General features: G+C 35.2%; 20 protein-coding genes, 1 non-coding gene and 2 pseudogenes across 28 annotated transcripts; 14 read left to right on the top strand and 9 right to left on the bottom strand.

The window, feature by feature from the left end:
* The first annotated feature begins 559 nt into the window (after positions 1 to 559).
* LOC145593756 (uncharacterized) lies at positions 560 to 9,971 on the top strand. The gene is made up of 5 exons (XM_081650102.1): positions 560 to 745; positions 973 to 3,494; positions 5,852 to 7,552; positions 8,418 to 8,673; positions 8,793 to 9,971. Exons 2-5 carry the CDS (start codon positions 1,050 to 1,052, stop codon positions 9,374 to 9,376), a joined length of 4,986 nt encoding a protein of 1,661 aa, XP_081506228.1. The 5' UTR covers positions 560 to 745; positions 973 to 1,049; the 3' UTR covers positions 9,377 to 9,971.
* A 12,137-nt stretch (positions 9,972 to 22,108) lies between these two features.
* LOC145594427 (F-box protein SKIP23-like) lies at positions 22,109 to 23,913 on the top strand. Its single transcript, XM_081650739.1, has 3 exons — positions 22,109 to 22,161; positions 22,614 to 22,865; positions 23,133 to 23,913. Exons 1-3 carry the CDS (start codon positions 22,109 to 22,111, stop codon positions 23,911 to 23,913), a joined length of 1,086 nt encoding a protein of 361 aa, XP_081506865.1.
* A 2,349-nt stretch (positions 23,914 to 26,262) lies between these two features.
* Positions 26,263 to 28,785, top strand: LOC145595743 (putative ADP-ribosylation factor GTPase-activating protein AGD14). Its single transcript, XM_081652162.1, has 6 exons — positions 26,263 to 26,435; positions 26,668 to 26,781; positions 28,123 to 28,184; positions 28,325 to 28,412; positions 28,498 to 28,559; positions 28,645 to 28,785. Exons 2-6 carry the CDS (start codon positions 26,686 to 26,688, stop codon positions 28,751 to 28,753), a joined length of 417 nt encoding a protein of 138 aa, XP_081508288.1. The 5' UTR covers positions 26,263 to 26,435; positions 26,668 to 26,685; the 3' UTR covers positions 28,754 to 28,785.
* A 398-nt stretch (positions 28,786 to 29,183) lies between these two features.
* Positions 29,184 to 33,326, top strand: LOC145595742 (uncharacterized). Of its 2 annotated transcripts, none has more exons than XM_081652159.1 (9): positions 29,184 to 29,369; positions 29,463 to 29,549; positions 29,836 to 30,178; positions 30,253 to 30,539; positions 31,297 to 31,461; positions 31,537 to 31,647; positions 32,506 to 32,638; positions 32,755 to 32,800; positions 32,900 to 33,326. In XM_081652159.1, exons 1-9 carry the CDS (start codon positions 29,184 to 29,186, stop codon positions 33,036 to 33,038), a joined length of 1,497 nt encoding a protein of 498 aa, XP_081508285.1. In that variant the 3' UTR covers positions 33,039 to 33,326. The 2 variants fall into 2 exon arrangements, with proteins under 2 accessions (XP_081508285.1, XP_081508286.1); XM_081652160.1 differs by having other exon boundaries at positions 31,577 to 31,647.
* Positions 33,327 to 39,585: 6,259 nt separating this feature from the next.
* LOC145593757 (putative E3 ubiquitin-protein ligase RZFP34) lies at positions 39,586 to 45,751 on the top strand. Its single transcript, XM_081650103.1, has 11 exons — positions 39,586 to 41,751; positions 41,860 to 42,371; positions 42,479 to 42,566; positions 43,550 to 43,609; positions 43,715 to 43,747; positions 43,857 to 43,934; positions 44,281 to 44,324; positions 44,636 to 44,759; positions 44,865 to 44,956; positions 45,052 to 45,163; positions 45,321 to 45,751. Exons 2-11 carry the CDS (start codon positions 42,256 to 42,258, stop codon positions 45,426 to 45,428), a joined length of 855 nt encoding a protein of 284 aa, XP_081506229.1. The 5' UTR covers positions 39,586 to 41,751; positions 41,860 to 42,255; the 3' UTR covers positions 45,429 to 45,751.
* Positions 45,752 to 48,247: 2,496 nt separating this feature from the next.
* LOC145595744 (FCS-Like Zinc finger 10-like) lies at positions 48,248 to 51,065 on the bottom strand. Its single transcript, XM_081652163.1, has 3 exons — positions 50,676 to 51,065; positions 48,972 to 50,101; positions 48,248 to 48,869 (listed from the first exon to the last, which is right to left on the bottom strand). Exons 2-3 carry the CDS (start codon positions 50,084 to 50,086, stop codon positions 48,725 to 48,727), a joined length of 1,260 nt encoding a protein of 419 aa, XP_081508289.1. The 5' UTR covers positions 50,087 to 50,101; positions 50,676 to 51,065; the 3' UTR covers positions 48,248 to 48,724.
* A 21,884-nt stretch (positions 51,066 to 72,949) lies between these two features.
* LOC145593486 (uncharacterized) lies at positions 72,950 to 75,037 on the top strand. Its single transcript, XM_081649733.1, has 4 exons — positions 72,950 to 73,109; positions 74,219 to 74,270; positions 74,421 to 74,585; positions 74,849 to 75,037. Exons 1-4 carry the CDS (start codon positions 73,016 to 73,018, stop codon positions 74,877 to 74,879), a joined length of 342 nt encoding a protein of 113 aa, XP_081505859.1. The 5' UTR covers positions 72,950 to 73,015; the 3' UTR covers positions 74,880 to 75,037.
* Positions 75,038 to 75,335: 298 nt separating this feature from the next.
* On the bottom strand, positions 75,336 to 114,138 carry LOC145593758 (uncharacterized). 4 transcript variants are annotated; one of them, XR_014102800.1, is made up of 37 exons: positions 113,170 to 114,138; positions 112,423 to 112,567; positions 110,584 to 110,859; positions 110,307 to 110,474; positions 109,981 to 110,196; positions 107,915 to 108,009; positions 105,720 to 105,894; positions 105,193 to 105,602; positions 104,805 to 104,928; positions 103,567 to 103,662; positions 103,398 to 103,469; positions 102,730 to 102,858; positions 102,265 to 102,409; positions 99,548 to 99,909; positions 97,999 to 98,462; positions 97,572 to 97,910; positions 95,095 to 95,316; positions 93,813 to 93,903; positions 90,611 to 90,688; positions 90,234 to 90,524; positions 89,878 to 90,075; positions 88,661 to 89,152; positions 87,139 to 87,300; positions 86,632 to 86,961; positions 85,814 to 85,896; positions 85,519 to 85,635; positions 85,046 to 85,274; positions 84,290 to 84,655; positions 83,854 to 83,955; positions 81,640 to 81,774; positions 78,802 to 78,890; positions 78,543 to 78,625; positions 78,348 to 78,463; positions 77,460 to 77,545; positions 76,586 to 76,685; positions 75,933 to 76,088; positions 75,336 to 75,772 (listed from the first exon to the last, which is right to left on the bottom strand). XR_014102800.1 is itself a non-coding variant. In XM_081650106.1 (36 exons), exons 1-36 carry the CDS (start codon positions 114,039 to 114,041, stop codon positions 76,023 to 76,025), a joined length of 7,503 nt encoding a protein of 2,500 aa, XP_081506232.1. In that variant the 5' UTR covers positions 114,042 to 114,138; the 3' UTR covers positions 75,336 to 76,022. The 4 variants fall into 4 exon arrangements, 2 of the variants coding, with proteins under 2 accessions (XP_081506232.1, XP_081506230.1); XR_014102799.1 differs by having other exon boundaries at positions 75,336 to 75,837; XM_081650106.1 differs by having other exon boundaries at positions 75,336 to 76,088; positions 102,265 to 102,388.
* Positions 114,139 to 117,559: 3,421 nt separating this feature from the next.
* On the top strand, positions 117,560 to 123,508 carry LOC145595746 (DDT domain-containing protein DDR4-like). The gene is made up of 11 exons (XM_081652165.1): positions 117,560 to 117,909; positions 117,992 to 118,102; positions 119,197 to 119,283; positions 119,380 to 119,417; positions 119,511 to 119,592; positions 119,860 to 119,966; positions 120,055 to 120,214; positions 120,316 to 120,408; positions 120,511 to 120,631; positions 121,558 to 121,600; positions 122,420 to 123,508. The coding sequence occupies exons 1-11, from the start codon at positions 117,781 to 117,783 to the stop codon at positions 123,174 to 123,176; spliced, it is 1,728 nt and encodes a 575-aa protein (XP_081508291.1). The 5' UTR covers positions 117,560 to 117,780; the 3' UTR covers positions 123,177 to 123,508.
* Positions 123,509 to 124,812: 1,304 nt separating this feature from the next.
* TRNAL-CAA (transfer RNA leucine (anticodon CAA)) lies at positions 124,813 to 124,896 on the top strand. Its single transcript has one exon. It is a non-coding gene; the product is annotated as a tRNA-Leu (tRNA).
* Positions 124,897 to 126,224: 1,328 nt separating this feature from the next.
* Positions 126,225 to 131,581, top strand: LOC145595747 (uncharacterized). Its single transcript, XM_081652166.1, has 2 exons — positions 126,225 to 126,553; positions 130,710 to 131,581. Exons 1-2 carry the CDS (start codon positions 126,361 to 126,363, stop codon positions 131,369 to 131,371), a joined length of 855 nt encoding a protein of 284 aa, XP_081508292.1. The 5' UTR covers positions 126,225 to 126,360; the 3' UTR covers positions 131,372 to 131,581.
* Positions 131,582 to 135,113: 3,532 nt separating this feature from the next.
* LOC145594428 (putative disease resistance protein RGA1) lies at positions 135,114 to 139,402 on the bottom strand (annotated as a pseudogene).
* A 3,935-nt stretch (positions 139,403 to 143,337) lies between these two features.
* On the bottom strand, positions 143,338 to 146,222 carry LOC145594429 (uncharacterized). Its single transcript, XM_081650740.1, has 5 exons — positions 146,031 to 146,222; positions 145,638 to 145,807; positions 144,805 to 145,165; positions 143,861 to 144,360; positions 143,338 to 143,584 (listed from the first exon to the last, which is right to left on the bottom strand). The coding sequence occupies exons 1-5, from the start codon at positions 146,220 to 146,222 to the stop codon at positions 143,338 to 143,340; spliced, it is 1,470 nt and encodes a 489-aa protein (XP_081506866.1).
* Positions 146,223 to 151,484: 5,262 nt separating this feature from the next.
* Positions 151,485 to 153,616, bottom strand: LOC145595943 (putative pentatricopeptide repeat-containing protein At3g15130). The gene has a single exon (XM_081652375.1). The coding sequence runs from the start codon at positions 153,567 to 153,569 to the stop codon at positions 151,485 to 151,487; it is 2,085 nt and encodes a 694-aa protein (XP_081508501.1). The 5' UTR covers positions 153,570 to 153,616.
* Positions 153,617 to 155,241: 1,625 nt separating this feature from the next.
* Positions 155,242 to 158,835, top strand: LOC145595748 (group 2 truncated hemoglobin 3-2-like). The gene is made up of 4 exons (XM_081652167.1): positions 155,242 to 155,584; positions 155,822 to 155,952; positions 158,315 to 158,459; positions 158,542 to 158,835. The coding sequence occupies exons 1-4, from the start codon at positions 155,448 to 155,450 to the stop codon at positions 158,636 to 158,638; spliced, it is 510 nt and encodes a 169-aa protein (XP_081508293.1). The 5' UTR covers positions 155,242 to 155,447; the 3' UTR covers positions 158,639 to 158,835.
* A 9,571-nt stretch (positions 158,836 to 168,406) lies between these two features.
* LOC145594430 (uncharacterized) lies at positions 168,407 to 170,554 on the top strand (annotated as a pseudogene).
* Positions 170,555 to 172,524: 1,970 nt separating this feature from the next.
* On the bottom strand, positions 172,525 to 173,025 carry LOC145594431 (uncharacterized). The gene has a single exon (XM_081650742.1). The coding sequence runs from the start codon at positions 173,023 to 173,025 to the stop codon at positions 172,525 to 172,527; it is 501 nt and encodes a 166-aa protein (XP_081506868.1).
* Positions 173,026 to 185,619: 12,594 nt separating this feature from the next.
* Positions 185,620 to 187,623, bottom strand: LOC145594432 (uncharacterized). The gene has a single exon (XM_081650743.1). The coding sequence runs from the start codon at positions 187,621 to 187,623 to the stop codon at positions 185,620 to 185,622; it is 2,004 nt and encodes a 667-aa protein (XP_081506869.1).
* Positions 187,624 to 191,891: 4,268 nt separating this feature from the next.
* LOC145593759 (putative disease resistance protein RGA1) lies at positions 191,892 to 208,491 on the bottom strand. 4 transcript variants are annotated; one of them, XM_081650108.1, is made up of 4 exons: positions 204,819 to 208,491; positions 204,378 to 204,475; positions 201,553 to 201,662; positions 191,892 to 192,049 (listed from the first exon to the last, which is right to left on the bottom strand). In XM_081650108.1, exons 1-2 carry the CDS (start codon positions 208,255 to 208,257, stop codon positions 204,456 to 204,458), a joined length of 3,459 nt encoding a protein of 1,152 aa, XP_081506234.1. In that variant the 5' UTR covers positions 208,258 to 208,491; the 3' UTR covers positions 191,892 to 192,049; positions 201,553 to 201,662; positions 204,378 to 204,455. The 4 variants fall into 4 exon arrangements, with proteins under 4 accessions (XP_081506234.1, XP_081506236.1, XP_081506233.1 ...); XM_081650110.1 differs by lacking the exon at positions 201,553 to 201,662; XM_081650107.1 differs by lacking the exon at positions 191,892 to 192,049 and having other exon boundaries at positions 201,267 to 201,662.
* On the top strand, positions 192,273 to 197,023 carry LOC145594433 (disease resistance protein RGA2-like). The gene is made up of 2 exons (XM_081650744.1): positions 192,273 to 192,441; positions 193,331 to 197,023. Exons 1-2 carry the CDS (start codon positions 192,273 to 192,275, stop codon positions 196,093 to 196,095), a joined length of 2,934 nt encoding a protein of 977 aa, XP_081506870.1. The 3' UTR covers positions 196,096 to 197,023.
* An 18,413-nt stretch (positions 208,492 to 226,904) lies between the features above and the next one.
* Positions 226,905 to 231,733, top strand: LOC145595750 (uncharacterized). The gene is made up of 2 exons (XM_081652168.1): positions 226,905 to 227,733; positions 229,984 to 231,733. The coding sequence occupies exons 1-2, from the start codon at positions 227,118 to 227,120 to the stop codon at positions 231,588 to 231,590; spliced, it is 2,223 nt and encodes a 740-aa protein (XP_081508294.1). The 5' UTR covers positions 226,905 to 227,117; the 3' UTR covers positions 231,591 to 231,733.
* Positions 231,734 to 233,118: 1,385 nt separating this feature from the next.
* Positions 233,119 to 235,560, bottom strand: LOC145594434 (putative disease resistance protein RGA4). The gene has a single exon (XM_081650745.1). The coding sequence runs from the start codon at positions 235,558 to 235,560 to the stop codon at positions 233,119 to 233,121; it is 2,442 nt and encodes an 813-aa protein (XP_081506871.1).
* A 14,236-nt stretch (positions 235,561 to 249,796) lies between these two features.
* Positions 249,797 to 252,247, top strand: LOC145594435 (uncharacterized). Its single transcript, XM_081650746.1, has one exon. It carries the CDS (start codon positions 249,797 to 249,799, stop codon positions 252,245 to 252,247), a length of 2,451 nt encoding a protein of 816 aa, XP_081506872.1.
* The last annotated feature ends 9,585 nt before the right edge of the window (positions 252,248 to 261,832 follow it).

Genomic DNA, 261,832 nt, shown 5'->3' on the forward strand with positions numbered 1-261,832 from the left:
TGTGCTTTGTCAACATGGATATAGAGAACCAGAAATTGACAGTTGGCAAGTAATTAGAAATCAACAAATAAATACACGTGGATTAATTACACTCACTCTCAAGCTCATCCACATCATCACAATACAATAGAAAGTGTAATTAAATTATTCCAAAAATCCACGTGTCACTCAATTATATACAGGCGCTTTTTTTCTTCTTTCAAAAGCTCACTAGAGTGGCAAAACCAGTAATTTCCACTACTTTATAAGGACAATTAAGAAAATTCAAAAATAAAAAAAGGTGAATAAATATTTTTTTAGAAACAAAAATTATTTATTTTTCCTAAAAATATCAAATATTTTTCAGCTAACTACTCTAAAAACCGTGTCCCCACTTCTGTATCAAATCGTAGCCGTCCATTGTAATCCATTTTCAACCGTCTGATATGATTTGATATCAAATCACACGGTTAGGATAATCATCAATTATAATTCTTACCAAAAAAAGCGCAATTAATTTTTTTAAAATCCATTTTTTCGCAATTTTTATTTTTAATATTCAAATCAAAAACCCCTTTACTTTCTCTCTCTTAATGTGACGGAAAAACGAAACCCTAGCTCTACGTTCTATCTGGAAAAATCCCTAATTACTTGCGAATTTCGTTAAATTAATTTGGGGCTAACGCCGGAAAAATCTCAGATTTAAACCCTAACCTGCAATAGCGATGATCTTTGTTGATTTTGGGAGGGTGAAATGAATTTTAAGGTACGTTGTTGTTGATTTTTGGTTTAATTTTTTTCGCATGCGGTTGTTTTTGATTGTTTCTTCGTGAAATTAGGTTTGTTTTGGGGGTAGATCTTGTTGATATGATTTTTTTGTTGTTTTGAATTGTTGAAATGTTGAGAGTTTGTGTTTTTATTTAATGCTGATGATGATGATTATGGGGTTGCATTTTGATTTATTTATATTTTGGTGAAAATTTGTGGTTTCAGATCTGATTTTTTGGTACGGACATGAATGGTGAGCATGTAGGTTGGGGATTTTGGGTTATAATTAGTAGAATAATTGCATGTTAATGGAAGATAGAGCAGAAAAGGTTAATGGTACTGAAAATGCTGAGAAATCTATGTCATTGGATTTGCAAAGGGTATATAATCAGAAGCCATGGGTTTCTGCTGTTAAAAAGCGGGGTTCCCGAAATGGGAGTGGTGGTGGTGGTAATGGTGTGAAGCGAAAACTCGATTCTAGTGATCAAAATGAGGCTAGGAAGAGGAGTAAAAAGGAGGTTTTACTGAGTAGTCTGTCGAATGGGAAGAAGGAGAAGAAGAGTGTTAGTGAAGTTTGTAAGAGTGGGTTGAATTCTGCTGACTTGGGAAATCAGGTGTCACGGGAGGAATCAGGAGTGGATGGTGGCGGTGCTGGTTATGGTGGCATTTCTCTTAACTTGAACAGTAATGTCACTATTCCCAAGCGGCCTCGAGATTTGGTCCGGAGAAAGAAGGCTGAGGTCAGCCGTGTGTCAAAGCAAGAGGGAACATCAAGCAGCAAAGCAAGTTCAACAGAAGGGGAAGGCAAGCTGAGTGGCAATGCAGGTGGTATTTTATCACAAAATTGCATTGCTAATGGCAAAGTGGCACAGAATGGTGAATCCGAGGGTACTTCTAATGGCTGTGTGATCGCGAAGGTGAAAAGGAAAAAGAATCCTCATGATCATAAAGAAAATAGGTCTAGTAGTCCTGACTTGCTTCGGCATTTGAAGAGAGATGATTCTCATTCTTCTCTAGGCAATAGCGATACAGTGACCAAGAAAGCTAGAAGAAGCCGTAAGAAAAATGTTGATTCTATAACCAGAAGTCCTGGGTTGACGGTGGAAGCCAAGCCTTCCCTCGATGAGTCGAGTAAGATTTGTGATGATTCTTTGGATGATGAGGAAAATCTTGAGGCAAATGCAGCAAGGATGCTTTCATCTCGTTTTGATCCAAGCTGCACAGGATTTTCTTCGGGAGGCAAGAGCTCTAATTTGCCATCTGCAAATGGTTTGTCAGCATTGACCTCTTCCAGTAGAGATCTGACTACTGCACTTGCTAACTCTAGTGACGAGTCAGATATAGAAGCTAGTGATGCTGAGGCTAGAATTCTGCAACCGAGGGAGCAGCAGAAAGGCAAAGGGGTTTCTAGAAAACGGCGTCGTTTTTATGCAGTATTTTATAGGGATTTGGATTCTTATTGGGTAATTAACAGAAGGATCAAGGTGTTCTGGCCATTGGACCAAAGTTGGTATATTGGTCATGTCACTGGTTATGACCCAGATAGAAATCTGCATCACGTTAAATATGATGATCGTGATGAAGAATGGATTGACCTTCAGCATGAGAGGTTCAAGCTCTTTTTATTTCCAAGTGAGGTGCCTGGAAAGGGTGAGAGCAAAAGGTCGACAGCACAATCAGGAAAGGGGAAGCCTGGTGATACTGCTGATGCCGCGGAGTCTGAGCCTATTATTTCATGGTTGGCTCGATTTGGTCATCAAAAACCACCACCCTCTGGAACGAAGAGGAAAAAGAGAAGTCCGCTTGAATCTGCAAAATCTCAATCATCTTCCATTTCTGAAGTGAAAATTGAGCCGCAGGGAAGCCTGGACATGGTTGTTTCTGGGCGTGATGCTGATGACTATACTTGTAGTTCTGGATTGCCAAATAATTCTGTTGATTCTTTAATGGAGAGGAGGCCAATTGCAGACAATTTCCTTTCCGATAATGATAGAGTTCCTATAGTTTATGTCAGGAGGCGGTTCCACAAAAAAGAACAGCCATCCGAGAAGCGTCGAGTATTTGGAAATGCATCCGATTTTGTTGATTCTATAGACTTTGGTGCTGAAATGTCACTTTCAGTTGGCGAATGTTATCACCATGCCTATAGATTGAGCAATGACGAGCTCATTTGGGACACTGATTGTTCTGGGATTCTGAAGCTGATTGTTCCCATCACAAGTTTAAAGGTGTTTAAGTTTGATTTGAGCTTTCCTTTCCCAGTTTTGATCAGCAGTGTAGTTGAATGGCAGAGGTACTTGTTCATGCTTCAACATGGCACTTTGATCTCTACCTGGCCTATGGTCAACTTGGAGATACTTTTTGTTGATAATGCTGCTGGTCTGCGGTTTCTCTTGTTTGAAGGTTGCATGAACCAGGCAGTCTCCTTTGTTTTCTTGGTCTTGGGTGTGTTTTGTCATTCTGATCAGAAAGAAATGAATGATGATCAGCAGCTTCCTGCAACCTCAATAAGGTTCAGATTCTCTGGCTTGCAGGATCTTGGAAAGCAGCTAGCATTCACATTTTACAACTTCAGTGAGATGGCAAATTCCAAGTGGTTGTATATTGACAGAAAGCTGAAGAAGCACTGTACGCTTACCAAGGAACTGCCACCATCTGAATGCACTTATGATAATATCAAAATGCTCCGGAACGGTTCTAATCATTGGAAATTGACCAATGTTTCCCAGAAGCTCTCTTCAGTGATGGTAATGACACTTTTGATCTTTTATCCTGCTTTAATATGCTCTCTCCATACCAACTTATGTACTCTATGTTCTGTTGTGGGCGTGCGAAATTTTACGGTTTTAAACTTGTTATTATTATCATCTTTTTATGTTTGGCCAAATTAGTTGCACACCACGTACAAGCACTTTACTAATAACAGTTCATTCAGTTTTGAATTAGAGTATCAGTGCATTTTTGCCAATGTGGCACTGGATGTGAGTTTTATTTATTTATTTACTTTTTTCTATATAATCTGAACGATGTTTGAACAGATTCCGTAGAGTATTACTACGTATTAAGAACATGTATTCATTTTTCAACTCAAAAATGGGAAATTGGGGTTGATGGGGTTGTATTATTGGCTTATTGCTATTATTATTTTTTTCCAATTTTTTTGTGGGATTGGGATGGAATATGAAGTTGAAATATGAAACAGAATGATTTTAATCAGAGGGTTTAGCTATCACTAGCTTTTCTGCCAATTTGCAGGCTTTATTTGCTCACTACTGAAATTTGAGCGATTGCTACAATTTAAAGACCTTTGCCTCCTAATACTTTATCTTTCAACCTTAATGTCATCAGATTTTTCTTCATAGCTTTTATTGTTGGTTCAGTTCTTATTTAGGTGAAACGTATGCTGATGCGGTGATGAGTCTCGTACTGATCGAGAATAAGAAGAATCACTGCAATTTCCAATCTCCCACAGAAAGAATATAATTGTGTTTGGAATGCTTTAGTGGTTCCATTATGTTCATTGGTTGTTAACTGTTATAGTACATTTGTTTTGAGGGAGTAAGTAGGTGGGATTGGCTGAAATGGAATTGGAATAAAATCTTAACATCCTGTTTAGTAAGCAGACATGAATTGCATTACTGGTAATTAATTTGCGCGTAAAATCGTGTTGAAAATCTTATGTAATTATACAGGGTAATTCGAGATCATCCCCATTGTCTCATTTTTATCATAAATTTTCTTTTCCATCAAACCAAATGAGCTATAAATGTCATGTCTGTTTTATGGTATTGGGATTATGCAAGGGGGGGTAGGGAATTGGACAGAGGAAACTTATTTGGGAGGTTATTGGTAGATCTTAGGAATAGGACTTACTTTAGTAAAGGACCTAATGTTCTTAAAAATCACAACTGTTCTTCTCTTCTTGAACCTTCGTGTTAGCACTGGCTGCCATGCTATTCTCTCATTCCAACCCTTCGATTTTTAATCTTTTCTTCATATGTTAATAATGGGCAACTGCTCATCTATTTCTAGACTTGTAGAGCTGTAGTACAAAACTGTGAAATTCCACTTTTCCATACTTGGCGAGAGAAACAAAGAGCATTGAAGCAGCATAATTTTTTTTCCTTGAAGTATATATATTCATGTATGGGAAGTCATATAAGGAATTGGAGACATGAGGTGTAAATTCGAATTTTGGAAAGTTACATGGCGATTTGAAAGTAGGTGTTGCAATCCATATAAACCGTAAATGGCTTTGAGGATGAGAGAGAAGGAGATAGGACTGAGTTAAGATTGGAGAAGCATCTATGCTAAAGATGATACTTTTGTAATGTTGTTATTACAGTCTCAACATATTTTTTCATTTTTATTACTATATATATATATATATTACACACACACACGAACACACATACTAAGCACGGGGATTGGATTTTTTATCGAGTGACTTTTAGTTACTTTCCAATTTTATTCAAAATTGTCGGATTAGATTTACCTTATGATCACAGGGGTTTATATTTCTTTCTTCAAATTTTGATTTTTTGCAAGATTATGCAACTCCACTGCTTATGTGTATCCTTCTTTAGATCGATTGATAAAAGTTTATGCAAGACTTTACTTACAAATATCCAATGTGTATAGGAATTGTGGTGCTTCTTACCTAGAGTTTGCATAATGGCAAATAGTTTAGTCTGGTTAAATGTTTCTTGTTTCCTCTTCTAAGTCTCTGTGTGATATGTCACAGGATAAGAATTGAATTGACCGCCTGACCGGTGTCTCTATGTTTCAAATAATCTTTCACCATTTATATATCAATTGTATGTATTTATGAATTGAATTGATAGTGAAGAATTATCAGGTGCTTGTTTCTGTATATCTACTGATTATGTTGGTCCTTCTTCTGTCGTAATATACTTTCTTTATAACAATTCCCCTAGCTGTTTGATTATGCTTATCTTGTAATATATGATCTATGTACTCTATCCCCTTTTTTACTGTCATTGTCTAAGATGAAGAACTGAAAGTTATGCTATTCTGATAAACTAGCCTATTCTGCTTAACTTTCTGGTTCCTGTCCTTATATTGGTATGTTTTATCTAATCAGAACCTAAACAAAAGATCTAGGCAGCGTGGAACAAGCTTTTCTTCTAGGCAGTCTGCTTGTGTCAAGTTGAGCCGACTAGCTTTTGATAGTGACGAAAAGAATGAAAGACTTCCTCCATTTGCTCTTTCTTTTTCTGCTGCACCTTCGTTCTTTCTTAGTCTACATTTGAGACTATTAATGGAGCGCAGCATTCCTTCCTCCAGCTTTAGGGTGCAAGATCCTGTTTATTTGATGGATCATCCAGATGATGAGGGTGGATTGGTCGGTGTCAACACATGTCCAGTTGGTGATAATTCTGTGTTATCTTCACTTTCATTAGGTGATGATTCGTTGGTCTTGCCACTTGGTAGATCTGAGTCTGGTTCTTGTTTAAATGTTGATCATGGGATCAATAATCTCTCTGCAGATCTTGCTGAAGGAATGCCTTTCAAGCCTCAAAGCTCTCAAGATTTTGTATATAATGAAACTCATAGCATGCTTCAGGCAGAAAATGGGAAAGCTCAGCTAATTGAGAGTGAACAAAGGCTTTCATCAGCAAAGCCATTAGATGCCGATGGCTTGACCATTGACATTCAATCATTTGTTCCGGTTGAAAGGAATACTGATGCTGTTGTGCAAAACGTTCAAAATTTTACTGATTCAGCTTTAGATACCAATGGCGGGAAATGTAGTCCAAATCTCACTGCAAGTATGTGGGATAAGAGTAGAATTGGTCATGCTTGTTCTTCGGCTTCTGCAAGTCATTCTCCGGGTTGGATTGACGGGAAACAAGACTTTCTCCGTAGTGGCTTTGGCAATGGACCTAAGAAGCCACGGACTCAGGTTTCATATTCTCTGCCATTTGGAGGACAGGATTTTAACTCTAAGAATAAATTTCATCAGTCAAAAGGCTTTTCTCATAAACGCATTAGAAGAGCTAGTGAGAAGAAGACATCCGAAGCTTTTGGGACTTCTCAAAAAAATATGGAATTGTGTTCTTGTGAGGCAAATCTCTTGGTGACTGTTGGGGACCGAGGGTGGAGAAAATGTGGGGCAAGAATTGTTCTTGAGCTGTTTGATAATAATGAGTGGAGGCTTGGTGTAAAAATTTCAGGGGATACCAAATATTCTTACAAAGCACACCAGTTTGTGCAACCTGGAACAACAAATCGCTACACACATGCTATGATGTGGAAAGGAGGAAAGGATTGGATCCTGGAATTTCCAGACCGTTCTCAGTGGATACTTTTTAAGGAGATGCATGAAGAATGCTATAATAGGAACTTTCGTGCCGCATCTGTGAAAAATATTCCCATTCCCGGGGTTCGTATGGTTGAAGAAAATGACGATAATGTGCCTGACTTACCGTTTGTTCGGCCTTCTCTCAAATATTATAGGCAGTTGGAAACAGATGTTGAAATTGCTATGAATTCATCTCGTGTTTTGTATGACATGGACAGTGATGATGAGCGGTGGATTATGAAACACAGCCACTTAGATTGTAATGAAGAGGGCTGTGTGAATATTTCTGATGAGATGTTTGAGAAGACTCTTGATGTGCTTGAGAAATTTGCGTATTCCAAACAGCGTGATGACTTCAGTTTGGATGAGTTGGAGGAATTTGCAGCTGATGTCGGGCCATTCGAAGCAATTAAAATCATTTATGAGTACTGGAAGGAGAAACGACAGAGAAAGGGGTTGCCTTTGGTCCGGCATCTACAGGTATCCTCATCTTGGCTGTTTTTTAAATTGCTTGCCCTTTACTGTTCTTGAAATGATTTTGTATGATTTTTTTTTTTTTCCGTCTCTCTGAAAGTAGCATTATTTCGTATGAATTTTTTCCTCTCTCTCTCTCTCTCTCTCTCTTTTTTGCATCTCTGAGTTCTTGGTAATTACTCGTATAATATATGATAGTGTTGTGTTAGTTTGCACAGACAATCTTGCTTATGTGTGTCAGCTAATTATTTTTCCTGCAAAGAAGCAATTGGTTGTTCTAGGGTAACTAATGGAAAATAATTTTCTGTCGTGCAACCTTTCTTTGTTTAAGATGTACTTTTCATTATAGTTTTTGTTGATTGACCCCTGAATTACTGTATTCTGTTCTGGAAAATCTGTTAGGTCCATTATATATGTGAACTTACTGGTATACTCCTATACCAGATTTTAGAGCTGTAGACATGAATGTACCGGGTAATGTAGAATTTGATTGGTCAAATTTTAATATTTATGAGTGAGTGGCTTTGCTAATCGCCCACCATGATGAATGTCTAGTTTTTTACCGGTAGAATTATTTGTAATCGATGATAAAACAATTGGGAAGTCTTTTTAGCAGCGGTGCCTGAGTGCTACAAGGTTTATGTTGAGAACTTAGTTGACTATGAAGAATTAGGGAGGTAAAAAGGAAAGAAGTAATCTGAAACCACAATCTTTGTCATCTACTATATGCTCCATGTCTAACTAATTTGGTTTTTATGTATTTTATTTATATATATTTTTTTTCTGTATGATTGAGGCTAGGATACTGGTTGTTTTGTCTATTCTTCTCCTTGCTTTGAACTTTTGATAGAGCTGTATGTGTATTATGCAGCCTCCACTCTGGGAAAAGTATCAGCAGCAAGTAAAAGAATGGGAACAAGTGATGGCAAAGGGTAACCTGGCCCTTTCCAGTGGGTGCCAGGAGAAACCCTTGACCATTGAGAAGCCTCCCATGTTTGCTTTCTGTTTGAAACCACGAGGATTGGAATTGCCAAATAGAGGGTCGAAACAGAGGTCACAAAAGAGACTTCCAGTTGGTGCACTGAGCAATGGTATTTCGGGAGATACTGATGCTTTTCACTCTCTAGGTACCATTTAATTGGTTTGTTTAATTGTTTTTTTAAATTAATTTTTTTAATTCTTGTGGTCTAGCTAGACCTTGCCATTTTGTCTCTGAAACTTATCCTTTTTTTTGTGAATATTTCAGTTGGCCGAAGATTAAATGGTTTCACTTTTGGGGACGAAAGATTTGGCTACAATGCCTATAATCAAGGGACATCTGACTCTTCTCCTGTTCTTCAGGGATCATCAAGAATGTTCTCGCCCAGGGATTCTGGGGCTGGGGGATACTTTTCTTTGAGTAGTGATGGGTATGAGAGGAATCATTACCCGAAACTCTATAGAAACAAGTCCAAAAAGCTATGCTTTATACCATCCACCAATGATCAGCAGCCATCATCCTACAGCCAGAGAACTCTAGGCAAGAGAGGTCCAGTAAATTTATGGGGTTCTTCTGAATGGCCCAGCCAAATGCTTTACCAGACAGATGGGTTCCAAAGGCACAACTTCGAGCATCTGGATCCTTCAGAGCTTGATGAGTTTAGACTGCGTGATGCAGCAAGTGCTGCTCGACATGCTGTTACTATAGCTAAGATGAAAAGGGAGAATGCTCAGAGAATGCTTTGTAGAGCAGATCTGGCAATGCACAAGGCAGTGGCTGCTATTATGACTGCTGAGGCTGTTAAAGCTTCATATGGGGAGCAAGATAGTGATGCTCAGAAGAGTGGGTGAATTCTTTTTCTGATTTCAAGCTCTCTTTCACATAAGATTTCTACTCTCAAATGTTTCAGGAATGGAACCGATGGTTTGCTGAGATGATGTGGTTTATTGTCGTGTTGACTGGAATTTGTAGATACAGAAGTCCTCTAACTTGCTATGAGGTTGACTTAGGGAGGGGTTTATGCTACTTTGCTGATTGACGCCAGACTTTTCAGCTCACTAGATTTTATATTGAGACAATAACAGTGGGGGGGTTTGCTGTTAGTTTACTGACCTGCTGGTTTTCTCATTTAACTGAAAAGTCTGAAACCCTTGTCCTGTTTGTGCAGGTAAATGGGTGCTTGAAATTTTTGTTGCCTTTGTACAGATTTTTTTTTTTCATTTCACAGTTTCTTTCCATAGCCTTTAGTTTAGCATTAAAGGAGCGTGCTAAATAATAGAATACACTCCTTGAGATGTTGTTAGAACATCTGATTGGATTTTAGTGTCTTATTATCCAGAGCTTATATAGGAAAATTATATCCAGAGGGTAGAGAATTGTAAGTAAAATGCTTTGAAAGTTGAAAAATATATGAGAGTCCAATTATCCATTGCTTCTCTTTCCAAATTCTTCATTTTGCAGCATTTAGTGATGCCTTATTTTAGTTTTCATTTTTGCCCTCCCCGTGTGAATTTAACTCTCTTGAAGCATTATCATTGCTGCTCGCATTCTGTTTTCATTTTATTTTTGGGTTGCATGGGCGCTAATTTTTCTTGGCAGAAAAAAAATAGTTTACTCCATGCTAGTCTTTCACTGAGCATGTGAGGTATTCAGGTAATCTTTTGCATAGTTCTTGAACTTTCGTTTTCTCTCTTTTTCCTGTCTAACCTCTTCTCTCTTCCTATATTGCTTCCCCACATATATTTTTGAAATAATAATTTTGTGGAAGCTGATACTGTTTGAGCAAATTTTTTATTTCAGTTTGTTGGACTGCTGTTTAATTTTGGCAGACTGCTATGTGTTTTTGCGTTCGTGGAGAGATTCAGGGGATGGGGTGTGAAGGGGTGTTTTGTGGGATTAAAAGAAAAATGATTCACCTGTTGCAGGACAAGCCTCACTTTTCGTGGATGGGATAATACATAATTGTTACAGGCTTCAGTAGCATATGTAATTTCAATTCATGTCTTTATACTGTGTTCCAATCATATTGTGTTTGGGTTAGTTACTTAGTGAAGCTGGTCCTGTTTGTTTGTTGTTTTTTTTTCTTTGTGTGTGTGTTCGCTTTCTTCTGTGCTATAATATAGAACACTCATCTCTTAAGTTTTACCTTCCAATTCCACTCCTTTCTCAATGTGCACCTGTTGATACTGACATGATGTGAATAGGCCGCAGTCCATTTTCGGAGCACTGAACTGGTGAACTGTTACTATCTTGAAGGTCTGATTTGACTTTGTGTGAGGTAGCTGGAATATTTTCTAAGCTGGCTATGACTTTACTTAATGTTGCTTTTTTTTTGGGGGTTGGTTTTGTAGATTTTCAACCTTAGATCTTTCGTGATGAAACTGCTCGTAGTAAATGTAATTTGCGTCTTTGTGATGATGCAATGAATTGTTTATGATAATGCAGTTGTTGATTACTGCATAATGCAGTGGTTGATTACAGCATTCTGGGTTGGTTGATTTTTTGTTCTTCAGGAATTAGACAATTTTGATTTTGGTGTTGCCTCAGGGTTGTGTTTGGTGTTTCTGACTTCTCGTAAATCTTTCCATTTTGTACAGAGTTTAAGTATTTATTTTGATCTTTGATGTTTCATTATTCTGCATAGGTTCTCTTTGGCAATAATTATGAGTTTTGGCTGATTCGAATTTGACTTAATGTTCAGAACGATGTTATGCAGATATTTGTAGCTCTTACAGGGAGGTAGAGGTTTCCAGGTTGTGGGTTTAGGAATAGGTATTGAAAAGAATTTTACATTGAGTTTATGAAGGTAGAGAATATTTTTTGTTTTTTTTTTTGTTTTTTTTTTTTTTGTTTTTTTTTTTTTTTTTTTTTACCAATGCGAGATGTTTGATGTATTAATAGTTTTTTTTTCCTTTTGAAACCTGATATAGTGATAGTTTAAATGCTATAGAGATGTATGACTAGTGACTCTCGATGAGGAACTCATTGTTATCTAGATTTCATTTTTCTTTGTTAGAATTAATAAATCGTGAATAAACAAGTTTTGGAGCTTGTTTGAACATGATTACACAAACTCATGTATATCCATTTGCATAGTTCATACTCTATAGACAGGTTTTTACTGTAAGCCCTTTAAATTTTGCTGTTAAATTACCATGCACTCCCATAAGAAAACATCCTTAATAATTACCATGTGTTAGCACCGTACATTGTAATGTTGTAGAGTACTTGTTAATGTTTAACAAAGAGACAATTTGCGGAAATGCATTGACATGATTAAGTACATGTATGAGAGAGCTAGTACAAGTATACGAACCATTGTTGGAAAGATTTAAGATTCCTCTATTACAATTGGAGCTTATCTCTTTCTACATCTAGACCTTTTTTTCTAGTTACAATCATGGATGAATTGACGACTTCAATTCAAGATGATATACCATGGTACATAATTTTTGCTAATGATATTGTGTCGATTGATGCGATGAAAGAAGACATGAAAAATAAGTTGGAAATATGGAAATGGACTTTGGAATCTCGTGGCTGTGAAAGTGTGAAGGTAGTTTAATACTTTAGTGGGTGAGAAACAAGGACACCCGGGTGATCACCTTGGATGGAAGGACTGTACAAGCTTCCGAAGTTTATGATATATCGAAATTATTATCTTAAGCAATGGAGAATAAAAGGAGATGTAGCGCACAAGAATATAGGATAAAAGCAGATTGGTTGAAGTGGAAGAGTGTGACAAAGTTTTTATGTGATTTTGACATGCTTCATAGATTGAAGGGTAAATTCTACATCATTACATGGTAAGATATTTTGGGTTGTGAAGCACTATTGCATGCATATGATGAATGTGATTTAGATGCATATGTTGCGATGGATATGTGATGGTCATACAAGAAAGGATTGGTTAAAGGATGTGATTTGTAGGAAGAAATTATGGGTATCATTTAGTAATAAAAGGTGAAGGAGATCGCCTACGGTATTTTGGCCATATGAATTGGAGACCAAGTGAGGCGGCGGTAAGAAAATTAGAAGATAGGCAAAGTGTTGGGATTGCAAGGGGTAAGAAAAAAGATTGGAAGAAGCTAAGGTGACTAAAGTGCTTTAACTGTGTTGGAAATTGAGAAAAGTATAATATTGGCTTTGTACGAATTATTTATTTATTTTTATTTGGTAATACTCAACTCGTGTTTTTTGCAAATCTTCTTATTTTCTCCATCTTTTTCCGTCAGATGCTTTTCCTCTCCAATTCACCCTTTCATCCCTTGTGAAATTTTCTTAAATTTTATTTGATATATTTTCTTCCCTAATCCTTTATCCAATGGTATGCCTTACTATGCTCATTTTCAAACAATTTCTATCTTGCTATGCTCCTTTTCAAACAGTTTTTGTCAGCCAATCTCAAATAATTTTTGGACTAAGACCTAGTTCTTAAGCTAAGCCATACAAGCACAAAATTCATGAATAAACACATTCACAAAGCAAAAAATAACTACTCAATGAATAAATTTTGAACATAATGTTGCCCTTAAAAACGAGAAAAATAAAGAAAATGGAAAACTTACCAGAACTTTGACCATTTTATGATTACGATATGTTGCAGTGTACATGGATTGATGGGGAGGAGGGGTTAAATTTTATTAACCACTTGCCCTCTACTCATTGCTACTTCTTTGCTTTGGTACTTTTTTTTTGTGTTGTTGTAGTTCCTTATAAAAATTTGATCATTCTTCACAACTCACAAGCCTTGCTCTTGTAGTCAATATACAAGGGCACCTATCAAATTTGCCTATTGTATTTGAGGAGACGAGTGGTTGGTGGATGGTACTTGGGGATATGAAAATTGTTTGTGGTGGGGTGAATCAGTGATTTGGTGAGGATTATTACCAATACAGATTAAGATATCATATTACATAATAAGCGCAATAATTGGTGCCAGCGAATAAGATCATGATTACGTATTATTTTCTCTATCCGATATTGAAATTTGCAATATGTCAATATTCTAGACTAGGGGTTATTAATCTACTATTTAGAAATTTAATCGAGTAAAACATTGTAAATTTAATCTACTATTTTTTTGGTTGCAAGGTGGGAAAGTGTTTTTTTTTAAAGACGGGAAATGCTCACATTTTATTAATCAATAGCAAGATCAACAACAAGTGCAACGTTTACATAAGAAGGGGCTTCTTCAAGCCATACACGCATCTCTACAAAATTTTTCCTTATGTGAGCTAAAATATGAGGAGCACTATTTCCTTTTCTACCAATATGAGAGAAAGCAATAAAAAGAGCAAGCCTTAGCAAGATGAAGGATGTCATTTGCAATAAAAGAGCAAGCCTTAGCAACATCCCCAACATTGTCACGAACAATTACACCAATCCAACTTATTCATTCTTGAAAATCGCAGCATCAGTATTCAGTTTGTAGAAGGCATTGACAGGCGAGATCCATCTTTGAGGCACCATAGGTCTGCTTAATTTTTGGGGGAACTTAAGCATTCCAGAGGTTAGACTAGATAGCTGAGGGGAATGAGTTTAACAGTTTTTACATCCCATATTTCCCTTATTATGCTTTTTTCGATGTTTGGGATCGGGACCAGGACTGAGACTGAGAAAATGGTGATTGACCCCAAAACAGGATGATTGGGAGACAATTTGGATTGTTGGTGATTGTTTACATGAGAAAATATGATACTTACATTACAAACATAAATAGTTTGTTCAATTATATCAATCTACTCAACATAATACATCTCACATCATATCAATTAATATACACACACATATGAATAGCAACAAGTCACTATTGTCAAGTCAACACACACATGTGAATAGTAACAATGAATAGTCACTATTGTCAAATCAATCATCATATCATATAATGTGTATATTTCCATTACTATTGTCTAATCACATCATTACCCATATTACATCACTTATATAGCATAATTATACTTTTATGACATCATTATTGTCAACTCATGTCATATTATGACATTACATCATTAAAAATTTAACAACATAATATGACATTATTATAGTCAAGTCATATCACTTATATACATTGATGACATCATTATAGTCAAGTCACATCACTTCAATACACTTATATGACATCATTATAAATATATGACATCACTAAAGTCACATCACATCATATTATCTATACTTAGTATTTAAAAACTCAAACCAAAAAGACATGTGTCCTCATCCTATTACACTTCTCCATCTTCTTTTCCAAGCCAATGTGCCACATGTCATCTTATATGTTTAATTACAATATCATTTTTCCCTCTTTCATTAAACCCTTCATCTTCATCTCCCCTCTTCAATTCAACCTTTTCCTTTTCTTATTTAATTTAAGTTCCCCTCACCTTCTTTTTTACTAAGCTTCATTTTGAATCAAAGTCTAAAAAGATAAATTTCTTTAATCATGGTTTTTGTCACACATTACACCCATACTAATTTATTGATATTTCCTCACTCATCTCTCGATACAATTATCTATGAACAACCCGTGCATTGCACGGGAGAGAAGGCTAGTTACACTTAATATGACATCACTATATTTCATGAATTTAAAAATAGAGTCAAAACTCATTCTTACTTTATGGACATTTAAATCAATGTCTTATGGTTTCAAACCTACTTATATGACCCCAGAAGTCATCCAACACATTCAGTTCAGTTTTTGAAAAAATGTCAAAAATTGATCCGAAATCGTGTGTTATAGCCTTCAATTTTGGACAATTTTCCACTTATTTTGACCCGAAAATAAAAATTGCCGAGATGCTTACCATGGACCCTAATACACTCCGGGAGTCTATTTGGGTGGGTGCAACCAACCATTATGCCTTTAAATAGTCAATTTATACGTTCCAAACTTGCATCGATATCGTGAACTTAAGCCTAACACGGACATTTATGACCACATATAATGGTCATATATGGTTCCAAACGGCATAATATGACCCTAAGATGTATCCCCTAAGGTCTTAAGACTTTTTGCCAACGGGCTCGTCACCTCAAAAATTCCTTAAAAAGCGTGGATAATAGCCTTCAATTTTGGATTTTTTTGATCTTTTTTCGCCCGGAAATAAAAATTGCCGAGATGTTTACCATGGTCCCTAATACCCTCCGGGAGTCCAATTGAGTGGGTGGAATCATCTAATATGCCTTAAAACGATCAATTTATCCCATTTCAAACTTGCATTGATTTCATGAACTGAAGCCTTCTACGGACATTTTTGACAACATTTAATGGTCATATATGGTTCCAAAAGTCATTATATGACCCTAAGATGTATCCCCTAGGGTTTCAAGACTTTTCACCACCAGGTCACGTAACACCAAAAATTCCTCAAAAAGCGTGGATAATAGCCTTCAATTTTGGAATTTTTTGACCTTTTTTCGCCCGGAAATAAAAATTGCCGAGATGTTTATTTTGGTGCCTAATATCCTCCGGGAGTCCAATTGGGTGGGTGGAACCATCCAATATGCCTTAAAACGATCAATTTAACTGTTTTCGTACACGCCTCTTGTACTGGCTATAAGCTTTCACGTGGCCTGTATGTTGTCGGATAATGGTCATATATGGGTGGAAACTATATTATCTGACCCCGAGATGCATCCCGTAATGTTCCGTGAAATTCCGACACCGGGTCCTGACACCTCCTAAACCGCTCCGATTTTGTGTAGTAGAGACAATATTGTTTCTTTTCGCTCTCAGTAATTTCCATTGGTACCACTCTAGAATTTACTTTTCCCATTTGCACATCATTAACTTTTTGCCTTCTTAGTGATACACTTGTGGTTTATGTTTCTTACTAGCAATGACTGACACTGTTAATAATTAGCATATAACACCAGTTTAAGCTAACTGATCAAGGAAAGACTAAACTATCCCTTTTTAACACCCATTGTCTCGATTTGTGTGTCAAAAATTGTCCGATTAAGGTTTTCATCACTTCGAGGGTCATTTTAGTTATCAGGGTCCAAATTGAGCTCAAAATAGAAAAAAATAATGTAAAATATCTTGTTTGTGTGTCGCTTGTCATCATTCATTTTGAAAGTAAAAAAAATGTTTAATTAAGATTTTGGGTCATTTTGGCTCTTATGAGTCCGATTGAGCACAAATTGACAAAAAGAATAAAAAAATCGTAAATTTCATTTTTCCTGTTAAGAAATGCCTCGATGAAAAATAAATAGAGAATGATAATTTTTTTTCCTTAAAACATAAAAAATAAAAACAACAAGAAATCAAAAAGTGGCTTGTGTCTTTAGATTGTTGATTTTAAAAATTAGGAAATTTTAGAAAATAACACCACAAAACCAAATTTTGATTATAACACTACCAAAAAATAAACTTTTATTATAACACCACAAAAAAACTACAAATTTTGATTTCACCACCTCATAACAGATTTTTGGATGAAATCCATAAGTGGGGCCATGCATGACACGTGTCAAGTGCTAATTGGTTTAAAAATAATAATTTATTTAAAAAAAGTTATTTTTTAAAAAAACAAATACCCTAAACCCAAAACCCAGCCAGCTCCACCACCGACACCACCTTCCCAGTCACGTCGAGAGCTGGAGCCGAGCTGCCGACATTCCCTGCCCCCACCAATACTGTCGAAACCATCCCTTATTATCTCCCCCCTCCCCCGAAAACCACCCCAGCTTCACCTAGCCTCACAGATCCAATCATGAATTCGCACCGAGCAACCTGCAACCATCTTAGCGCGCCACTGCAAACAACTAATCCCACCTTTTGCCGTGGTTCGAAGGTGTTGCTGTTCGAATTTGTTGTGATTGTGGTTGGTATATGTGGTGGTTAGAATTGGTTGGGATTTGGGGTTCGAATTGGTTGGGATTTGGGGTTCGAATTGGTTAGGGTTTCGGCAACGGTGATGTTGCTATGGTAGGTGGTGATTTGCGGTGGTAAGGCGGGGTCGGGGTGGTTTTCGGGGAGGGGGAAATGAGGATTTCACCGGTTTTGGTGGGGCAGGAGTGCCAGCGGTGGGGGACAGATGGTGCCGGTGGTGGGGTGGGTTGAGTTAGGTTGTTTAGGGGTTTTTTATTTTTCATTTATTATTATTATTATTATTATTATTATTATTATTTCCCGTCAAAAAAAAAATTATTATTTAAACCAATAGGTTAGTGACACGTGTCTGTTATGAGCCCCATTAACAGATTCCATCCAAGAATTCGTGAAGTGGTGGTGAAATCAATTTTTTTGGGTTATTTTGTGGTGTTATAATAAAAACTTTATTTTTATTTTATTGTGGTGTTATAATTAAAATTTGAGTTTTTATGGTGTTATTTTCTAAAATTTGAAAAAATAAAATAAAATGAAATAAAATATATCAATTATCATCGAACACATTTTAATCTAGTTAAATTAGTAATATTAATAAAAGAAATCTATTTTAGCATTTTTAGTTCACAAGTACAGCTCAAAAATGCTATGTTTGTTCATAGAGTATTGGTATTCGCATCATCTAATACGTAGCATAACTTCCAGAAGGAAAAAAAAAATGAAGACTTGGCAAGTTACTAGCATACAATCTAGCTTACACAAGAGTATTATTAATCTATAAAGATATATCAATTACCAGATTTCAAAAAAAAAAAAAAAATTATAAAGATATATAAAAAAAATTTCTTTTTACATGAAGTTGTTTAAAGTGCAGGACTAAAAGTGTGAAGTGACAATGTGCAAGGTTACCATCTTTATCCAAAACTAAAAGTGTGGGATTTCCATCAATAACGCGATATAAAGTATCTGTTATAAGGGCTCTTCTATTGAAAAAGTTCGTCCATTGAGTGTCCCCTGGCTTGGCAAAGGCGACAGTACATGAAATCGGATTACCATAAATTATAAGCACTAGTAAATTAGAAGCAGCCGCATTATCATCATCAACACCAACCTTGAATAAGGCTGCTCTATTTACGAAATAGTTGATAGAACGATTGCCAATGTATCTCGGTTTAGGCAATGAAGGGAGATTGAGTCGTGTGTTTGTAAGAGGGTTGAACAAGTACATGTTATGCGTAGCATCTTCATGAGTTAATATCCAACCATTACTTAAGCCCCAACAACCCATTCCATCAGGAAAATTGACGTCGTATTTCTTCCGATTCCTTAATAAATTCAACACACTTTTGCTTCTTCTTTGGCCATCTACGTTCAAGATTTCTTCGTCGGTTTCTGTTAGAAGAAGCCATGGAATTTGACGATAATCCCAATTGTGTTCAATCTCTTGATATCACAATCAACTACAGCGGCTTTACGCCAACTGCGACACACACCAGACATTGCCACATAGTCGTCAACTGATACCAAGTAGTTTTCGATGATTTCTACCAGCAATTCTGTAGGTAGGTTTACCCAATCAACACTCGTTTCATCGTTTTTCCTGAAATCAACAAAATCAATCATAAAATTCAGTATCACTAAAGGTTTGTTCACATTTACTTAATTTCAATTCAGTTCAGTTCAGCTCCAATCAGTTCAGTTCAGCTCAATTAAGCTACGTACAATCAGTTCAGTTCAGTTCCTAATTTCTTTCTCTCATTATATATTCATTTCAGCTCAATTCAGTTCAGCTCTACTCCGTTCAGTTCAGTTCAGCTCCAATCAGTTCAGTTCCTTTAGTGTGAACAGACCCTAAATACAGTAAGTAATAGAAATGGAGATAGTATATGGTATGAAGTTTTGAGATTTTAAAAACTAGGGTCTCTTAATGATTTTGGGGGTTTCTCTTCCCAAAAAAAAAAAAAAAAAAAAAAAGATTTTGGGAGTTTGGTCAAAAAAAGGTCAATTTTGTAATTTTTGACATTTTTTCGCCCGAAAATAAAAATTTCCGAGATATTTACCATGGTCCCTAATACTCTCCGAGAGTTTAATTGGGTGGGTGGAACCATCCAATTTGTTTTTAAATGGTCATTTTACTCGTTTTCGTACATGCCTCTTGTGTTGGCTATAAGCTCTCACGTGGTCTTTATGTTGCCAGATAATGGTCATATATGGTCCACACAATATTGTATGATCCCGGGATTCATCCCGTAGTGTTCCGTGAAATTCTAACACCAGCTCCCGACACCTCCTAAATCGCTCTAATTTTGTGTATTGTAGTAGAGTTGTCAATTTGGGTATTCAAGTCGGATTTGGGTTGGGTCAAATCATGTCTCGGGTTAGATATGTCGGGTCAATCTAGCCTCATATCAGGTTCAAGTTCGGGTCAGATCAATTTCAGTTGAGTTTATTTTGGGTCGTTCACCTTTTCGAATATATGTCAGGTTCAATTCGAGCCAAATTCAGATCAGATTCAATTTCAGGTTCGGTTTGAGTGGGTTAATAGATGGTACATTCGGGTTCGAGTTAGTGTTGAGTTAGGTTTCGGTTCAAGTTCAATTCCAATAAATATCGATGTGCTCAAATTGAAACTATATAATTACGCCGTCCATAATTTGATCAGCTTTATCAAGATTTAAACCTATATATGTGTAATAGAGAACAAAAGGTAAACAACCTGAATCGGATTGTGGGTTTACAGATTTGTACTAGTATATAAGTTGAACAAAAGGCATATAAATTTTATTGAACCTTCCATGACTCGGGTACAGGTTCTAATTGGGCGAGTTGGGTCGGATTAAATCGGTTGACGGTTACTTTCAGGTTGGGAGCAGGTTCGGGTTCAGGTCAAAAAGTATTGGATCAAATCGGTTGTCTGTTAACATATGGTCATCAATTTTTGACAACTTTAGTTGGAAGTACTAGTACCCGACTTTAATTATGACTCTGACCAAGACAATAGTATTGGCAATTATAAGACGGTGTATTTTAGGGTCTACAAATTTCACTTTGGTGCCAACCGATAGGAGGAGTTGGAAGATTTGCAAGATGTTTCACTTTTTGTAGGAAACAATACAACTGTGATCTATATTATAGCACACAAGAGTACAAGACAGTGAACACACAAAACAATAAAAAAAATCAAGTATGTTAAATTAATTTTATAGTACAAATTAAAAATCATTCATTAAAGACTTAAAGTTACTATAAAAATAGTTAAAGTTACCCTTTTGATTTTGGGTAGGTTTAGGAAAGTTTTTTTTTTTTTTTTGAAGGGGGTTTAGGAAAGTTATTATATTAGATAGATTTATTATTTATGGTAATTTGATTTTGGGTAGATTTAGGAAAGTTATTATATTAGATAGATTCATTATTTATGGTAATTTGATTTTGGGTAGATTAGGAATGTTATTATATTAGATAGATTTATTATCGCAAGTACTAAATGCAGTATAAAATAACTTAAATGCAGGATTTAAAAAATAACACTTAAACATGATAAAGACTATATTACCCTTTTTATTTTTTTATTTTTTTTGGAAAGAATATTATCCTTTTTATACCCCTAACTAATTTCATTCTCCTTCTCCTTTACTAGCTATTACTGTAGTCAGAAGTTCGCTCCCTCCTATTCTCCAATCTCCATTGTCAAAGTTTCTGTCTTTTGGTAATTTGATTAAAAATAAAACTTTTTTATGGCAGAGGAAAGAGAAATCGAATAACTAATCCTCTTTATTGTGTGTATCAATGTATTTTCTTTGTTTACACTTTAAGGTTGGAAAGTTTAAACAATTAATTCAACTTTATCATCTTGCCATCTAATAAATACAGATAAAAAAATTAAAAATCTTAAATACTCATCTGACATGAGAATTTGAGATGTTCATGTCACTTAAATTCTGAAAGTTATAGGCAGTAAGGGCCTCGGAAAACAACTCCGTGAGGTGATAAAGGGCCCCAGAAAACAAATCCGGGAGGTAGTTAAGGCCCTCGGAAACGATCTCCGGTAGGTAGTGAAGGGCCCCGGAAAACAAATCTGGGAGGTGGTAAAGGGTCTCGGAATCCGGGAGATAGTAAAGGGCCCTGAATTTTTGTTACGGTAGGTGGTGAAGAAGCTCGGAAATCATAGCCGATATGAAGATGAAGCCCTGTAAAAATTTTACAAACAAGATTGAATCTGGATTTCGAAAAGGTTTAGTGATAGCATTGCTTTGCATTGGTATTGAAAAAATGAGAAACATGCGGATCAAGCATTGTGTTTGTCAATCTAATAAGTTTATGTAAAATATCTGAGATTTGTATGTGGAGGTTTAAGGTCTTGAGGATGAATAATGGTGAAAGTCTAAAAGTTTGCTGGGTAAAGCGCTTTTATATTTATATGTATATATATATATTTTATTTTTAATATTCTGGGTATAGGGTTAAAACAAGGGTATTTTTGGAAAAATAAAATTTAACTAAAAATTAAATTGTCCTGCATTTAGGTAAAATTATCCTGCATTTAGTACCTCCCTTTATTATTTATGGTAATTTGATTTTGGGTAGGTTTAGGAAAGTTATTATATTAGATAGATTCATTATTTATGGTAATTTGATTTTGGGTAGGTTTAGGAAAGTGATAAGTGGTAGAATTCTATTAGGTTTGGATTATATATGTTTAGTAGTCTATATATATGGGTCAATATCATCGATAAAACTCAAACAAAGAAAGCTTATGGCTGGTGATATTTTATTGAATCGACAAGAGCAAGATGATTTCAACCTCAGGTATTTTTTTTATTAAATTATTATTTTGTCAATTCTAATTTGGTTTCATTGGGTTGTGAATCTTGTGATCATAACTTAATTAACAACAAATCTAAATTAAAATAAAACCAAAGTGAAAAGAGAAGAACTCCAGAACCTTATTCAGAAATTTTAATTGAGCGTCTTGAATTAATATTTTTTTATTTAGAAATTCTAAATTAAAATTGATTCTTTCTTAATTTTTATTTTTATTTTTATTGAGTAATATCATAAAGCTTCATTTTATAACCTCTTTAAACATTTTTTTTTTTTTTGTCAAAAAAATGTTGAATCCTTGCAAATAAATAATACTGAAGACTGAAGTTTTGTATATTTATACTATCATTGTAAAGATCATTCTTCATGTATACATACATATATAGATGTAGGAATTTGGATTAATTATTGTAATTAATGATACCGATGATTTTCAGGAAAAAAGGTAAAACAAGTGTTGATTGGGCAAACCTACCTTCAGAATTGCTGGTAGAAATCATTGAAAATTACTTGGTATCAGTAGAAGACTATGAGGCAGTGTCTGGTGTGTGTCGTAGTTGGCGTAAAGCCGCCGTAGTTGGTTGTGATAGGGAGAGATTGAGACACAATTGGCGTTGTCGTCAAATGCCATGGCTTCTTCTAACGGATGGCAATGAAGAGATCCTGAACAAGGATGGCCCCTACGCAAGGTTAACTAGCCTTAAAAAGCGAAAAAGAAAGAGTAAAAGAAGAAGAAGAAGCGTGTTGAATTTATCAAGGTTTGACAAGAAGTACAATGTTAAATTCCCCCAAGGATACGGAAGGAGTTGTTGGGGTTGAAGTGATGGTTGGATATTAAGTCACGATGATACTCGCAACATGTATTTGTTCAACCCTCTTACCAAAACCCGAGTTAATCTTCCTTGTGAAACCACATTGCCTATGCGAAGATACTTTGACAATTATTTCATAAACAGAGCAGCCATTTTCAATGATAACACCGTGGAGGGGGGTTTACTTGTGGTTCTCATTTATAATCATTCCGGCAGTATCGCCTTTGCCAAGCCAGGGGATGCTGAATGGACCGAGGTTAAGATTCATAAAGTCCCTACGATAGTAGATGTTTTATATCGTATTGTTGATGGACAAGGCAGACTTTTGTTTGTAAATGACTATGGTGATCTTGCAGAATATCACCTTGATCAACAACAACAACCCAAGGTAACTTGGTACCACTCCAAACTCGAGTTTCTTCAACAATTTTGGACTAATAATGTTGGTGATAAATGTATATCCAATATATATCTTGTTAATTCTGGTCAGGATCTTCTCATGGTTTTGAGGTTTCTTGAGTTGGAAGTAATAGAACCCGACTTAGATTATGACTCTGATGAAGACAATAGTATTGGTAATTATATTGGTAATTATAATACGGTGTTATTTAGGGTCTTCAAATTTCAGTTTGGTGGCAACCGATGGGAGGAGTTGGAAGATTTGGAAGATGTTTCGCTTTTTGTAGGAAACAACACAACAATGTCGGTTTCTAAAGCTCATTCAGATTATTGTGAACCCAATTGCATATACTTCACCGATGATAACATAAGTTTGTATACATGGACGCCAGATAAACTTGGAGGACATGATATGGGTATCTTTCAAATCAAGGACAAAGTCTTTAAACCTTTTCATGTCCAAATTAATAATGCTCTTACACGCTCTTCCTATTGTTGTCCGTTTTGGTTTAGTCCTGCACTTTAATATCAAACAGAGGTAGTATTTTATCTCTGTAATTTTTGTAAAATCTGTTAACTGATTTAGCAAACAATTTTCAAGGACCAAGGTTTCAGTTCTTGTTGGACTACTGTTTTTATAAAATCTTTCATGTACTCAATTCATGTGAAATCTTATTAAGTTGCAAGTCTTCAACTTTTTTTAGACGAAGTTCCAATTAATCAATTTGATAAACAAAATTTGTTTATCAAATGGCAAAATGGTAAATAAAACAACATAAATGCACAGGCATCATGGCATTTTCGTAAATATATCAACAACAGTGGGACCCATATTTAATAAAAAGTTGTTGATTTTTTTACAATTGTGCCATTTGATAAACAAATTTTGTTTATCAAATTGATAAACTTGAATTTTTCCCTTTTTTTTTATTGTGAAAGCTTTATTTACTGCATATTAGGTGATGCGTATGACGATACTCTATGAGCGAACGTATCATTTTAATAGCTACTATTACTGATGCTAATTCATGATTGTATAGCTTATATTAGTGATATTTGCAATAATTTTGCATTACATATAGTGTTAATATTAAAACTGAAAGTAGAGGTCATTTTATCAAAAAAAGAAGGGAAGTAGAGGTCATGTGTCAAAACCACATCCGATCCGAAACCAAACCGAATTTATCTCTATGAAACAGAGGTAGTATTTATCTCTATAATTTTTGTAAAATCTGATAACTGATTTAGCAAAGAATTTTCAAAAGCCAAACCTTCACATCAGGAACATCAAAAACACAAGTAACTGCCCCTTTTATCCAAATCTCTCAGAAACTGCAGAACACATCTTCACTTGTTGTCCCAGAGCAGCTGATTTCTGGCAAAACATAACTCACCCACCCTCCTCAACCAAATCTGCAAATGAAACCTGTCAATTTTGGATTCTAAGGAATCTTAAAAACAATAACCCTGCCCAAAACTCTGTTCCCTGGAATGTCATTTTCAGTTTTGTTCTTTGGTTTATTTGGAAGAGAAGAAACTCTTGGATCTTTTCTAAAACAAACACCATCATCACATCATCTACTTCCCAGTGCCTTTGGGCTGCTAGTGAATGGTTTTTCTCCACTTCTCCATACTCTAGATTAGAGCCTAAATCCCTTGCCTGGGAAGCCCCTCCATAACCTTTTCTGAAAATCAACCTAGACGCTTCTTTCCTTCCACACACCAAAAGTTCAGGATGTGCAGCTGGTGTCTGCAGAAACGACATGGGAACTTGGGTTGGGGGCTTTCAGTGGAAAGGCTTCTGCACTGATGCCAAGGATGCTGAGCTAATGGCAATTAAGCTTGCATTAGAATGGATAGGGGAGAGAAGATGGAGCAAATGTCTTATTGAAAGTGACTGCAAATACATCATTGAGGATATTACTCAATCTGCTCAAACTACTCTAACCCCAAAAATACTTGATTGCAGGCTGCAGCTTCAAAGACTAACTGAGGTCAAGCTCTTCTATGGAGAAAGAGGGAAAAACATGGTGGCTGACATCCTAGCTAAAGATGCAAGGGAGAAGCTAAATGTTTTGAATACTCAATGTAACCTTGCTGTACCACCAGATATATGTATTAACAATCTATCTAAAGACATTGATGCTAATTCTAAGGATTGTGATCCACAGGATGTCATTTTGTACCAAGCCCAGAGGGTTAGGCAAACTTTTGTAAACAATTTAACTATTAATTAATCCACCTGTTTTCCCTAAAAAAAAAAAAAGGTTTCATATTTGTTGGACTACTGTTTTAAAAATCTTTCATGTACTGATCTCATGTGAAGTCTAGATTGTATGCTATTAATTTGCAAGTCTTCAAATTTTTTACTACGCATTGGGTGATGCGTATGATAATACTCTATGAGCAAACGTAGCATTTTAATATCTACTTCATTAGTGATATTAGTGATGCTAATTCATGATTGTATAGCTCATATTAGTGATATTTGCATTACATATAGTATTAATATTATAATTGAAAGTAGAGGCCATGTGTCAAAATCACACCCGATCCGAAATCCCGATTCAAATTTCAACTCATGTACACATAATAATTTAACACACCTCAACTTTAAAAATTGATCCGACTTCATCAGATCCGATTCGATCATCCAAATTGACACCTCTAACTAAAAGGTGGTTTGTTTCTTAATTAACTTCAGGGTCAAGTGACCAAAATTACATCTAAATGCTATTTATCGCACTTGCTTTGAAATTCTTTTTGAAAGATAATAAAATTGATGTTTATGTTTTTATTTAAATTAGACCTCTATAAAAGGACATTTTCGACAAATTTTCCCATTGATAATGGTAAACCTTGCTGCCAAGAAAAATCCCCTAAAAATAAGAGTATCGTCAGCACAGTGTTCTGCAATGGTGCTACCGAAAATGGATTCTTACACCGCAAAATGGGCGATACCTTCAGCTTATCTTTATCATCATCAATTATCAAGTTTCAACCCCATTTTTAATTTCATTTTTTTGCCTTCCAATCCCCCTTCCCCTGGTAAGAACACAGATTAATCTTGCTGTAATTATTTTTCCTGTTTCATGCAAAATTTGATTTTTTTTTTTTTATTTTTTTTTTTTTTACAATTCACATTATTTTCAATGCTAGAGGATTTTTGTTATGTTTCCCAGATGAATAATTTTGATATTCATGCTGATTATTGATATGGGTTGCTGTTTAATTCTGAAATTTCAATCAAATTTTGCATTTTTTTTTTGGGAATTAACAGGGGAGTTTGTACAATAATATGGGGAAATCCAAGGAAGAGGACAAGATAGAGAAGATTATACGTGGATTATTGAAACTTCCAGAAAATCGGCGATGCATCAATTGCAACAGTTTGGTAAAATTCTTTTTCTTAATTTGTTTGAATTTTTTCTGATTTTTTTGTATTAAGTTATTGATTTTTTTGGGGGGAATTCAATGGATTACATTAGCAAAATCTTTACTTAATATATTTTCTACGTTGTAAAATAGTATAGACCCCATAATTGATGACAAAATTGTACCAATTGGTGTTATTAATGCTTATCAAATGATATACCAAGTATATTTCTATTTTAGCTTCTCGTTTAGCCCGGTTTAGCCCTTTCCTTCAAACTTGGTAGTTAATAAATGGTAAAGGTGATTGATTGAATAGAAATGAGGTATCATGGGCTTATATGTTTTGCTTAAAAGCTTTTATGCAATGTCTAGTTATTTGCCTATCTGTATTCTCACAACATTGAGTTAGATATCACTAAGATTTAAATGTTATTTGATCTTTGAAAATGCTAATGTGGCATATAATTTGTATTTAGTTACCCGTCTAAATGGCCGAGGTTTTCTTGTGAGCTGGGATCCCTATACACCCCGTACGAAATAGGTCTTGCTGATCCCTATACACCCCGTACATAATAGGTCTTGCTATGGCCAATAAATAACACCAATTGCATTATGATGTTCATCCCAAACTTTTACATTAAGAATTTAGAATGTAAAATTTATAGATTTGGGTTATACTTTCCGAGGCAAATTTATGCTTAGATTTGTATGCATGGAGGTACTGGTTGTAAGTTGTAACTTATTTACTTTAAGATGGAATCTAATGATTATCCGTTCTGCATACTGCTGTTTTTCAGCCATCATTCTTGATGCTAGAATTGTTATATACCTAAATTCTACTTGTGGAAGGATTTGATCTGAATTCATCTTATAATCATCCCTCAACAATCTTCTTTAGGATACAAGAGAATTGGTGTTGCACTTTGCTTGAACTTAATAACCACTTTTGTGATTAAAGTATTCGCTTATAATCTTATACAAGTCTTTTACCCTGAGATAAACTCAGTTTTTTTTTTTTTTTTTTTTTAATACTCTCATAATATTATTCCTATAAAATGCGGCATATGAAGTTTTAAATCTTCATAAATACGAAGTATAAACATTTTTGAACAAAAGCCATTTATCAGAAATAATATAAGAAATTTATCTAAAGATTTCAGTTAAAAGAAGATATGTATACGACTCTCGAAGATTATTTTGTAGATGAATTTATTTCCTTTAATGAGATTATGTCACAAATGTCTTGCTTATTATTTAAGTAGTACGTTAATGATACACCGCCAGCTTGTATCTGAAATAATACAATGTTGTTACGTATTTCTTTGCCTTGCTCCTGAACATACGTCTTATCTTGAATCAGGGACCACAATATGTTTGCATGACATTTTTGACATACGTGTGTACAAATTGTAGCGGGGTGCAGTAAGTATCTATGTGTTCTTTTAACAGAAATTGTGTTTTTGATGATACTCTTGCTGGGTATTTTTACACCAGTGAATATCATCTCATCATAGCACCTTAGATATGAAATGATGAGTGGCCTTCTGATTTTATTTTTCCAGCCGTGAATTCACTCATCGTGTAAAATCTGTATCGATGGCCAAATTCTCCATGGAAGAAGTTACTGCTCTTCAAGCAGGAGGAAATGAGGTGTGTACATGTGTACTCATTCACTTATTATATGTATGCTATGATATCGTCAAGTGTACGGTCTAACCTACTTGTATTCTTAAAGAGAGCAAGGCAGATTTACTTCAAAACATGGGATCCACAGCGTAATTCTCTCCCAGAAAACAGGTTAGTGCACTTTGAATTGAATTTAAACTAGTGTACTGCTGTGAACAATATTTATGTGTTTTCTGTTACATTGGTTTTGTTGCAGTAATATGCATAGAATTCATGATTTTATCAAGCATGTCTATGTGAATAAACAGTATACCGGTGAGACCCATCCTGCTTCGGCTCAAAGGTCACGAAATGTAAGCCCTTGAACTGCATCTTATTCAATTCCTATTCATCTAGGGACAATTTTTGTATGTTATAAAAGAATTTAAATCCTATTCTTGCAATTAATGCTTATGTTGTAATTTGAGTTAAAATTTGTAAAGGGGAATTCTTATGTTGTAATTTGAGTTAAAATTTTGTTCCCTATAACCTGTCTTCTTTGGAACCTATTTTATCCAGAGTGGAACGTACGAGCCTTATGAACACAAAAGAGTAGTTAAGGGTGAAAGCTCTACTTCTCATGTGAAAACTATTGACAAATATAGTAGATTTGCTAGTGATGAATCTAGAAGCCCTCAGTACTCGGGAGAATTCTCTAGATACGGTGATTCCAGGGCTGGTTCGTCTCGTTTTGAGGGTACAGAAGGTCGCTATCAAGTGGATGACACTAGAATTTCTGGGCGGGCTGCTACCCAGATGTTTACCACTGAAGACATTAAGCCCAGAAGGAGGTCCCCTGATCGCCGACTGAGTAGTGATGCAAAAAGCCCTACACTACATCATGTGAAAGAGATCCTTGGAGAAAACTCTGTTGCTTTACGTGTTGCCAATCATCCTAAATTTGCTGATAGGAGATATGATAAAGCTGCTACTGCTAATGCTGTGAGTACTTTGCTGAATCTATGGTTGATTCCATGTTAGTGAAATGCTGCTGATTTTAGTTTCATGTTAAAAGTAGCTCAATGATATGTGCAGCAGGAGGGTGATCATCATAAAGAAAGCCATAGAAGTGTAGATCATAATGAAACAACTCTTCAAAGATCTGTTTCAGCTGATGTTCAGGTGGGCTATATATTGGAACCTTCTTTATTTTTTGGTTGAGGTACTATTGTATGCAATTTCTTTAACCTATCATAGAATCCTTTATTGTTCTACATGCTATAGTCATTAGTTCAATATTAGTTGCTGCTTGTCCTTTTTTTTTTATGAGGTAAATATTTCTGTATCTGACGGAAGGCATATCTGCTTTATTTGAATATGGCTTTATACCTTAAGTATTGATATGGGTTAAGATTCTCAAAAATATTTGGCTTTTACCCAAATTGATACATGATGTTTGGTTTGTTAGAACACTGCAGAATCTGGAAGTCAACCACCATCCAGCCGCGTTGAACCGAAACGCAAAAGTGAAAGCTCTGGATCATTGGATGTCTTTACAGATTTTTCTTCTCGATCTGATATATCTGTCCAAAGTCTTGGTCCACAAACGAATATTGTCATGAAGCCACCTGCAAGGAATACTCCTGGTTATTCTCATCCTAATACTTTGGAATTCTTGCTATTTGAATTATTTTCTCGGGCTGAAATGACCCATAGTGATCAGTCTGGAATTCCCTGTGAGGAAAATGATGTATCAAGTCCTTCAAGCAATCGTTCAACATGGAATCATGTACTAGCACCATCCACAAGCGGTAATCATATTTTTAATCATCACATGAACTGCCATTATTTTCAGTGGCTCTGAGGATTTTTTAACATGTTGCAGTATCTCAAGCTTTAACTGATGAGTGTACTTCGTATTCTGCTTCTGCTACCACCACATCCAATACTTTATCCATCAGCATGCCAGCAAGATCAACTGATGCAGATACTCCTAAAGGTTCTACTTCTCAGATGGTGCCGGATCTTCTTGGTGATGATGGTGTGTATGCCACTGCAGATATTGGCGTAAAGCAGTCTCCAAGTACACAGCATCTTGGGCCTACCCCGGTTTCAGATACTTTCTTTGCTCCTATTCAAACCAGCCATTTGAATGAAGGTGCAAATAATCAGGTAAGACTTAATGTACTCCATTTCTGTATTGTGGTGAAGAAAATTGATTTAACTTGACTATCATATTTTTTTTTGGCAATTGACATATTAGCATGTCAATGTAAAATCTTAGTGGTCAAGACTCAAGAGATGCTCCGAAATGGAGATTTTTGCGTGAAATGCATGTCGATAGCCTTTGTGAAGCATTACTGTGCCAATGAGCTAGAGTTCTATACTTCTATTGTTCCTCTCCTGTTAGGCCGAACACATTTAATCCTCAAACTTGTGAAGTACAATTAATGTTAAATGATAATTACTTTGCTATCAGATTGGAAATTTTGGACCGAAGTAATGAGAAATGGAGAAAGAAGGTAAGAGAGAGGCTAGGGAAACCTCTCTTGACCCTTCTCTGGTCTTGGCCCTTAATGTTAGTAGTCTCTTTTCCCTTAATCTCTCTAAACCATTCTTGTCTACTTGGTCCTGAATTGTAAAAGTTTAAGCGAATCAGACACTTAAAAGTTTTTAATAATTTTCCATGCATTGTATGGAAGTACACCACCTAATTTCCGTGTTAGATGCGTTTTCCAGTGAACAACAAGAAATTTAGCCACTGTTATAAAAAAAAACTGTCTGAGATAAGTGTCAAACTGTCTGCCTGTTGAAGCTTGCAGATTTGTCAGACATGTAAAAGGACATAGGTTTGAAGCCTTGCTTTGTTACATGAAGGCTTGAGATGCATGAATCAGTAACATTACTTATTTTTTATGATACTTGGCAGCCAACAATGTTGCCCCCAGCATCATTTACTCCAGTAATTTTTGGCGATCCTACTGCACAATCACCTCAGCCTGCTCAAGGTCCAACTGGAGAAGCAGAATCTTTGATTGAAATGAAGCCGTATCTTGCAGACACAAAAACTGGTGGAAGGAAAGAGCTTCCTGCAGTAAGCATTAATATAATCTTGTTAAATTTATGTTTCCTTATTACGAATTTCTCAAATTACTTGTCTTCTCTGTAGGACCTTTTTGCTTCTCCCTATCAATTAAGCTCAATTTCAGCCTCAGGGTGGCCAGCTGGTTCAAATAATGGCATGGGCTTTAATGACATGCATTATTACCCTCCTCAGATGGTATGTTTTATTATTATTGTATTAAATTCCTTTTGTTCCGGATTTAATTATACACTTCTATCTTAGAAAATGCTCTATTATTATTTTAATGAATCTTTCTTTTCATTACTAAAAATTTATGGCCCAATTCTTACATTTAATAAAAAAAAAATAATAATAATAACCCTTTATCTTCTGCCACATATATACTTTATCAATAAATAAACAATTGATAACCAAACAATAACTTATCTCATAAACTATGTGACATGATAAGTGTCAAATTTATTTTGGGATGGAGGGTGTAATATTGAAGACTTTACCAAAATTTGATTATATTAGATTTGCTTGATTGTAAAGGAACTTTGATGGTATATTTGAATCCTTGGGTGTCTTAAATAAACTTTTCCTTGTCTCTCTGATTATATGTGGATTTTTAATTCCAGAAAATACCACCATTTCAATATGTGGCCAAATCAAGTAACCCATTTGACACGAATGACAACACTGGTCTACCTCATACTAACTTGGTACAGTTATTTTTTAATTTTCACCCCTAATAAAGCTTATAGTTCTTGAAAGATATTTTGCAACTTGACTGAACTTGTATTGAATTTGATGTTTGAACATGAATTCACCTTAACACTGAGCCTTTTAGTAGAATTCTAGAAGATGATAATTAGTGGCCAATGGTCTGGGCATGTACCTTTTTGAAGGGGGGAGTTTGTATTATTCCATCTTTTATTTCTCGTAGCATCGAAATGAAGCTAATAGGCATAGCACTATACCAACTTCTCCAACACTACTCCCCATGCTGTATGAAATATATTACAAACTTACAAAGCAATATCATCACAAGCTATGCTTAATGTGATGCAGTCTTCTGCAATGGGATTTATGCAAGGAGGATCGAGTCACTCATTCATTCCAGCAGGCTTGTCACATGCTACAAGATTTGGATCACATCTTCCAGGTTCTGCAAGTGCGCATCATCAATCACCTTATGCTCCAGGTGGTTCTTCACATAGTATATGTTTCTTCTCTTCCATATTCATGTCAAGTTTTTTTTAATTAATTTGTCTGCACCAGGCTTGTTTGATTTGCTTAAAAGTGCTTCGAATGTTTCAGGTGCATATATGGGGCAGCATTTTTACCATAACAAGCCATCAACCAGGTATTTGATCTTTAACGTGTTGGGAATGAAATTGACTTAAATAATCCATGTTTTGTGTCGACTAGTGTATTAATTTCCCATGTTAATATTGTGGTGCAGCCTACAAGGAACGAATGGCTTTGGTGGCGATGTAGGATCAACAGTATTGTTACATTCAAATCAGCAGTCTCTATATAGATATCCAGCCCCTACAGACCAAAGTTCATATCCCATGGGTGGAGGAAATCCATTTGGGTAAATGATGAGCCAGAACTTGTGAATTTATGGTGTTTTTCGATCACACTCTTTTTTGCTGTAGCCTCCAAATCCAACCAGAATGCTATTATGTTCAAGGTTGTGAAGTAATTGAATTAATTCGTGTCGTCTTATCTGGTCAAGGCTAGATATGTAAGCCGGCTAAGTGACTCAGAGGAGCATTTTTATGAGAAGCAAAGAATCAGCTGCGAAATTTCTAGTGAATATGTTGTATATCAGCCTAGCAGGGCTTTCTTTTTTCTGGTTAATGCTACTTGCTTTTCTCCTCGAATCACTGTTTTACCTGTGAATATTGGCCAATTCGTGGTCAAATGATATGACAGGAAATCTAACTGAAAAGTATGTTTGCTTTTGCCTAATAAAAAGTCGGTTAAATGGCTAACTATTAGTCATATAACACTCAATTACATACTTGGTATATTGATTTTTTTTTCCTATTGTGCTTAACATGGATAGACATTTTGTGTTTTACATAATATGAAGAAAAGAAAAGAAAGGAAAAGAAAAAAAAAACTAAATATTTAAAACTTAATGATTAATGTCTTTGAAATTGTTACTGGTAATTGATTAATGTCTTAAAAAAAAATTATGAATTTTCAAAATTGTCATCCAAGACCTTAATTAATGATTAAAGTAAATATGGTAGCACTCGATATATAAAAGTACTTTGAAAATTTCGTGAATAGATAAGAAACCTAAAAAGGTATAAATAGTTAATTAAAAAAAACCGATATTGAATTATTATAATTTACTCTTAAGATCATCTAGAAATCATGGATTACTCCATACTCGTGAATAATGATTTATAATTCCACTCATAGAATCCAATAATTGGAAAAAATAAATGAGAAATTTCACATGGCAACAAACCTAAATGGTTCACATGTGACTCTAAAATTAGCATCTTGTTGGCTTGTTTTACTCTATATATTACAACTTGTGCATTTATATATCTATTCAACCAATTGTCCCTTGTATATATAAACCTCCAAATCAGTGCTCCAAAAACCTAGCAAAACACCTATAATTATTTTTGCAAAATTTCATCTATCACTTGCTAAATATGATGAAGTTCAAGAAAGCTAGATCATTAACAATATTGTTAATGTTCATAATAATGAGTTTTAGCATAATGTCAAGAAATTGCAATGCAACAACATTTCAAGAGTGTTATATTCCATGTTACATTCTTTGTGCTATTCAACCAACTCACACTCTTTCTTATTGTGCTTTTGAGTGTCTTAGGGATTGTATTATCCCTTCAAATAATACCCTTGCTACTTCCTTCCATTTTTGCAACCTTGGTTGTGCTTCTTCTCATTGCACCAACATTAGTACCATTAAAAAACCAGGTACGCACATATGTACAATTTAATTTTTTTTTATTATACATCGGTCTTTTGGTTAACATAGTTTGGATAATTATATTCCTAAAAATGCTGATTATTATAAACAAATGAGAAACGGTTAGCACGTGGTAGTTAATAATGGTCATTATTTTGTAAAATAATTATTATCTTTGTAGACATTTTTATTATCATGCATTTTATTGTAATTATATTGTGACCAATTTGTATTTAAATCGACCATTGCAGGTGGAAAAGAAGTAGAAGGGTGTGTTAAATCTTGCTCTGGAGTTTGCCAGAGGAACTACTTGAATAACTTAGCTCCATAAGACCATAACAACACTTTTCTTAGTTAATGTGCTTATTTTATTAAGCTCCATTATTTTAAAACTATTTCGTATTGTCCTTACTTATTTTTTTATACTTCGTATTATATTTTGGGGATTCTTGTAGTCTCTTAAAATACTGGAAAAGTGTAAGAATTCAACGTTGAATTTTGGGTAGTGCCACAGTAAGTTTATGTTCGGAGTTCTTGTGTAATCAACTTATTCAAGTGTCATTAACATCGTAATTTCTGTATACGCAATAATTAATTTCCATCATTTTTTAATCTAGCGCCTAATGATAAAGCATGCATGTATACATGCATATAATAAGTAAAAATAACTTCTCATACTACAAAATCATTTGTGCATTATATTCGTTAATGACATGGATGATGTGGTGTTACATTAGTACATGATGAAATATCTTATTATGATGTAATCCGAGGTTTGTTGTAGTTGTAATAGCTGTATTATTGTCGGAGAAAGAAATTGTGTTTTCAAGCAAATGTGGATAAATTTTTAATACTTGTATTTAATTGTGTATGTGACGGTGTGACCTAACCTCCATGATGAAAAATTATTTGCATACGTTGTTGGATTCCTTAAATAAAACCAACCACACGTAAGAATAGTTGGTGAAAATGTGAGTATGAATGTATGGGCAATCGCACTAAAGTTTTTGCGTCATTTCACAAAGATACTAATATTCTACAAATAAAATAACGAGGTTCATATAACAAACATTTATAAAACACTTGTAAATTACAAGGGTCTGGCCGTTTGGGTGCACTCAGAAAGAAAGAGTCTACTTTACAAGTTTAACGAGGTATCATCCAAAATAATATGTGTATCAATAGGAGTAATCCCTTATGCTTATAAATTTATTTAGCCCAACTTTTCTTTTTGAGTCATCCATTTGAATTTGCCTTGATCTTTAAATAATCATACGAGTGGATCTGCCAATTTACTACTTTTCACATTCACTAAATATCTAATTTGGTTACTCTAAGTGTTTCTCTTCAGCTTAATTTTAGTTCTGTTCAATTCAGTCCAATTCAGATCCAATCAGTACAGTTCCTAATTTCCTTCTCTCATAAAATAATCATTTCACCTTTATTCAGTTCACTTCACCTCCAATCAATTCAGTTCAGCTCACTACATTAAATCGAACAGACCCTAAATTTCCCTCTTATGGAGTTGGTGGGGAATTCACCTTGTAACTTTAAGGTCATGACTCGAGCCCCACTAATTATAAAATGTTTGGGAGTAGGGGATTCCCTTACCTTCCATCCCCTTCTACTCTCAAGCGATGACCAGTGGAGCCAAGCTGGCAGCTCAGTAGGGTCCTTCATCTTAGCTAAAAATAGGTTATTTTCTTATCTCACCACCCCCAAAAGTTAATATGGATCCAAATATGATAAATATACCCTTTTTATATTACACCACTATAGAATAAATGGGACAAACAAAAAGAGACAAAAAGAGTGTACAATGTCTCAAAAATCAAAATACTTGGTATACTTTATTGCAAGTGTAAATTGTTTTTACGTGGAGGTGTTAGGTGTGTATTCGTGATTTAGTGATTACAAAAACCCGTGACCAAAAGATTCAAAGAATAATGTTTCAATGTTTGTTTTGTTTTTTTAAAGTAGATGACCAACTTTTTAGTTTCCTATTTCGAGGAAAAGCAAAGCAAGTCACGGACGCACAATCTTCAAGTTCCCGCTTGGAAATTTCTTCTACAATTAAACAAATTTAAGCACCATTTTTTTTTCTACCCTTTACATTAGGTCGATTGCACAATATGACAATAACAATGTTCTTTTAACTTAACTACATGAATCTTAAATACTACGTACATTGTTAATTTATTATTTACTTTGTCTTTACCTTGTCATGAATCGAACACTCGATCTACTCCTTAATTAATTATGATTTCTATGTTAAATGTGGAGTAAAATACTTCACTCTTTGCAATGTTATGGGAAATTGGGCATGGTTTTGCCGGTATAAAATATTGTGCGTGTTGGGTTGTGAACTTGTTTCACTTCTTGTCCTCTATTAAATTGTATAGACACACAAGGACATTGTGATGACATATAGTGATGTTGTAATGTGAATCGTGCCTAGTCAGATTAACTCCTTGCTATGAAGATGAGCTATTACTCGAAGGCTTAAATCTAATGTATGATATGATCAATCTCTTCTATAACGAAGGTCATCAAGTTGAATTAATTAGAATTTGGCCTATTTTCCCTAAGAATTTGCACTTTGTATCTCTTAATATTTTATGCTTGGCTTAGCACAAAGCTTTAAGATAATTCTTGTTTAGGATCCAACACGTTCACTAAAACGTTGGTTTTAGAAGGCATTGGCCTTATGAATTATTGAATTATTCTACTTAATAGTTAATATCATTGTTGGTTACAAAATAGTAAAAAGAGAAAGATAATTTATATAATCTAAAGGTAGCAACTAAAAACTACACGTAGAAAGGTTAGAAGAATTGAACACTACTAGCTACTTTGTACGGAGTATTATACAATACTACCTCCGTTACAGGTTACGTGCAACGATTTGACGTAAAGTAGAGAGGAAAAATGTCTAATCGTTGCACATAACCTGTAACGGAGGTAGTAATTTAATGACGAAAAATGCATGATTATGAAATTAGTTAGCAACCTACAGACTTGGAAAATATTGTACCCGCCTGTAACATTAACAATTATTCATAATATTATCATTACAATTGGCAAAACTCTTTGTGATTATAACAAGTCTCATATATTTCGGTTGATAAATATTAATTGACTATTTTTGTCTTTGGTCAAAATATTGCGTACAAGCTCTTCTTTGTTTTGGTGTTTATGAAGGTTCATGGATGATTGCATATCAAATTCAGCGAACCTTTATCAACATACAATTATTATTGTACTCAATAAATTATTAAAATTTCCAAATTGGCTTCTAACATTAAAATTTGTCATTAGAATTTTAATCCTTGATTGGTTGGTCATTAATAAAATTGACATTAGGCCCTATCAAAGAATAATTATTGATATAATTAGGAAAAACCATTTCTCAAAACAAGAAATCTTGATGTAGAAAGATGGATTGATGGAGTCAAATTATAAATTGACAATCAAAACAAATCATATAGATCTAGCTCAGCATAAATTACTTACACATAATGAGAAGATAACATAGGAATTAATATTTTAATGTCTATTATATTTGAGGTGGTTGTTTTCTAGTGCTACTTTAGATCTTTTAAAAAGTTGTTACAATCATATAAACACTTGGGATATATCATCCACCACAGTAACACAACTTTCAAAAGTGATGATCGACTTGTCATGACCTAGTTAAAAGACACGCTATTAGCTAGGGTAGTCAACAAATTAGACCATAGATACAATTTGTTATATAATTATATTCAATCTCTTTACATAATATAAATTTAAGGTGTTTAACTTGACTTTCGGAATGTATGTAATTTATCAAATTCGATTATTTATTATTTGAATAGTAAGGTAAAAGTTAATCTGAATAAAATTAATTAATGGTGTAATTACACAATATTTTATTAAGTGTTTAGAACACATCTTAATTTAATTTTTAATTAATTTGCTCATTTTACAACTGACTATATTTTGCAATCTACAACCATTTATCACAATTTGCTCATTTCGCAAAAAAATTTTCCTTACAAATTGAGAAAATTTGTCAGGTGATAAGATCAAATAAAACTAATCAAAATTGATTATTCAGGCAATGAGCAAACTAGTTAAGCAACCGGTTGTACCTTATGTATAGCGAAGATGTAGATCCATCCCTTTAAGCTATGGGGATGGTCCATGTGGACTAATTAATAATTATTTGCCTAATTGACTCACCTATCTAATAATATAAAGTACTTGGTAACTAGCTAACTACTCAGTACCTAGCAATGTCTTATAATTGCGTGACGATGAACACACGGCGGCAAACAAATGTTTGATGTTGTTATGGATAAGCATTCCACGTTACTTTCTCAGGTCTTTTTTCAATGCTTATTGTCCGTATTTAGAGAGCTCTAAACTAAACTTACGTGTTCAAACCACTAATAAAATTAATATTAAAAAAGACCGGCATTGACGTGGCAAGATCTTAATGGTCTGGTAGTCTTGAACTTGTTGAATCTAAGCCCTTGGATCGTTATCCAGTTGAGTTTAGGCATGAATAATTGTAGCCACACTTTAAAAAATTTCACTCGTGTCATGAATTGTTTGTTTTTGTGGCAATAATGGGAACATAGACTACCTATTGCTATATGAGCCGTAGAGTTCTTCTGTGAGTCATAGAATTCTACTCTTCAAAACACTTGGAGAAAATGATTATACTTCAAGTTTAATTTTTCGTGATGCATGTATGTCAATCTAACATGTACTTTAGTGGTAAATACTACTCCGTACGGATTTAGTATTGTTTTCTTGATGATTTGCGATCAAGTTCCACTAAAATAAGATACCGATTCTCTTATCCTTTATTAACACTTTCTCAAATACTATAAGGTTCATTAATTGGATTTAGAAAGTGAGGGACAGTTTTAAAGTTATGTTCATAAAACTTACAAAAAAAAATCTTATTATACATCTGTTTAAGACATATCTTTCATTTTACATAATCTTGTCCTACTTATATCTTTATAGTAGTAGTACATAAATAAACGAAACTTGTTGACGAATTGCATAATTGGTCATGATTAATATAATAGTAAAACTTAACTTGCCTTTTATGCGACCTACTTGTTCATAATATTATGGATATATGTAAGAACTTTGATCATAGTTGTCACAAATGTATTTATATATTTATAACTCAAATCAAAACCATACACATCTATAACATTATTACATTAATAGCCACACACAATCAATTATACGCGAAAATGGTATGCGAAGTACATATCGGTAAGTCCATAAAAAATACAGTAGTTTTATTTTTAAGAGATTGTTACTAATATAAATACGCAAATCATGTTATTATTGGAATTAAAGGCTAAAAATGCAAGATATTTTTTCTATCCAATGAAAGTAATCCAATAAAAATATCTCAAAAAAAAATTTAAAAAAATTAGTGGATATTGAGTGCACGAAATCGAAGCATCTGGAACTAAACCAATCCTCTATAAATTCTGCTCATTCAAAATTTTCTCTCTCATCATTTCTTCTCAACTAATGTTTTCTTTCTCTTAATTAAGAAGAAACTTCGATTTCGCAATTAAAAGGGGGCAAAATTCATTAATTTCGGCTTAATCAGTCTTCAGATTTCAACGATCGTCATCGGAAAAACCCTAATCAACCAACGAAAGTTCGTCGTTATAATCATAATTATAGCTGGTTCCTCTTTTAATCTTTGCTTAATTTGAATTTTTAATCATTGCTTTAATTTCCCATTTGATTGAATCGAATTGGGGTTTGATTTGTGCTTGAATTAGCTGAGGAAAGGTAGGTTTAGTGGTTTTTGATCAAAGATTGATTTTTAATTGGATTTTAGATTTTTAGTTGATATGATAAATAATTGAAATTTTTAGGTTTTGGATTATTCAGAAGATTAAAGTTGCGGGAAACAGTTTATGCTAGAAAATAGCGTGATTTAGGGTTAGGTTATGATTATAAGAAATTCATTTGGTAAATTGGATCGCTTTCTGGAATTAGGGTTGCTAAATTAAGACATAAAAATGAATACTTTAGCATAGGTTTGTGCTTTATATTGTGTTGATTGTCTATTTGTTGACGAGTTTAAACTTATTTAATTTGTTGGTGTTTGCTGTGATTTTCTTTTTGTTGATCTGCTTATCTGTAATTATGTACAGTATTATGTGATCAATTGAAATGGCTTCAGCTCATTAGTAATTGAAGCTTTTGTTTAATACTGTATGAACTTCCAGTTGTGCATGTTATTGTGATGTGTATTATACAATTGGCGTGCCAAATTTATTGTTTGTCGTATGTGAGACATGGATGCCCTGTCTTCCATGTTTGTAGATGTGATGAACTCTCCTCTTATGTATATTGGAGGAGGGTTTTGGGAGGAGGGGGTGAGGATCGTTGAGTGATGGTTCAAATGCCAAATGGGGTTTCTAGCGGGTTTTGATGTGCGTATGTTGGATAGATGCTTCGATTTCGTATTGTAAAATGAGTGAGTTCATGAGAGACAAAGTACATTGTCTGTGAGATATAACCATAGTGTCTCTGCTCAGTTTCATAAGAACTATGAAGCTGCAATTCTGTCATTGGCTGTTGGACTTACAGGCTGTGTAACCAGGACTAACCACGATTCGTAATTCTGATTTTAGATTGGAAAGGATTGCTAACTTCAGGTGATACTGTAGGATTTCGCCTGATTATGTGAATATAAGGCATGAACTTTGTACGATAAGATTTCAGGGCTCTTGAGAAATAACCTTGAGGCCATTTCCCTGAAACTCTTCAAGTCACCTTCTGCAGTCATCAGTCTCTCGTATACTTTGAAGCACCATCTGTTGTTTGTCTATACTTTGTAGGTTATTAATCTGAGTCTTTTGTTAGTCTGTCTTTTGACCCTGCTGTACCATTTCTGGATATAATTCTCACCCGTCAATGGCCAAGGATTCTTTGGTACTTTATCTCAAGGTCTTGAACCATTAGAAAGACTTAGAATACGCTGACATATATTTTAGTATGTTTTGATGCCTTTGAAGAACTCATTAATTCCCTAGGCAACTGCATACCAATTGTCAGAATGGTCTCACTGAAGGTACTTCGGGGCATTGGGCGACAAGTTGATTTATATCACGTTAGGGTGCAGGCTACTCAAGTAGTTTCTGTTAGGTTTTAAATTCCTCCTTAGGGATGAACATAGAGGAGGCCCCGATATTGGCATGATATGTAATAGATTATTGTTCCAATTTCCAAAAGTGGAGTTCAGGAAGATCAAGTATTAGTAATCAGGGTAATTTAATGGAACTTAAAGGTGTTTTCATCAGAAGTCGTGAATCAAGGTAGGCATGTTGATGGACCATCAACACACATCTCTCACACATTCTCCCTGTATGGTTGTTTCGTTTTAGACGAGAATTGATTTGTGTGATCTACTGCTCTTACCATAGGTTGAGGCTTGTATTGTTCATCTCCAATTTAGTTGGACTCGTTTTGGACCTTCAAGGCATCAAGAGATCTTGCATCGTTGTTGATTTCTACTGAACCAAGAAGCTGTGGAGTTCCTGATTGCTGTATATTCTAGTTTGTAGTGGGATATATTTAGATCTTCTTTTTTGATCTGCTCTCTTCTGGCAGTTGTGACGATTGGAGCTGTGCAGCCTTGCTTCAATCATCTTCTTGCTGATGTCATTGCTCTGCAGCAGTGTAGAAGAAATCAGGGATATTTACCTGGGTGCCTTGGATGCTTAGTGTACCTTTTTGGGTTGTAGGATTAGTCCTAAATGATACTCTCAATGCAGGTATTTTAGCTTGCTTTAAGCAGCTTATTGACTGTAAGATTCATCATGGGAGCAATCATGAAGCAATACGAGTCTATGAAGTCGCACTCAGACAGGAAAGTCTCTGTGGATGCCTCCAATTGTGCAGACACTCTGCTAGACAGGGGTTACATGGAGTATGGGTATGTAATGTGCTATGTATTGTTCTCAGGGGCCCTTTAATCTAGTTTACCTTTAGATTTTCACTAAACAATCTCTAGTCAGTTACAATGATAAAATTTCATTGCAGATGTCAACATTATCGGCGAAGATGTCGAATTAGAGCACCTTGTTGTAATGAGGTGTTTGACTGCCGCCATTGTCATAATGAAGCGATGGTAAGTATCCCTTCCACAATTATATTATATATTGATTGTGTAGCTTTTTAGTATTCAATATTATGCCTTGGGTAGGATATTTGGGGATGCATTTTATAGCCACCCATGATTACATATTCCACAATCCACACCTGCTATATTGTCACCCTAAATTCTTCCTTGAGAACGAATTGCTGATGGGTTTGTGACCTGTAGGCATACACTTCCAAAGCTAAAATGATTGGTTCACCAATTTTTAGGTGATCATTCTTTACATTCAACAATGTTTTGAATAACCCCTCCTACAAAGAAGATTTGGTAGTTTTCTTGGAGTTACTAATTAGAGCTTGTTGTTTCACACTCTAATTTTGGTTCTTGATGAATATATAGTCTGTGTTTCATCACATTTTACACTGACAGAAACCAAAGTAAGATTTTAGTGAACTTTCCATAATTTGGCATATGATAGCTTGCCTCAATTGTCTTGGTTGTGATTTGCTATTAAATCTTGAAGTGTAGGCTGATATTTGACCTTTACCTGAGTTGTAGCCTTATTGGCACCCTATTCCATTTGTCTGGGAGGTACTTGGGGCTTCGTGATTATGCTGGGTTCTATCACTTCTATGTTGATGTTTATAGAAAGCATATTGTTTCTTCTTATAAGTAAATTCTCACCATAACACATAGGAACCTTATTGTAGACCGTAGGCTGTAATAAATGGTGTTGTTAAATTTTTTATATTAAGTTTATACTATGTATTTTTCAAATTTCCATGCCATTGTACATGGTGAACTTAATTCTCAATATGTGGTTTTTACTATTGTGTGTTTATGAACTTTGACCACAGCCACTAGCCAGGATTCCGGACTACCCCGTCAATTTCTCCCTATTTTGCAAGATTTTCACATAGATCCTATTGATTTGCGGAACAATATACCGAGCTGAGGCATTTGTTTTTCTCCCTGTTTTACTTGACTTACTCTTTTGTCTAATTGATATGCAGAACAACATCAAGATTGAAAAGACAAAGAGGCATGACATTCCCCGACGTCAAGTTCAGCAGGTAAAGTATTAATGAAAATGTATGCTTATAGGAGTTTATATATGAGTTAGTGTTGTTATTCAATGTTTTATTGACTGACCTTGTTTTCCTACTATGTTAACATAGGTGATCTGCTCTCTTTGTGGTACTGAACAAGAGGTTTGTCTGATCTCTAATTTTTTAGTTTCTTGCCCAATTGTGAAGCCTTTAATGGTTCATGATGTTGAATTTGATTGGATTTTAATGTTGTTGGATGATGTCTATCCAGGTTCAACAAGTGTGTATCAATTGTGGTGTTTGCATGGGCAAATATTTTTGTGAGACATGCAAGCTATATGATGATGATGTAAGTAGCTTTTATCTTCATAATACCAGGCTTCCGTGTTTCTGCAGAATATTTTTCACAAAATTTCATTGTCGTGTAATTTGGACAGCATAAATCTTTGCTTTCAAGTTTCAAGTCAAGCTGAACCAATAAGTACAGATTGTAATATGTTAAACATTTGAAGCTGGATTTTAAGAAGCCATAGAAAAATTGTTTTATAATTAATACAGTAGAAAACGAGCTGTATGAGTGTGGATGATTTCAAGTTATGGTCTAAGTTTAATAAATGGAAACTATATGTGATAGAGACTTGCCGCATTAGCCCTGTAATGTGTTTCCATAACTCATAGTTTTGGTGATTTTGCAGGTATCTAAGAAGCAGTACCACTGTGAAGGGTGTGGAATCTGCAGGTATGAGTTTAATTGATATAGATTTGCATTATTTGCTGAATGTTAGTTCAATAGCTTGCTTTACTCATTCCGTCCCTACTTAATTTGTTCCCCTTTCCGTTTTGAAATGTCTCACATTGATTCTTCTCCTATGATCTTACATCACTCAAACACTCTTAAAGATCTCAGAAATCTCAATGCCATTGGGAAATGTGATGATTATTTCCCATTTTTATGACACTAGGAGCATTGTTATTAATGCCCTGGTGTTACTTGTATGCACTGTGATGATTGTCTTGAGCAGGCTTATAACAAGTTTTGACTTTGTACAGAATTGGAGGACGAGAAAATTTCTTTCACTGTTACAAATGCGGTTGCTGCTACTCCAAGGTCTTGAAAAATAGCCATCCTTGTGTAGAGGGGGCAATGCATCATGACTGTCCCGTGTGCTTTGAGGTATGGTATATATGGACCACCTGTTTTCTAGCACTTTTATGGAGCTATTAGCGTTATATGAATTCCTCGAAAGCTAATAATATATTAATATTATTCTGTTTTCAGTATTTGTTTGAGTCCAGATATGATATCACGGTATTGCCATGTGGACACACAATCCACAAAAACTGCTTGGATGAAATGAAGGAGCACTATCAGTGAGTTTTTTGGTTCCAATGCTTTACGTATTTGTGTAATTGCAGTTTGTATGGAGTGCCTGTTAAATGGACCATTGTATGATTTCATCTTGCAGGTATGCTTGCCCCCTATGCTCAAAATCGGTTTGCGACATGTCTAAGGTGTGGGAGAAATTTGACATGGAAATTGCCGCTACTCCAATGCCAGAACCTTACCAGAATAAGATGGTGAGTAACTAGTTGTCTTTGCTACCTATAATTGTGTGGCAACCTGGAAGATGTGATTTAATGCTGATTTAGAAGCATATCTTTCTCTGATTACCGTACGAATTTGTTAGGTTCAAGATTTGCTTCTCTAATAGCTAACCATAAATTTCTTATGCAGGTCTCTATCCTTTGCAATGACTGTGGGTCAAAATCTTGCGTTCAGTACCATATTGTGGCTCAAAAGTGCCCGAACTGCAAATCTTACAACACTCGCCAATTAGGTTGAAATGTGGCTTTTGTTGAGTACCATATGATTTCTTCCGATGGATTTGTCAGCGCCTTTACCCCTTGTTTGACTCCAGACTCAACTGGGTGCATGATTGATGTTTAGAATGGGAATTTTGCGAACTATTTGACCAAGCTCGGTTGAGGCCCTCGAGTAGCTGCAATTTTGTCACCTCCTGCCTAGTACAAACTGTATTATTTAAGTTTATGTAAGGTCTTTTGTATGATTCAATGTGTTGTATCTTCTACGCTTTACAACAGAGCTCCAGATACTGTTGAGCTCATTTTACTTTGATTTCAAGTTTACTATCTCCTTGGATTAAACTTTGAATCATAAATCTAGAGAAATTGTTTCAGTTAAAAAATTTCACCTGAGAAATACTTTTTCTGGATTGCTCTCGGAAAATATACCGAAAAACACCTCAGTCAGAAGGTCATCTATTTACTAGTACATCTGAACAAAACATAGTACTTCTTACTGCTCTTTTCTCCAACAGTCCAACACCTCTCACATGATTAAGAGGTGGTTGGTTCATGGAGAAAGAATTAGTCCTAAACACCGTGATTGGATCATTTTAATTGAAGTTAACTAATGATTAACTTTGATCGCGTTTTAACAAAGAAACCTGTGACGAATATGTGAACATTTTTTTTGAGGGCATGTTTGCTGAACTTATATGGTTTTATGTCATAATCATACCTCTATAATTTGCTTGTAACACACAAATTTGCTAGTCTCAAATCTTTACAAGAAAAATAATACACTTACAAGTTAAGAAAACACCCTTTTACAAGAAAAGAAAACTACTGCTACTAAATGTCAGTATATCACTATGTCACCAACAATTTTTTTTTTATTTATTTTTTTTTTTTTGGGTAAAGTGAAAACAGCATTTTACCAAGAAATTATTTATTGTGATTGTCAAAGGTAACTCTGTTTAAATGCACATATTTAACATACGACGGACCATCTTAGATTATTAAAAAAAATATATATATAAACAAAATAAAATATGTTGCAACACATAGAACGAGGTTGCACGTGAAGCCCAAACTACAGGAAATTCCCTATAACAAGGTTCTATTACTGACGTTATGAGCTTAAGACTAATTTTCAATTTCTCCAACATATTTTAAGAGTAGTCCATACTAAAACATCTTAATGGTCAAGGGCTTCGTATGTAATTTTGCTCAATTAATCTCAAGGGGAGAGGAGGATGGGGTGGACAATAACCCATACGCCGATCCTTCAATGAATAAGGATGGTCAATTAGATAGACGATAATATATGCAGTAATAGTAATGATTTTGTATATAATTTTGCTCGGAAAATCTTAATGTTCATAGTAATACGGCTTTTAAATAATAGTTTAGCTTCAACGAACAAGGATGGTCAATTAGATAGGCGATAAGATATTATGCAATAATAATAATGATTTACGTAGTTTTGCTCGGAAAATCTCAATGTCCTTGGTAAAATTGTTTTTCAACAAGCAAGGATGGTCAATTAAGTAGGCATAATAAATGCACTAGTAGTAATAATTTTGTATTTAATTTTGCTTGTAATATCTTAATGTTCATAATAATACGACACCTAAATGGTTGTATTCTCAACAAACAAGAATGGCCGGTTAGAGAGGCGATGATAAGATAAGTGTAGTAATAGGGATAATGGTTTTGTATGTAGTTTTGCTTGGAAAATCGCAATGTTTATGGTATTACTTTTAAACAGTTTTTCAACGAACAAGGATGATTAATTAGATAGGCGATAGTAATGCACTAATGGTACGGTTATGTGTGTAATTTTGCTCGAAGAATCTCTTGGTTCATGGTAATACGACTTCTAATCAGTTGTTTATCGTTTCTCGATTTCGTTACCAAATAGTGTTATCATGTTATGTGTTAAGTGTTAACCTTGATCAGACAATACTAACCTGGGAAAACTACAAAATGAGTGGGAAACACTATTTCTACTACTATAAGCTTCTGCTGCACCATAGTGTTAAAGAAGTGAGAATCATTGCAAATTGCATCAATATTTTATGTCCTAGATTTTGCAATGAATTGCATGGTCATGAAAGTATGCATTTTCTGTCATACATATTAATTCACAACTGACAAACTGTACTACCCTGATTCCCCCACCTATGCAGATATAGAAAAACCTGGGTCCCAAATAAACAAACACATACACTAAAATGCCAAGAAAAATCTTAAATTTGATCAACTTTTGTATCAAATAAAGTGTAAAGCAAATAATTCAACAACAAGAAAAAGATTGATTTGAAATTAATGAAAAATACAGGGTTGGGTAATAAGAATCTCTCAACAACCCTTTGCTGATGCAGTTTTTGATCAAGTCTTTAGCAAGCTACAAGTACTTCTTTTCTTCAGCTATGGTAAATTGTTAATGAAATGGGTGTAACGTAACGTTACATGTATATGCTAATGGAGACACCGAGTAGACCTGATCATCAACGAATTAGGGTCGTGAACACAAACATTGAACCCATCGGAGTATTAGGGTCGTGAACACAAACATTGAACCCAAAAGCTGTAATAACTGGGAAAAATGAAACTGAAAAAGGTTTTGATCTGAAGGTGCAAACATTGAACCCAATAGCTGTAATAACTGAGAAAAATGAAACTGAAAACAGAATTGATATGAAGCCTGCTCGGAAAACAGCTGAATTTACTAGCTTAAGTCCAATGTTATGCATCTCTGCTAATAAGATGCAGATATGCAATACCTGGGACATTCACACGAGGCCTCAACCGTAAGACAAAGATATAAGATATGATGATATTCATGACAATGTGCATCAAACAACAATCTGTAATCATATATAAATCATATCCAGCAAAATGATCAAGGTTTATATCCAAAATACTATATAATACTCTCAATAATTTGTCCATATGGGAGGCTTATACATCAACTCCTTTCAAAATGGTGAATAAAAAAGAAGGAACAAAAAAACACTTCTTTTTTTTGGGTTTTTCACAGTTCCTGGAGAAGCCAGGAGAAGATATAAGCAGAAATGGCAAAAGAAGCCATTCCCGGCTTTTATAACTACGGTCAAAATTATAGGATCTAGCCGATTAGCTATCCAAAAGTCATTAGAACCATGAGAGATGAATTGCATTAAAAGGTTCTACTAACACGCCATACAGTGAACACCCGAGGCTGCTTATGGATATACAAAAGACACAGCTCTTTATTATCAGATGATCAAACATTGGCAGTTTCATCAATCATGGGCATAATGACTTCAAGGAAAGCAATTAATAATTTCTCTATATAGCAACGAACATGCTTTTCTCAAAAACGTCGTCACCATTTTCCGCCTGGGGAGAATCTCCGGTGATAGATTTCTCTTGCTCTTCCTCATTGGAGATCTCCTCCAAACGGCAATCCCAGCTGCAGAAAGCTTTCTCACCTCTGCAACAAGGTTAAACACAAAGTTTAGAGATGCTGCAATGGCAGGATAATCACAACTCAACAACTAGAAGGTTAACTGAAAGTAAGGTACTCTGGACGAACCTATACATATATATGTCTTTACCCTCTTCCAGCTTCTTCTTGCAAAAGTAGCAGCAGCTCAAAAAATCGTTCGAAGGGTATGGTGATGGTGCAGATATCTGCAAACAGTTTTCCATAGAAGGCATTTTGGTCTCTAAACTTTCTTTCTTATTTTCAGGATCAGTTTCATTGGGGTGACTTTTCAAAACAAAGTCACCAAAAATATGAGTAGTTTTGGGATTGGGACCATGTGAAATCACACATGTATAGTCCTCTGAGAGCTCAATCTCTTCAGGGGTAAGAGATCGAGCCATCTCATTGCAAGAAGGAATCGCCATTGGACCTGTAGTCAGCTTATTCTCGGCACCCAGACCTCCTCCAATCCAGTCAAAACTCAAACTCTTCTCCATTGTCTCGTTCTCAAAACAAGAACGCTTGGTCCTCGACTCTACATTACGAGACTTCACCCTATACATCTCCGACCCTAGCCTCTTAGAATCCAAAGAAAAAGACTGGATCTTCCCAAAAGGGTCAGACTCTAAAGGGTCCCCTCCAATCTCAAATAAAACATCAGAGCTACCCTTCTGAAGATTAGAAGGCTTCATCAACCTAGCATGGGGGAAAATTGCATAGTTTTTTGGCAACGACTTAGGCGACGACTCACAAAAATCGACACGGTTGGTGGGCGAGTTTGGGGCTCCTTTACTCCTAATCTGAGACCCAAACAGTATAGTCTTACTATTAGATGAAGGCATATCTTTATCCTTCTCAGTTAAGTTCCTGTCATCATCATCAAGTGAATCCACAATGCTTCCAAGTCCAACTTTGTGACATTCCCAACACTTTTGGTGCACTTCTAAAGAGGATTTAGGGAACCTAAAACAAGTGCCCAAATTACAGAACAGCTTAAAATCAAGAGGTGAAGTTGGGCTTCTAACTGAATCACAATCTGAAGCAACTTTTGGGGTTAATCCTACAAATAGACCAGGAACATTAAAAAAAGAGTTGGTCTTTTGTCTTTGCCCTAAGATTTCAGACTGTAAACAAGTTTCAGAACCTCCATCTGATGTTATTTGACCCCCCATTATTTGTTGTTCTTGCTGAATTGATCTACTCCTCTTCTTCAACATTATCATATAAATTTCCAAAATCTGTATAATAATTCACAGAAAATCATATCAACAATTGGGTAGAAAATTCATAATTTGTCTTAAACAATACATATATCATCAAACCCAGAAAAAATAAAATTTCAAAAAAAATTAAAAACAGCATAAAAGGGGGGGAAAATAACATGCAAATCTAGGAACTCAAAATAAGAGGAAAAATTATTAGAAACCCAGAAAAAATCAAGCAAATGCAGATAAAATTAGATGAAAACCCATAATGAAGAACAAAATAGATCATTGAATTTGTTGCCCAGATTATCACATTTTCCAAGGTACTAATTATTTTCAGAAAAAAAATTTCAATATTCCCAAAAATTCTAGAAAAAAAAACATGAAAATCACCCATACAACTGCATCCATTAGTTCAACAACCGATCAAGATAAAAATTATACAAAGTACCACTAAAAATCACTAAATACAACAAATGGGTTCAAATAAAAAACAAAAATCAAACAAAAATGATGATTAAATGTTGCTAATTTAAAGATTATAACTCTAATCATGAGCTAAAGTGAAGTGAGCAAAATCATAAGAGAGAGAAAGAAGAGTACATACCTTTTGATTTGATTAATTGATTTTCCTGAGTTTAATATAATAAAATAAACCCAAAAAATTGTTTTAAAAAAAAAACAACCCCAAGAAAATTAGGAGGAAAAAACCCAAAATGAGGGAGAAATTTATTTTTCTGGGAGAAGAAATTAAAGGGGTGTTAAAAAAAAGGGAAAAAACAAAGGATGAACAAAAGAAGCAAAAAAAAAAATGTCAAAAAAAAAGACTTGTCTTCCACTCTTTCTCTCTCTAATTTCTCTCTCTAATTGTTCTTCTTTGTTACTGTAAAATGCATCAAAATCAGCGAAGCATAGTTAGTGAGTGAAGAGAGAGAAAGAGAGCTTCTGAAATACTCTTTCTTTTCTTTTCTTTCTTTGCTTTCTTTACTTTCTCTCTCTTCTTTTTTTCTCTCTCTACTGTGAATTTAAAGGAGAGAAGAAAGATGGACTCTGTAGTCATAGACGGTCAGGATCATTTCTGGAAAGTGCTTTTTTTATTAAAATTAATTAATTAATAAAATTGTAATACTAAATTCTTGCCTTTTGCCACGTCACTTATACAACAAGGATTTGAGATTTTTTTTTTTTTTTTTTTTGGTTTTTTCTTTTTTGTGAATTCTGATTTCTTTGACTTTTGTGTATTGTAGATTAGATTGACTACTTCAAATAAAAATACGATATTATTGTATTTGTATGATTTTTTACAAAGGTCAATTAGAAATAATCTTTGGGTTAAAACGGGATAATATTACATTTTTCAATATAAGATAACAACAATGTAGAAAGTGGTGATTAATGTTTCTAATTGTGGCCTGTGAGTAATGTACATATTTGTGAAATTTAAGGGATATCACAAATCTTGTACTCGTACTTTGATTTTATTGTAATGTACTAAAAAAATGTACTCGTATATTTTTAAATGTTAATTATGGATGGGGAAGTATTGTACAACTTTTAATTCTCTTAGGCTGTCAATTATGAAATTCATGGTCAATTGTAGACTTGTAGTATGTATTGTGATTGTTTGTCCTAGTAATATCGATCTTTAAGGACTTAATTGACTATATCTTCACAATATGATCTCATCGAGATCGCTTCTTTCTTTATAAGTTTACATTTAACATGATTAATTTTCCGTATATGATCGAAACGTGTCAACTTTTATGCTACCTTAACAACTCAGCTTCAAAATAATGTAATTATGCAATAATGGAGTACACTAAACATATAGGTAGTATAATATAATAAGGTATTGTATGATTTCATGTTATCAAAATCATAATTCTTCAACTATCATGTCTTGTGTCAAATAAAGTGTCTGTTCTCTTACGTTGAAGTTCAGTTCAGTTCAGTTCAGCTCAGTTCAGTTCAGTTCAGCTCAGTTCAGTTCAGCACAGTTCATTTCAGTTCAGTTCAGCTCCTAGTTTCCTTCTCTTATAAAATATTCATTTTAGTTCAGTCCAGTTCAACTCAGTTCAGTTCAGTTCAGTTCAGTTCAGTTTAGCTGAGTTCAGTCAATGAGAACAGGTTCAAAGATTGGATTATTTGTAAGGATTGTCCTTCAACTCTAAAGAAAAGTATTTATTTGAAATTTTTTAGGATGGATAAGGTAATATTGAATAATTTTTATTGGTTGCCAAATATGGAATTCAAGGTTGGCTGTAATTTCTATAACTTGTATATATATCGATTGTGAAAGTTTTAAGTTAGTATTATCAAAAATAAAAAAACATTTATAAATCTTTTTTGAAGAAAAACATCACTAAAGATTATTGTTTTTTGTCGGGTGAATTTCTTTAATGACTTGTCTATATCTTCACATTTTGTTGCGTCTAATGAGATTATTGTTTATTTCAACAACGTAAGTTTCAAACTTTATATTCCTGATTTTACGTAGAGGGTTGAAAGTATTGAGATGTGTCATCTTGCATGCTATCGTAGCATTTCATCCTTTTAACATAACAACTTCATAGAAAGCGAATCATAAAAGTAGTACACCAAATGTATATATTGTGTTCACTAATGAGAAATTTATATGTTGATGTTTTATTTATTCAACTATCATGCATCTTGTAATATAATTGAGATGGAGTATTCACATATCCAAACACTTATGTACTGTATAGACTTGTTTGAAACTTTAAATTTAAAATTTTCAAGATTCAAATAATTTCTACCCGTAGATCAAAAATCAGACTAGATTGTTTTATTAGGTTTATTTTATTATACTAATAATATGGATAAAGAAAAAATAAAACAATTATTCAATGCCTTATTTGGAAGCTTTGCTTGCTTTCTTCACCTTACTTTAAGTATTCTAATATGAATTGTTTAAGGTCTAGCTGGTTTGGTCGATTTAAATGTTTTTGACCTAATCAGAATGTCTGATTTAACTAAAGGCTAGGTTTAACTATTATCAAGTGTGATTTCATCATATTAAGATAGCCCTCCTAACTATCTACAATCACCAAGGATACAAATTAATTAAGGAAATACCAATTAGTGTATGTAAATTAAAAATGTTATCTTTAATAATTAATTATATTTATATTGTTCATTAACTCAAAAGAATACATGCATATAGAGAGTATTAAACTTTAATTTTTTTTAAAAACTACATGAGCAATTGATAATTTTACTACAAGTATCTTTTTTTTTTTTTTAAACAATAATTTTACTAACATTGTTTCATGCTATAAAAATGTTTTTTTTTCTTATTCTAATCACGTTAACTTTTATTCATTTTTAACAAATATTTCGTACCTGTACATTTAACCATCTCATACTCTCATTTATCCACCTTTTACTCTCGATCATACGAAGTATTATTTATTCATTTTATCCTCACCTTACTTTTTTTTGTTTTTTACTTTCTTTCCCACATTTATTTAGCAAATTTTCATATGATTAAAATGGAATAATATAATAATAATAAAAAAAAAAAAAAAAAAAAAAAAAATAACCTACGTAGTATTTACTTATATACGGTGTAGCTAGTACAGAAGTTACTTTTCCTTCATATTTCTTGTTTTATAAGATTACTTTCTTTTTTTACTAGTTGAACGATCAATCACCAGAAAACGACAAGTTAAGGCCTGCTTAATTTATTTATTTGTATTTATTTTTTATGACACTGACAAACCAGACGTTAGAGTGTTTTAACCATGGTGTCAGTCATAATAAATTAAACAAGTCATTAATCCGTGAGTTAACTTAAAATATTGTAATTCCAATTCCCACTTTATGACTCTTTTTGGCTTTAATAAAGATATTAAATCATTAATTCTAGATAATGGGGCTTTCTTTTTTAAGCATATTTCAAGATTATTATTACGACTAGCTAGATTTCTGTCAATTACATTCCCTTTTATTTAATTGTAATAATTAAGGTTTAATTTTATTTAATTAATATAAATTGGGATCAAAATAAATTACTTGTATAAATTAATCTCATCCAAAGTAACTCAAAATTTCTTAACTAAAATTATATTGTGCATTGCCACACCGTCCACCGTGTGGATTATAATATGTGCACTATTTTGAGCTACTTGTACTATTTTTTATATATGATCATTTTAAATTTCAATACCGTGTTAGAATTATCCTTTTGATACTTAAGAGATCATTTTTATAAGGGGATTCAAAAAAATAGAATAATAGCATTAATATTAATTGAAAAAAAAGGTAAATTATGCAAAGTGTACTTGAGAAGCTAGGATATATATTACGGTGTTACCAATTTACCATATATGAGTACTTTGTATATACTACAATGATATAACAAATAAGGGGATTCAAAAAATAGAATAGTAGCATTAATATTAATTGAAAAACGGCAATTTCATCAAATGCCACTAAACAATTTAAAAATTCACCAAATGCCATCGGACTTTTCAGAATTCACCAAATGCCACCGAGTTTTTAAAAAATTCACCGAGTGCCATTAATGACTAACGGCAGTTAACTCCGTTAGTCATTTAGGCTAATTATGTCACGTGGTGGCTTATGATTGGTTGATTATTAAATTAGTAAATTAATAACTTAATAAAAAACTTAAAAAAAAAAAAAAAAAACCCCACCATGACCCAGCCCCAACCACCGTTTGTCGTCACTGCCACAGTGCCACCACCCTATCCCCACCGTGGCGACCCAGCCCTAAACAACCACGCCGGCGACCCAGCTTAGCCAGCCCGCGCCGACGACGCAACCCAGCCACCCTTCCCGCAATTCGCAACCTTCTCTTTTTCCATCGAAAATCCCTCAATTCCCCTCCCCACCGCCGGATGACCAAACCCCCCTCCACTCCCCGCTACGGCGAATCCAAACCGCCCCCTCCCCTTCCCATCTCCACCCCCTGAACCACCTCACTTAAACCTCAAAATTGAAAACCTTAAAATCACATTAGGGTTACGATTTTGAATATTTCAATTTTGGGGTTTTAGTGTGTCGGGGATGGTGGTTTAAGGGGGGGAAAGTTGATGGAGATTGTAGGGGGATGGGTGAATTAGCTTCGCCGACATGGCGACATAGGTGATGGGGCTGGACGACGGTGGGAGGGGAGAATGGTGTTTTAAAAGTGGAGGGAGGGGTTTTAGGGTGGGGGAAGGTGGTTCTGAGAAGGAGAGGGTGGCGAAGGCATATGATCAGGGGGAAGGGTCGCCGCCGACGCTGAAGCGAATGTTGGTCTGGTCGCCGGTGGGGGTGGGAGCAAGGGGTTGGGCTGGCGTTAGGACGGTGGTGCGGTGGGAGTGGCTGGGGTTAAGGTTTTTTTTTTATTTTAATTTTTTAATAAATATAATAATAATAAAATGAACCAATAAGAATATGCCACGTGGCATAATTATCCTAAATGACTAACGGAGTTAACAGTCGTTAGTCATTAATGGCACGCACTCTATGAATTTTTTAAAAACTCGGTGGCATTTGGTGAATTCTGAAAAGTCCGATGGCATTTGGTGAATTTTTAAATTGCTCGGTGGCATTTGGTGAAATAGCCGTTGAAAAAAAGGGTAAATTATGCAAAGTGTACTTGAGAAGCTAGGATATATATTACGGTGTTACCATATACGAGTACTTTGTATATACTACAATGATATAACAAATAAATTAATTGTAGCATCACTTGCATGTATCGAGTGCATATGATGAGTATTGTGAAAATTTCTTTGAAGAATATATATATATATATATATATATATATATATATATATATATATATATATATATTATATACATACTAGGTTAGCCCCGTGCGATGCACGGTTTTAAAATAAGAAATGAATTATAGACTCTTTAGCACATGTTGAGTGAAAACAACTACATTCTCTGTAGTACTTTCTAATTATATACGAAGTATGAAAATACAATTTTCAAAAATCCATTATTTTCATATTTAATTAGGAAGAATTGATTAAAGTACGTAGTTATTATTAGCTATTTTTAACAAATACTTGTAAATAATAAAATAGCATAATATGCGTAGAAAACCTAAAATTTAAAATTCAATTTGAATTTAATTTTAAAAAAGTTAAATAGGGTAGCTCAAAATGGAAAAAGAAAATTGACATCATCCTTGCATTTTGGCGGGAAAAAAATTAAATGAAAGAGTGACACGTAAGTAGTGATGACGTCAGCGGTTGTTACTTTAGTAATATTTATAGATATATATTTTATGAAAGGCTTTGATGAATTTAATTAATTAGTGTTAAATAGCACACACTACTAGTTGATTATTAAATTTATCTTCTACTAAAAACAAATTTGTCTAACTTAAGTATGAAATAAAATTGTCGACCCTCTAATGCTAAATTGTCTTATATAGATATTTGTCTATCAAAAGATAAAACGAAAAATAGCACTAAGGGCATGTTCTCATTGACTGAACTCAGCTGAACTGAACTGAACTGAACTGAAATGAATATTTTATAAGAGAAGGAAATTAGGAGCTGAACTGAATTGAACTGAACTGAGCTGAAGTGAACTAAACTGAATTTCAACGTAAGAGAACATACCTTAAGTAATGTGCATGGCTATTGGAGGTTTCGAACATTAGAGTTGGTTTTCTTCTTAATTAATCCATAGCTCTTGTCTATCGATTCTTGCTCTAGACTCTCTATCATTGCAACTTATCATCACTTCAACATATATTCAATTTGGGAAAAATATGACCTCCTACCTATAACAAATCAAAATTTGCCACTTTTTCACCCCTAAAAAGAACACTGACATCGATTGGTTTCAGCATGGTAACCTTGCATCAAACACATGAATTGAATTCAACAAGATCTACATAGCATGTAGAGTCTTGCAAATAAAAAAAATATAAAAAAACAAACAAAGAAAATCTAAATTAAGCAACAATACAATAAGTTAAGGAGAACATAATTTTAGTACATTCAATTATTTAAGCAAGCTATCAAATTATTTATTAGTATGATTTGAATTTACGTCTAATATAATGTTTGTTTGCTTGAGGCATGGTTTATGCATTGTTCCATATAAGCTTATAATTTATATTACTCTCCATACTTCTTAGTTTCTCCCACATCACGATGATATATGTACTAGTCTATGCATGCTTAGTTAAGTAATCGATTCTTCTATATATTAATCACAATGAGATTAATTAAGCAAGAGCTTTTGAGTTATATAATCTAGCTAGAAGGAGAGCACTGAGCACAATAATGCATTATAATTGAAAAGGCAATACTTTCTCGAGATGTTATACTATTATTGTAACATGTATGTAGAGTTTCATACTTCGTAATGTATAATTTTCAACTTAAGTCTTATTTAATAAGTGGTTTCAAAAAAAAAAAAAAAAAGTCTTATTTAATAACTAAAATTATTTTAAAAATTAAACTTATACCTTAAACGTATCAACTGAGACTGATTTTTTCTATTTGATTACATTATTCCAAGTTCGTGTTTGATCACATTTTTTCAAGTTCATGTCAATAATTGCAGGAGATCGATATATACTTCATAATTATTTAATTTCATGTTATTACATTGCATAAAGGTTCCATAACAATATTTTTAGAAGCCACGCTGGCGGGTTTTGTCAAATACGATTACATTAAGATATAGATCCATTCTTACTCCGATTTTTTTTTTTTTTCTCCTTTCGATATTTGATAAGGTAGGGATTACTCTTGAGAGAAAACTCCCCTAATTTTAGTATATTTTTCATTTAAGAAAAATAAAAATTGCAATGAAGGGACATTAAGCCATAATGGGTTCATCCTTTCTCTAGTAGTACTACCTAATAAAGTATTTTCTTTACCTCTGTCTAGTACGGAGTACATGTTTATTGCATGTACATTTACTCTAAAAGTCTTAAAATAAAGTCTTAAACATCTTATACTATGAAAAAAGAAAAGTTCTCTTCACTTTACTGACAAGGAGGTCTAACATAAAAGAGTATCAATCATTACATAAAACACTTTTCAGTATAATTGAATTGTTCACCAGCAAAAAAAAAAATAAAAAATAAAAAAAAACTAAAAAAATAAAATAAAAATCTTTATTTTTTATATAGTAAATTAATTTTTATTTTTGGTCCCCATCCCTAACAATTAAATTAAGGAAAAAAAATGCTTAATTAGGGAATTAGTTTGTAATGAGTTATCAGAGTCCATGCATCTTAATCATGACTTAAGACAGAAAATCAGTAATTTTCAGTGCAGGTGGTGATAAAATCTTGTGAAAATCTGCAAACAGGTGCTGTGTTTCTCTTAATGATGCTTTCTTTAAGATTGTTTATTCTCTTCACCCTTTTTTTTTGGCTCCTTGTGAATTGTAACATGCATGAACCAAACCTTTCAACACCAAAAAATGTACAAGTTTCCCTTTTTGATTGGTTGGATTCAAAATATAACTCATTTTAAGAATTTCTACACATACAGAGTATTTCGTATTAAAAAAAAAAAAAAGTAAATTACGTTCTATTCGCAATGATATAGAAGTGACAATAAATTAATTGACAATATGAAATTGGAGTAATTTAGAAGCATGTTGTATTGATTTTGTAAAGTGACATGTAACATTAGATTGACAAAGTAAAATTAATCATATTTTAGATCAAAATAAATTAGAGAAATCAATGTATGTACATGTATACATATTTTAGATCAAAGGGAAAAGTATATACGAAGTATAATTAATTTCTTGGATTAAAATGAACTGGTGATGCATGTATAAATTAAACATAAAGGTATCGGGATTGGAATGATCATCAATATATTATATATTTGATATTTGAAAGAAAGGTGTGAGTATAAAGTTTGATTTTGAGCTTACTACATCTATGTAATGTTTAGCATACATGTACCTCATGTAATGATGAGCTTACACTCACATTATACTTCAAGAGTCACACATGTTATGCATGCGCTATGATACAATACTTGATAAGTAATTACTAGGAGTACTCCTCCCCTTTTAAATTGAGTATATACTTGTCGTAATTTAGGGTACACTTTAATACTTTAGGTATGCCTATAAGGGGCTAGGTAAAGTAGTAGAAGTTGTCATATTTCAATTGATTTGACAGTCAAACAATCAACGTTGTTTTTAATAGCAACACAAAACGGCTATTTAACGAAAATTACCAAAATTGTTAATTTTGAGTAGTTGAGTTTTACTTTTCAACTAATGCTTCGTCAGGTCACAGTGAACCTGTGATTTCCACCCTTTTTTTCCTTTTCTTTTTTCAACAAGAATTTATCATTGTTATGACTACTTTAATTTAACCATGGTAAAAATAAACAAAATACTTCGTACGTAGTAAAAAGAAATAAACATTTTTTTCCACTACTTTAGTCTGATAGTTTGATTTATGCACTATTTACTTACACCACTATTATCAATATAGGTGCTTTATAATTCCTTTGCTTTCACTATTTACTTACACCACTATTATCAATATAGGTGCTTTATAATTCCTTTGCTTTCATGTATGTTTGATATCTTGATATTATTTATAAGTTAATAAGAAAAACTTTGAAATTACTCTAAATATAAAAAACAGTCATAGATATGTTGGATCTTATTTAATTCATCTCAATTAATAGTTAATTAATGGTTCATCTGATTAATATTCAGCTGTACATTTTTTATTATTCCTTTTGTCATTTAGTTTTTATATTTTGAACATTTTTCTCTCACAAAAATATTTTAAATCAAGCAACGAAGAGATTAATATATGAAGACACAGAGTGCAACTATAGAAACTCCGTATTTATGTCAAAGTAATTGTGCACAGTTAAAATGAAAAGAACCTTAGCTTATAATAGTCATACATGTGTTGTCAGTACACAAATTGAGCATTAATATGTTTAATTACGGATAAGTAAAAATTATAAAAAAAATTTGACATGTTAAAAATATAGATTGTGACGAATCTAAGGGCCTATTCTCTTACGTTGAAATTCAGTTCACTTCAGTTAAGTTCAGTTCAGCTGTGTTCAGTTCAGCTCAATTAAGCTCAATTCAGTTTAGTTCAGCTCCTAATTTCCTTCCCTTATAAAATATTCATTTCAGTTCAGTTCAGTTCAGTTCAGCTGAGTTCAGTCAATGAGAACATGCCCTAACATGTTAAGATCTCACGTGTTTATTTTTTTCATTACTTATAAATCACAAAATACGATTAAGAGGAAGTGTGAATAATGTTAGAGTCAAAATATGTCAACTACCGAGTAAAAGACAACGGAGGTAATACGGGTTAGAATAGTTTTAAACTTTAAACTCGATAGGGAGTACGGAGTAGTAGTACTGCCTTTTTTATTGTCGTTTTCTATGACTCAGCGTTTCTTGCATTCAAAGGTTGGAAAAGATGACACTTGTACGATCATTCTTCTCTCATCAGACTATCCAACGGCTACAAATGCAAGATTCCCCACTTAAGGTTAGTAATCCATGACCCTTCCAACGGCTATGATGAATTTGGTACAATTCGAATTTTAAGCAAATTAATTGACGCCTTTAGATTGTGGACCTACCATTCGTGTGTACAAACATTAGTACAATAGAGTACTACACTTTATTTTGGAAAACTGATTTTGGCACACGTTAAATTGTTTTGGTACACCCCTATGTGAAAAGAGCATGGAAAACTGTGCTCTCACAAATGGGTGTGCCAAAATCAATTTAGGGTGTGCCCAAATCATTTTCCTTTATTTTGGGAGGACAAAAAAAAATACGAAGTACATAATCCGTAGCAAATCGTTACTCCGTATTTAAATCTCTAATACGAGTACAAGATTTTTTTTTTTTTTTAAAAAATATAGTATATGATTATTATATACGAAGTATCCAATAAAGGATACAATATAAGTTATTGGATACTTTTAGAAGTGATAAACAAAATTGTGTCGGGTCGGGTCAATGTTGTTCACCTCTAGATATTTCATTCTGTTATAAAAACAAAAAATTCAAGTAATTTGATTGATTAGAGGCGAAATATAAAGCAAAGATATGTAGTATATGAAATAAGTAGAGACGAAAAAAACAAATATATATAATTAGGTCAACATGACCTATTCGACATGGTAAGAGATAGTATTATTATTAGTTTTCATGGAGGGTAAAAAGAAGAGATACGATGAAAGACATGCATCATCTCCCTCTCACAATATCTTTCAAAAGTGGAGTTATATCTTGGCTTGGATGCATCTCACACGGGCACTTTGTGGTCTATATAAATTTTTTTTTTCTTAATTATACAAAGAAACCCTAAATTATTCCCTGAGGAATACGCTAGTAGCTATCATGACTAAGTGTCTGACTGTCTGTTCTCATACGTTGAAATTCAATTCAGTTCAGTTCAGCTCAGTTTCTAATTTCCTTCTCTTATAAAATATTCATTTCAATTCAGTTCAGTTCTATTTAGCTGAGTTAAGTCAATGAGACACAGGTCCTAAGTCGTAACTTGTTTAAACATTGAACGACAAAGAAGGCTAGCTAACATTGGGAAGCAAAGTTGCTAGGCGCGAACACGCTCCTTTAAGCTTGCGCGGATGCATAGCCTAATGTACTTGTACACTAGTAGAAAAATTGAAAAATACAACGCTCATTGGCCACCGGTTTTTGAAAACCCGTGGCAAAAATAAGTGGCGGGATGAGGCAAAGAGTTATTGCCACCGGTTCAACCAAACCCGTGGCAAAAATTTGAAAGGCCATCAGTTTTGAACCGGTGGCAATAACTAAGTATATTTAAAAAAAAAAAAAACCCGGCCCTTTATATACCCTAAACCCTACCATTTCACTCCCACCAGCCGTTTCATCTCCTCTCTCCTCTCTCCATCCTCTCTCCTCTCTCCTCACAAACTCATCATCCACCAGTCGTTTCATCCTCCTTCTCTTTCGATCTCATCTCCTTCATCCTCTCCTCCTTCTCTTTCTCTCTCATCTCTTCCCTCTCCTCCTTCTCTTTCTCATCTCCATGAGCGAACACCAGCACCACCACACCAGCAACACATCTCACCTCCGTCCTCTTATCTCCCCTTTCGTCTCCCTCGTCTCCCTCGTCTCATCTCACCACCATCACCACCACCACCACTAACCACCGCCGCCACCACCAATTTATAGATCGATCTCCACGACAACTATCAATTTATCCACCACCACCGCAACATAGCACCACCACCGCAACATAGCACCAAAACCGCAAAACCGAGTTTAATCGAGGTTGGTGTTTGATTTTAATCGATTTTAATTTGATTTTAATCGATTTAAATTCGATCTTTATTCGATCTTAATCGATTTTATTCTATTTTTTCTTGGTTTTTCTGGGTTAAAAAATCAATTTTTTTGGGTTTTCAAAACCGAGTTTAATCGAGGTTGGTGTTTGATTTTAATCGATTTTAATTTGATTTTAATTTGATTTTAATCGATTTAAATTCGATCTTTATTCGATCTTAATCGATTTTATTCGATTTCTTCTTGGTTTTTCTGGGTTAAAAAATCAATTTTTTTGGGTTTTTTATATTGAATTTTTCTGGGTTTTTTATATTGAATTTTTCTGGGTTTTTTAGATCTGGGTTTTGTGATTCGTAAATGTGGTTTTTTTTTTCGCATATTTTTTGTGAGTTTTATTAATTTCTGGGTTTAATTGATGCAGGTGTTAATTGATGCAACAAGGATTGAAGACATTAATTGATGCAGGTGTTATTATTTTGGAATATGTTCGATTTTATGTTGTAATTTTTTTTTTATCTTGTATTTTTTTTTTTTTTGGTATTGTACTTTTATTGTAATTTTTCTGATTGTAAATTCGATCTTTATTTTTGATGTTGATGTTGTAATATTTTTTGTTATCTTGTTCGACAATGAAATGAAAATTATATTTTTTGTTGATTTGGAGTGTTTTTGGTACATTTTGATTATGTTATTTCTGAAATTCTGAGTATACACTAAACCCAAATAAAACCAAAAAAAAAAAAAAAAAAAATTACATGTCATTGCCACCGGTTAACCGGTGGCAATAGTTGTGAATACCCAAAAAAAAAATTTACGGGAAGTCTTATGGCCACCGGTTAACCGGTGGCAATACTTGTTTTTGCCACCGGTTTTGAATCGGTGGCTTTTGCATTAGATTATTGCCACCCCCCAACTGACCACCGGTTCAAAACCGGTGGCAAAGGGGGGTTTTGAACCGGTGGCCAATTAGTTTTTTCGCCTAGTGGTAGCACTTTACTTGATTGCTAGTTTTTCGTAAAATGATCATAACTTTCTTGTTGCTTATCATAAATGGGATATGAGCATATATATGATGACCGGTCGTTGGAAAGCTTTAAAACAAACTATCATCACCAACTTAAGCCTTGTTTAGTTCACCTTATTTTTACTTATTTCAGAAAAAATAAGTTTAGAAAAGATTAAATTAGAAAAAATAAGTTCAAATCAGATCACATCAGAAAAAATAAGTTCAGATCAGTTCATCGTTTTATGTGCGGTTTTTTATTGCTAAATATCTTTAATTTCGTAATGAAAAAATTGTGAAAATTACATATTAATAAACTACACATTATTACGAATCTAACAAGATCTCACTTGATAAGTTTGGTCAAATTAGACAATGAGATTAGGTCAGTTCAGATCAGATCAGATCAGATCAGACCGGATCAGATTAGGTCAAACCAGCAAAAATAAGGTGAACTAAACAAGGCCTTAATCACCTCAAAACTTTTATAGTTTGAGAGATTGTCACAAATGACATGTACTTGTATTCGAGTACAAGGTTGTAAGCATCTCAAATTTGAAATTTAGAGTTTGTAATTTTTTTATACTACCTTCGATCCAAATTACTCGCAACTTTGGGGTATTATCTGTGAGATATAAAATATTCCAAAGTTGCAAGTAATTTGGACCGGAGGTAGTATATATTATTGTACATATTTGTTTTTGTAATTTTATATAGTACGAGAATTCGTGTTCGATCCCTCGCAATAACAATTGGGAGGGGACTGAAACCTAACCACCCATAACCGATCTCCGAATCCAAATCAGCCCAAAAGGTGAACCGGATGGAACACAAAAAAAAAAAAAAACATTTATTTTATTCTCACTTATTAAGAAAAACACGCGTATCTTTTTCTATATTTTCTATTTCAAAATACATGCATGCAATGGATTGAAACTTAATTAATTTGAAAGGTAGCAAAGTAAAACAAGAAAACATAAGCTTTTAGTTGGAATTTAAAACAAGAAAACTTCAGTTTTTAGTTGGAATTTTAAAACAAGATATCTTGATCATTTCCACCATTACTTAGGGCCTGTTCTCATTGACTGAACTCAGTTGAACTGAACTGAACTGAACTGAACTGCACTGAACTGAACTCAGCTGAATTGAACTGAATGAACTGAACTGAAATGAATATTTTATAAGGCCCTGTTTGATTCACCTTAATTTTGCTGAACTGAAATTATTTTTACTGAACTGAACTTATTTTTACTGAACTGAAATTATTTAAACCGAACTTAAATTATTTTTACTGAACTGAAATTATTTTTACTGATTTTCAATTATAATTCTTCTTTAAGAAAACTGAATTTTACTGAACTGAACTTATTTTTACTGAACTGAAATTATTTTTACTGAACTGAAATTAATTTTACTGAAATGAACTTATTTTTACTGAACTGAAATTATTTTTACTTAATATTATTTTTTTAAGGTGAAGAGAACAGGGCCTAAGAGAAGGAAATTAGGAGCTGAACTGAACTGAACTGAATTGAGCTGAACTGAACTGAACTCAGCTGAAATGAACTGAACTGAACTGAATTGAATTTCAACGTAAGAGAACAGGCCCTTAGTAGACTATATATACCACTCAAATACGGAGTATTTGCATTGTTTGCGTATATTCATGGACTGGTTGTATTGATTTATTGGCCAAATTTTAGAAATAGAGGGAGCACGTAATTTTGTTTCCTCGAGTCATAAAGAAAGTCACAGAAATAAATAATATAGACATAATTCGATTTAATGTATATATTAAGGATCATACAAAGACTCGCCCAAACTATTTACGTAGTATCTAACATCTGTATCGTTTTATTAATTTTATTTCTAATATGAAGTATACGATTAATTATTTTGTTGAAGGGGAGGGTTGCCTTACCAGAATATATAGTTGTTACACTGAAGAAGAAACAAAAAAAGAAGGTACGTGGAATGGAATAATAACCTGAAGCAAAATTCGGAAGGCAAAATTGAAGCAAAGGTTCTAAACAGAAGATGACACAAACATATTCAAACATCAGACAGATGCATAAATTGTTCAATAATTATGTTATTTACTTAGGTCCCACTCAATTTTGTCTCGTTTATATTCTTATTACGTAGTAGTTATTAAAAAATCATGAACAATAGTTTTCATTTTATTTATCCAAGTTGTTCACATCACATGAAGAACAAATTAGCCAATATCTCATAAACTAATTAATTTGGCCGAATATATCAGATTTTATTCTTTCCTAAAATCTCTAGACTAATAATAATTTTATTAATTAATGTGGAAAAGTCTTAAGTCTATGTCCTCTATCTCTAGGACTATGGGAGTATCATTTATTCATGCTACGAGTATAATGTTATACTTCGTATACAAGTACATTCTTTAAGATGCATTTAAACATTTAATATCTTTTTAAAATTGATATACATATTAATTTAAGAATGTACAATATAATTAAATACAGTATTATTTGGAGTGATTAATACTTCCGTATTCAATTTAGCTTAATATTTATGCTTTTTAACTTAATTACTCCTTATATATAGTCCCTAAGATTATAGGGTGGTATGTATCTGTTCAATTTTATTTCTTTTAATTTTCTCATTGCTTACATTTTCATAAAGAGCTAAAATAATTATTAATTCCAATCAATCAAAAGATTCTCTGTAATTATCTTTCGTCTAAAGGAATCAACTATATTAATCTATGCAATAAAAGAAAACGACTCAATGATTTGAAGCCGATTACGTCTCCTAAAAATAAAACAAAGTAGAGTAGTTCTAAGGTACCGTGATAATTACTACAACTCACATTAATTAATCATATTTCATGATAGACATTAATGACTTATACGAAGTAGAATTTTAAATGACAATGAGTATTAATATCACATCTTCACTATTACGAGTATAAAATTACTCGTACAATTTACAAATGCCAACACATACATACAAAATGTCTTCTCCTTTACCCCCCTTCAAATGCCAACACAAATTACTTAAATTAAGTATGCTTTAAGTATGTAATGAGGTTATAAAAGTTTTTCCCTCAAAAAAAAAAAAAAGGTTATAAAAGTTTTAGTAAGGGTATTTTGGTCAATTTGCGGATAAAAAACGAGTAGTATATGAAAAAAATACTGCACATAATAGTTAGCATCCATTTATAGTATAAGGCTTATTCCGATATACTGAAAACAACTAAACTGAACTGATTGGGTTGAACTGAATAGAGTTGAAATGAATTGTTTATGAGAGAAGAAAATTAGGAACTGAACTAAACTGAATTAAACTGATTGGAGTTGAACTGAACATAACAAATCCTAAATTGTAAATAATAGTTAACGAAGAGAAATTACAAAGAAATTTAGAAGACATTTTCTCAAGGATAGACCCTGTTAAATTAGATCAAAGTTGCGCACAAATCAACCTGATTTGTGCTAGCGAATTAGCTTAGCCTTTTATATCTGATGGACTTTTCTTGAAAAATTATTGTTGCTTTTGTATCAAAATCCATTGCCTAAGCTAAACGCAAATTTTAACATGCACCATGGTATGCTATGCCACAGAGGAAAATGCTATGCCTCAATTGTGTTGTTGTAGTAAGTGTATAAGATCAGATTAAGCTGGAAAGAGTAAATGATGTTGTAGTACGTGTATATAAGATCAGATTAAGTTGGAAAGAGTAAATGATCCTCATAACCTGCCGTAAATTATCTTCAATAGAGATTATAATTTCAATTTTAAAGCTACCCCAAAAGACAATTCATACCACTAAATTAGACTAAAATTATTAATTTTGGATAACAAAGACATGTCTGTTCGCCTCGAAAGTGATATAGGGCCGCGCCCTAGTTTAATACAACACATTGATGTGAATCGTATACAATATAGTTTTGTTCCTTGTATTAGAAGTATATAACATCATCATAGCATCAACTAGAGCATTAGGTGTTAATATTGTAAGGTTTAAGGATTCAAGGCATTATAGAGTGGTACTACAACGTTTTATGTTATTGGTACTAATGGAGTTTTTTTTTTATTAAATTCACAAGTAACGAAATATTCCAACTGTAATGAGGTTTGAAAGAAAATGTTATTGTTATTTTTATAAAATCATTTGTACAATTTAATAATTATTTGTACAATTTAATAGTTATTTTTGACATGGGAGCGCTCGTCGAGTAAGATATAATGTTCAGGTTTTTGCTGTTAGATGGTCTTCGAATATTCAGACAACACTTTAGAAATTATAAAATTCTTGGACCGTGCTATATTGGAGATGTAAAAGGCAGTAAAACTTGAACAAAAACTAAAATAATTTAGAAAAATAAAAAATGAACAATATATAATGAAAAAGATGCTAACAAAAATGAAAGTAAAGAATAATTGGAATGTTGATTATGTCATTTTTATTTTTTTTGTAAAGATACTGATCATGTCATCACTATAATCCATCTCAATTAATAGGTGTTCCTATGGGTCCAAAAAATTTAATTCTTCCACAGTTTCTTTTGTTTCCTTTACTCACTCCATTTTTAGATGGCTACATAACTATTGCTTTCGTTTATTAACTTTTAAAAATTATAATATGAGTGAATCAGAAAATGAACCGTCCCAATTTATTGAATCTATTTGATTGGTATAATGTTGTCAACAATGGTCTACATAAGATTCTTTTTGATCTCATTAATACAAAGGCGAGAAAAATAAGAAGGGCAAATTATAATGCATATGTAAGAGAAGCCATATTTCCATGCGGATTTCTCTCACTAAATCAACGACCTCTAAATATTGTTACCACTTTGTAATCACTCTCTCGCTTCGCCTCAATTCACGGGTAATAACGGGAAAATAAAATTTAAAAAGGAAATATATCGGTGAAAAGACAAAAACCAAAATACATTCATGACAGGGCTAAAATGTTACGACAGTTATATAATATACGTGTCACACGCACATTTATGGGCGAATTCATGTCTACAACCAGGCCATTTACCATTATACGTTCTCTATGCTTTTACAAATGAGTTTTGATCCAACTATATGTATATTGTTTGGCCTCAAGCCCACAACTAACCTTAAACTTGAATATATTTCATAAGAGCACACTCCGTAATTCCGTAATAAGAAGGAAAATAAGAACAATAAAAGAAACACATAAAGCCCTTGTTTTGTTCAGTTGATATTTCGAAGTAAAATTAACAAAGAAGACCATTTCTATGTAAAAAACAAGAAAGTAGAAACAATAAAAATGAAAGAGTATGACCAACCCTTCAAACTAGATGTTTTTCCTCCATTACAACATATGTGGCCTTCTTATGTCAGCAACAAATCTATTGTTTATCAATTTATCACCTCTTTTCACAAGAGCACCTGATCAATTTCAATTTTTTTAGGTAATATGTAACGAGAAATTAGGATTGTCTTCTCACAGGACCGAAACATAATCTAACTATCGTGTCACTTGTGTGTAGTGTGACATGTCTAATATGTGGGTAGTATGTGTTTGTAAGAGTAACCCATTCTTATATTAGCAACAGGTCTATCCTTCATCACACCCTCCTACGGTCCTACTACCAGGCTACCAGCACACCACATTTTTCAAATTTTTTCTTAAAAATTATCTTGTTACTTTTGTTTAATGATTAACTCTATCACTCTCTTCAATTTTTTGTAAAAATTAATTCGTAAGTTTTAACTTTTAAGGCTTATTAGAGCTAATTAAGTCCAATCATGCCAAATAAGTTCAGGTTAAAATAAATGCACCACCACCAATATATATTTTTGCAAGCAAGATTAACAAGTTGGATTAGTTTTTTTATTTTTTTTTATTTTTTTTATTTTTTTTATTTTTTTATCCAAAGGAAGATGCTTACATCCAAAAAGAAAGAAAAAACGAAATAAAAACAACCCACAAGCAAACCAAACTACAAAGCAGCTACCTAAGGAGGGATTAGCCGTGGCATAGCCACACCTCGAATATCCTCCTCTAAAATACGACTAAGCTCCACCGGTGTATTGTGTTAAGTGTGTTAAATTGGGTCTAGTTCTCAGCGGTTCAAATTTTGTACTATCACTTATTCGTCTTAAACTCATAGGTGAAACTGAAGCTCAAGCTACACAGCCAAAGGAATGCTTGGTTAATTAGTTTTGCATGTTAAATTCAACTTCTAATGTTTAATTTGTCCTTCCAATTTAAACCATTTCATCTTGTACTGTTGAAATGTATTCTTTTGCAGTTCGACTTTGGCTAAACTTATTACAAATATCGACTTCTTTAAATTACTCAAAACACGTAAAAAAAACCATTGGACAACGTCATGAAACTGATCGATGTCACCTTAAATAGCGAAAATCGCACCAGATAGATAAATCATACCATTACATTTACAGCTCTTGTATGATTGTATTTAGTCATATAGAGTTTATAGACTCATAGAATTGAATATTTCTAGAAAACATGACAATCAGAGTTATATTTGCAAAGAAGTGGGCTGTCAATCATACTCCCAGTCGTCGAATTATTTGCAGTTGCAGTTAAAATTCTAACCTTTATGTCATCACACAAGAGATTGATACCGCAATTCACAAAAGCACCTCTACGCCAACTTACATAATGGCCTTTCCCTTTGAGAGCAAACTGCACAACATTCTGGTCCGACAAATCCCGAGAGATTGAATCCACAGTCCTGTTCTGAAGGCGAGCATCATTATCCTTGATCTGCATTCCAAATTGCAGTTGGTGTTGATCCTCCATGAGAAGATAAGGTTCAAGCATAGTCGACGATAGAAACTCATCATCGTGATACTCTAACGACACTTCCATAGGGTAAAAATACATCAATTCTTCTACCTTGTTCTTCAATGTCAGATTAAAGTCCAAATCTGCCATTAAGTGTTGTTTCTTGTCGCCAACAATGATAGAATAGTAATCATTACTGACATTATATACTTTCACGGAAGTCACCTCAACAGAATTAATCTGGAACTCTAGCTTGAAGTTGCTGTCGTCACTTGTCTTATCAACAATATGAATGAAATAAACTAAAGCAACAATCAAGAGCAACGAGACAATCAAACCAACACATGCCCAGCAGACATCGTTGTTATCAACGCTGCCATTGTTGTTATCAACGCTGCTAGAACTATTGCTGTTGTCAACGTTGGTATTGTTGTTGTTGTTGTTGTTATTTTTGACCTTTTTTTTCCCAGACATTAACACTTGGTATGATGCAGCCATATTTATAACACGCATACCTCCGAGATTCATTCTGTTCAACAACAGACACACTAAGGCTGTAAGATTACACTTGGAGCCTAAACATCATGGTTATTTTGATGTCAATTATTTTAGAAAATGCATCAAAAAAGCCAACTTACATACATGACTATTAGAATATAAATGGCCAAAATTCAGCAAGAATTCTAAAAAATATAAATAGAGGCAAATAAATTGCTTATAATAGGTATCAAAAAGATATGATCAAGCAATAAATTACCTCAAGGTTTAATTGGAGATTTAGGCACAAGCAAAAGATCGATCTTCGATAGTTATATTGTTAATCAACTAAATCAAAACAATTTTCATTCTTATTTACCTCATAAAATTTACATTCATTTCTCTCATACAACTCGTACTGATTAGTGATTACTGTAATGTTAAGCATGATCCTCATAACATGAAGAGAATTTCTTGTTATGTCCTGTAATGACAATTAAACTCAAAATTTAGTCATTGAAAAAATAATTATTATGTCTCAACAAGATTATTAATTTGAATATGTTGTTTCATATGAAGGAATATGTTGTTCTTATTATAGTAATGATCCCCAATACTTATAATAAGTATAATAAGGATTAGATAGTGCAAAATTCTCCAGTAAATTAGAAGTTCCATAATTTAATTTACACAAAGAATATAAACTAACAATTGCAGGGAGAAATTGTCTAATTTCATAGTTCAATCCTACTAACATTTAAGGGTTCTACAATACATTAGCATTTAGCAACCAAATTTGATTCAAATATTATATAAAGGCTCGAAAAATCACATAAATTGAGGCATATTTGATTCAATTATCAAATTAGGCTCATAATTTTCTTTTCTAGCAACAAAATTGCTGGATAATCTTAGTAATTAGAACCAATAGATCAGATTTCGAACCCTACACTTAATTAAAAAAAAAAAGATAAAATATAAAGTATAAACCATAGATTGTGAAATTGATATGATGATAACAAAAAGAAACATCAACTACCTCAGAAGCTGCTTCATTGAGGGATACAAATATTAGAAGGCGCCTCTATGGAGAACGTGAAGTGCGCTTGATTGGAAAACGTTGAGAGAAAGGGGAGCAGGAGAAAATACAAGTTCATTTTGATGATAAACAAAATTTGTTTATCTACTGGCATTATCGTGTATAAGTTAACATTTGTGGGACCCGCATATTAATAAAAGTTGTTAACTTATTTACAAAAATGCCATACTGACTGGAGCGAATTGTTGATATATTTACAAAAATGTCATCAGATTGTTTATCATGAAGATGAATGGGGGCTCCAGCAGGAGGAGGGGGCAATTGATCATATTGGTAAAAAAAAAAAAATAGTAAAAAAAAAAGGAAAAAAAAAAGAGATAATAATAATAATAAAAATTAGCCACAATTTGATAAAAACAAAAAAACAACTCTAGCATTTGTAAAAAAAAAAAAAAAAAAAAAAATAAAAATAAAAAAACAACTCTAGCAACATCCGGGGAAAAAAAAACCCTCAGCTAAAATTTGATTAAATAGTCTAGGCTACAATTAGGTCCAAAAAATATACTGCTTTCATTTCTTTTTAGTTACAACATTTACTTAAATGTTTTAGTTTTCGTTTTTAAGAAGTCATTTGTCTCTGTATATTTCTACTCACATGTAACCCTATTTTTTCTAACATTCACAAACAAATTTTAGGATGTTGCAATTTGTAAAATGGAGGTAGTAAGCAATTCCAGTAAACTACCAACAAATGCCTAATTTAATTCGTGTTACAATTTGGGGCGTGTTCTATTCACTTGATTTTTACTTATATGAATTTATCTGAACTTATTTTAACTTATCTGATCTTATTTGAACTTTTTAACCCTTATTAGAACTTATTTTAGTTATAAATTAAATTTAATAGCCTTGATTAACCCTAATCACAACTTATCTGAACTTATTAACCTTAAAATAAGTGAAAATAACTCAAATAAGGTGAATAGATTAGGGTCTTGCTCTCTTTAAATTTATTTATTTATCTTTAAATTACTTCATAAGTTGCAACTTTCACCGCCACCAATAATGTTGATTTGTTCAACTTAATTTTTTCAAAAAAGAAAAAAAAAAAAAAAAAGAAAACAAGATTATTAAGTTTTTTTGTCCAAAAAAAAATTATTACGCTGGATTATTGATAGTGTTAACTTAAGTGTGTGTTAATTAGTAAATTGGGGCCCGTAATCTTGTACTCCCTATAAATATTGGGTTGGGCTTCAAATTTATTTGATCGATTCAAATTTCCCGCCTTCTTCTTTCCAAAACCAAACAAACTACTTTCTCTCTCCTCTTTCTCTGCTCTGAAGCTCGTCATCAATGGAGGAATCATCGGAGCAAGCAATCGTGCCTTCATCGCATCAAACAAATCCACTTCCTGAGCTCGAATCTCACTTCTCCACCGTCCTTTACGGTTTTTTTTTCTCTCTTTTCATCTTCGCTTTTTGTTTGAATTTCAGTTTGAGTTCTTACAATTGATTATCGATTTCCAGATCAATTAAAATTAGGTTAAATTTGCATTTCGTTGTTGTTTTTGTTGTTTTGTAATTGATTGATTACACTTTTGAGATTGCGTAAGTTTTTCGCTTATAATGTGTTTGAATTTCAGTTTGAGTTTTACAATTGATTATCGATTTCCAGATCAATTAAAATTAGGTTAAATTTGCATTTCGTTGTTGTATTTTGTTGTTTTGTAATTGATTGATTACATTTTTGAGAACTGCGTAAGTTTTTCGCTTATAATGTGTTTGAATTTCTCATCTCATTTTATGAATTTCAAGCGTAACATGTCAATTTTAGTTTCGCTTTGAATTTGTTGATTTACCACATTATTTTGATTAAAATTTAGGTTAAATTATCGAATTAGCTTTAATCTTTGTCTCTCTCATATGCAATTTGAGCAATGTTTACTGTTTTGATGTGTTCATATTCAAATTTCGATTAACTTGATCAATGTTTTGCTGGAAGTTTCGAATTTATATCTGTAACTTCGTTGAATGTGTTTGATTTCACCGTATGAAATTTATCATCAAACTTTTAAATTGTTGATCATCTATGCAATACGCTGATGCTTGATCTCTGATATTCAATCTTTTGTTTAGCTCTGTAATCGATGATCATAAAAAACTGATGAATTTTTCTTTTTCGTTAAACATCGAAATTGTATATTGCTGGTTTCGCAATTTTATCTGTGTTTAAGCAGTTGAGCTAGTCAATTGATCTGATTTTTTTGAATAATATAAGGTTTAAAGTATTATATGTTACTGAATGTAATTGATTCATGCTAGCACCGTACTTAATTGACTTAGATTTGAATTTTTATAGGATTTAAAGGTTGTTAAAGGACGATGAATCTAAATAAGAAGTAACAAAAAATGAATACAATGAGAAATGTCATATTGTCATGTATCATATGATTGCTCTCGTAGTTATATATAGTTATCTGAAATTCCGAGGCAAGCTGTTTTAGGAATGTGAAGGGAGTTGCAATGGTCTAAATTAACTTTATATTTATGGATGCAGATCTTTCGCAGCAAGTACAAGGAGCAATGGAAGATCTGCTTAAGATGATCAAGTGAATTCGCAATCTTTAAGCTGCTGGACAAAAATCAATTAATCTGCTCAATATTTTTTTCTTATCAGCATTTAGAAATTCAGTGCTTGCTGTGAATATCACACAACCATGTTAATATGTTCGAATGCTTTTCATTTGATTATTGTGCAGTGAAATTGATGGACACTCTGCGGAAGTAACTGAAGAAATGGAGAGGTGCAGAGAGTCTGCCCTTGAGAGGAGGAAGGTCATTGAGGAAGAAAAGGAATGTTTTCAGAAAGCTGCTTTTGCTGTTTTGGATGTGCTGAATACCGGAGAGGGCAAGCAAGATGATCAGTAAGATCTTATTGACCTTTATCAGTTTATCAGGTCAAACTATGATTCTATATGATCATATTTATTTCATAAATCAGATAATCTGCTCCTTCTCAAGTAATTCATCTCCCGAACTTATTTTAAGATTTATGCTGTAGACTATTAGGCTAGCAGCCATAATTTGCATAAAATAAGAAGCCCCTGCCTTCAAGGCCTTGACGTTCTATGTTGTTCTGCGCTGTCTATATCAGTAAGTGATGCTTGTTTGATATTATATGCAACAGGATGTTCCTGGGAAATGGTACAGAGTACTGAAGAGAATTCGTCTCAAGTAAATGCTTCATGCTTGCAAAATTATATGGATACCACAGTAAGTAATAAGTGCATATGCTGAAGATTCGACATTTTCAGGTTTGATTAGATTGTACTTAGCATTCTGAGCCTTAAAAAGATGCTATAGTTCCTACAAATAAGTTGTATTAAAAGCACAAAGTATATGATTTCTATACGAGTAGTTTTTACTGCATGTTTACGAATGTTATAATTTCTGTCAAAATCTTGTTAATTCATAATAACCTGCCTGATCAATCAAATCGATATTAGCAAAGCAAAATTCACACATTATTGTTTTTCTTTACGTATTTCCTTTAAATACAAAACTTTCAAATTGGCATCCCTATAGAATAATCATTTGTTCACACTGATCCCTAATTGTATGTTGTTCGAAGAATGTATTTATACTTACTAATATACTAGTGACATGAAATCAGATTTGTAACACTACACAACAATAAATTTTATTTGATCAATGCCTTTCTCTTTTGACAGTATATGTGTTCCTGCTTGTTCTAAAGTGCAAATGAAATATAGGAGTTGTCAAAACTTGTTACAACCTAACATTCTTACAATGTTAACTATCTCACCATGTATACAAAAACCTTTTCTTTTTCTATACTGTACCCTAAATATATCAACATAAGCCTCAACAACTACAAAATGGTGAAGTATGACTAAGGCCAATTATGTACAAACTTGGAATGTTATATACAAGCTCAGGGTACAGGCCGCAAGGAAGTCTGCTGTATAACTATGATCCTATATTTTCTTTTACCATGTAAAAGTTAAACTTGTTGCGTTTACGTCCCAACACCACCAAACTCAATGCACATTCTTCTATTGCACATTCTTCTATTGCTTGAAGTAGCAAGCTGCCATTTCAATAATTAGGTGCAGCAATGCAGCATGACCACCAAGAGTTAAAAGACATGCAGAACTGTCAGAAAACAAAGCTCTCAAAATCGGCATTTGGTTAAGACAAGTACAGAACTGGAGTTTGTCAATCCAAGAGTTGCTTTACAGATGAATTACCCAAAAGCAGCATCATGCTATTGCAGCAACTGATATCATCCCTTCAAGCCAAGGGCTATCTCCAATTAGTGTAATAGACTTGATAATTAATTACATATATTGAGCCAACCATTGTTTGCACAAGTCAAGAACTGGGAGTGCATTCGCATGCAGAGCCTGCCCAATACACAAAACAAACTTTAAGTTATATCAAACCAGACCAGACCATATCAACAATCACATGAAAAAACCATATTCTTTGACAGTAAACTTTAAACTGCATTAGTGCTGTGATCCTTGACACTTTTAGTTAGGCTGCTACGGCAATTGATATGCAACATTGTCATAATGGATAAGTTTAACAATAAGTTCTACAATATATTTATTGAGAGCATTTGGCCTGACCTGACCTTTCAATCAACAGAGTAAATGTGTTTATTTGATAATAACGTCATGGATCTATAACATGAGACTAACTCAACAACATACATGGGCCTACACAGATCAACCAATTTATTTATTTACTTATTTTTTTTTTACCAAAAGTAGTTGAATAATTGATCAAGTGTCTAATGATGTGGGCTTGTGGATTTATTGTACATAATTGCATGAAAGCTTGCTCAAATTCGGTTCAATTATAGAGGACATGATCCAGGACTCAAAGAGAATCAAACCTGATGTGCCACATATTGAACATCAGCCACACTGCCACTTCTGGAGGCAATTTGGAAAGCACCTTTTAGACGACCACAGACAACACAAGCCAACACCTTCCTGCACATACACAAGTACCATGTTATTAGTAAAATTATATACAATTCTAGATATATGTGTATGAGAATAGGATTATAAACAGACAAAAAATAAAGGTCCATTAAAAGTGGACGGGAAACTACACTTATTCTAAGCCATAAATTCTCATTGAAAAAGGGGATCTCGAATTCGACCAGAGAGGGATGTTGCAAAAGCTTTTCATTCTGAGGGTTCCACACTCCTATTCACAATTCTAATACTCAAAGAAACGTCTGCTTCAAGCAATATATACACTAAGGCAACACCATGAGTGCGAATTAGTTGAGAACGAAAAGAGGGATACTGAAACTCTTGAATAACAAATTCTGCCTCTTAATCTAGATAATGACTCAGGATATGCATAAAACTGTTTACTATGATTCAACAGAAAATCCTTTCTTGTTGTACTTACTTCCTGGTTGCTGTCTCCTCTTCTTAACAGGAATAGTCTTTCAGTCTCAAATACCTCAACCCTTTTTAGCACCTAATAATTCAGGTAAGCATTTTTTTACCAGGGTTCTTGCATCAAATCACTCAATAATAGGGTTTGACTGTGGGAAAACATGGTACCAATACTGGGATTTGTCTATGTTAAGCCTCTCACTTGCTTGATAGCCATATTGCAAAGTAGATTAATTGTACCAGCCTGTAGATAAAAAATACTAAACAATTGCTTAACTAAAAAGGATCACGACCGCAGTCTATATACCTTTTATACACAAGTACATGAAATGTAACATACATGAAGTTCATTACCTGTGGGTACTGATTAACATGTCTATGAGACGATCTGGGCGCTCCTTGTGTTTGTTTGCATATACATTTATGGCAGCCCCCAAAACCTAGAGCATCATAAAGTTAAAGACAATTAAAGCCAGAGATCAATGCAATTTTAGGAATCCCGAAATAATCCCAAGGGAGTAAAATATGCACTGGATTATTAGGCAACGTGCGTAGAACTAAAAGGTAATAAAAACACATTAGAGCCAGTTGATGATTAGGCAGAAATATGAAACATCTCACATTTTGAAGAAAATGATGATAGGTTCCTTTATCATATAACAGCTAGACAAGCTCTAAGGTGACAGGTCAAAACACTGTCTAATTCAAACTGGAGGTTAGTTTAACTTGCACTTTTACTCAAGGGGGATGATAAGTTCAAGCACAAGTTAAACTGTTAAAGAAACCAATTAAGGATATTAAAAAATATACTCGATATTATTTCTAAGGCCAGTTGTTTTCCTTTGATCATTAAAAAAATAAGAAAACCAAGGGCTTTGATTTAGCTTTGTAAACCGGGTTTTAGCCAAAATAACCATCTTCCTCACTAAATTATGCAGATATGTTGTTTTAGCTCAACTTATTGTCTATTTTCCTAACTCCTAAAGTTAAAGAGATAAAACATATATCAAATTCCGAGTCAGATATTTTCTTAGTTCTTCTCATGCCTTCATGTGGCACTCATCTTCGACAATAGTTTTAAAATTGAGGCTAATCTAAAACCGTGAAATGAAAATCATGTTCAATGTAGTAACAAAAATACAGTCACAATGATCTGGTGAATAATTATGCTAGAAGAACTTAATATCCACTTGATTACGTTGTTGATACCAATGCCAATGTTAAAAAAAGAAAAAGAAATACCTCATCCCATTCATCATCATATATATTCCCCTTAATGTTCCTTAAAAATTCAGTCAACAGGTTCCCCTTTTTCCTTTCGGCAAGCGATGCAGCAACCGCAGCATAAATATCCACAGCTGTAGATAATGAGTTAGAGCCACAGTATGTATGCTTAAGCAAGATGACATCAATAAAAGCAGGCAACAAATAGGTTACCAGGAAGATCAAATTGACAGACAATTTGGTAAGCCAAGTCAAAGTTCTTCTCCGCAAGAGTTTCTGCAATTTGACACCTCCTCCTGCAAAAGCATTAACACAATGGCCAGAAATAGAAATGAGATATAGGCCCTCACAAGGCGTATAAATGAAGCTGATTACATAGCAGGAGGGAGTAAATTCTAGATAAATTATGATTTGATTTCTACACTTAATAAATGGACACTACTAATTTGTACCACCAAGAAGTATCAGAGACCTGAACGTTTCAGGATCATTTGGATTTCCAAAGACAGAATGTTTCCACTGTGGACCTTCAGTTTCATTCAGGCATTTCACAACTTCAACCTATGATGGTAGAGAAAACACTAGAAGCGCATTAGTTTTCAAAACCATCTATTTAGCAGCATCACAGAAAACACATCAGAGAAAAGACAAGAAAAATAGATGTGTTAGATAAACACAATAAGCAGGATTGAACGGGGGCTAGGGATTGAGTCCATCCAACATCCATCACTCATAGTCATACAACTTTTTTTGTTATACAAATTTAAGAATGTACTGTAGCCTACACCAATAACAAAAAGATTAATTTACATTATAGTATCATAGCTGTTGTAGCCAATAAGTCTTCCTGCTAATTATAATGAAGGCAAAGATACTGTGTAACAGAAAAGAGGGGCCATGTTAAGGGGACATCACATGTATTTTTGAATACAAAAATGCAACTAATCAGAGAAAACAAAATTTCTGGGAGAGGGAGCACGTCTGGAGCAGTACTCTTTCAGATATTACTATAAGCATAGTAGCAGCAACATAATACAACAGACAAAAATTACAGAGAGATCCTATAAGCATGAAACCAAAGGAATACTATAGTTATTACCCTTTTTATAGAAACTCTTCTAACTAGACACCTCATTTTGAAAGGCAGACCAACAACCTTGTGCCCCAAAATTTTGACTGAAACTCAAATAAGACGCCTATGAATGCTTCATGTTCGCACATTAGGCAACAAAATATTATTGTGTCTGCAAACCTTCAGCAGGTCTTTAGTTTTTCAGTTATCCAATACGGGGTTTCACACAATAATTAGGCTTGCTTTATGACCACAGCAGTTCAAATGATGATAGATAGAAGACAAAAATGTGTTTGGTATCCTGAGCTGTTTTTTGATGTTGGGCCTTTTATAGTTCCAATGAAATGTTGCAAACGAATCATACCAATATAATACTATCAAGACACAATAGTTTTAGTCTCTGAACACAAAGTAACTAAAATGTGATTTTTTTGTGAATTATACAAGTATCTACTTGTAGTAGGTACCAAGCAGCCATATACTAATATTCTGGAAAATATGGTCAAAGGGGTTTGTGTGAATAGTGTAAAATTTCCAACGTTGCGATTGAAAAAGCAGGAAGTACTTTTTTTTAATTTTTATTTTCCAGTTTTTTGGTTTTTTTTTTGTTTTTTAAAATCATATGATATACTTCATATAATGAATCAAATATTAGTCAGACTTGTAAAATCATGATGATTGAAAACCGACAAAAGAAAAGTAGAAATACCTTTTTCCTTGTTCCTTGTTTTTGTTTTTTTATTTTAAAAAAACAGAATACTAAAAACAAAAAACAATGCCAAACAAGCCCAAATTTAGATTATCTCAAAATAAGCTCACATTGAAATATTAAAATGTCAAAACTTAAGCACATTGAATGGGTGTATCTCCAAATATACATTGTACAGCCATATTTTGTATTTTGTCGATAGTTTAAAGAAATCCGCTATAAAATGGGCAAATTAGAACACCATAAAACTTACTCTAGTCACGGGGGCATCCTTAATCACGCCAAAATTAAGGAGAAAGTTAATTCTAGTATGGAAGATAGGAAGGTGTAAACAAAAACAAGCATAAGTCTGGGACAGAGAAACGAAAGGGGCATCACTAGTATTAGGTGTAGAGTACAAGGGAAAAAAAAAAGGTCATTTTCAACCATAGACCCTCCTTAAACAGAAACCATACCTCATTTTAAACCTATATCTAACCACACGGAAAAAACAAAAAGATTTTGCTATGTACACTGGAACAATTCCTAAGTATTAATTAGAGTCAAATGGACCTAAACTAAATGATTTGATCATACAGACCAAACAATAAACCAAACTTGAAACAGACCAAACATCTTACATACTCTCGTACATTTTATCACAAAACTTCAAACTTATTAATCTCAATCACACACCAATATATAGGGTCAACATAGATTTTAGAACATTTTGAGATGGATAACAAAAGATAATCATTACCTAATCTATATCTCTAATAAAATAAAAGATAAACAATACCTAATTATTAAATCTAAGTTATCTAACAATTACCTAAAACATAACTATTAGCAAAAGTAGATCTAATCAGCATGACATCATCGAGGTAGAAACAAAAGAAAAAAAAAACTATATCTTCCATATTCACATCAACAAAGAAAAAAAATTCCACAACAAAGGAGCACATAGATACAAGGCAATAACTTAATTCTTCTGATATATATACCCAAATACAAGTACCAGATTTTACTTAATCTCAAAGCACCAAGTGTTGTTTTTCTCCGGTTTCATAACATCCAAAACAGCCAGCAGAGTAATAGGCTAATAGTCAAAAAAACTCCTCCAAAACAGTTAAAACAAGAGCTCAATTACAAGCTAAGTTAGCTAACAATCAATTTTGCTCCAAAAGTTGATAATTGCAAATCCCACCCAACTTAGGGTCCAAATTGGATCCATCAAGTCGCATTATTCCTTGACAAAAGTACATAATCCAAGTGCCAACTAGCAGGATTAACTCAAGCAAAAAAAAAAAAAAAATCCCTCTCAAACAAAAAGGTGGAAAATTGCACATATATTATCCATAGCTGCTTGACCACTACATCATTTAGAGCTGGAAATGTAAGGCAGCACTATCAGAAACTATAAAGCAAATGTTTTACAAGAAACACAAAATTGGTATTCTTCATTTTGATTCCATAAACATTAGCAATTAGAAACAAGTCAACAAAATCCCAAAGACTATAAATTATAAGATTTTAATGAATTAATGCACCTGAATAGCAGCCCGAGCTGAAAGCTTGTTGAGTCCTTCCTCAGTAAGTTTCTCTGAGGCACTTTTACCTCGAATGCCTTTTCCAACAAGTTTAGCTGTCTCTCTACGGGCTGTAATCCCATCATCAAAATGTACCTACGCTCAAAATTAAAATGAAAACAAATATAAATAGTGCATATGCATCGCAGTGGCCTTCATAAAAGTAAGACACACTCTCAAAGGAGTAGTGTATGGTAAGTGTTTGTAATTCCAAGGACTTATTGACTTAATCTGGAGTCTGGACTATGTAAATACTTTGGTATTTGGAGTTGATAGGGTCTTTGTAACTTGTGCCATCTAAGTGTATAGTAACCCCACAAATGACCACTCATTCTAAAGTGAGTTGTGGCTTGGAGATCAAGATAGCATAATCATATTCCAAATAATTCGCAAGTCTCATCACATATAGTTATGATATTATATCCTTACCCACAAAATGAGAATTTTTAGCAACATCACATCCAGCGACACAACCTTTAGCCAACGATAGACCTCAAAAATGGGTCGTTTGGGTCGGGTTAATTTCGGGTCTGGTCATTTTGGGTCGGTTAACATTTGGATCGGGTATGGGTCGGGTCATATCGGGTTTCGGGTATGATTAGGGTTAGGTTTTGGGTCACGTCAGACCATTTTCGGGTCAAGTATGTTCAGGTCATATCTGGTCGGGTCAAAATCAAGTCCGATCATGTTCGGATTGTTCCATTTGTGGATCAAGCTCAAATCAATAATTTTATATTTTGTTATTCTTATAATAAGAACAAACAAATCGGTTTATGAGCTTAGCTACGGTTGAAGATGAACAATCTGAGTTATTTTTGGTACCAGACATTTTTAGTTCAATTATAAAGTAATTTTAATTCGGGACATTTCGGATATCGAGTCTATTCAGGTCAATTTCCGATATCATGTTTGTTCGGGTCAAACACTTCGGGTCAATTTCGGGTCGGGTTAGTTCTAGCGCCGGGTCAGGATCGGGTAAACTCCATTTTTGGGTCGGGTCAATTTTGGGTTACGGGTCAATTTCGAGTCAATGTTTTAAGTTAATTTCGGATCATGGGTCGGAGTCAAGATTGCCATGTCTACTGTCTAGCCAACGACAACCATTAATGCAAACTTTCTCACTGCGGAAATTCAATTACATTCCAGTCACCAAAGTGGATCTCAGACCAAAAAGTTTTAAAAATAGTAAAAAAACAAAAAAACAGTAAAATAATAGAAAAATAAATTAAATCATTAAAATTTAATAACCCCCGCAAATTTTTTTTTCTAAAAAAACCTTTCATCCCTCCTTTGTTTCTCTCTCTTCTCTTCCCTTTTCCACCTAGTTCTCTTTTCCTCCACTCTATGGGTTTTTATGACTTACAAATCACCGTTGAAAGCATTAAATCCGAAATGCAGTCTCTCTTAGAGAACTAGGTGGAGAGGAAAGGAGAGGCGGAGAGAGAAAGAAAGGAGAGAAGAAATGAATTTTTTATTTATCTTTTAAGGAGATTTCTATATTTTAATGCTATTAATTTTGATAATCACTAAAAATTAAAATTTTTTGGCTAGTGGGACCTATATCTAGTCATTTAACATGTTTGGTGATACTGATAAAGTTCATGTGAATTTATTTAGTGTGAAAATTTCATGTGAATGATTGTATTTTGGCTAAACTTTGTGCACTCGGTGTAATTTCGCCTAAATTTCCAGTGGCTACACCGTGTTTCAACTTATTTCTCCCTTCTCATGCCTGTTTTCAATAAATGAATGATGATACTAATTCATTAACAAAAAACTAATATATAGCTCATCAAAATCCTGTAAAACTACTACAGGAGAAAGGAACCACAAAAGTAGACAGCTTAAATGCTTGCATCTCTATGCTCATTAAAGACGGTTAATAAAGAAACAAGGAACATGGGATGAAATGAACAGGGTTGGTCAAGAATTCAAAACGGGAATAAAATATAAATTATAACTCAGCTCATCCAGAAAATGCAGGCTTATTTAGTCATCAGTTTTTATAATCTGCTGTTAAAGGAGGACAACCGATGATACCAATAAAACCTACTGGATTCACTACAGCTAGTACTAGACTTTTACGAAGTATGTACCCTAGAAAGAATAAAGAGAGTGAAGAGGCAAAGGAGCTTTTCCCATTACAAAATGCAGTGATTGAGAGGTTAGTGGTACCTTGGCATTTTGCAAATGCTTTACCGCATCTTCTTGGGACAAAGAATTCATAAATAACTGAATACAGCAAAGACCAGCAGCAACATGATCTCTTTTAATCACCTGCACCAATATTATAATGATAATAGGAGACCAGTCAAAATTTGCATTAATGGACTAATGAGGAAGAAAAGTACAGCCAGAAATATGATTGATGACAATAATGGGGGAAAAAATGAAAGCAAACTGGTCTCAGCAGTCGCAATTTTAAACCTTAGTATGATTGATGATAGGTACAAAAGCCAAAGCATCCAAACGTAAACTACACAATTTTCATGACTTAAAAGAGAAGTGGATGAAAGATTTTGCAGTATTTGGATGGATTACCGGAGACATACAAAGGGCACTCTATGCAAATTTTACTTTGACTGACAGTTAATGAGGGATTTCGAATTACCAGAAACTTGTAGAGGTAGTTAAAATGTTTATGAGTCTCGCAATAGTTGCATATTTTAGCCAATGCCATCTCAGTATACTTATTTACAGCAGAGTCTAGGGATGCTGAAGATGAAATTCTCGCAGAAATCACTTCTTCCAAAACAGACATAGCACCATAGTTTATACAAAATTCGCATAAACTGTCAATGGTGCCATAATCAGTTACCACAGAGTCTGGTCTCTGAGGAGATGAAGATGAAGTAACTGTCCCGACAGATGATGGTTGAGGAGGTGGAGGAACACCGTCAGGAGGAAAGAACAGCAAGCAAGCGTCATTATAGTGTCCATGCCTGAACATAAAATCTAGCAAATCCTGTCGTGCATACTGCAGAAGAAGAGAAAATTACTTTTAACACCTATGGCAGTGGATATATTACAGCATAGGAGTTCACAAAAGGAGAATAGGGAGTGAACATCACATAGAAAATTCCAAAACTGCGGGGGGGGGGGGGGGGGGGGTAGAATGTAGTCAATCCTCACTGCCTACAGGCAATAGCTACACTGGATACAGCAACATAGACCTCAAGAATCACAATTTAAACAACAGAAGGGCAGCAGTATCCTATAAGTAAAAGACAAGACAAAATCACACAGAAGACCCCTAAACCCATGTTAATGACAACAAATAAAAGGCCAATTGGCCAAATTCTCCTTTAATTTTTACTCCTACACCTATCGCATATACTAATAGGTTAGATTATTTTCTGATTCTTACATCTTGAAGGTAGTTGACACATTCAAGGTACCGAATATTATCCAGATTGCTGCGTGGTCCATCATCATAATCTGTGCCACTCGTTGAGCTACTATTTTCAGGCTCTTGGGACCCCCTTGACCTCTCTGAACGAGGAAAAGTAGATGGCATGTGCAGGACATTAAGATATGAATCTGCAGATAGAGAATCGTCTAGAATTGTCGGTGCACTTTTTGCAAGATGTTCATACCTGTGACATATATTACAACAATCAGCTTCTAAAGTACATTTCTTTCTTGACAACTACTTTTTTTTTTGGTTTTATAGAAATCATTTGATAGGATAATTTGATAGGATAACCTCAAAAGAATTATCTAACACGCATAATGTCTACAATCAATGCTTATGCAACTGATAATCCAGTATGCATACATAGCAATCTCTTTCCCTAGGAGAAAAAAGCAAGGTAAAAAAAGACAGCATATCCCACTTACATGGAACGAACTGCAGACACATCAACTGGAGGACCACCTTCAATAGTGTTAATGATGTCCAAAATAACTGGTGCAACATGGAAGTCAGGATCATTCTTGCGCAGTTGGAGAGCTTGTCTGCATGTCAGCAGGAAAGTGTCAAAATGTCAATCATAAGCCTCTACATCTGTCACCCATTTCTCTTCCACCCAAAGGAGAAACTGAGAAACTATATATACAAAAAGATCTGGAGAGAGCATTCAAACTGTAAAGGAAAAAGAGTGCCAGAGACTTTGAGCAGTATAGATAACCATACATAAATTTCACACGGGCCTGTGAATAGTGCTCCATACGAAGTAAAGCGTGCCCCCATGCGATCCATACGGGAAAAAGATCAATCTGAAAAAGTGAACAAAGCAAACTCAAAAATTTCTTATTCAAGGGAATATGCAACAAACAGTCAATGTCATCTTTGTAATAATTACTGCCTTTTGCGTTGCAAAGAGATTACCCCAAGCCAGCTTAAAGAATAACTAAGAGGGGTATACAAGTAGTTGCTGATCTAGTGAAGCACAGTTAAATATCCATGGTGATAGTGGACAATTACTGTATATTTTTTAAAAGAAGGAATGCATTGTTTGGATATATAATGCAAGGAGGGAGGGGAGGGAATTGGAAGGATCCATTTTCCTTCCCCTTTAAAAAAACCCAAATCCCTCCATGGTTGAAGAGATTTTAAAGGAAAATGGAAGGTCACCTTCTCCCTCTCCTCACCTCCCTTCCCCTTCCCCTTCTTTATTGTATCCAAACATAGTGATAAAAATCAGCTCAAATTCATAGTTTAGACAAGTCACCTTAGGTAAAAGGAAGCCTTACAAGGAGCAATGCAGCTAAGAATACTAGAACAGACATTTCTTTAAAAAAAAAAAGAGGTGTGGGGGGAGATTTGTTTATGGTCACCCCTATTGGAGTTAAATTTCACGCTAAACTACCATTCAGTTTCATAACTCTCCAATTCTTTTTACTAATCTACTAGGCTAATAGCAGTGCAAGACTGTATTCTCCTCAATACTGCCTGCTGGAATCTTACCAAAATAGAGATGGGTTCAATCAATTTAAAACAGAGGGAAGTACCTTGCACTTTTTGCAAGTATAGACAGCCATGCTATAACGTTCCTCCGCAATCAATCTGTCACGAAGACATGCAGATGACTCCTGGTCAGCAATATCATCAAGAGAAACAGCAATTCCTGATCCAAGAAGGCTCTGAAGTAATTCCGCACGTCGAAGCCAGGCATCAGCTTGCGACAAGAGCTCAGATAGTTCATCTGTAATTTGATTACCAGCACTAGAGCTTCCAGCTTCAGATGATCCATCATCTGCATCCTTGCTTCTTTCAGAGTTACCAGGTAAGTCACTGCTCCCAACAAGTTTCTTAAGCAGTGATCTAGCATAGAGTAGTCCCTGCAGACATTGAAACACAGTCATCAAGTACGCTACAAAATCCAAGTAATGTGTACAATCTGAACAGCCTATTCGACTCTTACAAGTCCCAATCCAAATGCCCACCCCTCTGCCCACTAGCATATTGTACTCATTGAGAAACAAAGGTGAACAAAGAACTTGTAAGTCGGTCACTACCTCTACAAATGTTTCTGTTGCATGGTATGCTCGCCCAATAATTTCAACAGAAGCATTCTCGGGAAGTTGTTGAGAGCTTAAAATGCACTTCATTTGATTGACACACAAATCTATGGCACCTTTTGCAGAAATTTTTCCATCAGAACACAAGGAAAGAAGTGCCTGAAGAGAAGACACAACAAGCATAAAAGTTAAAATCTAAAACAACTAGAAAGAAATATAGCTTAATCAACAATACAACATCAAGGCACAAAGGCAAGCAGAACTGCTGGTACAGAGAAGCATGAAATGGAATGGCAATTGATCATTAAAATGTATTTCTCAACATTATCTAACAATGTACTTCGTAAATATTATCAACCAAGCTAATGTGCAAAACAAAGCAGCACGATATTATAATTAGAGTACCAGTCAAAAATTTGATTTTCACCCACCCAAAAAAAAAGACACACACTATGCTCATGGGAGCCAGTGTAATGACGTTGTAATCAAGATAAGAGCCAACAACTTGATCTTAGTACCACTCAAACCAACTTTCGGCCTATTATCTATAAGAAGAAATTTTCATTAAAGGAGTTGGCGAAAGCTTGACTCTAAGGAGGGAGAAAAGGTCATTCATAAGATGGTGAAGAGAAGAAAAAAAGGTGAGGAAGGATATTGGCATGGTAAAGTGTGTCAAAGATAAGAACCAAAATGTTTTAGTACATGATGAAGACATTAAGGACAGGTGGACGCTGACTTTGACGAATTGCTTAATGGAAAGTCAAGGGTTTGTGATAGGAGATACCTTTGTGAGTGATGAAGAAATCAACATGCAGAATGTGCGAAGGATTATGAGAGTAGAGGTGGAGACCACACAGAAGAAGATGAAGCCTAAGAAAGCAGTTGGTCCTCATGGTATATTGGTAGAGGTGTGGAGGTGTTTGGTTAATATTGGTATTGATTGGTTAAAAGATCTCTTTAACAAGATATGAAGGGACACATGGATCTCGAAAGATTGGAGGAAGACCTTGGTCCCGGTCTATAAAAAAGGAGACGCTCACGATAGTTTCGAGGGATCAAACTTATGAGCCACACTATGTTTTAACTTATAACTCATATGTTCTAAATTTAAATCACGTGTTCTAAATTTTTAATCATATGTCCTTAATTTTAGATCAGTTCCCATATAAGTACGGGTTCTCATATATATATCTCAAAAAGGATCACAAAAAAATTTAGTGGACAGAGTAATTCACTAATTTGTTGTGGGATAAAGTAACACAATTTGCATTGTCATGGGCTAAAGCAGCTACAGTCCACCAGCCGGGGCTGTCAAGAGATGATTGAAATAACAAATATATAGGGTTGATCAATGATTCTGTTTCCTAGGAGGACAACTTGTCCTGTTTGCTGACTCCATTTGCTCTCGTTTTCTCATCACTAATAAATAAGAAGTTATATTTCCAGAAAAAAATCTTAGTATTTTATACCAGTATTCTGCTATCATACATGCATACCTTAATAAGATGATTATGCATACCTTAAATAAGATGATGTCTGGAGCACTGTCATATCGATGAGAAGAACGGACACCATCATCCTTCTTTGGGTCACCTGTCAGCATCCATTCTTCAGCAATTGACACAGAAGGAAGCCGATCTTGTCCATCAGCAGTCAATGAGGATGCATGATCTTCTTGAATTCCTGTCATTGTTTCCCATGCAACTTTTTCAGACGGTGTTAAAACAGAGCTTTTCCTCTTCTTATGTGGCTCCTTTGGAGGGACTTTGTCTGCAGATCCACGTGGAGTCCAAGAAGAAAATGCCCGCCGTGCCTCCTTTTGCAAGTTACTAAAACTACTTGTCAAAGATGATTTTGTGGGAGTTGCAGTTTTTGTTTTCTGCTTAAGTCTAGAGCCAGATACAGATATTCGTGTTTCTCTGGGTGGGGAGCTGATACTGACAGCAATGGCCTTGGTACCATATTTGAGAATTACATTGTCGTCCCTAAGCGAAGGAAACTCCTTAAGGATCTGAAGGGGATTCAACAAGCTTACCATAAGAACTAGTAACAAAGTAGTTAGATTTCTAATATTATCTAAAGAGAAAAAATCGGCTAAAATGAAGTACACTAATAAAGCAGCACGAACTTCAATATTCCGGCAGACAAATCTGATAGACAAACAACAGTTTAAAATATACTTCCTCCGCTCTTATTCAATTGCAAGGTGGGTGATTCATGCTAGCCAATGCACATTTTTATGCAATTAATATATAATATAATACCCAAGTAAAAAATATAAATATAAAAGTTAAATTAGTGAAAGTACATATCATGACAAATCTAACAAGACCCCAAATTACTGTTTTTCCTAAAATTCCCAAATATATATATACTCCCTCCGTCCCCTTTTGATAGTCCCTTATGGGCAAATTTTAGTCCCAAAATGTTCACCCCATTTGCTTTTTCCAACAATTATTAATATTAATATTTTACCAAAATTTCCTCCAATTTGCAACAATACTTGTGCAAATTTAAATTTTCCATGTAAATTTTGTTTTCCCATGTACTTTTATTACTTTCTCTCTCTACTTTTTTGCATAACCAATGTCAATTTACTTTTTCAATGTAATTTTACTACTCTTATTTATGTTTATTAATCCCAGTGAAAAATGTCCATAAGGGACTATCAAAAGGGGACGGAGGTAGTACATATATATATATATATATATATATATATATGGAGCTACAACTTACCAGAGAAGCAGACTGTAATTGTTTTCTCATCAACAACACCTCAAGGATCAGTTGAGGATGCTCATGGAGGGATGAGCATCTTTGCTGCCACGGTAATGGCAAGGCAGAAAGCACACGAAGACCCAAAGCCCATGAGTTCAGCCTAGATACCTCGGCATCAGATAGATTACTGTCCTTCCGTTTCAGAAAAAAGTGGACCTACAGCAGATGGGAGATGTAACTATATCAGAAATTGAACTCCAAAAAGTTAATAGCATATAGAAAATAATGAAGGGTGCCTTTATGTGTGTGGTTATGTTAGAAGAGATTGAGCACAACAAAACAGTAACAGAGCACCAGGATTGAAAAATAATTACAAGAAGTTGCTTTGATCTCAGGTTAGGCAAAAGTTGCATAGCTCCCATTGCAACAGGTAAAGCATCATTTGAGTCACGCAAAGATGAAAGAAAACGTGAGGCTTCAGCTGGACCCCCTCCACTCAATGGGTCTGCTGTAAGAAGCTTGACAAGCTGTCTTCCTTGTAATTCTCTACGAAGATCAATAGACAATCCAGCACTCTCAGCTACCTCCAAAGCAGCAGAAACAGCCCCCTTTTCAGCTAATTTAAGTGCTAAGCCCTCAGGATCATCCTTGCAAGCTGCTTCAACCTTACAACTCAAATAATACAGAAAAAGATAATTCAGCACTGTAAGCAATTTTGAACATGGAGAGCATCCAAAACAATACTACAAACCTCCTGCCAACTTCGGTACTGGTCATCTGCAGATAATATGTGCTTGTACTTTTGTAAAGCTTGTTTTCGTTGTAGGACCTAATCATCAAAAAAAGATCACATGTCAATAATTTTCTTTTGGGGGCTGTGACTCTGGGGGTGCATTACAACAAGTGCAATATTACAAGCCAAGTTGTGGTAATGGAATCCAAAGGGTTATGATGTTAGTCTTGAAAAGATGAAAGATAGTAATCTCTATTAGCATGTTGATGAAATCATTCTATCCAAATTAATCCTGGTTGGAAGACAGTGAGATCTTAAGTGGAATTACAGTGTCATAGGGAAGGTTGTAAACAAGCTGATAAATCTGACTTACGAGGGGGGGGGGGGGGGGGGGGGGGGGGGGGAAACCGCATCCATTGACAAAGGAAGGTACCAATGATTGGCTGGGAAACTCATCTTTCAATTAGACGCATATCAAGTTTATTTGAATGTGAAAAGCATATACATGGATAATCCCAAAATTCACATGGAAGTTGTTCATAGGATTGGAAATGAAGCAACTTTTATAAGATCAGCATCTAACTGATCAAATATAGCTTTAGATGGTCAAATTAAGACCATTAAAACTTCATATCTAAAGTTTTTATGTTTGAATATGACCTTTAAAACCTTGTGGTGGAGGTGAAACAATAAGAGGAGGAGAAGAAAGCAGTGGTGACGGCAAGTTGATAGTGGTAGCGGCAGCGGGAGAAGAAGTGATGGCAGTGGTGTGAAGAGTTCAGCGGTGCTCCATAAAAATGAGAGAGAAGTTGATAAGATATATATTGACAAGTAAAAAAATATCACCCAAACAACACATTACATCAAAGGGTATCACTTTCCTTTCTTTGTCTATCCCCTTTCTTGATTCCATTCCCTTTACCCCGTGTGAACCAATTGATCCCTAAGTTTACTCACTTTAACACCCTCATCTGTTTTGTAATACCCCATATTTTTATGATATGACAAAATATATGTAAAAACCAAAATAAATATCATTTCATGAGTTGAGGGAAATAAAAAGTATACATCCTTTTTTATTTTACAGTACCATGCTGAGCAAGAAATTATATATACTCCATCTGTTATTTCATCTTCTATTCAGTTACTTACTATAGATACGCAATTCAAGAAATCAATGAAAAAGGTGAATAAGTGCAAGATAAAGTATGAAAAAGTAAGAGAGAGAATGTAAGGTGGATGGATATAAGAAAAAAGTGAATGAAGTAAGAGAGTGAGTGAAAAGGTGTAATTATTGAGTGGGAAAAAGGGTAAGATGGCAAATGAATTAAATCTAAAATAGAATAAAGCAAAGTAGGAAAAAAAAAAAAAAAAAAAAAACAGAATGGACTAAAAAGGAAAGTTTGTAGAACAAAATAAACGAAGGGAGTATTTCTTATTTAAATTTATCGTTTTATTTTAGTAAATGAATTTCCCTCAATTATATATCTTTCTAGTTTTAGAAAGTTAGAGCCCTATGTTTATCTCTGTAGGACTATAATAATAAGGGCATGTTATACACTTATACCCCTATACGGTAGTTTTTTTTTGTAGTGGCCGGCTGGCCGCTATCATTGATTTTGTCACTACCGATTGTGACATCTCATCTAGAACTTAGCATTATCTCCAATTCCCTTAGTCACCATGGGAATCATCACAATATGAATACCATCAGTTAAGCTTATGATTATCCCTGTAGCATCAGCAACCTTTAACAACTCTTTGAATTTCTAGTCACTATTACGCGTAAAAATCATCGAAAGAAGATCGGACAAATTCCTTTAATTCCTTTTGTCATCTAGTGTATCAAATATCAATGAATCAAATGACTATCATCACCATCATCATCTTGATTTTGCTCCCAGCAGCAATCTTGCCCGTGTATGATTTGGTGTGAAGTTCTAAACTTCTATTGGTTTGTAGATGTATAATTATATATTTTGCAGAAACCATAGATATCACCTTGGAATTGTATGATACATTATATTGTTGATTTTGCACGCATTAATATATTTGGTGACATCCAATTGATATACTCATTCTGTCCCAAGTCCATTGTCAGCCCAACCTTTGCATAGAGCTATAGGATTATCAATTTTATTTTAATAGAATAATATATGTGATGAAAAATAATAAAGATTTTTTTAATGGAATAAGAGAGGATGTGGAACCTTACTTTCTATAGTAGAAAGAGAGGGTAAGTGGAACAGTTAAAGTGGATAGACATAAAAGAAAGTGTGATGATTACATTTTAGAAAATGGACGGGGAAGTTTTATAAATTTGTATTGATCCTTAGAACAATGTCCATAGATCAAGGAGCAATCTCTTACTTCCTCCGTTCTTTTTCATTGACCTGTTTCATTTATCACACTTGCCAATTCCTAATTTTAACCATCAATAGCTTTAATTGTCAACACGTTATAAAAAAAATAATTATAATAGTATTTTGTGAGACGATTGTAACAAGATCCTACATGAATATGTTTTCCTTTACATATGACTCACAAAAGACGATCAAAGGAGGGGACGTGAATAGTGTAAAAGTCAAAGTAGGTAAAATTAAAAAGAACGGAGGAAGTATAATAATTTAAAGATTTAACTATAGAGAGATAATTCAAGTGATCAGCTGGAGGAAACTAATTCCAATCAACTACTTTAATCATAGCTGAACCTATTCCGTCACACACAAAGTGTGGATTGGATCAAGTTGTGCTCTCACATGTGCATGGGAAAGGCCTAGCAAAGGTTTGTCCAGTTCAAGATTCTTAACCTATTTGACTTTTCACGGCTTCATGCACATCGAGGAAAGCAGGGAAAAACACAGGTAAAAAAAGCATTACCAGAACAGTGTGCTATGGAGGGTATAATATTCAGAATCTCAGATGATCTAATTGAATCATCCCTGATAGACAGACAATCAATTGGTGAGGAAGGGACTTAACATTTCTAGGTTATGTTTGAAAGAAAGTAATCATGGTTGATAGATAGAGAGACCCCTTCCATCCCAAAGATATTGGCCACCTTTCTGCTCTTGCTTGTCTCATTTCTTTCCTATTGTATTGATTACTACAGGTAATGTCCACTTGTCAATTGTAATGAGTGGTATTTGGAAGAATTCAACAAAAACACATAAATTTTAGAACAGTGTAGACATAAAAATGGAAAAGGTACAGCAATAACCTCATTTTTAATAGGCTCACTCTGAGGCAGATGACAGCTACACATAGTGAGAACATCCAAAGCAGCATCTAGTTCCCAGCTATGCAAAAATCTACAGAAGACACAAATTAAAGATTAATTAAATATAAGATATAATTAACAGAGGATATTGTCAAACTACAAGATCTCCAAAAGCTGCTGCCACTATCATTCAAATAATAGTCTCATAGGCATAATAGCATCAATTTTTTGGAAATTTTGTTAAAAACCACCTTTTAAATCCTTATATTTGTTAAAAACCTCCTTTTAAAAAAATGTTGTAAACGACCACCCACTAATTTAGTTACTTGTATATATTACTATACTACTTTCAAACCCAGAAAGCTGAGCAACAGCAACAACACCAATGTCGGGAAACCCTAATTTGAACAGAAATCCACCGCTATTGCCGCCGCCTCCGGGAACTGACATGACCGATATCAACAATGGCTTAACACTTAGCCTCTCGATCGCAATCTTGTTTTCAATTACTTTGCTTTGTCACCCTCTTATGATCATACTTGCAATAATGAGCAATTGTGAAGGAATGTAGTTCATTAAGGGTGTAGACTGTAGAGAGAATAGAGAAGAGGAAAGAGGTGAAGAACTTTGGGATTTCACATACCAATGGAGGTGATCAACGCAAACATTAATGGAGGTGGAGAAAAAATAGAGGAGAGAAGAGGGATAACGAAGGAATGGGGGTCCAATTAAGGGTCACGTGACTAGCACATGACCAGTAAACGCCGGAGTTTATGGTCAACATTCATTTTCCGGCACTTGGAGGTGAATTACAACAAAAAAATTTAAATGGGTGGTCCTTTACAACCTTTTTGTAAAAAGGTGGTTTTTCACAAAAATAAAGATTTAAAAAGTGGTTTTGGATAAAATTTCCTTTTTTTTTTTTTTTTTTTTTTTTATTTATAAAGTTTCCTTTCAAAAGTTTCTCTAAACTCACTTGAGCTTATCCATGTTTATTTGTATTAATAAGGTGCAAAACATAGGATTAATAGACAGCTCCTCCCCCACCCCCACCCCGCCCAAGGGAAAAAACAAACAAACAAACAAAAAGGGAAAGAAAAAAAAAAACTGTTATTCCATAATGAACCCATCTTTGTTTCACTCTCAATCTCTCCACACAGCCATATGCTTGGTTTTTCTTATCTTTATCCTGAATTATCCCACTTCAGACAGTGTAGAAAAATTAACCTTGGATAATAATTTGGAAAATGTACATGTATAAGCATATTTGTGCAAGGTATACCTTAGGGCTAGTTGAGCTGCTAGTTGTTTGTCTTTCAATCTGAGACAATACTGCCAACTATCACTCAGCATCCTGTTTCCAACATGCCCTTGCGAACTTCCAGAGTTTTGGCTGTTTTCTTCATGTTCAATAAGAAGTCTAAGCAACTCATCTGATGCCCCACCTCGCAAACAACGATCGGAAAAACTGAGTGCATCCATTATATTCTTTTCTTCAATTAATCTGCACATAAATAAAATAAAAAAAAATAATTTGAAGACCACTTCGGCAGAGTATGATGACTATGATCACAGCATATGTAAAAGTTACAATAATTTTTAAAAGCAACATCAACAATCAACAATATCTCATACCCTATCCAATTTTCCTACCAATGCAATTTCTAGAAAGATATGACACTAAATACAACTAAAAAGGTGATGCAACAAAAAAAAAAAAAAAAAAAAAAAAAAAAAAAAACCCTAAGAAGTAAGAGAGGAAATGAACAAAGAACAAAATTGCATAATCCTATGGCTCCTCATAGCTCCAAAGTCTCTAATAATCAAATACAGCAAACTCGGCATCACATCTATCACACCAAACAATCAAGAAGAGGCTATGTAAAATAACTAGCGTAAAGAAACAGCAATTTCACTAGCATGATTCTAACACATGCAGTTAATGACTTAATGGAGCATTACAAGAGGAGAAGACACATGGATAGAAATACATACTACTCCCTCTGTTTCAAATAATCGCAACACTAGGCATTGAAAAAAAAATTAGGAAGATTATAGGGTAGGGACTCTAGGGGAATCATTTTATAACAAAAAGTATAGTTAGTAGGAGAGAGAAATCTTTAAAAAAAAAATTGTAAGTGGGGTTGGTAGGAGAAAGAAATAATAAAATATTTGTGCAAGTGGGGTTAGTGAGAGATATAATAGAATAATATCAGGTCCTTAGCAAATAATGAATTATTGCAATTATTATGAAACAGACATAAAAGAAAAGTGTTGCAATGATTGCAAGACGGAGGGAGCAACTACACTTTCTCTATACATCAAAAAAATTAGAAGATCTTGCATAATGCAGATTTTCCATCCTCTATATTAGCCTACTACCTCCGATTTTTATTAGTTGCAACTTTGGAATATATTTGCAACTAATAAAAATCAGGGGTAGTATTTACTTTGGACAATTTTTTCTTGTGACTCACAATTATTTATTTTATTTTTTTAAAAAAAAGGGATGCAGGTTATGCATACCACATGTAATTGTGAAGCTTCCCGACCTTACCTAAAAGACTAAGAATTATGTTACAGCACAGTTGATTTCTCTGACTTCGCATTTTTCGATGCAATGGTTATGTTGTGTAGTTTACACGTGAAAACTCGCAAACATATACTTTGTCCGTTCCACAGATATTTCAACATAGGGGGGTATTTCCGCATCCCAAATGCACTTAATATATCTTAAATATCTTTAACTATACTCCCTAAGTTCTTTTTTGTTCTACTCACTCTCCATTTTAGTCTGCTCTTTATTGTTCAACTCACTTTCCATTTTTGTCCATTCTTTTTTGTTCTACTCAAATTCCATTTTAGTCCGCTCTTTTTTTATTCTAATCACTTTCCATTTCAGTCCGTTCTTTTTTGTTAAACTCACTTTCAGTTTGAGGCAGTTCTTTTTCGTTCTACTCACTTTGCTTGATTCTATTTTTGGCTTACCCCTTTAACCATCTTACCCCTTCAACCCCATAATGATTACACCTTTCCGCACCATCACTTACTTTATTCACCTTTTTCTTACACAAATCCACATTTTATCATTCTCTCTCACTTTATCCTACTTTCTCTTACACCCACCAACTATATTCAATATTTTCTTAAATTGCTGAAATAAAGTAAAAAGTTTATATAATGTAAGCATGTACCAACGCGAATCTAACAGTATATAGAGCAATATTTAGGGATCGGGTAAAGTATATATTAAACTGAAAAGAACTAATACTCTAATGGCTCTAAACATTATTTATCTGAACCAACTTATTTTGTCACCTCAATCGAATAGACTGTCCGACATAATAGGTCTGAGGCATATCAGTGGCTGGAGGATAAGGTTAACTGATGAGCAAAATGAAGCAAACTAAACTTCGAAGACTGAGAGAAGTGCATGTGTTGTACTGCTAGGCATAATGGTGAACCAAGAAAATATGTGAGTCCTAAAGGAATGGAAGAAAGCTACTCTGCCACCAAGACTAAATTACCATTCTCTCAAGTCAACCAGATAGTCCTCGCAGAGTCGCAGTTGCATCTAAAGGCATTGAACTGGCCACAGAAACTCGAGGTGGAAGGAGCCAAGTCTAAATATAAGACCATGGGTAAAATATGAGGACTTCGACCACAATACCACAAGTTGACAAAAACCTAGTCTAATTACAAATTAATAAGTCAAAACAACTGCAAATTGGTTTTTCATTAAGGATAAACAGTATATACCTTTTAACAGTCCTCTCATATGGCTCTTCATTTTCCCAGTCAAAAGTTAGAAAAGTTGTAGCATCATCTTCAGCAACTTGATATTTCATGGAATCCTGCAATGTGTCACGATCAACTGTAGCTTGAGCAATTTCTGGAGCAAATGCTGCCGTGTTACTTCCAATAGTTTCATCAATGTCGGACTCAGTGTCAGTGTCAAGCTCTCGAGATCGTTTAACAGAAAATTTTCGGTTACTTTGTAACCCACTAGCATCATCTGCATCCTTGGGTGTTTCAGAAATCACAGATACTCGGTGAAGGTTAGTCTGCAACTGTATCCATCGGTTCAAAGTTGGAAATCTGAAATTTTGAAATATAAAATATTTTTATTTTTTTACCCAGAAGAAATTGTGGATGTTATTGGAAAATATGCAACAATAATGTATACCTTTCTGACTGATCAACAGCAAATTCATAGAACATATGGTTAGTATCTGGTGAATGCGGCAATTCTTCGTTCAAGGGACTATGAAAGGATGACTCATTACTACTGTATAACATACTGCTTCCAAAGACACAAGCAAGTACAGCTCTAACTGGTGAAATTTTGACCAAATGCTTTATTATGTCCAACTGTAGATGATATTGAGCAATTCCAGCTGAAGCCATGGAGCTGCTGACGTCACTTGCGCAAGTCCCTTTACCAAAAGATGTCGTTAAATGACTAGCATGGCTAATTTTAGCACTGGAAGCAGTCAATGGAAGACAAGCCCAACCGTGGCCACACCGTGAAGGATAGACAGAAGGTACACAAGCTGAGATCACTTCATGAACAAAATCAGCAGACATGATTTCTGCAACCTTTTCAGCTGCTTCAGTGCTACCTCTTTCAAAAACTAGACGTGTCACAAGCTGTATAAAAGTCATGAAAATCATGAAAGGCATTAACATATATTCAAGTTGCTGTCCAGGGGCACAATCTCATATTCTATTTAATCATGCCTAAACATACAACAAAGAAAAACACACAGAAACAGACATAAATTCAGACCCAACACTGAAACAAACCATAAATGGATGATTTACAAGATAGAAATTTTGACCACTGTAAAAGACATTTATATTTCTGATAGTGAGTTAATGACTGCTTTAAGAAGTCTATATTACATGGAAAGTACCAATTTCAAAGACTTTTGGTGTGAATAAACTACTTAATGCTCATTTCGCAGTGCAGACAGGTTAAAAAAACCCACAGAGCTGCAGAAGTTGTGGTAACTACAGAGCCAAGCAGAAGCATTCACTAAGTTTCTAATAATGAGATATTATGTAAGGATTCAGACCTTCAAATAAACTTTAAAGGTCAAACTAGAATCCAAAATCCAATTAAAGAGAAGAAGATATCAGTTATGTATTAAAAAGGTGCAAAAAGTCACCATTACACTCTTTAGCCCATATTTAAAATAAAAAATAATAAAATAGATCATTGAAGCAAGGCCAACTACTTTGGGAAGTAGTTTTTAGTAACTTGTCCATGTATTACACATCTGGATCTCAATTTGGGACCAAAAGTTATGGGCTTTTGAAAAAAAAAAAATTTCAACATGCAACAAACAACGTTGATCTCCTTAGCCATAATGACATAAAATGCTGGATTTCTTTGCTCCAATTCTACTAAAGTACCTCTTTGACCACCCCAAATGGGTATGCATACTCAAACACTTATATTTTCGAAATATCGAATATTTATCTACTGCTTATAAATTCATGAATAAGATAATGGAAAGATCATTGTCCACAGCTCCCAATCACAAATCTGGACCCACAATCGAGGTCAACAGTCACATTCAAGTCCAATCCTCACCAATTTTATTTAGTTCGTATATATGCTTTCAGGTTTTCACTGGCTACAAATTCTAAGGAACACTTGTTTTACTTTCCCAAAGGCAACAAGTATCACATGCAAAGATCATTTTTGAGCCAAGAATTAATAGACTTACATCCTTAGGCCATTCATATATGAGCGAAAAGTAGTTAAAGTCATGAGTTGTATCAGTGCCATCAACAATATCACCAATTGCAGCAATATGAAGAACAAATTGTGAGAGATATGTTGAGGGTTTTGCACTCAAGGGGTTAAAAAGCCGCTTCTCAGCATCTTTCATGTCATAAGCTGAGGGTTGTGCAATGCTTTCTCCAGTTGCTGAACTTGAGGATGGCTGTTTAGTACTTCTGAGCCCAAGTCCCACAAAATTATTCCTGTCAATATCCAAGAGATATTTCTGCTCCCTGCCTTCAACTTTGACAAGATCAATCCCCATTTCTTCATCAGCTACTGCTCTTGCAAGATTATGAAGTTTGCCTGAAACAACAGACAAACAAATATAGAAAAGTCACTAGTCAAAATATACAACCATGAAAATAAAGAGTTGTCTCTAACAAATCTCAACTCCTAATACCTGGCCAACTATAATTTCCTTTTTTAAACTTTATTTCTACCCAAAGCCTGCTCAAAATCGGGTCCCTTCCATGATCAGGTCTACTTGAAAGTAAACCAATTAAACATTCAAGTAAAATGTATCTACTAAAAAATTATAAACATATCTCTGCAACTCTCTATATTTAAGATTTTTTTAATTCTGATGAACAAACCACATTAATTGTCATGAAATCCATGCATTAACTATAAACATCTAAATCTACGTGATGTAAGACTGCTTTAAAGAAGAGAAGCAACCGACAAAAGTAAATCAAATTATTTAAAGAAAATGAAAATAATCAACACATTTCACGCATGTTGAGCTTGAGGCCATATTTATACATATAATGCACACGTACATATATATACCTAAAATATATGAACAAAAATATACTCCGTTTGATTTCCTTAGTTCAACTCACTATTTTCATTTGTTTTACTGTGTCCCACTCGCTTACTTTATTCCCTTTATGGCAACTGTTTATTCATTTTTATCAACTACAATCCCACTATGTGGGGTCCAATTATATCAAATAATACCATTACTCTCTATCTCTCACCTTTTCATAGCAAAAGTGGTCACACACATGGTCCTCATTTCCCCCTTTTCATACTATGTGTAACTACAAGTAAATGATTATAAATTTAGAACACAAGAAAACAAATATATAACCCCTCCATTAATTATACTTCTACCCAATTGCAATTTGTGGTCTCCAACACACATGTTTGATTGATTATAATTTTAAATACGTACTAGTGTAAATTATTAAAAGTTGATATTTGGATCCCATACATAGCAACAATTCTGACAAGATTTCACGCAATAATAATTAATTTGTACATAAGTAGCAATAGACGGTGAAAGTTTATTTTTAGCTTGAGCTAACGAATAATCAGTGAGTAGAAAAAAAGATTCTACCTTTACGCACTATTACTTTGACTTAAATTTTTTAGTATACACTTAATGGCCCTGTTTAATATATTTTTAGATTATTCTCGAAGCACATTTTCGTAACATCAATTTTACGAATTTTTACTACACAATCAAAGATATTAATGGTCAACCATATGCCTGAGACATGCTTAGAGACATAACTTTTTACTTTCATATTATTCACGTCATATAAAACCATAGTTATTTTTAACCGTTGAATTGTATCTATTTATCTTAAGAAATGATAATTTTACAATATATTTACTTCAAGAATACTAAGAATTTGTTTTTACAACTCTCAACCAAGCATTGTGTGCACCCCTAAGCTTGTAGAATTAGTGAAAACAAAAGTGCCAAAGTAAATTATGCATTTATGCTAATAATACGAGCGCCAAAGTAGAAACTTTCCTTATAAGTGCGTGGTGAGTATCAAATCATTAAAAAGTAATAAAGGAAGAAAGACACAAACGAAAGGAGGGCTAAGGATAAAAAAATCAGGTACCAAAAAAAAAAAAAAAAAAAAAAAAAAAAAAAAAACATGCTCTTAAGCTATCATCTAGTAGACGATCTAAGAACATAGTACAAAGAGCAAACGAGGAGACTTCACAGTTCACACAACAATTGGAATAATCCCAATACAAATTAACCCAACTACTTAAAATTTCCATTTTAAAATAATTTGGCACTAACCCCCTTAGCCCTCCTTAGCCCACAGAGAAGCTAACAATGACTTGATCACATGAATTTCGCAGTAGCCATATGGTCTAAAAAAACAGCGATAATTACATTTTACCAAAGCAAACTCTTCTCCCTCACCCTGCCAAAGCCCAAAAAAGCTAGATTATTCATCATCCAAACTAATAAAAGACTTGTCAAGAATGTCATTGTGGCTAAAGACTATTGTATAATAATTATATTAATCGTATCAGACCATCTATATTGCCTTTCCTTAGGTCGGTTCATTACAAGGAGAAACCAAAAGAAAAAAGCGTAAAAGATGATAGCAATGGCTTGCACTGAACCACAATATTCTGATAATTTAGTAAAAGTTACTGACAGAACCCCGAGGAAGCATCCCCGATTTCAAAGAGGACAAAGGACAAAAAATATTTAGCACTCAAGACTATAGGAATCATGCACGCACAAAGTAGACGAGAGGAATTTCCTAACTATAACAGGATACCAACAGTGTATCATCATATCTACAAAGATAAGAAACTAAGACAAAGAGTATAGTGCAGTATTTAAAACCATTAAAGTGTATCAATAATTTTTTAATAATTTTAATTATAATATCTTACCGCTCAGAAACTGTCGTTTGCCCATATGAGCATCTTCAATCATCTGATGTAGCAATGCAAGAGCACGATCTCTGTGGCCTTGTTGATGAGAAGAAGTAATGTTCATCTCCCCTGACAAAATAGACTGAAGGGTGGCAGAATTTTCCTGGAAGTGTCAAAAAAGGTATGATAATAAAGCAGTTCACAGCCTAACTTGCAGATATTGCAGAAGGTTTGATGAGGAATAACTTTGGAGGAAAAAAAAAAAAAGATACGTTAGTAAAGATGCAAAAAGGAAAATCTACAATTAAGCAGATATAGTAGCAGCATTTTATTGATGGAAATTCTTGCAGCAACCCCTATCATATCAATTGAAAGACTATTGGGAAAGAGGGGGGGAGGGGGTTCTAATGTTGTAAGCCCAATGCATGTATGGCCACGAATCAACGATGAGAGAATATATATTCATTCTTTATAAACACACACCTCCTCTAAAAATTCACGTAGTCGTTTGAGAAGACGTCTTGCTACTGAAACCAATGCAATTTCTTGGATCTGATCCCATCCAATCTTTGAAGACCCTCCTGGGTATATTTCCGACAACATGGTTTGAGCCTGCATAAATGTAAGAAAGTGACAGAGCATTTAAAAATTAAAGGATATCTCACTCAAATTTACTTAGAACAAAATTACAAAAAAAAATTTGATAAATCTATGCAAAACGCCCAACTTTGGATATCTTATACTTCTTCTGTTTTCTTTTAAATGCAACACTTTGACTTTTACACTATTCATATACCCCACTTTGACTAGCTTTGATGATTTATAGTAAGGAAAAAAATAGTCATATGGGATCTTGTTAGAATTGGTCGCATCCAAACTTTGACTAGTTTTACTTATAAAAACTTTATCTTATGAAGATAAACATTGTGAGTTTATGATTGATCTATTAAAATTTTACACAATCACATTTGGTTTTTATATATTAGTAAAATTCAAGTGAAAGTATGTGAATAGTGCAAAAGTCAAAGTGGTGCACTTATTCAGATACAAAGGAAGTAGCAATCAAACCTGATATTTAAATGACCAAGATCCCCTACTCAGCATAAGAATTCTCTAATTTGATCCTTATAACCTATATTAAACTAAAATACCTGATCCAGAAGTCGCTCAGACATGTCTTTAGACTTAGCAGAAGCAGCAGCAACATCTATACAGAGAAGAATCTGCAAACAGAACATTTAATCAGTTAAAATTAACTTAAGAATATGTAAATGAAGATTTACAACTTAAAGTTAAGAGGAGACCATTTTTTATACTCACAGCAGCAATAGGACCAATTTGAGATCGTAACGAGGAAAAATCAATTTCTTGCAGTGTCACTGTTTCATCTGTAGCACGAGAAACTGCATCCTCGACCTACCATTCAATTTTTCCACAAACAGAAAAAAAAAATAAGAAGAAAGACACTGGATTGAAAGAGAAACAGATAGAAAGAGGATTATCCAGGGAAAAAAAATGCAAACATACAAAGTACTAGCTCCATAAAAGAGAAATATTTATGCCTAAATAAAAGGCACAACAATATATCACTTTCTTAATGGCACCGAAACAACAAGAAACCACACAACTGATCAACTAAAATTAACAAATTCAGACAAAAATTGTACAGGCATATCATCTGCTACAGAGACTTTTTTGAATCCCAAATAAAGCATAAAATCTGCATTTTTTTGTCTGAAAATCAAGTTCAACTTTTGATTTTCGACAAAGACCAGTGTGTGCATAATTCCTAACTACAACCATGAAATTCAATAGCAATAACAGAGCCAATTTTCCAGGGATTTTTTATCCTCTCATCTCACTCCATATTAGGTTAGAAGTGCCCTTTAAGATTATGCAAACATATTAAGGACACACAACAGGTTTTCATAACTGACTCATACAGTTCATTGGTAATTAAAAGACAAGAAACATTGCATTGGTGTAGTAAAATGATCTTATTCCTTTTATGGTGAAATCTTATCCTATCTTGCCCCACTATTTGGGTTTCATTCTTGACATATGATCCTACAGTAGATGGATAGAAGTAGAAGTCGCAGAAAACTATGAAACAGAGGAGGTACCGCTTCACAATTTAAACAAAATCTTACCATCTTCTCTACAGAATGTGTCAATTCACCAGATATCTAAATACATACAATTTTGCATGGTGCTAAAAGTAGTAATCAAAAACTTCAAAAATAAACACATATTATCACAGAACAGTATCAGACTATCAGCAGGGATCCATATTCTTTGATATAGGAAAAAGGTGTGATGAAGAAAAAATGAAGTAACAGCTCACATAATACAGAAATCTGAAATGAGATAACCCTACAAGCTCTTTACTTCATGAACATCCATTTTCTATAAATAACAGGCTAGACAAGTCTACCTCAACAAAGAGAAGAAGCAACACACAGTCATGTCGACCAGTCGACCATACATTTAAAAGCGATAGAGGCAAAGCCAAATGATGGCATTGAAAATAAAAGAGCTATTATCTTTAAGATGCTTACAGACGCTCTTTTGAAAGTGTCGTCCACCCATTCAGCCAGTGCAAGTGTAGCTCTATCTTCATATGACAAGGAAAATCTATGCACCGCCTCCTCCCCTATGTCATACTTTGCCTTTTGCATGCACCTATAAAGGGAAAAAAAAAATGAAGAAGAAAGCAACAGATACTCAGAAGTCAAGAATGGTAATAAACAGGATTGGCAAAAGGGTCGAGGGGAGCACATCTAGAAATAGGGCAAATATCAGGCTTTATAAAGCCATTCAAGTCACGAACAAAGTCTACAAATACAACTGCAAAGAGCACCTAAAATAGATCACACATTTCAAAAATATCGTGTGGAAACAACTGCTTAAAGACCCAATATCATTTGAAGAATTCAGGAAGCTTACAGGTTGAGCAACTTTGATGGTGCTGCGCGTAGTATAGTCAATGCCTCCTTCCATCTCCATTTCAGCTCAGGTAGAGGCAAAAGTTGCTGCAAAACTGACAAGCGCCATTGCCAATCTTCAATGAATTTTCTAGCATTCAATATTCTCCACTCTAAGGCTTCTCTTTCACCACTAGAGTTGGTAACCTCCAACGTCAGCTCGGTTGGTAAATTATGCCGCAAAGTTTCAAGCAGAAATTCAACAATAGAAACAGCCATGTGGTTTCCCGTTTCGTCAAATTTGACATCATCATACTGCTGCTGGCCAGCACGAGATAGCTCGTAGTTGCTCCCTGCTAAGCCACAATGTTCAAAATCAACTGAGATGCTGTCAACATGTAGGAGTGAAATAATAATGTTCACCATGAATATCTGCATCATTGGAAATAGTTGCACAGGACCGTTAAAAAAAATAATAAAAATTGATAAATAATAAATATAAAAAGGATCAGAACGCATCATGAACTTCAGATTCCAGGAACAAAGTACCTTTCGTGCCACACTATTGATAGCCTCTAGATGATGCCTAAGTTCTTTCAAAAATCTTAATGACAACTGAGGATAGCAAATTTGATCATCAGAAACACTCTTTTCCATAGCTCCCAATGCCATGACAGCATAGTCAAGAGCATAGCGCATGTGAATCAGTTCACCATCATGCATCCTACCAACAAAAGTTAGCCACATTTTCAATTATTGTGACTCGAAGGTCAATAAATCTACACGTCACCCAAAGCAAAAGAATTAAGCTTATTTTTTACCGCATATTCTACCCACATTACAAGTTGAACGGATCAGAATTCTGAAAGGAAAAGGAAATTAGAAAAGGCCACCTGCAGCTTTTTCACTTCATTTAAATAAGAGTTATACCCACAAGGAACTCCTCTGTTTTTCAGTATAATATCTAATATCATGTACGGTTGTATTAAAGAACGCATAATCATATAGGCAAACAGACCAATAAATAGGAAGGGGAGTGGGGGAAATCATCCACCAACCATTTCCCTCAGTAATTTCATATGATTATGTCAACAGCCTATTTTTAAGCTGTTGGTTGTGGAGGATGTTAGTTTTTAATAATAATTTTTGAAAACTAAAATGACAGCAACACAGAGTATGTAATAAGGGCAAAGCTTCACTCCAAAAATTAAACACTTTCTGTCCGGTTCGTGTTGTGTTGTGAAATCAGCTTTTTAAAATCTGTTGGTTTCTTTTTGTTTACAGATCCACTAGATTTCCAACCTAGAATATTGCATAGTCCATACTAGGAAAAGAAAAAAAAGTCCAACCTTTAATCACCCCACTTCTCCAGGACCCAATTCCTCCCACATAGAGCTAAAGGCAAAGAGAGTTTCAAAAGCTCTTGGTTCACAGAAATCAAGTTACTCCAAAAATTTTATTTATTAAATAAGTTTAAAGCAGAGCTTATCCTCTTTGCCAGTACTCCTTTTCCATGATGTTAATATAATCCTTTTTTAATAAGTAAAGGGAAAATAAAAAAGGAATATTCCTTCAAACTCAAAATAAAAATCTTAACAGAAAAGGTATCCCCAGCCATAAGACAGATTCTTCTACCAGAAAATTTGCTGAACTCTAAGCCAAATCATTTTCTTACTATCATTATGAAGTCTAATAAAAAGTAAGACGGTAAGACCCAATGTTTTAGTAAGAATTCCTTTGTTCCACACAATCACCTCACCTGCCGTCTATAGAGTATAGACAACAGCAGTCTGAGAACTAACCTTTCAGATTTTATGCCTGCACAAAATAGCATGCAATAATATTGCTCTTAACTAAGCCAAATAAGGACTTAATAACGAACTCTGCAAAGCTAAACTCTCGTTCGCCAACTCCAAGAGAGTTAGGTATCTGGATCCAAAACCAACCTCACCTAACTATATTTAAGGTTGACAGCATTCTTAAAATATGCCTCTTTTTTTACTAGCCTCCAAACAACTTAACAAAAAGGTTAATTGCCTGGTACCAAGGGGAATGAAATCAAAAACTTCTGAATTCAACTAAACAATCATCGAATTTCTGGTTGTGACTGATTTTGATATGTAGTATGTACTAAAGTCCTTATATAGAATCCTAAACCCATAAAGTTAAATCAATGAGCAAGTTGAAATTAAGAGGCAATTAAAAGAGTGGATTATAATTTGCTTGAGGTTATATAGATAAGATACTAACAAAAAGACAGGGAGGACATAGATTTATAAGGAGTTTGAGGCAATGAGATTTTATTTGCAGAAGAACACATAGTTTTATTAACATTACCCCATTAATACCAAGTATCAAATGGCCATTGGTGTTCACTAATATTATTGTGTTTTATTATCGAGTAAGAAGAACTACAAGTTACTACAACTGTACAAGGTGTCCTTAGTTACAAGAGTGGGCTGTGGGCATACCGACCACACAGAAAAGAACCAAACAATGCAGGCCATTCAGAAGCAAAAAAACCCATAGATCCAAGAAAACTACAACTCCAGTAGCCTCATTACGAGATATATAGTCATTACACTACAGCCAACGCGCCGAATTCAGCAAAATTAACACGCATGTCCACAGGACGCTGTTATTTGATCCTCTTAAACAAAAATCATCTCATTTTCTTTTGGGGACAAGGGCATTGAACTTGTACTTTCAAATGTTAGATACAGCCACAAAGAAAAGTGCCACACCTTTTCCATTCTGCTGCAGTAGAGTCTGTTGGCTGCATGCTAATCAATTTAATAGCATCCTCAAATTTAATGGTTGGAACAACATCAAATAATACCTGCAGAAAAATGGTCATGTTAAAAACAAGTCACGGTAAGCAAGGTATTTTTAAGACCGGGGGGATCATGAAAAATACTAATGAATTATAGTGGTCGATAATAATGGAGAACTTCACATGATATTGATCAGTCTATGTATAATCTACAACAACAATCGCAAAACATTAGTCCAAACAGGATACATGTATGAATTTGCAACTATCAATGCAATAATACAAAATCAGCCAAATAGAGCTAATAAAACCTAACGTCAAAATGAGATTAAATTTGAAAGCCATATTCCCAAGAGCAAATCAGACAGGAAAGAGAGCCACAACAACAACAAACCCCCACCCCCCACCCCCCAAAGAACTTATTTATAACCAGTAACCCCATATCCACTAAACGTCACTGCTTATATAGTCATCCTATATCTCATACTCCCTCTATAATATCGTTACAGTTTGTAATATTCCACGGGAATTAAGATATAGGAGGAGAGAGTACATGAAGTACATGAAAAAGAAAGAAAAGTACAAGAAATGTGAGTGGGGCACATATAATAAGTACACGGAAAAGAGAAGTACATGAAAACAAGTGGGTGCACATGCACCCATGTGGAAGACCAATTCTAGCGAGATTCTTTACTAAGAGTAACAGAGTAAAATGGATGCACACAAAGACTTAGTAGCAATTTATAAGATATGGGACCATTAATATTAATGACTTAGTGATCAGAAATGTATTCAGCTCCTCTTCGGCCTCACACTCGTAATGCCTTACCTAATACGTTTATTTCTTATGTATTACGAGATTGAAGTGCTATTTATCTGTGTTCCTTGATTTCTGGTGAACTTATTGCTAGAGTGGAACCCAATTTTATTATATGGTTATGGATAGGTCTCCATTCTCCAATGGTCCAAGATAAATATAATACTTTGGTCTTTGACACGGAGTAAATTGGTTAAATTTTTTTGTTAAAACTTAGTTCTTGTTATGCAAGGTGGCAATTAATATCAAGATAATGTGGAAGTTGGTGGCAACAAGAATTCCTTCAATTTGATCTGAGAGCCAGATAAGAATTTGTTTTATTTATTTGACATTTAGGAGATTTTAATTTGTTAAATTTATTCCTATCTTACGAGTTGCTTTTAGAGATAAATTTTGAATGGCTAGAAAAACACTTTTCTTCGTCAAAATGGTTCTCTTAAATTATATCCTAAAGATATTGTTCTTTATAATCCTAGAGAGACTAGGTACGGATGTTGGGACTTGGGAGCGTTGCTCAAATTTTGTGTAGGAGATCGAGATCAAAATCTCAAGATGTAAAAGCCTATGAATGTGGGGATAGCCGATGTTGAGGTGGCTTAAAAGAGAAATATGAAAGTTGGGATGACTCGATGATGAGAGACCAAATCTACGAATATTTGCCTTATTGATAAGAATTGATGAATAATATTCCCCCTGTCCCTTATAGTTTTTTATATTCCTTCTCAAAATGTCCAAATAAAATCTTTTTGTTACTTAAAACAGAAAAATTTTACTCAACCCATGTGATGTGGAACCTTCAACTTATTCTCTGTCTCCCACACTCTTTTCATATTCTATGCCATGTAGGTCCTCTATCTTACTCTCTTTCAGAAAGAAATCGGAAGCTCATTTCTTCCCACACCTCCCCTCCCCTTCCATTCCTTCCATGATTGCAAACCAAACAAATTATAAAACTATTCTGTCACCATTGTTAATATTTTTCTCTGGATTAATTCAGTATCGTTCATTGTTTGGAGAACTATATGGGGTTGGTTTCCGAACACTTCTCAACTAATCAGTAATTCTTCATTTGCTTCATTCTTGTCAATAAAATTTCTAATCTTATACTCAAATAAAAAATAAAATTTGGGCAACTTCAACAAAAGCAAATAACATATAAAGCCATCAGCAGAAATACAAGGATTCCCAACATAAAACAGCATATAAACATAAAATCTTACCCGTAAAGGGCTCTGGGAAGATAGCCTTTCCAAAACCAAGTTCTCCACAAATGGATCCAAATGAGCATTCCCTTCTTGGAAATCTACTTGCCCATTACCAGACAAAAATAAGGAGGATCTTATATCCCACGGTTGACCCGAATTGACACAAGCAACAAAAGAAGCAACGTCAAGCCGATAACATAAGGAATCGCAAAGAAACTCAACGCACGATTTCTGTAAGAAATGGGAGAATATTTTAAAATAACATTAACACAAGTTATAAACACAAGCCTGAGGATGCAGAAATTTGTTGAATGAGTAAATCTGCAGGTAAAAAGTAGTACCTCATCTGAATCATTATCATAAAGAGAGGAATCATCAAGCTGACGAATTTTTGGCTGGCCTGTCCAAAGTAGCTGCATTAATTTTCTTCGAGCAGCAGTTCTGCTGGACAATAAATCCCACCCCAGGACACTAACTAGGGGTTGAAGCCGTGGAAACAATGACACGACCTGTAAAGCATGCAAGCAGCTTAGTCTGGTGAAAACATATAATAAAGACAAATATAGCAAAGCATAATAAGCTTTCAGCAAGAACATATGTGAGACAGAAAAGGCTTACATAACTTGCTTCTTCCAGCTGCTCATTCTTGACAGCAGAAAGAGCCGTTTCCATAACACACTCCAAAACATGAAATCCAGCAACACGGGCATAATGGTATAAATCTCGCATACAAACTGTAATATCCAAGTCAGAAGATAAAGATGTGTCATTGTTGACATCCTCAAGTTTCTTCTTTTGCATGCGATTTTGAAGTTGCATTAACGGGGGCAGAATCTGATTGTCAGAAGCCCTCAGCATATTTATCTCTTCTAGCAAAAGCTGGTCTTGAACAGCCTGGATGAATAATAATAATAATACTGCTTAGAGTTCTAGAAGCATTATACAAACAAGTCTTGACAACATAAACCTACTTATCAGAAGGATAAGCATCTAAAAACTCATTGAAGCGTCGCTGTCGAGACTGAAAAGCTTGTGAAATCAAAGTCTACAAGAAACTTCCAGTAGCATACATAATTTGGGTGAAAAGGGAAAATAAATAGGAAGAAGTTCATAACAATGAAAATCATAATTCAAAATTTGACAAGTGGCAACCTCAAGTGGCAACCTCAGAAATAAACAGGAAGTAGAGGACAGTCCACACTGTGATAAACAACAATTTGACATCACAGAGTATACGGGTGTATATTAGAGATAGGCAGAATTTAAAGATATGCAAGAGCAAACACCCAAAAATATACTTCCTCCTCTTTTACATTATCAACACATACTATTGTCTACAATTCTACATTGACAATATGTGGTGATTTATACTGATAATAATGTGATCTCATTAGATGTATCTCAACATATACTTTCATAATATTTAATTTTTATATTATTAGATTTATTAATAATTTAACGGTTGAGGTTAGGCATTGACAAGTCTGAAAATAGGTTGCAATAAAAGAGAACAGAGTTAATAATATAGCTCAGTAAACAGGGAAAGGAATATCTAAACCAGCGTGACAGTAGATGATAGATACAACATCCATATGGTGAAGGGTACTTATTAAAATCTTTAGGCATCTTTAGATATTGTATCATGTATTTTGGGAGTAGTAGGTAGCCATATTGAGTTGTATGACTTTATTATCTCAAACTTTGTTCAAAGCTATTTTAGGTAAAAGTCAAATTCCTGAACCCACCACTGCTGCGATCCTAACATTACCTAACAGTTACTTCATTTTATCACTCATACAATTTGAATTGTCAATTTCAAATAAAACCTGGAGTCTACCATTTTACCAGCTATTCCAACATCCCTCACAGTATCAACATACAAATCAAAAGATAAAAAGTTCTACATTTTTAACATCTGCAACACCATCAGTCACCACTTCACCTGTAAAACTACTAAACCACGAGTCAACTTCAGGTAAAAAGACAAATCTATCCATATACTAACCTTCAATTATTCCACCATGGTTAATGATATAGTGATATAATTTCAAAGTAAACAATGGGAAAAAGAAACAAGGTAAAGCTGGCATGCAAAAATTAAAAAAGGCCCTACAGCTGCAGCTCTGCTAGTCTACTCCTAGGAAGCCCCCTAGAAGAGTGAGGCTATTTGTGTTACAATCAAAATCACAGTAACAAGGGCATTCATACATGTTTGTTTTTGAGAACAAATAAAGCTATACCAAAGACACATGAGTCAGCAAGCAACATTCACAGAAATCATCAACAGTTCCAAGGAGTTATAAATCTTAAGTTTCTCATGCCATCTTCAAAAAAGAAGTATTCTACAGTGAAGGATGATTAAGGGAGCTACAAGGAATAAATAATCACCTAGACAAAGAAAGAAAAGCATTCAATTAGACCTTTCTCTTTCCATAATCGGAAGACAAAAATTTTAACCTGGAGCATTTGAACAAGATGAGTGCAGTTGGTTGACAGAGCTTCTCGATATATGTACAGCAATTTATCCCGTGATGTGCGAGAAACATCTCCTGGTCCCTCTTTTCTTGATATAACCTTTTGGAGCAAATCTTGAAATACCAACCTAACAGAGACATTCAAATAAAAATATGGTTTCTTTTAACAACTATGAAAAAGGTTATTATGCTAATAAGAGGAATATACTAATCTTTAAACTTCTAAAAGTGGATTAAAATGCCAAAGAAGAGGAAAATGTGACATGACTAATCAATATTACAACTTACAGTCTTACATGTCATCAACTTAAAATATGCAAACAAGCCTCATTTGTAATATCATTAAGCAGAACATATATGACTACAATTAAGAAAGCAAACAATATGGACCTGCTACTACAGGCAGATCAAATAAACACAGGTGTATAGCCCTCAAGCGAGACCAAGCTTATATACTTCCACTCAAACTCAAGCCGAGTCACAAGCTTTGTCGAATTTTAACTTTCAAGTATAAATTACTTTTATCTACCCTAGTTCGACTCTATAACGAATACTTTATAATTATACAAACTACAAAGTTCACATAATACATACTAGGCAACATGCTAGTATATTACCATTGTGCAGCAATAAGACTATAAGATAAAGGCATCAATACAACAATAACCTGCATTTGTACTCTATAACTTAAAATGCCAGTAATAAAAGGATTAAGCACCATTACACATACCGATATTCTTCCTCGGAGACTCCATAGCCTAAGCGCAAACATCGAATATGCGAAATAGCCTCATCTACATCCTCCTTATTTACACATTGTCTCATTTCATCCAAAAGCGCGATTTGTACATACTTCTGGATTGATTTCAACACTCTTTGATCCTCCTCACTCGAAACTGTCCCTACTCTCTCTTCTCTTCTCACAGTAATTGCCAAACCATTGCCATCACCATTCTCTAACTCCGAGCCTACCTGTTCCTGTATATTCTCACACAACGACACGAAAACGTCCACATTTTCGAGAATTACTCTCCTCAAACACATCAATTCCTCCTCTCTAACAACGATCAATTCTTCCTTTTCTTCATCTTCCAATTCAACAATCAAATCCTCCTTCAATCTCCTCAACCCTAACTCCATCAATCCATCCAACAATCGCATAGAACCTCTCAATTCCTTCAAAACCTCCTCCGCTTCATCCTCCACCTCCGCAACTCTATCAACTCTCTCCGAAACCCTAGCACTAATCATCTGAACATACAGCAAGAACTCGACACGAAACCTAATTGAATCAGCTGATACCGAACTCGACCAAACAGAAGTCCAATTCTCAAATTGAAAAAGTTCAAGCGACGAAAGCCAAGTAAGAAGAGCAGGTGATGAGCAATTAGTAGAGTAAACAGCATTCTTGAAGTTTCCGCCATTAACGACAATCGTTTGAAGCAGAGATAGAGCTAAATTAGGGTTCCGATGACGGAGACTAAGGATTGTAGCACGAAATGCCTCGAATTGAGTGAGGAATAGATGATTTGCTGCAACTTTGGAGAGGAGATTGGTGTCTTTGTCCATTGTTAGAGGTGGTTCTCTCTCTTCTTCCGCCATTGATGAAGGAGTTGAAGGTAGCGAAGACGATCGAAGCGAAGAAGAAGAGGAGGAGAGAGAAAGAGAGTGTGAGAGAGAAGATTGACAGTTGAATGCGTCACTAGTTGATGTTGTGTGAGGATGTTCTAAAAGCGGGAGATCGCCGTCTGTACTGTAAAAAGATTGGGTTGTGGTGAAATGTTCGCACGTTTTCCCACTTCTTACTTGGTTTTTCCATACGAGTAGGGGTGTAAAACCATAAATAAACCAAGCTGAAATTACTCGGATTCAAGCTCGTTTATTTGATAAATGAGTAGAACTTGAACCAATTTTGAAGCTTGTTTAATAAGGGTCTGTTCACATTTACTTAATTTCAGTTCAGTTCAGTTCAGCTCCAATCAGTTCAGTTCAGTTCAGTTCAGTTCAGCTCTTAATTTCCCTCTCACATAAAATATTCATTTCAGCTCAATTCAGTTCAGTTCAGTTCAGTTCCAATCAGTTCAGCTCCAATCAGTTCAGTTCAGTTCAGTTCAGTTCAGTTCAGTTCAGCTCAATTCAATAAATATGAACAGGCCCTAAATGAGTTCGAACACGAACATAGATATTGTTCATGTAAGTTCATGAACAACTCGTTTATTTATATTCATGAATTATTTATTTATTCACAATTGTTAATTTAATTCTTAAGTTTTTTAATAATAAAAATTTAATCATTAGTATTATAAGTAGGATTTAATTATTATGCTAATTTTTAAGATTTTCAAATGTCGAAAGTACAAAGCTTATTTTATTTTATTTTTTTAAGTAAAATACATTGATGAGCTTAGGTATGTCTTCTTGCAAGACTGTGACCTAAACTATCAAGGAGCAAAAAAATAAGAAAATTTACTATCTAAAAACGGATCTATATCTTGATGAGTCGGAGTAGAGTAGCCGAGGTAGGCAACATAGTCTGCTGCCCGATTGCCTTCTCGATAGATGTGTCTTGACATATGGCATGAGAAATAGAAAAGCTCGTTCATGAAACACTCGTTTATTAACCTGTTTAATAAACGAGTCGTTCGCGGACATATAGCAATCTAAATGAGCCGAGGTTGAACATATTTTTGAGCTCGCTTGAAAGCTTGGGATCGTGCTCGGACTCGCCTGAGTTAAATGAACTTGAACATAAACAAGGTAGTACTCGACTAGACTCATTTACACCCCTATATACAAGTACTCCGTATTGGCTTGCCTTCATTTCAATCGTACTCCCTCCGTGTTTAAATAAAGTTTTTGACCTTTTTGTATTTTATACATAATTTACTTTGATTAATGTTTGTAATTTATACATAAGAATAAATATAGTCTTGTGGTATTTGTTGAAATCGGACAAAATAAGAGAGTATTATCGCAACAATAGGTAATCGGTATTGCACAAATGTTTGAAAATTATAGGTGAAAACCAAAAAAATATATATTTGCAACTTTTGAATTTTCTATAATAGTACATTTGAAACCTCAATCGCACTATTATGTCCTATGGCCGCTCTCATTCCATTCCATACCACTCAATTAAATTGGTCCATGTTAATTTAACTAATAAGATTTCTTGATTTAATTAACGTCAAATTGCAAATACATTAAACATAATGAGAAAATACACGTTCATAACCTTGATAAACGAAAATTGTATATACAATGGTGTTTGAGCCAATTAATGTCCTATATTAACAAATTTTGTTAATATCAACAATTTAAAAAATATACCTTATTTCTCATTTTATTTCTATAAGCACAAGCACGGTAGCACACCACCGTCATCACACTTGCTTCTTCTTCGTCCATGAACACCACCACCAACCCCGACCCCTTCTTCCATGAACACCAACACAACATCACCTTCGCCGCCAAATTTAAAGAAAACTCTAAAAAAATACGTAAATTAAGTGAATGGTCAACCCAAACGGCAGGGTCTTTTTTATAGTACTTATGCTTTAACAATGGAGCTTCGTGGGGTTCAACTTGACATAAATTGAGCTTGAATAAAACTTCATAGGGTTCGACCTTTGATAAAATTACTCAAAACACAGTTGAAGAATGTAAGATTGCGTCCTTTTTGATGGTTCATCATGAATTCGTGATAAAGGGTGGTGGTTGTGACGGTAGATACAGTGACGATCACCCTCGATTGTTCAAGGTTGAATATCTAATGTTGGTGAATTTTCAGCACTATCCCTAAATAAGTCACAAAAATGGCATTTTATACCATGTGATAAACAACTTTGAAATATAGGATATTAATTTGTATTTTTATAAATAAGTTTAATTCAACTTTGCAATTTTATAGAGAAGAAGGGAGATAGAGGAGTGAGGATTCCAGTGAAAAAAAAGGGAAAGAAGCTATTTTGTGGGACCCACATGACGTCATAGACCCAACTAGGTGGGAACTTTTAGTGTTTTAAAGATAAGTTGGTGTAAATTTTTTATTTTTTATTTTTTAAAAAAACCTGTAGGTGGTAATTGCTAAAACAACAACAATAATAAGTGGTAACTGGTAAGTGTTAAAATTTTCAAAAGCAAATATTTGGTGTTTTCAATTCAATTCTAATTTCAATTATGGGATAAAGGCCCTATTTTTAAACGCTCGAATTGGGCCTTGGATTTGGTTGCCTCGCTCTTACATAAGGAGTGTTTTAAATAGTGATTCTTAATCTCCCCCTTATGCCACCCTTTTATAAACCAAAGAAATGCATTAGCTCTTACAATCTTACTAACAATTACTTTTGCAGGTTTTGTATAGATTTTCAATATTTTTATATACAATCGCTTGCAAAATGTAGCAATAGTAGTATTAGTTTATGTTGGTTTTTATAGTGTCATCATAACTCTTATTTACAAGAGTTGTATCTTATTTCGGAAACACCAATTGCATCAAAACTAAAAACTCTATTTCTTACCTCTTAAGTTTTCTCTCTCATTAAGAGCCACCTAAGAAACCCCAATATTATTGATGCTCTTAGGATTCAAGCTATAATAGCATGAGAAATCCTCAAAAATATTATGTGGACGATAGATAATAATGCTAGTATAAAGTGACATGGAGTAAAGAGAAGATAGGGTGGAGGCAAGAGGGAAAGAAAGATAAAATTTGGTCAAGCATTACATGTACTACCTCTGTCTCACTTTATTAAGTTTTGGTTCAGTGGAATTGATGAGAGAGAAAAGTGGTGGGACCTAAAACATTTTTGTTCAAACAAAGTAGTGGTCCATAATCTCCATGTGTACATTAATTTTTTTGAAAAACTTTTAAAAAATGACGTTAAAAGAAAATTAGGGCAAACAAAAAGGAATAGAGGGAGTATAATTACTCATAAAATTATTTTCTTTCCATTCTATCTCAAAGGAAAAAAAAAAAAAAAGTAAAGTACGGAGTATAAAAAATCTACATCAACAATCAAAAGATCAACCTAAATGGAAAATGAAAATCATCCATGCCACAAATAAAAAAAAAGGACCAAGACCTTGGCTCAAAAAATAACCCTAGTTTTTCAAAAATGTTATCCCTAAAACAATCTTGCAGTAGAATTTATTAAGAACAACCCCCTTATTTATATACCCGAGTACCCCACTGTTGTTGCATCTCAAACACTTCAATTCCCCCTCAAAATCTCACACTAATTTCATTTGGGCGGGAGAAGAAGAAAACTCTTTCATCTTCCTCTTCCAAATTCCGCCATTTTTCTCTCTCTTCAACCTTCACTTTCTCTCTCCTACAACAATGGCGGACAACAACAACAACAATCATGGCGGAAACCCAGAGTCCGAGGAATCTGAAGAAGATTCTTCATCACCGCTAAGTAAGCTTCGTCGTCGTTGGGAGCTCGCGTCTGTCCTTAATTTTTTCAGCGTAAGATCTCGCTTTCTTCGTGATTTTGGTTTTGATTGAGATGTTTTTTGGTTTTTGATTGAGATTTTTTTTGGAATGGAAGGTTTTCGAGCCGTTGATTGGTAAGGAATCGAAAATGTCAGCGGAAGAGATTGAAGATGCTTTGATTAATCCAAATTCTTCACTTACTAAGCTTCATATCGCGCTTCTTAAGGTATAACTTTTGTTTTGGCTTCTTAAATCTCTTACATTTAGCTGAAAATTTAAGCAATTTCTGAAATTATTATGTCTGAATTTTTGTGGTTTTTTTAAGGGTCGACTTGGGTAGTTGTTGTTTGCTGTGTGTGCGTTTGTGTGTGTGTGAGTGCCGCCGGCGGGTGTGCCGCGTTGATTTTACTTGGAGTAATTGTTATATGAACGTCTGTTTGTTGAAATTTAATGGTAGATTGACTAGATTCTGAATGTCTAGGAAAGAATTTTTAGATAAGATTGATCAGAATGTATGCCAGTGCTTTAATCAATGTCATTCTGTCCTGTTTTTTGTCTGTGAATCTTCGTTTCGCATTTCTTTGTAAAACTGTTATATTTGCTTTGTCTTTGATGGAAGTTAAAATATGAATATAGATGTTTGAAAAATTACATTATTACTTGGCAGATGATCAAGTGAAGGGTTTTTTTGTAGTTGTAATTACTTGTATATGCTTATTTAAACATGGATGATGCCTTTTTCGTGCAGCTTTGTATGTGACATGTATATTGTGATAGCAAATTCAGTTTAATTATTCTAGGTGTCCTCTCTCAGGGCCCTTTATGAATAAGGTTCCCGGTAAGAGAAAGAAAATGGGAATGTGCAGTATATGTTACTCTATGTGAAGTAGTGTTTGTGTAATATTTCAAAGTTAAATAGCAGCTTTAAAGCTCCGAACTTCCACAAAAGTTATGTGTTTTGTACAGTTTAAAAACGTAGCTTATGGTTATTGCATGTAAAAATAAAACTGTTTTTGTCCAAACGATTTTGTTATGAATTTATATTGTGCTTTCTGAAAGGAATGTGGCTGCTTATTGTCCTCCACTCTCTACATTTGGGTTGATCTACTAGAATTCTTTGATTAACTATGTAATGGTTAATGTTGAATATATTGCTTTTGATTAATTATGTACGGTACCAAGCAATTGTATAACTGATCAAGAACTTTGCTTTTTGTAATTTGATTAGACCGGCTGTGATTTTGAAGTGTCATGTCATGCAATTGATTAAACAACAATTATCATGATTTTTATTCATAACATTGTTGTAATATTTTACAGGGAATACGACCTGTTAACAAAAAGTTGTCTGAACCTGATGTCTGGGTGACAAGTCTTTGTAAAAAGCTAGCTGAGTGGTGGCCCTGGGTAGGTTTTCATAAGCTTGCACAGCTTTACGTCTGTTTTGACATGGTTGATCAACTTGATTAAATCTTCTATATCTTTCTGGTTTCCTTGGGTTAGGTTGCTGAAGGCAAAGTTCCTCTGGTTGCAGCAAAAGGGTATCATTGTTTGTTCCTTCACTTTGACTCTTACATTGACCAATTTTATTTTGAGAAAGTTTGACTGCTAAGGTGCTGCATTATCGTGTGCAGAGAAGAAGTATCCAGATACAGGAAACTTGATCCAACAATACGGTTGCTGATGTTAAAGGCATTGTGTGAAATCCGAGCATTGGTGATTGTTTTTACCTTCTGATTTAATCGAAGTTTTTGCTGTATGTGATAGTCCATGATCAAAACATAGTTGCTCACTTATTGCAGTGCTAGTTGATTTCCATTTTTCTTTCTGTGGTTTTTCAGTATCAGTGAGTCTGTTTTTTAACTTAAATCTTGTTCAGAGTAATGAATGACTTTTGTTGCTTTTGAATATGTCTCAGAGTCTCAGACTAAGATTTTTTTTTTTTTTGAAGCCACTAAATTTTGGTGTTTACTTTGCTTATAGCAAGATGATCTGGTTTCTTATATCAATGATGCACTCAAGGAAGGGACACAAATATCTCAATTTCGTAAAGATAAGATTGGTCAAGATAGAAATGGGGTTTCGTACTGGTAATCAATTTTCTGTATGTTAACAGTAAAGTAATTCTAAGCAGTACGTTGAATTTGATAATTCTACCTTTGATTTTATTACTAATAGGTATGATGGGGATCCAGTTATTGGTCACAGACTGTACATGGAAGTAGACAATGGCATGTTGAAGCAGAAGCATAGGGGCAAAAATTGTCTAGATCTGAAAGAAACCAACTCAGAGTGGGAAATTCTTGCTACCAATCTTGATGAATTTCGTAAAGTCTCTGTGCGTATGATTGGAAGCTAATGATTGTACTTGTCTATAAAATAAGTCATGCCAGCTGTACTCTGAATGATAATTAACTTTTTTCTTCCTGATTGTTGTAGGAGAGATTTTCTTCTTGCCAAGTTGGAGCTGAGGCAGCAGTGCATGAGACTATTGAAACTGAAGTTATTCCTGTACTTGAAAAATTGCAGAAGGTAAGGACGTTGCTTTCGAATTCCATATTCAACATTTCAACTAGTAATCAGAACTTTTTCTTAGTTTGCGGATGCTGAAATCATTAATTGTTTCATTTATAGAAAAAAGAGAGGGATCTGAAGCGACGTCAGAGAGAGGAAGCTTATATAAGTGGTTGTCACTCCTATGCTGCTGGAGTTACCCGTTCTTGTCGCACACGCAGACCTGTGAAGTATACATTTGGTATGCTGTGAAAACTCTTCTGCTGGAACTGTCATTAGCTGTACATAAGATATCCATGCTAGGCTGACAAGTGGCATTAAAGCTGGTTACTAATACAGATATACTGTCATGGACTCATGGTTAATGTACTAGATCTTGCCATTCCGTCATCATTATAGATCTGAGTATGGAAATAAATGAATTTCCTTTCTGTCAATCTCCCTCTTCATATTTTCCCTTTGGTTAATGGAAATTGGCAAAGTAGTAAAGTACTATTACAGTCAAGACATTCACTCATTAGCTGTCATCATTTCATCTCTGCTTCCTATTCATTGTCTTAAAGTGTTAGGTTTCACTGCTTTGAAATTTGGGATGGTGCTTAAGAAGTTATGGTACTTCATTCAATCTAAAGCTAATACATGTATGTTGTAATTGCACCAAACAGCTCCTCCACTTCATTTACTTTCCTTTAATCAAATGTTTAATGTCCATATCAATATATTCTCTGATTAAATAATGAACAGAAAGCCAAAGCTGCCTGTATTATGGGAAATTCCTGAGTAATTGTAGCCATCACTTTTTCAGGGTGTTTTCTAGTGTTGTGATGAGTAGTCTTTTATGTAGATTAGCAAAGTCTATCCTGTAGACTGCTTTCTTTTTTTTCCCCAGATATGTGTTTCGTGACTTCACTTTTAAAGAATAGACGTAGTAGATGTGTTAGGTGAATGTATTTTTAAGAATACAGGTGTTTGTCTGTTTGAAGATTGACATTTTAAAAACCTAGGTTTCTTATTGAATGTCTTTGTAATTTTGAGTACTTCCTTTGTTACTGCTGGTGCTCTGTTCCTGCTAGTCTGCCTCCATATGTGTGTTCGCAAAGGCTTTTTTTTTTTTTTTTGGTCAAATCACGATGTATTAATATGTGTCTTGTGTTGATTTGTATGCAGATGATTTTGACCGGACAATTGACGAGGCTATAAAAGAGACAAGGTAGGTTTTTTTTTTTTTTTTTTTTTTTTTTTTTTTTTTTTTTTTTTTGACCAATAAATATAAAAAATATCTGGTGGATGCTTAGTAAGTTATTCTGTTTGTCCTTTCATATGCTGAGGGCTCTCTTTGATGTGGGCAATTGAGCATTGTGATAATTCTTTTAGCATCAGTATGTAATTCTGCTCTCGTCTTAAAAAGTGGAAAAGAATAATTGCATAGACAAAAGGATGTATATTAACCTTGAGTTGTGCTACATTCCTTTGCATGCATGTTTGGGTCTGTCTATTTCATTTGCATTTTCAATTGATTTTTGTTGCTTTACAATTTGTTTGTATATTAGTGCTACATTTCGTTAAATGCTTTGTTTAAATGTTACTTTTAATAATAATGAATGAGAGAAACACATCTCTTTAATTTGATTTATTTAGTAATGGGAAGGGTAGTGGTGGCTACTAGTATATTTACTGGTGTTGCCACTTTTGGCTATTGCTTTTTCTTTGTTATCGTTTTCTTTATGTAAAAACTACTGATTTTCAACTGTATTATTACTAGTATTAATTAAAATTACAACTGACATTTGCGCGGCTATGTTTTGAGTATTGATGAACATTATAACATACAAGTGTTAGGTAATCCTGTCACTTATCACCTGGGGCCTTGGGTATTATTTTTGTCCTACTTAATCTTTCCCCAGGAAGTTTTTGTATATGAATACATGTTAGTATGTAATGATTTTCCCTTAGTGATTTGGTCTTTTAATTAATGTGGTCAGCTGGCTGCATCTCTGCCTAGTACTTATTCTCTATATTTTTTGTTTAGGAAAGGGAAAGTTAGAAAGGTGGAAAGGAATGACACCAAGCATCCCAAACATGGGAAAAGTGGTGATGATTCTGATGGAGATTTGCAAAATAATGCTCATGATGGATCTCCAGCTTCCACTTCCAAGGACAAGCAAAATGACCGACAGGGTGAAGGGGATTCCAATGATGAGGAAATTGACCAATTGAGTAAAGGTAGTGACATCGATGAGGAAGAAGACCAACAGGGTGAAGGCAGTGAAAATGATGAGGAGGATAACCAACAGGGTGAAGGAAGTGAAAGTGATGAGGATGATAACCAACAGGGTGAGGGCAGTGAAACTGACGAGGAGGATGACCTTCAGAGTGAAGGCAGTGACAAGGGCAAGGATATAAATTGTACTGACATTGCTGGAAAAAGTGATATTGAGGTAGTTAATGATAGTGAAAGCGATTCAAGTGATTTTGAGCATGAAAATGTCAAGCATGATGGAGCAAAGCATGAGAAAGTTCTTTCGCAAGGACAGAAAGACACTGTTGCTACTGGCTTGCAGATGAAAAAGAATTCAGATCGTACTTCTCGTCAGAATCTTCATGAAGGCAGGAATCCAGAAGCTAAGAATCGATATAGCCAGAGGCCTACACTAAACAGTGCCTTAATTTCTTTTGTTGTCCCTGATTCAGAAGATGAAAGCTCTCCTGAGAATTCGAGTGGAGATGCATCAAGTGAGGGAGATCCATCTGAGGTTGCTGATTCTGAGGATGAAATTAGCAGCTGAAAACTATGCTGATACACAGAAATAGCTCATTTCTCTGGGTTTTGTATTCGAAGAGAAATGTAGATTAAATATGCTTGTAGAGTTGGCATAGGTAAGTTTTTGGCCTTTTGTTAATATATCTAATCTCTAGAAACTGTCTGTATCCACCAGTGTGGCCTCTGACTGGCGTGACCATAAGTGGATTCTGGAGCATGTTCAGCTACTCAAAATGCTACTGGCTTAAGTAATGTGCTAAGCCGATACATGGCTTCATTTTGGTACCATGGTGGAGTGTATATATCAAGTCCATGTATTCATATTGAACTTTGGTGCATGAACTGCTGAAAAGCAACTGGTTAGGATCTCTTATATAAGCAGAAGTATCCTTCATATCTCTCTGAATTGCGAGTATTATATCTACTTGAATTATAGAATATGTTCAATTATAAATGGTCAAGTCATATCACGAAAATATGATCACATCCTCAATTAACTGGACAGTTTATTTTAGCGACTGAACTATACTAATTTAGACAGTTTTCTGTAAATTGCATCATGGGCGATGCATTCTTTACAAGGAGTGGAAAGAGATATAAAATTGGATTAATGTGTTGAGGAGAGATTGTACCAAGAATTTTGTTTAAATTAATGTCAAGGATGAAAGAATTAATGTAAGAATGAATTACGTTAACTTACCAAATCTTAAAATATCTAGGTTATTGATTTATTTATTTACATATGATTTATGAAGGAAGTTAAGATTTATGTTACCATTCATATCATAAATTAATGAATTTGTTTTCTGTGTGCATTTTTTATCAAGTAAAAGATTCTACATTTCTACTTGATCTAGTTATCAACAGTTCTTTAATTTTTAATAGTTGACATTAAAGCAATACGAGAACACTAAAGATGGTGTAATTTATTAGGTATGCTTTACATCGTAAGTCCATAATTAATTTTAAGTGAAAATTGGTGCACAATAAGACGATATTACATATATTTGATTGTGATGGTTAAATTTTGTTAGTTATTGTAACAATTGATGTATACAAGTATGGAGGTATGTAATCTGAAATCATTTACTTGAGTTATAGTAGCATAAACAAGAGAACAAAGATTAGCATATAAATACCCAAGCCCTTACACATTACCAAAGTTCACAAATCTTAACACAATCCTTTGCGTAAATGCGTAATCACTTTATAATCTCATCTTGCGATAATTAACTTTACCATTCGAGCGAGTTACCTCGAACCACCTTGAGAGCAAATGATATCCTTGATTGTATAAGTTTTCGAGATTGGTCAAAGACTGATATTAGCCCTATACATGCCCCTAATCCCATACATAAAATAATATTTTATTATTTCACTTTGCTAGCGTAAGCTTATTTAAAAAGTTAATATTTTAACGAGGTACTACTAAGTTGATAAAAACCTTTTTGTATATTTTAAGGAGCTACTAATGGAGTATTCTTTTTAAATTGTTAAAGATCTAAGTTTTCAATCCACAGTTTCACACTTCAAAAGATGTTATTTGCTCGCCTTTTTGACCCAATTAATCACCCAATAAAGCTAAAACATACAGAGTAATGTAATAGGATTATAGGAGTATATTGGTCATATACATATATCTGGAATATTCTTACAACAAAGTCAGGATGGCCGAGTGGTCTAAGGCGCCAGACTCAAGTTCTGGTCTTCGAAAGAGGGCGTGGGTTCAAATCCCACTTCTGACATTTTTTGCATTTTTTGTCCTTCTTTAGGGATGTTAATGTACTTGTGCAGAGCATTGCACAAGTATCGAGCATTGCACAATTAATATACGGAGTATAAATTAAATTATACAAGTACTACCTCCAGTCCAAGTTAGTTGCAACTTTGGAATATTTTATATCTCACAAATAATACCCCAAAGTTATCTCACAAATAATACCCCAAAGTTGCAACTAACTTGGACCGGAGGTAGTATATACTACTCCGTATATATTATGGATTATTTTATAATCATTTAATAGGCTATTCCTTACCTTTACAATAGAACATAATAAGCATAAGTGTGCAACTTCAATTTCCAACCCAATCCAAATAATAGCTTTTGGGTCTACCTTTTGTTTAGTCGTCTCTCAACCATTACTATAAAGGCATAAAACACATAAGAGAAAAATAAGTGTGTAATCAATTAATTAGCTATCTTTAGAATAAGGCATAAGTTTGAGCAACTATCCAACCTAATCCAGCTATTGGGTCCATCTTTTGTTTATGCATAAAGCGCATAAGAGAGAAATAGAAGTGGGGTGTGAGATTGTGATTTGGAAACCATAAATAAGAGGATGTTAGATTGTGATTTTTGAGCCAAAACTTGAGTTTTTCTCGTTGTCTCCACACAGGATTATTCTTATATTAATCAAATCAATCGATGAGATCGTGTTGTATTATTATAATCTCTGATCTAGTTATTTTTTTTCCCTTTGAGTATCATCCAACATATATTTCAAATCTTGGTGCAACTGTAGCCCTGTAGGAGAGTGATTTACTCACAAGTCATTCCATAATATCTAAACAAACAGGTTTTACCTTGAAATTGAAAAATAAAAGATTTGAAGTATCGAGCCTGGTTTGGATGCATAATCTTGCTTCTTGAAGAGGTACTCACAAAGTCACAAGCCTATGTTATATAAATCTATTCGATCCTGTCATTTTTTTCTCGTCTATATCATCCAACATATATTCAAGTCTTGTTGTTACTGTAGGTGGGCGATTTACTCACGAGTCATGGCCTAATGTCTCAGTAGACATTGACTTGAGATCAAAATAAGTTAGACATATCGCCATATTGGGCCTAAGTATACATGTATAATCTTGCTTCATGAAATAGGCAGTCACCAATTATGAGCTAGTGTTGCGATTAACTTGAGATTGAATCCGGACTACTCGTAGTGTAATACCAATTATACCACTAATACCTTTGCTTGGTCTCTTAAATTTACAAGGGGCAAAATAGGAAGGAAAAAAAATACCAAAAAGGAAAAACAAAAGGAAATTCATTTCGCAATATTTTTCGAAGCTACGAAAATCAACTCGAAAGTGAGACATTCATCACCATCTTCTTCTTCAACAAGTGAAATCCCAGAAATCATCTGCAACAATCAATTTCATCCGCCATTGAAGAGAGAGAAACAAAGCTCTAAGCTAAGAGAGTGATGGCAAGTACTGGAAGAGAAGCAAGACGACGTCGTATTTTACAAGGAGGACAAGATCGTCTAGCTCTCATCACAGGTCGAAAACCTAGTCTTTCATCTGATGCCAATGATTCTGATTCATCTCAACCGTTTGTTCCTCAACAACAGTATCATCAAGATCTCAAATCAGTTCTTCCTTCTGATCAACCTTCAGGTATTTCTTCTTAATTTGCTGAATTTTTTGTAATTGATTATTGTCGGAAATCCAATTGATTGTATTATTCAATTTTGATTTGCTTAGATTATTTAGGGTTTTGAATACTATATTTATTTGCAATTGAATTGTGGCATGATGAACTTGTTGGTTATCTTACGCGTGAACGAGAAATTGAACTAGACCTGTAATTTGTTTAGTTGTTTTTAGGGTTTCGAAGTTTTAATTTCTAAATTGACGGTCGGATTTGCATGATGGGGAATAAATAGGCGAGTTTTTATTGGGATTTTATTAGATTATTGGAATTTTAACAGTTCAAATTTGAGCTAGTAGTATATTTAGATAGCAAGTTTACACATGGGTTATTACTAGTACTTTGGGGGAAATTTTTTCCTGCAAATGTTCATAAGGAATTGATCTAATTATGAATTTTGAAGCAAAGATAAACAAAAGAAAAAGTTGTAAAAAGTCAATAAAAGATTGTGGATTTTAAGCTAGTGGGCACCATGTAGAAGAATAGGGATAGTGGTTTGGGAACTGTTGTACGACTTTGAAGATTAAAAAGATGAAGACATGGAGCTCTTATTGGTATTGTCTCTTGAACGCCATTGGACGAAGGGAAATCTATTTGGATTAAAAGAAAGATAATTTCCTTCACTTTTGTTATTTGGTGGACCAAAAATAGAGAGAGGTATTCATAGTTTTTACTAGCAAAGGATAAGGTTTTGGAGGGGGTGATAGATTCACATGAGAGTATGTGTTTCAGGGTTTATGACATTAGTCCAAGGTGGGGAACATAAGGATGAAATCGTTTTTTTCCTTTAAGATTGTTACCGGTTCATTGAGTGCACATAAGAGGCAGGTGGCTAAAAATTTTAATGTGGTGTTGAAGAGTTGTCAATGTATTGTTCGAGTTCATTTAGGAAGCTCTCTTGTTGTGAGTAATTTTCATAAGAGGCAGGAAAAATAATACAGCATGTAGTTTTGTTAGTGGATGAGATTTGTGGATTTGGGATGCTATATGTTTTAATCTTCAAATGCTTGAATTTAAATTTAATCTGAATGATTGTATGATTTTGAAATGCAAAAGTTGAGCTCATTTACTTTAGGAACTCAAATCCTATTTGGCAATGTTCGTTCCATTAGCTGTTATTGAGATGTACTCTGAATGGATGTATGGGATTGGAATGCAAAAATTGAGCTCAAATAAGTTGGCCCTATATACTCGGGGAATTTGGGATCCTCTTTGGCAATATGTGGGTAGTGGCTAGCTGATAGTTCATTTCATTAGCTTTCAGTTAATTCCTTTAGCCAATTTGTTTGTATAAAGATGTTTGGTGAATTTTAATTGATAGCATGTACTATGTAGTTGTAAGCTGCTTGAGTGTATAATGTGAAATGTAAAAACATTGTCATGTTCATTGTTCTTCTGTCAATAACTTTTTGCAAAGTTAGCTATACTTTTAATTTTAATAATTTTCAGCCCCTTTAATATAATCCTCTTGTGAAAAAAAAAGCATATTTTGCAATAAGCTAAACTACCAAACAATAGTATGAGTGGACTGACAATTTACTGCAATCCTGCAAAATTTGGCTGAACTTGCTTTGTCAAAATAGGGCCTATATGTTTCAGGTCATTAGGGTTCTTTTTCTTTGTTGTTCTTGCACATGTTATTGTATTATGCCGACATCTTCATTGGCATGTTGTTGATGCACACAGCTGCATGGATCAGTGCCATGATTGCAGAGTTTATTTGGTTGTTCTCCCTTTACACATGTGTGATAACTTCCCCACTCAGGCACGCACTGACTTTTGCTTGATTAATTAATTTGATTCAGGGGTATGTGTGTAGCCTCTGACTTTTGCTTGATTAATTTAATTCAGGGATATGTGTGTTGCCTCCTCTTATAAGTCTAAGTCCTTTATGTATCATGTGTGATAACTTCACCACTCAGGCACTCACTGACTTTTGCTCGTTGCCTAAGTCCTTTATGTATCAATATTAACAATGAAAAGAGGTATTATAAAGTATGAACCAGGAGGTATTTTTGATGTGGCAAACCGAGACAGATGAGGGAGCTGTAAATAGATGCCTTATTTTATTTTCAGGCTTTATGTTTCACTAGTACTAGTATCTAATAAAGCAAATCTTTTAGCTTTGCAAAAAATTGAAAATGCATTATATGGCGCGACAATGATTGAAAAATTGAAATTGGTAAGGCATCTGGTTGAAGGGTTGTATGCTCTTGAGTTATATGCTTATGCTTGCATTTGCACCATACTTGACTCATGGACTGCTAAATGGTGATCACTTTTGTAAACCAATAAATCCTAATTAACTAAAATCTGAATGTTATGAAATGTTGAGAAGAAATCTTATTTGGATTTTTTTTAAAAAAATAATATGTTTTATCATTCATGAAGATAAAGAAATGTAAGGATCTCTTATGTAATCACTCTATACCCTGTTACAATAGCAAATCAACCTAGAGGCCGTGACATACTTTTCTCCCAAAAGTTCTTTTTAATTATTTATAATAATTATTATTATTGAAAAATTGTGTTACAAAAACATATATTTGAATACAGTAGTTTATTTTAGAAGTGCTAATATCTTAAAACTTGTTAAATACTAATAAATATATATACAGTAGTTTTTTGCTAGTTTGACCTGGAAAGTCAGATTGAAAAATCAGATCGGACTGTTATTGTATAATGGACGGACTAATTGGTAAGATTGGTGAGTATGGATGACAGGCTTGCAGATGGATGGGGACAGAACAGGCTAAGAACAGCACTCTTTAGGGTTAATCTTAGCCGGTATTTGTTCAGGATAGTGGTTGCAAAGTTGGCTGTCAAGTAAATAGGTCATTTTGATGCTGATATTTGTCAAGAAAACAGCAGCATTTGTGGTTGTTGCTGAATGTTACTAAAGTGGTATGAAATGGTCAGCTACTTGCTGTCACTGTAGGATGTGGGCCTTTGGTTGTTCAGGAGGATATGGTAATCCTCTCTCTTTCTGGGGGTGATGGGGTGTGTGGACTTTTATAGTTTCATTTGAAAATGAATCCCTAGCCAATGACAAGCTTACCTTTAATGATCTTTGGGGTTCAATTTTCATTGGAATGCAGCACACTTTTTTGTTGTCTCTAATTATTTTAATTGGGTGGGGTGACTATTGAGCTCTGAAAGGAACCTACCTTTAGATTGATATTTTTCTGGAAAAGGAAAAATTATTCTCCAATAATTTCCCTGACCTCTCTCGAATATGGGGTCAGAGGGTGTGAGTGCGTCTCTGAATGTTTGAACAAAGAAGTGGACCTTATACTTGCAATGATGTCTATGGGAAATGAAATTAAGATTATTCTCTTTTGGAGGCCGAATTTCAGCTGATCAACCTCTTGATTTATTTTAAGCCAGCATAGAATGCTATTTTATATCTATAAGTTTACTAGATTCAAGGGGTGTAACGTGACTATTGGTCGCTTATCTTGAATCTTTAACAGTAGTCTCTGTCTGTTTATAGTGTCATTGTATTTACAATGGGAGAGGCAAGAGTTCTGTCTTAACCCTATAGCTCCTTATGAGTTATGACAACTGTAGATTGTGTTTGCTGTTTGATTGCTGTTTGGCCTTTTCAATTTTGTTGGGTTGGTTTATACTTTGTATTAAGTAGTGGTTTATGTAAACGATTGTTTTTCCCCTAGTCAATAACCTTAGGCTATTTAAAGTACTGGTGATTGGTGAAGACCTTGATAGTTTATGTTTGACTTATTGAAGAAGTAGGGGAGCAGACGAAGGCTAAATTCAATCATGTTACTGTAGCCATTTAGAGCAATATAAAGGCTTGTGAAAACTTTAGTGCACAACTGCACATATATTAATTTAATATTCTGGTTTAGGTTGAATATAGCGTGACATTAAAATGGACCTGAGAAAGCATAATGATGTCTGTGGCGTGTGGTGCCTAGTAAGTAGTAACTTTCTAAGTCCTTGTGTTGCCAATACTAGTATCGAGTAAACCTATGACTAGGATCACTTTATAAGTAAAAAGTAATTGACTGTAGTTACTGTATTTGGTGCTCTTCTATTCACTGAAGCTTCTTTGATGTTGATCCTCCAAATTAACGGGTTGCTCATTGATTGGTTTTGCAGTCTCTCGAACTGAGGAAGACAAACCCTCGTACTTTATGCATGATCAATCTTCAAACTTTAATCAGGATGATGCATTAGGTGGTCAAAGCAAAGAAGAACCTGTGTTAAGAAAATCTGAGCCAGTAACTGAACCCCCTAGAGCAACTGTATCAGAAGATAGCAGCAAAAGAGAAGCTTCTTCTGGAGTTCAGAAAGTTTTTGATGCAGCGCTAGGGGTCGCCCAACAGATCCCCATTAGTAATGTAACTTCACAGCAAGTAAATGTGGCTGTAGCTGAGACAGAGCATGATAGATTGTTGTGTTCTCTAACAATAGCAATCTTAGTTGTCCTGTCATCCGCTGGATTTCCAATAGTGGGCAGCAAGGTATTTAGGGGAATCTTATTATTTCGACCCCTCTTTCTTGTTTTGATAACAAATATAACACTTATCATCCGAAGACTATTACCTGATTATCGGAAGAATGGGTTACGAGGTAATAAAGATAGAACATCACTTTTAGGTGCTGGGTATGCTTGGGCTGAAGATGCTGGGAGGGCGTTAGAGCTGGGTTTGACGCTAAAGAACCTCTCGGGTTCACTTTATGGATTGCAGTGTGTATGCTACGATTGTTGTATTTGGCCTTTCTTTGTTTGGCTGAAAGGCCAAATACAACAATCGTAAACCTTAGTCATGTTAAGCAATTTTTTACTTTTAAACTTTCATTGCAAATTTCTTGTATGCGCTATAGTTTCTTTCAACTTTAGATTAAAGTAATGCAACAAGAGTTGTACACAGCATCTCATTATCGGCTGAAAAACCACATCTTTAGGTTTTGCAGGAATTTTTATATTTTGCCTACTGTAATATTTAAAATATCATAATGTTAAACTCTCCCTCATTATCTCAATAGCCCGGCTAATTGTCTAACAGTAAATAGTCCGGTAACTACCATGGTTGCAGTGTCAATTGCATGTGCCCTTAATCATAGTCCAAATACAATGTTCTTGCCTCTTTTAGTCACCTTACTAGCAATGATCTTACACAATTGTTACGAGTAGTACCTTGTTTCAGTGTATTTTAAATTTGATAAGAGCTGTAAAATTGAATGTGCTTGTGTATTACCTAAGAATCATCAGTCCTTGTGGTACTATATAGTATCTTGATTCATAGTAACTGCATGAAGATCAATGAAAAGATCCCAAAATCTGAGTCACATGCCTAAATCAATCAACCTTAGCAAGTGGTTACAAATTCTGTTGAGCAAATATTGTAGTGGGGTTTCCCTGAATGAATCAGTCAACCCCTTCAGTTACAGGGTTTTTATCCTCTACACACTAATCACTCAACTAATAATCTTGATCGACCACTCGTAACCACACGATCAAGCTCGCTCACGATCAAACCTCTACATTGTTGACAGGTAAAGGACTCTAAACAGATATGGTATGGATGCAGCACAGCAGAACAATACCAACTAATCCTAGAAAGAATTTTTTTTTTTTTTTTTTTTTTTAAATTAAAAAAAACTGAATGAACAATTCTGTGGGGCGGCTTTCAATCAAATAGTTAGTAAAGGTACTTGGGATAGTACCCTTTTGAAGAAGTAATAGTATCCACTCCTATTTTGGTAAATTCTTTCAATCTTCCTCTTGTCCTATAAATATAGGGTACCCTCTCTTTCAAGGGCTACACAATTCCATCTTTCCATCTCTCCTCTCTCACAATTTCACAATTTTTTTTTGAACTTTATTTTTGACACCCCCCTCTTCAAGTGATTATATAATAAAATAATCATTGATAAATAAAAGCACGGATTCTTGTAGTGTACAGTCGTAGTCGTAAATTAATGGTAATTAATTTAAGCACATATATATGATGGGTTGTAGGGTAAGAAGGGGGTAAAAGAGTGGGAGCAAATAAAAAAGTGGTGGGGGAAGTTGTTGACAGAAGATAGAGAGCACAGAGGATGAAGTGCATGAGGATATTTGGATTTGTGGGTACTTATTATTGTTACTACTGCTATTGCACTTCACTTTCCTTCGTGCTCTCTGTGCTTCTGTCATCATCACCTCCTGCTTCTCCTCTTTCTCTCTCTTCCCTCTAAATTGCTCTTTGTTTCCTACTATAACTAATTAATTTTATCATTTTTTTTGTTAATGAGTGATTATACTTCTTATAGGCTTGTTTGTTATCTATCGTTTCGAGTTTTCGATGATCAGAAACCAGTTATTAATATAGAAAGAAGTTAGTGATTTTTTATTGTCCGTTTTCAAAATAAACATGATATGATTATGTATGAGTTTGGAAGTTGCCCCACCTATATGACCTTAATTAAACGGCTTACAATGCTGAATACTCTCTATATATGTAGCTTCTTAATAAGTGTTCAAAAAAAGATTGAGCTTTATTATTTGGCTCAATACTTTTGACATTTTTCCTATGGTACAATGTAAATATTTCTTACTCATATAAAGTATCTTTTTAAAGAAAACTTTAGGTAAGCACGTCAAGTTGGAGGTAAGACGTACTGTAAGCATATGACGAAGGTAGGATCCTAAATTTAATTGATTTCGTCGTCGTTGTTGATCGTTGGTTGTTGCAATGCTGCTGCATAATTACATTTTTGTTGCTCATACTAACATGCATATATGATAGGCCATTGTGCTCTCTTGTTCTTGCTTATGATACTGCCTATTGGTGCCTAAGGCCACGGTACGTTATTATTGGTTTAATGATGGTACAAGTAATGAATATATAAAATTATCCTAGCTTTTTATTTTTTCCTTGTATATAAGACCTAAAATGTCACTACTTAAGCATTTTACTGGATTTTTTTTCTTTTCTTTGAGCAGTTCCTTATCAGAAGCTGAAATCTTGTCCAAGCCGGGAGATCATGCTCGTGCACTTGTTAGGGACAAGGGTAGCTACTAAGCCAGTAGAAGATAGGCGATGGAGGATTACCAAGGCAACAATAGCTGTTCTATGAAGATTACATTATTTACATTCATGTACGCGTTTTGAGCTGAGATTACATAATACCAACAAGCAAGCTGTAGTTTCAATGGTGTTTAAATGTTTCAGAGTTTTAAAGATGATAAGCATATTATTGGTTAATGAAAATGATTATTACATGATGAATGTATGAAAAACAAGTAATTAAAAAAATAAGTAAAAAGAAAGAATGATACTACAATCAAATTATTGTAATAATGAAAACATGCTCCATAATGTCCTTTTCTAATAGTTGCAAAGCTACGTGGTAGTTAATATGACGTTTAAGATTGAAAAGGAGAAGAAAAACCAACTTTTTGAGTATTTGGTAATTGATAACTACTGTTTTGTATGTGTGTAATGCTATTTTGACAATAACAAAAATAGTGTGCTTTACACTAGAGTAAGTGGTACAAAGTTGTTCTATTTTTGGGTAAAGTCGTGTAAGATTTGGTGTGTTTTTCTAGCATATGGAATGGACTGCTACTGCTAGTGACAGCTTTGGCGGACTTGATATGCAACAATGATCCCATGCCCATCTAAATAGAAATTTTCATACTAGATAACCGACAATCATCGTCTGCAGATGGGAAGCAAAGCTCTTCCTCATCAAGGGGATGCATCAACAATCTTCTACACTTAAAATGCACTTGTACAAAAATAATGTAATTCAGCTGACATATCTAATCTGTCGGATGTATAGAATTATATACGAAGTATACATCAAAAATATATAAGGAGTATATGTTAAGGCATTGAACTCAAATTATGGAACACAATCCGTACTGTGTTAAGGAAACCAAACTACTGATGAATTATGTTAATGTAATTGATTAACAATGAAAAATCACAGAACATTATTCCAATTGGTTCACAGATAACTAGAATTTATTACTAGAATTAGCAAATTACTATAAATTACAGATTTCTCTAGCTGCATCATCTGCTTTCAGTCTGCAATAACAGTACAAAGTATTCAGTAACTTTGAACCTGAGAGGCAGAGACCTTAAAAATGATCTACCTTAGCTTGTCCTCACAATGTCGAACTCTCGGTTGTTTTCTCTTCTTGGTCCCATAATGGTTATCCAAGGCAACATCTCGTGCTTCTTAACATATCCAACATTAGATAAGAAACTCTTGTATCAGCTGAGGTTTTTCTAATTACTGCCAAAAATAAAGATATATCAGTGAAAATTTACACAATAAAGGTCTAAATGAAGAGAATTACACACAAACTGTGATGTAATTTCCAGCTGCTGTTGAAGTTAATTTTTGTAAGCAAGCATAATTCAACAGATTTAAAAATAATAACTAACCTTGATATAGCTTTAAAACCAATGACGCCGATTGCTAGAGTTGTCCTGAGACAGAGGGAGGATCAGAAACAAAAATTTCATAGCCAATAGAATGACAACTAAAATAAAAAGCAATTCACAAGGGAGAAACTTTACCATCAGGTTGCTGACATCTTCTCTAGGTTCACACATTCCTTAATATGGAGTCGTTTTTTCGACTCGAGTTCAGAAAAATAGCCTGGAACTTGTTTCAATCTCGGACAATATTGGATCTCCACATGTTCTAAAGCGGAGAGGCCTGCTAGTGATTCAGGGAGATCCAATAAATTAGGCAAATATCTGATGGCAAGCTGACGGAGCTGGATGAGATGTCCAATCGACTCTGGTAGAATTCTGAGATTATAAAGCCAACTGAGAGAGAGTTCCTCAAGTGATGTGTGGTACTCAAGGCCCATTAGCAGGGGTTCTTCTATTGACATATTTGACACTGTCAAAGAGCAGAGATTCTGAAGTACCGGAACTACTGCTGAAGCTGATGATGATGACAATACCGCTGCTGATGCTTGGACACTGAGAAAATGTTGCAGGAGATCTCTATGGCAATTGCTTATCTCCAGTGAATGAAGAGTTGGCATATCAGGCATTGATATCAGCTCAGGACAACCGCTTAGTCTGAGATCATTAAGTCGAGGGAGATTCCTTTGTTCTTGTTTGCAATCAGCATCGTGCTCTTCAACTCTTGACCATCCTTTTAGGCGTGGCAAATTAACCAAACTCAGATGCTCCAAGGACGGGAAGTATGGTGCTTCAGATGAAACCATACTAATATTATCACAATTCTCTATCCACTCCAAGGCAATAAGCCCCCAAAGATCAAGAAACTTGAGACAACCAAGTTTGCTGAACGATGGCAGATGTTTGCAATGACTGCAGTCAGCTATATGTATGGAAACAAGGTTATTGAGCACAGAAGAGAAATGGTCAATCGCTAATTGTGGAAATGTCTTTCCCTTCCAACCCTTGACTGTAAGGACCTTGAGAGCTGAAGGGGGCTGCAACAATTCTAACTCCATGTCATTTTCCTTTTCGTATTTCTCTGCTACTGCTGGTTCTGCATTTGTAGATGACCATTCTAATGAAAGCTCATAAAGCTTCTTGTCCTTTAAATAAGTTGTGTTCTCTGGTAATACATGCTCCTCCCGATCTTCCTGATAGCGAATCCTTAGCTTCCCGGCAAGATGAGTAAAGCTCGCTAGTGCATCTAAGCCATTGTTATTTCCTAAGATGAAGACATCTAAGCTTTGTAGTTTTGTTAATTCCCCAAACCTAGGAGGAAGATCATTCAATCTATCTCCAATGTACAAGTGCTTCAAATGGCGCAGCTTATGGAAGCCTTCTGGTAGCTCTCGAACCCTTGAGTGTCGAAGGTCCAATGTTTGCAAGAGCTTGAGGTTTGTGATGCACTCAGGAAGTGTTTCGGAGGAAATCCCAAGTCTGAGGTACCTCAGGTCTTTTAGCAACCCTATGGAAGTCTGAAAATGTCTACAATCACTAATGGCTATATCCAAAGCTTGTATGCCCTTAAGATGCATATCAAAAATGTGGTCGAGGCTAAAAGCGGTTCTACATGAATTGCTAGGTAACAAAAGGAGAGATTTCAGATGTTTGGACCTATTATACCACATTCGAGGGTTCATACATGCGTCAGCAGTAATGCCCACGTGATCTAGTCGAAAATTGACTTCCTTTACAGAATCGTCCACTATATTGTACTTATTACGTGCCAGATACTTCGCCACCCCATGCGCTAAAATCTGGAGCTTGTAGTAAACCACGACACCAAATTTATCTCTTTTGCAGCTTTTAAATAAGTTTTCATTGCCAAGAAGAGTCTCAAACATTTCTTTGAATACCTCATCAGTGTACTGCTCTTGAGCATCCCAAAGCTGATACATTTCTACCTTGTTAAATTCATGATCAAGAGGAAACAATGAATGGTAATCAAAGAGTCGTGGCTGTTGCATTATATCTAGTATTGAAAGAACATGTTTTACAGGATTTTGTATGTTGAGCACAACTTCATTGAAATGCTGCCATTTGGAAGGAGGTTGAGAAGAAAGAATTGAAGCTACAATTTTTATGACACGGAGATTATAGGTACACTTGTTAAAAATCTCAAGAGCGACGTCCATCAAATGGGGTCTCAGATCGTCTGGTAATTTTCTGAATGCTATGTTTTGAAAGAAATCCAGGGAATCAACATGGTCGAGTGGTCCCAATAGATAGGGAGCACCTTTGGCCAGTGGGAACTCGAGGTCGAGGAGGACTTGAGGTTGTAGAGATGTGGAGCAGGAGGTGACTAATATTTTGGAACCAGGTTTACACTTAGCAAAAGCAGACAACAAGGGCTTGAACAAATCAAACCATTTCTCACCATTATCCTCATTTGGAAAGTCCTCTATTACAAGCAAGTATTTTGCATCAAAGTTTATTTCCTTTTTTTGGTTAGGGGTAAAGAAAAATGTTTGTTCGATTATCTGTAAAATCGATTTATTAGCACTACGAACTCTAGAAATGTCTTCCCAATGGAGCCAAACTCTTTGGCCAAAGTGATCTTTGATGCTTTGGTGGTGAAAGAGAAGGTATGCAAGAGAAGTTTTGCCGGAGCCGGGCATCCCAACAATAGGAAATACTGACACTGGATGAGGATAACAAGAATTATATGAATATGAGTCCTCCAACAACAACCTAGCAATCTCTTCCATATCCTTTGGCCTCGCTCTCACTACTTCCCATTTTCTAACCAAACTAATACGCCCCTCATTGTTTGGATCCACAATCAAAAGCATTTCTTGGAGTAGATCCATAGCTAGTGTTCTTGATAGAGTTATATTATTACTTCCTATCATTAAGAAATTAAGTGAATACATAAGTGAGTAGTTGAGACTTGAGATAATCTTTGGACCCAAATTAAAATATGACTATGTGTCTATGTGCCATTTGTGAGACAAAAGTTTAGAAATACACTATACACTTCTATCTTTATATGCATGTATGATTATATTATATATCACTAATAAATAAATAAAACCGTGTCTCACAATCAGCTCACGAGATAGCGATACTTGACATTTCAAGTTTTTCGCTAAGTGTCAATGTGAAATATCGTGACATAATAACGATTTTTTTTTTTTTGGTGAAAGTGACCTCCAGACGATTTTTTTCAGCTTTCGATAATATTTTATAAAATTCTACTTTTGCATCATAAATTCGTTGTTAAAAGATTCTTTAAAACAGCATTCATTTATGAGATATTCAAACCAATTATGAGTAACTAACAAGATACAAATATTTGTAAGTTCATGTTAAGTTTAACTTATTTTTATTTATATTAGTAAAATAAATTCAGATCATCGTTTTATACTTTTATGTGTGGTTTTTTTAATTGTTGAATATCATTAATTTCGTAATGAAAATTTTTAGGAAAATTATATATAAACAAAAAAACACATTATTACAAATGTAACAATTGTAACAAAATCCCACTTGATACCATGTATATTTTTTTGTACAAGGTCAAATAGACTATTAAATCAATAATCAATTAATCATATTAGGTAAGTAAAAATTAGGTGAACTAAACAAGCCTATTATAAAAGCCTAAACATAATAGAATGAAATAAAATATATAATATTGGTACAAGTACATTTTCAACCATATATGAGCCATAATCATGTGTTATACGATACCAAAAAAAAAAAAAAACAAATATACAAAGTTAAAAGCATTATATTTCTAAAAAAAAAAAAAAAAAAAACAAAGTTAAAGCATCATAAATTATAAAGTGTTCATTAATTCTTGAGTGAGCAAAAGGAAATAGCTTGGATATCTATAACTTGAGTGAGAACGTAGTTTAAAAAAAAATCATAGATTCATAGTAGTAATCTAGAAATGTTTAAAGTTAAAAACCACATTTAAGTAAAAAAAAATGGTATCTTAACTATTTTTAAAATATGTAAATGTTTGATTAATTAAGTTGAACTAATGGATGTCTACAAATTCAAATTTTGCAATTTTTTTGGGTCATACTTGCATAAATGCATAATAGTAATATAAAAGATGTAACGGCATAGGAAAATAATGTCCGTAGATTCCAAGAGCACGGGATGCGTACCTTCACAGTTGTCGAAAAGATGCTCCACTTTCCGTAATCCATCTTTAATTCTACTTTCCAGCTGCCTGTCTATACCTCTGATCCGGGTCCGCCAAATGTTAAAGCGACTCTTAATAATACACATTATCCTATCAAACTCATCCAACTCTATATCTAAAACTTCACCCAGTCTACCAAAGGCGATTTCTACATCATCAACCCTCTGCCTCAGCACATCGTAACCGAAAGCTTGTAATATCAATCGATTCATGTTTTCACTAAATAAATCATATGCAGCACTTTTCTAACTTTATTTCAGTGGTGAGAGAGTGAGAGACATAGAGCAAATGAGATAGGGATAGAGTAAGAAGAGTCTCTTAAGTTTTAACAAGCTCAGATCCATCAAAATAAAGTCAACGCCGCTACAATCTTGTCAATCTACGTTTAACTCCTCATTTTAAATTCCTAAATGAAACTGATTTTTTTTTTTTTTTTTTTTTTTTTTTTTTTTTTTTTTTTTTTGAGAGAAAAATGAAACTGAATTTAAAGAAAACGGAATAGTAATGGTGTGGTGCGAGGTGAAACAAAAAGTGGTAATTAAACTATGGTTAACATACTAAACCAATTTAATGTTGGTCGCCCCCTTTTCCTTTTTCTCTCTTTTCTCTCATCTCTCCTCTAGGGTTTTAGTTTTGTTGGTCGTTTAGGTCGGAAATAGTTTGATCTATTAGGAAATTAGACTATTTCTGGCCCCTTTTTCTTTAATTCAATAGGGCTTATTTGACATTGTTTTTTTGCTTTTAATTTTTAGTTTTTTAGAAAACAAAAATAGGAAACAAGAAAAAAAGATATTTTGGCTTTTATTTGTTTTATGTTTTGGTTTGTTTGTTTTGTTTTTTCTCTCCATCTGTGAAAGGTTGTCCTAATATTTTGGGATTTTGATTTTTCATCATTGGATGATAATTTTATTTTTAGGGTTCTTGTAATAATTGATAAGGTGATTTGGATTTCTATATGAGTCTGGAATTTGTCATCAACTGGTCGATCAAAACATCAACGCGGATTGCGGAGGTCTCAACTTGGAAAGATGCAAAGACATAAAAAATCGAAGCGACTATTCCCTAGATACACACGTCGTGTTATTTCAAAATTGAATCAATTTAACCTTTAGTTTTTTATTGTCTTTTGCTATTTTTTCTATTTGATTTTCGATTAGTTCGCGTCAAGCTTGAAGTTGTGGAGTATGAGCTATGCCAAATATGCAAATTAGTTATGATTTTTATTGTAAAAGTTATGATATTTTCTCTAAATCTATGGTTTACAGATCTTTATTATTGTAGATATAAAATGACTATTAAAGTATTAATTAATTATGTTATTACTTCCCGCTCAAAAAAAAAAAAAAAAAGTTTGTTGATCGGGGCTAAGCCCCTCTTGGCCGAGGAAAATTTGTTGAAAATAATCTTATAAAAACCAAGTTTTATTGAAAACCGTCTAATAAATTTTTGTTGTCAAAGCACACCTGTTTTAAACTTTCATTTTTAAGTCCCGCCACTCCCCGAATTTCGACAAATTACTTACATTTCCGGCGTTAACTAGCATGTACACCTCACATGACCCACTAAATCCAACTTTTTCGAAATACCCAGTAAGCGTGTAAAACATAATGTTTGCCGACATGTGTGGTAAGTGTGGTAATAATTCGTTTTTTTTTGTCACAATTATTCCCTCCATTTAATACTCCCTCCGTCTCCAAAACTTCGACCCTTTTGGGTTGATTTCGCAGTTATTAAGAAACTTAAATACAAAGATATAAAAACATATTGAAAAGATAAATTTACATGGGGTTTTTAAAAAAGTAGAGAGATAAAGTATTAAAAAAACAAAATTTTATTTGGGGAAGCTAATTTTGCACAAATATTGTTGTAAATTAGTGGTATTTTAATGCAAATAAGTCCATCATTTTGAGACTAAAATTAGGCTAAAAGGGTCGAAGTTTTGGGGACGGAGGGAGTAGTAGATTAGGACATAGCAGTTTAAAAATAAATAATTTGATTTTGATATAAAAAGATGCAAGTAAGTTATAAATATATATATAAAAAACTACCATGTATCACCTTGATAAACAAAATTTATTTATTAATTAGAAAATTTATAAATAAATCAACAAAAATCTAATCGGCAAGACATTTTTGTAAATTATGAATTATGGAATACAAAATGTGTTTTTTTTAGGAAACCAATGAAAGGAATTACGAACGTGCTAGCTAGTTTGCGATTAACGACAATTAACAACAACAAAGACGGAATAACAAATATTAAACGAGACAAGGAGAATTTATCGTGGGAAACCCGAGAACCGGACTAAAAACCTACCAATCCACTATGGAGTAACAATTTGATGAAGAATGATGTAGATTACAAGCTTCAATCACTGTTAAAGCTCCCACCCCAAACTCACCCTCTCAAACACTCAAACCCTCTCAAACCCTAAGTGTTTGAGTTTTACATGAGTCACTATCTCTCTACATTTTTCCCTTCATCCTATTACACTCTACAATGACAATACAAGAGTTTATATAGTGCAATAAGATCAACAACTAAGATTACATCCCGAGCGAAATAAAAGAATTGAAATCGCGTCGCTGAACAGGGGCTCGATGATATGGTTTGACTGAACCTTCCCAGAGTTCAGTCGAACATGAGGTGGTTCGGTCGAATTTCTTCCTTGGATCGACCGAACCTGCTCTAGAAATCAAAAGGCTACACATTCTGCCTCAATTACTCAGAAGCCACTAGGTTTGACCGAACCTTTCATGAGTTCGGTCGAACTCCCGCACTGCGCAGACAGCTCTTCTTGAAATAGACATAACTCCCTCGATTCTTAACCAAATCGAGCTTATGACCAGTCGTTGGAAAGCTCTTGAGACAAGCTATCACGTCCAATTTGAATCATCTCAATATCACTTCTAAATCTTGAGATATGCCCATTTGAAGTCAGCCATTTATCATCCACCATTGCTTAGCACCAAGCAATAGCCCATAGCTTAATCTCCTAAGCTATGCACCCCCTTAGCCTTCTTGAACCGTTCTCCACACTCTCAAACCCAATAACCAAACTACTGATGAATAATGTAATTGTAATAAAACAATGAAATATCATTGAAAATTATTCCAATTGATTCATAGATAACTAGAGTGCAGTGGCGATTCCAGTACGTGTTCAGTGGTTTCAACTATCAAAGGACGGAAAATATGCTATTTCAGATGAAACCACAATCTTAATATTATTATTCTCTTTCCACTCCAATGCAAGAAGCCCCCAAAGCTCAAGAGACTTAATTAAGACAACCAATTTTACTCAACGATGGATGATGTTTGCATCGAGTGCAATCAACTATATGGTGCCAGGAATTGGGTCAGAAAAACAGAGCAAGCAAGCAATACTGAGAGAAAAATAGCAAGCCAATGATAGATTGTATTGCAAGTCAGAGAAACTACAATACAACTCCTTTCTTTTGAGAGGAAACGATGCTCTCCCAAGGAATGAATTTCACAATGATTTTCTAGATACATTCCCTCTCCACATTCTTCCCTTAAATACCCAAAAATAACAAACAAGCAACAATAACAAACTCAGCACACAAAACAAGGGCTAACAAACTTATTCATTCCCCAATTATTGGTTTACCCCTCCCTGTAACTAACTTCCAACTCAAAATTCCTGCTCACTCTCTCTTATTAGCTCCTTGCTTGGGCTTCCTTCTTGCATATGTGAAACGCACCTTAGGACTGGCTGGTCTCTTGCAATACCTCCCACCTAAAAAAGCACCTTGTCCTCAAGGTGGAAGTGAGGAAAACGAGCAGCAATTACATCATGTTTTACCTAGGTAGCCTCAAAGTCTTGTAACCCTTTCCACCTAATCAGAACTTCAGTGTAGCCTGAGAACTCCTCACTCCAAGCACATATTCTGGCTCCACTTCCAACACTAAGTCATCAGAGAGCTGGCACGCAGAGAGGTAGACAATTGTCCTGGTCCCATGGTTTTCTTAAGATGTGAAATGTGGAAAACAGGGTGGATTTTGGCAGAAGCAGGGAGCTGCAGTCTATATGCCACCTTCCCCACACGCTTCAACACTTGATAAGGGCCATAAAATTGAGGAGATAACTTCTCAGATTGCCTTTTGACAATAACATCTGTATGGCTATAACTTGAGATAGACCAAGTCCCCAACTTCAAATTCCTCCTCCATTCGAGACTTGTTTTCATATTGCCTCATATAAACCTGAGTTTGCACCAAGTGATACTTCAAATCATCCAAAATTGCATCCCTTTCTTGAAGCTGATCCTCCAAATAAGAAATATCAGTATCTCCCTGAGAGAATCTGACCAATTGGGGAGGGTCTCTACAAGAGCCTTGAAGGGAGTGCAATGGGTTGCGGTGTGAAAAGCTGTGTTATACCAATATTCTGCTCAATGCAACCAACTTGCCCAGCTAGAAGGCTTCCCATTCACAAAACCACGCAAATAGGATTTACCCCCTTGTTGACAACCTCGGTCTGACCATCAGTTTGCTGGTGGTAAGCTGTACTTCTATGAAGATTAGTGCCCTACAACTTGAAAAGTTCCTTCCAGAAAATACTAAGGAAAAGTTTGTCCCGATCAGACACTATAGAAGATGGCACCCCATGCAACTTCACAACTTCCTTTACAAAAGCTTGAGCAACCATCTGCCAGTGTACGGGTGCTTTAGGAGAATGAAGTGACCATACTTGGTCAACCGATCTACAACCACCAAAATAGTGTCCCAATCCAAAGAATTAGGAAGACCCTCCACAAAGTCCATGGAGATATCTTCCCACACTTCTTTGGGGATAGGAAGAGGTTGAAGAAACCCAAAAGGAGATAAGGTGGACACCTTGTTCTGTTGGCATATGTGACAATTTTGGACATATTTTGTCAAATCCTTGCGCATGCCTGCCCAATACCACTCACTAGCAAGCCTTTGGTACGTTTTGAAGTCCCCAGCAAGGCCCCCAACTGGTGAGTCATGGTATTCCTTAAGCAACTTGGTGGTGAGATCACTATGCTTGGGAATGACCACTCTATTCTTGTACTTCAACACCCCATTTTCAAGAGTGAACCCTTTGGGAACCGTTTCACCAGCTTTTATTTGAGAAATAAGCTGTTGAATGGTGTTGTCTTTCTTAATATACAAGAGAATAAACTGCCATTGAACCCCACAAGAAAATACCAAAGAAGCACACTCGACTTGAACACCATGCTGCCTAGATAGAGCGTCTGCCACTTTATTAGTGGGCCCAGGCTTGTAGTGGATGTCAAAAGAATACCAAGAGTTTGCTTACCCATTTTTGGTAAGCTTGGCCCACCTCCTTTTGCTCCAACAAGTATTTAAGGCTACGTTGGTCAGTACGTACCACAAATTTCCCTCCTACAAGTAATGCCGCCACTTCTTAATAGCAAAGACAATAGCCATGAGTTCCTTTTCATATATGGGCTTTGAACAAGCTCTCAAACCCAAGATCTTGCTGAAAAATGCAATCGGGTGGTTGTATTGTAAAAGGACAGCTCCCTACCCATGCCCCGAGGCATCGGTTTCCACAATGAAGGGTAGGGTGAAATTAGGAGAAGCTAGAATAGGGGCTTTGACCATTGCTGCCTTGAGTGCCTCAAAAGTAGAGGTGGCTTCATCAGACCACCCAAAACAATCCTTGCGCAATTGGTTAGTCAGAGTTTGGGCAATAAGAGCATACCCTTGAATGAACTTCCTATGGTACTTTGTAAGACCGAGGAAGCCTTTCAATTCTTTGATGGTGGTGGGTACAGGCCAATCCACCATTGCCTGCAGCTTAGAAGCATCCACTTCCACTCCTTCTGCTGAAATCACATGCCCCAAATAAGCCACTCTAGTTTTTCCTACTTCACACTTCTTAAAATTTGCATACAACTTATGAGCAGCCAATGTTTCCAAAACTTGTATGAGATGACCTTGGTGAGACTCTTCACATGGACTGTACACCAAGATATTGTCGAAGAAAACCAAGACAAACTTGCGCAAGAAATTCATAATGCAAGAAATCACACTTCATTCATTAGTGACTGAAAAGTTGCAGGGGCATTTGTGAGGCTGAAAGGCATCACTAGAAATTCATAATGCCCTTCGTGAGTACGAAAAGTTGTCTTATGCACATCCTCTTTTCGGACCCTAATCTGGTGATATCCAGATTTTAAATCAAGTTTTGTGAAAATAGTTGATCCACACAATTCATCCAGTTATTCATCAATCAAGGGAATGGGAAATTTATCAGGCACTGTATCCTTATTTAGAGCTCTGTAATCTACACAGAAACGCCAACTACCATCTTTCTTCTCATCCACTAGAACAGGGCTAGAATAGGCACTGGTGGAGGATTGGATTATACCAACTCGAACTAGCCTCTCAATCTCATCCTTCTAAGATTGTGGATAGCGGTATGGACGAACACTGATGGGATTTGCACCATGCTTATCTGTCGCCTTGGGGGTAAGCCATCGTGCATGTGAAATGCTTGCTGAAACTCCTCAATTAATGGCTGAAAAATGGCGGGAACAGATGGTGGTTCCTCCACCACACGTTCAATGTGATTGCACTCGAGTAAGAACCCCTTGTCCTTCTTTTTGCAGAGATTTAAACATAGCCTTCAGAGAAATACAAGTCCTGGCAGGTGGGGATCAGTGTGACCATCTCATTTCCCTACCCACCTGAAACTTGAGTGACTGAGTCTTCAAATTAGCCATGGTGGTGCCTAATTAAATCCGAGTTTCCCAAGGGCGGTTCTAGGAAGTCCTCAACTATGGTGACCCCTTGTACCTCCAGCACAACCCCCCGACACATACCACTCCCTTGCACCGTGTCTCATGTCCCCAAGTGAGCCCGAAGCTTGTTGCCTCAGTCACTGGAAGTCGGAGGAAATGTGCGGCAACGGAGGAGACAAAGTTATACGTCGCGCCCGGGTCCACCATCACCACAACCTCCTTGTCCTTGATCGTGCCAACCATTCTCATCGTTTTAGGGCTAGTAATCCCCATTACCAAACATAGAGCGACCATGGGATTAGTTGCGGGTTAGATTACGGGGGGGTTTGGGTCTGGAATTTGGGTTTCTGCTGCCGAAAACTTACCAGATTCCTCCTAATCTGTCTCCTCATCGTCCATCGTGAGCAGGATGCTCAGCTCGCGGCGACGACAATGGTGGTTGAGGTTCCACTTCTCGTTGCACCTGAAACATAACCCTTGCTCCCTCTTTTGTTGAAGCTCCTTGTCAGATAACTTCCTTATTTCGCCGGTATTTCCGTGTGTGGTGGTGGTGTTTTTGGTGTTTGGATTCGTGTTTAGGCTCGGGGTATTTTGGATCTGGGTGGTTGGATTGGAATGGAGGGTTGGGTAAGGTGTGCACTAAGTGGGTGGGCTAGGAGCAGGGTTTAAAAATGCGGCCGCACCATCACGTATCGGGCGAGTTGTAGCGATTTTCAATTTCACCGAACCAAGATTTGGCGATTTTATGCGGGTTATAAAATTACACCGCATTTTCGGACAGAATCGGCCGGTATGACGATTTAATTATGAATCACCTGAAAAATTTCTTGAATCAACTCCATTAAAACTAGGGCTGGCAAATGGATCAGGTTGGGTCGGGTTCATGTTCGGGTCACCTAATTTCGGGTCAGCTACCCCCAACCCAAACTTGATCCAGTTAAATTTTTGGGTTGAAAACCCCAACCTGAACCTGATATTTTCAGGTTCGAGTCAACCCGAAATTGACCTTATTTGACCTGATTTTTATTTGGGTTAAAATCAGGTTTCTTTGACCTGAAATTAACCCGACCCAAACCTGAAATATTCAGGTTTGGGTTAACCCAAAATTGACCTGAATAACTTTTTTTTCATTTCAAATACAAGTTGTTCAGAGGTTAAGCATTTTAATTCAAACCAAAATTAAATAGCTTAGTCTAACAAAGTAACAATTCTACTTAACGATAATAAACCAATAAAAATTGTAATTCATTAATTACAAACCAAAGATAAAGTTTTAATAACACAAATTACAGTTCTCAAAAAATACTAGAAGATGCAATAAGAGTTTCATTTGGATTAAGATCGGGCGATGTTGGGACTGTCAATTTGTCATGGCTGTCATCCTTGTTCACCACCTCAAGCTTCAAAATTGATCCCACAACATTTCCAATTGAACATGGGTGGGCTACTTCTTGCTGCCAAACCTATATAAAAAAAAAAAAAACAACACTAACATAATTAAAACATGCAATTCTAAATCAGACTATATTATCTAGATCTAACTAGTAAGATCTAAATTAAAACATGCATGCTCATGAAAAACAAAAGTAAACAACAAATATTAGCAAGAATCACCATGACATAGACAACATTTAACAATAAAAATTAGCATTAACAATAAAAAATTAGCAAAAACAACCGTATAATAACATAATCGACAACATTTAACATCAGAAATTAGTAATAACACTCGAAAATTAGCATGTAAAAAACTAAAATAAACGGAAGCAAGTAATTATAAAATTAACAACAGAAGAATTAGAAAATAAACAAAACTAGCATATAAAAAACACGAAAAAAAAACAGAAAATAAATTAAGAAGCAAGATACCTTTGATGAAGGAGAGGAATTCGTGGAGGAGTGAAGGATTCAAGCCGTGAAGGAAATGACAATGGTAAAGTTGGGCTTAACGGAACTACCTCTGTCGAATTCAACAATGAGTTTTTGAGGAGAGAGAAAATTAAAGAGAGGGAAGTAAGGGGAAAAACGGCTGAAGATCAATGAGGGGAAATGAGTTCATTTAGGGTATTGAATTTGTATATGGAAGCCTCTTTGTGAATTTGGGCTGGGCTTAATAAGCTTTTTATGTTTTTTTTCTTTTTCTTACTTAAATTAGTTCGGGTTATCAGCTCGGGTTCGGGTTGACCCGACCTGATTTTGACCTGAAATTTATTTCGGGTTAAGTGGGTCGTTTTCGGGTTGAGATTTTCAACCTTAACCTAACCCATTTAATTTAGGGTTCGGGTTCGTGTCGACCCATTTAAGTTTTCGGGTCGAAAAACTCAACCCTAACCCACTTTTTTCGGGTCGGGTCAGTTTTTGCCAGCCCTAATTAAAACCAGAGAGTGAAAACTGAAAAGGAAAGAGGGGGATGAGAGAGAAAGGGGCAAGAAGATAAAATGGGTGCTATTTGAGTGGGTATGTCACATGTGAGTTGTCCAAAAGGTGGAGAGTAGGAAAATAAGTATAGGACATGTGTCATTTTTAATACCACTTATTTTGCTTTCTACTAACTTAACCAAAATTGTTTTTACTCTTTATGTGTCACGATCAAATGGTCAATAGTTCAATACCCAATATTTTCAGTGAAGTAGTAAACAATTTATTTAAGAGGAACGTACCAATAATAGGCGGGGACATATGCTCCCTAGAGGCCTAGAGTTAAAGAGGACGGGGACCTCTTCTTTAGCTCTTGCCCTCTCGCGTAGTGAATTCCTTCCTTAAAATAATACTAGATTAATTATAATAAAAAATTTATTAGAAAAAAAATAATACTATAAAAATTTAATTTTAAAAATATATGAGTAATAATATTAATAAACATATAAAATTATAAAAGTAAATTTCAGTGATCACATCCGCGATAACCGCATCAATTCTGTTACACGATATGTTACCGTTATTGCGGTCGCGATCGGCCCGAAACTGCATTTTCGAACCATGGCTAGGAGAGGGTTTGGGCCGTGGGCTAAGCCTTAATTTCTCCTCGACCCGCGTAGCTAGCTCCATGGCCCGATCCAATGTAATCGGATCCAACAAACGAAGCTTGACCCGGATTTCCTCACTTAACCCATTTATAAATTGCCCTTTAGCAATTTCTTCAGGGATCCCTTCAATCGGAGCCAAGAGCTCGATAAAACGACGCCGGTTATCCGCCACTGAACCCGTCTGTGCAAGCCACTGCTCGTGGAAAGAGCCCGTGGCGGTGGTTCGAAAATGGCGAAGGATCAGCTGCTTCAGAGCGTCCCACGTCAGCAAGGGGTGGCGACGATGCTTTCCCTAATACCAAAGCAGCGCGTCACCATCAAGCGCCACCACCGCCACCTCGAGTTTATCTTCTTCAGACAGCCGGTAAAAATGGAAGAATCGCTCGGCGCGGAGGATCCATCCATCAGGGTTTGTCCCATCAAACCGAGGTAAGTCGAGTTTCCTCAACTTCCAATTCGTATGTCCTCCTGGAAAACCTCCTCCATATTCAATGTTTTGCATGGAGAAGGGATTACCCCAGGAACCACCGTTTGGATCTCGATGGCCGGGCCCCGTCACAACAGAGGAACGGATCTCCGAACGGATAGTGTTGATGTCAGATTTGACAGCAGCTAGAGCAAAAGCGATTTCCCGAGCTACCCTCGCCGGGATCCCAACAAGCTCCTGCTCCATCATGTCCATGCGTTGCGCATTGGTGAGACATGCCATTTCGATCTATACCAATTTGCTAGGAATTGGGTCAGAAAAACATAGTAAGCAAGCAATACAGAGAGAAAAATAGCAAGCCAATGATAATTGTATTGCAAGTTAAAGAAACTACAATACAACTCCTTTCTTTTGAGAGGAAAGGATGCTCTCCCAAGGAATGAATTCCACAATGATTTTCTAGATACATTCCCTCTCCACATTCTTCCCTTCAATACCCAAAAATAACAAACAAGCAACAATAACAAACTCAGCACACAAAACAAGGACTAACAAACTTATTTCCTCAATTACTGATTTACCCCTCCCTGTAACTAACTTCCAGCTCACTCTCTCTTATCAGCTCCTTGCTGGGGCTTCCTTCTTGCATATGTGAAACGCACCTTAGGACTGGCTGGTCTCTTGCATATGGAAGATGTTGGGTAAGAGCTGTATCCAAGATTTTAACAAGCACTCATCGATAAGGTATAATGCTGAAAAACACACCATATAGCTGCAAAAGTGTCCTAAGAATAATTACTTATAAATATCAACTGCATAACGATTTCACGAAGCAAAGATGCAAAAATGTACTACTATCAGTAGGCACTAGGCAGTGATTCTGCAGGGTTTGAATTTTGGAAAAACTTAAATCCACATTGACAAACTCAGCAGGGAAAAAAGTTTTACTGAAAACTAATAGAGGCAAAGGAAAACAGCCATTGCATTTGTGTGTGTGTGTGGGTGGCTACCGGTGTAGTGCATGGAAGTTGATTTTATCTCGGTGATTCTTAGAACCCAATATATATAATAAAGGCTATGATTATCAGAGGAAAAATTTCGATGTAGGTGAAAGCAGTGGGGAAATATGAGGGGTGGACTGGAAGAAGCATTTATTTTGGGCCAGGAGTTCTAGGTAGTGAGTGAAAGGGTGTTGGGGAAGGAGTTGGTCGTGTAATCCAAGCTCATTCATCGTAAAAAGAAAATTACAAATTAATAATTCTAATTTGCATTGCAAGACTTTTTAGTCTTTTTTACCATGTTTGCATAACGATAGTAGATTATGTGACTTATGAATTTAAGATGATTGTATAAACCATAGTTTAACACTTTAACATGATAAACTGATAAAGGTCTGTTAAAAAGATCTTACTGGTCAAGTGGTCATCTTGTTTGTTCTCTCCAATATTCAGCACATCTAGAATAGCATAAGCAGCTTTCTGGAACATTCCTTCTCGTCCTCTATGGCCTTCCTCCTCTCAAGAGCACCTCTCTGCTCCATTTCATTAGTTACCTCCGCAGAGTGTCCATTGACTTCACCGCACAATTATCAAAGGAAAAGCATTCAAACATATTAGGACGGTTGTGTGATATTTGCAGCAAGCACGGAATTTCAACTGCTGATAAGAAAGAATTTTTAGCATATGAAGTATTGTTTTTCGTCCAGCAGCTAAATTTTCAATTACGGAGTACTAAAGATCAGCTAAATTCTTACAGTGATGATATTGAGGTTCTGCTCATGTCGCAAAACATAAGGATGAAATGCAGGTAAACCTTCATTGTCACTGATTATACGCATACAGAACAGCATCAGTCTGGGCAGGACGATGTTGAATATTGTAAGTGAACTGTAAAAATCTTCTTTAACTAACAGATCAATTATGAATACCATGTAACTCCATTTTTACAGAATCAATTATTTGCTCTTGCATTTGATACAGCATTTGGTCATGAAAGCCACTTCAAGCAGGAGTATACAGAAATCATTACCAGAGTCCACAAGTCCTTCCATTTCAGCGATAATATAAAATAAGTCGGTCTAAATTACCAATAATCTCCACAAGAACATATCCCATCCTGGAATGTGTGAAATCGATTAGCATCCCTAACAATAAACACTTTCTCTAAAACCTTAGATAAACCTTTGATGAACTCATGGCAGTCACCACAAACCCTCAAGTTTTTGAAAACCCTTATCACTTTTGTGTTTTCTTCCTTTCCACCACACAATAGTGCCAGTCCAATTGCCAGCTTCTCACTGTGGACTCTCAGATTCTCCACCTTAGACTCTTCTTCAATGTCATGCAATGCAAATCTTATTTCTTGAGAATAACCCAACTCTTGTTTCAATCTCCTCTCCAATTCTTTCAACAAATTGTGGATTTTATCAGTGAGTGGATGTGTATCATCTCCTCCATAGAAGAAATGGACCTTTTTGTCTATCTCAACCCAGCTCTGGCCTGCCTCTTTCCTTAACCCCTTCTTCCTCACTGTTTCTCTCAGCTTCTGACACTCCTTCCAGTAGCCAGCATTAGCATAAAGGTTTGACATCAAAACGTAATTGACTGGATTATCTCCATCCAACTCCAAGATAATCTTTCCTATTTCTTTTCCGAGTTCCAAGTCCCCATGAACTTTACAAGCACTCAACAATGTTTGCCACACACCTATATTTGGTTTCATTGGCATACTGCTTATGAGGTTTCTAGCTTCAGTAAGCCGCCCAGCTCGACCTAGGAGATCGACCATGCAAGAATAGTGCTCCACCTCTGCTTTGATCCAACGGTCATTGCACAGCATAGAAAAGTATTCTTCACATTCTTTCACCAGCCCTGAATGGCTACAAGCTGATAGGATAGCCAAGTAAGTTATCCTATCAGGTCTAACATTTTCTGAAAGCATTTTATTGAAAAGAATAACTGCTTCTTTCCCTAGACCATATTTCCCATAGCCAGTGATCATAACTGTATACGAAACTCTATTTTTCACAGGCATTTCACTGAAAAATCTCTCTGCTTCTTCCATTAAACCGCATTTGTGATACAAGTCAGCAATTGAGTTGCCAACTTCTGGCTCTAAAACAAAAGGGACCTTTATGGTAAAGGCATGAAGCTGCTTCCCTTGCTCCACAAAAGCAAAATCAGCAAAGACCCCAATTAAACCCGACAGAGTATATGAATCTATCTGTATGTTGCTCTCCCTAAGTTGTCTAAACATGTCCATAGCCTCCGAAAAACAGCCCTCCTGTGCATAACCCAAAACCAGAGAAGCCCAGGATACAACACTTCTATCTTCAACGAGATCAAATAGCTTCCGGGCTTCAATTAAGCATCCACACCTTACATACAAGTCAATAAGTGCACCTACAAGAGCTGTCTGGGCGAAAATAGGAAATCCTCTTGTGATCAAGGCAGCATGGATTTGAGTACCACCGAAAATCACCCCAATAACACTACAAGCTTTGAGGACAGACGTAAAAGTGAACTCGTCAGGAATCATGCCCTCTTTCTGCATCTTCTGAAACAATTTGACAGAACTCTTGCCGTCTCCCTGAGAACTGTACCCTGCTATAATAGTATTCCAGGCAATGAGACTCTTCACACCCATTTCATCAAAAGCTTGAACTGCATCACTAATTCTTCCACACTTTGCATACATATCAACAACAGAATTACCCACAACAGGAAACCATTGATACCCGGCTTTCGTGCAAAACCCATGAACTTGCATCCCTTTCTCAGGGATACCCAAACGACCACATGCCTTAAAACAAGCAGAGAAAGTGTATTCATTTGGTCTAACATCAGAAAAAGTCATCTCATATAAAAGGGACAATGCACCTTCAGCATCATCACCCTGATGCAAACTCCCACATATAAGAGCTGTCCAAGAAACAACATTTCTCTGAAGCATTTTATCAAACACCTTATATGCATTGTCCACACTTCGGCATTTACAGTACATGTCTACAAGATCATTGCTTATTATCATATCAGACCAAAAACCCATTTTTACTACAGCTGTATGTGCCTTCTTCCCTTGTTCTAGGCACAAATTCTTTGAACATTCCCTCAAAAACTTTGAAATTCTCAACTGTTCTCTCCTCAGTAAGCTTAGAGATTGGTTCATTGAAGATTATTGTATCATGTGACTAGAAATTTTGATTCAATTTGGTATCAAAATAATTTACAATTTTTAGATAAACTGGTGAAATTCATCAAACCCAGTGAATAAAGAGAGGATAATACAATTTAATACCAAATGATTTGACTTAGCAGAATTTTGTTGAAGCTGTACCAAGTTTTTTTTTTTAAAACCCTTAAAAGTTAAAACAATTCAACTCCCAGTTTTTTTTTTTGAAGGGAATTCAACTCCCAGTTGATCAAAAGTGTAGTACACTTGTTTCAAAAAAAAAAAAAAAAAAAAAAATGTAGTATACTTACTTTTTGGTCTTTTTTGTTTAAAATGATGGGATGAATTAGAGGAAGGTTTGGCTTCACCTTAATTAGTTAGTTTTTTTTATGGGAAATTCTCAATGGTACTCATCAGGTTTTATTTTTTCACAATGGTAAACATTAAAATATTAGTGTTACAATTGTATTCTGACTAGGCTTTGTACTATGACATACTCCCTCCGTCCCCAAATGATAGTCCCTTATGGGCAAAAATCACGGGAATTAAGAAACTTAAATAAAAGTAGTAAAATTACATTGAAAATATAAATTTACATTGGGTATGTAAAATAGTAGAGAGAGAAAGTAATAAAAGTACATTGAAAAACAAAATTTACATGGGAAAGTTAAATTTGCACAAATATTGTTGCACTTGGAGGAAATTTTGATAAAAAAAATTGATATTAATGGTACTTGAAAAAAGCAAATGGGACTATCAATTTGAGACTAAAAATAGGCCATAAGGGACTATCATTTGGGGACGGAGGGAGTATAATACTATGCTCTGATTAGGCTTATAAGTCAGAAAAACCATGCTCTGGCCATGAGCATAGTCAAGTCAGAATACACAATCGTAACATGTTAGACTTATAAGCCTAGCTAGAGCATAATTGGATATCATGTATTCATGTTACAATTGTGTGTACTGTGTTGCCGTTGCACCAGTTTGCTACTTTAGTCACTTCTTGTGATTATATGTACTGTAATTGATATTTATCGCTTATTTATTTATTTATTTATTTATTTAATAAATTACCTTGTGTTTTATAATTATATACATGTATTTTCATGTTCATAGCATGGTTGATAATTGGGTTAGATGGTATGGCTCATTTAGCTTCACCAACAATCGACAACACCCCCGTCAAAAAAAAAAAAAAAAAAAACAATCGACAACACCAAAATCAACTTCATAACATTAAAAAAAAAAAAAAAATCAGATTATTCAAGAATTTCTGTTATGGAGCATTGGAGCATACAACATGAACCCATTTGTGAAATGGAGTGAATAAATCTGCAAAAATTACATTAAATAGTAGAAAAAGCTTACATCTTGGAGTCAAATTCTTGCCAATTGTGAGTAATTGAAAATAAATTTTTAAGCCGATACAAATAAAAATAATTAAGCTACATTTAGAAAAATTACTCGTTAATTCGAAACAGAGAGTCTGTACGCGTCAATATATGGTATGAATATTGAATAGTATCTATGAGCTTCCCTCCACCAATATAAGTGATGTTGCACATTGGTGATTGGTCGATTTAAAACGCAAACTTTGAACTTTTGCACCATGCTAACCTCACCATGTCTCCATTATCAATTGAAATTCCCCCTTCCTTTTTAACGCACTCCCAATCAAATATTCTATTCAGCCCACAGTTTTCCCCCCAAATATATAAACTCATAAATACCATCATGAATCATGCATAAATGAAGGCATATTCACATTTCTTCCTTATTTTATAAGAATATTTCAATTCTACGCATCTATTTATATAAGAATTACTTCCCAAAATCCCAAATCAGCTTGAATTTTTCCCAAAAAAAAAAAAAATGCAGTCACTTCAGCAGAAGGCTTCCGAGTACAGTGGAATTAATACTGACGATGCTTTTGGAATTGATGACACCAATCTTTTCGAAAAATTGGGCCTTCAAACTTTCATTGATCTTTCTACTAATTTCTATACCAGGTTCTAATTCTTATTTTAGTTCATATTTGAGTTGGGTTTTTGATTAATAATGTATTCTTGTTGATTAATTTCTCAAAAATTTTGCAACTTTATTGAATTGGGTTTTAAATTAGCAACTTATTTGGTATTTTGAGGGAAATTTGCAACTTTTTACATGTGGGGTTTTTGATTGTTTATGTATTCTTGGTCGAAAATTTGCAACTTGTTGAATTGGGAAAATTTGATTAATGATGATAGGGTTTATGATGATGAGGAAGAATGGTTTAGATCAATATTTGCAAATTCGAAGAAAGAGGATGCAATTCAGAATCAATATGAGTTCTTTGTTCAGAGAATGGGTGGCCCACCTCTCTTTTCTCAGAGAAGAGGTACTGATTTGCCTTCCTAATTACTTGCTTTGTTCTAATTTAATCTTCACTGTGTTCATTTTAGTCTATTTTGGTGTGAAGTTTTGGTCTTCTTTTAATGATCTTGTTTGAATGTCTTGAGTAACATACAAAATGCACAATAGTTAGCCTTGTAAAACTATTATATTTGCTTTGATTTGATGCTTGGATTGAGATTTCGATTAGTTTTAGTTGTGTGTTGAGCTTGTTCTGCACTTTGTATTGGGCTATTAGAGGAAAGAGAGAAAAAGGAAACTAGAAAAGGTGTTAGAAATTTTGATTGTATTAGCAATTTGTCGTTTGGTTGAACACGGGAAGTTACATTTCTTGGAAAGATTCCAAGGAATTTTGTTTCATGTTTGGCTCGATAAAGAAAGAAAGTAATTTCACTCCAATTAGCTAGGGGGATTAAGTAAGCCACTTTCTTTGTGGTGTAAGAAGTAGAAATACAGATTTCTTCCTTGGAAGAAGTTGCACTTTCTATGCTTTTGTTTAGTAAACAAATTGTGCTTTTCATATCTATGAAACGATCGTTTTGTGTTGATTGAGTTGTCTGTATGATGGAGATGTTATTCTGTTTATTTTTTTGTTGAGAAAACTATCAAACACTTGTTTTGACTGTTTGAAGGTGAAGCACTTGCTGAGATTTAGAAATTAAATTATTGCTTCAAAGAGTGATAGGATGTTTCTCAAAAGATACATTGATAGAAATTATAAATAGAAACTACATTTCTAATAACTTAATAACTATATAATCTCTGTCCTTAATGTTCTTGTTTTGACTTTTTTGTGATACAATCATGTCTGAACAAGAAGAGTTTTTTTTGAGATAAGTTGAAAAAATTATTGGTCAAAGTAAGTAAGTAACCTCAGATTGTGAAATTGTGATCCACTCTTCTGCAAGAGTCACTTTCTTTTTAAGTGCATGGTTAATAGAATCGGTAGTACATCTGTGATGTTTGTTTTGTTATTCTTCAATGCCCAACAATCCATTTCCCTTTCCATTTGAGCCTTGTGATCTTCATCTCCCAACGGGTTGTTAACTTGTCAAAGTGATCAATACCAGTATTAGAGCACATGGTTGATAATTTTTTTTAGACTGATAATTGAAGTAATTAACAAAGAGCAAATAGCACAATCAAGAAATAAGATAGTAAATGAGACAAGAATTTGGAAGGTGAGAAAATCCTTCAAGCAAACTACTTGAAGATTGTAAAACCCACCCAAAGCAAGGAGAATTGTTGTATTGATTTCAATTAGTGTCTATAAGAGTAATCTCTCACTAATTATTTCTCTAAAGCACAAGGGTTACAAAACAAAAGCCCTAGCTCTCAATGTGTTTCTCTCAATTTGTGGATAAATAACAAAATAACCCCCAAATGGGGATTTATACCCTGACATATCGAATCAGAGTATCAGATCAGAACTGAGTGTTAGCCTGAATAAAGCAGAAGCTATTGATTGTTCTAGACACCAGCAGCACGGACATGCTGCCACTGTTTGGGTCAATACAGAGAGCTCATAGTAAAATAGCTATAACTTTTCGTTTCTTATCAGAATCAAGCTTATGACCAATCACCGTAAAGCTCTTGAAACAAGCTTTCACCTCGAATGGAACCATCTCCAAAGTTCAAAGTAGTTTGAGAAATAGGCCCAGTTGAAGTTGACCCATTCACTTCTTTTTTCCTTATCACAAACAATTCATCCCTTAGCTTCTATGTCAAACCTCAATTGATTCTTGAGTCATATTCCAAAAACCAGACTATATTATTAATATGATCTGAAGGAACTGTAAAATCTTAGCTAGTGGATATTGTATAATTACACATTTACTGTACTTTGTCTAAAAAGTGTTAGATTGGTTGAAAGTGTTGTGCAGGCGTAGATTGTTTGACAGTTGCCACCAGACAATAGTCTTCAAAGTCCCTTGTGAAATTCTGGCACGCAATCGAAACATTTAGATTTAAATATTTTTGGTTCCATCAACTTGTACTTCTATGTAGACGTTGCCCCTTTCTACGAGTAGAAGTGTAGAACTCTGTCAGCTTAAAAAAATTTCGATTGCTAATGACGGTTTTCGAGTGCAACATAATGCACATTTAAGGACAAATCAGCATACATGCTCAATTGTTTGTCACCATACAGGGTCATTGTTTTGTTGTTGTTCACTGATGTTTGGGACTCTCCTTGTGTTCTCAATATTCTGATTTAGGAACCAAAATGTGTTCTCATCTTCTGGGGTTCATGTATGGAATCATGGTCTTCTACTTAAAGTTTGTTTTTCGGGTATTATTCAAGTCTTCTGGTAGCCTGGATTTGCTAAACTTAAGGCCTTTGGTTTCAGGTCATCCAGCTCTGATTGCACGCCACAGGCCATTTTCAGTGACTCACCAAGCCGCTGAAAGGTGGCTGCATCATATGCAACAAGCCCTGGACACTACTCCGGACATTGATTCTGATTCAAAAACCAAGATGATGAACTTCTTTAGGTAACATATAATTTCCTTGATGTCAAACACAAATACTTTTTTTTTGTCCTTATCAATTTCTGATGACTTGTGTATTTCCCAGGCACACAGCTTTTTTTCTCGTTGCAGGAGATGAGTTGAAATCTCGAAACCAGCCAGTTGCATGCAAGCATGCAGCTAATAAACCTTCTGAAGAATGACATCCTGAGGAAATTATTCGCATGATTTAATATTTAATGCGAACATTCATTACGAACAGTTACTTGAGCTGCATATTGATCAAAAGGGGCAAAACCCTTGTAGTAATAGAAATTAGTAAAGTATGGATTTTTTCAGCATCATACTCTCATTTGTCTTAAAACAGATGAAATTAACACAAAATCTAAAGGAGATGGGGTGATTGGTCTTCCTATGAGAAGTTGTAATAATTTTTTACTAGAAATTTATCATATCTAATTTCTTATACTTCGTATATGAAGTATGCTTTTGAAAGCAGAATTTACTATCCAGTAGAAACTACTTACGTTCTATGCATTTGCAGCTGATATTATTGGTATAGTACATTTTGGTCATCTAGGACAAGACGAAGAGTACGCTAATGCTGGCAATCTAGCATAATCTCTGGCTCATGGAGTTACTCCTATCGGGTAATTGGTTTAGGATGTAACCGTCTCACTGTCTGTCCATGTTAGACTTGTATGTGATGTTGGTATACATTATCTTTTTACATGGGCTTGGTTTAGCTAATAGGATCATATGATGTACAGAGTACGTACGGTACATTTTTCTTTATTATTTTAAACTAAATTAGTCATAAACTCATAACTGTATTTCTTTAGAGTTCGTAAAAATTTGATTTGTTAAACTCATTTATAATTTGATAAAGGTATACTTTGTATGTTATTTTAGTTGAATATTCAATTTTTTATTGTCTTAGGGCCTGTTCACATTTATTTAATTTCAGTTGAGTTCAGTTCAGTTTAGCTTCAATCAGATCACTTCAGTTCAGTTTCTAATTTCCCTCTCTCATAAAATATTCATTTCAGCTCAGTTCAGTTCAGCTTCAATCAGTTTTGTTCAGTTCAGCTCCAATCAGTTCAATAAGTACTTTGATATTTACATACCATTGACACCAATAAATGGAAAGATGATGTCCTTTATTATGGAATCATGTATCACTAATGTCGATTTTTACAATGAATATTTAAATTTTGTTTGAACTGATTTACTACATAACATCTTTATAATTATGGAAAATCTACATTTCTTTTCCTATAAGAGTATAAACAAAGATTGCCGTAAATAAACACAATTTATAAAGTTAAGAAATTCCAAGGGGTTGCAATGGTTGAGACCAATAAAGGTAACATTATAGACTATAGGAAAGCTTTATATTGTAAATAAGAATGTAAACAATATACTTCGTATATGATATAGATTTCATAAGAAATTCATGGCAAATTAAATAAAATATAATGTATGGATCAAAATCTTAAATTTTGTTATATATGTAATGATTGTACATGCTTCGTATTAAAGGAAACCTACCATAATACCCATGCAAATAAAATCATTATAAGTTCTAATTCAAACCTTTTTAATGTATGAAATAAACCTTGAACATCAATATGGACAGTGATCAAAGGCTTAAAGAATGGAAAATAGGTGGAGTTATAATGGTGGTTCTTGCTTTAGTTTTCATGTATAGTTGTTGGAAAGGTTATCGTATTAGGAAGAAAGAGGAGGAAGAAAAAGATTTAGAGCAGCCGCAATCATCTACAACCACCACTGAATCATCTACAACCACCAGTCCTGAACCATCAACAACATCGATCGAGTCACCGCCAATGCAACTATCAGCTACATGCTATTATAAGTCGCCAGTACCACCGGATATCGAGAACTGATCAACGAATTTTGGCTACCCAATCTTCCGTTGGGCTAATTCGCCTAATCCTTGAGCTTATGTTTAGTCTAGAGTTTATGTTTTGTTACTTTAATTACAGGTTAGGTTTAATTAATAATGTTATTTTCTCCTATAAGAGTCTAAGTAAAAATAATATCTCAACTCTCAAGTTCATTTTACATATAAATGTTATTGGTCTCTTTTGTTGTTTAGTACGTAGTGCTTTCTATAAAATAGAACTAGCCCTATATTGATGCACGCAAATGGCAATGTGTCGAGGAGGTGTTGTTTGCAAATCGTGCATGCTACCACTTTGATGTATTTTTCCACGTATTGCATTTACTTTTATTGTTTTGGAAAATTTGTCAAAAATAACACCACTTTTGGACAGTCTTCCCATAATAGTACCACCTTTTGATTATTTCTGAATAACACCACCTTTCATAGGTATTTGCCAAAAATGAAACAAAACCGGTTGGTAACCTGTTGTACTGGTTTCCTATGACACGTGTCACAATGTCATTGGTCAATTATTTTTAAATTTTTTTTAAAAAAAAACCTAAGTAATTAAAATAAAGTTAAAATTAAGAAGAAAAAAAAAACCACCACCTAGCCTCCCTGCTGGCCTTTCCCTGCCCAACCCCCACCCTCGCCGGCACCCCTCCCCCTACCCTCGCCGTTGATCGACCTCCCTAGCCTTCCCCCTCCCCTGAACGACACCCCTCCACCCATTCCCCCACCCTTAAACAACCCACCACCGAAACCCTAGCCTACGAAAATTAGGTAGAGGAAGCCGAAATTGAAAAGGGAAGGAAGGAGGGGGCCAAAATTGGAAAAGGGAAGAGGGGAAAGGGCCGGCTGGAAAGGGGTAGGGAAGGGGAGAGGTGGTGCAAAGGGGTCGAGAAGGGGAGGTGGGTGCCGAATAGGGGTAGGGAAGGGGAAAGGGTGACGGAAAGGGGGTCGGAAACTAGGACGGGGGCCGGGGATAGGGTTGTTTCAGGTGGATGGTCTTGGTGGGGGTGGTGGATGCCGGTGAAAGTCGTGGGAAGGGGGGTTTATTATTTTTTTTTAATTTTTTTTTGTTTTTTTAAAAGTTTTTTCAAAATCAAAAATAAAAATAATTAAATTGACCAATCAAACTAGAACACGTGTACCAGGTTACTTGTAAAACAGGTTATCGGTTTTTTGTTTCATTTTTGGCAAATACATGTGAAAGGCGGTGTTATTCAGGAATAATCAAAAGGTGGTGCTATTATGGGAAGATCGCCCAAATGTGGTGTTATTTTTGACAAATTTTTGGACGAATGCATGCATATTATACTTGTTTTTAAAGTTTTAAGCCCTCTCAATTATTTGTAATCTAATTTTTAATGTCTTATGTATAATATGGAGTATAATGTAATTTCTTGATTGCATAGAGGTTAATATTACTTTACATATATAAGTAATTTTAGATGAATTTGATTTGACTTAAAAAAAATTAAGTTTATGAGTTTAATTTCCCTTAAGACATTGTTTTATTTTTGGAGGATTCTAAATCACGTTAAATTTAGAAAATGATTATTATTATATAGACTTTTTTTATTTACAATTTTATCTTTTAGGGGCAATTTGGATAAAAAAGGGTAAAATAATAATAATTTAATGTTTTAATTACCTTTAATTGATCTAATAAAAGTCTTTAATCGATTTCAAAATGTGATCTTCAATCAATTGAGCTCATAAAATAATGTCATGATCTACTCCATTACCTTTTATATTATATAAATAAAGTAAAATAAAAATTATTTCATAAATTCCCCAATTACTAGTGATTTCATCAAATTAATCAATCCTCCAATCAATTAATATTTACAAGATATAAGAACTTTTTTTGCCACCTTTTTTATATAATGACCTTTTCCACAAAATCGACTACTGAAAAGGATTTTTTGTGATAAATTTCAATTTTAAATATTTTGGTACCTGTATATTTTGGTCATTATACATTTATACGTTCTCAATGAAAAAGTAAATAAGTTTATTTATTTTCTTTATCTGCTTAAAAGGTGCAATAGTTTAAAATTAAACTTTTGAGTAAGCTTGTATGTAGCCTGTAGGAATTGATTAAGTTCAAGTACGAATTGTCATGATAACAAGCGTGGGTTCATGATCATAGAGAAATTATGGCCATAGAATTAATTAATCAACCACTCTTATTTTTTCATTAACATGTGTTCTTTAACAAATGATGAGAATGAGCGTGGTCTATGATTGTGCATGTGTGCACCTACCTCTATCTTAATTAGCATAAATACTGAGATTAGTATATTGGTTAAATTAGCTAGAAACTTAACTTCTTAAATCACAAGTACAATCATCTGTGCTGCTTTGTTAGTCATTACTCCATCTCCAATATCTTATTAATCATTACAAAGTATAGAAAGTACTCGCAGTAATATTTTTTTTTTTTTATGATTATATAAGGCAGTTCTATTATGGTTACACAACTACTTAATTTAAAAGTTGATATATATTTCCATGATCAATATATTATGTAACTCATAATAGTTATACTGTCCAATGCATGGTTGTTACAAATTCAACAATAATTTATCATTTCTTAATTAATTTTGTTTTTTTAAAAAAATCTTTCAAAAAAAAAAAAAAAAAAAAAAAAAAAATAAAATTTATACCTATCTTGATGTATCAACGTTTTTTTTTTTTTTTGAAGAAATATATCAACGTTATTGATCGATGCATAAGACTTTATAAAAAAAAAAATTAAAATTGGGATTAAGGGGTAAATTTTAAAAATTACTTTAATTTGTAATCCGTAACAATTTTAGTTTAGGGCCTGTTCATATTTATTGAATTGAACTGAACTGATTGGAGCTGAATTAAACTGAATTAAGTTGAAATGAATATTTTATGAGAGAGGGAAATTAAGAGCTGAACTGAACTGAACTGAACTGATTGGAGCTGAACTGATTGGAGCTGAACTGAATTGAACTGAACTGATTGGAGCTGAACTGAACTGAAATTAAGTAAATATGAACAGGCCCTTAGTATCCATACTATTATTGATATGACTTTTAAATAGTGGAACAATAGGGGTCTGTTCTCATCAAATTATTTTCAGTTCAGTTCAGTTTAATTTTCTTCTCTCATAAAATATTCAGTTCAATTCAATTATTCGGCTCCAATAATTCAGTTTAGTTTAATTCAGTTCAGCTCAGTCAATCAGAACAGATCCTAAATATAAACATTTATTTTAATTGAAAATCTCTTAAAATAAACTTTATTGGCAAAATAATAATAAAATATATTCTTTTTGACAAAATGAAAAGTAAAATTGAGGTCAATGGGGTTTGATTTTAAAAATTGAAAAAAGGTTAGTACAAAAATTTATATACATGTATTTTTCGTTGAAAAATAAACTTTATTGCTCTATTAAGATTTTGAGAGTCATTTTAAAGATCGAATTTGAGGCGTGACAAAAAATTTGCCAGAAATATCTCGCTTTTCATTTTAAGAAATGTCTCAATTTGCGTGACACGTATTCAATAAGTCATTATTCTTAATGCCAAATTAGAGCTTGACACATGGCACTAGCCGATGAAAATGCTCGTAAAGGCCTTAAAGGATCAAATTAAATCCCGATAAAGCTTAGAAAGCGGCACGACCTTAGACACGTACTAGATTAAAATCTCGTACAATGCACGGTTGTTAAATATCTTTGACAATAATAGTACAAAATATAAAGTATATAAAAGATACTCAGAAATATTTTATTTGAGTATATATGAAATATGATTTTCAAACTCGAAAGAAAATACATAGGGTATAAATAGTTTTCTTAAAAAATATGAAAAAAAAAAGAAGCGAAAAAAGCGGGAAAATTTTTCACAAGGTAATGACAAGTGTCCGTAGAGAATAGCCAATCAAAACACACTTTTAAGGTCATATAGGAAAGATCTTTATGGAACGGAGATAGTATTCTTTGATATTATTATTATAGGATTATAATACTCGTAGTAATTAAAAGCTAAATATTAATAATAATGAAAATAAATTAATTAGGATCACTCACAGGACCACAGCGGCTATGGCATGTGAAGACCTCTAATATCCTCAGAAAGAATCTTTATACTTTATTAAATTTGAAATAAAGAAACCATCATACTTTAAAGGGTAATAAACAACAATAATGTAATTAACTTAATCTTTTTTTTATTTTTTTTTTTTTGACGGGAATTAACTTAATCTTATACTTATGTTTTTGTCCCGTCAAAAAAAAAAAAAAAAAAAAAATACTTATGTTTTTGTCTTACGTATATATTTGTACCTTGCTTTCATAGAACACAAAGGATCATGCGAAGCACTTAAATCACAAGCTCAAACTTTATGCACAGCAAAAGGAATTTGTCACATCAATAAATTCAGAAATTTTGTACAAACTACAAATAAATAATGATATTACTGTACAATATTTCATGATCTAGATCGTATATATTGATATTATTATTATATAATTGTGCATTTGTACTGTTGTTTGTCAATATTAATATACTTCGTATAAACTTGCGTAGAATTGGCAAACCTCGTATCACTGGTAATTAACTAATTAACTTATTAACCAAATGTACTTGACCATTATTGATTATTATCTGAGAATAAGAATAAGGGTGCTTAACTAAATAGAGGATGCAAGATTAATTAGAACTTAAGCAATACTTCGTTTCCTACTTCGTATGATAATTGTCTTGAGTGCTAATGTCATATAATATTCCATTTGTAGATCTAATTTCTATTGCTTCTAGAATTACAAGATTATACCTTCTGGAAGTACAAACTAAGCCACATAAACAATTTAACAACAATTAGAACGGAACAGGTCTATTACATGAAGTATAATTTGAGAACGACTCTTGTAAAATTTAGCTAGTTCGTTGACATTTACTAATTTGGTAATCAGATCATTCACGATGTAGAATGGTAGATTATCTTTGTGCTACATACCACTCCTTAAGAATGTTAGAGCTAATTTGTTACTTTCAATTTCAAAGTTTTCATATTATACTTATTCAAAATTTTTATTCTATTTGTACTTCTAAAATATATTGGCCAGGAAAAAAATTTAAGGAAGCATAAATTTATATCAAGATCAAAACTTTTACACAATGTATCTTGATACACAACATCAAGCTATGCTACTAGTAATTACTTTTAATTTATTGCCCTTTACTTAACACTAATCACTCACTAATCAAGCTTAAAACAAAGTTGAGGAAGTAAAAAAAGAAGAGGAATACATAAAGCTAGAACCTATGTTTATGAAGAATCTTAGATGGATCAGCAAATCGGGCCGAAAACGAGCGGGTCAAGTACTCGGGCTCCTTACATTCTAACCCTTCATCAAAGTTCCTTGAGTATGCTTCAGGGTCATAAGCTGCAATTGCTGAACCATGATTATGGTGATGATTAAAGCTGTAATTAGCGCGTAAAATCCTCTGTTTTTCTCTCTTAATCTTGTTCCATAACACCTTCCATTTGGACCGTTGATCATGATCATTATTATCATCATATTGATCACATTTTTGGCCTAACTTGATACATTGTTGTTGTTGTTGTTGGTTAATTTTTTCTCTTCTAATAAATGAAATGCTTCTTCCAAATGTGAAGCTTTGACTCTTCTTAGAGTTCCATTCTTTGATGCCCATTTTTTTGTTTTGGAAGTTTTGGTGTGTATTGTTTAGTTGAGTGATGTGAGGTAAAATAAAGAAGTGTAGTTTATTTATAGAGAATTTTATAGGGATTTGAAAAAGGCTGCTTTGTTTTATAATATTCTCTTAGCTTTTCTTTTTATCTTGTTTATTTTTAATTTCTTTTGCTAATCACTGGTTCTAATTTTGAGAGCATATGGCTCAAGGCTTTTGTATATTGCAAGTTGGCTTTGCTTTTGGGGTCAAGTTAGTGCCTTTTGTAGAGATCTCTCATATGACAAAAGCTTGCATACTTCCTCTATTTCTATAATTGCAACGTTGTGATATTTGCACTCTAATTTTACTAGATTTGTGAATTTATACTTGGAAAAAAAATAGTCATGCGACTGTGAAATCGTAAAATAGATAACTCAATATATATTTTCAAGATGTAAACTTTGTAATTTTTATTTATTAATAATTAAAGATATCAATGAAACCATTAAAGTACCAGTGATTTTTGGGTGAATCACAACTTGAATTAGTCTCAAAACACATAGAATATAATAGTTGAACATTTGCGAAGTTGAGTTATTTGTGAGTACTAATCATAATTTTATTGGAATGTAGTACACCCGTTGTATATATTTTAGGTAATTCTAATTTCTAAATTATGGTCGGACGTGAAGGCATTTTGTTAAATTTCGAAACAATATGAAATGGGCCTGGGCAACCCGAACAAGGAGGAGGAGAGTTAGGTCCACAAACAAGGCTTTAGAGACCCCTTAACCAGTGGCTTGACAAATACCCAGTTATAAACAGCCCAACAAACCTGGGCTCTGATACCATGTTAAATTTCGAAATAATATGAAATGGGCCTGGGCAACCCGAACAAGGAGGAGGAGAGTTAGGTCCACAAACAAGGCTTTAGAGTTTCCATACTAAAACCAATTGGCAATAGTAGGAGTTACTCCTCTACCTTATAAAGTGGAACCACCTCTCCTCTTTCTCCAATGTGGGACACTCACAAATGATACACATTGGGTTCCAACACATTTCAAGAACAACTAGAAGATCCGAGTAAAAAGTAGAAGGATATGCAAATAAACCAACAAGGGTGACTAAGCGCTTCAAGTAGTGGTCATTGACTGCAATTAGGAACCAATAAAGATATATGGGGTGCTACAGCAAGGTGCTCGTGAAGTATTAATGGAGTGTGACCGAGTAGAAGTACAAAATTTATACTATACACTAGGAGACCCCGAGAATGATGCTCCAAGTTTGCAGGGTGTGCTCTAAAGTACAGGTGTGAAGGGGTGGACCGATCCAGTGCACACTCCCTCTCATGCACATATCCGACATATTATCCGACATATGTGTAATGCACAAGCTAATTGAAATGTCTATATGTGATGCTTGACGAATCTAATAATTTACCCCTAATACGTTTCATTATATATTTTGTCTGGTTTGTATTTAAATGAAAACTAACACTCGCCATTTAATTGAGGTAGTATAAGATTTTGAAAATTTCATACGAAGTATAAATTATAGGACATAAAGTTTTTTTTTTTGAATTTTATGTTATTGAGTAGCTGGATTCACGGTCAAAGAATTTTACAGAATATTAATACTCCTTTCGTGTTTTTTTAAGTGATACACTTTGACCGGCACATAGTTTTAGGTAATTTAATTGACTTAAATAAAATAAGAGGTAAGTGGGGTAGTGGAGTATTAAAAAATTGTTAAAGAAAGATAGTAGGGTTAATAGTTTATTGAAAAGTAATGAATGTGAGAAGAAATATATAATAAAAAAGTAGTAGTGGGTTTGGGTGGGGACCAGGAGAGGAGAGAGATATAATATTTTAATGTATTTTTTTGCCAAAAAAGGAAGTGTATCACTTAAATAAACACAGCCGGAAATGGAAAGTGTATCATTTAAAAAAATACGGAGGGAGTATGAAAGTATAAATGAGATGAATCTAATTAGATTTCTCATGACTATATTTTTCTTTAATCACAAACCGTTAAAGCTAGTCTAAATAGAGTATAAATTGTTTAAGTCAAAATATTGGTCATCCCTCAGCAGTCAGCAACTACTTGTACATGTGTTGTGGATTTGCAGGCCAAACTGTTGTGAATGTACTGGGCTTGGTTGTATATCCAATGGATGATTTTTTACGACAAGAGAAGTGCGCAGAAGAAGATCAAAAAATGTTTTTGGGCTGATGTGATCTTTCTGGACCATGTTATTTTTGGGTTGACATAACCGTTGGACCATCACATTGTGTGTTTGTACATGGGACTTAGTTAGATGGACGACCGACTGCTAAACTACTGCACATATTTCTGCCGGGCTGTAACGTGGCCTTTACCTCATGGGTCAGTATGGTGTAGGATACTTTTCTACAGTAGCTTGTAACTTTCCTATCATATATGGAGACTGGGGGGCTGTAAAGCAGTCAGTTTTCTCAAAGCCATCTAAAGAAGCATTTGATAATTATATTAAGAAACTTCTTGATAGTGATATTTCTCCAAGTCTTACAAAAGAGATAAAACAGGCGTCTTAGTCTACTACAAGGCTCGGGTTTTGATGCATGAGGTGGTGAAGCATCTGGCAAGAGATGAGTTCCGTTTACTGCAGAAGCCTACAGAGGAGGCCGATCTTGGAATTCAACATGTGAGCTTTATTGTTGAATCTTCTTGGAAATCTCCATCATGGCTTCACGACGCCAAACAATTGAAATCTCTACTTTTCCCTCCTAGCAAATCAAGTAAGGTTATTACGATTCCTAACATCGGTTTGATTTTGGATAATCTTAAGGCCTTACAAGCCTTGGATTTAGCCATGGTGGATTGTAGAATTTGTCTTAATTTTATAGGGGAATTAAAATACTTGAAGTACCTTAGACTTGGCGTTTCCTTTGAATATCTTTCCGAGGGCATTACAAATCTTCCGTTCTTGCAAACATTGGACCTCCAATACTCTAAGATCAAAGAGCTACCGGAGGGCTTTCATAAATTGTGTTGTTTGAGGTACTTGAATACCGGAGGTAGATTGACTGATCTGCCACCAAGGTTTCAGGAATTGACGGAACTACAGTCCTTAGATGTTTTCATTGTAGGGAAAAACAATGGACTAGATGCATTTCAGAGTCTCACTCAACTAACTGGGAAGCTAAAAATTAGTTATCAGAAAGGTCGCAAGAATATATTACCAACGGAAGCAACACATCTGGCAGAGGGAAACCTACACAAGCTGTGGTTAGTATGGTCATCTTCAAACAGAATAACAATTGAAGAAATTGATCAGAAGACAAATGATACGCAGTTTGAATTCTTGCAACCCCCGTCTACTCTCAAAAGCCTAGTAGTTCAGCGTTGGATGGGAGTGAGATTTCCACCATGGGCAATGGAGCGTTTCTCCATCTTACTCAACAACCTTGTGTCCATACATTTAGAAGACTGCAGCAAATGCCAAGAACTGCCATCCTTTAGTTCACTTGCTAGTCTCGAGTCCCTTCACCTCTGGGGCCTCAATTCCATAGAATGGTTAGAGATTTCTGATGACAGTAGCAATGCTTCTTCTTCTGCAGTGACATACTTCCCGTCCTTGAAGTATCTGGTGCTGGCTGATTTACCACAACTAAAGGGATGGTCAAAGGTAGGCGAGCATTATGAACAAGAAAAGCATCAATATATACCACAAAAGATTTTCGATTGTCTTGTTGAACTCCGAATAAGTGGCTGCCCAAATCTGATGTCAATGCCTCTAGTGCCAAGCCTTGAGACGCTAGATGTTGTAAACATCAATGGGAAGCTCCTTCAAAATCTCTTCACTGCACAGGAATCGCAAGCATCATCTTCAGCTTCATCAGCATCTTCCACACTGAAGGAGCTGCACATTAACTCAGTTCATGAATTAGAGTCTCTCGTTGTCACTTTATCTTCCTTGCAGGTCTTAGCTATCAGAGAATGTAAAGATTTAACAAAGTTGCTTGTAGAATCTTCTAACTCACTCATACGACTGAAAATTAGAGCATGCCACAGATTGAAAGATATATCAAGGGCTCTGCACAATCTCTCTGTTCTCGAGGAACTAGAACTCGAGGGCTGTGAAGAATTAGAATGGGCGGCAGACATGAAGGGGGATGGAGATGACAATGCTAGAGCTTCTGGGCGATTTCTTAAGAATCTCCGTTCTTTGACATTGTCAAATATCTCCAATCCTGAACCTTTGCCAAGGGGCCTCAATTGCCTCACAGCACTGACAGAGCTTTCTCTCTGTTGGCTTTACAATTTGAGTGTACTCCCAGACTTTATTGGGAACGTCACCCAGCTTAGTCGACTTGTCATCCAGTATTGTCCCAAATTGAAAAACATTCCAGAATCATTGAAGGATATTCAACTTGAGATTAAGGAATGCCCGAAGCTAACAACCTAACGGCAAATATTGTAGTCTTGTTCACCACATAGCATTCATCAAAGTTTATCATCTCTTCTGCTGTTTATATTTTTCTTTTTAAATACTATTGAATCTCAATATGTAAATTATCTTTGTATGTGCCATATCTCAAAATATTAATGTTTAATGTTTACTTCGAGTAATACGTATATTAATCTCATTTCTAACTGTAGGCCAAGATATGTCTACATATCGCGTCTTGCAACATACGTGGAGTAAACTATTCAATCTAGAAAAGGAACAATTCGACCAAAAAACACGTCTTTTACTTCCTTTATTCCAACAGTTACAAGGCAAATAATGCTTCAAATGTTCCGGTAGTCACTGGCTTAAACTTATTATTGATGTAATACATACTAGTGTACATAGTGTTCTGCAGGGAACAAGAAAATTATACAGCTAAAGAACAGTTGATGATAAAACTTAGCTTAATATGGACTTATCATCTGTTAATTAAGAATTTGTTTATTACTGTACTGGAGTAGTGATCTGATCAACTTCGAGAATTGTTATTTTTCTTCTATTTTATGATTTTATGCATGTGATGGAATCAACTGATTTCCTGTGTGGGCTTTGATTGTAAATTGATCTAATGGGATTATGGCATGATCACATTATAAACAGGTAGTTTTCTACGTCATCACTTAATAGACAACTTATAGAACAATTGAAGGAAATTTCAAAATATATGTAAGTGGTGAAATAAAATCAACTATGTTATTGATATGTAAAAAAATTTATATAAGTGCAAACTACAAAGTTCAATTAAAACAAAACACTCAAAAAATAACTCTAATTTTGGTTTGGCAATAACAATTACATTTTTGAAAAAACCTTAAAATTTATCAATTGCACATCTACATCAATAGCAATCCGGGGCAATGCCCGCGAGCTATTCCCTAGTTAATCCTAAAAAAATGTTAAGTAACTCCCTACAATAGGAATTAAAAATTATAATTATCTCATGCCTGACACATATATTATGTTGTTATTTCTGAATTATAAGCTTAGTCCACCCAAAGCCTTGGTTTTGTAGGAATCGTTCCCCTAAGCCAAGGTGAGCCATAAACAGCCAAACTAGTGTAATAAGCTCCCCGCCTCTCCTTAATTGTGCAATATGAGACCTCGGCGAGCAGCGGACCGCAGCATAACAGAGCAGCTCCACCCAAACTTTGCTGGTTATCTCCCATTTCTTTTCTCCAAACATTTCCAGTTGCTTAGCAAGACGACATGCATCGAAAAGCACAGATTTGCTCTTATCACCCTTGGCTACAATAGGCTGTACATCAGCTTTGACTTTTGTAAACACAAATTTTGAGTCTACAAAATAGTCAAAATAAATGCGACAAATATAATTTTATTAATATAATAAATTTGAGTACAATCTCTAATGTAATCCACTGATTCGATTTCCACGCTACGTCGTTAGATGACTCGATTTGTTGTAGTCGACACTGGAATTCCTTGATAGAGGGCCGAAAAGGCTTGATCTCGATCAAGGTTGGTCTTCTAGAATGGAACGGCACGTCCGGTGCTTGTTGTTCTTCTTCTAGTTCTTGTGATTGGTTTTTTTAGAGAAGTTTAGAGAGAATTTTTTTAGTAGAGAGGTTTTGAGGTGTTTCTCTGGATTTTTCCTGTGTGTCAAATGAGGGAGGAGAGTTCTATTTATAGGGTTCTCCCAAGCTAGGGTTTCAAGATGACCACTAAATGGGCCTCATATCTATTTCCACCTCCTTTCATAAATGACCCATTTGAATTAAATCAAATCCATTTTGTTGGACTTTATTATTAACTAAATGAGTTTAACTAAAATAAATAATACGGGCTAAAATAACCCATATTAATTATATAGTCAATATATTCAAGTCAACAATTTGACTTTGACCCGAACAATGTGTAACGACACTTGATAAAATTTCTGTGCCTACAAATTGCCCCCTCGAGATCGGTCACGGACACGATTTTAAAGTGTTTGATCGTGATCGGGCTCGAAATTTGGTTGACCCGATAATAACTATTGAGTAAACCGGTTTAGCTCCTAAGGTCTTTGGACCCATACTCTTCTTGCAGAGCCTTAATGCCCTCAAAATATCCTCCCACTAGTTCAGCATAATTCAAAGTACTTTGAGACAAATCCTTTGTCATTGATGTAACCCTCTTAATGTTGTCAATTAGGTAGATCAAACCAAAGGCAAATTTCCTATCAGCTAGCTTTGACATTTGAAGACTCATGTTAAACCCACTAGGCAAGTTTAGGATCAATTCTCCATTTAGGGGTTCCAATTTATCTGACACATAGGAGCCACCAAAACTAAATGCAAAATCACTTAGTTCTTTGTCAGTTATAGCTGCGTAAGAATCATAATCTGGTCCATCCAATGAGAAAAAAAAAAAAAAAACAACTCCTCTGTCTGGAAGTTCAACTTCAACACTAGCAACATTCCTAACCATCTGGGTCCTGATGGCACTGCTAAACAGAGCATTGTTCGGATAAACCACTTCTTGAGAGTCTTGAGCAAGCCCAATTAACATCAAGATACGAATACGGATGACGAAATACGACACTTATCTTATAATCGAGCTATATCTTATGGACTCCCAAATTTTATCATTTTGAATGACCAAGATTTTGGAATCCTACCCAATAAAAGATAAAACCTCATCTCCAATTCCAATTTGATTAAAGATAAAATTAATCGGTAAAACTTGTAATTATCTTCTTGAAGCTTAAACCAATTTTAGCTCTATAAATACAACCTCCTGCAAACTTGTTGTACACATCAAACAATCATTGGTATTGTTTAATTAGCATCGTCCGTCTCGGAAGCCTCAAGATACCGGCCACATACACCTCGTACAACAACATTGCAGGAGCTTTGAAACCCATTCGACCCCGCAATCGGTTCGACATCAAGATCAGAAGTACAACACTACCACCTCTGGTTTCATCTCGTCAGGCCGCACTACGGAGTATCGACACCTGAGTCTTGACACGCCACGCCGGAGTTCATCATCGGAGTCTTGACCCCCCTCACGTCGGAGCTGCATTCGGGTCCAACCGCCACCGGAATCTCGGCCACCACACATCGGAGCTACATCCAGCCTCGCGTCATCTTGATCGGAGTAGAAATTCGGGAAACTTGATACTGGGTATGCTTACTTGAATTGCTTTAATGGCTTTTTTTTTTTGTACTTTGTGATTCAATGGTGTTTTTGAGAAGAAGAGTTTGAGTGGGGAACAAAGCTACTAGTATTGTCAGACGCCACTTTCTTTCTTTTTTTTTTTTTTTTTTTTTTTTTTTTTTTTTTTTTTTTTTTTAATAAAATAATACATGATCATATGATGAGCTAAAATCACCAACTTTCAAACCACGTAACTTCTTCTTCTTTTTTTTATTTATTTTTTTTTTTTTTATAATTATTTTATTTTATTTTATTTTTTTTTTTTTTTTTTTTTTTTTGGTATTATTATTATTTTTCTATTGTTCTTTTAATAAATAACATGGTGATGACATTATCAACTAAACTAAAGACTATTTACACGTGATTTTTTTCTTTCTCTTTTTTTTTTTTTTTTTTTTTTAATATATATACCCACCATGATTTCTCACATAAAGTCACACTTTCGCAGATTGTCATGGCGCAATTCAAGTTTGAAGGAGCACTCGAGGATGACTTCTTACGTGTATCTAACGGGGCAGCGGGTCCGGATGGAATTCATTTTCCCACCTTTCGCCCTATGACTGGAGCTTTTGCAGAGAATTGGAAAGTGGAACATCCTTCAACAAGTCTAAAACACTGGTGGAAAGAGGTCTTTGAAGTGTCGAATAAGACGCCCAAGGAGGTACTCCAGTCATCGCACCATCGGTCATCTACTGAAGTTAAGGCATTAGACACACTCTCCGCACGCATTTCTCGCAAAGAAGTCGCCAAATGGGGTTCGAAGTTACTCATTGGAGCTGAATTCTCACACATACCTCAATACTGGGAATGGCTGGAGGACATATTGCAACACTTTAGACACATGCTTACAAGCACAAATATCCTTGACGCTGTTTATGCCTCTATGTTTTGTTATGAACGCAACACTCCATACATGCAAGCCTTTTGTGAGATGTGGAGCTCGACGACCAACACATTACTCACTTCAGTTGGCGAAGTCTCCATCAGTTTATGGGACTTGCACTACCTCAGCGGACTCCCGATAAATGGCTCTTTCTATGACGAGGTCGTCCCATCTGCCATGGAGTTAGAAGGGTATGATAACAACGGCTCTTTGTATCTTCCTTATAGTTGCAAGTACCTTTTCGCGGCCTATCAACACATTGCTGTAAAGTCCCACGGAACCCACGTCAAGTTTGAAAATTGGTGTCGATTTTGGTTTCGTGGTGCTTCAAGATATTCGACTTCTTCCGACGACAGAAAAGATCACGTACTTCCAGTGCCTATGGCCAATTTTGCTACTGCGAGTGAGACTCTCCAATGGAACGATGATGTACATGAAGCTTTTACCATCTTAGGTATTCCCGAGGCGCATCGCAAATAGACTTATCTTGCTGCTTTTCTTTCCTGCTGGCTGTGTGCTTTCGTCCTCCCATTGAAAGACTTAGGCTTCATTCGTCCAGGAGTTTTCAAGCCTGCATCTTCACTTGCAAGTGGTCGTAAAATATCTTTGGCTATTCCAGTTTTGACCAGCATTTACAGAGGCTTGAACGAGCTATCGACTTCTGCAGCGCCCGGGAGACGTCCGGGATTCTTCCCAGCACATTATGTCCATATATGGATAGCAAAGTACTTTCGAAGCCATCGAATGTCTACTCACCAGTATGCCGGTGCCCATATGATTGGATTTCAAGGCCCTGATGCAATCATTCACTCGTCACCTTCTGATGCTAGATCAACTATACGCTCTGGTAAATCGATCAACTGGCTTGCAACTTGTCAAAGTGAATCTAAAGATAAACGATTTGTAGATGACAACCAATGTTTACGTCGAGTTTCTGACTACTTCATCTCGATGAGGTCTTGCTATGTGACTCTAAGATATGATGATAGTTACGTGATCGAGTCGTATAGCCCTCATAGGTTTGGTCGTCAATTTGGTTTCTACCAGGGGGTACCCGGTGAACTTGAGCCACAGGTAGATGCCATTACCCCAGAGCGTGTGTTCCAATTATTCCAAGCAAGCACCCAGTTAGGCACAAAGTCTGAGTTCTTCATTCCGAGTCGTCCGTTTAGTTCCCAGTCTCGAGTCACTTCTGCTTATGCGGCATGGTGGGCCTCGGTTTTCCCCCGAACATCTTCAACTTCCAGTTCGCCAAGTCCTCTAGATGCTCCTGTAACTCATAGCCAAATCAAGTCTAAGAAGAGGAAAGATGATAGCGACCATTTGGGAGACAAAGTTGGAAAATCAGGCGTCGATTCAAACAACAAACGCAGATTGAAGGTGAAGCTCAACAAGCTTTGTGAGAAGCCCCCGTCCTTGAGAGAAAAAGAGAATGACAAAGGGAACTCCCCCAGCAAAGCTATTCTTCCAGGCGAAGCTTCTGTCCTTCATGATGTTCTTGGCGATTGTTATGATGAGATTATGAATGACAAAGGACAGGTACCTTTTTTTTTTTTTTTTTTTTTTTTTTTTTTTTTTGTTTTAGGTGTGTAACTCAATGACCCTTTTTGTTGTAGGTCAATCACGAGCCCATGAACCTTTCAGACGAGTTGGAAGCTTGTAATGGCACTTTCGATCCTCCACTAAACCAAGATTTAATTGATGCATCTCAGGATCCAGTCTTCGTTAGTGTCGTAGCAAGTATGGCGATTGATGGATACGGTCCCTCCTCTACCGTTCCTAGTTCGGCGAAGACCCCTGCTTTCAATGTAAAAGACACGATATCGAAGATCGACAAATATGCTGCGCGCCTTATGGTTGAAGAGATAAAAGGGAAACTTCTTGCAACCCCTTTAGATGAAGTTCACGAGCTTGATCAAGAATTCATTGAGGCATACCAGTACATTAGAGCCAAAAAGATCGATAGCTCCAGTTTTGAACAATCTGTGAGAAGCTATGTAGAGATTGCTTCACAACTCCATGCTCAGCGAGAAAAATGTGAAGGGAAGGCGCCTTTAGGAGACCTCGAGAAACAACTTTCAACGATGGAATCTCAGCTGAGCAAGGCAGTTATCCTTCAAAAGGAGAATGAGAAGAAAGTTGAAACTTTTCACCAAGAGATTGAGGAGGTTGCGCAGAAGAAAGCTCAATTGGTGAAAGAAATTGCTAGCTTGACTGAGAAGGAAGCTACTCTTGCATCACTTGTTTCAGATTCAGAGCATCAGTTTGCGGAATGCACAAAGAAAGTAAATGACTTGAAGATGTCGCATACTTCTCTTGAGCATAGTGTCTCGACCATCAAGGAAGCGCAGTCCAAGCTATCTGAGGTTGAGAAGATCTACGATGCTCGACGTGACGCCCTGAAGACTTTAGATTGGATGCCATAGTCATTTTTTTTATTATTATTATTTCTTTTGAACTTTTGTTTTGACTTGATTCATGGTAGCATGAAATGAATAATGATTATCCATTTTCCTTTTACCACTATATCGTCTTTATTTCCTTATAGGGCTGTTGACACGTACAAGGTTTTTTTTTTATTTTTTTTATTTATTTATTTAGTCGTTCACAGTTTAAGCTCTTGCGGGCCAGGAGCGTTGCAAGGCATGATGATGCTTTTTTTTTTTTTTTTTTTTTTTTTTTTTTTTTTTTGATGTGGCTGCACTTGATATTTTTCTTTCAAGCTGCCTACGTACTTGCTAAATAAACAGGTTATCTTGCAAGATCAAGCCAACGTAGTTCAAAAATGTGCATTTTTTTTTTTGATGTGGCTGGACTCGAAGTTTTAATGTGTCTTCAAGCTGCCTACGTACCTGTAAAGCGGGAAGTCCACCTTACAAGATCAAGCCAACGTAGTTCATCAAGTCTTTTTTTTTTTTCTTCTACGCAGTTTAGGCTCTTGCTTAGGAGCTTATTACATCTATTGGTACTTCAGGGGTAGTAGCGCTTCAAGAACTTTCCATTGATAGGGCCTACACGTAACCCGTCTGCATCAACGATCTTATACGCTCCATTGGTGTATACTTCTTGGACGATATAAGGACCATCCCATTTCGAACTGAATTTGTTCCCCGTCTTTCTGGAAGTGATGATGGGTCTCCTAACGGCTAGAACAGTATCTCCAACCTGGAATGAACGTACACGCACTTTTTTGTTGAATGCACGTGTTAGTCGAGCATGATAACACTCCAAACTTTGTTGAGCTTCGAGTCTTTTCTCATCCAATGCTTCTAATTCAGCCAATCGGAGTTTAGCATTTTCTTCTCCAGTAAGCTCTTCCTGTATGGCTACACGCAACGACGGGATTTGTATTTCCAACGGTACGATTGCTTCGACACCGTACACCAATGCGTAAGGAGTTGCTTGGGTCGCAGTTTTGTAGGTTGTTCGATACGCCCATAGAGCTTCACCAAGCCGCTCATGCCAATCTCGTTTCTGCTTTTTCGTTATCTTGCTAAGCAAATTACAGAGAGTTTTATTGAAGGCCTCAGCTAGTCCATTTGCAGGAGCATTATACATCGAAGACTTATGTTGTGCAAACTTAAACTTTTCACACAGACTGGTCATCAATCTGTTAACGAATGGAGTGCCATTGTCTGTGATGACGTATCGCGGTACGCCGTATCGATGAATAATATGGTTTCTGATGAAATCCACCACATTCTCCTTTTTTACCTCGCGTAGAGGGATGGCTTCTGCCCATTTTGAAAAGTAATCTGTAGCAGCAAGGATATATGCATGACCAGCCGACGACTTTGGTGTAATTGGTCCTACAACATCAAGACCCCATGCTTCAAACGGCCAAGACGTCACAGTAGGATGTAACGGCTCTGGAGGTGTATGTATAAAATTTGCGTGAAATTGACAAGCTTCACATTTCTTTGCAAATTCCATGCAATCTTGTACCATCGTGGGCCAATAGTATCCCATCCTTTTGATACGGTCATGCAGTTTCGGACCAGACTGATGTGCTCCACAAACTCCTGAATGAGCTTCCTCAATAGTTTTAGCAGCTTCTTCATCTCCAAGGCATCTTGACCAAGTTCCAAGGAAAGAGCGCCTGTAGAGTGTCCCCTTGTAATAGATGAAGCGTGGCGCTCGCCGTCGAATCTCTATTTTGTGCTTTAAATCTCTTGGCAGTCTTCCATTCTCTAGGTAGTCAATGAGTGGTTGACGCCAATCCACCGCGTTTATTTCGTAGACCGAAACAATACACGCATCTTCTGTCTCTTCGTCTTCTAAAGAAGTCACTACCCACCGGTTGCAGATGGAAACTGTCGTGCTCTCCTCTGCCCCCAGTGCCAAAGTAGCTGCAAGATTTGCAAGAGAGTCAGCTATCTTATTGGCACTTCTTGGAACGTGCTGGAGTTTGACGCTTTCAAATGATTCCAGCAATTGCGAAGCGTACTTGTGGTAAGGCTTCAAATCTTCTTTCTTAACCTCATACTCATCAAGAAGTTGATGGATTACCAACATGGAATCTCCATATACATCGAGATCCTGGATGTCCATCCCATTTGCCATTTGCAATCCCAAAATAAGCGCTTGATACTCAGCAACGTTATTCGAGCACAAGTTTGCTAGGGAGAATGAATAAGTAAGGACATGTTTCTCTGGTGACACAAGGACGACACCAGCTCCGGCACCATCTCGTCGTGCAGCTCCGTCAAAGTATAGCTCCCATGGTGGAAGGATGTCAATGTTAAACACCTCTTCGCCGGGAAGCTCGTCCGAAAGCTCCCAATGTGACGGAATTGGATGATCGGCTAAGAAATCGGCTAGAGCTTGACCTTTAACTGCCTTTTGGGGTACATACGTAATGTCGTGTTGAGTTATGAGCATAGCCCACTTGGCGAGTCGTCCGTATAGCACCGGTCTTGACAAGATGTATTTTATTGGATCTGCTTTGGAAATGACTCGTACTGTATATGCTTGCATGTAGTGTCTTAGCTTTTGAATGGAAAAAATCATAGCTAAGCACACTTTTTCTATTGGAGTGTAATTTAGTTCGGCACCAACTAAGGTACGACTAAGATAGTAAAGTGCTCTCTCCTTTCCTTCTTCATTTTCCTGGGCGAGTAATGCTCCCAGCGATCTTTCTTGAGCCGAAATATACAAGATGAGTGGCTTCCCTTGAATTGGTGCCCCCAAAACTGGTGGAGTTGACAAGTATTTTTTGATACTGTCAAAAGCTTTCTGACACAAGTCGTCCCATTCGAACGGTGCTCCCTTCTTCATAAGATGGCTAAATGGATGACATCTTCCAGCCAGATTAGAAATGAAGCGCCGAATATATGCAAGTCGTCCTTGGAGACCACGCAACTCTTTGAGATTCTTTGGTTCAGGCATGTTTTGAATCGCAGCGATCTTTGACTGATCAATTTCAATCCCTTTATGCCTCACCACGAATCCTAGAAACTTGCCCGAGCTGACACCGAACGCACACTTCAAAGGATTCATTTTCAGTTGATACCTTCGCAATTTCTCAAACACATCTCGTAAATGAAGTAAATGGTCCTCCCGCTTCTTTGACTTAACAACGAGGTCATCAACATAACATTCAACTGTTTTGTGCATCATGTCTTCAAAAATTTTCTACATCGCCCTTTGGTAGGTAGCCCCTGCATTTTTCAGGCCAAAAGGCATCACCTTATAGCAAAAGATTCCCTTTGGTGTACGAAAAGCAGTTGCTTCTTGGTCTTCAGGCGCCATGAGAATTTGATTGTAACCCGCAGTGCAGTCCATGAAGGATAAAGCCTCGTGTCCTGTTGTAGCGTCGATCATTATCTCAGTGACAGGCAAAGGGAAATCATCCTTTGGGCACGCATCGTTAAGATCTCTAAAGTCTACACAAACACGTAGTTGTCCGTTCTTTTTCCTTACAGGGACGACATTTGCAATCCAAGTTGGATATTTGACCTCACGAACGAAGCCTGCATCGATGAGTTTATTGATTTCAGCTTCAATTTCAGGGATCAATTCGGGCCGAAAGCGTCGTTGAGGTTGTTTCTTTGATGAAATTCCCTTTTTGATCGCCAGACGATGAACTGCAATTTTAGGATCAAGCCCCGGCATCTCTTTATAGCTCCATGCGAACACATCTTTGTACTCCGTGAGCAGGTCGAAGTAAGCTTTTTTCTCATTAGGAGAGAGTTGAGCACTTACATAGATAGGGCGTGGCTCATCCGTGGTACCAAGGTTCAATTCCTTTAGATCATCAACAGTGGATTGCCCCCCATCCTCAAGGGTCTTAGGGGCTTCTGTTGGCTCCACCTCTCCATCCAAGATATTTTCTTCCGAGACAGTGATGTGGTTGGAAGTAGCAAGGATATTCTCACGGTCATCATCTTCACGATTAGTCAGTACTTTTTGGCCGGTAAGAATCACTGTACGTCCTTTCACACTAAGGGTTTTGCCTGTTTTTACGTCCAGTAGATCGAGGCGCTTCATGCGAGATGGGATAATGCTTTTGACATCATTCTCCAACTCAAATTTCTTTACGTTCCTTTTCAGCTGACATTGTGATTTAGAGATGGCTCCAGTGTTCTCTAGCCGGTCGAAGACATTTCTCCTATGCTTCTTGACCTGCATGTTTTGTAGGCGACGGCTGATGGGTTTATTTGCCACTCTTAATCTTTTGAAGACGCCCTTAGACTTCTTCATGCCTCTTGGTTGACCGCCCAATCTACTAAATATGGACTCTGATGAGTCAAGACTTGGACCCTCTAACCTATCAAAAACTGAATGATGTGGTCTAGTAAATGATGGTTGAATCCTATCGAAGACAGATCCTCTTTGTTTTGGTGTAGTGTTTTCACCTACACTTTCCTCAACTTCTTCCACTGCAATATACTGGGATGCTTGTACCGACTTTCTTCGAGCCGAGATCTTCACCGGTTGGGGTTCCGTGAAACCCAATCCAACTTTTTTCACCCAAACACGCTCACCTTGTTGTTGCAGCTGCTGTTGAGATTTGTTCAGGCCGTAGGGGGCAGCATCGATGACCTTTCCCATGGGCTCTGGGTTAGAAAAATCGTACCCTGAGCTTTTCATCAATTTGTAAGCAACCGGGTCAAATCCTTCTTTCCTAGCGCTAGGCATCTCCGATATATTTTCAAGGCTTGCAGATGGGGGGTTAGATATCTTTTGGTTGCTTACTCGTCGAACCGGGAAAGTCATGCTTTCATCTAATGAAGATAACTTGCTTTCAACTTTCTTAGGAGCGACATGTACTTCGCATTTTTCGAATGGAGTTTGACCCTCCTTGCGACGTGACATAGGAATGTAACGTAGCACTTGAACATGTGAGTTAGACTTCACTTCTATACTTTTTTTCTCATTGATTTCCTCAACCTTCTCACTCAAGACCTCTTTTGAAGGAGGGTCTTCTTTCGTTTGTTGCTTCTTCGGAGCTTGTTTTCCTGTGGAGGCTATCTCCAATGGCATTACTTCAACTGGCTCTTCTTGATCGATGTAGAACTTCGCATCAGCAAAATGTGATTCGGCCTCTGAGAAAGGTTTCACCTCTGCGCTCACCCTTCTTTCACCGTTCTTGTAATACTTGAAGCATTGATGCAAGGTTGATGCTACTACTCCGTTTTCGTGCATCCATGGTCGCCCTAACAACAAATTGTATGAAGTTTTTGAATCAATGACATGAAATATTGTTGTTGCAGTCATCTCTCCAACGGTTAAATTGACTCTTATCATGCCGATGGCTCGTTGCCCCCCGAGGTTGAAACCTTGAATCATGAGGCGGCTTTGAGACAATTCATCGTCGGTGATTCCTAACTTCCTCATAGTAGATTTTGGCATGATATTCACTGCGGAGCCTCCATCTATGAGTATGCGATTAACCTTCTGTTTGCGGATGTATCCACAAACGAAAAGAGGTCTATTGTGGGGTTTCGAACCAAGCATAAGATCTTCATCAGTGAAAGCCAAAGATGCACTGCATGCTGCACATCGGTCAGGATGGTTCTCATAGATACCTTGTTCGATATTTTCCTTTGATGTGTAATGAGTGGGATTTTCTATAGCTCGTGCCATAGCGAATCGCATTTCTTCTAGTAGAGACAAAGCTTGGCGCCATCCCATACGAGGTGGGACTGTGTCTAATAACGCAAGAATCTTCGAGTCTCTTTCAGGATCTCCTGAATGTTCGAGATTTGTAGATGGTTGACTTTCCTCAACTCCATCTTTTATTTCCGCCATGTAACAAGACACTACATCAACAGAAGCTTCACTGAAGTAATTTCGAGGGAAGAATTTATCTAATGTGATTGGCATCCAGGGCTTTACTTCTCCACGAGGGACAGCGCGTCGCTTCCTCGTTCTTTTCGTTTCCTCCGCTTTTCCAAGAGCTTTCCTTGTTTGCTGGTGCTTCTTAGAAGGTTGTGAAATGGATGTAGCTGGCTTCCTTACCTTCCTCCTGGTTACCAACGTCCATCCTTCCTCTTCCTCTTCATACGGCAATGGAGTAGGATCTGAATGCAATGTTGGGCTGAACTTCATTACTTTTATGACAACGGGCTCCAAACTCCCAAACTGGATGATTTGTGCATGCCGCTCACATGGTGAAGCATCCATGGTAACTGTGGTATGATTGGATCCTACTGTTTCATCTAAATCTAGCACGATCTTTCCTTCTTTTGCGAGCCTCATTATTTTCTCCTTGAGAGTGATGCATTTTTCGAGGGGATGACTCACCAATCTATGGTATCGACAATAGTTTGGATCTGATGTTCTACCCATTTGTTCGGGGCGCTTAGACTCAGGTAGCTCGATGATCTTTTTCTCGAGCAAGTCGTCTAGCATTCCTGACAAATCTGAATCTGGAAATGGGTACTTTTTTGCCTGCAATTCCTTTAAGGTGGGCCCTTCTCTCTTTGTATTTGCATCCTTCAAAGATGACTCTCTCTTTTGTTCACTCTTTGGCTTGCCAGAAATTTTTATTGGAGCAGATGTGGTGGAGACTGCCAATGACTCTTTGGTAGATTTCTTGCTGGTCTTTTCCGTCTTCTTAAAATTATTTTTCTCTTTCCTGACGAAATTTGAAGAGCTTGTACCACGGCTTGAGATGCTTATCTCCATATCATGGGCTCGAGTTGCTAATTCTTGAAAGGACCTTGGTTTTATCCCCTGTAGGATGTACAGCAGATCCCAATTCATCCCTTGGATACACATTTCGACAGCAGAGGTTTCCGATAGACGATCTTTGCATTCTAGACTTAAAGCTCTCCATCGACTGATGTAGTCCAGCACTGGTTCATCTTCCCATTGTTCAGTCTTGGTTAATTCGGTCATGCTAACTATGCGTCGTGTACAGTAGAATCTCTTCTTGAACTCCTCCTCCATGTCATCCCAACTGTCGATGGACTCTTGAGGGAGATCAGTGTACCAATCGAACGCAATTCCCTTAAGGGAACGAACGAATTGTTTGACAAGCAGGTCTCCAGCCGTTCCAGCGTTGTTGCATGTCTCAATAAAATGAGCAATGTGCTGCTTAGGGTTGCCTCTTCCATCGAATTGCTGAAATTTTGGGGGTTGATACCCTTTAGGCATCTTCAATTTGCTGATCCTCTTGCTATATGGCTTCTCGTATAGCTTCTTGCCGCGAGAACTTTCTCCCAATTGGTTCTTGATAGCGTTTGCTATCATATCCTGGATCTTCTGGATGGTGAATGTGGACTCACTTTTAGCACTCAATTCGGAACTATCTCCCTCGGAGTGTACTTCTTCCTCTTCCGAATCGCTTGCTTCCTTTGGACGTTTTTCAAGCTTTTTGTTTAAAGCAGAGATCCTCTCATTTTGTTGCTTGATCTGCTCGTCTTTTTCTTCTCCATCCTTCATTAACTTTTGAAGGAGGCCCTTCAATTCGGCAAGTTGTTCTTCCATGGTCTTGGATTCAATTACCATAACTGCAGCAATAGTTGTTTGTGATGATTGAGAAAACTCAATCATATCAGGAGTTTGTCGTGGAGTTGAAGGAGATGAGGCACAACTGCTTCCTTGATCTCCTTCGTCGAAGGCATCGAAAAGCGGGCTGGTATGGATAACCAACTTCTCAGATCTGGCAGGTGGAGTACTCTCTGAGTCATGTGTAGAGGCGGAAGGTTCACCTTCAGCAGGAGGGAATAAGCCGAACACCGGAATCTCATGAGAAGTGCAGAAAAGGCTTGGTGGAAGTGACAGATTTGAGGAGGAACGTCCACGGGGTCTCGTGCTTGGCTTAGTAGGGACGATAGCAGTTCGAAGTCTCGCGGCAGCTTCCTGAAATTCGGCCCTCCTCTTCATTCCTCTAGTGCGCAAGCCGTCGTCCTTGAACAGTGCAGCCAACTCCGCAGCCCTTTGCTGAGCGAACGAGAGATCCTTGGCGGAAGGTTGAGCGGTGCTTTTGTTTGAAGCCATTGTTGAAGACTTGACGTGGAAAAGGAGATGAGCGGTAGAAATTGTCCCACCGAGCGTGCCAAAAATTTGTAAACACAAATTTTGAGTCTACAAAATAGTCAAAATAAATGCGACAAATATAATTTTATTAATATAATAAATTTGAGTACAATCTCTAATGTAATCCACTGATTCGATTTCCACGCTACGTCGTTAGATGACTCGATTTGTTGTAGTCGACACTGGAATTCCTTGATAGAGGGCCGAAAAGGCTTGATCTCGATCAAGGTTGGTCTTCTAGAATGGAACGGCACGTCCGGTGCTTGTTGTTCTTCTTCTAGTTCTTGTGATTGGTTTTTTTAGAGAAGTTTAGAGAGGATTTTTTTAGTAGAGAGGTTTTGAGGTGTTTCTCTGGATTTTTCCTGTGTGTCAAATGAGGGAGGAGAGTTCTATTTATAGGGTTCTCCCAAGCTAGGGTTTCAAGATGACCACTAAATGGGCCTCATATCTATTTCCACCTCCTTTCATAAATGACCCATTTGAATTAAATCAAATCCATTTTGTTGGACTTTATTATTAACTAAATGAGTTTAACTAAAATAAATAATACGGGCTAAAATAACCCATATTAATTATATAGTCAATATATTCAAGTCAACAATTTGACTTTGACCCGAACAATGTGTAACGACACTTGATAAAATTTCTGTGCCTACAAACACCATATTACTAAACTTCTCAAAGAAAGGATTTTCCTTTCTTTCAGAAGGAATTGGCTCTTTCATGGCTAAACAACACCAGTTCTTGAAGAACCTCTTAGTCTTCCACCAGAAATCTGCAGGCCAGTTGACGTTGATGCTCTCATAATTCATAAACTTCTGAGCATCTGCACGAGTGTCTTCGAATCGAGTATCTGACATACCCACCACAGAGGATACTAGCGTCTGCTGTCTGAGCAGAAGGTATGACATATAATCTGAGAGTGCCTTGCTGAAACTACGATATTTTGACGTTGCAGCATCAGTTGTTTTCCAGTAGCAGATATCAGTAGCAAGGTGCCAAATCAAAAGACTTTCATCATAATCAACATCTACTGTCCAAGGGCTTAAGCACTCGGAAGCAAGGTAATACTCGTCTTGCATAATTAAACTACCTCTAGCAGAGCAAACTTCTTTAGCTTCCCCTATCTCAGTGGCTAGATCAGCTTTGTCCTTTATCTCTTTTATGACAAACTCGATAAGGTCCTCTTCAGCCTCATGTTCTTGGACATATAGAATTCCAAGTAAGATATCCCTAATACGCTTTATTCTTGAAATGTACTGGAAGCCGATGAATGAAGGGAGTGGCTTGAAGCATCGCTTTAACAAATTATACTCTGAGATGCATTTAGACCATCTTCTACGATGAGGTTGCCTTGCCAACCTTGACCACCTAAGAAACATCAGCATAAGTGGTTGGTAGTAGCCTTTGAGCTTGCTATCAAACGATATGATAATTATCCACCAATCCGACATTACAAACATAAGAGCAGCACATATGTCCAATGTTATAGCCCCTCCAAGCAACACAAAGGTAATTATAACATCAATACTATTGTATTTGCTTCTGTCATTGACAGAGAAGAGCAACAGAGATGCTATAACAAAAAAGAAACAGAATACTCGGCCAAAAGCTCGTTTCCTTTGCAACAAAAATAACTTTGTGTAGAAAACATCATAGATTAAGTTCAGCTCAATCTCGATGATCCTAAAGGCATCCTTAATCGGCATATTGGCAAAAAAGTCTCGACTTAATTTACGATCTTTTAAGCTCAAAAAACCGTCTGCTAGGAGTGCTTTAAACAGCTCATAATATCGATGAGCATCTACAACTTGCTTCTCATCCTGATTCAGCTCTTTATCTAAAGAAGTACCACTAGCATTTGTGTCGTTGACATCATTTGTAACACCATCTATCATTGACGGCTGCTGATCATCATATGTATCTTGTCCCTCTGTCTTTACACCGCCTTCTACCCGACCATTTTTCCCTTCAAAAACTGTTGGAATATAAGCATCCTTGGCAGAATTGTACTCTTCCATTAACCTGGCATAGTTAGGCCCAGGTTCGGGTTCAGCCACCAGGGATTCTCTAAAACTGTCACTGCTAGCGAAAAACAAAGCACATGTTCGCTCGAAGTACTTGATAATTCCCTCAACAAACATAAATACCGTAGGCAACCACAAATTGTTATCTCGAAATGATTGGAAAAAGACATAGGCAGTGATAGATACCTGAGTAGCCAGCTGAAGAGCGTGTCGATTCCACAGCTCGTTGTCCTCCAAAGCTAGAGCAGTGATTGTATCAGGACCACCAAGATGCAAAAGAAGAAATGGTGCCCAAAATGCGAATAGCTTAACCGTCTCAGGTGAAGCTCCATCGTTGCTAGAGATCAACCCAATGACAAACACTCCAATCGCGTCAGCTGACAAATAAAGCAGCCAAATAAAGAACCTCAGATAGCTATTTGCACTAGATTTTCTTAAGGGAGCAAGCAAAGTGAGAAATGCTTGGATAAACAGACTGACTAATATGAAGACACGAACATCCCATATTTCGAACAAATGTTTCACTTTCTCTATACTTTGGTTAACCATTTGATTATCTCAACTGGTAAACTAAGCTAGGAAATTATTTGTGGGTTAGACCAAATTCTAAGATAAGAGTAATTATGTAGGTGGTTTTAACAATGGGCTCATGATTCATGAAATGTATTTTGCTTTATTTTTGGAAAACAACCTTAAATTATGACACTACTCTGAGGTTTTTTTTTTCTTTTTTTTTTTTTTTAAAAAAAGGCCACTACTATGAGCCTATGACAGAGTTACTTTGCAAATATGATTGGCAGTTTTAGTAATTTTTTTTATCAAAATAAAATAAAATAAATAAATGAAATAAAGATCTTATGTTGACTTAACGATTTTGTCTTTAATAAACTAAGAACTTTTAATACATGCCAGCAACTTGATATATGTCCCATCCTAATACGTAGTAGTTAATTAATGTATAATTATATATACAATGAAAATCATGGATCTCGAGATAATTTGCAAAGATAATGTATAAATTAAAATAACTTAATCTCCCTACCTAATTTTCTTATTCAAATCAAAGAATCAACTCGGCGTTGTTTGGATGGATCATTTGGAATGGGTTTGAATAGAGTTAGAATCTCATACCCATGGGGTTTTAACCCTCCTCTATACTCATGAATCCCATACGTACCCCTGTCCCTAAGATTCACAATCCATTCAATTAATGAAAGATATAATTCATTCCAACAATAAAACCAAACAACTTTGAATGAACTAGAATGAGTTTTAGAACTCATACCTCTCTAGTATGATATTCCATACTAATCTATCCATTCCAACTAGATTGCATAATTAGTGATTTTAAAGGGTTAAAATTGTATGCCAATCAGTAATGTGGAAATTAAAGTAGCTCCTAATATAAGATGGTGGTTTTTTCACCTCTTTTCTGATGCGAGACAATTCAATTGTGATCTAACTTAAATACTATCTCCGTTAATTATTATAAGCAACTTTTAAAGTTTTTACATCTCTTAAATAATACCCAAAATTGCACATAATCGAGGTAATAGTATATTTAAATTAACTTATTGTTGGGAAATTTCTATGAGACATCTAGCATTCTTGCTTGATTCTGGTTTACAGTAATTAATTAATTACTTGCGCTGTGCTGCGCTAGTTTCTCATAAAGACTTTGAATATTATAGACTTTGCATCGATTGTGGTACTATTTAATAAGGCTACTCGTAATGTAGCCGTTGACTAATTATTGATTGACTAAATAATCAACCAATGCTTATTTCTCAGCTGATGCTTATCAACAATGAACTGTCTTTTGTTCAATTGACTATTTGTACAGATCTTAGAACCAGAAATAATTAAAATTAGAGTTATAATTAGGAAATTTGGCCAAACCACCTTTTATAAAAAGTATTTTGCAAGAAACCACCTTATAATTTTTTTTTGTTTTTGCAATGTCATACCTTAATCATTTATTTATTTATTTATTTATTTATTTTATTTATTTATTTTTTTTTTTTTGCAATGACACTTATAAGGTGGTTTAATCAACACCCTCAAACCCAATTTCATCATCAGAAAACATTTAATCTTCTCTTGCTTTGATTTGGCCATAACCACAATAATTACATCATGTCCAACACTGCAATAACAACTTCTTCGTCCATGAATCCTCTGATATTATCCCTCGTCGAAAATGGTAAAACTCTTTCTAGCCAACTTAAGAAGGCCAAAACCCAAACCAAGATAGAAGATAATAGTTCTACCATCACCAGGCAAGAGAGTCTAAAAATCATTCATGAAGATGTTCAAAAGGTGGTTCATCAAGTACTCGAAAAAATCGAGAGTCACCAACTTCCATCATCTTTCCCTGAAACTATCATCCCTAAACTCTATCAAAAAATCCAAACCATTCTTCATAATTTCATCAAGCACGACACTGATAATTCCCCAAAATACGAGGACCTTGCAAAGATTGTTAATGACAAGAAGCAATCATTAGCTGTTGGAGCCTCTCCACAACTTGGTGTGCAGCCACATCACAGTAAGTCACACACCGGTAATTCCACTCAGCTTGAAGCTTCTAGTACTTATGATGATCAGCTAGAAGATGGGTTTTCAAGCCTCGGTGATACCGAGAAGAGTTGTTTGATATGCTTCTATTTGTTCTCTGCTGGTAAAGAGATAAAGAAAAGAGAGCCGATCCATTTGTGGATTGGCATGAATTTAGTTCAAAATCAATCCGAGGGTGCGCAAAAGTTGGCTAAGCTTGTGGCCAACGGATTCATTGAGCGCACTATTGGCAACAAAATGTTGTGCAACAGGTACAAGATGAATGGAAATGTCCGCCACATGGTGGCTTCAAAGGTCAACATAAAAGAAGAGGGTCCTTGGTTGATAATGGATCATCAGCCACAACAGCAGCCGCAGCAGCATCAACAGTCACAAAACTCACAACAACCAGCTAGTAACAATCCTGTTCCAACTATAGTTCAACAAAAATCGTTCCTCAATCGCATCTCTACCTTCAATCAGAAGGGTCAAGATGACAAAGATGTGATGGCGACCTTGGTGCTCAATATCAGAGAGAACTTTCTGGGTGGTACGACGTTCAAACGGCTCTCTGATAAGAAGAGCACTGTTAAAGTGCTACACCTTGGTAGCTGGGACCATAACCACAAGAGGTATATTATGGTTGAAGATATTGAAGCCTTGAAGGCTTTGATAAAGCAAATGGGGCAAGTGACTTATTTAAGCCTTGAAGGAATATCAGGAATTGTAAAATTGCCAGACTCTGTTTACAAGCTTGAGTATCTAAAGGTCTTGGATCTAAGAGCATGTCCTAACTTGGAGTCTCTTTCAGAAGGGATCGATTCGTTGAAACAACTTACACACTTGGACTTGTCCGAGTGTTACCTACTTGCCTACATCCCCAAGGGAATCGCTTCCCTAACCGAGCTTAGAGTGCTCAAGGGATTTGTAATTAATCCCGAAGATGCTCAAGGAAGGGGAAATAATGGAAAAGCTAAAGGAAAAAATGCATCTTCAACAGCATTATTTAGTGATTTATTGAAACTCAAGAAGCTGGTCAAATTAACCATCCGGACTAGAAGAATCAACTTTCCAACCACCGATGATTTTGTAACATTAAGTTCGATGGAGTTGCTCGAAAATCTCCGAGTTGCTTGGGTGGGGGGCTCTGTTGATGGTCCAACTGAGAGTGCTTCAGGAATATTTCCATCGAGCCTTAAGAAACTGGAGCTCCAGGCTGCCCCAGAGGACACAATGTCACGACTGCTAAGGCTAATTAGTGAAGATACAAAGAATTCTTTGGAAAAACTCTACATTCGAGGTGGCCGGTTTTGGGATCTAGGCATGGAGATGCATTGTTTTAAACATGTTCACACGATACGTCTCAGATACTTGCCTGAGCTCCGTATCGATTGGGACGAATTCATCAAGTTTTTTCCTAAGCTAAATCGTCTAGTGGTATCGGGGTGCCCCAATCTCATCTTCTTCCCATGTGATGAGAATGGTGTATGGGAAGAGACTAAAATTTTTAGCAGAGAAGATTAATTATATCAAATTAGAAATGTTATGCAAGTATTGTTTTTATCCCTTGTAACTCGCTAACTTCCCTTGATTCAAAATTTTGTTCTTGTTTGAACTTTGAAGTGTATCTCTCAATAAGTCAAAAATTCATAAAGTATTCATCGACTTATAAGTTTTTTTTTTTTTTTCTTTTGAAGAAGAAGAAAAGGATACAACTATATATTATCATCGACATATACATAAACAGCAACATAGAATCGTTAAAATGTAAATATGTAATTCATTTATTATAAAAAAAAAAAAAAAAAAAAAAAAAAAAAAAAAAAAAAACAAATTACACAAAATTCATTTCAATTTTTAAAGCATATATAGTTTCAAAATAATATTCACAAATTTCATTCAATCTAAGTTATTTTCTCTTCCCTTCTTTATGGTTCCCGCTCCCATCTAGTTTAAAATTTCACTTCTCTTGCATACTTCATTTGTTACTAAACAACTTATAAAATATTCGAAAAAATAAAAAATAAAAAACCACAAACCAACTTATACACTATCGAATGCTAGCTCCTAACATATACTTCCTTTGTTCTCTTTGTAACACTTTTCATTCTATGTTTGCCAATGTGTTATTTATATTATCAAAATCTTTTAATACTAATATGGAAAAAAATATAAAAATTTGATTCACTACAAGATGAGACGGATCTACCAATTCCAAAAAATTATATATTTCACTAACTGTATACGAAATCTTAGCACATCTAGATAGTCAAAGTGTAGTACAAGAATAGCATAAAAGTCAAAGTGTTGCATTTAAACGAGAACCGAAAACTTATTTACAACAAATCTCACTTACATAGATAGAGTAATAGTTTAGTCTTTGCGCCGATGTAGCACCTAAAAAGAGGGAGTACTTCATCTGCAAAAAAAAAAAGGTTTGTTGACTTGGTGAGGAGACAGGAGCAGAGCTTTCTATATAAGTAAGAAAGAGCAGTACAAGAAATAAAATACAGAGGAAAAGGGTTAGAAAGAGGTTAATAGATTGAGTAAAGAGGGAGATAATAAAAATTATGGAGATCACAAACAATATTTCATATCTTTTGAAAGCTTCAAATAAAATCCAACTTAACAAAGACATAGAAATGGCAGATATCATTCACAAAAAACTGCTTCATATCGTTGCGATGCTGCAGTCTGCAGAGAAGAGGGTGAAAACAATGGGTGGGCGAGGATGTTTAGACAAAGGGGTGCAGAACAGAATCAAATATGGCTTGTGCCTGCTGGAAATTCTTCTCGACGAGCATAAGCAAGGTACGTAGCACAATCCCTTTTTCTTTTAGGTTGTATTCTGGAATTCAAGAAATAACAGTTATTCTGTTATTGACTTTCTATCATAATTTAGGGGCTAAGGTTTTTGTTATTGTTGTAAACTTGTAATACATAGTACATTTTTATCATCTTTTATTCATTTATTAAAAATTTATAACATTACTAAAATTCACATGAAAATTATTCAAAACATTTAAGGAGTTAAATAAATCAATAAACATGAAGTGGTTTTATTTAAAAAAAACATATTTATACTCACTCCGTTTGTGCAAAAGGTGGTAATAGGGGTGCTAATTGAGTTAAGCAGCTCTCGAGCACCTCGAACTCGACTCGATTAAAACTCGACTCGAATTTCACTTTAGATATTAACGAGCACGAGTTGAGCAAGCTCTAACTCGACTTATAAGCTTGTGAGCAACTCAATAACATATTTTGTTAATATAGAATTTACAAACAAAGTTACCATGTTTAATAAATTTGACACTTATAAAGTGTTAATTTATATTATCAAAAAAGAAAAGAGTAAATCCTTAATAATAGATATATATAAAAAAGAAAACAATATAAAGTGAGTTAAAAAAAATAAAGGCATATTATTATAGAAGGACCAAAACATTAACGAGCAGATTGTGAGAGAGTAGACTCGACTCGAAACTTTAACAGCACGAGTCGAGCAGGTTTTATTTGCTCGAAACTTTAGTGAGCACGAGTTGAGCACATGTAAAAAGTTTTCGAGTTGAGTTGAGCACCTCTCAGCTCGTGATCGACTCGCTCGATAAGCAACTCTAGTGGTAACAGTGATAAAAAAAATCCTAAAAACACACATAAATCAAGGTTTATCTCAATTCTTTGTTTTGTTGTAAATTGGTAGGAAATACATCAAGGGATTACAAGGATTACTTTAGGTGGCTGGCTAAGGAGATTTTAGAGAAGTTACCTTCATTTTCAAATCCAGATTATGAGGCGCTTGGTTTAATTAGAGAGGTTGAACTCGACGGGAGACGAATGAGAGAGGTACAGGAGATTGTAGACATGTTGCTGTCTTCTGACTCAATGTCAACCCCTGTCTTAGTTTTTCCAATCCTTGGAATGCTTGGCTCCGGTAAGACTACCTTTGTGCACCTTGTCTGTACCAACAAACGAGTCCAAAAGCACTTCCCCTATATAAAATGGGTAAACATTTCTGGTGCTCACAGTGGTACAGAGGTATTAAGGCATGTTGTTCAAGAACTTAGCTATAGAAACGACGACTACAGCGATCTTTCAGCTAATGAGCTTGCTTCAGAGTTTGAATTACGATGCAGTAATTCGAAATACTTGCTTGTATTAGAGGACTTGTCAAATGATGATGGTGGGAAATGGTTCGACTTATTAAATCCATTGATGTGTCTTTTGGCTAGATGTAATCCTGGAAGCAAAATATTTGTAACCTCCAGGTCTGCGGCTGTAGAAAATCCTATCTTTTTCCGACTGCCAATGCCTAAAGGTATGCCCCATCTCTTGGGACAACTCCGCCATTATGACTCTATTGCTTTCTTTAACAGCATAGCATTTAGAGAAATAGCAGAATATGATAGAAATCCTCATCTCACAAGCATTGCTCTTGAAATTTCAAACAAGTGTGCAAATAATCTTCAAGTCATAAAAATCATTGCTTCTATTCTTTCTATTCTACCTCATCCTAAATGGCAACATTTCAATGAAGTCGCGCTAGGTAGTCAGAATCCTGTAGAACATATTCTTTCAGTAATAGATCTGATGCACCAACGACTCTTGAATTACTATTCTCTGTTTCCTTGTGACTACCAATTTGACAAGGATGAATTGAATCATCTTTGGGAGGCTCAAGAACAGTCAGTATTTTCAGAGCCATACGAAGAAACGACAGATGTTAATTTTGAGAAACTACTGGGCAATGAATATCTATTTGAATGTCATAAAAGCGACAAAAGCGGCATTTTAGTGTACTACAAGGGCAAAAATGTTTTGGTTCATGAGTTGGCAAAACATCTTGCAAGCGAAGAATACCGATTATTTGAGAAGCCTGCAAAGGAAGTTGATCATCTAGGAATACAACATATGAGCTTTGTTATTGACTCAACTTGGGAACCTCCATCTTGGCTTTTTGAGGCCAAACATTTGAAGTCTCTTCTTTTTTTCCCTAACAAATCAAACAAGTTCATTGCTGTTCCTGGCATTAATTTGATATTGGGAATGCTAAAGGCCTTGCTTGCTTTGGATCTAGCCGCGGTGAACTGTAGAAGTTGTCTGAATTCCATAGGGGAGTTAAAATACTTGAGGTACCTCAAACTTGGTGTCTGCTTTGAATCTCTTCCTGAGTGCATTACAAACCTCAAATTCTTGCAAACCTTGGACCTTCGATGCTCTAGAGTCCGAAAGCTACCAGAAAGCTTCCATAAATTGTGCCATTTGAGGCACTTGTATGTTGGACATAGATTGACTGATCTTCCGCCCAGGTTTGGAGAATTAACAGAACTGCAATTACTAGATGTCTTTATAGTAGGACACAATAATGGGTTAGATGCACTGGCAAACATCATTCATCTTGCTGGGAAGCTGAAGATACATTATCGTAGAGGTTATGAGGAGAATGTATTACAAGAGGACACGGAATTTTTGAAGGACAAGAAGCTTCATGAGCTCTTATTAGAATGGCCACCTTCAAATGAAGAGTCGTCAGCTGAGAATTATCAGAAGGAAGATGCCATGATGTCAGAAGTGTTGCAGCCCCCTCCCACCCTCAAAAGTCTAACAATTAAGGGTTGGAGGGGAGTGAGGTTTCCACAGTGGGCAATAAGTAATTTCTCTGTATTGCTGAGTAACCTTGTTTCCTTACATATAGTTGACTGCAGTCGATGCAAACATCTACCGTCCATCAGTAAACTTGGTTGTCTTAAGTCTCTTCAGCTATGGGGCCTTAATGCCTTAGAATGGATAGAGATTTGTGATAGTAAGTCATCTGAAACACCATACTTCCAATCCTTAGAGCATCTAAGTTTGGCTGATTTGCCACAACTAAAAGGATGGTTTAAGATGGAGGAGCATGATCACGAGACCACTGGTGGCCCGGAGTCAACGCCAATGCCTCAGATGCCAAACCTTCAATCAATAGAGGCAAGTAACATCCATAAGGATCTCCTACCAAAAATCTTCTGTGTCCAGGCATCACCAGTATCATCACCATCAGCTTCAACAGCACAGCCAATGCTTCAAAGCCTCCGCAGTCTAAATTTGACAAATATGTCAATGCCAGAACCCCTTCCAAAGGGATTTGAATACCTCACAACACTCGAGGAGATCTCTCTCTGTTGGCTATATACTTTGACAATCTTACCGGAGTCAATTGGGAACCTTGCTCATCTTCATAAGCTTGTCATTCGATATCTGCCAAATTTAGTGGATCTCCCTGAATCACTAGCTGGCCTCTCTGCTCTAAAGCATGTTGAGATTCGATATTGTCCTAAACTAAAACAAGTTCCCAAATATTTTTCTAACCTCAAGTCTTTACAACAACTCAATATTAAGGAATGTGTGAACCTGAAGAATAGATGTCAGCAACCTAGTGGCGAAGATTGGCCTCTAATTCAGCACATCCCTAATGTGTATCTGGGATGAATTGCATGATTTAGGTAAAATTTTTTATTTCTCTTAAATTGTTGCTCTTTGTTTCAATTATCATTCTAAAAGGACTAGCTACTATGAGTATAAAACCTTATTGTTTACATTACTCCTTTGGTTCTTAGACTGCTAATTGTCTGTCACAGAACTCCTCAAGCAAATTATTACTTTTGTTGCTGTCAGTTTCTAAACCTTTATTATGGTAAGCAATCATTTTTACCTTGTGAATTATGTTAATACACATGAAACAAACTCAACCAAAAGTATGAGATATCAACATGTTGTCTTATTCCTGTGCAGTTCGTGCGAGCAAAACATTGTTGCTGCAGAACCAGCATGACGACAGAAGGCAGCAGGACAAAGGATGATGAAGATGGTTGCCAGTTGGCATACATGACAATTTCTTGGATTGTTCTTGTGGTTACATTCAAAATTTTCAAACTTTGGTATGATAGATTCTAGGACGGGAGGAGTATTATTTTTATCAAATGTGATATTTTATTGTGAACATTATGTAATTATTAATTTTTGACAAAAAGAAAACTCTATCTTAGTTCTTACCTAACTATAATGACCGCTATTATTCAAAAGACGGTTCTCATAAGTTCACACAATCACTATCTATCGTTACTCTTCGTCCTTAATCATCTCAGAAGTCAATATATTGTTTATGTTTAGTACATATTAATATCTTGACAGTTGTTTACAAATCTCGAGATGCTAATTAAATGTTTACGTTGATAATGGATTCTAATCTATCATCAGTCAATTAATTTTAACTAAAAAGAATGACCAAGACCACCAAAAAAAAATAGAGATGACGACAAAGATCATTATGATTCAATTTTTGAATGATTCAATTTCACATGTGAGCATGTGACATGTGATATTGTGATAGCTAGTGTTGGAACTTTTAGTGATCAAATATTTTATACTGTACGGAGTATATTGTTAGCTTTATTAAATTCACCAATTATAAGGTGTTTTGGTCTGACTTTTCTAACGTCTAATTTACTTATTTAATTTCACTGATTATGTAAAGAAAAAGCATTATCAAATGGGGTCTTGTTTAATTTATCTTAATGTATGTGTATTTTGCAAATATCTAACTTCCAAAATTTATACATATACAAATTACATAAATATGGCAATACACATAAAAAAATAATATATGCCTGATTTGAATTTTTATATTTTGTAATTGAATTTAATAATAAGAATAGAGTGAAAAGAAAAAAAAAAACATTTGATTAAATATTTTATTATGATAAGATGAAGAGTTATTAGGGAAAAAAAAGGGTAAGCAATCGAAATGTATTTGTAGGAACTAGAACCATGGACAAGGAAAAATAATTTGAAATGTAATACTGGGTAACAAATCAGATAATAATAACACACAAAATAGCAGCATGTTTCAAAAAAGGAGAAATGTGTCATTTCAGAAAATGGAGTTTAAGTAAAGTGTTACTGAGAAAAAGAAAGGGAGTGATTGGACTTTAACTGACCCAAAAATGACTAGTTAGCACAATATCTAAGTCTAATAGCTGAATATTTTGATTTAGAGTAACATGAACTGAATCATATTCATTGATAAGTGAATATTATTCTCATTCATTAGAGTAATTTAGGATCATAAATCATGTAAATTAGAGCATTTTAGAATGCATTTAGGGTATGTCACTATGTTTCCACATTTCTCTTTTTGCCTTGGTTTGGCACGTATCTGTCTTTGTGTAGGGGTGAGCTTAGGATAAGCCATGCAACAAAGAAAAGTGGAGAATTTGAGGAGTCATAAAGGATAAGGAAGGGGAAGAAACAAAGGTGTAAAGTCACCTCACCACTATCATCTCATCGCCAAAAGGAAAGAAGGAAAGAATACAAGTTATTAAAGAAAAATTTCAACTCAACTAAGCCCTTATTAAATCCTATGAAAAACAAAAGAAGACCCCTTAGCACAAGGGAAGCAAAGGAAGAAGCAAAGAAGCCTACAGATACATCAACAAGACCATTCTTCATAGGACTGTTTTGGAATCATATCCTTTCAACAAGAAAGCGATATTGGTCACTGAAATTCACTCATCTCAAAATAGTCGTGACCATAAAAATAAATAAATATAATAAAGATCGTTTTGTCTTGTTGCTCCTTAGAAGACTACTTTGTGTTTGGGGATATTCCCCCTAGCCCCTCACACCAGTCACACACACTAAATTATTTTTTTTTACAAATTTTCTTAGTCTTAACACTAGTACCTTAGTTCATAGGGTCTTTTTATTTTGCTTGAACATATATATTGCTTTCTTAGTTTAAATTTTAAGCATCTCAAGATTTGTGTTGCGCTTTAAATTTAAATCCTTGTGAGCCTTGGTGTCTTCCTCATCAAACCTTTCCAAGGAGATTATCTGTATGCATATCCATGGACTCTATCCCTTCATCTTGAACGATGCTAATATATGTTCATTTTGATAATCTTTAAGTTGATGTTCTTACCTCTTTTGGCAACGCTCTTCATGTTCATCTTCTAGTTTTAAGTTCTTTTCCCAAAATAATAACAATGCCTTTTTATGCTTTCCCTTGCTTATTGTAATTGTTTTCTTTCATTATGTGTAAGTAGTTCTCTTGGTCTAAGGGTAAATGACCCCCTATAGAGTCATAACTCAATAAATTTCATAGTTTAGCATTATATTTACAATGTAACTTGGTAAGTTTAGGTTGTGCTTTTCTACTTTGTTTACTGTATGCTGCAGTTTGTCTTAGTGATTAATTCTTGAAATTGGAGACTCAAAAGAAGGGATAGCTAGGTTAGTCATATTGTCTAAGATTAAAAGACTACTTAGCTTATACACTTTTACCTTAATTGAATTAGATCTCATATGTCAAAAGTCAGTGATAAGTCTTGTTTGGCTTAAGTTTGTCGCAATAACATTTTCTTAAAGTCTTTGCTGGTAAAAAGTGTAAAGGGATTTGATCAAAGCATATTCATTGATATTGTTTATAGTTAGCAATCCCTTAATTTACTCTTTAGGTTGATAGTCAAAGATATCCTTTATTCTTAGCTAATGTACCTACCTAGACAAGTACTCTAATGTCTCTAGTCATATTATATTGCTTACTCATGTACTATATATACTCATGGAATCACATCAATATAATTGTTTTCCAACATTCTCTTTCTCATAACTCTATCATGGTATCATGAGTTTTTGATCCATCTTTTCTTGCTTCCGCTACAACTATGGCTACACTATCAAAACCCTCTGCCAATGCCGACAAGTGATAGTGACCATACTCATGCTCCCTTCCCTCTCGAAAAGCTTCAAACCCAAATCAAATTTACGCTCAACTCTTTTAGCACCCCATATTTCATATACCAAGAGATGCTAATTATCTTTTTATTTTTCTCCAGACTTCTTATGGAGAAATAAACAATACTTTTCGACACCCCAAAGTTTATCCACCAAGTGTTGTCGAACATAAACTTAATTCTCCAAACCCCCCCCCCCCCTTATGGAGAAACAATCCCCTTTTGGCCTACGCAGTCTATCTACCTAGTTTTGCCAAATATAAACTCACTTCTCCAAACTTTTATGGAGATCCTCAAACTTTTTTTCTTTCAATGATACTAAATGTAATTCTTCTCCTATGAAAATGATCAAAATTACATCCTTCCTCTATATTTCATTTCCCTTCCCCCCCCCCCCCCCCCCCGTTAAAAAAAACTCCTACCTTGCTTCACGCATGCAATTCCTCCATCAACCAAAAAAAAAAAAAAAAAAAAATCATCTTTTTTCTCTTTTAGCTCCCAATTTGGCACGTACAAGTGTACAACTCACAATTGAAGAACCACCAACATCTTGAAGTGGCAATCAACAATCAAGAAGAACATTTCATTTTACAAGATTGTACTTTCCCCTGGGCCGTCCATCTTGCGGGGGCGTGTCAAGGATTTGATCAAATCACATTTATTGATATTGTTTATAGTTAGCAATCCCTTGATTTACTCTTTAGGTTGATAGTCAAAGATATCCCTTATTTTTAGCTAATATACCTAGACAAGTACTCTAATGTATCTAATCATATTATATTGCTTACATACTCAGAGAATCACATCAATATAATTTAAGCTTTCCAACATTCTCTTTCTCATAACTCTATCAAAAAGTAAAGAGAAATCAGAGTAGGCTTATAGCCTTATATTGTATTGTGTTGTGATGAGATAGGTATTACTTAATAACTATTAAGGCTCTATTCACTTCACCTTTAAAAAAAAAAATTCAGTAAAATTCATTCCAGTTCAATAGTAAAAAGTTCAATTTAGCCAAAAAAAAAAAAACAGTTTACAAAAAATCAGTAAACTTAAAAGAAGAAATATAATAGAAAATCAGTAAAAATAATTTATGTTCATAAAAACAATTTCACTTCAGTAAAATTAATTTCTTTTCTATAAAAATATTTTCAGTTCATCAGAAATAAATTCGATTCAGCAAAAATAAGGTCAATTGAACGGAGATTGAATTTTAATAGCCCTTTCGTATAACATTGGGAAAATAAATTAAACCATTATTAACTTATCAAAATAATAATTAAAAAAAACAATCAATCCGCCTAAGATAAATTTTCTCACAAGTAGACCAAAAAGATTATGATTATTAATTTCGGATAAAAGGAAAACTAATTCTTACTTCTTGGGCCTTACTAACCTAGTTATAAGCCTATAGCTATAATGGCTAATAGGCCCAAATGCCCAATACCATCCAAAAGAAGTCTCACATTATCACACATATGCTGTCTAAAAGGAACAGAGCAAAAACAAAATTCAGATATCATTTACTCAAGTGTAGAATGCAAATGGACCGGGTTTGGTATCTCGGCCACCTAATGGATTAAAAAGTTTATTTGGGCCTAAGAAGGGCCTCTGTGTTTGGTGCAATTGCTCATTATATATCATTTTAAGAAATTTAAATTTTCAACTTTCCTCTGTTTGTAAACGGGAGTAAATAATATTCCTTGTGTTGCTAAGCTTCCCAAAGGAAGAATTTTAATTCTTCCCTATCCTATCCCTCAGCCTCTTCATCCTACCATAGCTTTCTCTTCATTCCTTTTTTCCTTTTCTTTCTCATACACCAAGAAAACAAGGAAAAGAAAATGAATTTTGAAACTTGAATTCTGGTTTTCCATTGAAAATAAAATCCATTATAAAAAAGATTTCTTTGAACAAAACACAAGATGACCCATGAACACATATGGGACATGCTGGACATCTACTAAATATTCATATGAAGAATTATCTTTCAAAGTGAATAAATGAGTGAATGCTATTATGCTAAAACTTATAGGATATATAGCTGCCACAACATCATAGTTAAAAACTTTAAAGCTATGAATACATCTGGAAACTGGAACAACACATGGAGGGTTCTAAGCAGCATGAAGCAGATTGGTGTGTAAAAGCTGACCTGAACTGTCATGGAAGCTGTAACAATTGGATGTTGCGCAAATAAATCTCCCACTTCATTATTCTGTTTTTGCTCTGCTATTACAGGCCATGAAGTGCTGTTATTTAAGCCTGAAACATGAGATTACTTATTGTAAGGGAGTGATTAGCTACCTAATATGAATCTCAGTGCTATGCTTCAAAACTTGGTTAGTCACTGATGAAATGCCCCAATCTTACCACTAAGATATGGACTGTCATCATTTGTAGATTCAAATATTAAAACACTAGCCTATAGTGCTGTCAAATTTCAAACCGAAACCGTTTAACTGCCCGAAACCGCCCGACCCAAATGAAAACCGAACCGATTAAAAACCGTTTTTTTTTAAACCGAAAACCGACCCGAACCGTATTTTAGTAAACCCGAAACCGAATCGACCCGAAAAATGTTAAACCGTATAAGAACCGAACCCGTTAACAAACCGAACCAAATATAAACCGAACTGAAAGAAAACCGAACCGAAAAAGAACCGAACCGTATCTAACCCAAAACCGGTTCCAACCCGAAACCGTTTAAACTGGCAAAAAAACCGCTTACACCGAACCGTTAGCAAACTGCCACCCGTTTGCATCGAACCATTTAAAAACCGAACTGTTTGTAAACCGAACCGTTTATGAACCAAACCGCTTCTAAATCGAACCGTTTTCAAACTTTTTTATATAATTAAATGGATTTTTTTTTACGGGAATATAATTAAATGGATTAAATATTAGAAATCTTAGAATATTTTTTTTAAAATAGCAAGGCAAATTATTCATTAAGGGCCCTGCCTCAAACTATTAGCAACACTACTGCCTCTAGTCATGTATATAAATGATTAAATAAGAAGCATATAATAACCTAATTGTAAACACAATAATACATTAATACACTAACTCTTATAATCTACTTCGTAATTAACTAGTAAGATCAGTATGACTAAACTTGAAACAGAACATAATATGTATTTATAAAATCAATGAGAATTTGTTTATAATATGATGCCTAAATAGTAAATATGAAATGATTCGCAACTTTATATAAAACTTGTGAACGCAAAAGGTTAGCAAGTACTATCAAATTTCAAACCAAAACCATTAAACTGCTTGAATCCAAACAACTCGATAAACAATTTATTTTTTAAAACCGAAAACCGATCTGAACCGTAATTTAGTAAACTTGAAATTGAACCGATATGAATAACGACGTTAAAGTGGTTAAACCATCGAAGGACCGAACCGAACCGGTTAAAAAATGAACCAAAAAAGAACTAAACCAGTTATAAACTGAACCAAAAAAGAACCGAACTGTTTCTAACCCGAAACCATTTCCAACCCGAAACTGTTTGAACCGGGATAAAAACCGTTTACACCGCACCGTTAACTAACCGCAACCCGTCTGCACCGAACTGTTTACTACCCGGACTGTTTAAAACCCGAACCAAATTAAAACCGCTTAAGAATAAACCGAAACCGAATCGAACCGATAACTATTTAAACCGAACCAAAATCGACCCGTGAGACAATTAAACCGATTCCAAACCGACCCGATTGAATACCGAACCGATTTCAAACCGAACCGAAACCGAACTGTCAAACCGTTTTGACAGTGCTACTAGCCTAACATTGGTTAGATGTTGGCTGTGGACAATTCACCAACATTCTTCTTGCCTTGTACATCATGCATAGCACCTACGTTTACATGACTGTCAGAAACGAAAATCAGCAAATCATCTCTGACAGAAGTAATAAAGTATAATCACCAAGTGTATTCCACCCAAATTTGACACATTGTCATGCGCTAATGCCCACATATTATATGGAAGGAAGCCAGCCACTTAATAGGCTTTCTACATGATGCATCGCATATTATACTAGATCTTTACACTGCTCTAATAAAATTCATGTCAGGTGACCAATAAACTTGAGCGGAATAGAGATTATATGACAGCCCATTTACCAAAAAAAGAAAAATCAATATTAACACCTAAATATAGCACTAATGTGAAGCAAAGTGTAGGCAAATGAATTGGCATTCCTAATGGACAATCAGTACAAAACAAGCTAGATAAAAGATAGGGGGAAAGCTATCAGAACCCATACCAACAATTTTTTTCTGGAATAAAAAGATATGGCCAGCAAGAAAGACTTAGGTAGTATTCAGGGATTGTTTATTCTATACAATTACTCCATATTGTAATATTGTACACACTAAGCACTCAGAGAAACAAGGCATACTATGTATACACATTAGTTTTAGAATCGAGAATAAAACTTCGTAAGAAAAACAGAGGGTTTTTTTTTTTTTTTTTGGTCGTTGCCTCGTTGCATTCCATTTGATAGCAATAATTCAAGTAGCTCAAATAGTATTCTACATTGATAATTCTACCTGGACAAACTTTAGCAAAATGTTCTTTAATTGTTTCAATCTTTCTCGACCTTAGTAGTATTCCAGAAAGATGACATGAAGAGTTGCTGTGGTGGACTATATCATCAGAACCCAAGAGAAAGCTCCCTTAACACCCAGCAATCACTTGAACAGGGACATATCACTTAAAGACTCAACCCTGTAAAGTGTAAACTCAATATACCTTGCTGACTACTGGGTTTCCCAGCTTTCCCTAGTTCCTCATGTATTTAAAAATCAAAAAATGAGGTAAATTAAAGTGATAAGGATCAAGCAAGAGTCTGGCTGGACCAAAAACTGAGGTTGCAGAGAGCAAAGACTTGCAATATCACAGATAATAGGCTACAAATCTAAGAAGCAAATGAAATGCATGACAAACTTAAGAATCAAAGTCAACTAACCTTAACCTTTGTGTGAATTGACCCAGAATGAAAATATGGTTTTTCTGATCCAGGAAGCTAAAATGCCCCTGCGATGTCTCAATACCGACACATGGACACTGCAAATAGGAAAAAGAAAAAGTGAACATCTGATTATCCAGCTCCCAGTATAACAAACTATAATCAACAAACCATATTACAATGGAGGAATAAAAAAACCTAAGCAATTTTTGATTAAAATAACTATTGATAAAAGTCCATAAGACCATAAGTAAATAGTTGACAATCAAATAGTAGAATCATGTAACATAAAAACAACAATATAGCACTAATAGCTTCTGCAACTATATTGTATAATTAAATGTTTTTTGAGAAATAAAACAGACAGCAGCCTATCTTATGCACTATTTATGCAAAAAGAGCTTATTAACAGTGAAAATGAAAGTAGGGATATGTACTTGCCAGTGGATGGTATAAGGGACCGGTCTTGGCCATCTGGCCATTCACACCTTTTCTCAAGTTCTGGACATTTCCAAATGTTAAGCTCTTGTAATGCAGTGAGTTCACAAAAAGATTCTGGGAGCGCCACCAAGTTATGGCAATTCCTTATTGACAACCGCCTAAGCTGGGTTAAGTTGCCAAACCATTCTGGTAGGCCCCTTAATTCAGAGAGCTCATCAATGTAAATTTCTCGAAGACTTGTGACATGGCATAGGCTCCTAGGAAGAGATTTCAGTTTTGAGATTGAATACAAGCTCAAGGAGCTAAGGCACTTCAGGCTTTGCAAAGCAAACGGCCTACCACTACTAGCCTCATCTTCCCCATCATCATCATTCTTGCAATCCCACAAATCCACTTTTTCACAGTGCCAAAGCTTCAAATCCTCAAGGGAAGAAAGACGCTGTAATGCACCAGTTATGTCTCTCAGTCTCCCACAATCACTGATTATAAGTTGCCTGAGAGATGATGGAGATTCGGCCACTAAATTTGTCAATTCATGGCATCCCTTAATTGAAAATGACTCCAGTGAACAAATATTAATTGTAAATGAATCCAGTTCATGAACAGATTCAATGTCCAGCTTCTTTAATGTAAAAGGAGTTGCAGAACAAGGTTCTGACAATGTTCTTAATGGATCCTCTCCACACAAGAGATGCTTTAGCAGAGTTCTGTGGATATCATATGCCTCCAAAGACTCAAGTCTTGGCACCAGAGGCATTGAACTCAGCTTCGGGCAACTGTATATTCTAAGCCACGAGAGCCGGGGAAAAACTCGCTGCATCGAAAAGTAATGCTGATTCCAGGCATGTCTCTGTTGATGTACATCACCCTTCACTTCTAATCTTGACCATCCCTTCAGTTTGCACAGATGCTGCAACTCCAGACGTTCTAGGGATGGGAAGTATGCTGCAGCAGGAGGGATATCATTGTCTCCAAAATCTACAAATTCTAATACTTCAAGGTAAGCAAGTTCAAGAAACCTGAGATGTGGCAGTTGACTCATGGGAGGGAGACATTTGCATCGGTGGCAAAATTGAATGCACAAAGAAACAAGGTTAGGGAGTAAACAAGGGGACTCATCAATCCCCCACCTTGGAAATCTCACTCCTGTCCAATCCATCACATGTAGCCTTTTAAGAGTCGGAGGAGGTTGCATGTACTCTAACACCAAGGTCTCTTCATCCTCATCAGCACGATTAGTTGGATCTCCATATACGGATGACCATCTTAATACTAAGTCAACAAGCTTCTTACCCTTTAAATTGGCCACCATTGCCTCAGATACAGCTTCTCTACGATATTTTACTTGATGGATCACCAAACGTCCAAAAAGATTGTTCAAGCAAGCCAGAGCATCTAGACCGTTACTTTTGCCCACTACAAATTTATCTAATGTGCAGAGAGATGTCAACAGCCCAAATCCAGATGGCATATCATTCAATCCAATTTTATTATTATACAAGTTTCTTAGATTGGTTAATTTGTTAAAGCCATTTGGAAATTCCCTAAGCAACTTACATGCCCGAATATCCAAAGTCTGCAAGTTCTGTAGCATTGTGATGGCCTCAGAAAGAGATAAAATGGAACAGCCAAGTCTAAGATACCTTAGGTGCACCAGCTTCCCTATGGAGCTCGGAAGACATTCACAATCAGCCTTAAACAAATCTAATGCACGTAAACACCTCAACTTGGAAAACATTTCATTGAGATTTAGCAATGTAGTATGTGATAAGAGAAGAACAGATCGCATTTGCTTGGTAGAGAGCAAAGAAGATGGAACTTCCCAAGAGGAGCCCACAATAAAGCTTGCATGCCTTATGCTGTCATTTATCTGTAGTTTTGATCCAGTTAGGACAGCAGTGTGTTCTCCAGCCACATATTGTGCCAAGTCATGCATCAAATCATGCATTTTATAGCTGATTATATCACCATCCTCACCTCTAACATCCTCTAGTAAAAAAGATCTTCTCAAAAGATCCATAAGATATACATCACCAACATCCATAGCACTTTCACCACCATATGATGACATAATGAATCCTTGGGCCATCCAAAGATCAATCAGATGCTGTTTCCTCAACACATAATCCTTGGGAAAGACAGAGCAGTATGCAAAGCATTGCTTTAAGTGTGAAGGCAAGTGATCATAGCTTAGCTTCAAAGTAGACATAATACTATCTTCATTCTGTTTTATCATCATCAGCTCCTTATCCTTGAAAATCTTCCATTCTATCTCAGCATCTTTAGAATAAAGAAGGCCAGCTATAGTCCGTATGACAAGTGGAACATCAGCACATCTTTTAACTATCTCTCTGCCAATGCTTGTCAAGTTTGGATTTCTATGCTCTTGTCCTTGTTTGAATGCTAGGTTTCTAAACAACTCCCAAGACTTCTCCTCAGACAGGCCTTTCAATTCATAGGGTACAACAGTGCCCATATTAAGAGCCACTACCCTAGACCTACAGGTTACAATTATTCTGCTTCCTTGTTTACCACCACATAGAAGGCGCTTCAGAGAAAGCCACCTCTCACGATCCTCGTCCCATACATCATCTAATACAAGCAAGTATTTCTTATCATTGACAGAATTCTGAAGGCGGATCTGAAGTTCTTCCAAACTCAAATGTTGACAATCACTACCAGTGACCGAGCTAAGAATTTTTCGTGCGAACTCTTCAATACTAACAACATCAGACACACATGCCCAACCCCTCAGCTCAAATCGTTTTTGAACATTTTTGTCATTATAAACAAGCTGAGCAAGAGTTGTTTTCCCTAAACCACCAATCCCAACAATTGGGATCACAGAATATCTTCCCTCAACATCATCAATGTCTAAAACCATATCTATAAGTGCTTTTCTATCTTCATCTCTACCAACTACCTCTTCCTCCATGATGAAAGAACAGGTACGTTCCTTTTTAGACAAACTAACTGAAGGTTGTTCCTCAACAGAGCACACCCCGAGATTAAGGCTTTGCATTTCTGAAGTTATGATTTTAAACTCCTTCATAACAGCCTTAACCTCATAAGCAACTTTGCTATTCCTGAAATGGCTAAAAGGACTTAACTTTGAAAACAAATTGTGTAGCGGTTTAGTCAGCTTACCCGCAGCAATCAGCTCGGTCTCTTTATCAGCTATTGCAACCTCTTCAAACAAATCCTCCATTTGGTACAGAACATTTTTCAGTCTTTTCAACCACAACTTTACAAGAGCTCCACTCTCTCCTTCCCCTCGCCTCTCCGCATCAAGAACCCGAGCTTGGATCATCATCATTGTTTTCTGAAGCTCCTCGACCTTATTTCTCCCACCAAAGTACAGGGCGATCTTTTCATGAGCTGATTTGCCTAGAACCCCCAGAAGCTTTAGAACAACATCTGACACTATGACTTCAGCCATATCTTTCTCCCCTTATATTTTCTCTAGCCTTTTTTCCCTTCAACTTTACTATCTTCGAAACCTCACTAGAGCTCAAGCAGAATATTGTCTTTTGAATCTTTTTTTTTATATACTTCCACAAAGTATCACTTGGATCAGGATACATACACCGGTGAAGGGATTGATGTAGCTTCAATCCTATAAGGTAAGATAGTTTGTATGCTAACTTAATTGTGGAAAAGTCTTTGATCTTGACAACTGGCTGAAATAATAGTCCTACTAGACTAATATGAGGAATACAATATACATATAATGTGAAACTTTGACAATTCTTTCAGATGTTGACAATATTTCTAAATTTTAACATAGATCTAACAGTATGTCAATATCAAGCACATCAAAGAAAGTATCATAACAAAAAGTAATAATGTCAAGAGGTCAAATCACAAAACTAAGAAAAAAATCTAATTTCTCAACAGCCAATATTCCTTATATATCAAATTTATAATTTTAAGGTGTATACAATACAACAATATCCCTACTAGGCTACTACCAATATGGTAATTCAGACAAGATCCAACACAAATTCCAGAATTATTTCTTGCCATAAGAACTTTTGACTGTTCTGATACAAGAGAAGCTCGATACAAGAAAATGCATCACATAAATCCAAGTATGTCATAATTCTAGGAAGTCATAAGCTTACATATTGACAGAATGTTAGGCTGTTAGGTGTAGCGAAAGAGCTTACTTCACTTTGATGCCCAGTGACTGAACGACGTCTGCCCTTCAATTGCCCTTTACTTGTACCAAAAACTTTTTCTGTAAGGAAGAAAAAAAAATCAGATGTTTCGTAATCAATATAACAAATGATTCTGCTGTATATGAAAGTCACTTTATGCGCGTTAATTTTCTTGTTCATACTCTCAAGTCTCAATGCAACATAAACGGACTGAAAATAAACTACTTAGTAACACTTTTGAAAAATCTCAACACAAGGACGACTTTGTCCACTTCTTATAATTGCGTACAATCATGACTACTAGACAATATAAGTAAATGTTGTTCCGGGTAGGTTCCGATGCCGAGATGCCTTGGGGTTGGTAAATGTTTACCGTCCAATTTGATACCTGCACAGTCAACACAGATGATCTAGCCCGGGGGTTATCCGAGAATAACCACTCCGATGCTTAAGTTAGTAATCTGAGGAGGAAGGTTTAAGAGAGAAAAAGAGTGTATATAGAGAGAGAAAGAGAGATTGTACCTTGAACAGGAAAATATGGCTGGGTATATATAGAGGGATAACCAAGCAGGTGCCACATACCTCTATAGGTGGCGCACCGACCTTATAGGTGGCGCACCGACCTTGTAGGTGGCAGGTGCCTGCGTGGTCTTTAAGCTGCTCTCCACGTGGCCGAGAAAACGTCTACCGGCTTTTGTGGATGTCGAGCTGTTTTGCTAATTGCGTATATAATTTATAATGTTTAAGGTGTTTATCGGCCAAAAGGCTATGCTGTCGGTACCATCCCGTACAAATGTGACAAGGACTTACATTAGTCTAAATTCATTATATAATAGACAATTAATAGTACGGTTTAACATTGAACAGTAAAACCTTGATAAAGATTTTATGCCTAAACTAAAGCGCTTTTGGTGTATAATTAACAAATGCATCACCAATCTGTTCATATCACATTCATATATACTTGGTAATTTGGTATATAGTACTACTTTTAAAAAAAAAAAAAATATGCACTTATACTTGAAAATAACTATATGCAGCATATTAGCAAAAAATCATACTCCAAATCAAACAAATGAAAGCAGTAAAATAAACCAGTCAATCAGTTTAGTTTGGTTCATAACATAGCCGCGCACCTGCCTACCATCCACCCAGCCTCGGGTTCGAGTTTCGGACCAGCATTTGTTGCACTGCACAGTATACAACAACGCAAAACAATTCAATACACTCAAATTTTGACACATTGAAGTTTCAAGTGAAATTAAAATAATTGAATAACAAAATTGACATCAAAACATGCTAATCATCAAATATTTATCTAATATACTAAAGTTTAATTCGGAATTAAGGTTAAATAGAACAATAGAATTTCAAAAATTCAGCGATTAAGTAGATAATTAATGCCTGCCTGATCACAATAATATGAATACAATTCAGCACTTTCTTTACAAAATGCTAAAAATTGAAAACCTAGAAAATTAAAGCTAATTGAGAATCAAAATCAAGTTGAATAATGTAAATCAAAAGGATAGATGATGTACCTTTTACTCTTGTAATTTGACAAATTGACAATACAAATGACAAATCGTGTTCATCAATTCGAATTTTTTGCAGATTTTAGAAGTCAGTGAATTGAATTTTGTAAGAAAATATAGAGGAAGTGTTATTATACAATCAAAAGGTGAAAACAAAATTTACGGAATTGAGAATCATAAAGTTAGGCGGGGCGGTGAATGATGATTTTCGCCGGAGGCAGTCATTTATAAGTCGGAAATTCAAGTCGATAATAGCATAAGTGTGACGAGAAAACTCAATTGTACATAAAATACGTGGTAGTATAGTCATTATCCGTAACGCACGTAAGAAAACGGGTAAAATGACAATTTAAAGGCAAATTGGATGGTTCCACACTTCCACCCATCCAATTATACTCTCGGAGTGTATTAGGGACCATGGTAACATCACAGCAATTTTTATTTCTGGGCAAAAAAAAAGTCAAAATATTACAAAATTGAAGGCTATGATCCACAGTTTTTGAAGAAATTTTGAGGTTTCGGGGTCTGGTGGCGAAAAATGTTGAGACTCTAAAGCTGTCAAAAACTAAACTGACCCAAGGACCCAACCTTAACCGACAATGATCTAATCCCATCCTGTACTCGAACAATGGGGTGGATTATAGCCTTCAACTTTGCCACTTTTTGCCACCGGGCCCCAAAACCTCAAAATTTCATTAAAAAGCGTGGATTATAGCCTTCAATTTTGTAATTTTTTTGACCTTTTTCCCCCGTAAATAAAAATCGCCGAGATGTTTACCATGATCCCTAATAACCTTCAGGAATCCAATTGGGTCGTTGCCTCGTTGGAACCGACAAATGTGCTCTTAAACAGTCATTATTTTACCCGTTTACAACTTGTAGTGATTTCGTAAACTCAAGCCTACCACAGACGTATATGACAACATATAATGATCATATGTGGTTTCAAACAGTATTATATGACCCCGAGATGTATCTCTTAGGGTCTCAAGGTTTTTCGCCACCGCGCCTCGAAACCTCAAAATTTCCTCAAAAATCGTCGATCATATATAGTCATCAATTTTGTAATTTTTTGACAATTTTTCAACCGACAATAAAAATTGCCGAGATATTTACCATGGTCTCTAATATCCTCCGGGAGTCAAATTGGGTCGATGGAACCATCCAATATGCTTTTAAACGGTCATTTTACCCGTTCACAACTTTTAGTGATTTCGTAAACTCAAACCTACCACGTATGTTTATGACAACATATAATGATCATATATGGTTTCAAACGACATTATATGACCCCGAGATGTATCCCTTATGGTTTCAAGGCTTTTCGCCACCGGGCCCCGAAATTTCAAATTTTATCCAAAAAGTGTGGATATAGCCTTCATTTTTATAATTTTTTGACCTTTTTTCGCCGGAAATAATAATTGCCGAGATGTTTACCATTGTCCCTAATACCCTCTTGGAGTCTAATTGGGTCGATGAAACCATCCAATATACCCTTAAACGGTCATTTTACACGTTCACAACTTGTAGTGATTTCGTAAACTCAGGCCTACCACGGACGTTTATGACAACATATAATGATCATATATGGTTTCAAATGACATTATATGACACCTAGGTATATCCCCTGGGGTCTCAACACTTTTCACTACCGGGCTCCGAAACCTCAAAGTTTCCTTAAAAAGCGTGGATTATAAGCCTTCAATTTTGTAATTTTTTCACATTTGTTGATGTATAAAGGTTTTGATGATGAGGAACTTAAACTGAAGCAAACTCATCTAATAAAGATTTCTAAAGTGTTTGTTTAGCTTAGGTGAAATTGATCTTGGAGATGGAAGAAGTAACTGATGCTAAGAAGGCTTGAAGAAGTTCTTTGTTCAGAAAGTTAATCAATGCGAAGAAGAGTTCTTTCACAGGAACTAAGTTCCCTAACAGGAACATTCCCTAACAGGAATTTGGAGATGAAGGACTAAGTTCTTTGGAGGAACTTAGTCATACGTGAAGCCCAAGTAATTCAATCAGATCAATAACGCAGCGCAGCAATTGTTTAGTTAAGAATTTATTCTTCTAGATTTATTGTTAATATGTTAAGTTTGATATGCATGGAATTTATTAGAAGCGTGACAAGTTAGCATTGGCAAATTAATTAATTCCGGAAAATATAAAAGATAGATTTTGAAAAAGATTTTATACTTAAAATCGTATTTTCCTAAAACTGATGATAAGAAGATATTATGCTTCTTAACTTATTATTTCTATCTTATTTTCCGAAAAGATATTCTTTGCATAAGATTTATTTTGAAAACGTGTTTTTAAGATAAGTTAAGTTTAACTTATTTATCTTTTTGAAAACCTACTTTCTATACAAGTCTTACTTGTATAAATAGTAGAGAACGAATTGAGTTTTGTTTTTCTTTTGTGAGTTTTATGCGTGAAGAATTACAGAGCATATACATTGAGTAAGTTTGCCAAAGCTTTCTAACTTGTCATATTAGTTTCGAGTTTCATGCATAGCTTACCTATCATATACTAGGGTTTGTTCATTTGTATCTGGTTTGGGTTATTGGGTAGAAAGAGTTTTATTTATGTAGTCTTGTATGTACTTCTGGTGAGAAGGGAAGAATTGTACTAAGGCAGTACGAGAGAGTCTAAGTGTGGTACTTAGACTGGGTAGAACAGAGAGCTGTTCTGTGGTGAGTTCAGTTAGGAACTTGAGAGTAGAGTCTTTATTATAATAGGTTGTAACTTGGTGTTTGCCCTATTATAGTGAAGTGGTTTGCGTTTGAAATCCCTAAGGTAGGGTCGAGGTTTTACTTCTAGTTGGGCACTAGAAGGTTTCCTCGTAAAATTGTGTGTGCTTTACAAGTTCCTGCTTTATTATGTTTATTATGTCTTTATTCCGCAAAAGTAGTCACTAGGAACTCATCTACAATTCACCCCCCCCCCTTGTAGAGTTCGTCTCAACTAACAATTGGTATCAGAGCAAGGTTCTCAAGTGTTTGCAGATAACTTTGCTGAGTAAGTTCCTGGAGAGATGAATTACAAGGAGAAACTAGAAGAAGGGTACTCAACCCAACGTCCACCCATGTTCAATGGTAAGTTTTATGCATACTGGAAGAACAGGATGGAGATCTTTATCAAGGCTGAAAATTACCAGCTTTGGCGTGTCATTGAAACTGGTGATTTTGAAATAACCCAAACCAATGACAAACATGAGGTAGTAACAAAATCCATTTCTGAATATGATAAGGAAGACTATCAAAAACTTGAACTGAATGCTTTAGCTATAAAGTATTTACACTGTGGACTTGGACCTCATGAACATAATCGAATTATGGGGTGCAAGTCTGCCAAACAGATATGGGATTTACTACAGGTAACTCATGAAGGTACAAATGAGGTAAAACGTTCTAAAATTGATCTTCTAATGTCTAGATATGAAAGGTTTGAAATGCAAATTAAAGAAACTATAGAAGAGATGTTTACTAGATTTAATGATATCATAAATGAACTAAACTCCCTTGGTAGACATATTCCTATTGATGAACAGGCAAGGAAAATTCTGAGAAGCCTTCCACAAGATGAACGATGGAGATCCAAGGTGACTGCCATGCAGGAAGCTAAGGATTTCACAAAGTTCAACATGGAACAACTGGCTGGATCATTGATGACTCATGAACTTCATCTGAGTTCCAACACTGAAAATACAAGAAATAAGGGTCTGGCACTCAAAGCTCAAGACTCTGAAGAATCAGAAGTTGATGAGGAAGAGATGGCCATGCTAGTCAGGAAGTTTAAGAAAATGATGAACAATAGGAAGTTTGATAGGAACAAGAAGTTCACAAGTTCCAGAAACACAACATGCTTTAAATGTGGGTCAAAAGATCATTTTATCAAGGATTGTCCTGTACAGGATGGAGAGAAAGGGAAGACTAAAGGCAAGGAGCAATCCAAAGAGTCAAGAGTCTACAAGCCCTACTTCACCAAGGATAATGTCAAGAAAGCCATGTTAGCTGCCTGGGGAGATACAGATTCAGAGGAAGATGAGGACCAACCTTCAGAGGAAACGGCTCATCTATGTTTAATGGCAAAAACTGATGAAGCTGCCAAACTGAAGGAACTTGAATCTGAGGTATGGTATTCTTACAATGATTTGAAACATCTGTCTAAAGAGAAACTAATAAATGCTGTCTTGGAAATTCAGGAAGATATTAAGGAACTTTATAGATCCAAACAGCAGAGTGATAAAGCTTTAGAAACTTACAAAGAGAACAGTGAGTGGGTTGATAACATGAAGTTTGATATTCAATACAGGTTTTTCAGTCTGTTTGATGATAATAAAATTCTAAAAGAAACTGTAGAAAACCTAAAGCATGATAACATACTTCTTAATGTGGAATTGTCTTTACTGAAGCTAAGTGTAGATGCTCCTAACTCTATAGTTCCTTCTCAAACTGATTATCCAAATTTTGAAAGATTAAAATATGATTTGGAAAATTTGAAAATGGATAAAGCACGTCTTGAGGGGGAACTTGAGAGAATAAGGAGAGATAAACAACCTATAGACTATAGAGTTCCAGAGTGGATCACTAAAGCTCAGACTAAGAGAACTGAAGGCTTAGGTTATAAAAAGAAATTCCAGAAAGAAAAGAAGTATGTTGACCTACCTAGTAGCATTGTTTGTTATTTCTGTGGTAATACTGGACATAAGCAGATTAAATGTCCTAAGAAAGAAAAATGCACTCAGAAGAATATCAAACATATGGAACAAGTGTGGGTTAGGAAAACTGAACCAACTCCTGTTACACAGGAACCCAAGGAAACCTGGGTTCCTGATACTAACGTTTAATTCTTCTTGCAGGTTCCAGTGAGGCGGAACAACACTTGGTACCTCGACAGTGGTTGTTCTAAGCATATGACTGGAGACAAAACTAGATTTCTCTCACTGGATGCCTACTATGGAGGGACTGTGACCTTTGGTGATAACATGAAAGGAGATATAATTGCTATTGGTAAAATAGGAAGGTCAAGTTCCCATGCGATTGAAAATGTATTCTTAGTCGAGGGTCTCAAACACAATTTGTTAAGTATTTCACAATTTTGTGACAAAGGTAACTCTGTTAGCTTTACTTCTAATAAATGCAGAATCATTCACAATGACACTGGGAACATCATATTGGAAGGAACTCGAAAAGGGAACACATATGTTGTGGACCTCAACGAAGTTCCTAATAGCAGTTTAACGTGTCTTAGTGTCATTGAGGATGATCCTCTTCTATGGCATAAAAGATTTGGTCATGCAAGCTTTTCTTTACTTGATAAATTAAGATCTAAGAACTTAGTAGAAGGACTTCCTTGTATTAAGTTTCTATATGACAAAGTGTGTGAAGCTTGTGCTAAAGGAAAGCAGACTCGGATCTCATTCAAGTCCAAAAAGATGGTAAGTACCAAAAGACCTTTGGAACTCATACATATGGATCTCTGTGGTCCAATGAGAATCCAAAGTAGAAGTGGTAAGAAATATGTGATGGTTATTGTTGATGATTTTTCTAGATTCACTTGGGTTTTCTTTCTTGTAAGTAAAGATGAAACGTTTGATGAGTTTGTTACATTTGTCAAGAAGGAACAGAGAAGAACAGGAAATAACTTGATACATCTGAGATCAGATCATGGAACAGAATTTGAAAACTCCAAATTTGACGAATTCTGCAATGAGCATGGAATGGATCACAACTTCTCTGCACCAAGAACTCCACAACAAAATGGAGTGGTGGAACGCAAGAATAGGAGTCTTGAAGATATGGCTAGAACTATGCTGATATCAAGCAGACTGCCAAGGAACTTCTGGGCAGAGGCAGTAAACACAGCATGCTATATACTCAATAGAGTATCTGTTAGAGCCATTACTAACAAAACTCCTTATGAACTCATGAAAGGAAGAAAACCTAATATTTCTTACTTTAGATCTTTTGGTTGTAAATGTTTTGTTCATAATAATGGTAAGAGGAACTTGGGAAAATTTGATGAACGAAGTGATGAGGCTGTATTCCTAGGATATGCTTCAAATAGTAAAGCATACAGAGTCTATAATAAAAGAACTATGTGTGTTGAGGAGTCTGTACATATTATATTTGATGAGACTGAACAATTGATTGATGTACAGGATTGTGATGATGATTTTGAAATTGGACTTGTGCGCAAGCAAAGTCCAGATGAGGAACCAGCATCACTGCAGAAGCAGCAAGTAGAAATAGCTGAATTGACGAATCCTGAAGCAAATGCAGAACCTGAACAAGAGAATGCACCAGGAACTCCACATCAAGATCCAAATGACAATCATGGTGAAGAACACCAAGTGGAAATTCCTGAGGAAGTTCAACCCGAGATCCAGAATGAAGTTCCTACAGAAGAACCAGTCAATAATAATGAAGAGAGATTGTATCCAATCAAGGATTTCACTCCAAGACCCTGGAAACATCAGAAATCACATCCAGTAGATGCAATCATGAGTGACATAACCAAAGGAACTCAAACCAGATCTCAACTTAGAAACTTCTGTGCATTCAATGCATTTCTTTCTTCTATGGAACCTAAAAACTATGTTGAGGCTTTAACTGACGCTGACTGGATTAATGCTATGCAGGCTGAGTTGAATGAATTTGAAAGAAATAAAGTTTGGCATCTGGAACCTAGACCAAAAGACAAAAAGTCAATTGGTTTAAAATGGGTGTTCAGAAACAAACTAGATGAACATGGTATTATTGTCAGGAACAAAGCAAGACTAGTTGTACAGGGTTTCAACCAACAAGAAGGAATAGACTATGAGGAAACATTTGCTCCAGTAGCCAGGTTAGAAGCCATTCGTTTACTTATTGCTTTTGCTGCTTATATGGGATTTAGGCTGTACCAGATGGACGTAAAGTGTGCATTTTTAAATGGATATTTAAATGAAGAAGTCTATGTGGAACAGCCTCCTGGATTTGAAAATCCAGAGTTCCCAGACCATGTCTATAAGCTTGACAAGGCTCTATATGGGCTTAAGCAAGCTCCTAGAGCATGGTATGAAAGGTTATCAAAGTTCCTTTTGGCTAATGGTTTTAAACGTGGCAAAATTGACAAAACATTGTTTTTAAAGTCAAATGGAACTGATATCCTAGTTGTGCAAATTTATGTTGATGATATTTTATTTGGTGCAACTGATGAATCTCTGTGCAAGTACTTTGCTAACCTTATGAGTGGAGAATTTGAAATGAGCATGACAGGAGAATTAAATTTCTTTCTTGGTTTGCAAATTAAGCAAACTGAAGAGGGAATTATGATTCATCAACAAAAATATATTAAGGAACTGATCAAGAAATACAAATCGGAAAATGCCAAATCTAATCATACTCCTATGGGAACTGCTACTAGATTGGATGAGGATCTATCTGGAACTTGTATAGACCAATCCATGTATCGAGGTATGATAGGCTCATTACTCTATTTAACTACCAGTAGACCTGACATATCTTTCAGTGTAGGCTTGTGTGCCAGGTTCCAAGCAAATCCGAAGGAGTCACACTTAACAGCAGTAAAAAGAATCCTTAGATACTTGAAAGGAACTGATGATTTGAGTCTCTTCTATCCTAGAAGTGATTCTTTTGAGTTAAATAGTTTTACTGATGCTGACTATGCAGGAGATTTGGTAAACAGGAAAAGCACTTCAGGTATGGTACAATTTTTAGGACCTTGTTTAGTTTCTTGGGGTTCCAAGAAGCAAAACACAGTTGCTTTATCAACAGCTGAAGCTGAGTATGTAGCAGCAGCTGCTTGCTGTTCACAAGTGTTATGGATAAAACAACAGGTCAGAGATTTTGGTATTATTTTTAAATGTGTACCTATATATTGTGACAACACAAGTGCTATTTGTATTTCTAAAGATCCAGTTCAACACTCTAAGGTAAAGCATATCCACATTAGGCATCACTTTCTAAAAGATAATGTGGAACAAGGGAATATTAAGTTAGAATTTTGTCAGACTGAAAATCAAATTGCAGATATTCTAACCAAGCCCTTGAACAGAGAAAGATTTGAGAAATTGAGACTGGAACTTGGGATGATCAAGCTGAAGTACTAGCTTCTGAAGTTCCAAGATATGGCAAAGTCAAAAATAGTGTAAATAAAGGAAAAAGAGCATTTATCACAATTCTGGTGTGATAAACATAGCTGAAGTGTCACCGTTGTTAATTACTGAAGGTAAGTTCATTAAAACGCTTAACTAATTTTGCTAGTAGTAATGTACAATGTATATGTGTAGAAAGCGTGTTCCAATTGCGTATTTGTGAACAGTGAAAGTGCTTTGAAAGTTAAATGAATTTGGAAACAAATTATTTTTGGTAAATACATCTTGCGTGTTTTGATTTTAGAAAATTAATTGAATATGTTCAATTAATGACTGCTCAGTAAACCTATTAACTTCCTTACACCGCTTCATTAAATATAAAAGGCCTCTCAACCACCTTACATCATCACGCTGTCAAAAACATTTACTCCACTGTGAAAAAACCTTCCACACAATTCTAAAACACTCTTGAACAAGAAGCCATGGCCATAATCACTGAATTAAGCTCATCTGAGAATTCCCAAAACAATCAAGTTTCTGAACCAGAGGAAGTTTCGTCACTTCCAGTTACCACAAACTCCGAAACTCAAATCATTAACCCACCTTCTTCAACCATGCAAAACCCTAACCCCGAACAAGTTGAAACCATCACCAAGTCGGTTTTGGAAAAACTGAGAGAATGGAAGGAGAAGAGAAGTAAAGAGAAGTCTTTGGAAGAGCACATTGAGGAAGTCGAGGCGTTTGCTCGAAATCTGGAAGAGGAGGGTTCAGAAAAGGAGGAATCAGAAGAGGAAGAAGAAATTGATCAAGCCGAGCTTGAGAAAATCTCAGATAGGTATGTTGTCGGACACCGAATTGATTTAGATTGGTGTAGAAAAGCTAGGTTTCTTGAGTTTATTGATTTAATCAAATTTCAAGGGTGGGAGTATCTGTTAGTGAAAATGTCGAACAATCTGATGTATCCTAGTGCTATGACAGAATTTTGTGATAATTTTGAAGCAAAATTGGGAATAATAACAAGTCAGGTTGGAAAAATAAAAATTGAATTTGATGTTGAAACGTTAAGTAAAATCCTGAGAACACCCATGGAAGGATATGAGACTTACATTAAAGGTAAGTCAAGTGTTAAAGTAGGAAATTACTTAAGTGGTGATATTGTTGAAGCTCTGGGAGGTAAAAGGGGGAAGAACACTATGAGTCATAATGATCTGAGTCCCCTAAATAAGCTGCTGTTCAATTTGGTCAAGAAAACTATTCTGCCTAGGGTTGCCAAGAAGGGTGAGGCATGTTTAATGGATATGGCTGTAATTTTCTGTCTGTCTAGGAGAATAAAAATAAATTTTCCCTCACTTATGTTTCAACACCTAGCACATTGTGTTCCAAGTGGAACAAAAGTAGGCTATGGTGCAATTCTGTCTTCGATTTTTGAGAGTCTAGGAGTAAAGTTGAAAGGGAAGTATGTTAGCTTAGAGGAAAAGCCAGAGAATGTGATTGATGGAAGTACTTTAGCTGGATTGAGTCTGGAGGTGGTTCAAGGGAAAATTCAGAAATTAGAAAAAGAAGAAGAGAAAGCTGAAAAATCAACAGGAAAAAGAAAGCAAAAAGAAGTCAGTGACAAACCTGTCAGAAAGAGTAGGAGGTTGTCTGCATCTGGAAGTTCATTGCCCAAAACGAGTATGGAGGAGCCCTTGGATTTGGAGGCTGAGGACAATGTACTTGAGGGTCAAGTGGCTGAACTGATTGATAGAATGGAAAGGGTAGAGATTCAAGCCAAGGAATCTGCTGGAAAGTCATAGCTGCAGAAACTTGAGAAGCAACTGCAGGAGTAGGGGAAGGGGCTTAACTTGCTGAAGAAAACAGTCCAGGCACAGGACAAGGCTTTGAAGGAACAAGAGAAGGAGTTCCAACAGAAGCTGGAAAGTCTTGAGCAACAGCTGACTGCCTTAGTTGCACAGCAGAAAGAGGACAGCAAGCAGATCCTAGACCTTTTGCAGACCTAGCCTACCTCACTTTCTACTTAGCTTTCTTAATCTAGCCTATTTTCCCTAGCAGTCATGAACATTTTCTTTTGTTTTGTTAAAATTTGAAGTGTTTTTGTAATAACTTTGGCAAGATGTTCTGTTTCTTTTTGGTTTTAATGAATGCTTTTGGAACTGCCTATACATATGTGCATGTGTCTATTATGAATGCTTAAATAGGAAAGTGGAATTTGCCTAAGGGAAGTTAGCAGCGCTGCCTTCAGTTTCCCACACTCGATGAATTGCTTGTGGGGCTGTTGGTAGATGCTTAATAAACTTGAAAAAGCAGGACTTTTTGATGATGCCAAAAGGGGGAAAAGAGGAAGCAAACATGGAGGCTGAAGTTGTTCTGGGTTTCAGTTGAGAAAGTATCAGAAACTTTCTTCTGATATGATGCCTTAGTTTAGTTTACTTTTTGTCTTTACTGTTTTAGTTTTAGTTATGCTTTAGTTTCTGTTTTGTTCTGTTTTTGTCTTGTTTTCTTTAGTTTATGTTTTTGTTTATTTTCTGTCTTCTTTTCAAAAATCCAAAAATACGCCCTTCTATTTGCTTAACTTTCTCAAAGAGTTTGCTTAAGTTTGTCATCATCAAAAAGGGGGAAATTGTTGATGTATAAAGGTTTTGATGATGAGGAACTTAAACTGAAGCAAACTCATCTAATAAAGATTTCTCAAGTGTTTGTTTAGCTTAGGTGAAATTGATCTTGGAGATGGAAGAAGTAACTGATGCTAAGAAGGCTTGAAGAAGTTCTTTGTTCAGAAAGTTAATCAATGCGAAGAAGAGTTCTTTCACAGGAACTAAGTTCCCTAACAGGAACATTCCCTAACAGGAATTTGGAGATGAAGGACTAAGTTCTTTGGAGGAACTTAGTCATACGTGAAGCCCAAGTAATTCAATCAGATCAATAACGCAGCGCAGCAATTGTTTAGTTAAGAATTTATTCTTCTAGATTTATTGTTAATATGTTAAGTTTGATATGCATGGAATTTATTAGAAGCGTGACAAGTTAGCATTGGCAAATTAATTAATTCCGGAAAATATAAAAGATAGATTTTGAAAAAGATTTTATACTTAAAATCGTATTTTCCTAAAACTGATGATAAGAAGATATTATGCTTCTTAACTTATTATTTCTATCTTATTTTCCGAAAAGATATTCTTTGCATAAGATTTATTTTGAAAACGTGTTTTTAAGATAAGTTAAGTTTAACTTATTTATCTTTTTGAAAACCTACTTTCTATACAAGTCTTACTTGTATAAATAGTAGAGAACGAATTGAGTTTTGTTTTTCTTTTGTGAGTTTTATGCGTGAAGAATTACAGAGCATATACATTGAGTAAGTTTGCCAAAGCTTTCTAACTTGTCATATTAGTTTCGAGTTTCATGCATAGCTTACCTATCATATACTAGGGTTTGTTCATTTGTATCTGGTTTGGGTTATTGGGTAGAAAGAGTTTTATTTATGTAGTCTTGTATGTACTTCTGGTGAGAAGGGAAGAATTGTACTAAGGCAGTACGAGAGAGTCTAAGTGTGGTACTTAGACTGGGTAGAACAGAGAGCTGTTCTGTGGTGAGTTCAGTTAGGAACTTGAGAGTAGAGTCTTTATTATAATAGGTTGTAACTTGGTGTTTGCCCTATTATAGTGAAGTGGTTTGCGTTTGAAATCCCTAAGGTAGGGTCGAGGTTTTACTTCTAGTTGGGCACTAGAAGGTTTCCTCGTAAAATTGTGTGTGCTTTACAAGTTCCTGCTTTATTATGTTTATTATGTCTTTATTCCGCAAAAGTAGTCACTAGGAACTCATCTACAATTCACCCCCCTCTTGTAGAGTTCGTCTCAACTAACAACATTTTTTCGCCCCGAGATAAAAACTACTGAGATGTTTACCATGGTCCCTAATATCTTCCGGGAGTCCAATTGGGTCGGTGGAACCATCCAATATGCTTTAAAACTGTCATTTTACCCATTCGCAACTTGCACCGATTTCGTAAACTCAAGCCTACTACGGACGTTTATGAAAACATATAATGATCATATATGGTTTCAAATGGCATTATATGACCCCAGGATGTAACCCTTAGGGTCTTAAGGCTCTTCGCCACTGATCCCCAATACCTAAAAAATTCCTCAAAAAGTGTGAATGATAGTCTTCAATTTTGTAATTTTTTGACATTTTTTGCCCAGAAATAAATATTGTCGAGATGCTTACTACGGTTTTTATACCCTTCGGGTGTCCAATTGGGTCGGTGGAAGCATCCAATATGCCCTCAAACGGTCATTTTACCCGTTCACTACTTGCAGTGATTTCGTAAACTCAAGCCTACCACGTATGATTATGACAGCATATAATGATCATATATGGTTTCAAACAGCATTATATGATCCCTAAATATATCCCCTAGGGTCTCAACACTTTTTGCCACTTAACCCCGAAACCTCAAAATTTCCTTTAAAAGTGTGGATTATAGCGAGCTGTCAAAAACTGATTCTACCCGAGAACCCGACCTTTACCGACAATGATCTGAACCCAGCCTGTACTCGAACAATGGGGTGAAACTAGTGACCTGTAACTCGACTTGAATTTGACCTAATCTTAACCGAAAATTGATTTGATCCAATACTTTATGACCTGAACCCTAACCTTCACCCGACCTGATAGTAACTGTCAACTGATGTAATCCGACCCGAAAACAATCCGAACCTGAACTAGTACCCGACCCAATTAAAATCTGAATCCGAATCATGGAAGGTTTAATAAAATTTTATATACCTTTTTGTTGTTTCAATGAATACTACAAGAAGGGGGTGATAAGTGTTTTATTAGTCCACTTATCATGGCATTTTAAACACGATTTTGTACTCTTTCCCCACTTCAATCCCTTTTTCTAACTCTTTTTGTGCACCCTTGCATTTTTTTGGCTTCCTCGTTTCTTTTTATGTGTGTGCTCGTGTTTGTAGGTGCAATGAGATTATGGTTAAGTAGCATGAGCATGAAGACTTTCTCGAGGGAGCATTATCAGGAAGGAGCGGGCGTGCACCCTTAAAGGAGCGGCCACTCCTCATTCCAGCACTACAAGCAATCTGCCTCCCCTTGCATATAAAGAAGCGGGCGTGCAGCCTTCAAGGAGCGGGTGCTCCTCCCTGTTTTCCTACATTCTGCCCCAAACTGCTGCAAGAGGAGAGGGCATGCAGATAGCTCAGGAGCGGGCACTCCACACAGAGGAGCGGGCGCTCCGATCCTCCTGTTCTGAAGCCCGATTTTGACGGATTTTACGATGTAATTTTTGGGCATATAAATAGGACGCTTGACTTCAGATTTTTGGATCTTCTTTCCCTTTAGTTTTCTTAGGCCCTTAGTTTCTCTCAACCCTCATTAATTAGCTTAGATCTTCTCAAACTCAATCATTGTAATAGATTAATTGAAGATTGTTCTCTTAAATTCAACAATTTCTCAACTTTGAAGCATTTTAAGTAATTTCTTTCCTCTATCTCTTACTCTTTAATTTCAGTTTTATTTACTTTGAATTGTTAATTCCTCTCTTGATCTTGCTTAATTGTTGTTGCATGTCCAACCTACCTTATTGCTACTACTCCTCTCAACTTGTTAATTTAATGTTTGAATTGGAACTTATTGTTTTGATGTCCTTCACCATGTTTAGTGAGTAGTTAATTAGCTAGGGGTTGGGTGAAGACCCAACCAAGCCATGGGTTGATTGATGTATGTGCCTGCATGTTCACTTTGGGTTGATGATTAATTGTTAAAGAATTGGTTAATTGCATGTTTAATTGGATGGCCACTTATTGCTCATGTATTCACTTCTATGCTTGCATTGAGAGATGGAGTCTAGTTGTGAGCCTTTTTTTATATGGTTATGCTAAATTCCTCTTGATTATGGTTCCTTGTTTGAATGATGTAGTAGTCTTAGTTGCAACAATTAGGTGAGAAATCTCAATTGCTTGTGCCTTAATGCTTTCTTGGACCGATCGAAAGACAAACCCGAGTTAGTAGTCTACTTCTCATCGTTAAGACTTGGTTGGCCTATCTTGTTAGTTGAGTTTGGCTTAGGAATGCTTAGTGTTGTGGCTTCGAAAGAAGGCAACATTGAGTGCCCTCTCTATCACCCAATTTGTATTCATGCTTGCCTATTGTTTTGATCCGTTGGTTTGGTTGTAGTCGATCCCTATATCCCCCTAGTGTTTGTCTCTATAGTAGTTACCTAATCAAAACCCCCAATTTGTGACCGAACTAGATTGCAACCGTTTCATACTCTCGGTGTACTTACCAATTCCCTGTGGATACGATCCTCTACTTACCCTAGACTTGTCTTTGGTTGGTTTAGGTAGAATTATTCTTTGGTTTTAGGGTGATTGTCCAACGACCGATTATTTCCCTCTACCGCGGGGGGGGGGGGGGGGTTGAATTGTAGTATGAGAGTTTAGCCAAACTTTTTGCGGAATTAAAACTAAGTAAGCTAAAGGAACAAAAAGATAAACTAAAAGAACTTAAGTGCAAGAGAGATTTTTACGTGGAAAATTCCTTGGCCCTAATCAAGGAAAGCTATTTATAGAGTAATAATCGTATTGGAAAATCCTCTTTGTGCAGCAACTCCATTACGCCACTACTCCAACCCACGAAGAAGACCATGTCCCTTAATTTAAGGAAGCACAACTTCCTTAATGTGCAAGACCATAACTTGAAGAAGAATATGGGAGAGTATGTCGCAAGTTTTGGAAACACATGGAAGATTTTATTTGCAAAAGATATTTTCGAAAATCAGAATAAAAATAAAATCTTTTTAGTTATGAAAAAGATAACCATGTAAAACTTAACAATTTTCCTAAAATCTAGCATGCAAAATATCATCTCCTAAGACCAATTCCACACAGCTATTTTCGAGTGTAACTAATTTCTTATACTTACATAAATCCTAAAATATAAAAATATATTTAGTCTTTATGTTTCTCTAATGAAGCTTCTATTCTGAGGCTTCTGTTCCTTACAAGGAACTTCTCTTCTCTGGTGAGGCTTCTTCTCTGAATCTCCTGTTCCCTGAGGGAACCTGCTCTTCTCAAGTCTTCATTTCTGAAGCACCAGTTCTTGCAAAGGAACTCTTCTTTTTGGATAACTCTGTTTCTGGCTTTTTTGTACCTCATGGTCTCTTTGCACGACACTTAATTCTCCTAGTCATTGCATCTGATCACACACTTAAACAATCAAGCTCTTATTAGTCTGTAAGTAAGTGAGGTTGTGTCATCATCAAAATCATTAAGTCCAACACTTTTATTCAGCTTATATACTGGTATAATTATGCAAACCCTCAATCCGATTTAATAAAATCTTTTGTTCAGCTTATATACCTTTTGTTCTCTACTACTTGTAAATAGGTTTGATAAAATTTTGATGATGCTTGATCAAATTATGGAAGGCGTAATTATATAGTTCAACTTGGCCACATCGATATTTATTAGAATTGAACTTGAACCAAAACCCGACTCAACACTAACCCGAACTCGAATATACCATCTTGTTAACCCATCCAAACCCGACTCAACACAACTCGAACCTGAAATTGAACCCGATCTGATTTTAACTCGAATTGAACCCGACCTAAATCCGAAAAGGTGACGACCCATTATAACTTGAACTGAAATTGACCCAACCTGAACTTGAATATGATCTAAAGCTCGATTGACCTGACATAACCTAATCCTGATTTAACATGAGACCTAATTTCACCCGACCCAAACCTGACTTGAATTCCCGAATCGACAGCTGTAACGAAAACTGTAAAATAAAACATGTTTTTTAAATCAAAATGTTACAATTATAAGTAGAAGGAAGAACCATTTTAATTGTTTATCCAAAAAACAAAAATACAGAATTTTGAAAAATATCTTCACGACTATTGCGATTTTAATAAAACAAAAGAAGTAGTACGGATTAGTATGACGAGAAACTTCACAATGCCACCTCAATATAGACTTTCAATTCCTCAATAGCCATGAGTTAATGAGGACCATAGCATAACAAATTCCAACCGCAAGTCCAAAATGAAGCAGTACCATTAAGATTTAATTTGAGTACAAACCAAAAACACTTAAGATTCTTGACCACTCAAAATCAATGTAAAGAATGAAAAATACAACACAAAAAATACTTCCCTCCTAATTCCCATGTCATTTCAGGCCCTACTTTGTCTGACTAAACTATTTGTCTTTCTTATTGGTCCTTTCTATTTTCCAACTTTTTCTTAATTTTTGACTTTCTCAACCATTCACACTTATTAGTAAGAGTAATACAATACTCTTTATATAATGTCGTTACTCCTTTAATTTTTTTTTTTTTAAAAGTTTCATACTAATTACAACATTCTTTTATTTTTACTTGTCTTTTAATCTCGTATTTGAAGTGAATTGAATCTTGTTCACGTTGCGATTATTACAAAACAAAGGTCTATACGGCTTTTGTTCACACGATCCACGCGATGGGGCAAATAACGGTAGAGAGAGTAATGCAGCTATGGAATACATGGGACGACCGATTCTTCATGCTCACTAGCCTCTTGATCCAAGCCTTGCTTACAATCCTAGCACCGTATCGAAAGCGGTGTGCAAGCCGCATACTAAAATTTTGCCTATGGCTGCTCTATTTATCAGCCGACGCGGTTGCATTATTCACCATTGGATTGATCACAAGTAGCCAAGGCGTAGACTCGCCGCAAAGGCAAGATCTTCTAGCATTTTGGGCACCATTTCTTTTGCTACATCTTGGTGGTCCGGACACTATTACTGCTCTTGCTTTGGAAGATAACGAGCTATGGCACCGGCACGCGCTGCAACTTGCAATCCAGCTTGTTGTCACGCTCTATGTGTTTGTACAATCGTTACGAGGCGATAACCGGTTGTGGATGCCGACGGTCCTTATGTATGTGGATGGTTGTATTAAGTATACTGAGAGAACTGAGGCTTTGTACTTTGCTAGCATGAATAGTTTTAGAGAATCTCTTGCTAGTAAGCCTGAGTCCGGACCCGACTATGCTAGGTTCAAGGAGGAGGAGCATTGTTGCAACGATAGTGCCCATGTCTCGATTCATATTCAAGGTACGTACACGTAACATATATTGTATATATACACATTTAAGGTGTTAGTCTGTTAGATGATATTATTTCTTGTGGTTCAACAAATTTGATTATATTGTTAGTTTTGTTGAGGTTAATTAACTTGAAAGATGTCAAATATATATTCAATTTGTGTGTTTATAGATATTATTCAGTTATGATCATGTTTGGTAAAAACAACAGTTGATTATTTGTGAAATGGCCAACTGCTTTTTTTTTTTTATTTTCTTTCTCGTTTTGGGTAAAGTTGGCTAACAAGTTGCTTGGATTGTCAAGTACTTGGTAGTTGACAAGTCAAATTGCCAAAGATATTTTCTTGGTTATCGGACCATATGGTCCATATGATGATATGAGTGATCTAAGAAAAACAAATCTAATGACATTACTAGCCATTATTTTTTGTTTCTCTTTTAATTGAAACATTTTGGCTTTCAAGACTTACTATTTTTATAAATTTGATCATTGATAACTTAATTACTCGCTTTGTTTTCTAAAGTGAGTGGGATAATGGTTGTCAAAATGTATAGATTGAATAGTTGAAATGCAATGAAAATGTAAGTGGATCAAAAGAAAAAAGTACTAGTAATTAGAGTAAAAGAGATTGAGTGAAAAAGGGTAGATATTGTAAATAAATAGTTAAAATGATAATATCAAAGTAGCACAAATTAATTAACGTAAAAATAAGATGTTCTTATTAAAACACTTTAAAACGGAATATAAATCGAACTTTCATGGTTTATATCTTAGGGCTTGTTTTGTTATCCTTATTTTAATAAGGGTATATAAGAAATATCCAAATATAAATCATAACTATAGTAACTTTAATACGGAGTAAGGTCTAATATAAGTATCAGGTGAATTGAATCGAACACACCCTTCAACTTATTTAATAAAAATATTTTTAAATACAAATTATTGTATATGACTGACCACTTTATATGGCCATCCAATATAGAGATTACTTCATTAGTTTTATAGAGGTTTCTCAGCTAGTGTTATAAGGGTTACTTTATCAGTGTTTTATGGGTAATCGATCAATGTTTAAAGGATTATTTAATTGATTTAACTAGCCACATACAAAACGGGGTGTCTTATTCCATATGAAGTGTACTGACAACCTAATTGCTAAATTGCAAAAGTTAAACCTTTGCTCTAAGACATCATACACCTATACAGAAAAAAAATTGTTTTTAAAAAATCGTGTACGTATATGTGGTTGCTAGTTTATTAATAGACTCAAACCTTTAAGTCTAGATTCTAGGTGTTGTACAACTTTGTGGTAGGAATTTGGAGGACTTTTTATGATTTGTGTGGTAGGAATTGATTTGCTTTAACAAAGAAAGGGATCCCTCCTTTACAAGTTTACATTTTACGTTATTTAAGACACTTATTTGCTAGCTCATTTTTTTTAGTTATTAATCAATAATAAGACAAAAATCATATGTAAAAAGTTGCACGAATATTTTGCTTTATGATAATTATTTCTTATACAATTATATCAATGTTAATTCATGATTAGAGTTTTTGTATTTTTTTTGTATTTTTTTTTAATGAAACAATTATGAACCGACATAGGGAGTATATCATTATATACTTAGGGTCTGTTCATATTTACTGAACTGAGCTGAACTGATTGGAGCTGAACTGAACTGATTGGAACTGAACTGAATTAAACTGAAATGAATATTTTATGTGAGAGGAAAATTAAGAGCTGAACTGAACTGATTGGAACTGAACTGAACTGATTGGAGCTGAACTGAAATTAAGTAAATGTGAACAGACCCTTAGTCTAATACAAAATAATTTAGGAGTCTACCAAGATGTTCCTGGACGTAACTCTAAATCTCTAATTGATCAAAAGACTAGAAAAAATTAACTACAAAGGTTATTTTGTAGTATATGAATTGAATGAATATAAGGTACGAATAATAAAAGATACTTAGTACAATAACAACAATTGACATTTATACACGAATTTTAGTAATGCTGCTATTAAATTAATAGATGTATAATGTATATAATCACTTGAAAACACATTGCAAATGCAAATAATGCTCATACAAGAGCACTGATTCATTAAATTTGCACTATGCAAGCTTCAATCAAACTAATTAAGGTGCCACATTTTATTAATTAATATTACTCGCGAGTATTTCATTAATGTTACATACTTCGTACTGTATTAAGTTGTCACAATTCTAATTTGCTGGTAATTTATAACATTTTCTACAGATCGATCTTCGAAAGACAACAAGTTAGAAGGAATTGATCACCAAAATGACTTGAAAAATTACATAAGGAATGAAGTGTCCTTTAATACATGGGAGGCTAGAATTGATGCTTATGCTGAAGAAGAGGAAGATGGAATGATCAAAGATGCTTACAAATTTTACATGAAATTTAAAGGTCTTCTAGCTGATGCTTTTCTAAGCTTAGAGGATCGCGAAGAAAGTCGTTCATTTTTCCTTGATAAGGCTGCATCAAAGGTATACAGAGTAATAGAAATTGAGCTTAATTTTGTGTATGATATCTTCTATACGAAGGTGTTTTTGTTGCAAAAGAAACAAGCTTATGTTCGTATAGTTAGCTTCCTCTCGGTTGTGGCATCCCTACTATTGTTTGTTTTCGAGAACAAAAACCATTATCATGAGACCGATATTGGCATAACCTTTGCCTTGTTGGGGGGTGCTATAGCTCTTGATGTATACGTCGTGATCATGCTCATGGTCTCGGATTGGTGGGTTATAACCACCCCTAAGGTTGGCTTGCCGAAGCACATGAGATCTTATATGATGCGGTTTCTTAAGCTTCTAAGGTGTACAAAAGGTCACAGTCGATGTAGGTGGGCAGAGTCCATCTCAAGGTACAACTTACTAGATCGATGTTTTAAGAGTCCCCCTTCATTCTTGAAGTTCATTATAATAAAGCGGATTAGGGATGCACTCATGGGATTTTTATACGTTGAAACGAAGAAAGTTGATGAACAACTTGTAGTGAATTTCATCATAGAAGAACTGCAGAAGAAAGCAAAATTAGCTACTGATATAAAGGCGAGTAAAGAAGTGTACTCTGCTAGAGGTAATTTGGTCTTGGAAAATGATTATTTTCTTGTATCAAAGTACTTAAATCCTTGGACTTTGGATGTTGAGTATGATGAGAGTGTATTGATTTGGCATCTTGCTACTGATATATGCTACTGGACTGCTGATGACAGTGTTCGAGGCACAAACTATCCTAATTTCTGTAAGCAAGTTTCAGATTACATGACATATCTTTTGCTTAGGCAGAAGTCATTGGTATCACTGGTGGTGGGTATGTCTGAGATTCGATTCGAGGATACGTGTGAAGAGGCTAAGAAGGTTATGAACCGGAACGTAGACAGTGGTTGGTTTACAAGAATATGTGCAGGGGCTAAGAAGTTTGTAACCAAGAAATTGATGTGTCAGATTTCATCAGTAGAAGGCCAAAATACATGTCCAAAAAAAGATGAGTTAGTTTTTCAGGAATTCTGTAATAAAGTCCTTAAGATGCAAGCAGAGGTTCTGCCTATGACAGCTAATAAGTGTGAAAAGAGCAAATCTGTGCTGCTTGATGCTTGTCTTCTCGCGAAGCAACTAAAGACATTCGGTGACATTCAATGGGAGATAACAAGCAAGGTTTGGGTAGAGCTGCTATGCTATGCTGCTACGCGTTGCTCACCCAAGTCCCATGTCGCGCAATTAAGTAAAGGCGGGGAGCTCATTACATTAGTGTGGCTGTTGATGGCTCATCTTGGTTTAGGAGAACGTTTCCTTCAAAATCAGGGGTTTGGATGGACTAAACTGATTATTCATAAATGATAACTAATTGTAATTGTAGAACATATTAGATGCTGGTGTAATTCTTAACTACTTTTCTAGACAGTTTTAGTCATGGCATTTAACTTACCTTGTCAACTAATTTTTAGCTTAACATAAATTGTAACATTACATCATTTGACAGGTAGTTATTACTCCGTGTTACTTTAAAAAATTATACATTCCCCTAACGGCCTTGTATTGCGATTAATAAAACATCAAGGAAGTACAAAGTTAGACTATTGCAAAAAGTGAAAGGAAAATCGAGCATCTCTAATTGACCGAACTCCTATTACAGGAAGCCGAGCTGGCATTGCCCGAGGGAGAAAGAGGATGGGATTTGTGCCCGATCGATGAGAATTGACCCTCGCACCTCAAGGATGCGAGGTGACCTCTGAGCCACTGGTCCAAGAGATCATTATCAGTCATATACAGAGTTGTACCCAGAGTAATCCTTCACTTTTAGATTGATGGAGACAGGGCTAGTCAGTTTTTGTGCACGACACACTAAGACAGTTGGCAAGTTTAGTAGTACTAGTACATTAAAACTTTAATAATTCCACCACTTTGTCGTTCTTTGTGAGCTTTTTTGAAGTAATAGGTAAAGCACACTGATTATATCTTAAAATTAAAGTTAAAATATACTCCGTACATGACTCATGATGATAGCCTTAATGCCTTATTAGATGTTTAAACATAAAGATGTCTCAAAATAGTGCAAAAGTTAGGGAACTAATACTTAGCTTGTTCATATGTTAATTATTGATTGGAATTTCTAATCCTGTGCTAATTCAATATGGATTCCCCTTGTCCTACTCTCGATCCGTGAATGCAACTCAAAAACTGGTTTTCAAAATAGTTAGGGAAGGGGTTAAATCTCCTAAAATTCACACATCCAAAAACTTTTTTAGGGGCGTTTGGTTCAAACAATGGTATGGGTTTGGAATGAGGAATGAAACTTGGGTAGTATGGGGTTGGAACTTGATACTTGATTTCACGTGTTTGGTTTTTATCTAGGAATGATAGTTTTCCAGGTATGGGTATGAGCCATACCCACCTCCCCTCTTGGGTTTCAAAAACCCACACCTTGGGGGTTTGAGGTATGGGTTTGAAAACTGAAATTTCAAAAAACAAACACAAGGTATGAGTTTTGGTCATTCCAAACCTATACCTTATACCTAATATGCTTGAACCAAACACCCCCTTATTAATCAAGTTTGTTACTTTAAGTCTTCCTACAGTATGTAACTGTGTTATAACTAATTGCAAAAATGTTATTGAAGTCAATCTTTGATGGCTTGTGTAACATACATGATAATAAATAAAAACAGTATTTACATGAGCATATATTATAGTGCACACTTCCCAAATATTATTCTTGATTTACAAAATAAAAACAAAAAAAAAAAAAAAATGTAGAAATGAGTATATCAAATAAAAACACCCTATAATGAAATTAGTAACGTAACAACTTTATTCAGGCAAGGAAATCTTAGAATATAAAAGGCATAACACACAAAAGGCCATCACATCACTCCAAAAGAATGAGATCAGTGTGTGATTTGAAAGGACTATTTGGATCACTCGTACTCTGATATCTTTTAAACAGCTTTGGACATTGTTGAATCTTAAACTGTTGTAAAGAGTTTAGGCGAGTAACAGAATCGGGAATTTGTTTTAGTAGCGGGCAACATTGGATTTGAAGCTCTTGTAAAGCAGATAGGTCACCAAGTGATTCAGGAAGTGTAATTAAGTAAGGAAAATTTCGAATGGCGAGGCGTTGAAGCTGGCTGAGTTTCCCAATCCACTCTGGGAGGGCTTTCAGTTCATAAAATGAATGGAGAGAGAGTACCTCAAGTTTTTTAAGGGACAAAAGGCCGTTTTCGAGGGACGCCAGGTTAGAGATACCTATGAGTTTCAAGGTGTGGAGACTCTTGAGACCTTCCCATGCTTTTATCATGTTGTTGTCCCCCAAATTCAACTTTTCACATCCCTTGATTTCCAATTTCTGTAAGGAAGAAAGATGTGGTATACTAGTAATGTCCTTTAGCCCACTGCAATCATGGATCACAAGTTGTTGGAGCGAATTCATATCATCCGTGAAGAACAAATTATTCACCTTTGGGCAGCGTCTGATTGTTAAGGACTTCATGATATTATAACGGAATGAGATAGTTGATTCAAGTTCAAAAACTGAGACAATTTCCAGATTCTGCAATTTCGAATTTAATTTCTGTACCGAATATGTTGAGAGAAATTCCAGCAATGTCTTGTGGATGTTATGTGCTTCGAGGGACTCAAGATTTGGAACTTGGGGCATTGACATCATCTTTAGGCAACCTTTTATTCTAAGTTGAAGACAATTCAAACTGATTTCTTCTTCGTTCTTTCGACTCGACCAGCCCTTGAGCTCTTGTAAGTTAGCCAACGTCAGATACTTCAAGGATGGGAAGTATGAAGCGGAAGCATCGTGTTCATTATTATCATCACCTTTCTCTACGTACTCCAACGCCTTAAGGTCCCAAAGTTGAAGAGACCTCAGGTAAGGCAAACCACTTAAATTTGGCAGATTTTTACAATTGTTGCAGTCTTCAATACACAAAGAAACAAGCTTCTCGAGTATAGAGAAATTACTGAACCTTTCTTCCTTCCAGCCGCGAATTGCTAGTCTCTTAAGACTAGGAGGCGGCTGCAAGAAACGATGCCTATCATCACCCGTGGTTTGTCCTCCATACGAAGGCGACCATATCAATGACAAGTCAGTTACCCCGATCAAGCTGTTATCCTTCAATGCTTCATGATGGGCAATTTTCTTTTCAAAACGAACTGTTAGCTTCCCAGCAAGCTTCAAGCAACCTAGTGTATCTAACCCATTATTTTTCCCGACTATAAACTCGTCTAATGTGTTGAGAGACTTTAGTTCTGAAATTTCCGATGGCATATCAATCAATCTACTTCCAACATACAAGTGCCTTAGATGCTTTAACTTTATGTGAAAGTCTCTTGGCAAAACCATTATACTAGAGTGTCGAAGGTCCAATGTCTTCAAATTTTCCAACCTTGTGACACTCTCAGAAAGCCTTCCAAGGGAGATGCCGAGTCTAAGATACCTTAAATCCTTCAGTTCTACCAAAGAACTTGGAAGGTTTTCACAATTCACTGCTACCAAATCCAATGCTCGTAAGCACGTTAAACTTGTAAAGATTTCGTTCATGTTTGTATAGATTTCGTTCATGTTTGAAACTTCTACAAAATCTTCATAGTTTTTTCTTGGCAAGAAAAGAAGAGACTGCAAATTCTTAGCATTAAGTATCCATGATGGTGGTTTCCAGGAAGAGTCAACAATGACACTTAAATGCAAAATATTGGCAACATCATTATCCCTAGGAGACTCATCATCAACTAAACAAAACTCGGGTTTTGCTATTTCCTTGAGGAACTCATTCACTAAATAGTGCATCTTATAGCCAAGTATGTCACCAGTACCCTCTTGAATGATTTCAAAGAAATACCCTTTTTTCAGTAATTCCTCAAAATATTCATCCCCAACCGACTTTGTTGCTGCTGTACTTAATAAGTCCTCTTGTTGAGAAGCCCACAAATGTATCAAATCGGTCTTATTGAACGTATAATCCTTCGAAAATAGCGAACAATACCGCGCACACATCTGAATGTTTGAGGGTAGTTGTTCATAGTTGCTAAGTTTCAAGGAAAATGGATTGGTTTTTGATGCATCTCCCAAAGTTTCCAACACTTTGTCACGACAAGATTCCCATTCCTTTGCTGTTTTTTTTGACGAAAAAAGAGCAGATACTAAGTCTAGGAGGATTGGATTATGATGGCACTTGTTAAAAAGTTCCTCAGCAATCTCCAACAAAATCTGATTATTGCATTCCGTTTCTTCATCTTTGAATGCTTTGTTTTTGAATAAAGTCCGCTTGTTGTGCTGTTCTATAGCTTGATCAATTGCCATGGTTATCTGTTATAATAAAATAAATTGTTGTAAAAATCACTTTTATAAATTAAGTGAATATTACTCTTATTGCCATCTATAGTTTCAAGATAGAACATACGTATGAATGTGCTAGAACATACATGTAGTAAAAGGCTTGTTAATGAGGATTTGTGCCATGTCGTGACTAAGACCAGTTCTACATCTAAATTTAATGGCATCAAATTTTGTTCGATTTCAATACTACGTATCAAATGTTGAACCTTAAGTAGTTTTGATGATGATGTATATGCAAACTTCAACTAATTAATGTGATTTCTCTAAGTGTGTTTAATTAGAACAAGTGAAGTTGACTCAGAGAGTGGAATAATAACCAATCTATGAAGATCCAAGTTAAGGAGAAATAAAGGAAAGATAAAGAGAATAGAAGAAGAGTTTCTCATTGGAACTAGAGTGGTCGTCCCTAAAAGGAACACAAAGAGAGAAGTTCCCTAACAGGAGGTCAGGTGAACATCAAGTTAAGAAGACTATCTTGGACTGCGTTGAAGACAACAATGCAAGTTTCACAAGAACTTGGTCTGCGAAGGGATTCCAGCTAGGAGCTGGAGAGTTGATGAAGATAGCATGCAGGAACTTAGTCCCGGTTTGCATAAATCCCAAGTATTCATTTGATGCAAAGCTTGAGGAAGCAATACAATTCAGCTATTGACTTAAAGTCTTTTTTAATAAGGTTTCATTAAAGTTTATTTTTTATTAGGATTGCTGTAAATATGAGTTGGTTGGTGAAGCATGAAATCTAAAGCATTGACAAGTTTAGTAAAAATGGAAAGTATTAATTTATGGAAAAGTTCTTTAAGAGATTTTATTTTATAAATTCTAGTTTGTAAAAGGACATTTTGTGAAAAACTACCTTATAAGCACTTTTTTTGCGAGAAAATACCTAAGCAAAAAAAAAAAAATTGTAAGAAACTACCTTATAAAAGGGTAAATGTTGTAAGAGACACCATTAATCTGAAAGTCACCATTGACTTTCATTTTTCGGCGTTGACCACATGATCACGTGTCAATCACGTGACTTTTAATTCACCTTTTCCCTCTTTTTTTTTTTTTTTTTTTTTAATTGACACGTGACTTTTAACTATTGTATATATTAGCTTTGTTATGCATATATTCTCGCAAAAAAAATGTTTTATAAGGTTATGCATTTTTTAATTGCCTAACTACAAAATAGGAGAGAATATATGCATTACAAAACTAATGTATACAATAATTAGAAATTTAGAATATATCCAAAATACTTAACTCTTTCCATTGATTAGGTTTGAATATATTATACACAATATAGAGGAGTATAATTAAACATTTGTGATTAGTAATTTTCCTCTCTCATCCTTCTTCTTTTCAAAATTCTAACCTCAATTGTTGAATTTTGAAGGGGCTTTCATTGGTTTTAACCGGTGAAAAGCCCCAACCCTTTGTTTTTTAAAATTTTTTTAGGTTTATAATAATGCTTTCTCCTTTTGAAAGGAACTTTTCTCCCTTAAAAGAAAGGGTTTCCGATCTCCTTCGAAAGAGGGTTTTTTTTACCTCATTCTAAAGACAAGGTTTATCACATCTTTTCGAGGGAAAAATTTCTTAGTTTTGAATCCATGATATTAGATCTAATAGGTTGTTGGGAAATTTTTTTGTTGGTGAAAAAGTTATCAAGTTTTCTAATACAAACAAGTTTTCTAACATCCTCACGGTTACAATAAAGGTTCGTTAGGTTATCTCTCCGTTACACTGCAAGAAATAGGCTGATTTCCGACGGAATTTCTCCGACGGGCCCGAAAATCAGTCGCAAACTGGGAATTTCTGACAAAATTTTGTTCCATCGGAAATTTCCGACGGATTTCAAATAGTTCCGATGGAATTTTTGTAGGAAAGTATATTCCAACAGAAAAATCCGTCGGAAACAAAATAATTTCCGACGGAATTTTTCGTCGGATAAAGCATCTGACTAAATTTATTTTAAGAAAAGAAAACTTTGTATAAATAGCTAACCCTAACCCATTACCCTTCATTTCAGCTCCCCATTCTCTCTCTTCTCTCGCCGCACCCTACTCCTCTTCTTTCTTCATTCTCCCTCTTCTCTTTATCTCTCCTCTCTCCCTCCTCAACGCTTCTCCCTCTCTTCTCTTTAGTCTACCTCTCTTCTCTTTATCTCTCCTCTCCTTCGCTACTCCCTCTCCTCTCCTTCGCTACTCCTTTCTATTTTCTCTTTGCTGTTAAATTCCGACAAAGCTAGCCTTCAAATGCCCCGGCGTGTTTTTTTATTTCGAATTTATGGTATTAAGGCCAAGTTCGACCATGGAAATGCTAGATCTAGCGTTTCCATGGTCGAATTTGGCCCTATATAACCAATTTCAAGACAAATTTCGGTTGTTGTGGTTGAATCGTCGTGGTAACTGTAGTAGATCTACAGTTTTTTTTTTATCTTTTGTTTTTAATTTTTTGTTCTGAATTTTTATCTTTTTTTTTTGTCCCGTTTTCATTTTTTTTTCGGGTTATTGGTTGTTGGGTTGGGATTTAAATTTTTTGGGTGTTGAGTGTTGGGTTGGGATTTTATTATAATTGTTTTTGTCCTGTTTTCAATTTTTATTCGGGTTTCTGGGTGTTGGGTTGGGATTTATTATTTTTTTTTTCTTTTTTTGTTTAATTTTTGGGTTGTGATGGTTTGTTTTGGTGGTGGCGGTGGTGGTTTTTGGTGGGTGGTGGGGTGGTAGATCAGGGCTCGTTTGTGTGGGTTAGGGTTAGGATGGTAGGGGTTTTGGTGGCTGTGGGTAGTGGAACGGTCGCATGTGTTAGGGGGCTGGTGGGTTAAAGGTGGGTGATACGCTGTGCCGGCGGTGGCACGGCGTACTTTTTTTTTTAATTTCGCAAAAACAGTTTCCGACGGAATTTTCGTCAAAAATTTCCGACGGAATTTCATTTCGTCGGAAATTTTCCACGGATTTTCCTGATGTTGAAAAACCTCTTTTGAGGGAAAATTCCGTAGGAAATTTCGTCGGAAAAGTGTTTCCGACAGAAATTCCGTCGGAAGAAGACAATTTTCCTACAAAAGGTTTTCCGACAAACGGTTGCGACGGAATTCCGTCGAAAACGGGTTTTCCGACGGATTTTGGGGTGGTTACGACGGTCGGAAATGAGCCTTTTTCTAGTAGTGAACAAGGCTGTATTTTCCAGCGACATAAGCAACTGATGTTACATAGTGCAAGATCTACTCGATGATCATAGTTTTTATGAAGGAAAATTTTATTTGATTCAATATCTTATGTATGTGTTAACGTCAAATCTCTATTATAGATGTCGTATGACTTTTAATAAATGAAATATGTTTGCTATTAAAAAAAATATGAAAAAAAAAACTAATACGAAGTATATACAATAGAATATATCAAAAATATATTATATCACTTAAGTTGGGTAAAATAGGGTTAAACTGTGTAGCAATAAGTTCAGAATGGAACTTATGAGTATGTAATAGGTTGTAACTAAGTGTGTTGCCCTATTATACTGGATTGATTTGTTTTGAAATCCTTGGAGGATCGAAGTTTTACTTCTAATTGGGCCCGAAGGTTTCCTTATAAAATTCATGTGTGCATTGCAATTTCTTACTTTAATATGTTTTTATTATTCCGCAAAAAATAATCACTAGAAACTCACTACTATACAATTCACTCCCTCTTATGGTAGTTCATCTCATCAACTAACATCTATAGATCAAAAGAGTCCCTTGTGAAAGGAGGTATCAAACAACAATATGAAAGAGGAAATCTTTAATATCAAACCCTCATTGACAATGATAATGGTTTTGCCCATTGAGAATATTTTTTGATCCAATTTATGTTATATATATTTTACTAAGTTAGTTTTAACTTTTATTGTAAATGTCATATGACTCTTTAAAGGAAAAAAATATGGATGGATAAAATTTAATGAAATCCTCAATGATAGCCTTCAATAATTGATACGCCGCCACCACAACGTAAGCCACACCATAAAGCCTCAACTAATTTCCACCCCTACCACCAAAACCCGCCCTTACTAGCTACCTTGTACCATATTTCCCTTATTATAACCAAAATACCACCTCCAACACAACCATTTAACTAGAACCCTACCCTCACCAATACCAGAACCCAACCACCATCACAATCACTAAACCCCAAACTCCAATTAACCTCTACCACCCCCATTAGCCTAAAACCCCACCACAAGTCCACAACTACCAAAATCCAAATGCCAACCCCACTATAACCACTAGACTCCCAGCTCTTCTTTTGCTTTACCTCTTTGCATCCACTCACTAGTAGAAAAAACGTAATGGGAAGCCCAAATGGTAAGCGGTTTTAAAAATCCGCTTGCCATTTACCCAATTTTTTTTAAAAAAACTTCTAATATTAAATGGCAAGCGGTTTTGGCGCGAACTGCTTGCCAATATATATAATGACAAGCGGTTTGGGGTTGAACCGCTTGCCATTAGATATACTGGCAAGCGGTTCAACCCCAAACCGCTTGCCATTTTTTAAAAAACAAAACCTAAAACTAATGCTCAGCACTTGTAGCCACCCACCCTTCACTTCATTTTCCGATTCTCTCTCCTCTTTCTTTACTCTTATTTTCGCTGCTCTTTCTCTCCTCTTCCATATCTCCCGTTCTCCCTCTCTTTCCTCTTCTCTTCCCTTTTCATCTCCAATCTTCTTCTCTGTCCTTCGCTCCTCTTTTTTTTCACTATCTCTTTTTCTTTGTTCATTCTCATCTCCACAAATTCGAACCACAAAACAATATTTTCGAGCAAATTCGACCAAATCCCCAAGTTAAATTTCGAGCAAATTTCAGAGCAATTTTATTTGAGCCGATTTCGAGGGCAATTTCGAGCAAATTTCAAGTACAATTTCGAGCAAATTCATGCATGTGTGTGGATTCAAGTTTTTTAGGTCAAATTCAACCCTAAAAACTCTAGATCTAGAGTTTTTAGGTTCGAATTTGACCTTTAAAACCATAAATTCAAGCCAAAATTGGCGTTTTCATGGCCGCAGATGAGCTAGTTTGGGTGGAGGTCGTGGTTTCGGTAAGGGTTTTGGTGGGTGGTAAGGTGGGTTACGAGTTTATGGGTGTTGGTGGTGAGGTGGGCTAGGAACTGGTGGGTGGTCGTGGTCTGGTGTATGGTGATTGTGCTCATGGATATGGTGAGTGGTGGTGGTCTGTTGGATGGTGGTGGAGGGCTGGGATCTGGTGCGCATGGATGGTGGTGATGGTGCTGGTGCGCGTGGATGGTGGTGCTGGTGCTCGTGGTTGGTGGTGGAACAAGAGCCTTGTATTTTATTTATTTATTTATTTATTTTGAGAAACTGCCTTGTATTAATTTTGTTATTTGTAATAATTTTTTTTAATATTTTTTTTTTGATGAAATTGTAATATTACAACAATTTATTAATGCAAATATTAATGTTTTTACATATATATTGTGTGTGAATTAATTTAAGTGAAAAAAAAACCAAAAAAAAAATATTTTTTTTTTATTTTTTACAAGCCATTATGGGCAGCGGTTTTGGCGCCAAATCGCTGCCCTTTCTCTACAAATGGCAAGCGGTTATGAACCGCTTGCCATTTAAAAGGGTATTGGCAAGCCCCCCAACAGCATGCGGTTCAAAACCGCTTGTCATTAGGGGGTTTGAACCGCTTGCCATTTAGTTTTTTCTACTAGTGACTAACACCGCCCAACCACGTCACCACCAGTTGACTAGCATCGCCCGACCACTACTCACACATCCAACCACTAAAACCGACCACTGCTAAATAGTACTCCCTCTGTTCCACAATGATAGATGTTCTGTGTTGGAATCTCTGAATTTTTTTAAGAAAGAGAGAATCTTCTAAATTTTTCTTAATTTATAAGAATAAATATAGTTATGTGGGATCTAGTTTGATCGTCTTGATGAGTAGATTATTAATATATAACTTTTAGAATTTTTACTAGTGTGAGATTAAAGATATTTGCGATCAAAGTTTGGTTAAAATTTGCATTGATTTACGAAATAGGAACATCATTATGAAACGGAGAGAGTAAATACCATCAATAAGATAACAACCACCGAATTATTCCTCACAACACCCTCTGACCCTCAATCACCCACTTCACCTTTTGCCTCACCACAATCAAACCACCATGCCTAGCCACTAAATCAAACACTTAGATAATTCACATCACCACTTCTTTCACCACTACCTACCAGGACCATATATATATATATATTGCTCACTCTGGTCTATTGATTGAGACCAATGAAAGCAAATGACACATAAATTTAAATTATTAAATATGATATAAATTTAGGATTAAAATCTAAAAGGAAAATGCTATACATAATCATTAGGATTACATATAAGAAGCTAAAAATATATAAAAAAAAAAATATGACAACATAACATTAATTACACTAATTTTTTTTTTTGAAACAAATTAATTACACTAATTAACTCGTGATTTTTATCATGCATTCATATATTAATACGAAGTAACAAATAAGGAAATTTATTAAGTGCTTATTTATAGCCCTAAGGGATATATATAACATTACCCTTTTTGTAAAAAATAGGTTAAAGTTGGGATTGATATTCACCAATTTATCCTAAAAATCATTTCTTAATCAAGCATGAAGTTTCTGTATTATATTCTTTGAAAAAAAAAAATATGTTACCGTCATCAGGTTCATTATTAACAGTTTAACACTCACCTCTTCTTCTTTTAAAAGCCTGAAGAATGGCTGTAGAAGATTCTCAAGCTTCTCTTTACTTTCCTCTTCGAACATCTTGGCCTTTCCTTTCATATGATCACCTATGGACGAGAGCCAATCCCAAAAAAAAAAAACACCATATTTAGCCTCTTTACTGCAAGTTACGATAAACACGATGCTAGTTTTAATCTAAGGTTCTAACAACATAAAATATTCCTTTGTTGGGAGTAATGCGAATCGAAGGTAGTATTAAAACATATCTAACAATATATTTTATGATAAAAATATATTTTTATTATGTTAGTAAAAAATTATAATCAAACCTAATGCATGTCTCATGTATTATGAAACGGGTGGAGTATATATTTTTTGTTTCCCTCTTTCCTTTCCCTTTCCCCTTCCCCTCCTCCACCATTAATTTCGGATAAGCGGCTACCCAATCACCTCATCCCCTGAAACCGGACACTTCCACTAACGGACCGGTCACATCACTCACGAAACCCCCCACCCATAACCAGCTACTCCCACAACACAAAACCCCCACCCACAGACCAACCACATCCACCTACGAAACCCGACCTCACCCACGAAAAACCCTTCCCCCACCTCTAAAAGCCGCATTCATAGGCCACCATGAAAACGCTCCACCCCATCCCTCCCCGGCCCACTGCTGATTCTTAAAAGTCGACACCGACAAGGAGAAGGAGTGTGGCCGAATGGTAGCCCGCCATTGTTGTAGGAAGATATATAGAGAATTGTTTGGATAGATGGAAATGGAGGGAAAGGAAGAAAAGGGAAATTGAGGAATAGATTATCTTTCATTTGGAGAACAAATGAGAAAGAAAGGGAATTGGAGGGGAGAAAACTGAAAGGATTAAATTGTAAGAATTTGATCTCTCCAATAATGGAGAGATTTGAAAGGAAAACTCATGTTTCTTCCCTCCCCTGCACCTCCCTCCCCTTCTTTTCTTTCCCATTTCTTTATCCAAACACACCCAAAGTGAGGTGATTGAGTGGGCTGCTGCCAAGCATTAATCAGTTTTACAATGCAAGTCTAATCCAATAATTAGCATTTGCCTTATAAAAGAACATAAGAAGGGATTTTTGTACATGTAATTCTACATAAATTAAGAAAGAGCTCTTACGGTGTGTTTGAATTGAAGGAAATGGAGGGAAAGGAAGGGAAGGAAAATGGAGAGATGAAATATCTTTCATTTGGATAACAAATGAAGAAGGAAGGGAATTGGAGGGGAGAGAAATGAAGGGATTAAATTGCAAGAAATTTATCCCTCAAACAAGGGAGAGATTTGGAAGGAAAACTCACCATTCTTCCTTCCCCTCCTTTTCCCTCCCCTCCTCTTCTCCTCCCTCCCCTTCTTTTCCTTCCCCTTTATTTATCCAAACACAATGTTAAACACTGAACCTAGTATCAAATCAATTTGAATAAAAATTAACCATTAAAGTTCGTGAGTTTACCTTGAAGAAAGGATTCCAAACGAATTAGCACTTGATTAACCCTTTGTACAAACTCTTTATCAAGAGAACCACTCGATTGCAATTTAGAGGTAGACTCCGCAGCAACATTAAGCTTGGCTTCAATGACTTCTAGCATTTTCAACAGCCTATTCACATCATCAACACCACCCTCCATTCTCAAAGCTACGCTGTTCTTAACAGATATTAGTTTGTCCATTTTTTCTCTAAGACTTTGCTTAATTTGCATCAAATCTTCCATTTTTTTTTGGTGTGTGTACGTATGTGTTAAATATTAATGTGATTTTCTCTCTCTATTTTCCCTTCTTGCTGAATGCTAATATATCTTCTAATCTGCTCGCTATTTATCGGCTTGGTAGCCATATATGACATGTAGCTTGCGGCGTACTTTTCCTTTTCAAATAAGCAATCAATGAATGTCATTACGGATGTCAGTGTGGCGGGTCAAGTAGGAGACTCGCCCATCCCTGCCCCACTAGGATGGGCATATATAGGACTTTGTTTTGCGGGTGGTGAGGCGGAAATGAGGATAAAAACCATACCCACTATGGGTGATAGGGCGGGGTTGGATTTTATGTTGTACCCGCCCCACCCCACCTACTCACCCCACTTCATACCGGCTCTACTTTGTACCCGCCCCATTCCCACCTCATATCCGCATCTATATATCTTTAAAAACAAAATTATATACTTTTGTACAATTTTGTAAAATAATTATGAAAAATAAAATATATAAACAAAAAAGTGTGTAATATTGAGAATGATTTTTATTTTATTTTTTTTTATTTTTATTGTAATCTATATTAATTATGTAGGATTGAGTATTTGAGAGGCAGAGATTAAGTGGAGGTTAGGCAGATCTTTGGTGAGGATTAAGTGGGGGTGTATATCAGAGTAGGGGGGTGTGGCGGGGATGATTTTGGAATTGTACCAGCCGCGTCAGGGATGTGGATGCCTTTATTTGAACCGGCCGGGGGGATGAGGATTAAGGGCCTGTTCATATTTACTTAAATTCAGTTCAGCTCCAATCATTTCATTTCAGTTTAGTAGCTCCAATCAGTTCAGTTCAGTTCAGCTCCTAATTTCCTTCTTTCATAAAATATTCAGTTCAATTCAATTCAGTTCAGGTTTGCTCCAATCAGTTTAGTTCAGTTCAGTTTAGTTCCAATCAGTTTAGTCCAGTTCAGTTCAGTTCAGTTCAGTAAATGTGAACAGGCCCTAAGATAGGGATGAAAATGATAGGTGGAGATAAGGATGGGAAGACCAACTACAGCTCGCCCCACCCCATTAACATTTATAAATGTCACCTAATAAATTTATTTGAACTTATTAAATCTGATTGGAATTTATTGAATCTAGTTGCATGATATCGAATAACTTATTTATTAGACCTTATTTTAATTGATGGTTAGAATTTATTGAATGTGAAACTTATATTTTTCTTAGATGAAAAGAATTCAGTCTTTATTGGTTAGGACCTATTCATTTGAGAAGCTCTTCTAAGTCCTACTCTGCTCTATTGAAATCTATTTTGTTTTGCTTGGCTTAAATATGCTATGCTCTGTTTAAACATAATAATTAATAATAATAATAAGAAATATTTAATTATAATAATAATTAATATTTAATAGCTAATATTTAATAATGAATATTTAATAATTAATAATAATAATGAAGATTAATATTTAATATTAATAAGTAATATTTAATGACAATAATTAATATTTAATAATTAATCATAATTAATATTTATTAATTAATTATAAGTAATATTTAATAATTAATAATAATAATAATAATTAATACTACATCCGTTTCATATTATTTGCAACGATTAGACATTTTTCCTCTCTACTGTATGTCAAATCGTTACACATAATATGAAACGCAGGTCATATTAATAATAATAATTATTAGTTTTTAATAATAATAAAAATTAATAATACATAATTCATAATAATAATAATAATAATAATAATAATAATAATAATAATAATAATAATAATAATAATAATAATAAAGTTAAAATTTTTTAATGTTTAATAATTAATAATTAATAATTAATAATTAATAATAATAATAATTAATATTTAATAACAATAATAGTTAATATTTAAAACAGTTGTTTTATAATAATACTAGTTTTGTGCCCGTACGATGCCCAGATTGTTTATTAAAAATTCTATTTGTTGGTATTTTATTGAAAATAAAATTCTAAACCAAAATTTTTATTAAAAGCAAAACTCTAAAATATTTTTTTTTATCCTAATAAATCTATCCAAATTTTATTGAAACTAAAACTCTAAAATACGTGGTAACTTTTTTATTCTATCAAATCTATCCAACTTTTTATCCTATTTTACCAAAATATGTACAAATAAATCTTGTGTCATATTAACATTAAATAGTTGCCTACGTGGCGCGACACTCGGCGAAAAGTTGGAATGTCAAGTGTCTTCGCCAAGTGTCGCTGCGTCGTGACCTAGCTAAAAGTTTAACTTTATATATTAGTTATATGATTTAATACCACAATTTTTTGTTTGATTACTCTCACGTAAAACATGAATAAATCGTTATAGCTCAATTATATAACATAATGAGAAAAATTGCCGATAATCAACGTCTTCTTTCTCCGTTTCCAGTAGCAATGTATACTCATCATCTTGTATAATGTTAAACAAAAAATTTGCTTGATCAATGTGACTGTAGCCGCTAAGGAAAAAGCTTAGAGCCAAGAAGTGCGGTAGCAAAAGCTTATAACACACAAAATAAAAAAAGTCTAAATTTGGATACTTTGCCTATATTTTCCAACGAACATAAAGAAAAGGCAATCATCGAGTCGCTCGAGTATAACTGACTATACGTTTGCTTAACTTGATGAATTGCTTTCTTTAGCTTTTCTAATGTAAATTAAAGAATAAGTTCTGATGTACATGGAAAGCAATGTATTGAGTGAAACATGAAGTAATTAATAACTTGCCCAAGTTATATTTTTGCAAAAATGATTTCTGATAAAGGCAAGAATAAAATTTAAATAAAGCATGAAATAGATGTCAAATAAAAAATTTCTTGATCAATGTCACTGAAGCCAAAGGAAAACCTTAATTAGGGCAAAGAAGTACAGTTGTAATCTTGTAAAAGCTCGAAACACAGTACAAAAAAGTTGTATAATACGTAGTACTTTTTTTTCAACATTAAGTTAAGGTAACCATTACTCATCAACACTTCAACAGCTTGAGTAAAATTGACAATTTAACATAATATGAATACCATACCTTTCGAATAAGTTTTTTTGGTTTTTACTGCAAATTAAAGTATTAATTCTTGAAGTAAGTAGTAAGGAATGAAACATGTAGTTGCTCTCAAGTCTCTAGTTACCTTGCTTTTTTGCACAAAATGGTTTTATAAAAGATAAAGCAATAAAGCTGGTCAAGAATAAATTTTATTTCAGCACAAAGAAAACGGGGAATATTTTATTTTACAAGGTAAAGAAAAGTGCAACTAGGAGACTAGAATTCGTATGGCTTAGGTAGACCAAATTAATGGAGGACGTTAAGGAGTTGATTTGAAATTTCACCTATGTTGATTACTTGATTAGCGACATATTTATAGAGAGGGTAATAGAGTGACAGACTGTGTTGTTTCTTTAGGTCATTTTATGCAAACTCACCAAGATAACGATCCATTTATATATAATAAATTTTCTTTATTTATTTATTATGATAAGTTAGGGTATAGTATTGAGAGAAGATTATATCTTAACTTCCTTACCTATCCTTTTAGAAAAAAAAAAAAAAAAAAAAAAAAAATAGACGTACGGTACCTTTCTGCGAAGGATACATATGATTAGTGGCATATTAATTTACAGTGTAATTAATATACTAACCAGGCCCATGTATATTATCTAGGCCTAGCTTAGTCTTCCACCCCGTTTTAGGCCCACGTGAGCCCATTGGCCCGTACTTGCCTTTTGTATTAATATTTCCCACTCGTAAACATTCTACTCTCTTTGTCCCATAATACATGACCTAGTTAACATTGCATACATGTCAATATACTAGTTTAACTTTATTTTTATATAATTATATATTAATAAAAATTATTTTTAAAATAATATTTTGAAACTTTATATCAATATTTATTCAACAACATATTTTACGATAAAATATGTTTTTTATTATGTTAGTAAAAAATTATGGTTAAAGCTAATATATAAATAATTAAAAAAGACCAACGTCTCATGTATTCTGGGACGAAGAGAGTATTATTTTTAATCATAAATTTTTTTTTTTCCTTTTGTCACCGGTGTAACCCTTTTTATTACCAATAATATTTCCAATGGTAAATTTTTACTCCCTTCTTCCAAGAATAACTAACATATAGTCAACTTTGCACACATATTAATGCACTAATTTAACTTTAGGTTTATATAATTAAATATTAATAAAAATTATTTTAAAAAATTGTATTATAAGTAGTATATTAATATCAATCTATCCAACAACATAAGTTATGAGAAAATATGTTTTATATTATTTTAATATATAATTGTACAAAAAATAATATGTGAATAATAATTATGTTTCTAGTTTAATACAAGTAGGAAGTAGTTGATTGTCATCTCAAATTTATACTCCGTACTTGTATAGTTGTGTAAGTAAATGACACACCATTATTTATAGTAACTTAGAACCTTTTGTGAAGTGTCTATAACTTCTATAACAAAGAGATCAATAGTGCCGAGATTGAATTTTTTTTTTTCTTCTAATGCTATGTACATGATTACACATAATGGACTTACCCTATGTATAGTCTAGCGATTCGAATAACACATGTTAGTGTTCCACATCATTAAGAGATGATAGATTTAAATATTTTGTAAAATTAAGGAGCTACCCCTATACGAGTAACCTCATATATTCAAAGTGTATTACTTCATATCTTAAAAAGTGACAAATTATATGTACATAATCAATCATATATGATGTTGTCACTTCATATGTAATGTAATTACTACGTCCGTTACCTTTTAGTTACAACTTTGAAATATTTTATATCTCACAAATAATACCCTAAAGTTGTAAGTAAAAGTTAACGGAGGTAGTAATTGAATTAAGATCCTAAATGATCATGAATAAATGAGGTTACCTTAATGTGTGTAAGGATAATTTAATGTTAAAATGAAGTTATATCATAAATATATGAAGTTATATATTTTTATCATTACTTGCTTAAAACAAATTTAAATAATAGGGGTACTCTAACGAAAAAATGGAATTACTTTTTTTTTTTTTTTTAGTTGTTTGACATTACTTGTATATGTATAATGAATTTGAGTTACTTTAATAGACAAAATAAAATTACTCTTAGAAATAATTACGGTTATTCATACAAATGCATTTAGATTCAACCGACGTGGTCACAACATTTGTGTGACCATGATGTGGCCACGTTGCCACCCACAAAACTTACTAAGGCACCGTTCTTTAGAGTTGCTTTGCTCTGCTGAAATCTGCTCTGCTCTGCCTTGCTCTGCTTAAAAATAATACTTAAAAATAGCTGCTTCAATCTGCTCTGCCCTGCCCTGCTCTGCTGAAAATCTGCTTTGCTTTGCTCTGCTCTGCCCAGAAGCTCAAAAAAAGTGGGTGAGTGTAACAAAAGAAAAAAGATAAAATAAAAGAGATAGGGTATTGGTTTGGAGAAAAGAAGGTAAGCTAAGCTGATAAAAGTAAAGCAATGTGTCAAAAATTGAATTAAACAAGTTATAAACATTATTAAAACTAACCAATTACTCAGTAAAAAATAGCTTTAGGAGTTCATATCTGCAAAAAGCATCCAAACATTCACGCCAAAAACATAATTCAAAACACTAAATCTTTCACTTTGCACCACTTATATTATACTACAACATGATCAATTAAAGCTCTTACTACTAAGAGTTCTTAGCAACTACAGTACTGCGTAGTACTTTGGCTGGGAAGAAGATGACGCAAAACACATGGGAAAAGTTGGAAGTCCCGACATTGATGCTTGTAAGTTTGGTTATCCAGGCATTACTTGCATTTCTTGCACCCCTAAGAAAAAGCAGCGCAAACGGTCTTCTATTGAAGTTCCTTTGGCTGCTTTATTTGTGTGCTGATTCGGTCGCGCTCTTAGTCATTGGACTCATCAGTCGTAGCCACCAAAGTGACGATAAATATGATTCGAGAGCAGAAATCCTAGCATTTTGGGCACCCTTTCTTCTGCTGCATCTCGGCGGCCCGGACACGATCACTGCTCTGGCTCTCGAAGACAACGAGCTGTGGCATCGCCACGCTCTTCAGCTGGTCTCCCAAACGGCGGTCACTATTTATGTCTTTGTCTTGTCTATGACTAGAGGTAGACATAATCGTCTATGGCTTCCCATGGCCTTGATGTTTATCGACGGGTTTATCAAGTACGCTGAGCGAACATGTGCTTTGTATCTTGCCAGCAAAGAAGGTATTAGAGCCAATCTTGGGGAAGAGCCAATAACTTCCATCAATAAATGGGCTGATGAGTATTACTCCGCTGAAACTTCTTATATTCCGTCTAGATTTGAAGTTGCCTATGTTGATGATTCGAATCACAATGAGGCCACTACTGATGAAGAGATTGTCGATCGTCACAATGAGGCCACTGCTGATGAAGAGATTGTCATCCATAGTGGCTTGGATCACAATGAGGCCACTACTGATGAAGAGATTGTCGATCGTCACAATGAGGCCACTGCTGATGAAGAGATTGTCATCCATAGTGGCTTGGATCACAATGAGATCAATGAGGCCAATACGGATGGTAGTGTCAACGGTACCAACATCTATCGTGATGATTCGGCTCACAATGAGGCCAATTCAGATCGCGATGAGTCCAATAATGTTCAGGATATTGTCAATTATGCCTATAAACTTTATGATAACTTTAAAGGCATGCTAGCAGACGATGTCTTGAACTTAAAGGATGATGAAAAGCTTGTTGAGCAACTCTTTGTCGAGCAATATTTCCTTATAAGTATCAAGATCATAGCAGCTGAGCTCAATTTGATTTATGATATCTTGCATACAAAGGTGTATTTGATTAACAAGAAACGGGGTTTGTTGCGCCTTGTTTGCTTCTTCTCATCAATTGCGGCATCCTTATTGTTCTTCTTGGCTATCCATCGTAGTAATCAAAATTACAAGCGCGTTGATGTTGGAGTGTCCTTTACCTTACTCGGGGGTGCCATATTTCTCGACATAGTCTCCCTTCTTAGGTTCATACATTCCGATTGGTTCATCATCAAGGTGACAAATTTTACGCTGGACAAATCTTATTGTGGAAAGTGCTTTACCTTACTCAGTTATTTTAACCGACTACTCCAAAGATGCTTCTACTCCTTACCCGTTAATGTTAACCGACTACTCCGAAAATGGTCCTTTACCTTACCACTCAGAAAATGTTTGCCAGTTTTGCTGAATTGGTTAACTCGGTGCAGAGACGGCGATGCTAAAAGGTGGTGTCAATCCACCTCCAAGTACAACTTGTTGAGCTGCAGCATCAGGTCGAAAGCCCTTGATAAACTCCTCGATTTGATTTATATCAAGCGGATCAAAGATTGCTTGATTGACTTGCTATACGTGGAAAGAAGTCCAATTAAGCTTTCTTATCTCGAGTTCATCTTCACAGAGCTACAAAAGAAGGCCAAACTAGTCAGAGGAGATATAAAGGGTATGGAAGAAGTATGTTCAGCTAGAGGTAATTTGGTATTTGAAGAGGAATACTGCCTCGTTTCCGAGTACTTGCGTCCTTGGACTACAGATGTTGAAGATTATAGCGAAAGCGTGCTAACTTGGCACCTTGCTACTGATATCTGCTACTGGATGGAGTCTCCCGACTACAAGAAGGAGAAGCGCGAGCTACATTGTGGACTTAGTAAGCAACTCTCTGACTACATGGTTTACATTTTATTAAGACGCCAGGATTTGGTGCCACAGCTAGTGAGTAAGTCTGATGTTCAGTTTAAAAGAACGGTAAAGGATGTAACCAGTGCATTTGATAAAGCAAGTAAAAAATATAAAGATCAAATGCAAAATTTTTGTAATTATCTGGTTCATGAAAAATTAGACGACAGAATTGCAGCTCAAGTTAGTCAAGTATCCAAGTCCAACGACAGCCAATCTGTATTCGATGAAGCGTGTTGCTTAGCTAAGCAACTGATGATGTTTGGGGACAACAAGTGGGAAATAATAAGCAAAGTTTGGGTGGAAATGATGTGCTACGCTGCCATACGATCCTCGCCTCGATACAACTTTGCCAGTTTGAGCAAAGGCGGAGAGCTTATAACATTGGTGTGGCTTTTCATGAGTCATCTTGGTTTTCGCCTCCCACTCCCTGAGAAAAAAGGTTTACGCTCTGCTAAACTTATCATCGACAAGTGAGATTTGTACTCTCACATATACATGCATATTCGTTTAATTATTGTTAGTGAGTTTATTGCTTGATAATCTATTTCCCTATCTAGAGGCATTGCTAAATAAATTTTACACAATTAAATATATCCTCCATTATTAGGTCGTATTATGCTTTCGATTGTATTCCAGTATATATAATGATGCGAATGAGATGACAACAAATTTATTGCATTGGCATATGAGCAACAGTGTTACGAGTTACTGCTCCCTTTAATAATAATTAAAAAAAAAAAAAAAAAACCTATATCTTAGCATTGCCAAATTTTAAACCGGAACCGTTTAATTGTCCGAAATCGAGCTACCCAAATGAGAACCGAACTGATTATTTGAAACTGATAATCAATCCATACCATATTTTAGTTAATCCAAAACCTAACTGATCCAAATAATATTGCACTGTATAAGAACCGTACATGTTATAAACCAACTGAAATAGAATCAAACCGAAAAGAACCGAACTATTTCTAACCCGGAATCGTTTGAGTTTGGTTAAAAACCTTTTACACCGAATCGTTTATAAATCAAATTTTTTACAAACCGAATTGCTTACCAACCAAAGCATTTACAAATCAAACCGTTAAAATAATTCGAACCGCTTATAAACCCAATTGTTTTACAAACTGCTTACTTTTTTTAAATAGGTAGTCTCGGTAGAATTTATCTTATCATCTTGATTTAAACGTATGAACTTTAAAAGGAAGATTAAAATCACGTTCAAAGAAATGTTAAATGAAAGTTAACCATCCACGCTAATTTACTACGAAGTACATTATTACTTCAGTATGGTTTAACTACCCGAAATTGAACGATCCAATTAAATGAAAATCTTATTGATTAAAAAACAATTATTTGAAACCCCAAATTGTATACTTCCTCTGTTCTTTTTTACTTGACCTGTTTTTCATTTATCACGCTTGCCAATGCAAATCTTTAACGATCAATAACTTTAAAAGCTATATATTATAATAGTACTTATTGAGATGAATACAAATAGATCCAATATGAATATGTTTATCCTTACATATTATTCACAAAAGACGGTTAAAGAAGGGGTGGTGAATAGTGTAAAAGTTAAAGCGGGTCAAGTAAAAAAGAACGGAGGAAGTATTTAGTAAACTAAAAATCGAACTGATACGAAAAATGTTAAACCATATGAGAATCGACCCCAATAAACACCTAATAGAAAAAGAACCTAACCATTGTTAACACAAAATCATTTGAGTTGGGTTAAAAATCGTTTACTCCGAACCGTTTAACTTGCTTGATGCGAACTGTGTACTACCCGAATCGTTACAAGCCACCCCAAATTAAAACCGCACAAAAATAAACGAAACCATACCAAATCAATAATAATTTGAACCAATTTGAAAACGACCCTAGGTCACTTAACCCAATTTCAAACTGAACTGTCAAACCATTTTGACAATGCTACCTGCAATAATAACATGGGTATACGGACGCTTGATCATTCTCACTTGAGCTAAGGAAAAGTTTAAATCTTGGAACACACAAAAAATTGCGCAAGTAATCTTAATTATTCTCAGTTTACTTTATGCTAAAATTAAATTTTATTCTTTACAACCTTTATCTTCTTTTGTAAAGATAACTTGGAGAGGTTATTATTTCTTTCATTCAATTCATTGCTTACCATGTACTTTAGGAATTAATACTTTGATATACAGTTAAAAATATTAGGAAAGTTGTTCATCAAGTTGAACGGTTGGTTATGAAAAAAACTTTTGTCTACCTAAAGTCTATATGCACGCAATTGTTGTTACATTGAATATAGTGACCCTAATTTTAATGTAGGAACCTATAATTTGATATATTAACTTTTATTATTTAAACTTGTATGACCTTAACTTTTATTGAGAACCTAAAGTATGACATTATTTTGAATATATAATGGGAAATTTTGTCAACAACTACAAATTATAACTTCTGTTTTGAAAACAACTACCTTTTAAAATTTTTTTTTAAAACTACCACAAAAATTTTAAAAGTTAGAGTAGCACTACCACATTAGTATTTCTGGCTAGATTCTCCGGTGAGAGGGGCCGACTTTTTGCCTTTCCCTCCAATATGAGTTTCTCTCTCCTCTCTATGTAACTGTTTATTTTCGTTTCACAACAAAGACCGCTCATAATAAAATTAGTTCTCAAATTTCTTCCTTTTTTCATCAATTGAGCAAGGCGAATTATTTCTGGAGCATTATGATGGTAATAGTGTTTATATTCTACAAAATTTGAGAATTTCCAATGCTAATTAGGGTTCTTAATTAGTTGAAATTGGGGAAATTGGGAAAATTAGGGTTTTGCTTTTCTAATTTTGCATTTTGAGTGAATTGAATCAATTCCATATCCACATTAGGGTTACTTAATTGGTTGTAATCCATGTAATTGGAGGGAAAGACAAAAAGTGGGCCCCCTCACCGGAGATTATTCTAGCCGAAAAAACTAATGTGGTAGTGCTACTCTAACTTTTAAAATTTTTGTCGTAGTTGTTGTAAAAAAAAAAAATTAAAAGGTAGTTGTTTTCGAAACAGAGACTATAATTGGTAGTTGTTGACAAAATTTCCTATATAATGATCTTAAATTTAATCCCATTTTTATCTTAGAATCTTACGATTTTACGATTTACGTATGTCATACAATTCGATAAACGATTCTACCCGATTTTACATTTTTCTCTTAACTAGCAAAAGCCTTACAAGTTTAAAACATGCCTACAAAGTTATTTATAAGTATATATTGTTAATTATTGGTTGCTTAATTAGTGGATAAACAACTACTTTCTATTAAAATTAGGTTTTAAACTAAGGATTTCAATATTTTCAATAAAATTTTGATATAACATTTTGATTATGCACGTCCGTAGAATCGTACGACTCTACGATTCAATTTCACGAGTCGATTCTGAGAGGCCCTTCCGATTCTAAGTAGAATCCCGAATTTTAAAAACCTTGATAGTAACCATTATTATTCATAATGACCAGATAGACTAGTACATAAAAAATTTCTTTAAAAAAATAAAATTTAACCTCTTATTGCTTTTATGATGCCACAATGACTTTTATTTCAACATAATAACTTTGAATTTAATATAGTGACCTTTTTTCATCAAAAAAATCAACCATATAGTGTTTCTAATATTAGTTGTTCACAACAAAATTGTGTGAACCATGTTCATTTAGGTTTAAAAATATCTATTCACTTTAATTTATTGTTAACCACTAACACTATTACTGATCAAAAAGATGGTCGTATAATTTATTAAAAAATTGCGTAAGTAATCTTAATTGTTCTCTGCTTACTCTATGCTAAATTTAAATTTATACTCAATTTGATTTTTTAGATTTTTTTTATTCTTCAATAACTTTACACACTTACATCATATCTTAGGATAAATACACTTTAATAATCTCAACTACGGATGATTTACTTCTAATCATCTCAACTAAGATTTATTATATAATAATTCTAAGTATGTTATATGTTTGCCTCCAATAGTTTCAACTGGTAAAGACCTAGTCAACCACATGTTATAGCAGATTACCATGACATATGTTAAAATTTTTTTTATAAAAAAAAACATTAAAAAAACTGAAATAAAAACCCTCCCCCTGCCGGCAACAACACCATTACCACCCACTACCCGGTACTGGCGGCACCGTCTTGACCACCCAACCCCTCCCCGGCCTTTCCCTGAACCACCTTCCCCAATCTAAACAACACCACCAGCGCTCCACAACAACACCAAAACCACCATAATCACCACTGCACCCAACAGCAGTTGACCTCATGCCCAACCACCAAACTGCTGCCGTTACTCGTATATCACCAATCTGGCCATTAAATCAACTCCATTGTCATAGCCGCACCAAAATTGTACCAAAATTGCAGCCCAATAATTTAGTAAATCAGAACATGCCCTAGGGAGGTGGTCGGACAATTTCTTCCGTGTTTACAGTTGGGGTTAGGGGCAATGTGGTGGGAAGGTGGTTAGGGCTTTTTTTAAAAAAAAAAGTTTTTATATTTTACTTTATTTGACAAATCACGTGTTGACACGTGATTATTAAAACCCAAAAAAAAAACTCTTTGATAGGTTCCCAGTCATTGGAACCATTGGAGGCAAACTCAGAGCATAGTTGGGATTGTTAAAATTAAATCGTCAATAGTGGGGATTATTAAAGTATAATATTTTTTAGAAAATTTTGATAATTACCACCTTCTGTTATGTCCATTTTAGCAATTACCACCTTCTATTTTTTTTTTTTTTTAAATTACCACCTTCTATTTTCTAAAATATCAAAAGTTACCACCTTCTTACCCCCCAACTACCACGTGACGTCATTTTGGGCTCCTTCTTTCCCTTTCCTCCCTATTTCTCTCACATTTCTCATTTCTATTTGGATTCTCATCTCCAAATAGAAGGTGGTAATTTTTAAAAAAAAAAAAAATAGAAGGTGGTAATTGCTAAAATGGACATAACAGAAGGTGATAATTGTCAAAATTGCCTTTTTTTTTTAATATTTTATTATTTTTTACTATTCCTACTACAACTCCGCGTATAAAGAAATGTAGCAAATAATAAAATACAAAGAGATTATACAAGAGTAATTTACTCTTACGTACACGAATATAGAATAAGGGAAAAACAAGCAACATAAATTGATGAAATTAATACAGTATGTATAATACAGAGTACAAATTAGTAATTTAAACATGCTTTTATTGTTATGAAATTTATATAATACAAGAACAAACCTTATTTAGCTATAAATTACTTGTCATCGATAAGCGAAAACAAGCCTTAAAGATAGTATGGAATAAAAAAGGAGTATCATTATGTACCTTGATTACCAAGATGACTCCGACTGAATCCAATCACCATATTTGTCGCATGGGAAGAAGATAAGGTTGGGACATTCAACTATCTGAAGGTTACTCAAGTTTGGAAACGAAAGCTGAAAATCATGCCAATTCATATGAAGAAGAGGCAAATACCGGAGACGCAATATCTTAACGTGAGGGAAGCAATAATGGTTGGGGTACAGCTTCGTTTGAAGAGTACCTCCTCTGATGTAGAGCTTTTCGAGGTTACGATAACGGCCTCTCTTACTAATTAGGCTTAGCAGTTGTGAAGCTGTGGAGTCAGGAGCGGCCTGGAGCTCTAGTTTCTGTAAGGTTTTGGGGAGTCCCTCTGTGTATGTTATAATATTCTCGTCGCTTCTTGACTCGTCAGCAGTAGGAGTCGATTGGACTACAAAGCTTTTCACCCAAGTGACTTTCAATTTCCTGAGCTCTGGCATTGAGTTGAGAGTCTGGAGATCTTGGTTTGTGGGAAAGCTCATTCTTCGAGTGCGAATGGTCAATTTGAAGAGCCTTTCGAGGTGTTTTAAATCGTGGAATTCAGCAAAATGATGATTTGGATCTTTAGGCTGCTGCTGGTTATCAGTAACGATTATGAACCCCAAGAGTATTTGAAGCCTTTTCAGTTTGGTGATTCCCTTGGGGATGTGATCCAACTGATAACACTCGGATAAGTCCAAATACATAAGACGAAATAAGTTCCCAATATCTTTGGGAAGTGACTTTAAATCTTGACAAGATCTGAGATCCAATACCGTGAGCTCTCCAAGCTTGCAAACTGATTCTGGCAGCTCATGAATTCTGGATATCCCTTGAAGGCTCAGAAACCTAATAAATTTTTTATTCTTCAAGAATTCATCGAATTCACTTAAAAAGGAGTCTTCCACCACAACATGGCCCATGCCACGGTCAAAATTACCGAGATGTGCCACTACCACATCATAAGTCTTATGCTGAATCTTACCAATAAGGCCGGTTTCATCAATTATATTGAACACCTGCTCATTCAACTTGTATGTGCTACTGTTGATCATCACAATGTAAGATGGTTGTAGTTTTTGCCTTTTGAGTCTGGGGACTTTTATAATACTGTACGGTCCGTAGTGTAAGGGCATATCAAGTGATGATAATGACTTGACAAAGTCTTTGCTTATCATAATCCTGCTACTTCTGCAATCGCGCATCAGGTTGAATGAAGGCTCTGCTACAACATCATTTAGAAATTGTTCTAGACTCAAGAGAGCAGATAAACCAAAAACAATATTTAACCCAATCAACCATTTAATTAATACTCCTTTGCTGACCTCCACATTCTGCGTTATGAACCAGTCATCACTAATGTACATTTCCGCAAACTTTTTGCACTCTAACAGCATTTTTCTTTCTCTGTCAGGAAGCTCATTTACTGCTTCCTTAAAATGATTACTATTGTCATCAAACGGCAGCACTTGATCCGAATACGACAACCCAAAGCCAGTACCACCAGAGGCCTGCGGCTTTTCAGAATCGAGATTAATACGGCGATTATCCTTCATCTCGTCAAACTCATCAAGCAAGTCCTTGTAGGACTGCTCATGTTCACTGTCAACAGCAATCAATTCTTTAATCATGCCTTCAACTTTTTCAATGACTCTTTTACCACCCCTCTCATCCAAGGAGTAAGAAGGTGGTACTAGGCTTTGTTTCGCAGTCTTTAATTCTTCCTTCAATCTTTTTATGTCTTCAACAGCTTTATTAGGATCAATAATTGTCCTAGTCTTCTTATTTTTCTCCATCCTACGCCGCCGTAGGACTGCAGCTAAACTCGAACCATATTTCACTAGGAAATTAAGACGTTGAGCCGGTACGTATGATGATGACTTCGATGATGATGACATGGCTGAATTTGATCTAGTATTGACGTAAACTAGACCCAAACAAGATGGTTTGGTTGTGTTTATGTTTGAAGTGTTTTTTTTTTTTCTTAAAAAAAGAAGAAGAACAAAAGGCCAAGTGAAATGTAATGAAAATTTGAAAATGGAGCAATTGACCAAATTAAAACAGATTTGGTCGTGAATTAGAGAATGGGATTTGAACTTGAAATAAGGATTATAAAGATATTTGAGCAAACGGGGAATGAATTTCTTTATTTTGGCAAAGGAAGTAAAGCAGAGTTGATGAAAATCACAATTAACAACACCCGTTTTTCTTTAGATAAAGGATGTCGTGAAAGAGTTGCCAAAAAGATATTCTATAATTTATATCCTATAACTTAGTACTTGCTCCATTCATTTTCAATTGAAAATAGCAACATTTGTAATTTTACACTATTCACATAATTATTTAATTTTTAATTTTATTGTGATTCATACATTGAAAAAATATAGTTCATAAAATCTTGTTAAAGAAAAAAAACTTCTTAATGTTTTTTTTTTTTTTTTTTTTTTGGTATGTAGTCCAATATAAAAAGGCTCATAAAATTAAAATTCCACTAACATGTTAAGAATAATTTTGATCAATTTTTAAGAATTTATGCATAACTCAAAAAACCAGCTCAGGTCGTTCCAAAATCGATTTTTAAAGGGATTTGGGCTAGATCAAATTGAACACCCAAAAACTTTTTTTTTTTTTCAATCTGAGGACCAGATTGGTTTATTCGGTCCGAGGAGAGTCCCATCCGGACCATTCTTTTTGTTCAAAGTAGTTTCTGAACACTCTTAATTACACCCGTCGGATTCTCGTCTAAACAAGAATTGGATTATAGCAAAGTTAGGGTTCACTTATTTCTATTTACCTTATTTCTATGGGCTTTTTTTTTTTTATTAATTTACCTTATTTCTATGGGTTTTTATTAACTAATTTGGTGCAAAGCCGTCGAAAACATTTATTTTAAAATTTAAACTCTTTAGAAAGGCACTCTTTAGACCTATCCTACTATAGATGGGTATACCCTTATATCAAAAAAAAAAAAAAGAAAGCCACTCTTTAGAAAATAAATTCATGTAAGAATAGATAAAATATAAAAGGTTAAGCTAAATAAAACAAACTTTAGACAAAATCAAATGAATCAAAAGCCTTAAACTGCTCATTGGCAACTGACCATTGACAATAGATTCGATACTGTTGCAATTTCTAATTTGATGCTTAGCTTTTATATTATATTGGGAATGTAATATGTTAGATTGCAGTTGGTAATATAGAGTAATGTATGTGTAAAGGCACTCTCCTAGCTCGGCTAGCTGTGAAAAAACGAGTACATTATTAGTGCCTTTAGTGGCTTTATATTTACAGAAAAGTATATAAATCCCAATTACATAGTATAATTTGATTGAGTATGTAAACTAATTTTGAATTTCATCATAAATTTAAAATTTTGGTTGAGGTGACCCTTTAACTAGCATGGTATCAAAAATAATGTGGCATAAAAAAAGGGTATGAGTTCGAATCTCATTCACTCTTCTTATTATGTAGATTATTAAGCACTATATATGAAGAGGACCAAGTTGCATCCACATTTTAAATGAAACGGACTCTCACATACATTAGAATTCATGATAGATAAAGTATAAAACCTATTGAAGGATCAGATATCAACCTTGCGTTTAAGCTTCTGTTACTTCCGGCCCAGTTAGCTGGATAAGTATTTTGAGAGTGGGGAATAAAGCAGGGTAAGGGAATCCCACCCCAAAGTTCCTCTAGTGGGGTTTGATCCCACAATGACATGTTAAAAGGAAATCTTAGGGCCAAGAAGTTTAGTATCAGAACTCCGAAGCTTGTAATACACCCCCCAAAAAAAAAAAAAAAAAAAAAAAAGTCTGAATTTTTGGATACTTTGCCTTATTCTCCAACATGAGTTAAAGGTAATTTTCACTCAACAAATTGAGTGTAACTGACTGTTTAACTCGATAGCAGCTTTCCTAAGCTTTTCCACTAGAAATTAGAGTATTAGTTCCTAAAGTACGTGGTAAGCAATGTATATAATGAAACATGAAGAAATTAATAACTTGCCCAAGTTATATATTTTTGCATAAATGCTTTTCAAAAGAGATATAGGTGGTCCAGAATAAAAGTTAAATGATGGATCATATCGGAGGAAGAAGTAATAATGAAGTAATGTTATGTATTTATTGGTACATAACATGACAATTAATAAATATTTTACAAATTAACATTAGTACCACTACGAGTTTGCGATGTAATGTATCATTGTTAGTACAATAACACTGTGAATGGTCAAATTTGTACTTTAAATTATTACAATGATATAATTCTGAAGCTGATATATGTACCACTAAGTTTTGAAATCATGTTATTGGAATGTAATAGTATGATAATTAGTTGTAATGTTACTAAATTGACTATAGTGGTACAATTAAAACTTGAAAATTAAAGTGATAATATATGGTTTCATCACCTTTTGTTGTACTAAGTTACCAATATTATACACTTGTTATATACTAACATATACATATATAACATAACTCCCTTTGAATAAACTCCTATGTAAACAGGGTTACTTATAAAGTTATAATCCGGTATTTTATAATTATTTTTTATACAAAAATGGCATTTAGGAGGCTTTTTTCAAAGGAGTAGACGTAATTTATTGTTGTGTAAGATCAAGCGTAGTTGCAATTTATAAACAAGATCAATATACATTGATGCATTTTTAAGATCAATCAATATATACAAGATCAATATA

Source organism: Chenopodium album, chromosome 19, assembly GCF_948465745.1.
Source record: "Chenopodium album chromosome 19, dcCheAlbu1.1, whole genome shotgun sequence".
NCBI lineage: Eukaryota > Viridiplantae > Streptophyta > Magnoliopsida > Caryophyllales > Amaranthaceae > Chenopodium > Chenopodium album.

Excerpts from the sequence above, each read along its gene's own strand:
- LOC145593756 (XM_081650102.1), top strand. The coding sequence starts at position 1,050 with ATGTTAATGGAAGATAGAGCAGAAAAGGTTAATGGTACTGAAAATGCT. Across the intron at positions 3,495-5,851 it reads AGAAGCTCTCTTCAGTGATG|AACCTAAACAAAAGATCTAG; the intron begins GTAATGACACTT and ends TTATCTAATCAG. Across the intron at positions 8,674-8,792 it reads TGATGCTTTTCACTCTCTAG|TTGGCCGAAGATTAAATGGT; the intron begins GTACCATTTAAT and ends TGAATATTTCAG.
- LOC145594427 (XM_081650739.1), top strand. The coding sequence starts at position 22,109 with ATGGCTGGTGATATTTTATTGAATCGACAAGAGCAAGATGATTTCAAC. Across the intron at positions 22,162-22,613 it reads CAAGATGATTTCAACCTCAG|GAAAAAAGGTAAAACAAGTG; the intron begins GTATTTTTTTTA and ends GATGATTTTCAG. Across the intron at positions 22,866-23,132 it reads AAGGATGGCCCCTACGCAAG|AGCAGCCATTTTCAATGATA; the intron begins GTTAACTAGCCT and ends TTTCATAAACAG.
- LOC145595743 (XM_081652162.1), top strand. The coding sequence starts at position 26,686 with ATGGGGAAATCCAAGGAAGAGGACAAGATAGAGAAGATTATACGTGGA. Across the intron at positions 26,782-28,122 it reads GCATCAATTGCAACAGTTTG|GGACCACAATATGTTTGCAT; the intron begins GTAAAATTCTTT and ends ATCTTGAATCAG. Across the intron at positions 28,413-28,497 it reads TTCAAGCAGGAGGAAATGAG|AGAGCAAGGCAGATTTACTT; the intron begins GTGTGTACATGT and ends GTATTCTTAAAG.
- LOC145595742 (XM_081652159.1), top strand. The coding sequence starts at position 29,184 with ATGTTTACCACTGAAGACATTAAGCCCAGAAGGAGGTCCCCTGATCGC. Across the intron at positions 29,550-29,835 it reads CTGTTTCAGCTGATGTTCAG|AACACTGCAGAATCTGGAAG; the intron begins GTGGGCTATATA and ends TTGGTTTGTTAG. Across the intron at positions 32,801-32,899 it reads CATAACAAGCCATCAACCAG|CCTACAAGGAACGAATGGCT; the intron begins GTATTTGATCTT and ends ATTGTGGTGCAG.
- LOC145593757 (XM_081650103.1), top strand. The coding sequence starts at position 42,256 with ATGGGAGCAATCATGAAGCAATACGAGTCTATGAAGTCGCACTCAGAC. Across the intron at positions 43,610-43,714 it reads CCCGACGTCAAGTTCAGCAG|GTGATCTGCTCTCTTTGTGG; the intron begins GTAAAGTATTAA and ends ATGTTAACATAG. Across the intron at positions 44,760-44,864 it reads ACTGTCCCGTGTGCTTTGAG|TATTTGTTTGAGTCCAGATA; the intron begins GTATGGTATATA and ends TTCTGTTTTCAG.
- LOC145595744 (XM_081652163.1), bottom strand. The coding sequence starts at position 50,086 with ATGATAATGTTGAAGAAGAGGAGTAGATCAATTCAGCAAGAACAACAA. Across the intron at positions 48,870-48,971 it reads AAAGACATATATATGTATAG|AGGTGAGAAAGCTTTCTGCA; the intron begins GTTCGTCCAGAG and ends ACCTTGTTGCAG.
- LOC145593486 (XM_081649733.1), top strand. The coding sequence starts at position 73,016 with ATGGAGGAATCATCGGAGCAAGCAATCGTGCCTTCATCGCATCAAACA. Across the intron at positions 74,271-74,420 it reads GATCTGCTTAAGATGATCAA|TGAAATTGATGGACACTCTG; the intron begins GTGAATTCGCAA and ends ATTATTGTGCAG. Across the intron at positions 74,586-74,848 it reads GAGGGCAAGCAAGATGATCA|GATGTTCCTGGGAAATGGTA; the intron begins GTAAGATCTTAT and ends TATATGCAACAG.
- LOC145593758 (XM_081650104.1), bottom strand. The coding sequence starts at position 114,041 with ATGGCGGAAGAAGAGAGAGAACCACCTCTAACAATGGACAAAGACACC. Across the intron at positions 104,929-105,192 it reads CCATCAAAGTTGCTCAACCT|GTGCATGCAAAAGGCAAAGT; the intron begins GTAAGCTTCCTG and ends TTCCCTTTATAG. Across the intron at positions 77,546-78,347 it reads ATGATGATGAATGGGATGAG|GTTTTGGGGGCTGCCATAAA; the intron begins GTATTTCTTTTT and ends ATGATGCTCTAG.
- LOC145595746 (XM_081652165.1), top strand. The coding sequence starts at position 117,781 with ATGGCGGACAACAACAACAACAATCATGGCGGAAACCCAGAGTCCGAG. Across the intron at positions 118,103-119,196 it reads TTCATATCGCGCTTCTTAAG|GGAATACGACCTGTTAACAA; the intron begins GTATAACTTTTG and ends AATATTTTACAG. Across the intron at positions 120,632-121,557 it reads ACCTGTGAAGTATACATTTG|ATGATTTTGACCGGACAATT; the intron begins GTATGCTGTGAA and ends ATTTGTATGCAG.
- LOC145595747 (XM_081652166.1), top strand. The coding sequence starts at position 126,361 with ATGGCAAGTACTGGAAGAGAAGCAAGACGACGTCGTATTTTACAAGGA. Across the intron at positions 126,554-130,709 it reads TCCTTCTGATCAACCTTCAG|TCTCTCGAACTGAGGAAGAC; the intron begins GTATTTCTTCTT and ends TTGGTTTTGCAG.
- LOC145594429 (XM_081650740.1), bottom strand. The coding sequence starts at position 146,222 with ATGGGGATTACTAGCCCTAAAACGATGAGAATGGTTGGCACGATCAAG. Across the intron at positions 145,166-145,637 it reads ATGGTGCAAATCCCATCAGT|TCCATGTGAAGAGTCTCACC; the intron begins GTTCGTCCATAC and ends CTTGGTGTACAG. Across the intron at positions 144,361-144,804 it reads AGGCACTCAAGGCAGCAATG|TTTATTCTCTTGTATATTAA; the intron begins GTCAAAGCCCCT and ends GTTCAATGGCAG.
- LOC145595943 (XM_081652375.1), bottom strand. The coding sequence starts at position 153,569 with ATGAACCAATCTCTAAGCTTACTGAGGAGAGAACAGTTGAGAATTTCA.
- LOC145595748 (XM_081652167.1), top strand. The coding sequence starts at position 155,448 with ATGCAGTCACTTCAGCAGAAGGCTTCCGAGTACAGTGGAATTAATACT. Across the intron at positions 155,953-158,314 it reads TCTCTTTTCTCAGAGAAGAG|GTCATCCAGCTCTGATTGCA; the intron begins GTACTGATTTGC and ends CTTTGGTTTCAG. Across the intron at positions 158,460-158,541 it reads AAGATGATGAACTTCTTTAG|GCACACAGCTTTTTTTCTCG; the intron begins GTAACATATAAT and ends TGTATTTCCCAG.
- LOC145594431 (XM_081650742.1), bottom strand. The coding sequence starts at position 173,025 with ATGTTAATTGGGCTTGCTCAAGACTCTCAAGAAGTGGTTTATCCGAAC.
- LOC145594432 (XM_081650743.1), bottom strand. The coding sequence starts at position 187,623 with ATGGTTAACCAAAGTATAGAGAAAGTGAAACATTTGTTCGAAATATGG.
- LOC145594433 (XM_081650744.1), top strand. The coding sequence starts at position 192,273 with ATGGCAGATATCATTCACAAAAAACTGCTTCATATCGTTGCGATGCTG. Across the intron at positions 192,442-193,330 it reads TCTCGACGAGCATAAGCAAG|GAAATACATCAAGGGATTAC; the intron begins GTACGTAGCACA and ends GTAAATTGGTAG.
- LOC145593759 (XM_081650110.1), bottom strand. The coding sequence starts at position 208,257 with ATGGCTGAAGTCATAGTGTCAGATGTTGTTCTAAAGCTTCTGGGGGTT. Across the intron at positions 204,476-204,818 it reads GTCCCTTATACCATCCACTG|TGTCCATGTGTCGGTATTGA; the intron begins GCAAGTACATAT and ends TCCTATTTGCAG.
- LOC145595750 (XM_081652168.1), top strand. The coding sequence starts at position 227,118 with ATGGGGCAAATAACGGTAGAGAGAGTAATGCAGCTATGGAATACATGG. Across the intron at positions 227,734-229,983 it reads TGTCTCGATTCATATTCAAG|ATCGATCTTCGAAAGACAAC; the intron begins GTACGTACACGT and ends CATTTTCTACAG.
- LOC145594434 (XM_081650745.1), bottom strand. The coding sequence starts at position 235,560 with ATGGCAATTGATCAAGCTATAGAACAGCACAACAAGCGGACTTTATTC.
- LOC145594435 (XM_081650746.1), top strand. The coding sequence starts at position 249,797 with ATGACGCAAAACACATGGGAAAAGTTGGAAGTCCCGACATTGATGCTT.